Raw genomic sequence first — 285,667 nt, forward strand, 5'->3', positions numbered from 1 at the left:
ACCCTTAGCGGGCCTCGGGAGTGTCTGCCTTTCAAGGCGCAAATGCTGTAGTATGTCTGGATATGTTGTTAAGGGAGAAGGGGAGCCTGAATCAGTAAGGGAGGACGTAGAAGGATTCCGGGGAAGAGAACTCACGAAAAAAACTTCACGAAAGCGCCGAGTTGCGCTGGAAGCGAAAAAAAAAATGGTTTCGGGTAAAGGAAATTGCGCAGTATCTGTCTCGCATATCGGCGGACACCTGAACCACACTGTAAGGGAAGGGATAAAGGAGAGAGTGCCAGAAGAAAGGAAGAAAAAGGTGCCGTAGGGGAGTGCTCCGGAATTATTTCGACCGCCTGGGGATCTTTAACGTGCACTGACATCGCACAGCACACTGGCGCCATAGCGTTTCGCCTCAATCGAAACGCAGGTGGTGGTGGTGGAAACATTTATTAGGAATGGACAGGAGGTATGTTTGGCAGCAGCCGCTGGTCGGGTTCGACTGCGTTTCGATGGAGGCGAAACGCTAAGGCACCCGTGTGCTGTGCGATGTCAGTGCACGTTAAAGATCCCCATTTAAAGCGGACAGCGAAGCTAGTTGGTGATCTTTAGATGCAATGCACATGGTAACTAGCGCTAAAGACAAGGACAGAAGAGAGACGAACACGTTCGTGGAGAGCGAAGAGCGTTCGTGGTGTCCGTCTCTCTTCTGTCCTTGTCTTTAGCGCTAGATACCATGTGCATTGAATCTAAAGATCCCCAGTTGGTAGAAATTGTTCTGGAGCCCTCCACTACGGCACCTCTTTTTTCCTTTCTTCTCTCAGTCCCTCTTTTATCCCTTCCGCAAACTAAACTGCGGGGGAAGTTAGACCCCAACACCACCAATTAACAACCTTTCTTTTTCATCGTGGCCATCAAAGCTATGAAGGGCCCAAATATAACGCGTTCCCATAAACTCCCGTGGTTGTGCTTTTTTGCAATGCTTTGACGTCATGCGGCACGGCACACATTGTGTATAAGCGCATGTGACGCGCGGTACTTGCGTCACTTTCCTTTCGCGCCGATCATTGCGCAATTCAAACACACGCTCCAGGACGGATTGTTCTCGAGATAAGTAGGTCGTTTGGAGCGCGCGCCTACAGGTATTAGGTCCAAGCATATGATAGCCAAACAAAGCTGAGCCTTTCTGCGAACTCCCACCCGATACAAGTCCGTGCGTGAGCGTGCGGTGAACTTCGTTCGTTTCGGTGTTTACAGGCACGTCGAAAATGCTGGAACAGTCTCAGATTGTCTTCGACGCGTGGTTGTCTTTTTGACCAATCACGATGCAAAGAACACGACCAGACGCCGATCCTAGCCGAAATAAGTCTTTATATTCCTGCATTTTTATTCCGCCCAAGCGCGCACGAATTACCGTTGCGAGGCACCGCCAGGCAGATAACGATCTTCAAGCCACAGTCTGCTATGATGATGCACTTAGTCATGGTGTAAAGTGCAAGTGCGGCTTGCGCGTACTGCGCACACAAGAATAGTGCAGATGAAGACTCGTTAGGTTATTGATAGAAACTACCAGTCTTTGAAGCCAAGAAAAAAGAAAAATATATTTGCTGTGTGCATATGTGTTTCAGAAAGGGGAAGTAGATGAACAATCTTTAAAATCGGCTATAATTTAACGAAGATATCTGGAGACTGCTTGATCTTCCTGCGCATTGCGAAAGCCGAATAACTGAAAGTGCCAGCTTTTCGACCATATCAAAACGATACCGCAGGCACGTTCGTGTCTCGGAGCAAAAACAACACGAAACGCCTTTTATTATTTCGCTCGGCTTATCCGACTGCGGTAAAAATAAAAAGGTGGCGGCACAAAGCATCTCGTCTGTCACCAAGCCGTGGAAGTATTAACAATTAAAAACACTTGCAGGGTGATTCGCTCGATTTTTCAGCGTCGTTGGTGAACAACTTGACAGCTCTTTCATACGACAGCACCAGCTGCGCGGCGAAGCAGTGGGTGGCGGGAACTTTGAACGCAACAGCAGCGGTGGCGTCGCTGACGACATCGAGGGAAAGAGAAAGAGAGAACAAAGGAGAGTGAGAGAAAGAGAGAAGATTGGCGCGCGCGCGCGCACAGCAATGCTCGCTGACGGCGCGCGGCCGCGAAGCGAAGCGGAGGGTGAGATGCAGAAGAAGGAGGGAAGAAAGGAGAAGAAGGAAAGCAAAGCCAGCGGCGGCGTTCATCTCTTCGCTTCCCGCACCGCGCGCTTATAAGTCGCGCTGCGCCGCGTGTCTGCGGTTCGAACCTCTAGACTCGCCGTGCGCTCGCTGGCGGGCGGATCGGCACAAAGCGCGCCTCGCGCACCGCTAATTACAACCGTTAATTAATCACTCCGCTCGAACCAGATTTCGAGCCTTGCTTTATTGTGTTTGTCGGAGCGCGGCGAAGAGGAGCAGGGCTCGGCGATGGCGGAGAAGTCGCGCTTCCAAGTAGCCAAGGTGGACTACGTGAACGAGGCGATGGCACCCGACGACGAGGGGTCCGCGGTGGCGGCCGCCTCGATGGGTGGCGGCGGCCCCCCGTGCCTGGTGACCAGCGCGTCCACGTCGCCCACCGAGCTGGCCAACTACGGCACCGTGTACGACACGGTGAACGTCAAGAGCCTGCTGCACTACACGCACGAAGCGCTGCCGCGCGTCGACCACTACCGCAACGTGATGTCGGTGCACGGACACATCAGCCGACCGACGCTGGACGAGCTGCACTACAGCGGACGAGGGTCCATAGCGGGACTCACGCAGGTCAGTGCCCTTTGTCGAGCTGCTGTCCCCCTTCACCGCAGTGGTCTTTACAGGAACCACCGTGTGGGACGAGTTGCTGGTCGCAACGGTCGCGGCCACTGTCCCGCCCTCCTTTTTCGGGAACGGTATTATCGCAACTGCGAAAAAAAAATGCAAACGTACCATCAAGCGTCTGGGTACCAGTTTGGCCGCTATCTGAACCACTGTCGGGTGATTACGAATTTAAGTTGTCTGTTTTGTACGGTATTCGGCGTGTCCTAAATTCCTAAAGTCCTAAAATCACCGGGGAAGCACCTTATTGACACGCAGCAGTTGGAAGGCCTTTTTGAGGCTACCTATCTGAACTGCCTATAGCATTCTTCGTGGACGCTGGAGCAAAGGGCAAAGCTTGCCTGTCTGCGTGCGACAAAGCAAGCAGAAGCTTAAGCCAATTTCTGCGGCGTTAGTATGCAACAGTAAAGATTTGCTTGTATACGAAGAACTAACATTTCGTGCAGAGCAGTTTCGCGGCTTGCAAGTAGAATATGAGAGCGAAATGTACAGTGGACGGCACAGGACGCCGGTAGTCAAATTTTTTGCTCGTGATCGAGAGTTCTAACTTCTTAGCGGCGTTTATCAGAGTGCGCTACCGGCGTCTCCTGATTGTCTGGTGGAATGGGGATGCCAACGAGGGAGTCTGTCCTCTAAGCACGTTCAGTTACACGCTTATGTCATTCTCTTCATCACGTAGCTGTCCGAGAAAGTTGTTTCAAAGCACTCTCGCTAATCAGCCCCAAGGATCCTGAAACCAAGAGACACAGTCGAAGCTTGGACTGTTATCTGGGTGTACAGAGGGCATGCAAGCACAAGAACTCATTCTTAGCGCATGTGGTCGTCACTGGGGGCAGCTGCGATAAGTTAACGCTCCGTTTTCAAGCAAATTAACTGCAGCCGATTGGGTCCCGGTAGGCGTCCTTGAAACTCTGACATCTGCTGTTTATTTGTCGGCCCGTTATGTAATGAAACTGCGGCTAGACGCCACGTGAAATAACTTCAGCGTCGTGACGCGCGTACTAGACTTCGGCATACCGCTGACGGTGTACCGCTGACGGTATACCACTGGCGGTGTACCGCTGACGGTATACCACTGGTGATATGCCACTGACTGTATACCAAGTAGGTACCAAGTCCAAGTCGGTATATCACTGACGCAAGTACTGACGCTCCCTTTCGTTGGATTGCAGGGGCTTTCGCTCGTTTGTTGTGGTAACGACCGAGGCACATGATGCTTCGTGTCATTCCACCCCCGTCATTCCGACAAGGCGACGATGGGCGCACGGCCGCATCTCTCGCGCGTGGCACGGCCTGTTCAAACGGACACGCGCGAACGCCCGGAAAGGCGTGCCGACAAGAGATGACAGGATGGCTCGTAGGAATTTACGCACCTGGCGCAGCGCAGCTTGTTTGAATTTCCCGCGCTGCATTCCTAACATGTCAGCTCTAGTTTGGAATCTCACCTTCGTTAACGGAAAGGCGACGCGGTTGCGCATTACCCGTGTTTTGAGCCAAACATTTTGATCTCTGTGACGGCGCCGAAACGTGCTGCAAGGGCTACAAAATTGTACAACGGGTCATTTTCAATTTGAACTGTTCTCAGTGGCTTCGGCTTTCGGATGCCGATGTAAAGGTCGCGGTTCGGTCCAGACAGCAGCAGGCGCATTCCGATGCAGGCGAAGTACAAAAACTCTTGCGTGCAGTGCGACGTCAGTGAAAGTTACAAAAAACCCCAGGTAGCCTAAACTGATCCGGAGCTCTCCGCTACGGCGTTCCTCATAGCACATGTGTCGCTTCGGGACGTTACAACCCCCGAATTTGATTTAATTGTTTTCAGAACCAGGTGTGAAGAACGTGAGGGTGTAAGCTGTGACGTCGTTCGAGCAATCATGGTACGGAAAGCTAGGCGAGTGGTGCTCGACCTGATAGCGGTGGAACGCCGAGTGTTGAAATCATACGCGCCCATTGTTCTATCCCGTCAAACGTTACGCACCTACGTCTTCAACAAGATTGCCTGCGTCAATACTTATCTTTGATATACCGCTATACAATTGTCTTTTCCTCCCCGTTTTTAATCTTTCGAGATAATTTGCGCTTAAGACGGAGGCGCTTACAGCGTTGTTCTAACGACGCACCGCGCAGTCGGCATAGGAACGTGCTTGCAAGCCGAATCGAGAGACCGAGGGTTCTCGGCTTTCAGTACGAGCGCACCGCGGCGGGAGCCACATCTCTTCGCCCGGCAACGCAGTCTCCGGTTAAGCCTGAACAATTTCTCCCGACGCAACTATAGCGTGTCCGCGTAAACAAATCCCCCGATCTTATTGAAAAGAATGTCAGCGCCCAAGCGGGCGCCTGCCGCCCTTCTTCAGGCGAGCGTTTTTTCTCATCAAACCGGCTGTACGCGCACTTTCAGTAGCTTGCTTTCCAGATTTGTTTAAAAGTGTGCGCTGTGAGTTAGATTTTATTTGTTATCACCACAGCACGTGCACAATGTTTTATAGATCCTGAGGCGAATCGCTAGATGTGGCAAATCAGAATAACGCAATTCGAAATCACATTTAGAAAACTAAGCCCGAATGATGAAACGTTTTCTCAGGATTGAAGGTCCTTCGTTCCGGATTGCGTAACTTTACGATGGCACAGACTACAGTAAAACTACGTTTGCATATGGAGATATGCCTCATCTTGAACTGGCCGCGAAGCAATATCGAGAGTTTGAATGGTGTCTTTATGAATGTCTTGAAGAATCTCGTTACTGCGGTGCGTCCGAGTGCGTTTACGCATTCGAAAAAGGGGTACCCAACGTACTGACGTTAGTGTTCGCTGGTTGCGGCATACCCTGCGGTAGAGGACACTTCTTTGGTGGAAATGCTGCTGCACGGCACCGGCGACAATCAGGAAGCAGGAACAAAGCACTAAGAGTTAAGTAATTGCTGAATCATTATTATAATACAGTTTACCCAAGGAGTACCCGAATGTGCCTGACCAAAATTTCTGATCACCTTAGAGGCAAACTAAATGCTCCTATGCATATCCACTCCAATCTTGATAACCCCCGTAGCGGCTAAACACGCAGGCACCGTGCATTAAGTGTCGCTTCTTTTTGCTATCCAGTAGTAACGAAGTGTCCTTCTGGAATTATATTAAGCAACAAACCTGAAGCTACCAGGCCACTGCGTTTGCGATTTGAAGAGATGTCACCAGAATCTCGGCGTACTGGACACATTGCCTGCCATTGCCCATAGACGAGATCTACTATCTCCATGGTACAGTTTTTCTGTAATCTGCTATTTCACTCTTACACAGTTCCGTAAAAAAAGACTTCACAACAACATATCATACAAGAATTTCTAGCACTCCAAGAAAAATACAGCTGCTTCATGGACTGTTATACTGATGGTTCAAAACAGATGTTTACATTAAGCGCAGTCCTACGAGGAAATTGGGAAGAAACAGTAAGAGTTCCGCAGTGTGCATCTGTGTTCACTGGCGAATGATACGACGTCTGTGTGGCCGTAGAAGTAGTAGGGAGCGAAAACCTCACAAACTAATATTTACACACGCTGTTTAAGTGTACTTAAGGTATTCACTCCAGAGTTGCAATCACTCCGTTACTTGGTGACATCACACGCAGCATAACAGCCACAGCTCAAGGACTTTCGTGGGATCTGAGTCATGTCGGAACAAAAAACGAGAGAGCAGACTTGTGCGCTGCTCAAGCTAATGCCATTTAAAAGATTGTATGAACTTTGTACACCATAAATGAATACAAAAAAATGGCAGTATGCTTGAAAAAGAAAAGGTACACTTGTTAAATCTGGTTTTAGGTGAATGAAGTCTTGCAGACACCAGGGACGTTTCAAGACAGTGACTCTCCACCGCCTTCGTATAGGGCGCATACTTATCTTACACATAACTTCATATTGACAAAACACGACAAGCCACTATGTGAATTATGTGGAGATGAGCTAACAATAAACCATGATTTAATTTCGTGCAGGTAATTGGAAACACTGAGTAAAAGCTTTTTGCTGTGTTCTACAATGAACACATGCCATTCTATCCAGCATTGCTCTTAGATGGAAATGGTCTTCTTGATATTTCTCCTATCTTTAGGTTTTTAGAAGAAGCAAATCTCTTAAAGTATAAATGGAAAATTATAGTAAAAAAATAAACGAATTTTCAACATCGTGTTTGCCCTTGATAGTCTTAGTTGCTTATGTGTCATAAAGCATACATTCCGCGATTCGCGTCTTCTATTGTCGGCATCTCAAGCTTCACCACGTTCGTGTCGTCGTCTTGTGACTTGACATTCAAAATCATCGCGTCTGACGCGATGACTGCGAGGTAGCGCAGCAATAAAGAAAAAATATAGAAATGGTGCCAAAGGCAGCAGAAACGTGCTGCGAAAACTGAAGCGCCCGAGTGCCTTGTGTGCTCTATAACACATGGAAAAATGTTTCTGCGCGCTTGTCTTGCACAGATTACTAGCCCCGAGTAGATGTCGTTTTAGGGCGTAGGTGAGAGAAGAAAGAAATAATACAAGCCAGCTCCGCGAGCCCCACAAATGATGTCTCAAGGTAAGAAAGCTTATGCGTGATTACCGAGGGCTATAAAAGGGAGGGATGAAATGAAAGAAAGCAAAGACAAGCAAACGCAGTGTTGGGAAAATAAGAACAGTATTTTCTTGCCATCGTCTTCATTTGCGTTTTTTTTTTTGAGCTTTTAAGTGGACAATTTTAATGATGCACTGCTTTTGTCAAACGGTTCCGATAGCGTTTATTGGCCGCTAAACTTTTTTTTCTGTGACAGCACTTTAAGATAGGCCCGCGCAGTGCCTGATAAAGCTGCGCGTCTGCTAGTGCTTCGTTGATCCATACATGACCTCTTGTGAGTGAGATAACAAAAAAAAATGTTGCAGAAACCACTACGCTATTTGTCCATGCAGTGCGAGATCATTCGTCATAATACGACGCAGCTCACTGCGAACTCGTTTTGCACGAAGTGCTTCGCAAACTAGGCATCGGCCCCAGTAGTAAATGGTTGTTCTGGCACACGGCGACGCCTAACTTCACGCTTCTTTTCAACCCTTACCTCGTGTTTCTCGGTGAGTTCGCGAGCATGCCCTTGTCGGGCGGCATACCGCATCTACTACTAGATACTAGAATTTCCTTAATTTTATTGAACGATACAGGTGTGTTGAGTATCCTCAATACAGAGCAGCGTGCTTTGTCGCTAAAATGGCTCATCGCTACCATGTTCGTGGTTGTTAATTTTTTTTCGGCACGCGGTCCCTGTCGTCACTTTGAGAATTTCTCTCCATCGCGCACGTGGGTGGAAGGCATTCCGCGCGCGACCGCCGACATTTCAAAGGCTCTCTCCATGTATGGCGTGGCTTCTGCGGACCGCGCGAGCGCTGCTACAGCAGCCGGAAGCGTATGACAGGGCTTCCGACCGTAGCGGCGAAAGTGGCATTCTTCTCTTACGCAAAGTTTTCGCGCGGTCTCCCGCTTGGGTGGCGTCGTCCCTTTCTGTGCCGCGTAAGATCGCCGCGCGCATTCCTTTTTTTTTTAATTTATTACCTCAAACGCCCCTGGTATGGGGCATTACATGAGGGATGGACATGGCAGTTAAACAACGATGGTCTTGATAGTGTTCTTAAAATGGAGGGCGTTGATATGATGCATGGCGTCCTGTGGTAGATGATTCCAGTCCCGGGATGACGTCACAAAAAATGGAGAATGAGCGGTGGTAGGGGGCGTTGACGGCCTTATGGTGACTAATACGGCTTGAGAGGCGATAAGCATGTGATATGACTGATATCAGTCATATGATTGATATGGCTGATTCTCCTAAAGATTAATGATAGAACACATGAAAGAGGAACAATCGAGAAATATTTCTTCGCGTTTCAAGGCTGGGTGAGTTGGCGCTAGATTTTAAAGCAGACACACTAGTGTACTACGAATGATCAGAATAAATAAAGCGGATAGCACGATTTTGCATTTTTTCTAAGGTTAAAGAGGTAAGACTGGTGAGGATCCCACATTGCTGGAGCGTATTCTAGTTTAGGACAGAGAAAAGTTAGGTATGCTAATGATTTGATGGATGGGGTGGCAAATCGTAGATAGCGCCGTATGAAACCAAGGGTGCGATTAGCCTCGTTAGTGATGTTCATGATATGAGATGACCATATTAGGTTTCGAGTTACAGTAATACCCAAGCACTTACAGGAAGAGACGGACGACATTTCTGAACAAAAAAGAGCATATTTAGGAGGAGTATACACCTGCAGACGATGGAATGAAATAAACATGTTTTGGAAAGTATTAAGCGACATTAACCAACGTTTGCACCAAGTTTAAATTCGATAACAATCTTGTTGAAGAATGCCAACGTCAGTACAGTTAGTGACTGGGTGGTAAATTACACAATCGTCTGGAAATAAACCTACAACATAGGAGATATTGGAAGGAAGATCATTAATGTATGCGAGGAAGAGCAAAGGTCCTAGGACTGTACTTAGAAGTACACCTGGAAAGGCCGGGCTACGAGAAGAATAATTATTAGCATAGACAAATTGATGTCTGTTCGTCAAGAAGTTACAAAGTCATTCCAATACTAACGGATTAAGGTTTAGGCACGATAGCTTTAGTAGCAATCTTTTATGTGATACTTTTTTGAAATCAAGGAAGAGCGTGTCAGTAGGGATGTTTTGGTCAAGATTGGAGCTTAGGCGTTAACAAAGAGAACCAATTGAGAGTCACATGAATGTACTTTCAAAAAGTCATGTTGGTTAGTATGAAAAAAAATTTACGGGGACGAAGAATTTGACTATGTGCGAATAAATATGTTCCATTAGTTTCGAACAGACGCTTGTGAGAGAAATGGGGTGGTAATTTTTGCATGAAACAGGTGAGTCCTTTTCGGGGACTGGAATGATCTTACCAACTTTCCAATCTTGTGGAAGGCCACCTGTTGATATGGACTGCTGAAAGAGGTGGCGCAATATTATGCTTAGAACGTTTTTAGTACTTTTTATTTTAAAATGTATGCCGTCAACACCAGATGAAGTTGTAAGTTTCAATGACTCAATGAGTTTCGTGATTCCATTAGCATCAAATGTAATATGCGGCATAACTGGGTGGCCGAGAGCTGGGAATTCCGGTATGTCACCGTCGGGTTCGCTTGTAAAAACTGAAGAAAAAGTTATTAGGAGCGTGGCTAGATTCGTGTTCCGGGATAAGGTTGTCGTTGTCATGTAATGCTAGAGGCTTAGAATGGGATGAGTATATGGTTTTACAGAACTTGCAGGGGTTGGTGTGCAGCGTGGTAGGTTGGACAGACCAAAAAAATGCCCGTTTAGTTTTGCCTGATAAGTATGTTTTTTTTCTGCAGAATAATATCTTTCCCGTGCATATGCGGTATCAAAGCGTTTTGCGGATCGAAAAAAACCTATTCTTTTTATTTCTGCGACGTTTCTAGCTCTTTGTTGAACCATGGCGACGATGGTTTTTCGGTGACGGTGACAGTAGGGACGTGTTTATCTATTAGTTGATGCATCTTGTTTCTGAAAAGGGACCAGTTAACTCCGATTGATCGTTCTGGAAAATCTCGGAGAAACCACATGCAGAAATCAGCTAGTTCGGAATTAATGGCTGCATAGTTGTCTTTGTCGTACAGTGTTAATGTTTTTGGTAGATTTTTTTTTGTGCGTGACAACTGGCAGGAGTACGTGGATTTAATTACAGAATGGTCCCTGAGTGCTGGTAAATGAAGTAGCGGCGAAACGTTATCAGTGTGTGAAGTTGACACGATGTCGAGTATGTTGGATTAATTATTGCTTCGTCTTGTCGGGTTTGATACGATTTGGAATAGACCAAAGGTTAGACACGGGCTGGCAAAATTCCTTTCGATGTTATTGTTACAAGTTGTGGTGGAAAAGTCGGACCAGACTATTGAAGGAAAGTTAAAGTCGCCGAGAAGAACAATGAGAGTATGTTGATGAGCCGCGGTTATCACGCGAAGTGCTTCGTGGAAATTAGCAACAAAAGAACCGGTTAAATCAGGTGGACGATAGCAAACTCCAATGATTGCGGGAGGAAATGAAGTGTGGCACTGAATGAACAATATTTCTTGAGGGGACGGAATTTTAATTTCAGAACAACGAAGCGAATCATTTCTTCCTATCAGCAGGCCTCCTCTAGGTCTATTTCTTCTATAGCGACGGAAAATAGTGTAGGTAGAAAAAACGGAAAATATTGCAGAGTCATGTACAGATGATGTTAGCCAGGTTTCAGTGAGTATGATTATGTGGCTATCTATTGCGCGCGCAAGACTTTCAAGGGCGTCATGCTTGGGCAGGAGGCTTCAGATATTAGTGTAAATGAAGGACAAGGAGCTGATCTTCGCACTGACAGGAGGAGAAGGGACTTTAATGGAACAGGAGAGGTCTACACTGACGGGAGATTTTGCAGTAGCTATGGCGTGCGGGGGACGACTTTCTGTGAAGCATGGTCGAAAATATAAACAGTGTTATGAATGACTAGTTTTTTATGGCGGAGTTTGTACGTTTGTGGGTGGAGTTTCGCAAATGCTTGCAACTGTTTCCTGACAAAGAGAGTACGTTCTGAGTATTCTTTCGAGTTACTATAGTCAGTGTTCTTTAGTTTCTTAGCACAAGAAAACTTTCTCTCTAGTTTTAAAGGCAGCGAATTTAACGATGATCGGCCGTTTCTTGTCGTTTTGAAACTTTCCAAGCCTGCTCGCTCTTTCAACATCCATGGGGTTGATTGTGACGTCGAGATTGTCCCTACATAACTCTGAAACCAACTTTTCTGTTTCGGCCAGTTTCGTTGCCAGTGTCTGACAAGCCGAAAAATAATAAATTGTTTCTGCGTGATCTATCCTCAAAATCAGCTATTTTGGAAGTTAAATTTGCAATTTAACTGTGGTTGCGTGCTTGTCAGCTGTTGCTTGAAGCTGGAGAGATGGAAAAAGGGGGGAAAAAGTAAAAAGTTAAGGCATGTAGGGTTCACTGGAACTCGCCTGCATGACTCCACCGGGCGGACAGCCTAACTTAACTGGTCGTCATCCATTTGCGCATGATCGTTGTGAATTATATTCATAGTTGTGCGGTCTGCTCTTACGTTGTAAATTTCCTGATGCCTGATAATTTCATTACATAATTAACAAAATTATGTCATCAAGAAGAAATGGCCTTGGGCAGGGCATGCAATGCGAAGGCAAGATAACCCATATGTCCTTAAGAGTAATGGGCTGGATTCCAAGGGAAGGCAAGCGTAGCAGTGGGCGACAGAAAGCCAAGGTGGGCGGATGAGATTAAGAAGTTTGCGGGGATAGGGTGGCTGCAGCTGGCACAGGGCAGAACTATTTGGAAAGATATGGGAGGCGCCTTTTTCCTGCAGTGGGCGTAGTCTGGCTGATGATGATGACGATGATGATGATGATTTCAATGCGTACTCTCGTTCACTGCAACCATCCTTCAAGCGTTACTTTGGTCCTAACTGTTTCTAACATGCGCGGACTAAAGAAGGCAATGCAGTTATTGTAGAAATGAACAAGAGATGTTATCGATCCCGGCCGCGGCGGTCGAATTTTGATGGAGGCGAAATTCTAGAGGCCTGTGTGCTGTGCAATGTCAGTGCACGTTAAAGAACCCCAGGTGGTTGAAATCTCCGGAGACCTTCACTACGGCGTCTCTCATAGCCTGAGTCGCTTTGGGACGTTAAACCCCCATAAACCAAACCAAACAAGAGATGTTATCTTTTAGCTCTCAATTCCTCACGCGTCAGTCAAGTGTGAAGTGAGTGTGTGTGTGTGTGGGGGGGGGGGGTGCATTTTTTATCATTCCAGATTAAATGCCACGACGCGAAACTTAAGCAGCAATTAATACTTTCGCGGAGCCCCTTAGCTCGTAGTCGATATGCGTCGCCTGAGTGCATGCATTGTTCTTCGTACGCGCTCGAATGTACTACGTCCACGCCTTATCGATAATCTCGTATCGACGAGTTATTGCACGCATCGCTAAGTGCTTTCTCGATAGCTTTGATATCTTTATTTCTATCAGCGTTTTAGCTCTCTATTAAGTTATTAAAAAAAAATTCTGCAGCATCGGGCAGTTTCTTGTGCGCGCTACACTTTTTATCAGCCGAGCATTTTCAAAAGCCCACTTTAAAAATGTCAACCGTGCTGGCGATGACGCAGGAGCCCTCAGGGTCTCGCCGTGCATGCTGCGACGCACTAAAGTGCCTGAGCACTCGATGAATACTTATTGATGCGTTTTATCGGACACTGCTCACCTGACGCGCAGAAATCAGCGAGACATGATAGGCATTCCGAACTGTCGTCACTTATAAGACGCGTCGATTATAAGACGCGCAAGCGGAGTGCACCACTGTACCGCACGGACGCTTGCGAATCCAATCCCGGATTGCCGACGGCCGAGAGAGCGACCCCCGTGCATGCAATGCGAGAATGTGGACTGCGCCGCGTCGCGTGACAGCCGCCCGGTGACGAACTCGTGTGACGCGAGCCGAAGTCTCCTTCGGTACCGCTTGGCTCACCAGCTCTCTGCCGTGCTTCGTATAGGACGGCGGGCCGAACTAGATGATGGGGACTTGAGTAGACAGCATACGACATGCAGCGATGGCTCAGTGCAGATATGGCATTGACCAACTCAGCTCTCGGGTTCGATGCTCAGTCGTGGGAGGCAAATTTTGATGGAGACAAAATGCAGAAGCGCTTTGCGCAGTGAATTTTGGCGCGTGTTAAGACGCTCGTTAAGAAACAGCGCCCGTTAAGGAGTGCTAGGAATTACCGGAAGCCCTCCCGGAACCCTCCGCAACCAAAGTGTAGCTTTGTCGCGCAAAAATAAATTTCAGGCAACATAATATCAAGCGTCTTATTTAAACGTATTAGTACATGCAAATATAGGTCTCGCATGGACCCAAAGCTGCAAAGTGTGCAAAGGTGTAGAATGGTTTAGAAGAACTTTTTGTTGGGTTAGATGGTGTATACTGTAACAAAAGAACTGTAGCGCGACCAAGACGAACACAAGACAGAGACACACAGGACTAGCGCTAAACTTCATCTAACTTTGTTCACTGGCAGCGCAGCAAATATAAGGGAAAAAAACCCGATCACGTGCAGATACCAGGTCACACACACCACTATCAACAGAACCGTTCAAGATATGCCATCTCCGATTTGTATAGATTCACAGACGTGCCAGTGAATAAAGTTAGATGAAGTTTAGCGCTAGTCCTGTGTGCCTCTGTCTTGTGTTCGTCTTGGTCGCGCAACAGTTCTTTTGTTACAAAGGTGTAGAAGAGCGAGCACTAGAACGGTAACCGTATGAGGCAATGTTTCCGCCAGTATGAAAGGAAACAAAGTTTGAGCACGCAATTAAGTATTACTGCAAAATTATATGTGACGTGACAAGCAGACGCTTTCATGTTTGCTGACTAGTTTTCCTCTTGGCGTATGATATCCAAAAGTGAGTTTCAAATTTACTAGAGAAATAGCTAAATATCAGTATTTTTGCGGAAACTTTTTTCTCCCTTCGATGTTGGAGGGGTCTGTTTACGATGGCGAAGGCTGTCTTCTACCGCGGCCGCTGGTACACCCGCATGAAGCCACAAGACTTGGAGACAGGGCGGCACGTTTTGAGTGTTGCTCGGTTGCCGCTGCTTCAGCTTTCAAAGCCACCAGGTGTTATAAAGAAAGAATAACTGCGCTAGCATCCCATCTTTAAGATGTTAAACAGCATAACGCACAAAAAATGTGTTGATGAAAAGCTATCTTTGGTAGTACATTTCATTTTTATAAGGGACACTGACCAACAGCGCCAAACTACATTTAGGGGATGTCGAGACATGCAAGGAGCGCGAGACATACACCATAGCGCCCTTTCCTGTTTCACTACTCCGACCAGGTTTTTCAGATAAAGTCAGCTTACTCAAACATCTTCAGATGCTGAACTGTTAATGAACTGTTTCGATGCATGGGTCATGATGAAGCGAGCTTTGATCAGCAGCTTCTTCGCTGGAGTTGCCCAAACGAGCGTCTTTCGGAAAAAGGGCATGAAGTCGAATACTCGCAAAGTCTTCTGCTTTTTTGTGACACTCCTAGGCGATGTGCAAAGTTTTCTGGAAATCCATAACATGAGCGACAGTAGCTCTGCGGCTCCGGCTGCATCGCGCCAAGACATCGCCCGGCGCTGCGGATTATCCCTTCATGCGGTTAGTTCTTTACTCTTGTACAAGTGCAGCACGCATGCGCGTTGCGCTTGTTTGCGATTGAGCTGTTTTTTTTTTCTCCACGAACAACATGCTGATGTAATACATCTGCTACGGAGCAACATTGAGCGGGAAGCATCGTCCAGTTCTGAACAGATGACGGCTGCACGGAGCAATGACAGTGACTTGTCGGCCGTAATACAGAAACATCTTTTCGATACATCTCAGACCAATGCGTAGATATACAGCTACTTTCATGACACAAGTTGTATTCCTCTTGACGTTGTCTCTGACGGAGACTGCTGGCACGCGAGCAGGTGTTCGAGCTTCGGGGAAATCAGTTGACGTCACGACACTGCTTTGAGTTACGCTATGCAAAACTCCGCACTCACCCCGAGCAATATATTGAGCATAGCTGCAGCAGTGCAGCGATCGGTTCAACTCGAGGAGACAAAAAAACAACAACACAGTAATGACCCTATTCTCTTTGGACAGCTGAACCACGCTGCGAGGGAAGGGGTGAAGAAGGGAGCGAAAGAAGCCAGATAAAAAAATGGAAGTGGTTGTCGAGGACTCCGAATACATTTTGACCACCTGGAGCTAACGTGCACTGATATCGCACAGCATACGGTCGACCTTTGCCTTTCTCCTTCTCCCAAGTGCGGTCGCCTCGACCTCGACTCCATCTCACGTCCTCGTGCTCATAAGCTAAACGCCCTGACCTCTTATTCACCACAGCAGGTCAAATCTGTGCGCCTCTTGCTTGTCTGGCAGGCTCTTCGCGCTGCCGCTGTATAGGGTTCCCTGCGCCACGCATTCCGGCTGCTCGGGAGCGCGCGCACGAGAACCATTCTTTTGCTCAAGTCGCGCGTGTGGAAGCCGAGAAATGCTCTAGTGGATAGCTAAACCATGCGACAGCTGTTGCGGTGACGCTTCGTGGATGTTGTCTTTTGTATTTTTTTCTTTTCAGCTGTCAGCTGTGTAGCTGTTGTTGAAGCATCTGTGTATATGCCCGATCTTTCAGTTCTCTGCGCCTTATGTGCTCATAATTTTTTTGATATCGAGCTTATTGTCTAACGGGCGTAAAGAAGCGATCCCTTGAGGAAGTGCGCCGTATAACTATTCGCTAAACCTTTTAACCCGGCAAACGCCACATTCTGAGGTTTAAAGAAACTCGTTACATTCACGGCGCATTCACAGAAGGCAGGACAAGTGCTCAGGATATTTACAGCGCCAGCACACCGCTTTAGGTTTGCCTATCAATGACGTTTGATGGCTTAAAGAAAGTATATAATGCACCGTAATTATGAAGAGGTGCGCAGACACTGAGGAGCCAGTGACCCGTTCACGAGGAACTACCTTTCCACTCGAGCAAGGGACGGTACATAGCAGTTTCTGTAAAGCTGTGTAAGGTGCCGGACGAGCAGCGGTTGAAGGTATACTAGGATTCGTTGACCTATTCTGGGAGCGTTTTTTTTATCATCGGTAACGACAGGACTGTGTACACAAGAAGACTGTATGTGCGGTAATTATTTCAACACCAAGAATCGCAAATATAATTGAAAACAACAGGATAAAAATTCAATAAAAAAACTCTGATAAGTGTTTTATCGTCTCCCTTACATGGCAACTTTTGTCTTGTACGGGTAAGCAAGCCAGTTTTGACCACTTGCAATGTGTGCGACAACAATACTTATGTTTTAGGCGTGAGAGCCGCGCCTCTTTATTAATGCGATAGCATAAAAAGCCTCGTCGGGGGAAAAAAATGTCGCCGGAAGCTAAATTCACTGATTGGCTGGAGGAAAGTGACGTCACCAGACGGGAAATGCCGCCACTTCCGATAAAGCCATCAACCGGAGCCGCTCAACATGAGGAGGGAACAGTAGGAGGCAACGCTGTAACATTGCCAAAACATAATGAAATTACGTGCCCATATGAATCTATTTTTTATTTTATAGGAGTGCGGCGTTCGCTTGAGTCTTAATACCGCACCCACAAAACTGGAAAACGTGCTGGTTTGCACTGTTCACCGAGTGGCGTATCCTTCGCTTCTACTTCGAATCCCGTTGCATGCATTCGTGGGCAGGATATGTTAAAGAACGAAGTTAAGATAAAATTCCATGGCTGAACTTCGCCATAAGATATCATCCATATCTCGCCGAACTCGCTTGCACAACTTCTTCTTCTTCTTCTTCTTCTTCATCCCAGGTATATGGCACATACCCACGCGGGAGGATTGGCCAAGGTGCAGTTGAATAAACAAAGAAGTTTCCGTGGAAGATGATGACAAAAATGTAGCACCAATCGTGAATTTTGAAAAATCAATGAATAAAAACAAGAGAACAATATTGGCAGTTAAATAACAGACAGCATTTTGGTGAAAAAGAAGAGCTCCTAGAACTTTAAAAGAATTAGCACATCAACCTACCAGTTGCAATTTTGTAATCGTGGAGAAACCCACAAATAGAACCCAATGCACATCCCTTGGCGTTCGCACCAAACAATAATAATACTGGCAAAGATAAAGGGAGCCCTAACCTGGAGAGAGGGACCTCCAGGTAAATCTTTCTCTGAAGTGCGAACTTTGGGCAGTAGAGGAGAAAATGGTCTAAAGATTCAACTTTCCCACATGCGTCACATAGGTTCGTCGGTGTCAACCCACACCTGCATAGATATAAATTCAAACTTGGAATCCTGCACCGCAACCGCGTCATTGTTACCTCACACAGCCTGGATTTACACAACTGCGGTGACCAATTCGTCTTCTTTGAACCAAACTCTGCGCGCAGTTGCAACAAGAACTTGAGTGGGAGGTAGGAATGCTGGCCTGGCGCAGAAAGAAACAAAGAAATCGAGAATTTTTGGGCTGACGTTTCCGCCCCCGCTTCTGACCGTCTGCCGTCGTTTATTTCTGCTCTTGAGTTTTCTCTTGGCGCCTCTCTGCTTGCTTCTATAAATTCCACGGCGGCCCCGAGCTGTCGCGGTCGTCAACCGTCCCCGGGAAACGCCGGAAAAGCATTTGTTCCCCTTGACGTCATGCCGTTTGTTGCGTAGCGTGCATCTCGTCTCGCTCCACTGCACCTTTCTTTTTTCGCGATAGCCGAAATGCACGCGTATAGTATCGCGTAGCCCTAGAAAGTCGGAGCGACTTCTCGTGCTTGTATTGCGAGGACAGGGGTGTTATACATAGCGTTGCAGAGCGCTACGCGACCACAACCTGCGCAGCATTTGATGACACGCATTGTCTCTGCGCCCTCGGATGTAGTTATTTACCGGAGGGAAACTAGCAGGCTGTTATTTCCCGCAGGAGAGATAACTAGAAGAATAAGAATGGCGTGGAACGCGTATAGCAGGTTCTCTCAGATTATGAATGGCAGTATACCTGTATCCCTCCAGGGAAAAATGTACAACAGCTTTATCTTACCGGTACTTACCTACGGGGCAGAAACGTGGAGGCTAACGAAAAGGGTTCAGCTTAAGTTCAGGACAACGCAGCAAGCCATGGAAAGAAAAATGATAGGTGCAACGTTAAGAGACCGGAAGCGGGAAGAGTGGGTGAGGAAACAAACTCGGGTTGATGACATCCTAGTCGAAATCAAGAGGATGAAATGGGCTTGGGCAGGGCATGCGATGCTAGGGCAAGATAACCCCTGGTCCTTAAGGGTAACGGAGTGGATTGCAAGAGAAGGCAAGCGTAGCAGGGGGAGGCAGAAAGTTGGGTGGGCGGATGAGAGTAAGAAGTTTGCGGGGATACCGTGGCCGCAGCTGGCAAAGCACAGGGTTAATGGAGAGATATGGGGGAGGCCTTTGGACTGCAGTGGGCGTAATCAGACTGATGATGATGATGACGATTATCTCTGAAAATTTTCGCCATGTTTCAGTACACGGCAATGACTGCAGTGAAATGATCTGAACATGCTATGCTAACGCCTAGACCCTACAAGGCTATGTTCGTCACTGAGCCGCCGGCTCATCCTTAGAACAGTTGCGTTACGGAGCGTCCTTCATTAGAACAGGTAGTTGGGATAGTTGATTCGGCGTCAAGGTATTTCTGTAACGTACATACAAAAAATACAACACAAGGGAAAGACGCAACGCTGTCAGAGTAGTAGCTACTAACTATTAGCATTGCCTTTGCCCACTGTCTTCTATTATTGTGTTGGCGCGTTACAACAGTACCTTGAGTTGATAAAATCGTTGTTCTTAACAGCACATCAGCGTCATATGGTTGTCCTGTGAGATGCTAATGAAGTGCAAAGCTTGCATGTTTGCCCAAACAAGTCGGCGCACGTGTCTTGGGCTATGTTCTTTTTGCTCTTGCGTATTTTACGCATGCGCATATCATGCGATGGGAACCCTGTAGTAGTTTTCTTAATGCAGAGCAATAGCTTGCAGGCACTCAAATATTGATGACACTCATCACAGATTATGCTTTACCACTTATATGTATAGCGACAGCTGCCCCGCTTCCAATGTTTTCATAGAGAGGCATTAAATATCGGAAACAAAATCCTATGCCAGACCCTGATGTACAAAGATAACGAGATCGAACATTTAGTTTCTTGTCAAGAATTCACTTTTTACTCGTGAATTGAACTTTGAAACGTGAGGTCATTTGTCTTGAGGAAAAACGAAGAAAAACTAATGACCACACACAAGACATGGGTCTGGTTCTTACCCGGGGATTGTAATCTCTTGGGAGAACATTTTTGCAGGAGTATTTGATGCATTATTGGAATTGGTTTTTAGCGCAGAATGACATCACAGGAAGAAACAAATTTGACAGGACCGAACGCTCACCTGTAAACTTCTTTCCTCCCTGTGCTGTCTTTATTCGCTAAACAAAACAATTCCCGTATTGTAATCTGTTAACATAAGATGTTTCATTCATCGTTGCTTGTAGCTTTCCGCTAGCAGTAGTTCAGCGAGCAGTCTTGAATTGCCGCAATCTCGTTGTATGTATACCGTCTTTGCAAAAAGTAACCGGGCAACGGTGGTTTGTTTCTTAGCCGCGTATATAGCGAAGCACTTATGGCAACCCTTAAGCTCTGAATCTGTGTAAGGCATAGGGTTTCTTACTATTAACTAGAGGGAAAGCTGGCGGCGCTGCACCTGAGCCACCATGGGCGCTCAAAGCATCATGGGGCGATGGGTTACTTGGTGCGGGACAGTTGGTTTTTTTCAGGAACGCAGAGGGGCGTTACTGAGATGTCCCATTCCGTATCCATGGCGCGGCCCGCGCGCAGACGACTTCGGCGTAAACGTAGTGCGCAAAAGCAATAGTAGCGAAAACGCAACAGCATACGAAGCCCATAAAAGGTTTGTTTTCCGAAGTGCCATAAAAAAAATCTTAAAGTGTTTAAACTACATTAAAAAATCATATCTTTTTAAAAGTGCGCTTGTCAAGCACGAAATATTGGCTTTTGTGGTCTGAAATACTTGGGCAATAGGAGAGAAAGTTATCGCTTATTTTGGACAAACTTTACATCCACACGCTTTTCTGCTCGTTTGTTGCAATTTATAGACAGGATATTGAATGTTAGGGCATTCTTGATTATCGTACAACGTTTGTTTTCTCATTATTTTTTGGCCAAAAGTTGTGGTTCTGCACACGGTAGCTCTCCGCCCCATTGCGCTTAGAGCGCCCATTTTGGTACAGGTGGTCTCGAGGAAGCTCCGTGCAAACTCCCATAGACGGGGCGCCAGCTTTCCCTCTAGTTAATAGTAAGAAGCTGTATGGTGTAAGATGAGGCGAACCCTTGACCTCACGTTTTGACTCCTTTCGCTCTTTAGGGGTGCCGTATAAGCTCCGTTATACGGTTGAGAACCAAAACCTGTTGCTCGTTTACTTTTGTCAAATGGGGTACGTTCATGTGATCTAGGCGAGATGTTAAGACCACACGTCGAGCTTGTCGTTTTTCTGCGGCTATGGCCGGGCGTGTTTTCATGCTGCGAGCTGAACTCCAGTCGTTATCTCTGCGTCTCTCGTAATACTTCGAGATAACGGGCGAGACGCTAGAGATCTGCTGAACTTGGGACGCTCGGATAAATGAAGAAGCGGAGACAAAGAACAAAGCAATGTAGAGATAACTTATAAGGCGGCCGAGAGATGTTTTTTCCCAACCTCTTGTACGTACTTGCGGATTACCTCTGTAGGTATCTGAGCTTACGCTAATTCTGACGTCATTCGTAGAATTCATTCGTAGTGAAACAAGACATCTACAAGTGTTTCAGGCCTGCAACACAAGGTGCGCACGTTCCATTGAAGTGGGACAATGCTTTCCGATAACGCGCTTACGCCAAACTTTTCATTGCTCTTTTTTCGGTCCCGAGGAAATTATCTGGAATATGAATGCCAATACACGTAATATATTCGCCTTGCTACAGACCAGAGTACGGGAGAACGCCTGATTTGACAATTCATTTTTCCACCGTGTTGTGTGCTTACTGGATTGCAAAGTAAAGCTATTCGGATGATTATGAGGATCCTCGCAAGCGTAACTGAAGCGATTCAGTGACCTCTATAACAGCGTCTCCTATGCACAACTCACGTGCAGCTTTAGACGGTAAACTCCACATGTTATTGCCAAGGCCCAATGGTGCACTGTGCAGCTCGCACATTGTGACTTCGGCTGCATGCATCTATTTGAGGCTTGCATGCAATGACGCCGACGAAATTAACATTTCTTTTTTGCCTCGCAAATATTGCATTCCACAACTTTTGACTCGAGTGCACAACGGCAGACCACGCTAGACGCACATCACCATTCTTCGTTCCGCACGGTTCTTCTCAGGTGCAGTAGCACTTTCTATTAAATTAAATTCACTACGGTGGCACAGCATCACACTGGTCAACGGCGCTTAGACACATTGACGGAACACAATACACGACGACACAGGCGCTGTTTTGTGCTCCGTCCGTGTGTCTAAGCGCTGTTGACGAACGTGGTCGTACAGCCCTGCGTTCGGCTAATGAGCGCTAGAGCGCGGGCTCCAACCCGATCGTGGGGGAGTCATTTCTATAAAGGCGAAACGGTCGCGTATTAATAGAGATCTTGGCGCGCTGCAAAGAATACCACGTGGTCGAACATAAATCCAGAATATTTTACAGCGGCGTGTCTAATAGCCCACTGCGTTGCTTTTGTCTGCAAAAACTTGAGTAGGTTTTAAATTAAATTACGCTGCTTTCGTTATAGTTTATCTACAGTGGGGTTTATTCGGAGAAGCTTCTTAACGGGAGCAGGGCCAACAGCAGTCCGAGGCCAGCTAGTCCAGCCAGGAGCGTGCACCAGGCGATGGCTATGCGGCTCGCGCGTATGCCCGTCGTCATCCTCACAATGACCCCACGAGAGAAGAGGAGCCATCCTGGTGACTTAAGGGGCGGACAAGACAGCGGGGCCGTAGTATGTCTTGAGGCGCTGGATATGGACAGCCTCACGGCACCACCCGTCTTGCGCCATTTCGACCCGGCTGCCCCGCCTGAAGTCCACACGGATGCCAGTGGTATTGGTCTCGGTGCTGTGCTCAATCCTTCGTGTAAGGCAACTACAACTAGTTGCGAAGTGTTTTCTGAGCAGTTTTGAGCGTTCGCCTATGCTCGGAGTATATGGTTTGGGAAAAAGAGGTTTACCCGCCGCGATGGCTCAGTGGTTAGGGCGCTCGACTACTGATCCGGAGTTCCCGGGTTCAAACCCGACCGCAGCGGCTGCGTTTTTATGGAGGAAAAACGCCAAGGCGCCCGTGTGCTGTGCGATGTCAGTGCACGTTAAAGATCCCCAGGTGGTCGAAATTATTCCGGAGCACTCCACTACGGCACCTCTCTCTTCCTTTCTTCTTTCACTCCCTCCTTTATCTCTTCCCTTGCGGCGCGGTTCAGGTGTCCGTCGATATATGAGATAGATACTGCGTCATTTCCTTTCCCCAAAAACAAATTTTATTATTATTATTATTATTATTATTATTATTATTATTATTATTATTATTATTATTATTATTATTATTATTATTATTATTATTATTATTATTATTATTATTATTATTAAAAAGAGGTTTATTCAACAGCCAGCAGCTTGTCGCGGCACGCGTGTTTGCAAAAGATGCGCGTTGCAGGGAAGCTTCTGGCCAAACCGCACGTGTCTTCAACTCGCTGCTCTCGAGTCCAGCAGACAGACAAATCTGGGCTCGCTCTCCCGTTAGCGGCGGGGGAAGCGTTCGGCGAAACTAGCTTCGCCACTGGCGCAGGCACGTTCCCGCTCCCGCTGGGCCGGCTTTGGTTTCCTCGAGGCGCGCTCTGCGGCTGCTCCTCTCAATGAGCGCCGACCGGATGTGTTGCGCAATGCTTCATGGAGGCGTAGACACAGTCGCTGGGCACGCGTTATCGGTGTGTGTGTGTGCTGCAATTGGGTGCAGCGAACGGCAGCATTCGGACGTAACTGCCTTCGCGCTGCTATTCTGATTTCCAAACAAGATGCAAATGCCGATCAGGCGTCTACAAGCGACGTCAGAAGTAAGGGTAACACGGTTTAGACATCAAAGTCCGCTTACACGATACTTTGTGAGCTTAACAAGCATATCATGTGCATGCGCACAAACGCTTCGGTACTCATCTCCTGATGTTTCCAGTATCTCGGCCATAAGCATAGTTAAGTCGAGGAACTGCGTTCCTTTCACTTTTTTTTGCTTTTGAGGAAGCTAAGCTCATGTGAAAAATTGCAGGCGCTTCACAACTGTGAATTTTTTGCACTGCAGCTAAGGTACTGCAGTTATTTATGATTTACTGTGTGATTATCTTCATAAATAATGATTGACCTAGGAAATATGTCTCTCACCGTAATGTGAGCCTCGAATAGGAGGGTAAATGACCGGATGGGATGTCATTGCCTTTCCTGCCCATTGCACTCAAGTAGTTGTTGTCATTTGGCTGTTTACAGCTGGTGGAGGCAGCTGGGGGTGATAGCTACAGCAAAATCGGTTATTAAAGTACAAAACTGTTGGACTTGTATTTTGTGTACCCCATAGTACACGTTACTCAGTACGTTGTCAGTTGACAGCCATATTCCTTTACATACGTAGGGACAAGAGTCCTTTTGCGTTCGGGGAGAAGCCCCGCCGTCACCTACTGTGCTCCACTAGGGCACCCGAAACTTCGTGCGCACATTGTATGTTATATCAAACAACGGCGAACTGTTTTTTCACTGTATAGTACATTCCATATTGCTTGTCATTGGATGACTGGCTCAATTTAAAACTATTCGCAGGGTACACAGGTTCATGCAATGAAAATACAAATTCTTATACTCAGACTCCGGGTAATGAACGGCGGTTGCGAATTAAAATGCTCATTTTCCTAGCCCGATGAGGGACATCGATGAGGGAAGCTCAATAGTTCGCTCTGAGGGCCAACGAACTGCTTGCAGTTCGACATTTACTGTGGAAATGGGCCGAGATCTTGATTCCAGGGGGCGGAAATAATCCATGTCCACCGTACATCTCAGTGGTACTCATAACTCGTATCGTTGTTTCAGAACGTAAGAATAATTAATCATTCAGATGCTCTCATTGTTCCGTACGCCACATTGCTGCCGCAGGCATCCACATGAACGTTGCCCATCTTTCGCTGCATTGTCCACAGCAATGATTCCTGCTTCAGATCCGTAAAACAACGAGCTGTCATCGCTTACGTAGTGAAGAACCTCCTTTGAAAATCAATTGACATAATTTTTTTTTCAAAGCGGAGCATTTTACTTTGTAGACTTGAGTGTTCCTCGCACAAATGCCCATTAAATTTCAACTTGCGTAGGCCACATCTGCACCTCAGATGGTGATGATAGCGACAATATTCTTTTGAACTGTTCCGATTCATCATAGCTTGACAGGCGTAAGTTTCCAGACCGCACTGGAAAAGCGTGATCATGCTCTCGGCACGTGAACAGTGGCAAAGAAACGCCATAAACGAGAGAAAAATGCTTGCAAGTCCTATTGCTCTGCATGGTGCAAAGGGATCTCTTATTCGTCTAGCGAGAAGTAATTGCCAGTGCGAGGACTCCCATCGTGTGTGTGTCTCAAGAAGCGGCGTGTTGCTTCCGAGTATGAGCCTCATTCATCTTCGAGCCCAACCGTTTGTGCTGACGCCCAGACTTTTAGGAAATGGCGGCGTGAAAGGTCAAAGTTCGGCGACGACCTCCAATCGTCGCTGAGCACGTCTAGGCACGTGACCATTGCTCTCCTTATAAGTTAAAAAAAGATCAATCTAGTGTTCGTTAACAATGCCCTTCCGCGTATATTTAGGCGCGTGATGGCTTGCCGAGATAGAGGTAGAAAAAAACTTTGATTGTGAGCAATGTTGAAGGGACCGAACCATAGTGACTTCAGCGACCGAGAGTTTGAGTCGTGTGTTGGACCATGTCGGGCAACGTTCCTTACACGTACCTTTTGTTCTGCGCGGCTCAACGATATAAACCTCGCTGACGTTCGGGGCCCTCTTGAGACACAGCGGCTATCTGGCACTCTCGTTGCTTTTATCCTGCAGCCCTTGTTCCGTTCCCAGAACGCGGTCTTTGTTCCTTCGCTGAACGCGAGTGAACTCCGCCCACCGCGGCATTCCTTCCACTGCGTTTGGGCGAAATGCAGAGAAATGTTCGCCACCCGATTCCTTATGCAGCATCCAGCCTGTACACGAACGCAAGAACGCAAGTTTTGGTCGTAAAGTTGGGGGTTTGCTCACGCCGCGGTAGACGAGCCAGAGTGCATGCAATCTCTTGTATGTGAGGTCACGGAGAATTTTTTTTTGACATCGCTAGCCGTAGTTATCATACGAAAGAGCGATTATGAATTCTCAGTACGCCGTTTGACACGTTGAGCGGGCTTTGTGCGGTTTTGACCTCAAGAGCAATTCACGGTATGACTCACCAGCGGAAATACAACAAACAGCATTTTTTAAAGTCCGTCCTGGGTGAATGGAAGACATATAGACAGCAGGAACGTTTTACAGAAGTAATTTTATGTCGTGTCCGCATTGGACACACACACCTTACCCAAGAATTCCTACTAACAAAACAAGAGAAACCGGTTTGTGAAAAATGTGGAGATGAACTTAAAATTAATCACATTTTATTCGCCTGCACGAAAGTTCAAAAAATAAGAAAAGACTGCACTCAATTTTGCAATGAATGCATTCTGTAAAGTACCAGAAGCTCGGAAATACACGAACTGATTCTGTTTTTGCCACAATCAGGAGTAAGTTTAGTGCCAAAACTTGCTCGCTGGCATTTCACAAGGTGGAGCGTTAAGGTTACAAGAAGTGAATTAAACGCTGAAAGCGCGGTCATATTGATGTCGCTTGGCTCAGTTTGCTGCCAGTGCCTCTTGAGAGTGGTACGGACGACTTTTTGAAGCGTCATGTTTTGGTGGCAAGGATATCGCCTAAGGGTTCTGCTACTATAGAACCTGACATCGGTGCTCTGCCCGCGATCTCTTCCGCAATTGCAACTTCAGGGAAGATTTGCTCAATAGAGGGAAATATTACGCGACTATTCAGACTTTCGATAGAGCAATTTGATGTGTTAATAAACACAGCCTTCTAGACGCAGCGCAGCATTTTCCGCTCAGCGCAGTGAGGTAATATTTTTGCTGCACAACGAGGTGACCTTTAGCAATGATCATCATCTCTTTAATAGCGAACTCAAAGTTAGTTTCACGCAGAGCCTCCACGGTGACTCATTGGTTATGGTGCTCGGCTGCTGACCTGGAATGTGCGAGTTCGATCCCGGCCATGGCGGTCGTTTTTCGATGGAGGTGAAAAGCTATAGACCCGTGTACTGTGCGATGTCAGTGCACGTTTAAGAGCCTCAGGAGGTCGAAATTATCCCGAGGTCTCCATTACAGCGCCCTTCATAGCCCAAGTCTCTTTCGGGCGTTAAATTCCATAATCAAAACCAAACTTAGTTACACGCACAGTCAGAGATATTGCACGCCGTGAATTTGCTGCTGCTGCTACAAAAAAAAATTCAATTAAACCGCTTTTCATTACCATTTCTTCTCTTCTTTTTGCTGCGGCGACGCCCCTCACTGCAAGCATGCTTTGGCGGCGTCATGCACCCCGCAGCAGCTGAGCCTCGAGGCGCGTGATTCCATTCTCCGCTCCAATCTCCTTCCTGGCAAAAGCTGGGAATATATTTTCGTCTTAATTCTTCCTGCTGGGCCGCACAATAAACGCGTGTGCTCCATCTGGGTGTTCCCTCGACGCCTCTTCCTATAGACTCGTGTGTCATCTGAGTTTATGCTGTGCTAAATCAATGTCTTTCGTCTCGCGTGCGTTATGTTCTCGGTAAGCCGCATCGGCATGCGGCTCTTTTATTTTGGAGTTATTCTTTTGATAAGTCGCTGAGCTGATAAATATCTTGTGCTATGCATTAATTCTTCAAGACGGTTCGAGACAGTCTTGCCTTGTTAGCTTTTTCATTTTGGATGCTGCGTGGGCTATTAGGGGGTGGAAGCCTTGTGGAGGGTGGAGTACGTAGGTTGGTTGTGGGTGGAGCTTCCGGAGGGTAGAGTTGAGTGAGTGGGTGGTAAAGAGGGTAGGGTGGAGCGATGGACGAAATGCAGTGCTGGGTGGCAGCCCTCCACGTAGGGGGGTGGGGGGGGGGGTGGAGAGGTGGCTTGTGGGTGGCGCTTCTGGAAGGTGGAGATGGATGCTCCTTGCTTGGGCTGGAGGCTTGAGGGGGGGGGGGGGGGAGGGTACTTTAGCACTGCTTTCGCAGTAGAAGCTATAGCTCGTGGTGCAGACTTGTCAGCACAACAGGACTAAATACCCCGAACTGAGGCCTTAAAGTGGCTCTAGGGGAAATGCTTTTTTTATTATAGTACTGTTTATTGCTTCTCTTGATGCATAATGGGCAATAGACGCCTGACAGCAACACCGGAATACGATATGTCTTTCTAAGTTCCGCCCGCACGGTTGTTTTGGCGGCCGTCACGCGTGAAGTGCCGCATGCACTGAGCCGCAAGGCTCTGCGGTCACGTGCTTCTAGAAAAGCTTTTGCGCGTTCCTACGCGAATTCCACATCCGCGTGGAACTAAGAAAAAGGGGAAGCCGGTTGTGCGAGGGCAAACGCGTTACACGTGCCCTTCCTTGAGCATTTCTTAACCTCTTGCTACGGTTGTATAGCTCTCCATGTTTTGCTTTTTATATTTGTCCGTGGCGTTTCTTGTTGACAGAGCTGGCTGTTTTCTCCATGGGTTTCTCGCTCTCGGCGGTTCTGTTTTTAAACGCTACGTGACTATACCGGCGTACGATGTCGATTCTCCAGATGCCGGGTTTGGCGGTCGCCTGACGAACACAGTTCTGCTCGTCCACTTGCGTCAAGAATTTTTGTCAACCAATACGGGGCTATATCTGCTGTTTGACTGCGAGACGTTACGAATGTTTTCAAGCTGCAGTTTAATCACCCATTAAGAATTGAGATCATAATAATCTTCATCAGTTTGATTACGCCCACTGCAGGACAAAGGTTTCTCCCGTATCTCATCAACCCCCGGCCACCATACCCCCGCAAACTTCTTAATATCATCCGCATACCTAACTTTCTGCCGCTCCTGCTACGCTTGCCTTCTCTTAACGACCATCGGTTATATTGCCTTCGCAAGATAAAACGGTTTTACGGTTGACTTGCAACCGTAAAACATTAAAAAATAAAATGGCTTTTATTACTAGCAATAAATAATGCTAAATAATCAATCCTCAATTATTATTATGTGTTTTTGTCTACTATATCCGTGTCCTATGGAGCTGTATAAGAGCTTTCGATCCTGTTAGAACCTATAGGATCCTCACGAACTTGAACTTGGACGGCTAATTGCATACTATTTGTTCGTTATTGTTATAAATAGCAGGTATGTTACGTATCGGCCAAAACGGTCAGCTCATTAGACGTTTTTAGCATACCAGAGACGTATTAGCGGAGACGTATACCGGTGTACAGGACTCCTCCTGTGCACTCGCAATGGCATGGGTGGAGCCAGGTGGGTGCGCAGGAGGCAAAAGGTAAACCGGTATTAGTCCGTATTATGCCGTAACCTTCGGTATTATTGGGTATTTATACTTGTGTAAGTACAAGAGTATACACATTTACTTTTTGGGGGATCATATAAACTACTACGGCTCCTTGCAGCCGCCGCAGTGGCTCAATGGTAATAGTGCTCGGCTTCTGATCCGAAACACGCGGGTTCGAACCCGGCCGCAGCGGCCACATTTCGATGGAGGCGAAATTCTAAAGGACCGTATGCTGCGCGACGTCAGCGTACGTCAAAGAACCCTAGGTGGTCGATATTATCCCGAGCCCTCCACTGCGGCGTCCCACATAGTCTGAGTCGGTTTTGGACGTTAAACCCCGTAAAACGTGAAGCGTACATTCTGATAATACTAATACTGATAGTCGAATTAAATAATACTAATAGTAGAGGGCTGAGATTAATTTAGACTACGTAAGGTTCTTTAACGTGCGCTGACATCGCACAGCGCACGGTCGTTTTTTTTTGTATTTCGTCTCCATCATAATACGACTGCCGCTGCTGTAATCAAACCAGCGACGTTGAGATTAACAGCAGAGCCCCAAAGCCACTGAGCCACCTCGACAGGTACTGCAATTTCCTTTCCCCAAAAACCAATTATTAACTCCGGCTTCTTGCTTCAACCATTCGTAAGCAGCTAAATTATGGCGGTTATACATGTCCAGATACTCGAAAAAAAGCCCTAATAATTGAACAGTGTGTACACATGGAAACGCTGATGCCGTGATGGGCATCAACAGAAACGCAACTGTCGGTGTGAACTCCTGGCATTCAAGGACTGATTGTCCTGAGCATATGATTTCACATACGTGCTCTGCTTCGGTCGGTCTTACTTTGACTTAGCATAGTATTGCAATACGGTATAGTATCTTAATAGTTGCAGTACCCGCCGAGGTGGCTCAGTGGCTTTGGGGCTAGACAGTTGATCCCAAGGTCACTGGTTTGATTACAGCAGCGACAGCCGTATTATGATGGAGACGAAATACAAAAAAAAAGCGACCGTGTGCTGTGCGATGTCAGCGCACGTTAAAGAACCTTAGGTCGTCTAAACTGATCTGAGCCCTCCATAATAGTATTATTTAATTACACTATTAGTATTAGTATTATCAGAACGTACTAGTAGACGATTATAGGTCTCAGAGCGCAGCACCGAAGGATTACTCATAGCAAGACATTGCTTGCGCCTTGCACGAGAGGGGTGCAATGAAATGAAATGCCACAGCTACATCACAGCAGCTCAGCTACTGCCGCGCATACTGAATGGTACAGAGAATTATAAAGCAACACAGTGACGTTTCGTCCTGTTATCCACTAGCAAAGTAAGGACGCGCAAACAAAAGACGTAAACCACAACAAAGAGGTTGCCGAGCCGTAGCCAAAGATCAGCTGAACGATGGCACGCATGACGAACTTGTCGCGATGGTGGGCGGCTCTGCAGTCAGACCTCAGTCGTCATGGCGGTAAGTGCAACGTCTGAACAAAAAAAACAAAAAAAGAAAAGTGGAGAGCATTTCAGCTTAAGCTTGTAGCGTGGCTGAGATTACAAGTGTCGCTTAATGCTTGTTCACTGGTACTCATTTTCTGCCGTGCAGTGTCAGTTTGTTTTCGCAGACAAATAAATATAAGCGAGGATCGCGCGCTAATTAATAATTATCCATCTAACTTAATGAATTATTGCGTGCGAAAAGCGAGGGAGGCGAAGTTTCAGAACCGCAAGTGCATTCAAAATGAAAAAACAAAGTTTCAAATGTTTATTTGCCTGCCGGAGTTAATCATAAACTCGAGGGCATGAGGCAGCCAGAATGCCAAGAACTGTTCATGAAGTGCTGATGGCCTGCCCGTCAGCTTTTTATGCTAGAGTTTAGAAAGCCACACGAAAGTATTTGCTTTCTCTTCAGGGACGATTTATTCCCAGGCAGGTAAGCTGCTTAGAGCTCTCAATGACCACTGATTGCTGTCGACGACAGCTTATGTGGGTGAACAACACAGCGCTGGAATATTCACGTCTAGTCTCGTCGCATGCTCCGTAGCGTAAGTCAGTTGATTATGTTGTGCTTGAAGATCTTGAGGTCGAGCGTAATGATCGAAGCAGTGCATATATCTGCTGAAAGAAGCGGTAATCTCGGTCACCCTTTTTGCTTTGCAGAGCATCTTTAGTCGAGAACAAACGTAAATAGACCATGCTGCAGTTTTCTTACTCCACTAACGATATACGCAGCGAAATTCGGAGGTTTCGTTCGGAAACAGTAAAGAAGTGCTATGAACATTCGAAGGTATTTTGCACACTTCATAGGTGCAATTGGGCCACGGTTTGTGTTAAACAGGATAGCAGCTCTATATATAGTCGGGAATAAGCACTCTATACGTCTTAATGGATGGAATGAGAGACACGATTGTGTATGCAGCGGCTAAGCGTGACCAGCTCGCATTTGTCCGCCACCGTTGCACACTGCCTGAAGGCTGCAACGCTTGCCGAACGGGAGCGCAGCCGAGGTTCGATATGACCCGCGACACATCGGAAGCGTCCCTAGTGCGGTTTAAGCTTTAGAGCAGTTGTATGCCAGTCGCGCTCAGTATGACCTGCAACACACCGGGAGCGGCAGTAGTGAGGTTCTCGCTTTAGAGAATTTGCATGAGCCGTGACAGACGCTACACAAAGCTGTACACTTTCAGCAGGCAGCTGGATGCGCAAATTTGACCACCAGAGGGCCCCTACTGCTTCGTGAAGGAAGCTGCCTGAGTGTTGCAAGCTATACGGAGCGCGATTATATAAAGTGGTGCAATAACATTCACCAGTGCTCTTGCTTTGCAGTAGTACATCATGCGTCCAGCAAGTTTTGTTAAATGCAGCGTAGATATATCGCTTGCAATCGTGTCATGACCAAAAAGGCGTCTAGACGCACAAGAGGTTTTGCGTAGTCTAAAATATCTCATCTTCCAGAATCTCCGTCTGCAGAAAAGTTGCCAGGATTTGTATGAAGAGGCACTCTTTAAGAGGCCTCTTAACATATATATACTCATATCCGATTCGCCGCTAGACGCCAAAGCACTAAAGGTGGCTATTCATCGTGAAAAAGAGAAAATCGCGGGAAACATATATATATAGGAAGCAATGCGTCACGAACACTGCTAAACAGTTCCTATATTTCTTTTTCAAGACGACTCCTGTAAGCTGTCGCAGCCAGAACGTACTAAGTTCCAGTATGAGCGCTAGCTCGGGACGACAAATCCTTCCGCATTTTTTTTTCGACCCCACTGCCCAAAATGCTAACAGATGCGTGTCCTTTCATTTTTCTCTTTTTTTTTTGCGCCAGGCTCTCAGCGCTGTCGTTCGCACACAAATGCACCCCGGCGTCTAAAAACAGGCGAGCGTTATTAATGCCATAATTCGTTGCAGCGTGCGTCAAAGGCGCTGCCTTTTTAGTTCGTAGCTTCCTTGTCTAAAGAAAAAAACATTATAGTACCGCCACACCCATGGCTGGACGCTGTCGACGCTGGCCATAAAGGCCATAAAGCTAGGTCGAAATAGCGCTGCGCCCGGAGCTCGCGACGGCACGAAAGTTCGCGTTCAGCGGGCGGATGGAAAGGGGAGAGGGGAACCTTTATGGCGCGCGCGCGCTTGACAATCGAGCGCTAAAGCGCTTCTGAAACTCGGTGTGGCTGTCATTGACAGAATGCGAGGGCTTTGTGCACGCGGTATAAAATTAAACGAGGTGTTCGATCAGTCGACGGCTAATTGTACTTTGCCGTTGCTTTGCATAAATCTGCCTTTTGTTAAAATTAGAAATGTCGCAGACCTCGCCTTAAAGTGGCAAGCTCTGTGAGACGGAATTAAAAAAAATGTAACGAATGAAAATTCTTCCTCCTTTGCGGCAGTGCAGATTCTTTTTACCTAATGAATGCCCTGCGCAAAGGATGAGGCAGGGTATCCAACGTGAGTGTTAAGGCCGCGTTTGAACTTGTTGAAGTTCAGAAAAACAAAGTAAGGGAATGCTATGGGTGTGCAATCGTAAGGATGTTTTTTTTTATTAGGGATCATGCAATAGCCTCACCAACCTGCTCTGTTAGGGAGAAAACGAGATTAACCATGTACGGACTTCGTCACAAGTATAAAGTCCGCACGGCCAGGGGTCACGTCTCCTGTACCACTATTTCAACCTGGAGAAATTTGGAACATTAACGATGCGAAACGAAACCTGCTACGGATTCCATGGCCAAAGCAGTATTATACTAATTCAATTGCATTCTTTTTGTTTGTTTTTCTGGCTCTTCCTCGTTCGTTCTTTGTTTGTTAGATGAAGCCCAATGAAAGCGAGCTTAACCCGATGAAACTGGAATATAATATTCGAATTATACCAGCCCAGGAGCAAATTCGATGGCCTATACAATTTTTGAAGACACTGTACAGGCTGCTTCCAATCCACATTCCTGGCAGCGGGACCGCACACGTCTTTGCACACGCAGTCGTGGTTCGGTATACTCGCAATTCTTTCCCCTCCGTTCTCAACTTCAGCGGCGACTTTTTCAAAATGGAGCACCGCATGTGGCCTATTCTTTGCGCTGTGCACTTGCGAGCAAAATGAAAAGGTCAGCGTTAGTACAGCTCTTTCAGAGCGGATGCTTACCACGTGACATCCACGTGCGAAGAGTTTTAACACCCGCGTTGCTACGCTAGACAGCAGAACGTCGACGTCGTGACTTCCGCAGGAGACACGTGTAGCTCTTCAAGTAGCTGCACCCAGCACACTACAAGAATGCCCCCGGGGTTTCGGCGCCTCGGTGTTCACCATCGCGCCTTTGGCAAGGTCCCGTTTTTGTGAGTTAATGTCAACGCAAAATGAACGAGCAGTTTCGATCATAAAGATTTTTCATTCCCTCTCGCTTCATCGCTGGTGGAGCACGTTGTCTGCCGGGCTATACGAGTTATGGGCAGGGCAACGCACTTTCCAATGCCGTTTCCTCAACTTCTATCTTTTCCCCTTTCAGAGTCGTTATTTGTGTTATGTTTTCTCGTCTTCAGGACGCAGAGGACATACCACGGCACGCCGGCCCCGACTGCTTCTCCTTCGCATTTTTTAAGAATCTTCACGATGTGCGTTACCGAGCCGATCTCTATGCAGTTATATTGCCATTTTGGCTACGACGCTTCGATAGATCAATAACTGTGGAGATGGAATAGAAAAGGGAAGAGGCTGAATTTTCAGGCCTCATATATGGTTTTAAGCCGACTCAGGTGAACGAGATAAGAGAGAGAGAGAGAAATGCATGCACGACGTGTAGCAGACGGGCACTGGTCAGTGTTTCACTAACCTGCAATTATTTACGCTGCTGGAAACTTACTTGTACTACAGCTGCCTAAGCTGTTGTCAGGAAGGTACATCAGAGAGAGGCAGGCATACTGTGGACAACGTCGACCGACTGTGCGCTGTTTGTTCCTCTGTAGGCCCTATACGTTTCCAAGCCAGAAGGAATCTTCCTTGTCTACCGCAGTCACTGCCTCCCCTAACGTATACCTCGGGTTGGAGCGGCGGCGCATCGCCTTAACGTAACGTGCTTGAGAATGTGCGCCAGTTAGTGTGCGCTCGCTTAGCTGAGCCCCCTAAGCCACTACCATGCGTTGTCAACCGTACAGTACGCTGTAGTCGCCATCAGCATCAAGGTGATCGCTTTGTTTTCTGGCGGACAAGACCAAGATTTTTTTTTTCCCTGTGTGCCGTTTTCTCTCGAATAAAAACGTCTGTGCGGGCGGAGAAACCAGGTAGTTAACGAGGCTCTTGTATTTAGTTAGCTCTCTTGCAGAAATGAACTGCCTTAGGGCACTTGGTTACCATTAAGTCGCTTCAGGCTATACACGTTCGCACGGGGTGTGCTGTCAGGTCACACAAGCGGAGGAAGGGAGAGGATGGTGCGGACAACCGCGGTTCTCACCTTCTCTCATTCCCTCTCTCTCTCTCTCTGCCCCTAAGCCGCCGAGATTCGACGCACCACCTCCCCATTCTCACTTTTCTTTTTTTATTATTGAGCCGTTAGCGGCCTTTGGCTTTTCTGTTTTGCGGCCCGGTTCCCGTCTGGGAGAAGGGGGGCGAGGTTCGTTGACCGGACGGCGTCGACGTGCCGTCGGGCTTCGCTGGGCCCACGGCTGTGACCTGGCGAGGGGGGGAAGGGGGGGGGGCACAATTTCGTCGAGCTACTTCTTTGACCGCGTGTGTTAAGGGGGAGGGAGTTGGGGTGCGACAGATGCTCCCTATGAGCCCTGTGCATGGAACAGAAGGAAGAAAAAAAAACAATTAACAAAGTAAATGGATAAGGTCCTGATAGAGACACGGTCGGAAGTCTGGCACAGTAGTGACAGAGACAGAGCAACCGTCGGTCGCCGCTGAGTGCAGTGCTTTTTCATGCTGCTGCCGACTTGCTCCCTTCTCCGCTTCACTTCCGTGTGTCCCGCTCCGGAAGTCAGCCATGCTGGTGCGGCCTGCGCGTGTGTCTGTGCGCTCCATATCTTGCTCCTTTGCACTGTACACTGCCGCTACGGTTGGCCAGGATTTTGCGGCAATTGATTAGCATGGTAGGCACGTCGCCAAACAAGAACCGGTGTTCTCTTCTCTTTTTTTATTTTGCGAATACTTAAGCACGTCGTGCGAACTAACCGAAACTAATATTTTACTTTTTTTAATTTTCTTTCATTTATATATGCTCTCCTCTTTTGAGTGCGTCACGTACAGAGAACTGGATGAGAAGCCAAAAGTTCCGCTTTCTTTCTCTAGAAGGCTTTTTCGCGCTTTGTTTTCTTTGTTTCTTGTGTACTTTATTTTCCTTGTCCACCCATGCTCTTTCTATGACATTAAGCTAGGAGGGATATCAAACACAGTCGACATGCTGTACCGCTGACGTGGCTTGCACAGTCGAGCCGCTACATTTGCTGAATTGTTCGCAATATGAATAAGTCGTCGTGTGGACCCGTCGTTGTGGGTCACGTATTTTTTGAGGGAAGAAGAGGCACCGTGAAATGTTGAGCCGACGAACAAGGGGCTCTATAAGAAGTCATTCGACGAAAAAGCAGCGAAGGCATGGATTTTAAGGCAGAGAAGGTGCTGGACTGCTGCCGTGGCGTGAAGTGGGCTTGTACTCTTCATTTTGTTGGACTTTCTTCATCGAAGTGTTTTACAGCCTGCTTCTTTCCGCGGCCACTACGTGCAGTCACAGAGAGAGAGAGAGAGAGACAGAAGGACGGAAAGACAGGGAGGTTAACCAGGCGATGCTCAGTAGGCTACCCTACACGTGGGAAGGGGAACATACGAAAAAAAAAAATAAAGAGCGGCAACGAAATGAGTTTCTCACGTGTCCATCGACCACTATGACAGGGGGACAGAGGGCGCACACTAAAAACTTAGTCACAGTGAATGACCGATTCCTCACAAAGATTGAAGCTGTGCTTTGAGCTTACTGATGATAATATGCTGAAGTAGTGAACACACCTAGGAAGAAGCGATCAAAGCGCCCAACAGAAAATATGAGTCCCACAAGTGTACCGATATCTGTGCACGTTTAGGAACGTCCTCTTTGTCCGCTGAAAAGAAAGCACGAATATCGAATCGAGGCCCGGTCAAGGTTTCCCGAAAGTTTGTTGTCGAGTGTCGTCTGCACGTACAGACTGTCAAAAAAATGCAGCTCACCATGCCTGCTTCTGAGCCATATCAATCCGAAGCTCAAGACTGATATCGGTGCTACAGGAGGCGCACTACATGGTTTACAAGCCAATTAACCCTTTGCCCTTGAGTAGTGTATTTTTTGCGAAGGCGCTCAACGGTTATTCCTCGAGTATTGGCTTTGCATATACTTCGTTTCAATTCCTAATGGACATTATTTTCAATGTCCGATGCCCTTACTGCGCTATCCCCTCAAGGTCGACGCAGAAGTACAAATACATTTCGTTGCTGACTACAAACTAAGTGATCACTTTCGTGTTGCTCGGACCTGTACAGAAGACAAAGCGCTGGAGGAAGACCCTTTCTGCGAGCAGTCTGCGCACGCTTGATGTTTGGCTTGGTCTGGTTCGGTGTTTATTCCTTCCAAATGAAAGGGGAAGCCAAAGCAAAAGGCGATACAACGCAGCAGATGGATTCGCCGACGAAATAGATCACGAGGACTTCTGAAGTCCATGAAGCGAACGAGAGATAGAACGAAGAAAGAGGCAAAATCCCGTCAAGCCTTTCTCCTGACCCAGAGCCCGAGCCATCGTCCTCGTCCAGTAAGTGCCCACTAGCTTCGCCGTTACGCCCCTTTTCTGTGCGGCTGGGTCGCGAGGTCTCTCCACTTTGTGTCTCTGTGGCGAACTCTCTTCGTCTGCGTTTGGCGGGGCCAATTTCGCAACCATCAGCGACGCTCGGCGGGAGGCAAGGCAGTATATCGTTATTGCTTTACGAGGCGGCCAACAAAAAAGCGGCCGCCTCCGTGATAAACGGTTGTTCGCTTCCAACGTCCACTTTCACTGTCGAACTTGCCAAGTGCGTCTCTGGCTGAGGCCCACCCAGAGGAATTACCTCGGCCGCTGCCCCCATATATTCGCACAAGTGCATAGACCACCGCTGCACCATAGTTGATAACCATATGACTGCCACGAGTGCGCCTTGCTGGAATAGACGGTGAGTAGGCGCAAATAAAGTGCAGCAATTGAATGACTGCTGTCGCCGTTTGTACAGGGTTCTATACATGTTTGTTTACAGCACATGAATGACGCTTTGCGCAGCAAGCTGGCGCCATTTAGGAGTGGCCTATAGGGTTCTCGGCAATGTGTTATTGTACACGCAGTTTCGTATTGACCGTATTTTGCTTCGCGTGTATCATAAAGCTACTAAGAAACCAGCAGGGTGAGGCAGACGTTGTCAACGCACCCAAAAGCGGGCCGCTAGAACGTTCTGGACATGCGTGGGGCGTCTGTACAAGCACAGTCTGTACAGTTCAGGGCTAGTTTTTGTCTTTTTACTCGAAAAGTTTTCAGATGACAGGCAGCTGGTGTGGCTCGCATGGTTTGAGCCATATTCATGGGTGTATGGAGAACCGTAGAGAGAATAAGGTTTATTTGGAAAGAAAAACAAAGAAAAAAGGGTTTCTTTAATTTTATTTGTTCATAAAAATGCAGTACAAAAATGCATGAAATGAAACGAAAAGAGAAGTACTGCAATTGAAACTCCGATGAACTACAGAACTGATGTCGACGTTCAGCTCATGCCTTCAATCGAATGCGGGAACACAACGATGGGCAGTGCCTTATAAAGATCCTTCGAAGCGTACGAGGTTTGTTCTGTGTATCATTTCTCTTCACGCTTTGTTTTGTCTTTAGAACTGCCACGAATATTCGCCCCGACGAGGTGAAAACGTATACACAGCTGCTCATATAGATCTTTTAAGTCGTTCAGTCAAACGTCGTTCTCGCGTGCAGAGCGCAGAACTATATTGATTTAATTTTATATGGCTGGCAACTGGAGCAACCAATGCGCTGGCTAAAAAACCGGGCTAGATTTATCTAAGTGTTGGGATGAAAAATCGCGGCTTTCCACATTCGTAATCTGTGCGGATTCCCCGAAGTTTCCATAGCATGTCTTGCCCTTTAAACTTAGTTTAGACATCCCCCCCTCCCCCCTCCCCCAAGGACTGTTCTCACGCCATATAGATGTGGTCTTCGGAGAAAAGGATACGGCAGTCACTGAGTATGGTGCCCATGGCCCATTAAAGCGCACAGCGCGCTGAGTATGCGGACACTTCACTGTGACGCGTGCTCGGTGTTTTGTTGCGTTTCGTTTAAGCACGGTGTGTTGCTGGGCGAGTTGGTTTGACATTGTGAACACTGAAGCCCTGGCAGACGACGGACGAAAGGAGGACGAGACACATCATATATGTCTCGTCTTCGTCTCGTCATCATATGTGTCTTGTCATCATATGTGTCGGCAGCGCACTGTGCGTCTCGTCCTCCTTTCGTCCGTCGTCTGCCAGCGCTTCAGTGTTCACAGTTTTGTTTAAGCTTTGTTTCAGAATAAAGGGAAGCCAAATAAAAAGGTGGGGATTGCAAACACACAAAGCCCACCGAAAGTGAATCTATCGCGCAATAAGCATGGCAGGTTGCGAAGAGCATTCAACATGCATGCATACGTGCATATATGCACACATGTTTTCATAAAGTTAAGTCGATCCATCCTACAATTTAAATGAACAGTTGGAATATACCAATTGTTAGGTGTACGGTAGCCCTTTTTAATAAGCAATATTGTCATTGTAGTTCAAGTTTTCAGAATGCATTATGCATTCATGCTTGCATAAAGAGTTAAGTCGATCGATCCAACAATTTAAATAGTATTCTGAAAACTTGAAATACACTGACAATTAAAGAAACGTGAACCTACAGCGATTAGATAGCATATTCGAGATGACTTAACATGCCTTTCAATCAAGTATTTTGCGACGCGCACGTAATGCACTTGTTTAGAAGAGGATCTAACTACATTTTTTTTTTTATAATTCAGGCAGGAAAAGACCCTGTAATAATTCTCTTCGCGCGCGAGTGTGTGTGCTGGCCGCGTGCCGTTTACTCGACCTCCAGGCCCGACTATATGGCGCTATGCAAAGCTGCAGCCATTCCGTGGACGGGAAACGTCGGCGCCTTTTGCCGCTCGAATTACTTTACTGCCCGCGCCGGCAGAGAATGGCTCGGCGGCTGCAATGTCTCCGCCGTGCCAAGCGGAATGCGGCCGCCATTCGTTCAGATGCCTGCGCGGCGAATTTTATTCCCCCGCGTGTTTCTTTCCCTTTCTCATTCGTCGCGCTTCGCAGTTCTTATGCGTTGCGAGCGCCCTCTGCGGCGTCGCCTAGACGTTCAAGAATCGGTCAAATGGGTGCCCTCTTGCCGCCTATTCCGCTCTGGTATCCGTAGCCTGTTCTTTAGCCATGAAACTGCTCTTCAAAAATGTTTCCTTTTTGATTTACGAGCGATAATGCCGCCTCTTCAAAGCTGCAGACGGTCCTTGACTATCTTGATCAACAGCTTATTCGAAGAACTGCTTGCTGTTTTGTTGAAATTTTAAGAGGTTATAAGCATATGTATGCTGGCAGAAAAATGGCCACCTATCCCCCTGTACAAAGCATCGATTCTTGGTTTTTAACACCAGGCGAAAATAACGCGCTTTGCTCTTTTTGTTCTTTGTTTTCTTTTTCTTGTTGTTCTCTGGGCGCTTTTCGTGCAGCTCTGCGGTTCAGACGCTTTGCTTCTTCTCGAACTGATTTCAAAGTCTGATCGAAATTTTTTTTTGATGCACGCTATTGCGTCGGCCTGTTTTTGAACCCATTTTCCTAGCAATGTTCTCTGGAAACGTTATTGGTATCAGTAGACTGATTTCCGGCTGGAGGAGTATACTACCTGTACAGCACTCATCCCCCCTCCCCCATTTTTGTGACCGTTTCGTTATATATTGAAAATACGCTCAGCGAGGCACCAAAACGATTTCCATATATAGGAGATTTGCAGTAGTTCCAAGGGAGGTGAAAAACATTACCGTTTCGAAGATCCTTGCAGTTTCTATTCTGACCGGTGTGCCGATTTTTTAATGTATTTCTCTGTTTATTCGATAATCGCTTTGGGAGTGGACTACCCTTACCACTTTTATAGTATCTAGCTACCTTGTGAACACCGCTAAATTTTACAATTAGGCAGTTAATCAATAACAAGCACCGTAAATCAACAATGCGTAGAGGTATTGTCCGCATACCAACTTCAGGTAAAGTTCCGGACTGCCTTAAAAATGTGTGATATACTGCAACTGGGATGCCCAGACAACCATCTGCACCGATTAAAGCAAGAACCAAGTAATTTTGAAAATTAAGCGACATGGTTTCCATAAGGCAAAGTTGCTACTGTGGCGCAACATTCCTTTTGTGGAAATGGCAATATTCGTAGAGCACGCGCTTCGAGCACCTAGAAATCTCGCCTATCCGCGGCTGCCCTACTTTCTGATGAATGTAGGATATGTCCACTAAGCGGATTCGCGGCATCCAGCCAAGTCAGCGGAATGACATAGTTCCTCACATTGTTTTGTGCGCAGGCTTGATTGTTGCTGCTGTTATTCACAACGGGAAGATCGAGGACATCTAAGCCGACATAGATATCTTCCCTTGTTTATTTTGCCATCGTCACAACCGGATTGTGGACAGGCAAGATAGCCGTGACAATCTTTTCGATCACGGGCACCGTTTTTTTTTCTGCATGTTGAAAACAGCACTCCAGGGGGTCGGACCCAATCCGTGCGGATTAGGTTGCCCGCGAAGCGACGTGGATCGCCACTTGGGGCGCTGGCGACTCGGATGTTTACCATATGCGACTTAGCCTTGACTTAAGCCTCGGCACGCATTGCGTACGTCGAAATGTTGGTGCGTCAGCGCCTGGAAGAAGGATCACTCTGCGTCGTGAGAGCCCTCTCTGAGCCGCATTGCAAACCCAGAGCGACTGTTCGCTCCTGCAAGCGTGGAGAACAAGCTTTGTGGGCTCGCGACTAAATTTCGCGTGAATATAGTTGCTCTTTATGTGTGCGTTCTCGATTCGAAGGCATTCTGATGCAGTGCCGCGATTAACTTGCTGTGTGACGCATCGGGCTACAACTTCGTGGACGCGCCGAGGGGTTGGGAGGAAAGCTGAAAGGTGAAAGAAAAAGTGTTTGTGGGAGGGGGGGGAGGAGGGGGGGGCGTGTAATTGAGTGTGAAAGTGGGGAGAGCGGGTGGGAGAGCGTTGGCGGGCTAAGGGCAAGGCCCTGAGAGGAAAGGAACCAGGCAGACACACGGCCCCGTTGTGGCGCTGGAATTCTTCTGGCCTTGGATCTAGCCAGGGGTCAAGTGAGCGTGCACCCGTATCGACGCCGGCGACGCCATCTTATCTCGGGCCGCCTTTGTCTTTGACCCGTGATTTTTGCTACCGTCGTTGCATTTGTCCCACTTCAGTTGTTTGCTATCGATTAGGCTAACCGGGTCGCCCAGTGTGCGCAGTCTGTGTCACGGCCATTTTCTTTTTTCTTCTCTAAGCAGGCTTGTTAAAAGATGTTCAGAGAGCAAATGCTGTTATGAAAGATAGCAATATGGTGCATCTCTTGCTGTGTGTTTATTATCGTTTCAGACTATGTATCAACGTTGTCGTGTACAAGACAATGGCTCTGTGAAGTAAATCGCTTGACCTCGTTTTTCTTACTTTTTGTCCCTACAGCCTACGGGAAGGAAAATTAATAATGTGCTTCAGCCGCTAAATGGTCATGAGTTTTTCTCTTTACTACATACTTTCAACAACTTCCGTGGATACTTCTACTGGTATGTGTTAGAGATGCAAGAGTAAGCGCCACTGCAGCAACCCTAAAAGTTTCGTGCCTTACATTCTTTCTTGTGACAGAAACTAAAAAAAAAAAAGAGCCATGGGACAGGGAACTAACCGTTCAGCCTGAAGGATGCTCCAAGCATAAAAAGATTACGCCCACTGATACATACGCCGGTTGAGTTTCTTCTACATAAAACACTGAACGCTACCTACACATAAATATTCGTGTTCCTTCTTAGGGACTGCAGAGTTAACTGTCGGTTCGGGTGACAAGTACGTTGAGCGCATGCGCTGGTTACAGGATGTCCGTTAGCGTTTAATGAATCCACGTTTATGAGATGTTCTTTCTTCATAATTACGGGGTTAACTTGCGTCTCAGTGCAGCCGTTCCTTTTGTATGCCTATAAGGTCTATTGCTGCGTGCTTTCGAGTCGAAGCATACCCTTAAGTCAGACTAGTAGCAAGGTCAAAGATTTATATCCCCACCCTGGGTGTCCAGTCTGCAAGAACAGAGACTGTGAGGCGGTTATCCACCACCTGTTGTGGGACTTCCCGGCGCTGAAGCCGACGAGAATTTGGAACCTGGCGTCAGTGGGACTCTCACCGGACAATCCGGATCCATATATTGCATGGACACAGGGTCCATATCATCGTTCACTACTTGATTTCATCAGATCAGCTCAACTTTTTTTCATTTATTTAAGCATCTTACTCATCTCTCACTTCATAGTTTTTATGCCCTGAGGCAGTAAACATCGCTTCAAAAAAAAAAAAAAAAGGTCTCAGCACATTTCATTCTCTACTCCACAGGCACTGCTCCTCTCATCTCGTCTCTTCGCGCACATTGCCGTGTTCAGCTGTTTGGCACCTGCACTGAACTGACCTTTAACTCGACAGGTGTCAACGAAAGGGCGATCCTGCGATGTTCCAAGAAACATTTCGACATTGGAACAGTATAGAAAGGTTACGGCGCGTGCACTGCTTTTCTTCGAAGGGAAGGGCAATGCTGCAACCTTTGTGGCAGTCTTCTGAGATCAACGAATTAATGTACTGCAGCTACATCCTTAGTAGACTTTTATTTTTATTGTAAACGACAATGGCCTGAGTCATTTGCTACTGAGCTCAATGAATTAATGTACCACAGCTGGGTCCTTAGTTCTTTATTTTTCTTGTAAATAACAACAGCCTGAGTCATGTGTTGCTGGTGACACTACTTTCTAACACCTTGTGTGCGAGCGTTGACCTGTACTGCGTTCCGGGTGTTCCTTCAGCTTCTTGGTGCGGCACAATGACCTCCGTTCATCCGCACGCGTTCACAGTAGTAGGATAGCATTGTGGATATCGTCATTTATAGAGTGAGTAGCGACAGCGAGAGAGGCGGATGTTGGCGACGCGGCAGATGAAACTGAACTTTTGTATGCGCCGTTTTACGTCTCATACTGAGGCTGGAACATAGATTCTTTTTGTCTGCCCACACTTAAACCTTCTGCTTTTGTGGCAGGAACAGATTCCATGCGTTCACTAGCTTTGCGGGCAACGCCTTTTTCGCGGTTATGTCCCCAGTGGTTGACCTCGTCGACTTCGGACATTGTCGTTGCACTCATGCTTGAGAGGGGAGTCACCAATTTTCTCCATTTTTTTCTCCCTGGAATGATGCGTACGACATTAGTAAATATAGATCATCATGTGGAATTTTTCAGGGCTCAATAAATAAATTGTAATTAAATTTTCTCTTCTATAGTTTCAGGTAGTCTCAGTTGCCAGTCGATAGTTGCGAAGTGACATGCGATGCAGTGAAGCATGCAAAAACTGCAATATAGCAGCTGCTTTGTCGTTTTAGTTCATTCAAACTCTACGTTAAGCTGCACCAGAAGCAGGAATAGGAAAAAGTGAAGAAATAGCTATTATATTGCAGTTTTTGTATGTCTCGCGTGATCTGGTGCCCACTTGTGACGCTGCAAGTCTTCCAAATGCTGACACCGAAACTGCTTGGAAAAACAAATTCTAAGGTAGGTACTAAGCGTAGGCGAATTTTATGTGGTGATTCAAGTTTACAAACGTCTTACGCATCATTCCAAAGCAAAATACACAACAAAAATTTTGATGCCTTTACTCCTTTAATGGTAATATGTGCATGCAGCCTTGAACAATTAAAAGACCACTTTGACTCAGTTAATTTAAGTTTACTTTACGCTTTCTAAGTCAACGTTGTTTATACCGCGATTAAAAGCTGGCGTTGATTCTTTTTTTTTCCGGTTTTAGGTAATAAAGAACTTGGGCGTCAAGGTCGTAACTTGAATTCTTGTCTTATGCGTTTCAGTCCGGTGGCCACGCATTTCATTCTTAGCATTCGTGCCAGGCTCATTACCCACGAAGGCAAGCTGTTCAGGGGTTGATCTATCGTTTCATGCGCTCGGCATTCATAGCATGTTCCTGTAACATACGACACCCATCGAATCAAAAGCTATTTCTCGTTGCATTTTAGCTTCTGGGGCGTTCAGCGCAACCTGTACACATTTGTTATTGTGTAAATAGTTTGTGTATATTACCTCTCCCCCCTATCCTCTCTTCCTGTCCCCTCACCTCTTCCATTTCATTTCTCCATTCTGTCTGCTATTCTTTATTTCCGCTGCCCCAGATCAGGTGCTTCAGTATCGATGGCAGATGCCGGGACTAGCAAAAAACTTTTCTTTCGGTTTTATTATTTTAATAAAGCGCTCACTACTACTTGTTCAGCGTGAGCACATGGGCTGCAAAAGAACATCGCTTCTCCGGCGGTTGTCGCGAACGCTGACGGATGGCCTATCACCGTAGAACGGACGCCGGTGCCCGATTAGCATCGGCGTAGGATCGGACGACAGTCGTTCGATATGGAGACCCTGCTCGGCGCAGCTTGAAGAACGAGGCCGGTATCTAAGAAAACAATACAATACACGTAGCGACAAGTAGAAAGCTAACCTGCAGGTAAAGATGGCGCTGCCTTCGGGTCATTCATTTGGGTCAGGAAGAGGAAGTGCATGACAAAGACGATCCACTTGACGCGGTGACCAAAGAACACGGAATAATACTTGCTCGCATCTTGTTGTGAGGAAACATGGTGGCCACACTTCAGTGGTGCCGGTGTTGAAGGAAGTGATAGCAGGGAGATGGGTGCAGTCCTATACACGCAATGGGAACTTGGTCTTTTCGCTTTTCCCCGGTGTGAAGTGACAAAGATAGTGATGGATACGTTAAGTGGTGGCAGTTCTGCTGGGGCAGGAGTCTTCCTTAGGTCAATAGCCTTACGGCGTGGAGTCCGCTTTTCCGTCTGCCAGTAAGGGTCGTGCACCACGGTTCACGACTCATACGCGACCGTCTGCCACGTCGCATGAAACATACAGAACATTTTGCGCGCGCACTCATACGTTCTTGTTGCTGGATGTATTAGGCATGTGAAAACGTTAGCAGGATTGCAATAACACTCGTTAAGGACGTCATACAATAAAGGCGAAGTCGCACCAAAACAAAACATGAATCAGACGGTGGCGGAGGAAACCTGTGGTCTTTTTTGTGGTTTTCTATTACACTCATTACAGATGGCTGAAATATTCTCCTGCCGGCTTATATGGGTCATTCTAGCGGTCCACCTACTTTGGTGCTTATTAGGTGCACTATAACACTCGCGGTCTGATTCACGTATGTAAACTCATCCTTCCTCATTACTCTAAACAATAAAGCCCTAGGAGGCTATTAGTGAAAACCGTTTCAAGCAATAATTCTTCACAACGTCAGCCTTTTGTAATAATGGTTTGTTTGGTGAGCAACCCGCTAAGAACACTGAATGGGAGGAGACTGCCTGATTTCGAGCATAGATGTCCATGATGCGCCTCTGTCATCAATACCACCATATCCCATAAGCGCAGTTACCTCGAAATCTGAAATTAATTCTGCGGTTCAAGTCTTAGCAACCCCAATACTCCAAAAAAAAAAACCGATGCTCTTCATGCCTAGACAGCTTGGATCTACAGCTTGGGGGCAGGTGACCTCTCGTCGTAGTCATTGCTGGTACACCGATTGCGCGAAACACGCTGACAGGGACCACGCTTCCAGTCCAGAGGCATAGCTCAACAACTGACGCGCCTAAGGCACTTGAGTAAAAGCCTCGCATTCTTCGCGAGAACGCATGGGGGCGACGTTATTGACGATGTCCATTACGCGCCTCGACATCCAGCAACGCGGCAGAGATTGCCCTACAGGCTGCGATAATTGAAGTGTGCGTATCTCAGCGTCGACAATGGGAGGCACGAGACATAGTCGCCCGGTACTTCGCGCGGGACCAATATTTGTATTGTGCTCGATTGTCCTGGAGGAAAGCACTGGCCGCGACTTTTGAACCGATGGGAGCATTCGATATCAGGAGCCCTGGTAGATTCAGAACGTTCTTCTACTAGTCGGTTGGTTCTGATGAGGCTTTCTGTAGTGTCCGAGTGGTATTTTGTGCGCAAAAGGAGTGGAATCTTAAAGCTGGTTCTTGCTTTCGCACACAATGCTTTCACTCGAGCGAATGCAATTGCACTGGAGCAAGCACCGTACCGTTAAGAGTGAAGATGAGTAAGAATTTCACTTCCTTCGCTCTGCAGCGCACCTCTTCGGTCCGCTGCAGGTGCGACCTGCGTCGTCAAGATGTTCCCCGCGCATCCCCATCCTCCCTCGTGTTGTGTCGCGCGTAATTTAACCGTTTGGTTGGCCGTGTGGCATGCGATCGCCCTTGGCTGTGCCGTCACGCGCGTATGTAGTCTTTGCTTTGTGCGCGCGGCTCCGCGGGCCCGCTTTCGGGTGCTGCGGCTGGGCCATGGGTTGCACGGAGGTCTGGGGATCAGTGCAGTGTTATGTAATGCAGCTTCCTGTGTATAAAACACTTGTGCTCTCAAATAACTGCGCCTTCCTTCGGAGCGAGAGCGCAGGCGCGCCACGAACGCCGGCTGTGCCCTCAGCTTGCTCTGGTCCGAACACGCGATATGTGGGCGAAGTTCCACCTAATTGACGCATCGTCACTGGTGCCAACCCCACAATTTATAAGTGAACCTGGTGCTTGGTTATTGACCCCACAGCCTGCCGCAACTGCGTTTTGTGCTAGCAGTAGAAATTGCGTGTTGATTTCGTTCCTCTAAGCACGAGAAGAAAACGTTATTCCACTTTGAGCAAGAGAACCAGCGAGCGATCTTGCCCCGCACAATCCCCCGGTCATCGGCTTGCGTTCAATGCCTGTTTTGTAATGCGCGCTGTCATTGTGCCTCAGAACGCGCATCACACTCTCCTCCCCAACGTCCACCTGGTGTTTATGCATTCCTAACGACATTGACGGCTTGCGGCTTCTAAGTTTAGACAGGTGCATGAACCAAAGGTTCTACCCGCAAATGTCACCGCTGGGGAGAGCGACCTCCGAACGCGCCGACTCAGCATGCAGCATTTCGCAATGACTGCCAGAACAAAGCTTAGCCCGTCCGAGATCGATCACAGTAGTGTTGCATAGTACACTGCCCTCGAGTTACATGGACGAGGGTTGCAATCATGTTAGATGCTTACAGACAAGTGTGCGTTGTTCACATCTGGAATTGTGCATACTCAGAAGGAGAAAAAAAAAGGCTGCTAAAAGTGCGATTAAAATCAGTTGTCAGTGCGCGCTCTTTGCGATGTGTATTCTTGTTTAGTCCGTAAAAAGTTTAGCGCGTTGCTACCATGACCAGCATGCAAAAAAAGGGATAATCAAAAATCGAAAGTGCATGTAATGTGGAGCACAACCGACCAGGTAATTACTCCTTTTTTACAAGGCCATCCAAGTTCGCGAAAAAAAAAACTCTCCCTTGCCAAATAACTTGTTGGTGGAACCTCTCTCAAAACACTTGAGCCGGTTATCAGTCCTCAAGAGGCGACAAGCCCCGGTCAGAGTACTCCAGCGAAGCCGCGGAAAGAAAATGTCACTCACCTACAGCTTGCCACAGACGCCACCATCAACGGCAACACTGGAGGCGTAGCTGTGGTACACTTCAACCATCTGAGAGGACACCCCACATCTATGCACGCCGAAACGATAGACAACACATTGCGCGGACAGGCTAGAGAGATGGGCCGTCACTTGAACTATGACCCTAGTTTCCACGTTAGATTCCCACAGTGTAGGTAGCCCGGCACATACTCTCTTCGGTAAGACTTTCTGACGGGCTAGTTGGTACATATTCATTTCTGGAGGCTGTGCGCTAAAAAGACGTTCACAGGAAAAAGGAGACAACAGGAAAGAAGCGCAACTTTCAGCTCTTTCATCTCTTTCATCTCTTTCAACTATTTCAACTTTCAACTCTTTCAACTTTCAACTCTTTCAACTTTCAACTCTCTACTTTCAACTCTCTACTTTCAACTCTCTACTTTCAGCTCTCTACTTTCAACTCTCTACTTTCAACTCTCTACTTTCAACTCTCTACTTTCAACTCTCTACTTTCAACTCTCTACTTTCAACTCTCTACTTTCAACTCTCTACTTTCAACTCTCTACTTTCAACTCTCTACTTTCAACTCTCTACTTTCAGCTCTCTACTTTCAACTCTCTACTTTCAACTCTCTACTTTCAACTCTCTACTTTCAACTCTCTACTTTCAACTCTCTACTTTCAACTCTCTACTTTCAACTCTCTACTTTCAACTCTCTACTTTCAACTCTCTACTTTCAACTCTCTACTTTCAACTCTCTACTTTCAACTCTCTACTCTCTACTCTCAACTCTCTACTCTCAACTCTCTACTCTCAACTCTCAACTTTCAACTCTCAACTTTCAACTTTCAAACGTTTTTTTTAGCGCACAGCCTCCAGAAATGAATACTCTCTTCGACTCGGGACAAGCACTGAGGGACAAATACGGCAATCTGATCTCTGCATAAATGGACCCGCACTCCATAGTCCACACACTACGCCACACCGAACCTTTTACTAAACGTGGGCCCTTAGCGACGGTGGCATGCCGGGAATAAAGTACGCAGATCTGTTCGCCCGAGCAGCAGCGTTCCGTGCTCCTATTATGTCCTGGCAATGGGAACTCCAACTGCCTCAAGTGGTAGAGGAGACACCCCGCAGTAATAATAATAATAAAACGGTGCCTTCCTAGAGGCAGTCACTTTCAGACCAACTTGCCCACCACCAAACAACACCCTATCCAGAGAGAATGCCTGCATTCTGAGGAACACCCAGACGCAGACACCATGACGCAGACCGTACACCCTTACAGTTTCGTTTAGAACTGACAAGAATAGCGGCCGATCTTCCCGCCTCACTGCCAATATCCTCGAGCTACGAACGCTTACGCAAACTGACTTTGCCATAATGTACGGTGCGGAAAAGGCTTAATTTTCGTTTGCAGAGCTTTCGTGTGCACTGTTTGGATCTACAGTAAGGTGCTCGCAGGAAACTTTTCAGTCCTATAGAAAATGAATTCAAAGTTTTGTGCACGACCTGTTCCTTCGTTGCTCTCACTTAGGTAACAGCTTGATCTTACTGAAAGGCCCTTTCAGGTGCTGTCATTGAAAACATCTGGATGGGGCTACTTTGTCGTATTCATGTCTATTTACATGTGGCAGTACGACTACGGGAATCGAATCAGCTAGCTGCCACTTTCTGCAGCACTATAGTACACGGCTGTTTAGCTTTGCACTGACAACCAATGGTTTCTTCATTTCCTCTGAGCAGACATGATATCATGCATTAGAACGGTTATGGTCTCGCTGTATTATAGCATTTTTTTTCAGTTTTAAAGCGCAAGAAAAGCCATTTCAATAACGTTCCGGACGCAGCAGCAAGTTCCTGTCGGCCGCAGACACCTTCAGTGTTGGCCGCAATGGTGTTGGGCTGCTAATCGCAATGTCGCGGTTTCGATAGCGACGCAAAAAATTGATAGGCTCAGATGGGCTGATACGATGAACTGCGGAAGCAAAATGCGTTTTTAGTATACTTTTCCCGTTTGGCGCTTTTAAATTAGGTTCTTCTCCACTTTTGATGCTTTTCCTTTCGGTGTTTTTCTCACTTGATGCTTTTTCATTTGCAGTTTTTCTCTTTTGCCACATCCCATTGCCTGAAAGTTGCGCCAATACTCTTTCTACTTCGGCCTGCTTTATGGCTCGCTAATGATGTTTCATGCTTTTACATTTTTTTTGCCTTATGCATATTTCACCTTACTTTGCGCGTCGCGTTGGATTAGCCGATGACCCGCGCCCGTTCTCCGCATTTGCCGCTAGTTTCGAGCATCGCTGCGCCTACCTCTCTATAGTTGGCTACAACTAAAGAACAAGACGGCAGATGCCCCTCAAAGGAAACCCTTCAGCCAGTGGCGTCAAGCGATTCATGACGCCGCGGTCAATCCGATTAAGCAATAGTTATTCCCCCTTCATCTGCCACCCCCTGCGATTTCATGCTAACAGGCCCAAGGGGATCGGTCAAGGGGGACGGGAGAATTGGTCGACGCCGTTGGCTGGAGGGGATTCCCCTTTGAGGGTAATTTGCCACTTCGTTCTTGAATTGCACCCGTCTATAGTGTGCCTAAATCGCACGACTGCCCGCCATTACGCCTCCGCCGATAGATTTCCCTCTCGCTTCTCGTCTGGGCGGTTCTAGCGCTGCTCTCGATGCAGGCGTCACGGGCTTCACTCGGCGGCCACCCAGAGACGCACACCGGAATTTTCGTTTGCCGGCGCTCACACTGGTTACGCAGTGAAATACTGGCTTTCAGGAATGCTTTCAAGAACCGTAGGTGGTCGACACTAATCCGAACCTCTTCACTACTTTGGCACATAAGAGCCCATTACTCCTGCTCGCTTATCGTCGACAGAAGCTGCTTCTCCGCACGAAAGTTAAGTCCACTCGAAAACGTGGACCGAGGCAGACCGCGAGTGAGGCGGTTTTTCCACACGTCTCACGTGCACACCTGTCTAGCAGGCTTCGTCCTTTCTCTGTAATCAGCCTGGTAGAACAATGGGCAGACGGAGATCGCGAGAGTGCGTGAACTATCCGATGTTTACACTTTCGTTTGTGACTGTGGTTCGCAACGCTTGTGCAGCTGTAGCAACAGTCTGTCGCAGCGATTTTTCGAGGAACGTGACGCGGGGAAAGCCTGTGCACGCCTGTGACCCACAAAGTTGACCAACGTGATTGCCCAGTCCAGCTTCTGGTCTCTGAAGAGTTGGCAGAAGTACAGCCTGCGTTAGCCTTGTGTAGAATGCTCGAGCAGAGTGCCTCAAGCGATAAAAAAATGGCTCCCGGTTTAGCATTGCTAAGCAGCTTTTTGCAGGTGGACACCACCACCACGTACCTGAAAATGCGATTGAGGTGTCCACTGACCCGAGCAGCCAGTTATGCGTGCCTTCAACTTTTGTAGCGATAGCTACATTACGGTAGCATTTCGAGCCTTCAGCGACCGTGGCTGCGCCGCCGCGCTGTCACGTGGTTGGTCACGTGGTGCGGAGCAGCTGCCGGCGGCGCGGCGCCGTGGCTGATCACGTGGTTTGTCACGTGACCAAGTTCCACTCAGCCAGCTGTAGCTATCGCGTCACTCCAGGTTTAACCAGAGCTAAACCACCGCCAATTTTTTCAGCATCAATGCCAATTTACCCAATGTGCGCCGGCGGCCTATGCTCCAGTGCCGCGTTTCTGCCACAACGTTGTCGATACCAACGCATGCAGCGCGCATATTTGTCGCTACCGCCATATAGCTAATAGCGCAAATATTAGTTTGATAGTAGTATTAGTTGATGTCGAAGACGATGTACAATGCACAGCGGGAGTGTGTTGAAGTTTAACGCGAGGAGTGTTCGGCAGCGACGATAGATTAGTGCTTTCGCCCAGTGGCCAGCTGCGCTTATCTGTTCGCGCTGCCTCGGGTTTGAATCCCAGTCGCAGACAGATATTTGTTTGATTTATTTTTATTTATTTATTTCACTTCGCACAAACCTACAAACATTGCAAGATATTCTAAATCCACAAACATTCCAAGATGTTGATCGGTGTTTACCCTTCGGAATATTGCTTTCGCATTACAAACTGAAATTAGGATGCTTCCCCTGACTCCACGGGAAAGTGCTCGCGCCCGCATTGCCGTCGGGTCTATGTATGTGGCTCTACGTCCGCACAAGCGTCGCCTCTTAATGTTTGCAGCTGTGACAAGGCTTCGATTTTTATGCAGAGAACCGCCCGCTCGAGCGCTCTACACAAAGGTGACGCAGGCTGTGCTTGCCGATTCAGCTCGGAGTGTGCCCATCATGATGGCGTGGTTTAAAGCTTTGGCATTTTCCACTTGATGCGGGTAGTGTTAAGAACAAAAACAGCGCAGCTACTACGGTTCTGACGTGGTGCAAAAATAACCAGCACACCCTTTCCGGTTCTGCCACGGTCTATTCAAGAGCTGGTGCTTTTACTTAACTCCTTCACCACATAAGCTGTCATCCCTTTCCTTCAGATTAGTTTGCTTTGCCGACAGAAATTTCCTGGAATTACAGAAAAGCACGCAGCGGCGTCACTTTCTCTTTTGGCTCACCTGAAACATTGAAAGCACGCTCATAAGTCGCATGCACTCATTTATTATAAGTTATTCCACATGTATTTACCATTATGGTAACGAAATGCTCAGTAATTAGTTGAGAGTTTTACTAAATAACTTGCGTTATAGTCTCAAAGCATTTACGTGCTTGTAGTTCGCATTTTGTATCTCATGTCCTTTTCACAGTTAGACTTGTTTCCAGATGCGGTTACTTCGCCTTTGTTGTTCACAGGCTATCATTGACGATTTTTTTTTAAATGAAGCCCAAAAATGTTTGGTTCATTATCCCGCTTTTGCCTTCACTTGTTCTATTTCATTTTCTGAGCAAATACGCATGTTATGGTCACTTATAACCCTCGCATATAAAATCAAAGTAAGCAGGAAAGAGCCTCTAATTTACTCCTAGCCTTCTCGCTTAAAGTTGTTGGACACACAGAAAGGCCCTCCTGAGGTTCATTGCAGTCTCGAGGAGCTCAGTAGAAGCTCTGTCACATTGGAACTGCTTGCGTAAATTTCAAGATATCTTGCTTACAACTTGTTGCCCAATTTGATCTGCGATTGCCTTTTATCTGTTCCGGCCATTTATGGGCGCGCAAAATGTTTTTTTTTTAATGTAAGAAAGCGACCTGGTTCATAATCTGTTCATTCATTCACATTCTCGTGCAGTCGAAGTCCTTCAGCGAGAAAGTTCGGGGTGAGGTCAACGCGTCGCCCGCTGTCAAGTTTGGTTGGATACAGGGTGTACTGGTGAGTTGAATTGCTTCCAAGTATCATTTATATGCTCAAAGACTTAAGTCTGAATTGTGCTCACTTACGTGCCTACTGCACATACGCTTCTCTTTTCTCGAACTGACGCCGATATTACGCGGTCACATACGTGATCGGAGTAACCCATGACGTATATTGTCCTTGTGATTTCTGGACAACATTCCTAGCTTCTCTAAATTTTTGTTTTCTCCTGCTTGTGGCAACGTTACGTGACAATACATTGCTGTCAACTTTTGATCAGGTGCGATGTCTTCTCAACATATGGGGTGTGATGCTCTTTCTGCGGCTATCCTGGGTCGTAGGACAAGCTGGAATCGGTGAGTTCCTCAAAAGTTCGCATTTTGGCGCTTGTTCAGTTACGTAGAATAGAGCCACACGCAATCCAAATGATATAAGCAGGAAGGAAGCAAAGCATCTAATTTGTTGCCTCTAAATAACCTTACGTGCAAGTGCCTGCAGTCATACAATAGACATGTTCAAGAGAACTCGAAAGCGCCTGCTTCTTTGACCGTTGCTAAAAACGACATATCTACGCGTTCTAAAGCTTTGTCAGCGTGGCAATTAAGCGGTTTTTCTAACGTTTCAATGTGGAGTATCCTAAAAATAACGGTGTAGTACATCACTTGTTCTAAAGAAAAGCCATGTTTATAGCGAGTTTCATAGTTTTGAATTTGAGTGCATTTCACGGGAAGCGTTGTCGTGCGGTCGTCTTCCGATGACTTTCTTGAATTTATTTTATTTTTTAGAAAACGCGAGTAAAAATCTGAAGAGCCAGTTACTCATTTTTTTCTTGCCCTTTAGACTCTGACCAGAGTGCAGCTTTTATCGTCCTGCGCTTCTCTCAAAGTTCTTGCGACAAGATTTCGAGCCCCGCATTTCATGTCGCGCAGAGGCTTGTTCTCGTGTTAGCCTCGTTAATTCAGCGATGAAACACTGCTAAAATATGCGCATACTGAAACGTGAATGCGGCTGCCCCATTGTGCTGTTCGCATGGGGAAGCAGGCGGGGTTTCAAAAATGTGAAGCTTTTTCTTCAACCTTGTTTACACTGTCGTCAACGTCAGAGGCCCTTTAATAAAAAAATGAACTATAGGCGCTGCATGTGGCGACACTAAGCCAAAATCGATAGCAACATTTCAGGGCGCACACTGTAATAAAAATCTGAGTAACTAGGAGCTCACAGCTAGTTTTATGGCATTCTTTGTAAGGAAACATTGTTTCCGCTTCGCCGTACCCGACAGAGAGAGATAGAAAGAGATAGTAATCGCAAAAAATAACAACAAAAATATCCGAAAAACCAAGGCATCGTAAATACAGCTATGCGAGGCAAAGTTTCGAAATCGAAGCGTTTCTTAATGGACATTGCTATTGAGTTTTAGCACGCACGAGCCTCTCTTGCATTAAACGTAAAGGCCAGCGCTGTCAGTGAGAGGCTTGCACAACGTCTAGGAAAGAGTTGCTTACTCCCCTCCTTCTCATTCTCGATTTCATGGCTGTCTTTTCTGCCAGTTTTCACGTCGAGCTAAGAGCAGTGGTGTACGCTAACGATGGAGGGCAAAAAAATGTGATGAGTTTGCGGTATTTTTAGCTGTTGTTGCAGGCACATAAAATGTTCAACGACTAAGTTCCGCAACCGAGGAGAGCTTTAGTTGCCACAGGCATCTTCATTGTAATAGTTGCATGTTATTTGCTTCTATTATGTGGCCATCGCGCACGACTAATTTTTGTTTGTGCGAATATTGCAGGTCTTGCCATTGCCATCATACTGCTTGCCTCCGCTGTCACCATGTTGACAACGCTTTCCATGTCAGCCATTTGCACAAACGGAGAGGTCAGAGGAGGTACGTAATCCCGGTTACGCGTTGGCTGGCTACCGTTGGATGCTGAAAAATAATTGAGGGGTCGGTTTAATCTCTTGTGGTTTAATCTCCTGCCATAACGAGATTTGACCTGATTTTCGAGGAATAAAAATACTCTTGATGAGCATCTGAACGTCTGTTTTATTCGAGTATGATCTGGAGTTGCCGCGCAGAACTGGATAGCGATGCGTCCCGAAAATCACACATATTACAAATGACGCAGAGTGTACGAAGTACATTGATATTCTGTCCCACTCCTTTGAATACTAGAGCGCCTCACGACAGTGCAAAATTTTCAGAGGCCAATGACCTTTTCCTGAAGTCTCATAGGAAAAAAAATGCTTTGGTTTGTTATATTGCAGGCGGAGAGATTTGAATATACCTGCATTGAGGTATACTTATCGTTAAGAAAGCTGTTTCATTTTGTGTTGATTGCGCCTGTGTGCAGCCCTGTTCATATTTTACAACAACCACATGGTGTGTGGCACTTCTCAGAGGAGCAGAGGAATTCTTATCACGTTTTAATTATTCTTTTCATTTCATTTTTGACTTCATTTTCTCCAGGAGCAGCTGACTTACAACTTGCAACCATCACCCTCACTGTCTTATTTTTAGTTTACTTGAAGAAATACCCACAGGTGAACTTACACCGGCATTCGCTCCTGCACTTCTCATATGTGGCCTACGTCAAGGTCCCCACAGCTTGTAATTGATAAATAAGATTGTGCCACCTATATTTTTATCGTAACATAAAAATAGAGGATGGTATTTCAGTTGCGTTCGTTACTCGCCGCCTTACGCATTCCTATCTCTAAATAAGTTTCAGCATTTTCGTGTTAAATCAGTATCTTTAAGTACTACAGTTCTCCTCTCACCTTTACTGAATTGAATTGTCTGACTGCAAACGTGGGCATTTGTGAGAGTGAAATTATTTCTTCAAGCCCTGAAGGAAGCATAGGGCACGTGTGTATCTTACTTCGCGGGAAGTCTTTTGTTGTGGTGATGATTTCGTTGATTTTGTATTGTGTTTTGCACTGGAGAACTGTTTTTGACTTTTTGCTCACTCCTTCTGTTGCAATGTATTTTTTTCTGTACTTTTATGATCTCTGTAGCCTTACTTCAGCCTAAGGCCTGTGATGCAGGCCGACAGTACTTGGTAAATATAATAAATTATACTAAGTATATCGTAGAAATATTGTTTAACGTGTAATTTCCGAAACATTAACACTGTACATCTTACTACACCACGCAACTACAACTCTTTCTTTTCTTTTCTAATGCAGGCGGGACGTACTATATGATATCTCGGAGTCTCGGTCCAGAGTTCGGCGGTGCCATTGGTCTGATTTTCTCTTTAGCAAACGCCGTGGCTGTTGCTATGTACGTCGTCGGTTTTGCAGAAACTGTGCAAGCCGTGCTGAAGGTAACTATCCTCGATTTTTATCGCACTTTCTGCATTTCTTGCTGACCTAAACGTTTTAAGAGGTAATGGTGATGCAAGCATTCGTTTTCAGCGTGAGGTTAAACGTAGTTATCTTTTACTTCCTTTTGTTGAAGATGAATATTTTACTCTCGTCATTTTATTGTATCTTTTGTTTTTGTGTTTATTTTGTACTTGTTTTTATTTCTGAGCGGTCATAATAGATTTTGGCGTCAAGTCCATACTTTCTTGCTATGACTATCCAGCTTCGCTACTTTTATTGCCCATAGCTAAGCCATGCACCGCAACAAAGTTGTTAAACTCAAGTCCAACAACAACGTGAGCAATATCACAAAAGCATATCGGACACTCTGTTCAATGAAAGCTGCATACTCGTGTGCTGTGAGTTGTGCAAAATTAGTTTTCCGGCACCAAAACTGTCGCATGATGAGGAACTCCTTCTGTGCCCCTTGTGCAGCATTCGTATTAGGCTACTAGCTCATTTCTAATAATAGGCGCCGTGTTCTTGAACGCTGACTTTATATACGGCACTCGCTAAACCCAACCACTCTCTTTTGCTTTTTTGCATGTTTGCTGTGGAACCCTGCAGAGGCAAGACCAGCTGATCGTGGACGGAGCTATGAACGACATCCGTATCATCAGCTGCGCCACGGTGGTCGCGCTTCTCTGCATTGCGCTAATCGGAACAGAATGGGAGTCCAAGGTGAGGCTGGTTGCTTCCTGAGTATTTGTTCGCCGAAGTGTGCCGAAATATGGGGAACACTACTAAAGCAGCAGGGCAATTGAATAAGCGCAAGTTATCGTCTCGTGATTTATCAAGCGAAACTTGTAAATGTTGTAAATGCAATTATAAATTTATTACGATCGGATAAGCACATCACATTTTCGACATGTTCGCTAAGAAAGTTATGAGACGCCAGGGGTATATCAAGTGCAGGATAACGACCGTGACCCAGGGGAAGGTGGTTATGACTGCTTATCGAGTACGGCGTACCGAGTTGAGCATTTATGAGAAAGTCGTGACACTTCTCAACGTCAGGAGCAGATCGAGTACAAAATAGCCGTTCAGTCCAAAGCAAAAGGGATGCTGGCGGCGTACCGAAAGTCTTAACCCAAAGTCTCGGTGGCCGGATTGATCGGAGAACGGAATAACCTTCCAGCAGCTTGCACCCTCTGCTTTTTTTTTTTTCATGCGTCATGTATTTACGCGCATTTCAGTCGTCCTTGCCTCGGCACGCGTTAATGAGACTGCTCGCGAACTGCGCGAATGGATCGTTGGGGGTTCAAAGCAAGGAACACCCGCTCGATGGTCGGTTCGTTCTCTTCTGTTGCCGTTTCGCTGCTTTCAAAATGTTCCCACTTTATATGTCGTTTTTAATGATTTTGCATTGCGAAAAAAATTCCCTTTCTCATGCTTCTCGAGGTCCCTCGCCAACTCTGAGAAACGCAGCTATTTGCCCTGGCTCTCTGTGACGCTTTGCGAGCAGCAGAGAGAATGACATGCAAAAAAAAAATAACGGAGCTTCGAGCCCTGTGAAGCGTCCAGCGCGATATAGAGTTGACACTCGGCACTTGTACGCCTAGCCACGTGCGCTAGATCAAGGAACTTTCTTATTGGGCTGCGCTGCACGTCCGAGTTCCTGCATTTTCAGCGCTCCAGCTGAGTACAGACTTGGACCCCGGAGAGCGCTGGCATCGGAGAAAAGAGGATTAGTGTACGCTCTTCTATGAATATGACTTGGTAGAAATGTCCGCGACTTGGCTTTTCCGTCAAAATCTTCACACTATGACTTTTCGTTTGAATTATAGAGAGGAAGACATTGCGAACTTTTATGCCAGCCTTGATGCGTCTTTGCAGCGCAGGGACGAACAGATTGCAAAGTCCGCTCTCTTTCTTTCGTCTTTCTCATGGCTCTTCTCCGCACCGGCGTCCAGGCTCAAATTGTGCTACTGATGATCCTGCTGGCGGCCATGATCGACTTCGTCGTCGGATCATTCTTCCAGCCATCCACGGAACTCATGGCCAAGGGCTTCGTTGGCTACTCCGGTGAGTCACCCGAGACAGCGGCGGTGTGTCTGTGTCTGCTTTCTCGCACTCCCGACGACCTGAATCTACAGCGCGTACCGTGAGGGCCTGCGAAACGACGTCAGGGAACTCTCGCTTTATTCTTCGCAACTATATATTCCGCGAACATGCAAAGCGTTTGTGCGAGATGAATTAATTTGCGGATATAAAGCCTGAAAACATGCTTCGTGGTGTCATTTTTACTGTGGACTTCGATAGGGCGAGACAGCTTCAGTCATTCATGACGATCTGAAAAGGGACGAGAACATTAGCGCAAGTCGCAGAAAGAAATTTTTCTAGACATCTTTGTAAACCTTTGCTTTTTAACTTTTTGTGCCTAAACTGATAAAATTACTGTTTTTTTTAAATGATGCGCGCACCTTACAGGAACTCATGGAGTACCGCGCCGAGAGCATTCATTCATTCATTCCTTCCTTCCTTCCTTCCTTCCTTCCTTCCTTCCTTCCTTCCTTCCTTCCTTCCTTCATTCATTCATTCATTCATTCATTCATTATTTCTTTCTTTCATTCCTTCATTCCTTCTTTCCTTCATTCATTCATTCCTTCTTTCCTTCATTCATTCATTCAAAGGAAAGCAACAAGACGAGACATCTTTTAAATTCAACCGGGGTGGGGCATTGTCGTACCTCGGGAGCTGCATGCAGCCGCAGTATCCATTCTGACCATAAATATATGCCTACGCTCATCGTTGGTGCAGGCACTCTATTCATGGAGAACGTGAAGCCTGGATTCAGGGACGGCGAGACATTCTTCGACGTCTTCTCCATTTTCTTCCCTGCGGCTACGGGTATCCTTGCCGGAGCCAACATCTCCGGAGACCTGAAGGTGCGCCTTTAGCAAGCTTGCTTTGTTTACTAGGTCTCTCCTCATTTGTCCAGGTTACTTTGGGCCAGATATTGCCTAGAGAATACAATTGTTGCTAATGCAATGGACCCATAGCGGATTGCACATCGAAAGTTTTCGTTGTGACGACTTCAGATTACAAGACATCCTTCAGGCGTCGCTTATTTGAAAACTTATTTTAAAGTGGTATTCGCGAACTCGGCCACACCGCCTTGGGTATATACTTCAGTAGGTATTTGACCTCGGTATCAAAAGTGCTCACGTAAGGCATACAGTTTCAGCGTCGTCCATGTGTCCTTCCTCTTCCCGTGTACTCTTTCCTCTCCACTGTTTTTTTTTCTCATGAAATGCACCAAGGGGCCCGGCAAGCGAGGCTTCTAAAGTTCCAGTAGAGAAGGCTTGCGTAAGTTCCGACTGAGATAAGAAGACAATTAAACGACGGTGCTTTACAGCCGGGAGCATATATCTACTAGCAAAAAAAAATATTTGGAATATAAACAAACGGTTCCTTTTTCTTCGTTGTAATCCTTTGTATGACAATCCTTTGCGCGCGCACATAAAAAATCAGTTATAAAGAAGCCCTTTATTAAGTATATGCAAGAAAAGGCGTTTCTCTCCACCACGCAGGATCCTCAGAAGGCGATCCCTCGTGGAACCCTGCTGGCCATCCTCATCACGACCCTGTCGTACATCGCGTTCGCAGTAATCGCCGGAACTACAGTCCTCCGAGATGCCAACGGCTTCGACTTCAACATAACCGAGGGCGAAGCAGTCAACTTTGCCGACATCGCCAACTGCACCATGTCCGAGGCAGACAAGTGCGAGTACGGACTGATGAACTACTTTCAGGTACGACAATTGTTGTTTCTGCCTGAGCTGCCAGCTCCGGTGCACTGCGTGATGAGCCTAATTTCACGCTCACTGTTACGCTGAACTTAATTTAAGGGCATGCGAAGGGCCGCGGAGAACCTTGAACCGTGACAAAACCTGACTGTAGCTTGGAGGTTGTAATAAAGTTAACTGGTATTGTACTTTGATCACCTGTAACTGCGCGGGAGGGAAACAATGAATTTACGCTTGTACCGACGACTACCAATTGCAGGTGATGGAAATGGTGTCCGCCTACGGTCCTTTGGTCATCGCCGGAGTCTTTGCTGCAACGCTGTCCTCAGCTCTGGCCAGCTTGGTCAGCGCTCCCAAAGTCTTTCAGGCAAGTGAGAGCTGCGCGAAAACTTCGCCTCTGAAGCGATGAAGTTTCACTGCGGTTTTCAAAACTTGATGCGCCGCAATATTGTGATAATTAAGATTGTGCGCAAATAGTTTTTGATAGGAACGGATGAGGTTTAAAGGGCAAAGCAGTCATTTCCTCGTTTCGGTCAATTTACGATCTGTCTCAAGCAGCCTACGAGTTATGCTAGAAAAAAGTGCTTGCAGATTTCAGTGGCCGAAAGCGAATAATGCACCAGCTCTCTGTCGTATGAACTTATGGCTGTCGAGGTGCCTTACACTTCATATGCAAATTCCCTTCGTAACTTGCTAACTTGACGATATCAGTTATTTGCTCAAGCTTGTGGCGGCAGCATTGAGAGCATTCATGCCGGTTCCAAGTTGAGGTAATTGAGCCACATGCATAATACAGTGTACCTCTGTGCTTCCTACCTCCTCCATCTCTTCCTATTCTTCCTCCTACTCCTCCTCCCCCCTGCTTTCATGCGCTCAGGCTCTGTGCAACGACAAGCTCTTCCCGTACATCCACTGGTTCGGCAAGGGCTTCGGCAAGAACAACGAACCTCGGCGCGGATACTTGTTGGCCTTCGGCATCTCCCTCGCCTGCTGTGCCATTGGCAAGTACTCGTTCAATCTGACCCCTGAACGGAGGGCTTTTCCGGTGCTTCGGTTAATAGAATGTGGCGGCTGGGACGAGTGGCGCCAACGAATAGATTACATGCGAATGCTTTCAAGATTGGTCAATGAATTCTTTTTTTTTCTAGTAGTACAATACTCTGCAGATTGAGGGCTTTTTTTCTTTAATGTACTTCTTATGGACGTATATGTTGTGACACTGCTACGACAAATCTGCAAAGATTTGAATCGCCCCAATTTACAACTAAAATATATATTGTTTCCAGCTGAATGTAGTGAGCACATGTGCAGAACTCTTAACTGAATGTTATTTTTGTAGAATGTACGGTCAGTTATGAGTCCTTCCCACCGCCAGTGCTCTCTGTTCTTCTGAAATTATGTTCACCAGCAACAACGTTTGATTCATTTCCGTTAACTTTTTTGAATTCAAAAAAGGCTAAAACTAGGGAGACCAATCCGTAGTCACTCTATTTTCTACACTCACAATGCAATTTCAGGGCGCTTTCTAAATTTAGTGCATGTATATATAATTTGGAATGACCTATCACCTTTATTGTTCTTTATCCATGAAGGCGAGCTGAACGCCATTGCACCCATCATCTCCAACTTCTTCCTGGCTGCCTACTGCCTCATCAATTTCTCCTGCTTCCACGCCTCTTTCACCAGGATGCCTGGTGAGTATGTGTAGGGTTTCCTACTTTCTCTACCAGGTTGTACGTAACTATTTAGAAATTAGAAAATTCGGTTGTCCGCAATCATGCATAATGTACAGAGATAGACTAGAGGACTTCTTTTAGTTCTCCTCCCCCCTTTTTTTTACAAATAGATACCGACAGGGCACCACGCTAATACTAATACAGCGTCATGTGGTTCGTCCTTTACATTAATTTGTCGAAAGAGAGGGGCGAAAACACACGGTTGCGAGTTGCATTTTCTACTGCGTGTTCAATCAGCGTTCTCTGCAGGTTATACACTCTGAAGTTGGTTGCCTTAATCAGCACTCTCCAGAGTGCACAAGGTGCATGTCAAGGTTGTTGGTGTTTTGCTATTCTGCTTTTTGATGTCTTCGTTTTTTGGCACCTAATTTTGTCTTAAGCCCTGCGCTTTAACTGATCCGCACATTTTTCCCCCAGTACTTCCTTGCATGTTTTCCTTACCTCAAATGCCCCTTACTGGGGTATGCCATCAGGGGCGACTCGTTAGTGCAAGTAAACAAACTTTTCAGCGAACAGAAACATGAATGTTGTGCGTCGGACACCCTGTCGTCGTAACATTCCTTCTCACCTGCCTTTCCACATCCGCATCATCTCGTTTTTTCTGGCCCATCGAAATACAGGGTTCCGTCCGGCGTTCCGCTACTACAACCTCTGGGTGAGCCTCGTGGGCGCCATACTTTGCTTGAGCGTCATGTTCATCACCAACTGGCCTACGGCGCTCGGAACGTTCGCCATCATCCTCGGGCTGTACATCTTCATCTACAACAGGAAGCCCGGTACGTAACTTCAGGCTGTCATATGTGCATGCTTTTCTGCTGCTTTTTCGGGCCACAGCGATGATCCTCTGAAAAATACCGTTGAAGAGCGTGGCTGCTAAAAGTGCATTTTTCATGTTAAGGCAGTTTTCATGGGTGGTATACACGAAGTCTTAGTCAAAAGTAAGCAGGTCATTACGATACTCCTCCATGATCGTAGTACTGAACTTTAAAGCAAGAAGAACGCCACAGAAATGCCAATATAAAACCCGGAAACGCACTAGGCCCATCGATAATTGGCCTGCGTATTTTTTGGCAACGGCTGATCTACGCTTCGAAAGTACGTGCCCACCAAAACACATGCTGGCATGCCCCATTCGTGCAGACGTCAACTGGGGCTCGTCGACCCAGGCTCAGACGTACCTGGACGCGCTCAACAGCGTGGTGAAGCTCAACGCTGTGCGCGATCACATCAAAAACTACCGGTAAGTCCACTCGTTGTTCCGCCGGGTCCTGGGCAGTATCTAATTTTACGCACGTTTTATATCGAAGTTGCTTTCCCGACTGAGAATAGCTGTTGCTGGACCACACTGTCGATTAAAATCTGTAAGCAATAATATTATTCGTAAGTCAGTCCTACTCAAGAGCTGTGATATTAGCAATTCTGAACAGCAGGAAAAACAAATAGCTTATGAATTTTCCTTACACTGAGCAGTACTCAAAATGCTGAAAGGCTAGTCAGTATGTTAGCACTGAATGCAGCGGGAGTGAAGAGTAGGAACACTGGTAAAGATTTTTCGGCAAGAACTTTCGAAACTTTGGAAAAAAACTTTTGGCAAAGCGAACTCTCCCGAAGCAGTGGAACTTGGTTTGAGATTTCTGTGTTACTATTTACCCCCTCGCCCTCTGCAATCCTGTTTACCCTTGGCAACCCTAGGCCTCAGATCCTGGTTCTGACCGGAAATCCAGCAGACCGCCTGCCCCTCGTCGACTTTGCCTACCTGCTCACCAAGAAGCTCTCTCTCATGGTGTGCGGAGACATCAGGAAGGTGAGGCAGCGTGACAGTGCAATAGAGTTGCTCCTTCAGGATGAGTGATGTCCTGGCCTCCAGGTTGCGCTGATCATTTTAAATTACTTTTCTCTTTAGCAAAGGAACAGAAAAATGGCATCAAAGTGTCACATTGTCCTCACAAATGTCTTGCAATATACGCTGGTCCGATGTTTTCTGAATATTCAAGAACTGCTGTTGCCGTCCTATTTTGGCAATTTGCCTTGAGACGTAAAGCCAAAAAAAAAAAGAAAGCGGTGCATACAACACCTTCTATAAATTAGCTTGTGTTTACTCATTTCTTATCTGCACGGTGGCGTTTGAGTCTCCAAAATTTCCCTTTGCTCTATCTGAAGTTAACCAGAAGCCTTCCATAGTGTAATCAGTTGACGCTCTTCATTCTGGTTACCCCTTTGCAGCCCCCGATGTCCTACCGGTCGCGCAATGCCCTGATGGCCAAGGCGTACAGCTGCTTCGAGCAGCGCAAGGTCAAGGCCTTCTACAGCGTGGTCGTGGACAACAGCTTCTCCAAGGGCGTCCTCTCGTTGATACAGGTAGGAGATCGCGAATGACCGCCTACCTTCAGACTACGATTAAGTGAATATCATGCGCAATCACATGCAGTTTACTTACATGTGCTCCTGTCATAGGATCGTGAGCAGATGTGCCAGTTCTCACCGCCACGGTGGCTCAGTGGTTATGGCGCTCGGCTGCTGACCCGAAAGACGCGGGTTCGATCCCTGCCGCGGCGGTCGAATTTCGATGGAGGCGAAATTCTAGAGGCCCGTTTACTGTGCGATCTCAGTGCGCGTTAAAGAACCCCAGGTGGTCGAAATTTCCGCAACCCTTCACTACGGCGTCCCTCATAGCCTGAGTTGCTTTGGGACGTTAAACTCCCATAAACCAAACCAATCTCATGCGTGTGTACAAATAACAAGAAAAGCATGCCTTTGGCTATCGCAGATACACCCACACAGACAAAAAAATTCGACGCCCGATCCTTCATTTTCATAAACGTCTTGATCGCGGAAAAAAGAGGGTCCGGGCAGTCTCTTCTAGATTTTTCAGGGTACCTTCCAATATTTTGGGATGAAACGAATGGCGACGTTTTTGTGCACTTGCGCGGAATATAGCTGCGTCTTGTTACCAGAGGCGCAGGGAGCCCCCTTTAAATGGGCAGATGAGATTTTCTTTTAAAGTAGCGATGACATTTGTGCGTTGACGGGCCGTGACTGGAATGAACGAATGAAAGCTTGCATTACAGGAGACAGAGGGAGCATACATACCCAACAATTCTGGATACATACCCAACAATTCTGGACAAATGCATTTTTGAACGAGAAAGAGTTTGTGAACGCAGTTTTTCCATTTGTTGTAAGATTTCGCTATAGAAATCAATATATCCGCAGATCTCCCGTCAGCAGGCTTGAATTTTTCTTTGCTACTAACGTTTTTGTGATCGTCAGAAACGTTCCTCATTGGTTTTCTAAGGCAGTCTTAACTGCTCGATGCGATCCATGGAAACACTAACGAAACATTTTGCTACATATCGAAAGGATGGACCAGTACCTTCAATATTTCCATAACAGTAACTTAGTTTTGCATTATTCAAGATTTTTGTCCAATAATATCGGACGTGTGTGTGTGTGTGTGACTAAGCCGAATAAGCACATTGCAGCACGTTAGATTACTCTTGAGCTCGAGCGGCTGCCTTTCCCAGCAGTCAAATGATGCCATGAAAAACAAAGAACAAGTTACATTTGCTTTTCTGCTTTAAAGGCCGGAAGTTGTACGGATCAATCGTGTCAGCGTGGAATGAAATTTCTCCGAATTTTGGCACTTTCTTCGCTGTTTTGCAGCAGGCAGCTCTGCCTCGTGTGGAGACACATGCCTTGCCTATGTGTATAAATAAGAAAAATCAGGCAGTGGCAACAAATGTCTGATGCTATTTCTATACCCTGTTCGACAGTTGGTTGGCGTCGGCAAGCTTCGACCCAACGTCGTCCTCATGGGCTTCAAGGCTAACTGGCAGACATGCCCGAAGCAAGAGCTCCAGGAATATTTCGATGCCATCCAGTGAGTGCGCATGTGGTGTCATATCGTGTTTTGAGCCGCTTTCGTTCCACTGACAACATTCAGTGGAAACTGAAAACTGATCAGAAGTTATAACGCTTCAACTACTTTACAACTTTTAAACAACGTTTTTGGAGGACTTATAGGCATTTCGCGGTCGCTATGGTGCTGCTGTCCAAGCAGCATGGTTGTGCCCTTCGTCACTGAACAAACGGATTTTGCAAATACCAGCAGATTATTTAGCACTCGATGTAAAACCGGTCAATGAGGTTCCAGATTTGAAGTTGCGCGAAAATAACAAAGCGGTCAAGTAGTTTGGGAGCGAAAAAAGCACTTCCTTCTCCGAGTGACAGCACATCACTAGACTGACATCATGCCGGTTATTGAGATTTTTATAATAAAACTTTCGAATTATCGAAAAAATTCGCAATAAGCTATTCGATCCAGCTACCAATATACCCCTCCCTCCCTCCCCCCCCTTTTTTTTTTCCTGTGACGCGAACGCGTATGTCAAACTTGCATCAGCGTTCGAGCGGGAGTTCAAGGAAAAAGCGCGCTTGAAAATCACTTGCGAAAACTGCCCCAGTCAAATATTATCACAGGTTTCGAAGGTACTATTTACGCTCAGAGGCAAGTAATTGGTGTGCACTGCCATTCCGCGTGGAACCCACGACGCACATTTTACGTTGGCGGCGTTCCACGAGCTAAACGTTTGTTATTGCAAGAAGCGAGCCCTATCCCCGCGCGTCACTCCTAACTAAAATTGCGGAGAACGAGCCTCTTAACGACGCCAAGGAGTTATTCCAGGGAAAGGAACTCCTTCGTTGAGGCTGAGGAGGAGGATGCTTGAGCGGCTAGCGAGAATCTGGAGACGCCTTGCTATGAGGATCGTAAACTCGTTCTCTGAGTCTTCTTTTTAAATTACTTTTTCGAGATAATTTTAAAACGTTGTTTCCCTGGGACTATAATTTACGGCACAAGAGTACAACGCGGGAAAAATAAAACGCATCTTAGAATGCACCTATCAGAACGAACGCACTGCGTACGTTGGTAAGCAGGCCGCGCCAAGGAACACGGCGGTTCTGTGGAGCAGCCAACAGTAAGGCGCCTGTGTACTGTCATGGACTTAAGTTGGCGGGATGCTGATTCCTGGCAAAAAAAAAAAAAAAATTCTGCGTGGTCAGGCAAATGAGGTCAATGGAGAGCATAGTTGAGTGCGTGCTCCATCTGCTGGAACGAATACCAACTGACTTTCTAACGACATACGCAGAAATGTTTTTTTTTTCGAGAATCCACATTCCGCAAATTTGACTGCCGCCACGGTGGCTCAGTGGTTACGGTGCTCGGCTGCTGAACCGAAAGACACAAGCTCTATGCCGAATTTCGATGGAGACGAAATGCTCCATGGCCTGTTCGATGACAGTGCGCTTTAAAGATCCCCAAGTGGTCGAAATTATTCGGAGCCTTCCATCCACTACGGCTTCCCTCATAGCCTGAGCCGCTTTCGGGCGTTAAAGCCCATATACCTTAACGATAAATCTTTTGTCCAAGGCTTTATATACAATTTTCCAGTGCCCACGAGATGGGTGGTAGAATGTTAACCTTATGAGGCACAGCAGAACCAGGATTACGTGTCATAGCAATTTTAGCGTGTTATTTTAAGTTAAAAACTAGAGGCCGTGCAATTATTGAACAGCGGAAAAATTAAGGGCTGAGAAAACGGAAGCCCTTGTTACCCTCAAGGCCTCACAGACATTCGGAATGGGGCATTCGGTAACGTTGAGGAAGTCAGTGTGATCGCTAGCCTAGCGACAGCAACGTAGACCTGCACTCTAGGCGATAGTGTGAGGCCAGTCGCTTCGTTACAAAGAAATAATGAATATAAAGAAGGAATGATGATTCTCATTGGAAGCTTGGCCAACACGGGCTATAACGAAGCTGCGGCTGTAACGAAGTAATCGCTGGGCCTCTTTAACTTTAACTGTATTTCAAAACAAAATTGTAAACAAATGCGACTCGGCGCCATTATAGATCTAACCTAAACCCTCTACTCAATCCGGCAGCCACTCATTCGACTCCCACATGGCGCTGTGCATTCTGCGTTTGGCCGAGGGCATCGACTTCTCCAAATACGCCGGTGAAGACGGAACCGTGGCGGCCGGAGCCACCGCCTCGGACGCCGCCTCCAGTGGGCCCGCGGGGATCGAAGGCAGCCTCAACCGTGACGCTTCTTCCACCGACACCCTGCCTAGAAACAATTCCAGCTCGCAGCTCTCACAAGGTACGCATGCACGCGCGTATTCCCTTTATCCACTCTGGACAGTGTCTTGTTCAGCTTCTTCTCCTCGTTATACTCTAACTACTAATGCGTCTAGATGGCAGCAACGTGCACGTGATAGTTCAACAGCGCAAGTGAACAGGACAGGCGTTGTTCTGTGTGTTCTTTTCTCCTACTCTGTCCTGTTCGTGGCGCTGTTGAGCTATAATGAATTGTTACCAACTGACCCAATCTACCGTTCTCCTTCAGTAACATTTCCTATAGCGCACTCCATTTTGCAAAAGGGAGTGCTCTAGAGAGGGCAGCTTACTCCCTTTCTACTGTCCTTTCTGTTTAGAGTGTAGGCTGAAATTCGCGGAGGTTGTTTGGAATGTAGAAATGGGGAAGTTCAGAACGCTGTAAGGGCGTACTCACGCAGTGGCGTGTTTGCTTGGTTACGTACTCGCGTACCTACGTACGTGATTGCCTGGGCCCAATATACTTACCATGTGTTAACGCGGTAACGTTAAGGGTCCGGCGTCACCGAAAGCCCGGCGTCGCTGTTGACGTCGTTGGCCGTGAGCGAAAAATTAACGAAAAATCCCCAGAAGAGCAACCTAGGGGACAAGCGGGCCACCTATGTCACATGACGTTGCGACGTCATAGTGACCTGCCCATCGGGTTGTGAGTAAACTGCGCACAGTAAACCGCTGCACGACTGCGCCAGGAGTGGTATGGTGACTCCCAGTGATCTATGAATGTAAAATGCCATGTAGAATGACATTCTACATATGTACCCATTATGGGTAGGCACTTAAAAGTGCCATTCTTGTTCGAATGGTTTTTCGGCCATGGTTCCAGTTTGCACTATGTGCTTTTTATTGTTCAGAACACGTTATGCTGATCAAGCAGCGCTCATTCGTGGTCGAACTGCCTTTAACTAAATCAGGGTCAAAGTTGATTTTCTTTTTCGATCCTGCATGTGGCTGTTTTTCGAATGCAGAAAACTTAATGACGTGATAGGAAAAAAAGCTTTAACGATGTCAAGCGTTGGGCTGGTCGATGCATTGTTTTCGCTGTGAATAAAAAAAAAGGACAAAGGGCTGAGGCGAAAGTTTGTTTTTGGAGAACAGGACTGCGCCTTTCAGTGCCTGCTTACCGCTGCTTTCTGCTTTATATTTCTGTGTGTGTGCTGCCGGTGGAGTTGCTTCGCCGCTTGTTGTTGGGCGTCCCCGTTGGATGCCCTCGCTTGGACCTGCGCCTGACACTTTCTGCCAGTCTCACTCTGATCCTTCTGCCTCCCCACGCGGTTCCCCTTTCCTCCACTTCTCTTTCCTTCTCTCTTCCTCGCTTTCGCTGCCCGCGACGCAGCCCTGCGGCCGACCGCTTCCTGGTTGGTCTTTCTGGCAGCCCTCACGCTGGCCGGTGAGTCACCGCGTTCGTCCGCACATAGCAACTGATTAATTACAGGGACTCTGTGCTCTCCGCGCCGGCCTCTTTGTTGCGGCGCAAAATTCATTTCCGAAGTCCGATATTCACTGGCGGCGCAAGTTCCGTCGTTCTTCGTAGCGTTCCCCCTCATATTAATTTGTGAGCACGCTTTCGGCACCAGAAAAAGTCAGTCATGCCATTTCTCCGGCACTGACAGATCCAGAAGCGCGATAGTCAAAAGCGATACAACTCTTCACATATTTAGATACATGCTGAAGGGTGATGCAGCGACGCATAAACCAATAAGCAAAAATATATCAGCTATTGTGCATCCCGGCTGATTTGCCATTTTCTGTAGGAACCGGTCTTCATAAGCAGCCCTACGCGAAGTAACATGCATCACAAACAATTTATTTGTCACTAATTATTTAGAACTATATAACAGTGTTGCTAATAACACCATTTATTATAGCACTGTTCAGCGCTATAAGTAATTATCTAGCACGACTTTTTTAGTAACTCTAGTAAAAATAGATATTCTCCGACTCTGGTTCGATTGTGCAGCACTGATGGGCCCCAACCCTCAAAAAAATTTCTTTAGTCTATAGACTGTCCATAGACTTGTCTATAACTCTATAGGCTGACTATAGACAGACCCTAGAGAACAGTCTATAGGCAATACAAATCCTATAGGCAGTCTATAGACAATCTATAGATTTATGGCCATACACTTTTGGTAGACTTTTGTCTAAAGACAGTCTATAGACTATGAATAGAGAAAAAGAAATATCTATAGAAAGCCAAAAGAGTGTATAAGAACTCCATAGACTGTCTATAGACCACTTTTGTAAAGGAAAGCCAATCTCCTGAATTTTCTGCGCGATGTTTTGATGTACTTTCCGTGAGGACAGCCTCCAGGACATGTCAGTGCCAACCGATGCCCATAGCTCAGTTAATAGCCGGTGGCTCTACGCCGCATTTGTGGAGGCGAACGTCTAACACGTGTGCTGTAAAGTATGGAAGCGAAATAAGGTGGTCGATGACAGACATGGCAGCTATGCTGCTGGATCGTTTTTCATGCGTCCCGGAGACTACTGTCCCCGATAGTGTACTTTCATGTGAGCCCCTTTCGCTTCTCTTTTGCCGCAAGGGATACTGTCGAATTAAGAGAGAAAAGAGGGTACTAGGAAGCACCCGTTGGTATACTTATATCCATGGTTCTGCAGCGGGCAGCTCCTGCGACGAGGACGAGTCGTCGTCGACGCCGCCGCAGACGCCGGCCGCGGAGCGGGGAAACCGGGACTCCGGCCTGGGAACGTACCGCAAGAACGCCTCCTCGTCCACGTCGGCCACCCCCAACGGCGGCGCCGCGCGCAAGGCGAGCGGGACGGCGGCCGCAGTGATCGGCCACGAGAGCGTGACGGTGACGTTCCGGCGCGAGTCCTCGGCGCCCACGGTGCTGCAGCGCTGGTCGCGGCGCACCTCGTCCCAGCTGCTCGAGCGCAGCGTGCCCAAGAGTGTGGTGCAGTCGGTGAACCAGTTCCAGCGCAAGCAGAAGAAAGGCTCCATCGACGTCTGGTGGCTCTACGACGACGGAGGTACGCGTGCTACGCGCCTACGTGAAAGTGGGTAGCGTATCTTTCCAATGAACGGAGGATACCTGAACTATCTTTCGATAGAAAACTGGGAAGGTAAGGAGTATGCCCTGAAAGCCTGTTCATGAAAAAGGAATACGTCACGCAAAAAGGGATAGGTCACGCAAAAAGGGTTAGGTCACGCAAAAATGGTTAGGTCACGCAAAAAGGGTTAGGTCACGCAAAAAGGGTTAGGTCACGCAAAAAGGGTTAGGTCACGCAAAAAGGGTTAGGTCACGCAGAAAGGGTTAGGTCACGCGGAAAGGGTTAGGTCACGCGGAAAGGTGTAGGTCACGCGGAAAGGTGTAGGTCACGCGGAAAGGTGTAGGTCACGCAAAAATGTGTGGGTCACGCAAAAAGGTGTGGGTCACGCAAAAAGGTGTAGGTCACGCAAAAAGGTGCAGGTCACGCAAAAAGGTGTAGGTCACGCAAAAAGGTGTAGGTCATACACGAAGGTATAGGTCATGCAAAAAGGGTTAGGTCATCTGAAAAGGAATTAGGCCATGCAGAAGGGCAGATCACGCAAAGAAGAAATGAACCAGGAAAAAAAAAGTATCATAAGGGTAGATAGCATGTGTAGTTTGGCTTAAATTGTTGGGTATATCGAATGCAACACCAAAAGCTGCAGGCGCCAGCCATTTCCAAAAGTCGAATTCTGTGCAGTTCGTCCTCCCACTGCGAGGAACGCAGTTACATTTTTGTTTCTACTAAAACTGTCTCGTTGCGGAACCAGCTTGAGAAAGGCCTAATCAGTGGTTGATTTTGAACGCTTTCCACTCGTAAAAAAAGCCTTCGTGGTTAAGCGAGCACCTTAGTCTTTTGCGTTGTTCTTATTCTTCTACTTATTCGCTGACACACGGCTATCTTCCTCAATGCTGCACGGGTTTTACGGGGCACAATATGCATACCACCTTCCGATCCATCCTGCAAAATTGGCTCCACAAAAACTGCAGCCGGGCAATGGGGAGCAGTATTTTTTGCACTGCTACTCGCAAGCAGTGTGACCGGCTAAGCAGATGATTATGTATTGCATAAAGAGGGCCGGAAATCCTACGAGCTTTTTGTTTTCTCTATTTTTGCATTTCCTTACAATGTGCCCTTTGTTGGTAAAAACGCCTCGTTCTTCTCTAAATACATATGCCCCGTCATTAGCGGTCTTACCAACTTTCACGATGTTTAAGGTGTCACCAGGAAAAACAAGACGAGTCTTGAATTTGGTTCAAACGAGGTAGGAACCAAGGATAGTCGCCGCTGAGAAATAACAATTTGCTTATATTCGAGCAGCTCAAGGAACTGTGCACTAGAGGTTATTTACCATGCTCAGCCTTATGCTTTGGTACCCGTTTTATGCTTTGTTTACGATTAGGAGTATACGTAGAAATAGGGCATTCTTTATTACTGGATTATGACGACAGAGATAGAAGGAATAAGTGTTTCGAAGTTTGCTCTCATGTACGCATCCGTTTCGTGACGAATACCCTCGTTTCATTTTTGACCACAGGTCTGACGATGCTGGTCCCCTACCTCTTGTCGACGAGGTCCCAGTTCTCCAGCTGCAACCTCAGGGTGTTCGCACTCGCCAATAAGAAGTACGAGCTGGACAAGGAACAGCGAAAGTGAGTCGCCAGTGCACCGCTTCCCCGATCAGATGTGTGAAGGGTGTAAAAATTGAAGAGGAAGTATTTTCTGTCGTTTATTCTCAGCATGGTAAAGGAATGCCTTCGTCAGCACTTATTCACGCCTTCCCGAACTTTTGGAAGAGTACACCACTTACTAGTTCTGGCAGTTGCGGTTTCTGGTGAAAGAAATTAGCGGCATACTTCTCCTTTATTAGGAGTTATTTGTTCATAGTGTGTCTTACAAGGTATACGGTTCCATGTGATGCTTGTTTAAGTTTAGCTTTTTTTTTCAGCATGGCTGCCCTACTAAGCAAGTTTAGGATCGAATATTCTGACGTCACAGTCATTCCCGACATTGTGAAGCCACCACAAGCGTCAACGTAAGTTAAAATCCGAAGCTTTGTCTCTTTTCCTTCCTACGCATGTTCATTTGCTTTTTAGGTTCCTTCCGAATTCTAATTTTACTTCGCGAGATTAGGCGAGAACTGCAACACCATTTTTTTTCTTGTTCTTCTGCAGGAAAGAGGAATTCTTCAAAATCTTGAGCCCGTGGAGGCGGTCATCGCAAGATGCTGAATCCGAGCAGGCACACGCGCCATTCGTGTCAGAATCGGAGATACTGGCCGTCAAAGAAAAGGTGCGTCCTGCGTTCGCTTCTGTCAACCCCTAGATAACAGTCTATAGGCAATACAAATCACAAAGAAAGTCTGTCGACAGTCTATAGATTTGTGGCATTACTTTTTTAGCAGACTGTTGTCTACAGACAATCTAGAGACTATGAATAGACAAAAACTAATATCTATAGGAAGGCAATAGTCTATAAGAAGTCTATAGACTCTCTATACACCATCTTTATAAGAAAAGTGTCATCTGACGTCGCTAGAACCTCGCTTATAAATTTCCTGCAACTTCGAGCGACGCATAAATGATTCAACCTTCGTTTTCCGATTTCAGACGAACCGGCACTTGCGACTGCATGAACTTTTACGGCAATACTCAACAGGAGCGTCGCTAATCGTGATGTGAGTGATTTTTTCTTTAATAATTTTGCTTCTTTCAGCATTCACCGAGAGTACGTTATGCACCATGTGCGCGTATACAGCGAGCGTTCACTCATCTCCATCCCTGTCAGCTCATTTGGAAAAGCGAAGACTTTTTTTTTCTTGCAGTTTCGTTCTCTCCGAATCTCAGTTTCCACCTTCGAGATAATCGAGCTAGTTTGTTCCCTGCACGGTACTAACGCTGAGTGTTATTGAAAGTGCTCATGGGATGGTTTACATTCCCAAACATGATAAAAAAAGTCACGTGAAACCGCCAGTGTCACCCTTTTGATGCCTTTACACACGGGCCTTCCATCCAGAGTAATAGCACACCCCTCCTCTCCTATCGTCGTAACATCCTCCTTATCCAATCGGACGTATTACTCCTCAACCTCCTTCCTCTGTTCTAAGTAGCAGTGACCACTCAATGCCCACCCGCTGCGGTGGCTCAGTGGTTGGGGAACTCGGCTACTGAAATGAGGTGTCCGGGTTCGAACCTAGCTGCGGGGGCCGCGTTTCGATGGAGGCGAAACGCATAAGGCGGCCGTGCAATGTCAGAGCACGTTTAAGATTCGGTCGAAAATTTTCTGGAGCCCTCCACTATATGGTACCTCTTTCTCTTTCTTCTTCCACTCCCACACTTCTCCTTTTCTTTGCGGCGCGATTGATGTGTCCACCTAGAAATTAGTTGCTGCTCCTTTCATTTTCTCGAAAGCCTTTTTTTTTTTCATTTCCCGAAGTTTTCGTGTTTTTGCTGACGTCACATTTTCGTGTGCAGGACGTTGCCCATGCCTCGCAAGGGAACCTGCACGGCGCCCATGTACATGGCCTGGCTCGAAATGCTCACCAAGGACATGCCTCCGTTCCTGCTCGTTCGAGGGAACCAGACCAGCGTCCTCACTTTCTACTCGTAGAAGCACGGCCTACTTCACACTCCATCGCATAGACACGGAAGAGCATCACCTGTGCTGAGAAGTAGGGGCCCTAAGTCAGTTCACGGTCTATCGCCGTAAACGGCCTGGTGCTGTGACGTCACAAATTGAGGTTTCTGGCTAGGGCTCCTGGGAGAGCTTTATATACTTCATTACTTTATTTTTTCCTAGTTTAACTTGTAGTTATCGTTCTAGTTAGGTTTTTTCTACAGAAATAATATATAACGCGGAAGTAGCCAATAGAAAAAGCTGTCGTTTCACGCTCAGCGCATGCCCATCTGTATATATTCTCATGCACAGTCGAAGCGAGGCTGTCTCTCACTTCTCACCTCTATATATACTTCTATGCGTGTTATTTTTATTTCTCTTAAGATTAGAATTGCTCCAATACAACTGGACTCCTCCCTGCCTAAAGCGAGCCACATCATTGTTCTGTTTTTTGGTGCAAATGTGACCTCGATAGTGGCGCTTTTTTCGCGGACTTAAAAGTACCTGCCCCAGTGAAAGCCTCACCTCCGTGGGACCATTAACGACGTTCTACCTTGTGCAAGGTTAAACTTCTCGTCGGATGAGCTTACGTTAATCATTGATGTTATGGGAGGCCTTATTACGTTCTGGTTGTTAGCGCTAGCATAGATAGTGCGGGAAAGACCTCACACGCGTCACATGACATGCTGAGCATGCTACCAGTAGCAACACGCCGAGTGCACGAGCGAAGCTGTTGTTATTTATCAGGTGAAATTATGCGCGTGTACGTGTAAAGAAAGGAAGTGAATACAATAATTGTCCACGCTAATTTATAGCTGAAAGTTTTCACACTTACGTCATAAGGCAGTTTTCGTTTTGCTTTGAACAGAAAAACAAAAGGAAAAATTAAGGCCGCGGCAACTTGTTTTGGTGCATTCATCAGGTAGCACAGTGCCATCTTTAGGTTTAAGAAACGGTTGCCGGAGTTTAACAGAGAACCGCAGACGAGACACAAAGGCGTAAAAGGCAGCGTTTTGCCTCGTGATTGTAATCCAAGACGAGTCATTAACCAAGTCTTGGGTTTTTACCGCCCACTTTTGCGGGTATTACTACGAGTGCACACGGCCATGCAGTCACGGGGGCTTCTTTTTTCCCTTATCCCCGTCTTCACGCCCAGTTCTTGCATCCAATCATTCGTTTCGCTGCTGTCTGCTGAACGGCGGATCGACGTCTAGTCCTCTCGCGCGAGCAAGTGCGTATGTGTTTGTTTTTATATGAAGTTGCTTACGTTGTATAGCAAGATTACTGAATAAAACTGGAGGCCAAGGGTTGTTTCCTTTTTACACGTGCACGTTGCCTGAGTGCGTCTTTTATTTCCTTCATTCTCCGGATGGCGCTCTGTAACAATCTACGCGAACGTCTCCATTTCACTAAAACGCGGCAGCTTTTGAGCAGACTGCATAAGTTCTTGTGCTTTTTTTGTAGCGTGAGCTACACTGGCCGAGGTTGAGCAGTTTCGCGTGGCTCCTGGAGAGCCATGCTGCGCATGCGCGAGGAGCAGTGACGTCACACGGCGCACAGCTGGCGCGCCGGAGCCGCCGCCGCCGCTCGCGCCTGGCCGGTCTGCGCATTCCAGAGGAGTGACGTGACATCCGCGGCAGACGCACTGGAGCCGGCGCGTGCCCAGCTGTGCGCCTCCGTTGCGCAGTAGCCCAGTCTGACTCTGCGCCGGAGCCGCTTGATAGCGCCTCTCATTTTGTGCGCATGCGCAGAGGTATCAGTTGGGGGTATACATATAGCGGGGCGTTTGCCACTGTATTATAGCCATAGAGACGGAGAGCGAAATTGCTGCTCACCGGCAATTCATTCCCAGGGGCTGAGCGTAGCTCACGCTACGTATATCCTGACATAGCCGAGCTAAACTACTGCTAATTTTTTTTTCAACAAGGTAATGTTCATGCTTAGTGTTTAACAGTTTCAGCACAAAAAGTAAAAACTGTTTATAAAAGGAAGAAGAGCTGATACATCTAGGATGAATAGTATACCACATTGAATTGAAGCTTGCTGATGGGCTATAGCTCTGTTGCGCTGTATTCCGCCATTGAAAAAGCAAACCCCATGCAGTATGAACGGCGAACTGCACAAGCGACACAACACATGCAAGTATACTTCCAACAGCTTCGTTTTTCATGGCTGTTCACGATTCCTCCGTGGGTGTGCTTCACACGCATTGCAACTAGAAATAATTCTAATTAGCTCGAAAGCTTGGTCACTTGTGTAATTAGTGCGGGTACAAGCGGCGAACGAGAAAGTTTATTCTGTTGCTACCAGAGTGAAATATCCTCAACTGAAGTTCATCGCAAAGAAGGTTACGAAACAATGACCAGCATATGTGGAGCAGTTCTGCACAAAATCTTGTCTTAGTCCAGGTGCCAAGTTTGACTGGAATTCAGATTCTCCGAAGAATTTGGTTGCCATACAGGATAGCTTTTCAATGCGTTAGCCTTGGAACCCCATATCGGAAGAATCTGGGTAATCCCCCTTCTCTTCGCGAAGAGAGTGAGAGAGAAAATGAAGAGGGTTGTTGGTGTTAAAAACGTTTATTGACAAAAATAAAAAATAGCAAAATGAAAGGTTGTGAACGGGTGGTGTCCTCATTTCAGGACCCCAGTGGCTGTCGCTGCCGCCTGGGCTTGCTTGATCAGCTGTCGCTGAATGGCAAGGTCCGAGCTTAGCAGAGTGGTCTCCCACTGCTCCTTCGTTCCAGGGAATTTTAGTTCCAGTGGTTTTAGTCCGACGCATCCATTTGTAATGTGGTATGTTGTGGGACGTTCTTTTCACCACGGGCAGGAGCCTTCGTAACGGCCCGGGAAAATTAATGTGGTACTTATATGGACTAGGAAAGGTGTCGGTCTGGAGTTGTCTCCATCCGCGCGCCTCCATAGCATTTAGCCTTTTATGTGGTGAGGGGTATTGCTGGCGAAGCGTTGGAGGCGTGCGCTGTAGGCAGTGGGGATTTCGGGGGTGGTGTCCGGGTCGGGGATGTCTGTCGCTCAGTTGGTGTGCCCTCGAGCTGGCAGGTCCGCGACACTCGAGCCCCGAGTGCCCCGGAGCCCACGTAATTTCGTGTTGGGGTTCGGAATTGTGTACGAGAGGTTGTTACAAATCTAGCTAACTTTCCGGGGATTCTTCCTGCGAGAAGAAGTCGACATGCCGCCTGGGAGTCCGACATAATCTGTACTTCTTTGCCGTGGGTATCTCCGTACTGGACGGCGAGCACTATCGCGGGCCGTTTCAGCTTCGGTGACCGTGCAGTGCCTCGGGGAAACGCTGGCCACTTCTTGGAATGTCGAGTCTACCACCACTGCCGTGGCACGCGTTGCGTCTCTGTGTAGGGCGGCGTCTACGTATAGTCTTGGAGCTGCGGGCCACTGTGCGCTCTAGGTAGTCGATCCGAGCGTTGCGTCGGCCCTCGTGCGAGCGTGACATGCTCTTGGGCAGTGGATTGACATGGACCCTATTGCGGTATTTAGGTGAAAGATTTTCCGTCGACTCGATGAGTTGGAGATCGGCCGGGAAGCCGATTCTGCTCAGTATCTGCCTGCCGGCTTCCGTGCGAAGGAGTCGCTTTCACTGTGCGAGGAGAAGAGTCTCTGGTTTCGTCGAAGGTGTTGTGAACTCCCAGTGCTTCGAGTTTGGCGTTGGCCGTGTACGGAGGTAGTCCGGGGGCGTGTTTGTATGCCGTGCGGATCAACGCGTCCGCTTTCTTGAAGTCTTGTCTGAGAAGAGTGTGATACGGAAGACCGTAAGAGATGCGGCTGAGGACAAGCGCCTGCACCAGTCTTATTGTGTCTTCTTCTCGCATGCCCTTTCTGTTCCTGGCCACCCGGCGTATCATTCGGCGATTTGCTGGGTGGCGTGGGACAGAAGCTTGAAGGTGTGTGTGGCTTTGCGGTCGCTTTGTATCCAGAGACCAGGCATGCGGACTAGAGGGGTTTCCTTGACCTGGGTGCCATGAAGTAGGATGTTGATCAGGGTGTCTTCGGATTTGTAAGCAAACCCCTTCACTCTGATTATTTCTGATTTCTCAGCGGCAGGCCGCGACATATCGCTTCTCTTTCGACGCATGTCGCCGCCACTTGTAGCGCTTGTTCCTTGGCCGCCAAAGAGCCCTTGATGGTCCAGATGGTGCTATCGTCCGCGTACAGAGTGAATCCGATGTCGGGGACTTCTTGCGGAGCATTTGCCACTCCAATCATGGTGATGTTAAATAGGAGCGGGGAGATGATGGATCCTTGCGACGTGCCCTTGTTGGGAATGTTCTTGATGTCGGAGCGTGTTTCGCCTATGCCAATAGTGCTCTTGCGGGTTCGAGAGAAAATTCTTGACGTATTGAAGTACCCGTTCGCCACAATCAATCAATCAATCAATCAATCATTTTATTCAGACATGAACTTGTATGCACAGTACATGCCCACGAGATGAGACAAAAGGAAGAAGCTGCTGGCATTCTTCCTGACGAGGCCTCACCCCGGGTCACACATCAAAGGCAGAAGGGTGGTTACATTCATTAAAACTCAACAAGCTCTTTAGTTCAATTTTTACAGTGGAGGTTATTCAGTTCGTTCAGGATGGCGTCATGAGAGGCGTTGTCGAAAGCTCCCTTGAGATCGAGAGCCATGATGATGTGCTCGCATTCTCTCGGGATGCCGACAAGGACCACGCTACGCGGAAGGAGGGCGGCGTCTTGCGTAGAGAGACCCGCCCGGAATCCCCGCATCGATGGGTGGAAAAGGTTGTTTGAAGGTCAGGGAATTTTCTTGTAGGGGTGAAGTCTTGCGTTACTCTTTTTTTTTTAGAACTGTGCGAGAATGGAACAGTTTGCCATCAAGCACTGTGTATATTTCGATGAACGATGCTTTTTACCATGCGTTGAAATAATATGTAAAGTGACAGCTAACGTTTGTAGCCCCCTGCTGTAATGCCCTACGGGCGATGCAGGTATCCAATAAATAAAGTAGTTTTGGAGTCTTGCTTGCACTACTCGTTCGTACAACTTGCCGAGGCACGATGTAAGCGATATAGGTCGGAGGGCTTCTATTGTAGGCTGTTTCCCGGGTTTGGGGATTACGATCACATCCGAATGTTTCCATTCATCCGCGATGACGTTGTTCTCCCAGAGCGAATCATTGATGTATTCTGTCAGGTCTCGAATTTGAGCGTTGCTGAGGTTCTGGATCATTGCGTTGTTAGGGGGCGGCATTCGACAAAGTGGAGAGAAAAATCCCCATTCCACTTTCGATAGAGAGGTGGGTCAGGGTAAACAGGAGTGGGAAGACGAAGTGACAGTGGGAGCCGGCAGGTGGCCGATGGCGATGAGGGTGCACGGCGTATCACACTGATTGCTGGTTTGGATCGGCAGGGTGGAGCTAGATTGGTCAGTGGAGCGGAGTTGCGGCGTATCTCGCGGAGATTGAATGACTCGATCACGCCACCCTTTCGCGTGGTCTGAGGCCGTCGGCGGCAGCTCTATCCTGCGGGGAAACACTGATGCTAACGCATACTGTGCCGCATGAATCTCATTGATCGTCAATGCTTTTAACGCGATAGCGTCAAATGCTCCGTTGTCCAGAAAATTCGGTGTCGGCGTCGGCGTTGTGAGCGAAAAATCACGAGCATGACTCTGGCAGGTGACGCCCTGAGAGCAACCTAGGAGGTAGTTGGGCCAGATAGGTCACGTGACCTTAATAATAATAATAATTGGTTTTTTGGGGAAAGGAAATGGCGCAGTATCTGTCTCATATATCGTTGGACACCTGAACCGCGCCGTAAAGGAAGGGATAAAGGAGGGAGTGAAAGAAGAAAGGAAGAGAGAGGTGCCGTAGTGGAGGGCTCCGAAATAATTTCGACCACCTGGGGATCTTTAACGTGCACTGACATCGCACAGCACACGGGCGCCTTAGCGTTTTTCCTCCATAAAAACGCAGCCGCCGCGGTCGGGTTCGAACCCGGGAACTCCGGATCAGAGTTCGAACCCGACGTGACCTTGCTGCGTTATCAAAACCTGCCCACCAGGTGGTGAGCAAACTGCCCACCGTGGTAAGTGGCAATTAATGATTGATCGCTCGGTAAGAGCAACCTGGGCCACACGAGGCCCACTGCTGTGAGCGCCTGTCATCGCAAGGCAGCGGCGCTTAACCGCTGCACCACTGTGCTAGGAGTGGTATGAGGACTCCCAGAAATTTATGAATGTAGAGAATGACCTTGTGCGTATATGGGAATCAACCAATTACGCCATTCGTCATACCCCAATGGCGAAGCTTAAGCATCTCCTCCGATTTTTCCGTTTACCTTTGCGTCATATTTCTTCGGCTGGCCTGCACCTTAGTGGAAACAGCGTTGACTAGTAGAAATCTCGGCCGCACTACCCTTATGACTCCGACGTCACAACTACCGTGGCAACGAAGGGATAATCCCGGACGCAACAGTGTATTTTGTTGCAGCAACCGGAATTATCGCTTCAGTGCACTTGGGTACTGCTACGCGCGCCCATTCTTTGTTTTATTTGTATTCTATTTCTATCCACTCTCTTCGTGGCCCAGTTGGAGCCAGTTGGCAGTCCCGTACACTTCAGGTGTTGCAGCAGTGCCGTCGACTCGCGTCAGCACAAACGGCCTTAGCGCGCCGGATTTCTACTAGCCATGAACCTAAAACGCGTGGGTTCGAATCCCACTCAAACCTATACCTTTAAGCGTGTGTTTTATTTGCTAGAATTTTCTCGTGGTACGAACGGACAGGGAGACAAAAATCTGCCGATAGAGAGACGTGAAAATGTAGCAGTGAAGTGCATTCTTTCATTGACAGTGTTCCCCGAGTTTCAGAGCGAGACAGGACAAGTGTTAGAGCGGCTCTTGGACTTGTACGAACAAATGAATTCCTTCGATACGCCTCTCAGAAAAGGCTACGACAGTGATTTTAAACAATCGGTTCCTGAAGTAAAACTCATTGAAAAGATGGTTAACTTATCACCACAGAGATGTTCCCAGTGTTACGCAAGGGACGCCGCTAAACGGCACGAGATGGCACTAGTGGACAGAGGTCCATGAAGTCGAAAACTCTGAGTGTCTAAAGCTCTTTCAGACGCTTCACTGCAAGGCATGAACAGCGGCTGGTCGCACTCTTCAGCTCTTCCAAACTGGGCTGAAAATGTTCTGGACGATACAGGGATAAACAGCGAGAAAAATCATGGGGTCGCTTAAGTCGCCTTAAGAGTGCAACGTGATAGCGGTGTGTTCTGGATCCATTGCACCCAGATGGAAGTCGGTGAAGAAGGCATTCAAAGCACAGCGCGAGAGACAGGCAGTTAAACATGCCACCCTAAATGTCCTGGACCAATGGTTAGACGAAATTAACCTCTCTCTCAATATAAATAAATGCGATTTATTCGTTTTCCTGCTCTGTTATCCAGTTGATATCCAGTTGAGTGGTATTGTATAACGACACCATGTAATTCCTCAAATGCAGACCATCAAATACTTCTTGTTATTTATGATGGTTCACTTTCCTGCCGGGCGCATATACAGCACATCACCGCCAAAGGAGTCCGAGCGGTCGGCATGCTGCGCGGGCTCAGCAACATCCGTTCCTGCATGAGAAGGCAGCCGCTTGAAATGATTTAGAGAATGTAGTATGTCCGTCCAGTGCTTGAGTACGGCTGCGTCTTTTCTTTGGAGCACCTGCATATAAACTTCGCCTCCTTCTTTTCTTGGAGCAGGAGGCGTTGGGCCTCTGTCTGCGCATTCCAAAATTTGTTGCTCTGTGACCTCCAGATTTCGGCTTGTAACTGTCCAATCATTTATAAATTTGTGCGATTCATCTTTCTTTCTTTCTTTCTTCACTAACCTGGGACATTTTTCAATTAATGTTAATCTCGTCTGTATACAAGACAGATTTGTTTTGTGCAATCTCTCCATTACCCCTTAAACGTCTGCATTTCGTACATCCTTCCGGTGTGCGTCAACTCTACGCCTATTCATATTGTCTTTGACGACTTATTTCCAAACAATGCAACACTTCTGCGATTCCGTGTGCTCAACAGTTTATTAAAATATGACCCGATCTCCTTTCCCTCTCATGTTGTCATTGCGATGGACGTCTCACAGTGTGAAGAAAAAGCCTGTGTCGGTATTTTCTCTCTGTCACCCGATTGGTCATTCTCACTCCACCTTTCCGACTACACCCCGATTTATTTGGCCGAATTTTTAGCAGGGCTCCTGGCTTTGAACAAGTTAACAGCCCTTATTCTTCTTTCATAATTATGCCGGATTTATTTTCCCTGTGTTCCTCCCTAACCGCATCTACGGAGTCACAGCAACTCCGCTTAGTCAAACGTTTGGTACCATCGCGCGTGTGTTTGTTGGTCATTTTGGGTGCATGGGCACATAGGAATCCATTTAAATGAGTTTGCAGATACTTTGGCGAAGGCATTTCTTCAAGGCTGATATATTGCTCTCCTCACGCCCTGCGCATATATTACAGCGCCATATTTCGCCGGTATCTGCTATTGAAAGAATTTGCAGCCTCAGCGCATACTTCCTTTCCCGACTACCAGTATCTTCTATTCCCCTGGTGCAGTAAAGATTGGCGATACCGCAAGCCTGGTGTTTCTCTTTTGTCTACGTTTCCGTATTCCGCCATTAAACTTTCACCTCCATAGGTCTGGTCTGGTGGTCCCCCCTTTGTGCCCGTTCAGCGCTGAACCCAAAACGATAGATCAATTCTTGTCCTGCCACCGCTCCTCCTCTCTATGGAGGCGCTCTCTAGGACATCCGTTTCAGCAGCTCAGGCTAAGTTTGTCTGCTGGGGTTGCTTCGACCCTTGGGCGCAGCAAGAGGAACGTGCACTCCGCCATTTAAAGCTTATTTTTAGACACGGAACCGCTCCCATCCTGAAGTCTTTCTGAATTCCATCTTCTGTATGCTCACGTACAAAATTAATCTGTAATCAAACCATACAAAACTGTGCACATGCAGCCCTCTTCCCATTTTCAGTTACCCATCTCACAGCAACCAATTTGTTCTAAATTTTGATCTCCAATCTTCATCCGTATATAATTTTTTTCTCTTTATTTTAAAACAAGTTTTCCAGCATATGTCACCGCCACCTGCGCCTTGGCCCATCCCCCACCGTGGGTACGCGCCATTTACCCCTTGAGGACAATAACAGCATTGATGAACATTGATTTTTTTTAAAGTAGTTTTTCATCTGCCTCCTCCCATCATCATCGTCCCCCAGAGCAGAGTAGCAGGCCAGATATTTATTTTTCAGGCTATCCTCTCTGCCTTTCCCCTCAATAAACCCTCTCTCTTGATAAACATGCGGGATGATCGGCTGCGGCGATAGCGTAGTTGTCTAATGCAGCGGCCAGAGAAATTCACCTGTTCTTGCTGCCGCGGGCTCTAATCCCGCTCGCGGCCATAAAATGTTTCAATTATTGCATACGTCAACAGCCCATCCGATAATCTTACGCCCCTTGCTACGCTTGCTCTCTCCGGTAGGCGATGTTGATACTGCTGCAACGTCCCCGTTCCTACGGTGGTGATGGATGTCCAAATTCAGCGACGCACTGCGATTGGACCTTGGTGGTCACGTGACACCTGTGACAACATCACTGTCCCGACCAATCGAGGAATTTTCGGACTTCCGATGGAGGGGTTTTGGTGTGGTGACAGCTCTAGTGCTGTTGCATTATTAACGTGGTAAAGCGTGATTCTGCAGTACTCGTTGCAAGGTCAACTTAGTCGCAGTTTCTGATAGTACTTTTCAGCGCTACAGTCGGCACACGGTTTGGGACAGCAGGCCGTTTCCGCTCATAGTGTTCTGCTGAAATATTTTCCTACTAGTGTTTACTTAAATACTAGTGTTTTGCTAAGGAAGGCCATTGGTAGCCGTCCAGACAATTCGAGCTCGAATACTTCAACCACAAGCCGCCGCCAGCCGGAGCCGGCTTTACGATATATTTCATCTGATGTTTGCTTAGCAAGGTAGATCCAGCCGGAAGAGAAGGTAGCTCACAGCCTATTGGCCATCAGTGTTACCAACGGCTTTCAAGTTACCACTCAGGCTATGAGGGACGCCGTAGTGGAGGGCCCCGGATAATTTCGACCACATGGACTTCTTCAACGAGCACTGACATCGCACAGTACACGGGCCTCTAGCATATCGCCTCCATCGAAGTGCCGATCGAATCCGTGTCCTTCAGGTCAGCAGCCGAGCACCGTAACCACCGAGCTACCCCGCGGCTAGCTGAAACAGGGAAGCTAACACTAATCCACACAAAAGAAACCGTTTCTTCAGAAATAATTATGCGATTGTCAGTGCATATATGTGTAGGTTTTATTAACCGTGTTAAGTGTACCGTGAAAATTTGCTCCTCACAGAGGACAGTAACTAGTTTCTGCTTTGGCATAGAATAGCAGCAGCCGTAAGCGTGCAGTGCGTCGGGGGGAGCGAGCGCATGTTCACTTCTTGAGCTTCTGCAGTTTCTCGATCTCGTCGAGCGTGGTGGCCGACGTCTGCTGCTTGAGCTCCTCGTTGCCCGCCGTGACGCCCCAGTTGTCCGGCTGCGAGAAGGCGCTCGAGAAGGGACGGCCCGTCGAAGGCTTCAGGTTCTCCCAGTAGGCGCGCGATGCCCTGCAATACAAGATCGCAAGGTGGCCGTTTAAACAAGTGGACACACCAACATCATCAGCAGCAATAGCAGCTCGGCTACGTTCAGTGCAAGACAAAGGCCTCTGCCCAGTGGTCTCCAGTCATCTACGCACTTGAGTCTCTCTCTCGCTCCTTGCTACGTTCATCTACACTTTAAATCCACTCTGTTATCCTGGGGGCCCACCAGTTAACTTTTCTCCGCATTCAATTCCCTGCCCATGTCCATTTCTTCTTCTTCATTTAAGGTAGGATACCATTAGCTAGTGTTCGCTCTCTAGTCCATAATAGCCAATCACAATTATTCTGCTCCATGCACGTTACGGGGCACTAACACAACTGGAGAGTTTGTTCGAAGTGGCATAAATGTGTTATATTCGAAACTATTGTAGAAAATGTCGAGAGGCAACTGGTATCAAATGAGCTACTGTAAGTCAAACTTTTAACTAGCACTGATGGCCTGCGAAAAGCGCTGTCACCGGGCAGGAAAGAAGACTTCACTGTTCGAGTTGAATGTAGAAGACTAAGGAGTGACTTGGGGCTTCGCCCAACTCGGTTCAGCACCGCGAAAGACCTGGAACTTAATAGGCGCAACACAGTAGACCGCGTTTGGCAACAGTGACTACATACTTGTTGATCAGCCCAAATCTCTCTTCAGCAGTCAGTATAAACACTGAACCACTGATTCCGCTAGCACTGACGCCATCCAAAAAATAAGGATATCCTGCAGGAACATCCGTACGTTCCTTGTGGGCCTTGTTGTGTGGCTTGAAACACGTATACCTATGCGGCTGAAGCTCACTTCAAGAAGGATTTAGAGCACGGCGGTGCTGATGCGTTTTAATTTAGCTGGAATTAAAGCAGTGTACAGTTGTAGGCTATGTCCTGGAAAGCTTAGTGCTGTGCGTCCCGCTGCATGCGAATGCTAAAAAGCTCAAGTCCGGATTGGATTATCGCCATATTGGCCCCTCAAAGAAAGATGCAAGTAGCGGTCCGAAACAAGCACCGAAAAAAAGTCCACAGCATCCTGGAAAGTTTTGCGGTGTGTGTTACGGTGCAGGCGAATGCCACAAAGCGCAAGCCCTAGTGAATTTATCGCCATATTCGCCGAAAAAAGTACGCCGAATTTTCAAAGAAAAAAACCAAATAGTCAAACCCTTATTCTTGGCACAGCGCGACAGCGCAATGCCCACCCACATGCATTTTAGTGGGAAAGAACTACTTTACGGGGTCAAACACAGTCAAGAATCTTGTGGCGTCCCTGACCCTGAGAGTTCAGAAATAAAATAGATATTGCCGCCACCGGGCTTCAAATTCGCGGCGGCGCGAACAGGTCAGCCTCGCTGGTCATTGAACGAAGGAACTATGCTATCGCCGCCGCCGATCCAGATTCGCGTTAAACTGAAACACCCTCTTTCGCTGTGCATTGCACATCGCCGTATTCATCAACGTCCGTCTGCGGCGCGAACAGATCAGATCAGCTTAACCTCGATCAGAGCTTAACCTGAGTCTAATATCGTCGCCAGACGTGCCGACGACATATCAAAGCAAAACCACGAGCCAATGAAGCTAAACACACGCTTTCACATGTCTACTCGGCTTGAATACGTTAAAACCGTGCCGCTTTTTTCGCCCTGCAGCCTTGAAGCTGCTGGCTTTCGGAAAGAAACTGCAGTGATTTGGAGGAACAATGTCGGAAATGACAGCGACAGAGGTCTTTTTTAGAGTTTCAGGAACAACAACGGAGGACTAATCTGCAGCAAAGAGGTTCGCTTCACAGCATGACAGCAATTTCGTTCGGATTCACCGTACTCCACAAAGAAGGCACTCTTTGAAGCGATAGCTTTAAGGCTCCCGTTCAGCGGGAAAGGCGGCGTCGGCGTTGTGCCGAGAAACCCACATCATGCGTGGATGTCTGGAACGAAAATAATTTAAGGACTTGTAATGTGAATTCAAGGTCGGCGCGTGTCTCGTCTATAAAGTAATTGGCGTTACGCAAAAGGAAAACTCCATAAATCTCACTCGGGATTCCCACCCAGGACCCTTGGATCGAAAGCCAGGCACGCTACACAGACTAGGCCACGAAGGTACGCTTGTTGGGCTGACGTACAAGCGGGGTTTATTTGTATTTCGTATGCTTTTTGAGGCAAAGTGGTACTCACAAGCGTATGCAAAAGAGTATGTGCATAATTAGGGAAGTTATAATTACTGAAGTAGTAATTAAGCGATGAGCAAAGTGCATATTGGCGTTTCATATCCTCTCTGCTTCACGTGGCGTAATGGCGCCAGCGTGCGGCGGCCACTGGAAAACCGCCGCGATCTGACGTACGCCACTGCCCCCCCCCCCCCCCCCCCCAAATGGTGCACGAGCAGTACAAAGCTTTCTCAGTGCGGAACCTACGCCCGGATGGGCGTAGTGGGCTTGTAGTGGTGCTCGTAGTGCAGTGAGTACTAATCAATATGTGTGTATACAGAAGCAACATCATGCGCATAAACTGCAGTGTGGAAGAGTTCAATTACAAGATGTGGATAGTTGTGATAATTGCGATAAATGTGCGTATGTGAACAAAGAACAATGACTGTGTGTGTGAGGCTGTCATTTCATACCCTTAAAGGTGGAGCTGAAGTGAACCGCTGATTTTTCGTTTCGCTCTATGGGGCAACGTGGCCGCTCACAGTTCGCGAGGTCTGATGCTACTTGTTAAGTAGTTTGTGGCATTACTATAAAAACCATAACCCGATGTCCGGCTGCTGATCCCAAGGTCACGGGTTCGATCCCAGTCGCAGCGGCGTGGTATTTCGATGGAGGTGGAACATAAAAATCCCGTGTGCCGCGCGAAGTCACCGTACATCAAAGAATCTTCGGTGATCTAAATTAATCCGCAGCCCTCCACTACGGCGCCTGTTATAGCCCATGCACCACTTAGAGACGTTAAACCACACCATTTACAATTTGTGAAAGCCATAGTGAGGCGACTTTTCAAAAGGAATTTCTACGAAAAAGGCCGAATGCTGTCCTGGGTTTGGTCATGTTGGCTTAGCTCAAGGTATGGTCTCTGATCAGGGAGTCCAACGTAACGTAAATTGCATGGCCGGTGATAAGCCGGATGAATCGTTTACCCGTAGCCGATGGTGTCGCCACGGATTGTTTCCTACTTCTGCGTTGCACAACCAACATCCGGAGCACTGCCGAACATTCCACGTCCTGCAATTCTGTACATCATATTTTGCAACCTGGAGCTGTAACCCACATTTTCTTTTCGTGTCCCATCTAGGGAAAGTGGTGCCGCATGCAAGAGGCAGGAAGGAAGCCCCCCCCCCCCCCCCCCCCCCCCCCATGCTTTTTGCACTCTGAATTCTAAAAGGCGAAAGTGACGCCGCTGAAATAGTGATTCGAACCTCATGGCCAGCAGGAAGTTATTGCACGCAAGTAGGAGACAGAAACAGTTTAGAAAATAATGCATTTGGCATTACCCACTCAATATGAATGGCTACAGCACAAAGAAGCACAAAATTTGGGGGCAATCAATTGGATTGATGCGCAGGAAATGCGATAGAATTTTTCCTTCATTGGCTAATGTGTTCTAATCCTGATTCCATTGTTTTTCACTCACCGAAATATTTTAATTCTGCTTCTATTCTTATTTCATTTCTATTCGTAGCCACTTCTTTTATCCATTTTTGCTGAGTCATTCATTCCGGAGCTCTCCACAACGGCCCCTGTTTCTCACTTTCTTCCTTCACTCCCACCTTCCTCCCTTCCCTTACGGCGCGGTTGAGGTGTACATCGAGAATGAGACAGTTACCACGCCTTTCCTTTCCTGATAACCAATCATTCTTAGTAATTTATTTTTTACTGAGCATTTCTTAGTCCGGCCTCTCCTCCTCCCCCATTCAAGTGGAGAGGGATACCCTTCTCATAACCTGTCATCTGTCATCCGTGGCAGGCGGAGAGAAGGAAACTCCATCAACACCATAGAGTTTCTTACTATTAACTAGAGTTTCCGGATAACTGGCGCCCCGTCTATGGGAGTTTGCATGGAGCTTCCTCGAGATCCCCTGAGCCACCATGGGCGCTCTAAGCATCATGGAGCGGAGAGCTGCCGACTGCATAACTACAACTTTTGGCCAAAAAATAATGAAAAAAACAAGCGTTGTTCAATAATCAAGAATGCGCTAACATTCAATATCCTGTCTATAAATTGCAACAAACGAGCAGAAAAGCATGTAAATGTAAAGTTTGCCCAAAATAAGCGATGACTTGCTTCGTGCTTAACAGGCGCAATTTAGAAAAGAAATATGTTTTCAGAAAAAAATACTGTCGCTTAAACCTTTAAGAGGTCTTTTCATGGCATTTCGGAAAACAAAAACCGTTTATCGGCGTCGTGTGCTGTTGCGTTTTCGCTACTATGGCTTTTGCGCACTACCTTTGCGCCAAAGTCGTCTGCGCGTGTGGCGTGCAGTGTACGGAATGGGACATATCAGTAACGCCATTCTCTGTTCCTGAAAAAAACCGACTGTCCCGCACCAAGTAGCTCATCGCTCCATGTTGCTTTGAGAGCCCATCGTGGCCGAGCTGCAGCGCCGCCAGCTTTCCCTCTAGCACTAGTTAATAGTAAGAAACTCTATGATCAACACCACCTGTCACGGTTGGCAGGTGACTTTCGCCGCTGCCGACGCCGGACGTTTTTTGCTTCCATGGCTGTCCTAAAGATATCGCTTTAAAAACCAATATTCCCACCCAAACTAGAGGCCCTAGAAAAAGAATGCACTTCATCCACAACTGTGGGTGGCGCAGAGTCATTTTTTTATAGAAGGCTAGATTTCTTCATGTAATCTATAGCACCAGTCAGCCGCACTCATCACACCGATCATCCAACCCACGAACACCAAAGGCAACCAAAAGCCTCCGAGCAATGAGGTGCCACAATCAGACACTATAACCCGGACGCCACGCTGTCAAAAAAAGCTTATCTCTCCATTGTCCTCTTCACTTCTTTCTTTCTTTCTCGTTCTTCCTTAAGAATGAACTAAGCAGAACGGGAGCTTACCGAGCGCGAACCCAGGGTTTGGTGTGCATGCGCAGGCCCTCGCCCCAGGTGTCGTGCTTCTGGGATCCGTCGGGCAGCACGCCGCCACGCTCCGCGGACAGCTCCTCGGCGATGGCGCGCACGTGGTACGGCTCGAAGCCGCAGCAGCCGCCGATGTAGCGGACACCCAGCTCGTACGCCTCGCGCGCGTAGCGCTGGATGTCCCAGCGGGAGCACACGCGTGGCTCCAGGGCTGCGTCGAGAAGGCCGCACGCGTTCGACAAGCGTTCTCTCGCGGGGAAAAGAAAGCGTCGAACAACGCGACAAAGCGCTGAGGCTCACCGAACGGGAATTCGGGCAGGTCGATGAAGCCCTGCTTGCCGGCGTCGGGCGTGTGGTACGCGAGCGGCTGGGCGATGAAGTGCGCCTTGAGACCCGCAGCACGCACCGCCTCGATCATGAGCTTCAGGCCCTCGAGCACCACGAAAGGGTCGAAGTGGCAATTGATGCCCACTACGTTTGCGCCTGCGAGCGAGTAGAGAGGAAGGCGATGGGAGCCAGCACTAGGTACACGTCCGCAGGACTAGTACTGCAGTCAACACCCTGTGAGATTCCTTATACATTGTAAGTAAAAACTGAAAGTGGCAGAAAAAATACATCTGTGCATAAATCCTGTGATGTGAGTACACTGCTTGAACAGGGGGAGGAGGGGGCACGGCAACGGCATCCTCCGTCCTCCATGGGTCATCCATGAAGCCACCCCTGTGCTTGAAATGCGGTTAGCACTTATGGGCAATGGACAGATGCCGTCAACATGGAGGCTCAAGCGCTGGTTACGCTGTACAACAGATTAACATCATTGCCACCATTGTCGCCATCAACATACGACGTCATGATCATCATCACATCCATCATCTACGGCGTCAACAGTGCTATAGACGTCATGTTGCAGCTCGCCTTCTTCCTACTTAGATTTTTAATTTTTTTGGCTTACGGAAGCTGGCTCGCTTTTTGCTTCCGGAGTGTTCTGAACGACGTGCCGCTTCACGACGAAATAGCGAGCGTCACAAGCGTCATCAACAAACAAAACTTTCCAAACACGTATTGGTCTTACACGACTTTACGATTACTCATGCATAAAAAGCGTTACTGTGGAAGTGCGCTGAAAGTACGATAAGCAGAAAAGAATTAGCAGTCGGCTCCCTCACCGGCCTTGACCATGCGCACGGCGCACTCTCCAGCCGGCACTCCGTGCATGTCTCCCTCGGGGCCGATGCACAGCGTGGCCACCACTGGAAGGCCAGTCTCCTTGCACACCTCGATCGCCATCTCCATCTCCTCGACGTGCTCGAAGTACTGCGCACGGATGGCAGAGCACGTTGGGGAAGAAGCGGTCTCGTTTAAGAGATTTAGTACTTAGTGCGGATGGCGGCACCCCACATTCGGTCTCGCCAAACTTCGCTTGTGCAGCAAGCGAGTCCTCGTTTACTTAGACGCGAGCAAAGTTTTTCAGCATGACTGCACATGCCTCTGACCATGACGCCCAGTTTCGTGAGCGTAGAACTTAACTGTGCGCAGTCCCGCGGTCATAATAAACGAGATGTTGCAGTGCTTGATTTTTGCAGACGACGCAAAATACGAGACCAGAAAGAAGAACGAGTCAAGAAACAAGGGAGCGAAATTGAAGAATTGGCGACTAGCTGTACATTACAGACGCTTAATGGTCGCATCTGTGCTTAGTCTTCTACAAGAAGAGGGCTTAGTCGGGCTAGTTGGTGAATGTTGGTGGAAATCGATTGGATAGCACTAAAAGACAGAACGTAAGAGAAAAACAAAGGCACAAGCACTGTCTTCTATACAGACGCGAGTCTTCTACACCTCGTGATCTATAGCCTTCGACTAGCAAGTCGATGGAAAGTTCCTGTACCAGTTTAAACGGATCACTGAAGCGTATGAAAGGGTACTGCCCAGAAAGCTTTCGTCTGCTGGCACTCGTTTTTCTGTACACCAGCAGAATGAATGCAGAATGAATCATCATCTACTCCAAGAGGAGTGTGGCAGGAGAGAAGTAAGGAAATGTCTGCTACTGGAACACGCTGCGGCGTATAATCTTCTGCGCTGGACGAAATCTGTCATAGGTACGTCTCGAACGGCGTGATGTACCTTGACTCCTCCGAAGCATGCACCGTGCCGTAGTTTGAAGCTATAGTTTTCCCTCTTGACAGGTGTTCTGAACCGCAACGCCATGAATGCATCTTCTCTCCTTGAATATCCACTGCCTGGACCCAGCACCACACCTCACGTCGGATAGAGAACCACCTACTAAAAATGAGTCCGCACAGCCGGTAAAGGAATACCTGCCTCTAAAGCAATAATATGGTGTGCACAGGCACTCGCAGTGAACAGCAGCAGTTCAGTCAAAGGCCCGTCGCCTTGAGAGACCGCAATGGTTCCCTCACAGCTTCGTCAGATGACGTACGGTGGCCACAACGTCGAACAACCATTTGTCTAGACATTCCAACGTTGTAGAGAGCTACCAACCCCTCTCCGAGCTGTTATAGCGGCAGCGGCAGAGAGCACGGTCCACCAAAAATACAGTCCCAGTATTAAGCATGAAATGCTTTTACCACCTGTGGTCGGCGCGCTACGGGTGACCTTGGCACAAGAACGGAGGGAGTACACGTAGACGAACCTAAACGAGCTTTGGCGGAACTTTCCGTCTGCCCCCTGGTGCCTACGTACTGCGCTGACGCCGGAACAGAGAATGCGTCATCAACAGCGTCTTCCTAGACCCATGGCGGGCGAAGGCAGCGCGCGGCGAAAAATAGCTTAAACTCTGTTCTACAGCCCGAGCGGTGCAAGCGCAGTTCTCGTGACATGTGTGCGAAGCGGTAGTGCCGTGCCGTTGCAGTGTCGTCGGTAGTGCCGTTGTAAGCACACACCCGAGGGCAACCGGTCCTGAAAACGCCATGTAAAGGCTTTAGTCTCGTGCGCAGCCATGACGCCGTACTTCGGCGCGGCGCGGAAGCCGCTGTTGTAAGCAGTGTGCATTTTCCCTAGACGTAGCACTCGTTGCACTTTGCCGCCCGAGCGACGCTAGCTGTGCACAGATGGTTGTGTCTTGCCGAGGCGAGACCTGACAACGATGTTCAGCCTCTGCCTCCAGAATGTGCTACGCACGTACTGCAAGGCATTACATGCTTACGTCTACCCTCACCACAAAAGGCAGTGCTTTCTTCTAAATTATTTATTCTTGCGCACTGCGCCCGCCTTGTCTGTCAACGAAGCAATATTTTTCCAGCAGCGAAAGCGACGGTCTGAGGTGTGTGCACGCAGTAGAACGGTTCTCCGGCTCACTGATAGCCTCGTGCTATCAGTACGATATATGTGCCACCAGGTGGACCTAGACGTACGTGTGGAGGAATGTGTGAAGCAAGACCTACGGAACTACAGACCTGCACATTTGGCGGGGTCCTACGGGACTGCGTGCGCCAACTTTAGTTAACTTTTTGGCCGTTGAGGGCGCTCGGTTGACCTGTTCGTAGGTCATGATCAACATCATCGTCTGCTTGCGACAAATGATTTTTCTTCTCTCACTGCCTCCCTGTGCATTTGTCCTGTCTTATTATTTTGAAAACTAGTAATGAGCGATGCAAATATGACATTTATTTAAATCCTGGCGGTGAATATTCTGTTCGCGCGCATGCATGCGTGTGACTTTCCGGCATCTTTGCTAAGGCAATGGATAAATGATAAATACTCAAAACGTAGACAAATGACAAAACTATTACATCCTTGAAGTAAAATAATCGACGCCATCTTGTTCAACAGGTTAATTGTAGCGCCACGCCGCCCGTAGCTGCCATTCCCTAGCGGCAAAAGACATGAACTAGAAGGTGCGCGCTGGAGCAGTGTCAAATGTGCAGGTCTCTAGTTCAGTAGGTCTTGGTGTAAAGCGTACCTCGCAGATGAGGAAGTCAAGTTTGTTCTGCACGAAGACGTTGACCTGCTTGCGGAAGACGTCCTGGACCTCCGCCTTGGAGCAGCCGCTCAGGTAAGAGGGTGTTTGCGAGATGCCGCCCGCCACGAGGGCTTTCTTCTCGGCTGCCACCTCCAGGGCCAGCTTGCATGCCGCCTCGTTGATGTCAGCGCCCTGCGTGAGGACGACAGCAGGGTATAGCAGGGACAGAAGGGTACACAGAAATATCGCCACTGATAGCTCATGCGTACCGTGAGCGTCTTGCCGGCCAGGTTTCCGCGGTTGATGAGCTTGTCGTCGCTGGCATAGAAGGTGAAAGCTTGCATAACGTCGGCGCCTGCGCGCAAAAACTCCCGGTGCAGCTGACGCACTGGTGTAAAGGACAGGGAAAAAGAAAGGAGACAGTCGTAAGCATTGGCAGTACAAAGTGTGAAAAAAATTCACGAGAGAAAAAGTCAGTAGCGCTATCGTTTTCCTGAAACTGCCTGCAGTGCAGTGCAGTTTTCAATGTGAAAGTGAGATCATAACTTTATTTACATTCAGCATAAAACTGCTCAGCCCGTCCGGTCATCAAGGTGGTCAAATTGCGCAGGCTTATTTTGTTAAACAGAGGACACCACGTCTCATATAATGCTCGCCCTTTCATCATTTTATTGCCCGTGTGTTTTCTTCACATTGCCACTAAGTAAATTATATGCCCTGCGACCATGTCCTTTACAAATCACTCGGTGACACGATTTCAGCTTGAGTGAGCAAATGCTCCCACTCGCGGCTTCTTGGAGGCACTTCACTAAAACCGAAAGACTAGCTGCTTCGTTAATAAAAACACCGAAATCGGATGGAATGCGACACTATACTAGCGCTTAAAAGAAATTAATCGCGGGAAGGAAAGAACTTGAAAGGACGTTTCCCGCAATGCGACACGCCTTTCACAGCATGAGCTCTGCCTGTGAACGGAACGTGAAAACAAGGATGCGTAGTCACGGGTTTATTTAGCTGTAACGATGACAGTTAAATTGGTCGCGTGACCTTGCTATGTGGTGTAACTTAAGGCGCACCCATGAGATATTCGGAAAATTGCTGAAAGGCGTTAAAAATGCCAGTGCCGACCACTTTCATGATTCGTGCCGGCAGTCGCCTGCGAACTTGATTCATAGGTATACGCACCTGCCTCCGGGTGCTCTGCGGCGGCCTCGGGCGTCCAGGGTCCGGCCTTGACGTAGCCCCTCTTCTCGAGGGCAAATACGAAGCCGCCATCACCGATCACGACGCCCTTGTCCAGGCGCTCCAGCAGTCCTACTTTCGACTGCATAGAGAGATAAAGAAAGGGGGCTCTTAACTAAATAGCAGGGTTGGGCTGACTGGTGCTCGATGAATGACCCAGGCGTGGCAATTGGCGCGTGCAAAAAAAAAAAAAGGACGAGAAAGAGACTTCATAGGAAGCAGCACTGGTTAGGCACAACGGAGAGCATCCTGGCAGGTAAAGATAGCAATGTTTGTCGCTGAATTCGTTGTATGAGTTTACAGGAAAAGGAAGAACTGGGCTCAGCGCGTTACAAAGGGGCATGACTGAAGAAGAGAGTCCCCGGGAAGGTGCAGCGACCACTCTAAAGGTGAGCATGCAGCAAAGTGTGGCGCAGCTACCACGCAGCTGCCCATATTATTCTGTTTAGCGGCGGAAAATGATGTTTTGCGTGTGGCATGTGTTCAGTGCGAGTTTTGCTACGCAGTTGTTGACGTTGGGAGGAAAAAAATCTACTTTTGATTAGCGCTAAACGCGTTCTCTTCCTTCATTTACTTTTTTTATGAGTTGCAGTCGACATGTTAGAGCACCGACACGCGGTTTTTTAGTTTGCTTGTTTTTTGGAGCGGTGACTTATTACTACTATACCTCTGTGGCTACACTATGGCACGTATTGCAGCATGGCAATTTATTAAAGGGCAACTGCATCACTTTTTGGGAATAGCGCGATATTCTAGCATTCAAATCTGTAGAGGATAAAGCATGCTAAGTGTTTTTACGCTAGCATTTAAAATAATCACGTAAGCGATGATTAAAATTTTAGGCTTCTCCTCAAAGCACCAAAGTAGTGCGGGGAAGCTTGGTGTGACATCACGGACAGTAGCATTTCGAATTACCGCTTTACCCGCCGCGGTGGCTCAGTGGTTAGGGCGCTCGACTACTGATCCGGAGTTCCCGAGTTCGAACCCGACCGCGGCGGCTGCGTTTTTATGGAGGCAAAACGCTAAGGCGCCCGTGTGCTGTGCGATGTCAGTGCACGTTAAAGATCCTCAGGTGGTCGAAATTATGCCGGAGCCCTCCACTACGGCACCTATTTCTCTTTCTTCTTTCACTCCCTCCTTCATCCCTTCCCTTACGGCGTGGTTCAGGTGTCCAACGATATATGAGACAGATACTGCGCCATTTCCTTTCCCCCAAAACCAATTATTATTATTATTAATTACCGCTGCGGTCAACCACGCCCTGCCATGCCTTGTTAAATGCTGCCTAACAACGCTCGGTGGGCTTTGACTTCAGCGGCGCTTGTTTTTTCCCTACAAAGAAAGCGTTTATGCTTTTAATATGTACCGGTACCTTAGATGACGTCATCATGCACCCCCCCCCCCCCCAACTTGGCGCTGTGCGCTGTGGAGAAGCTTGAAGACTGTCGCTATTTTAATCAGCGATTACGTTACCATTTCAAATGCTAGCCCAAAAGGACTTCGCATGCTTTACCTGCAAGTTTCACACATATGACCCCTTTAGGTTCGTCTAGTTCTAAAACGCATGAAGTTTCCCTTTAAGTTGCCGTTCCGCAGGCCCGGGAAAGTGGGCGAGGGGGCGCCACTAACACAGCGCATGCGCAGTAGACACACTATTGGTATGGTATGCATAGCAGCTGGTACAACTCCCTTTTATTAGAACTATCTAATGCTGCGCGTGTAATAACGCCTTAAAATGAGCTTAATCATCCAACCAACTAGGAATAAGAGTGTTGTTTACACACTGACATTAGACGCGCACGGATGACGAAGAGGCCCGACGCTTCATCCGGGAGCCAAACGAACGCACGAGCCCTGTTTCATGCGCACCCCTTTGCGTTTTCTGCACGGGACGATAAGGAATGCCACGGGATTGATAACCTGGCGGTAACTTATCGTGCCCACAGATAGCGTGACGGTTGGTGCAACCATACGCGAAATAAACATGGCAGCCACCACTGACGTCCCCAATGTTTGCATGGCACGAGTGGGGCTGCCAGCCACGAAAGAACCAGTTCTCTCTTGTTCCTGATGTTATCGTTCTGGTGTGACCTTCCAGAAAGAGCGAAGGAGAGAGTAATATGCTAAAGTGTTTTGGATGTGTGTTAATCCACGCTATCGTTTACACTTCACGTTCAAGAGCAAGCTATCCACTGCGCTCGTTCAGCACGAGTGTCGAAGCGATCGCCCCATTGAAAAACACAACAGAGAACTTTTCTGTCGTCACAACAGATTGTTATTTTAGTGTTTCTGGTCATAAACTTGCAGTAACAACAAAAATTTTGTAGTAACGACAAAATTTTCTGTAGTGTTCTGATGTTCCTTGTCGCATACGACATCGCTACAGAAAAGCAGTACTACAATGTTACAGAAAAATCCGCCGTTCAAAAACGGAGAAACGTTGTGTCGTATCTTGGGAACGATTCTGTCATTTTTTTTTCGATTCACTCGAGAATTGTAATAATTCTAAATGAGGGAGTAATTACTCGTTGGCATTCCAAGTGAGCACAATAGTATAGGGCTACATATAAAGCATTTTCATAGCCGTCGAAGTGAAAAAATTTACTGGTTTGGCTTTTTAGAAAAAAAGGAATAAGCACAGCAAAAATGTGAGATGTTCATGATGAGACAACTTTTATTCAAGCTTTTGTAAGTCGTGTTTTCAGTGCATGAGAATATCCATGTAACCAAGTTAAGACGTTAAGACAAGACATCACGTTTCAATACGCGGAGTTACAAGCAACTGCAAAAAGAAACGAATGTAAGTGGGCAAGAGGGGGGGGGGGGGGCACTTAGGTATGAAGACAGCACAGCAAGCTATACGAGTAAAAAGATTCTGTAATAAGAGACTAAAATTTTCAATACATCTGTGTACAGCGTATAGAGATAAGATTACCTATGACTTTTCAGAAAGCATGCTAACAATTGCACCATTCGTCACTTAAGAAGGCAAAATGATTGGCAACCTAGGTGCAGAGTTTGCAGAGCGACACATTGTTATGACGTTGTATCTCAGAGGCCACTTCTGGGCATTGTTCCATGCTTCGTAAATGCTTACCTTATGTTTTTTTACTAATAGAAAGAAAAAGCAAGGAAAATATTGTTATGCGTTGATTGCTACAATATCGCCATGACTATAACGCCAGGCTATAACTATATTCACTACAACGTCAGGCGTACACGAGCGTTTTCTCTCATAATAATCAGCAGCTATCTAACTTCAATCTATATTTCTTTTTTTTTTTGGCACACCATTCGAGAGCGCTCAGCCCAAAATTTCCAGCTAATATACATGCTGCCAAGAATCGAAGCCTTGCTTACACGGTGCAACAACAGCAATTTTCTCACGTCTGACCATGACAGCTGCTAGTACAGCTAATAACGTGGCAATCATTGCATGGTCATCATTGACTTGTACTGGGCCAACACTTTTTCTGCGCAAGCACCGCTCGCCAGATAGGGTACAGCTTGATCTTTTGTGAGGAACACGGAACCTCTATGTAGGCATCATCATCACTACTGCCATAAAAGTTTGCTGTAGTACCAAGCCTCTCCCAGTGGCCTCCAAGTATTCCTGTTTTCTGCAAGCCACGGCCGCGATCTTTCAGTAGATTTTATTTATGACCTTGTCACAACTGACTCGTTAGCGTCTTTCTTCATTTCATATTCCCTCTAACATACTTTCTAACATTTGGCGTAAATGTATTTCGCCTGTTAATTTTTTTTCTTTTTCATTTCATCAAAATATCCTTAACTCACTTGCTCTTTAAATCTTGCAACATCTGTCCATCATGCGTTTAGGGCTTAAACCTGTCGTCTAGACCGATGACGTATACATGCAGGGTGTTACTTGAGCCAAGAATTTTAAAAAAGCGAAAACCGCCAAGCCGCATTGTTTGCCTTCGTGTGGTAATCCTCATAGTATTTTTATATTTATTTAATTGGTTGATTGACTAAGATGAATTGTGCGAAAATTTTATTATTTACTTTAGGGTACGGTACGTTGCGTTAACCTGTGGAAGGAGTTCATAAACAACCGATCCAGTTCCGGCATTTAAAGAAAGCCCGCGAAATATGAAAGAAAAAAAACCCGTGATTGCTCTCATGCACTACACTATTGAAGCGCTCCCAGCCGTTTTCAACAAATGCAGCGTGCAGTGTGCGGCCGCCGCTCAGTTCGACGGTGTGCACAACGTTACAAATAAATAAAATGGAGGTTACCTCGAACTACAAGACTTCATTGCTTTCCCTTCCTTTTTTGATTTGTCTGTGCGGCTGCTTAATAAAAGTACCGTCTCACTTGCCTGTCGGTGGCCTGCCTACCACTTGTCGCAGATCACGGAGCGCGCTTTCCATGTTCAGGAAGAATGTCTGAAGCACTTTCAAGACTACGCTAACAGCGGCGTCGGCCGCTCACTTCGAGGCGGTGAGCGAGCACGATTCGCTCATTCAGAACGTGTTTGGCAGCGTCACAATACGGTAGCTCAAGAGCAAGACCACCTCCTTCTCTCCCCCTTTATTTTTTTGCATATTTCGCGGGCTTTCACTAAATGCTGGAAAAAAGGGCCACGTATAGGAGATAACGTGCTGCAAAAAACTGGATCTATTGTTCCTTAACCCCTCAACAATTTCACGAAACGCACTTGACGCTAAAGCGAATATTGATAATTTCGCATAATTAACCGTAGTTAATTAAGTTTAAGCTGAATTTAAGAATAGCCTTATGAGCGCGACACGACGGGAAACAATATGTAGTTGGTTTCACCCAGCTGTGGTGCGCTGCTTTTTTTTTTTTTATCCTTGGCTCCTAGTCACGTGAGAATCCCTCTATAAGCTGCCGTGCAAAGGCAGCGGTGGCTTCTGTCAGAGCGATGCCATAAAGACAGAACTAGACGTAAATCGCTGCTTTAGCAAATGATGATTAGCGCCGACCATTGTGGTCCGATTTGTCATTTTTGTCATCTATCTCACTTCAAAGCAACAAGTTCGTTGCCTTGTATGCTTAAAAAATATCAAAAATAACAGTTTGCTCTTTTTCGCAGGCTCGAGCACAGCGGCGAAAAACAACCGCAGGAAAAAAAACACCGCTGCGAGGAAGGTGAACATGCAGTAGCAGGCGGACGTGTGCAAGTCGTGTGTACCCCCGAGGAATCCCACGCCCACATCTGGAATAACTACCTCGTTACCCTAAGAACCGGTTTATCTGCTGCTATCATCGCGGGATCGATGCAGTCGACCTGTTGTATGTGCTTATGCTGCGACAATTTTATGTAGCTGAGTCGCGAGAGGCTGAGAAAATTACCTTCAGGAACACCTGCATTAGGGTTTTGCGAACACCAGCGGTGTCATGACCTCGAAAGGGCTGATCGGAATAAACAAAATCGCACTAAGCGCTTTGGTCTCGACAGAAACAATGGCGCGGCGTCAATTATTATTATTATTATTATTATTATTATTATTATTATTATTATTATTATTATTATTATTATTATTATTATTATTAATAAATACAATGCAAACCATGCTTTTAGCAATGCCATCAGAGTCAGCGGAGCAGTGGAACTCTCGTAGATAAGCTAAAAACATTAAGGCGGACTTGCTAGTTAATTTTTGCTCAAGAAGTGCAGAAATGGCAGGCGGGCACACAATCTACAGGCAACACGAGCACCGACTGTAAGCCTCGGTTGAACACCAGCACTGATAACGTCTCTTCGCATCGTTCGCTCGGGGTATCAGTGCTCATGGAACCACATTCTTGAACATAGCCTGCGTGCAGCAAGTGTCTCGTCTCGCGAACAATGCTGCCGATGCCAACAGTGCTAAAAGATGCTGCTTAACTACACCTGCGCGAACAATGCTGGGAAACTCGGCATTAATTCCATCATTCCAGAACCATCATTCCGGGATAACACATGGATATTGCCAGCATGCAGTCGTCGACGCCTACGAAGCGTAAGACTCCCCACACACTAGCGAAATACATGCTGTGCCACTCAAGATATGCTACCACTACTGCGCCGGTGCGCGCTCACCTTCGTGTGAAGATGGCGATTTTGTCGACATGCCGGGGTGGCTCACTCCCCCTCAATTTTGAAGGGGCCTGCCCGGCCTACTACGCCATCCTAATGACCCCCCAATGACCAAAGTGGGTCAAGGCGGAGAATTTTGTTGGGACGCCATGATTTTTTTCCCAGCTGGCGCTGCGAAGCGCGGTAAGGACCTCGCGCCTTCATATTTGTCGTCTTTCTCGCTTGGTAATTCGAATTTTAAAGTTTTTTTCAGAAACATTAGACAGATAAATTTGGCCGGCTGATAAAAGTTCACATATTCCCGAGTTCACAAAAAGTTCACATACTGTCACATTCTTTGATGATTCCCCTCTCCCCTGTCCATGGAGCCATAGACGCAGCTTTGAGCCCGTGCACGCGTTAGCAAAGAAAACGAGGGTGACGGCAGTGTCCTTGCTTCTGTTGAGCGAGATGACAGCTGCATCAGTTTGAAAGACTGGCATGGCGACTCGGCTCGCCAATGCGGCTCAGTGCATTGCTTTAATTGGTCATCCAGACGCCAACAGTCCGCAGCTAACACATCAGATACTGCTCGATTCATTTTCCGCTGCATAGATGACATGCTGTTTCACGTCTACGTACTTTGTGGAGGATTGCCCGCGTTCACTTTTAGGTAGGAATAACTGGCCGCTGCCCGAAGGATCATTTATTTTATATTGACGCCAAATTAATTTGCCGGAAAGATTAAAAAAAAAGGCGAAGTGAAGGTTTTTCTTCTCGCAGCACATCCGAAACACGACGGCGGTGGACTAACATCGGAAAAGGAAAATATGCAGCGCAAAAAACGCATGGACGACAGAAGAAAGACAAACACAGCCCTTCATCAGTCCTAACATCGGAAACAGCAGGAATGGAAACACTGGAGTGCCGGCTGGCAATACAAACTGTTTTCAAACCGTGACCACTGAAAACGAAAAGGCACCGACGAGACATAATGTGAGGCTTTTGTCTTGCTGTTCTGTACCTTTGTCCTGTACGTTCGGACTCTAAACAATTTTTTTTTTGTTTAGCGGCTCTTGACCTCCCATAACGGAAGCAACCTTGCCCTGTCAACGTACCCGATAAATACAACAGTTGTTGTCCGATACCGTTATTGACAAAGGGGATGTGTCTGAAAGGTCGAAGGAATGGGGGCGTTGCTATTCCCAGAAAAGGATGAATCGCTGCGAAGCCGCGGTCAAAGATCGCCAAGAGGAGAGGACAACCGCGTGCACGTGTTCTGCAAGGGCTTTCTGTGCACTCTCCCTCTGGCTCGGTGCAGGCGTTCACAGTTCAATGCGAAGCACTGCCTGTACGCTCGCTTCACACCCGCCAGTACGTCCGTACATGGCCCGTGAAATCTGCCCCGGAGCGGCGCATCTCGCAGATAGCAGCAGAGTGTCGAGAGCCGGATGTCGTCGAGATTGTGAGCGGTTTGTTTGACCACGGTCAATGAGTGTGTTGCGCCCTGTGTCGACGGCGCGTGCCAGACTTGTTTGTCGAAATAAGACGCATTGACTGGCTGCGTTATCGATGCGCACTTGTGGCGACCCATACTCTTGCCATCGGCAATTATACCCGCAAATATACGCAGAGGAACTGCGAAGGTCCTAACCGTTATGCTTTCACGGGATGCTGTCGGGTGCCGCATGGCTTTGGGCACGAGTGACGTTTCGACTCTGGACCCAAGTTTAGCAATACGGAGATTGGTGTGCTGGACATTGAGAGCTCGAAAGCGCTGCCATGCCCTCTTCTATAGAAAACCGCACCGCATTGCCGCAGGTTAGATGACCTACCCATCCTGCAGCATGCGTCTAAAAGGCAACTATGGATGCTCCTTTTGCGTTCCACCTGCGCCTTGTTTGCCAGGCTTCGGCGTGCGAAATTCGCTCGTGGCTTCGTCGCTGGCGTTCGGAAGCCCATGCATCCTCGGGTGTAAGACCTCAGCCCTCTGATCGCTTTCTCAACTACCAGTTCGGTGCACTATCATTGAAGAATTTTATGCAGTGCACTTTTTTAAATTGAAACGATGGTGGTACATGCACCGCTAGCTTCCTGCAACACTGTGCTGTCGCGTAAAGTAATAGTTGAACGTGGTTGTAATTAAGTTGAAGGTGCCCGGCGATTACTTCGTTATAGCCGTAGCTTCGTTATAGCCCGCGTTGACCGAGCTTCCAAGGGGAATCGTCATTCCTTCGTTATATCTATTATTTAGTCAGAAACCGCTTCGTTATAACGAGTTTCGACTATACACTGGATCTCCTTAATCGCAGGGGCTCTCAACGGAGTTGCGCTCGCGGCCTAGTCGACGGTGCGACCATGCAGATCAGAGTTTGAGCGTTTTGATCGAGTGGTCGTGAAGTGCATAACATGCTCAATGAGATCTCCGCTACTACCCGGTGCAGAAAGTAAAATGACGTCCTGCTTCTAATGCCTCTCCGAACGTACAAACGGTGTGAGAGCTTCATCCCAGGTTTTGTTGCATAAACGTAGTGAAAGCAGACGTTCATTCAGAGAAGGGTTGAGGGTCTTTTGTAAAGTAGGTCTTCTTTTCGATCCAAAAGAAATGCAGCAACTCTTGATTCAATCTGTCTCCGTGACACGTATACAAGGCTTCGATGGAGCAAGATTGTCACCGATTTCAGCAATGTGCGTACTGTGCACAAGAATAGGAGAGCAACTGCTCCAAAGCCAATATCCAAAAAAAAAAGAAGATAAGAAACATTTCGAACAATCTGAAACCCTGGACAATCTAATCATCATAATGACATTCAAAAAACGACACACGGAGCTTGGAAGCATTTGGATACGGTCATGCAACACTGCAACTTCATGGGAAGAAAAGAAAGAGAAAGGCAAGAAAAAAATTTTGCGCGGTATAAAGAGGTTCTTGCGATAAAAGCTGAACCAATGTATGCCACCCTTGTGTTCGCTAGTGCTTACGTATGCATACATGTCTTATTGCTTTCTAACGTTGAACCCTCCTATGGTCCATTACGCGTAAAGACTGCAAACGCCAGCATATGCTTGTAGAACAAACAAGGCTTTATAATAACGACTTAAACTCGTATAGCGTTGTGCATGTCCGCTGTACTTAAAGAAGGAACAAATAAAATGAGGACTGATAAGCTTTGTCTATTACTTTTTTCACAGCAAACAAGATTTTAGTCTCGCCTAGGAAGCAGAGGTTCCGACTACAACTGTAATTTCACGAGTATTTCGGCTTTGCTGTTCTCACCATAGACAGAACAATGAAGCACTGATACATATTTTACGATGATAGCAACGATTGACTGTTTTTGTTGGCGTTATTTCGAAGAAAGCTTTCCAGCATCAATCGTGAACAGCCAATTCGACCATAGGCCGTAGGGCGCGTGCAATAGTCCCTTGAGAGTGGGCTCTGAGCAAAACTGTGGTTGCTGCGGATTTTGTGAAGGTTCTCCTGAGGCTGTTTACACGTGTACAGGCATAGTTCCAATATGAAAGTTTGCACCACTCCCTCCTTTATCCCTTCCCTTACGGCGCGGTTCAGGTGTCCAACGATATATGAGACAGATACTGCGCCATTTCCTTTCCCCAAAAACCAATTATTATTATTACTATTAAAAGGACGAGTTCTGTGGTTATTTCTGACCTAAAGTTGAAAATAGACTTTAGGATATTATACACCAAGAAAAAAAACTGGTTGTAAAATAGGAAAAACTTGTTTGCCACGCTTCCCAACGAGGTAATTATTAATTGAACGTGGTTCGTTTCATATTGGAGCTCTGTGTACAAATCGGACCGTAAGGATGCGCACACGGTTCTTACATACGGAATTTAGGTTATGTACGAGATGTATGCAATGCATGCGGCACTGCATGCGGCACTGTGTTCAGCAGTGCCAAACATGACCTGAAGCAGGCTGTACAATGAAGAGGCATTCGTACTTATTGTTTCGCTCAAAGGTGAGTCGAACTATTACAGATTGCAGAAGTTGCACGACAAAATTTATTTGGTTAAGTGCTAAGAGAAAGGAGGGGAAAACGGTCAACATCAGCATGGACCCTGCATCTGGTAGCGTTATGGAATGTTATACCTCATCAACAAGTTTGCATGAACAGCGTAAAAAAAATATGTAGTAGTAAATGCGCGTACTCTCGTCCGTTTCTCCACTGTGGTCCTGCATGAGACATTGAAAGAACCGACGCTCCCGCGATATTACTAAAAAAAATTGGAGCGCTGTAGCAGCCGCGAGATGCAGTAGCGGCAATTTTGAGACTAAGAAGCAGCGAAGCGCAGTCTCTTTGCTGCTTCGGTTTTCCTTTCTTTTCGAAGAAGGAAGTATTTGAGCGTTGCCACGGTTGGGTAACAGCCGCGTTCGCGCGCCAGAATTCTACAAGAGGCGATACATGTGCTCCTGGCTTCAGCGAGTGGCGGCGGTATCTTGCGCAAAAGCACTTTCGACGATTTTCGCAATGCGCCATGCACGCCCTGGCCAATGATTCCGCATGCTGATTATTTTTGGCAGACAACTTTTTTTCGGCCGCGACGGCGCTTGAGACGCTTGCGACAGGTGGCCATCTCACAGGAACTTATCTTTCACCCCACGCAGATACATGTTTTATCTTTGGTTACTTCCAATTGATGAGCCTTATATCTCCCCCTTTCTGAACTGGGCCACATTCTTAGCTGCCATTTCACGAGGCTTTGTGTCCGTCCTTCTGCGTTTCTGTCGTTTTGTCCGGAGTATTCTGGGCTAAAAGTCATGTTGTCTGTCACTCTAAGGCTTCCCTTCGCCGCCGGCATGTACGGTCTTTGTCAAAAATATACATCCCAAGGGGTTTGCTTCCAAGCCGCATAGCGGGGATGTTCAGCACATTTGACAGTCCTAAGCTTGGGAGGGCTGAGGACTCAAGTTCCTGCCGCTATCGTGAGGTTAAGGTCCCTGACTATTCTAGAGAAGCCCCGCTGCGGGACTCAGAAGCAGACCCCTTGGGCTGTATACTTTTGACAGAGACTGTACACGTGTAGTGCACTACAACATGAATGCGTGTAGGCTACGAACTGGAAACATCAACTGCAAAAAAAAAAATGTCGTAAATGATAAATGCGTTGCATCGCTTTTTTGAAATAAAGGAAGTAGTTTCTCAACGCAGTTCCTTCAGTTCAAAGATTTTTTTAGTTAACGTCTTCAGGCGCATTGCAAATAACAAGTGCGACTGCCCTTACAAAAACTTCTTTAGACAGTCTATAGACTGTTTATAGACTTCTGTCTATAAAATCTGTAGACTCTCTATAGACGAACCCTAGAGAACAGTACATAGGCAATACATATTCGATAGACAGTCTACAGACAATCTACAGATTTATGGCCATACACTTTTAGTAGACTTAAGTCTATAGACAGTCTACAGACTATGAGTAGACAAAAATAAATATCTATAGGAAGGTAATGCTGTCTATGAGAAGTCTATAGATTGTCTATAGACCATTTGTATAGGGGTGGAGGGCAATCCGCGTGAAATTACTAGCAAAACATATATCCGCCAAACGAAATGCGATGTCTAGCTGCCGTTAGCAACTGCAACTGCTTTTCGCACTTTGATTTTGAAGTTTGGTGGACGGCATTATGTTGCATGCAGAGTGACACTACGCATAACACGGCAGTAACGACGTTGTCGAACTGCGTAATCTGCCTGCGTCTGTCCGATACGCAGATCGTGCAGAGCTAACGTTTTGGAGAACAAAAGGTGAAACCACATCAGTTTTGGGGGCTGATAAATGAAGCCTGGCGCTGTAAGACAGTATGATAAGCGACAGCCTCGTTGTGGGCGTACACCAGCTACACTGTACTCAGACGAGCAAGCTTCACGCGCAATGCCCGTTGGAAAAGTGACAAACCAATTGAAGTCGTGGTGCTTACTCGCAGGCATGCTTCCGTGACCAAGGAGCAGAATAGCAGGGAAAACTCCACACTACTACCTACTTCTTTCGCATAGGTTCGGCTCGGGCTCCAACATGGACATACAAGACCTGGCTGACATCCTCTCTTTTTTTGCGACATGAAACTGCTGAGATACCGGTCCTGCTGGAACCTCAGAAGACGAGAGGGATGCTACATGGCTTCACGGAAGGAGTTTTCTCTCCGGGGAAACAATTATGCGGGAGAAAGCTTTTAAGAATGTAAGAGCGTTGCTCAGAACTGCACTATAAATTGCGACGATGGCAGCTAGAAACTTTTCTAGGTTATAATGCGAGCCGTCAAAGATGGGGTCACAGTCCGCAGTGTAAACGCGAGGCTAGTGTAGCCCCAATCTCAATTCCAAGCGCAGTTTGTGCGCCATAGCAACATTGTTTAGCATGGAGAAATATATGGAGCAAAGCGAATAATATTCACTACAGCGAAAATGGGACGTTATTTTGAACGCGCCTGAAATTACCAACATTTTGAAGCCTTAATTTCCGCAGTGCTGATGTAGAAAAACAACGTCTTTCTCGAAATGTTATTTCATGAGCAATAAAGCATTTTTCTTTTTTCATCTTCTTTCATTTAGCAGCGGGTAGTGCTCCACAGCTAAAAGTACTAGAATATTTCAGATTCACTGCGTTTTCGGTTTGATTTTTCATCGGCACAAGCTTCCCGCCATTAGACGCTTGGAGATGGTAGGGAGCAGGGGAACGGCGTCCGCGAGAGGACAGTGACAGGAAGCAGCCAATATTCGCAGAAAGAAGCGACCGCACAGCTAAGCTATATATACGTCCGTTACAGGAAAGCAGGAAATTGTCCATCTGCAGAGCAATGTGAGAGTCGCGGTCGGCACCCCATCATACTGAAAGAAGAGTTCCTACCACAGCGTCTAGCTGCATCCAGTGCACCTAAGCCCCCGTTTTATTCGCTCACAGAGAAATTTCAGAGCTGGATATCTACCAGCTTCGATGCCTGGAACTGACTAGTTTTATCCAGGATGCAGCGTGCTTAACGTCCGTCGGCTTGCAGTAAGGCTTAATAAAACTTCATGAGCCGACGAGTTCGTATCTGAGGGAACAGCGAAACAACCGTAATCTCCTGTGCCGTCGGCTTGACACGAGTACGTTGAAACGAGGGGCACTAAACGGTTCGCGAAGCCTGGCGCTTTTAGGAAGGAAGTTCGTCGCCCGCTGGAAACATCAACAGTGCGTTATCAAGGGCGCTAGACTAAGCACGGCTCTAATTTTGCTTCGCACGATTCTGTTGAGCTCCACGCTTAAACTTCCAGCTTGTAAGTAACCTAACCACTTGAGGCATCCACTGGTTTGTTCTTTATCTTCAATGTTCTGTGCGCGCTTTCACTTCTTGGAAACGGCACTTCACAGCCGACTTTGCAGCGTGAGACGACTACATTTAGGAACTCTTTCTGCCCTTTCGGCAAAGTTCAAAGACGCAAACCTTCTCGAATATACCAGTGAAAATAATAACATAGCTTGAAGACGGAAGCACGTTAAACCGCCGCCTTTCGCAGTCGTAGAGTGCCATCAATCTGACATTTCTACCGCTCTGAGGGGAAATGGATAAGAAAAACCATCAGGGTCCATGCCAACTCTTGCTGCCTCTTGTCACGCGCACGAGGAACACTTAACAACGGAAACGGTATCCGGTAGTGTCGAAAGAACAAACAGAGAAGTCGCCTTCCTCGATAAGATTGCAAGAAGGGGCGTCGAGATCCTGTACGCGCCGGCTTCTGATCTCGAAAAAACTTGCGACGCTCGGATAAGAGAAATGTGAACCTAACGTCTTCCACGGAAGGAACAAAAATGGAGCCTTTGCTTCGCGTGCTCACCATGATGGTCTGCAGATGCCGGGGCAGCGGGCCACTAGTTGCTTTGTGCCACGAACGGTGCCAGGGCAAAAGAATTCTTTCCTGGCGTCGCACCCCCGCATAAATAGGTGTTTTGTGCGCACGACCCTAACCCTCGGGAAGGAAGTGGGGGGTGCTTACTCTCCGCCTTTCCCATGTGCGTACATATTTGTTCAGGCTGGGGTGCAAGGAGAGAGGAACAAGCAACTATCGATCTTCGGGACTGTATAGTAAGGGACACCCTGCTACGCGCACGTGAGTCGCGTACATTTCCCTCCTCTCGGTCAGCCCTCTCCTCCTCCAGATGACCGCTAGAGCAGACGCGGTCTCCACTCCCGCCTGTCACTTCTCGCCCTCTTTTTCCTTTAACTGTCTCTTACTCCCCCTCCACCCTCGACGTAGTGGGAGAGAGAATCCGAGAACGGGAAACGACCGGCCGCGTACGGGCAAACAGCCGAGGAGAACGGAGGGGAGAAATCCCTCCTCCTCCAAACAACAAGAGAGGCCGACATGTGGCGACTCTCATCCGGATCGTGGCAGCGGCCGGTCCGCGAGGGGCGAAGTTGAACGGAGGGCATCTCCAGCACGTGCCCCATTTCTTAACCCCCCCCGAACTCTCAGCTACCCCACCCTCTTCCCAACAAGGTCGTGATATCAGCACCCCAAGGCGAGACGCGGCGGAATCGCCGAGAAAAACTTTGTGCGGCAAGTGCGCAGGTTCGCATCTGCGTTTTCGCACGGCTGCTCTGTACAAAAATGCGAAGTTGATTTGTTTGATGGCCACATAACGCCCGTCCGTTTGCGCAAATGCAGTGCTCCTTTCACGTCCTGCTGTCGTTTTGTGTGCGCGGAGCGTGGTGCTAGGCTTTCGAAAGTCGACGACGCGGCTCCTCTCGTTGGCAGAGGGAGAGAGAGAGCTATGGCGACCTTGGGCAGGCTCCCAGCCGAGCTGCTGCTGCTGCCGCGGCAACGTGCAACCCGGCTCTGGCATTGCGTGAGACGCGCCGACGGCCGCCGCCGCTGCCTGGCCAGACACCTGAGGTGGGCATCCCCGACCTGCAATTTACCAGCGAAAGGCGCGCGCTTACCCTCTAAATACTCGTGTGCCCCTGCAGTGCGCACGGCGCTGTTCGGAGGGCCAGACACGCCTCCGCACGAGGGCTAACGCTCACTGGCCCTGTTTCCGCTGATGCGATTTTTGTATACCTTGTACAAAACGTGCGTTGGCCGAGTCGGGGAGTCGGTCACTGCCCGCACGTGCAGCACCTCTAGGGCAGCACAGATGCGCCATACTCAGTGACCATACTGGACTTAGATGTGTCCTGTTCAGGCGTACCCACTTATGTTTGCGATATGTGTTTTTGTGTGTTTATACTTCTTGCAAAAAGAAAGAAAGAAAGACAAAACAGCTCGACCAGCGACAGGCACAGGCGTTCGTATCTCGCTTCAGATGGGCGTTTTATTGCTGGGCCCATTAAAAAAAGAAAGTAAAAGTGCGCTGGGATTTTCGGAATCAGTTTGCATATCCTCGTCGAGTCGCGTGAATGTTAACATTCGAAACTTGTGCGTAGGGGAGCCATGTTAAACATGTTCGATTTGCTTTGACGGGATGTGTTCGAATTCAGTGCTGGTGTTATTCATCCGGTGGTTATACTGCCGAAGCCACCCGGCAGCAGAGAGCTAGGCTTCGACGCCATCTGTTGTGCTGTCCAGTGTACAATCTAATCGGCGATGACACTGTATTTTATTTCAGTACGCTATACTAAAGTCTAATCACCAATCAGCTATGCAAGGCGGGAGAGTTACGCAGGCTTTGTAACACCATACATTGTTAATGAATGGAAGGCCCTCTTTTCCCAACACAAAGCGAATAGGCGCAGCATGTAAATGGTAATGCCTAAGAGAGCGAAAGTGTATTCACAGATAGCGGTGACGCCTTAAGTGCCCAGGCACTTCTTGGACGCAATTTTCCGCAGTGCTACTCAGAAGAGACAGAAGAAGAAACGATTGTCATCTCAGTGGAGCCTGCCTAACGATTGCGCATGCTCTTAAAGCTTTCTTCTAGCGCTCGACAACAATGTCGTGAAACACTCCTGTTATATGTGATACCAGGGGCCGTCCATTTTGCGTTGTCCATTTCGCGTCCATTGGGTGCTCTGTCAGTGGTCACCCAGATATACCCGCGGCTTTCAAGCGTCTGTGGCAAGCGACCAGGTCATTAAGTGGTTGGTGTACGAACCTTACCCTTGGCTGAAATTAAATGCTATAGGCAGCCAATGGTGAGGTGTATCGCAGCGCTCTGTCAACAGCAGGCGACCAGGCCTGACCACTGGCTGCCATTGGCTGCGATGTACAGCCAATGGTGTGGTCCGGTCGCCAACCACGAGAATGGCCTGATCGCTTGCCACAGACGCTTGAAAGCCGCGCGTATATCTGTGTGACCACTGACAGAGCACCCAATAGACTCGATATGGACAACGGAAAAAAGACAACTTATAGAAATGCGGCCCCAGGTTCGCAATGGCAAGGAGAAACGGCGTGCTGAGGAGGAGTCTGGCGTCTTTACTCTGCTCAGTGGACATAGCACTTATCTCAACGGTTCTCCTTTCGCTGATGGTGGATTTTCACGTGCTGTGGCAACGCTGTGAACAATGAGGCGTGGCACAGAGGAGGGCTCCGGATTAGATTCGACCACCTGAAGTTCCTTACATCGCATGGAAATCACAGTGTACGGACGAAGAGAAAAACATGAAGGATGAAGGCAGTAATGATGGCGAAAGACATTAAAAATATTCGCGTTCTGAACGAAGCGAAGAAATTATAGCAGTTGCAGCTATTCCACCGGGTGAGTTTTTTTTTTTTTTCTGGGGGTGGGGGGCGGGGGGAGGCTAGAAGTTGACTCGAAATTTCTCGTGTTTATCTCGTCATCACCCTTGCGAGGTGTCTGATGCATCCGATGGATGCGTACAGTCGGGCAAAAAAATATGGCCAACGCATCGCATCGGCCGTACCTGTGTTGGGGTTCATGTATCAGGACTGTTGAATGGCCCGCGACGCCCACGACAAAGCATGCCTAAGCACCGCAGGGAACCGTAGCCTTGTCACTGGCGCCTTTACGAACACCTTTACGGAACTGCAAGGTCCGGACCACCCGCATCGAACTGCTCCGTGAGGCGAGCTCCGAGTCCCCGACGACGTATATAGCGTGTTGGAGATGATACTGAGAATGATTTGGTTTGTGTATGGGATTTAACGTCTCGATGCGACTCAGGCTATGAGGGACGTCATAGTAGAGGGCTCCGGATAATTTCGACCACCTGGTGCTCTTTCGCCTCCATCGAAATGCTATCGCCGCGGCCGGGATCGAACCCGCGTCTTTCGGACCAGCAGCCGAGCACCATAACCACTGTGCCACTGCGGCGGCTGGACACTGAGAATGGTAGTACACTCCCGATACTTGTGCGCGCAAGAACGCTCGTTCGACCTGCGCCAGCTGATTGATTGATTGATTGATTGACTGATCGATTGATTGATTGATTATTTGATTGATTGGTTGGTTGATTGATTGATTGATTGATTGATTGATTGATTGATTGATTGATTGATTGATTGATTGATTGACCTATCTCGCCACCCATCTCCGCTCGTCAGCAGAGCACTGCTCCTGTCCACCAGTGACCATTTCAGAGAAGGATGAGCGGCGATATTGACGAAAAGACAATTTTGAAGCGGTCGAAAGCTATTTTCTTTAAGTGCGCACTGCTTTGCAAGGTAGCTTAAAAGGCGAGAGCGCATCTAAAATGAGGAATTCCGTACGTATGTTGTGTTCATAACTTGTGATACAGAGTACGGGCCTCTCACTGTTGTTTTGCACTAGTCTTGCGGCCCGATAAGAAAGAGGCGCCGTTCCATCGTAACGCGAAGCAGGAACTGTTTTTTTTTTTAGCCATAACAGATACCGATTACTGCTCGCCCATTTTCCTTTCCTACTTTTTCTTTTTCTTTGCGTTGAGCTGCGTTTTTCGACGCGCTGTTATCGGTGGTTGTAACGACTTACGTCACGGGTACGTAGCTAAGGGCAGCGGCCGATAAGTGCTGCCCTTGCATCTACTGGGCTGCTTCGACGCTTCGCTTGGCTTTCAGGGGCATCGCTCTCCTTCTTTGGGGTGTCGGTGCGTGTGGCTGCACTCAGAAGGTAATCAGTTGTCGCACACTCGATAAGCATTGCGAGTGCGAATAGCTCCTGCAGTCCAGCGCACTGGCAGCTTTGACGAGATTCATCAGTTATTTGTTGCCCTCTTGAGTTCAGAATAAACCCGTTATGAGGCTTTGCGTCGTGGTCCGGATTGCGCAGGACAAGTGTTCAGCCCGAAACCGCCGACTTACTTCCACGGAACGCTAGCACAGCCGCGTACTTAAGGCCGTCTTCAGGGAGGACTCCAGGAGCTGGTCTACGTGCAACTATAACTTTCTGGCGCCGGTGCCATCTAGTACGCCTCCGCTAACTTCGCGTCTTGGAAGAAACTAACGAAATTGGGGAAACTTTTGAATGATAAATTTTTAGGACCTCAGGAAATTATAAGTACCGAATATTTAGATGTGTTCATTTTGTAATCGAATCAGCCTTCGGGGCCCAGCGCAGAGGCTAGGAAAGCTTTCCTGTGGGATGCCGTGAGATTTTCGGCCACAGTCGCGTGTCTAACTTTAAATAATTTAATGTGCATAATGAGACATTTTCAGCAAACTTTCGAGACGTCATTTTTAATTTCCCAGGGGTACACCATGCATGAATCTACGTACTTTTCAACACGTCATCTCTGCAGCTGGCTCGACATGTTTCCAGAGTCTATGGGGAAAAAATGTAGACTACGCCGTTGTTATGGTAGGTTCCTTTCATTTGACAACAGCTCGTGCACGCAAGGCAGGAGCGATGAAAAACGTTTCAGAAGTCAAAAACTTCTCGAATGTCTGAGCAGATCCGACGAGTCACCGAAGTTGTACAGTGCTCAAGGAATAATAATAATAATTGGTTTTTGGTGGAATGGAAATGGCGCAGTATCTGTCTCATATATCGTTGGACACCTGAACCGCGCCGTAAGGGAAGGGATAAAGGAGGGAGTGAAAGAAGAGAGGAACAAATAGGTCCGTAGTGGAGGGCTCCGGAATAATTTCGACCACCTGGGGATCTTTAACGTGCACTGACATCGCACAGCACACGGGCGCCTTAGCGTTTTTCCTCCATAAAAACGCAGCCGCCGCGGTCGGGTTCGAACCCGGAATGAAACGCGACTGCAGCAGCACGCCATTTTTTTTGTCCTTGGCGGGCGGTACATGCTTCGGGTGAAGCCGAAAAACTTCACTGCACTCGTGGGTTATCACACCTTTCACTTGAAACCGTCACCGAGTGACAATTTTGACAGCCAAGTCGTCATTCAGCTGCAGACACACCTAAGATCCGCGGTCCGATCATCACGCTGCATTTGGCGTGAAACCAAAGATGTCGTGGACCTCACTGTCATGCATTTGTGGATACTCTTTGTGACGACTAGCGTGAACCAGCACCAGAAAAAAAAGTATCTCATTTACTTCTCCGTGTCTTTTGTATAGCCAGCTGCAGAAGATGTCAGCTATTACTAACACTTAGACAAAAAATAAATAAATTCCACGACGCCCACTTCGCATTGTTTTGGTGGAAGGAGAGCAGATCTCAGCGCTGTAGTTGTGTTGCTGCCGAGAATGGTTGAAGAATGGTAGCAAAGCGGGGAGTCTATAGAGTGTTTTGTGTTCACACTAACTCTTAGGAAGAGGGGATAGCTCAGCAAGAGCTGACCGCGACAAGGGTTTAAAAAGGAATAACGACGTGGTTAACGGTGAGATACACTTGAAGTTACCATTATAACATGTTTTATGCGCAAGGCTCGCGTAGGTTCTCCGCAACTGAGCACAGGGCCAACGGAGAACGGAAGCACCTGACTGACTTGAGTGGGGCATTGTCTGGATGGCTGGTTTGTGCCCAGACCAACCGCCTCGAGGATTTATTGCAATCCTTTCACACATCCGCCATGCATGGTAGCCGTCGCATATACAGCCACCGGAGGTGGCTTCTAGGTGGCTTCTTTCCTCGCATCTTTAAGAAACAGCTTTAGTTCTACCGAATGTCGTCAAAGTCATTCAGCTTATCTCGTTTATGTATTTTTTTCTTTTCACACGACGTCCTCTGTGCTCTTGTATACCCTCTTTTTAATTCAGCTACGCTGGCTGGCAGGAGAACAACGTTGACGTAATCATCATATTGCGACTGACCCGTACCGTCTGCCCTATAAACCTCACTGGAAGGAAGCCATGTAGCGGAAAGCTTGCTGTCAGGGTGAGCGGTTCTTCCGACTTGCGTAACCGCCGTCTGATGTAGAGACCTGCTCCCGTATCGCGTGTGAAGAGGTCGAGCGCTCATCACGTATAAGTTCGGTGTAAGGCCGTGCGGTACACGACAAACAACGGACGAGAGCCAATCCGCCGAGTTCGCACACTTGGTGGTTTTGGAAGCTCGCGTATTGGAACGCCAGCTGGCCATGATTCTTATTCTGTGGACAGATTCGCAGAAGGGCGCACTTGCTGCACCTTGCTCTCCAAGAACATCGGCCATGGCAAGACGTTCGTCTTCAATGAGCACATTATGGTGCTGGGACAGCGACTTGCGAACTCTGGGTCGGCAGTCCATGTCGAAGATGCGTGACAGAGGCCCGCGTATTCTAGTTCAGTACACTGAACCAGTGCACAGGTGCCCGCGCACTAGTTCAGAGCGCTTGTCGAGCCCGGCAGATGGTTGACCCCAGAAGAGCAGTATGGCTGGGTCTCGGCGCATGGATCGCTCGAAAACGAAAGCCAAGAATTCTGACATGGGGTTCGTTGACGTGCCACCAGTGCAGAAAGGTGACGTGCAGAAAGACCAGAACCAGGTCCAGGAGCAGCAGTCTTGTCGGTATGCTTTGTGAGTTCGCGGACGCGTGATGCACCCCCCCCCCCCAACACACACACACGCACGCGCGCGCGCCTGATATTCTTATTGAGATCACAGCAGCGGTAACTGCGGTGTTGAAGTTTCCAGCCTCGGTGTAGCCTTGGTCGTGCACCAGAGGCGAATAGATCAGCTTGTTTTCTGCGTCCATGATTGACTCGCTTCGTCTGGTGTGGCTGAACAAAGCGCATGCTCTGCCTAGTGGTGATGAACGCGTGGCACGGGTGCGGGGGATATTGTTGTTGCCTCGTTCCGCAGTACAACATGGAGGAACCGGCCAAAAATTGGGCTTCAAGGCATGTCCAGTGACAAAGTGAATGCAGTGAATCCGCGTAGGACACAAGACACGAGCACGCACTAATCGTGGTTGTCATTGTCGTTGTCGCCATGGTGCCTACAACAAAATTCTTACAACTATTGACTGCAGGCGCGACTTATTCCCCGTCGCTGTCAGATTGGGCTTAAGTGTTACGACGGTGCGAAAGTGCATTCACGTCCGAGTGTCAGTCGCAGTGAACGTTCTTTGAATGGCATCTTGTATGCCGGTCATAACTACATGCGTCGCAACTTGCTCGCAACTAGGAGAGTTAAGATGAAAGACCTGAACAGGTAGACTACAACGGCAGGCTTAAAAAGTAATCTGAGGAAGACTAGAACAATACTGCGTTCTCTAGTAAAGCAACGGCAGTTTACTTTGCGCAGTGATGCATTGAAAGTAGTGAAGCTGGAAGGTAGGGATTGTAGGCTGAAGTCGCCCTGCGCGTTCCAAAAATGTGGTCAGCTCCCTGTATGACCTTATGGTTTCCTCCTTCCTACTGTCCAATGTCAGGAACATATCTCAGCATTCCCTCCCATCCCCGGGTCGCTCTCGTCAGCGAATACAAATTCTGCTACAGGTCATTTCAGCGTGACAGAATAGTTCAGCATTCTCCCGCGGGCCCTGACCACTGATAGCACCACACTGCAATTGTCGCCAGTGAACCACGCAAGTGCTGCGAATGACTTGAAAATCAGCTGACAATGCCACCCTGAAACGCTGTCCCGACGCACGAATTATCACGAAGCAAGCGAGCCAGTTGTTTCCGATGAAAAGTAAGGCGTTCCACTCCTTTTCTGATAAGTATGCAAAATGTGGCGTGCATAAATCGCATTCTCAGGGTTGAAGCGATCGTGCTTCACTGCTGTACGCCGCGTAATATACTGCGTTTGCAATGAGGAGAGTTTTTTGTGCCAGTGCTGTCTGTTTTTTTTTTTCGTCAAGTCTGCATTGCAGCTAGGCGTACGTAATGAAAAGAGGTCGAGAATGTAAGTGACTGTTACGAGCGATATCAATCCGCTGACCACTATACGTCTTAACTGGCCCTTGGCTGTTGCATAAGGCACATTCGAAAAACTGCTCTCACAGAAGACTGCTCAGCAATTACATTAGCCGACCAGAAAGACTCGGACCTATCCGGTGCCACACATACCTAAGAGAAGTTTTCCCATCCTTGCCCCCGAAATCTTGACTCGTTATGCAGGTCATCTGTGACATTCTAGACACAAGCTGGAGGACGAAGGCATTTAGACTCACCGCTTTCTTCCAACCGACTTTGCATCAAACCAAGCACGTCTGTACGAAAGACTATGCGCAGACGTAGAAACAAAAACGAAGCACTCCCACGCATAGATAAAAACAGATACGATGCAGGGTGAAGACAACATTGAAACCGCAGGAAACAAAAAGATTCTGCAGTGGCACAGTGTCCCCACTCTCATCTGCCTCCTATAATCGCTGGTTTTCGCCGCAAAGCCATGCACCAACCAGCCCCATTCTTCGCTTTGTTAAAGTACAGTGGTCAATTGTCATCTACAGTGAAACAAGTTTTGCCAACTGGCCCAGTTTGGTACCAATGCCATTTGTAAGTTCGCGCTGGGGCCTGAGAGAGTCTTTTCTTGCATTGACCCTCTTTGTCCTCTTCAAGAAAGCTTACCGGGGTTGTTTAATCAACAATATGCATTTAACGCGGTCTGTTGTTGGTATTATTTTCCTTTTATTTTGCTCCGTTTCACTGGCGCATATATTTCGTTCTTAATCGTGATTCTCGATTGTCAGTTTCCTTTTTCATTTCTTTCGCGCTGCTGACAAGATTTGCTGCCAGCGTGGAAGGCTGCCCTCTACGTTTACATTCTTCCGTTATCAACCATTATTCTCATTATAACTACCAATATACGGCCACGGCCACAGTCAGCGGACAGAGGTTATTTAGATGCAAAGTTATACAACCTCTGAACGAGGTGCTGCAGATCATGCATATGGCGTACTGTTATCATTTTAGCGTGTTGCTTCATCAAAATGTAGCAACAGCCTTAAATATGGCAAGCATAGAACAAAATAACTGCATTATCGAATCAGTTGCGCCCTTCGACGAACTGAGTACAGAGTGAGACTGACTGCGAAAAATACCACCATTTGATGCATATTCAGTGCAGACAGCGAAAATTCCTGATAAGCACTTATTTGTTCGTACATTATTAGTTTCATATTCCAGTTTCTTCTTTCGTATTGAGCGCAAAGTATTCAGCGGCTGATCGCTATTCTTGCGATCATTCATTCAACACTCGAATGAGGAGCCATTCTGCGTATTGCTACTGTAGGATGGCACTGGCCATCGAAAACTGTCCACTGCTTTTCGCCGCCTGAAGATAGCTTGTGTACCGATGTTGTTAGTACACGAGATACATTTCGTACCTAGTGGTTCCAGCATCCGTCTCGCAAGTTGAAGGTGGAACGCTGTCCCTGTCAGCTACGGCGGCAGCTTTTCCGCAGTGAATTAATGCAAGGGGCTGAGCATCCAAAAACAAAGTGCACCACTCTGGCATTGGAACTTCAACAAGGACTTGATCGCGGCTACTGGTTAAATTGCCGTCTTCGGACCGGACTTGTTGCGATGTTCCTTCTGTTTTAAGGACAACGCAAACTTTGGCTGAATGCAACGAGCACTACAGAAAAAAGCTGTTCGTAAAATGCGGTAATCAATGTATTTGTGAAGTGAACTTCTCAATAAATGTGGTTTTGATCATACGTTTTCCTGGATAATACGTTTTTTTCAGAGCTTTGTTAAAGAACATATCAAAGAGGTTCTACTGTTGTTCGTATTAACCCAAAGCAGTGCTGGTCAAGCATAATTGTGGTCGGGCGATGCTATTCTTGACTCATATCTGACTACGTGAAGATGTCAGAAGTAAACATGCAATGAGGAGTGCAGCCTCAAATAGCGTCTAACTCTGAAAACAAAAGGTGCTAGAAAGAGACGGGCTCACTGCATCACTGAATCACATCATCACTGCATCACTGCATTCACTGCTTCACTGCATCACTGCGTCGCTGCATCACTGCATCACTGCGTCACTGCATCACTGCATCGCTCGGTTTCAGCACGCCGTGCTGAAACCGAGCTACTCCTTCGCTAGCTACGCCACTAAGTCAAAACGGGCTCTTTGGTAGTTAACATCGTGATTTAACAAAGCATACACAATAAACAGCATGTTGTAACATGTCTCTCGCAGCACGGAAGCGGCAGCATGCGAGGTCGACGAGCAAGAGGGCGCCGGGCTGCCCTCTGCCGTGGAGGTGGCTGTGATCGGAGGCGGCGCCGTGGGCACCAGTGTCGCCTACCACTTGGCCAGGATGGGAAACAAGAGCGTCGCGCTACTCGAAAAGACAGAGCTCACGGCTGGTTCCACCTGGCACGCGGTATGTTGTTCTTCGATGGATGGATCGATCAATTTAGTGATTGATTGGTTGATTGATTGATTATTAATGATTGGTCCATTGAGTGACTGATTTATCAAGCTGTCACTCTGAAAAATCTTTCTATATGCGGAATGAATGAATGAATGAATGAATGAATGAATGAATGAATGAATGAATGAATGAATGAATGAATGAATGAATGAATGAAAAGTTCTGTTGAATCCTTTTTGTGCAGGCTGGACTTGCGGCCCTGTACCACCCTGGAATCAACATGAAAAAGATCCACTACGACAGCATCAACCTCTTCGCTGCGCTGCAGCTCGATACTGGAAGAGTAGGTGAACAAGAAAAAACACGTGCGAAGAGCCTTACTCAATGTGCTCGCTGTTAAGTCGTCCTCCAGGAACACTATACAAAGAAATGAAAATTCTGACCAGGAAGTGTTAGCCGAAAGCTAAACTCGGAGCCGCTTCCTGCGTGCAAATACTGAACTCGGCACAAACAGCTCTGGAGAGAGGTCCTGCTGGGATATGTATGCAATAGTCAAAAGTGCAAGTTTTTTGGCCGTAATTGCATGAAGGGTGTATTAAACAAACCTTGAAAAAAAATTGGCAGTGGCTTTGCTCCGCTATGCCAGGATATACGTGTAGCGGAAGGTACGTTTCCCTGGCTGAGCTTCTTGTTGGCACTGTATGTTTAGCAATGAGAGACGTGTCCGCTTGAAACGTCCGGGTCGCAATTTCACTTTCGGAAACTCGAATGGTGTGATCAGTCACACGACGGGCCTTCACATCCTCTTCGGTTGGTTGCCGTTGAATGACGCCTTCCATAGGCTCCATCTCGGCGGCTATGCGGCGTCTATTACGCTCGGCAGTCTGGCGTCTCCGTTTGGCAAGGCGTTCCTCTCTTTGTTCGGGAGTCTCCACTGCTCTCTTCGCCTTCTGACGCTCATTTTCTCCTTGTTGAGTAGCCAACTGCCAGGCGACAACCTCAGGATCGGAAGAGTTAATGTTCTCTTGTCTATACCACCGTTCAGCAGCGGCTGGACTCTCCTTCTGTGCATCCATATCAAGCGTTGCGATACAGCCGGCGATTAATCTCCGCTTTTTATACACAATGCTGCGCATGCGATGACGAGCAGTTCGGGTGATGAACGCGGTGTGACGTCATACCAAACGGCGGCGGCGAGCCGCACGGTGTGACGTCATGCCAGATGGCGCCGCGAGCGCGCAAAGCACAGTAAACGTCGCACATATCTCGTGGACACGCGAACCGCGCCATAAAGGAAAGTATAAAGGAGGGAGGGAAACGACGAAGCTCGCGGCGCACCCACTCCTCCTCCCCGGTTGCCATGGTAACGGCGCATGCGCACAACTGGCCTCCCGCATGTAACATGGTAGCGCATGCGCACAACTGGCGTCTCGCCTGTACCGCGAAATGCTCGACTGGTAGCCTAGTGTAGCTCCCGCTACAAAATATTGTTACGTAGGTTTCAAAGAAGGTGACTACGTGTTGGCGGCTGAGAAATGAAATATAAGATAAAAATAACGTATATGACGGAAGAGACAAAGTATAATCTGCAAGATATGCAAAGTACAGATAGAAGAAGATAGATAAGGTATGAAATTGGTGTGATGTATCCATACACAGCAATTCTGTACAAAAGCATTTTTGAACAGGAAAGAGTTTATGAATGCAGTTTTTTCATATATTTCAAGATTTCAATACAACAATCGACATGTTCAGAGATCTCTCCCCCCCCCCCCCCCCCCCGACAGGCTTGCATTTATTTACCATTAACGTGTTTTCTCATCAAAAACGTTCCTCTTTGGTTTTCTATGGCAGTCTTCACTGCTCCATGCGAGCAATGAAAAAAATTTAAAACGAATATTTTGCTACGAATCGAAAGAATGGACCATTTCCTTCAATATTTCTAGTACAGTGTCTCACAATACTCCAATATTAAAAAATATTTCTTCAAGAATGATGGACATGTACAAAAACATCACTACTCTGCATTCCCTGAAAGCTCTAGTGGAAACTGAGCTAAACGTTTAGCTTGTTCTACTGATAGAGAGACGATTACGAAGACAGGTAAAAAACATAAAGAAAGCACCCGTACATAGTTGTGAAATTAGTTATCGCGAAAGTCACAATTTCCTCACGAGAGGATGCAAATAAAAACAAAATGGAGCGTCCTGATTCGGTTTGCCCTGGCAAGCAGTGCGGCCACTTAGTTGATCTGCCAGGTGGAAGGTCGAACTCGTGGGCAGTTCATCGCAGCTTTGGCCACGTGGGGCCTCACGAGTGTTCCATCTCTGTCGCCGGTGCCAGGACCTGGGCTTCCACCGACCGGGCAGCATCCGCCTGGCGTCGGTTCCCACTAGGATGGACGAGTTCCGCTACCAGATGCAGCGGCAGGGCTGGCAACCGGCGCCCCAGAGCTCATCACCGTCGACGAGATCAAGAAGCACGTGCCCTTCCTCAACCTGGACAAGGTGCGCGCGCTCAGCAAACGGCTTCTCTGGGGCCTCTCGATTTTAACAGAAGTCAAAACTGTGAATCCGATGTAGTTTATGCCAACACAGTATGTGCGGGCATGTGCAATGCCAGTAGCGTTCAGAGAAAGATAGCTCTCGCCGTAATGTGGTTTGGACCTGCTCTGAATTGAGGGACCTTCGCGTAAGTGCCGGCTAATCTTGTTGTCCAACGGAGTGGCAGGTAGTTCATAATAAAGAAAGCAAGCTGAGCAAGTCGGCACATATCGGTCGCATATACCTCTGAGCCCGTTAAACCAGTGAACGAACGCAGACAAAAGAAGTAGACAGAGGGACCACTGGGCATACGGAGGAATACACACTAAAGCAAATGGGGGTACTGCTTGTGCAGAAAAGTGCACCAGAAGTAGATCACTCGCCAGCGGTGTCCTGCCCACCGTGCTGGAAGCCCTTCATACGTCCTGCATGCCGCACGTGTCACGTGGTATTGTGCTGTCTGAGTATCATGTATCCCTGCCGTAACCAAATAAGGGGTCTTCTTTCTTGTACGCTAGTCGGGAGCTGATGTTTGGTCTTGTCTCTCCATCGTTGAACAGGCGGCACGATGTCGGTTGGCGTTATGGAAACAGCACGCCTAAGCGGCGCCGCGACTACGACACGCACTTCCGGGTTCCTCGTGTCCTCTCCCTCTAGACACCCGCCACACTGTCCTAGCTGTACAACTCACTCTGTCTGATTTCTTTGCTGGTTTCACTCGTTCGTTAAACGCAGTAAGCAGTAAACGAGCTAGGCAACTACACTTACGTGAGCGAAGTTTTGACAATGTTGCTGCTGTGTTCCTAAGAGTTGAGTTGAGTTGAGGTGTTGAATGCTACAGGTGGGATTAGCCTTGCTTATTCTGCCGGCAATTGCTCCACCGTAGCGTCACTTCTATGTTAATAATGTCCTACAACCTGTCGGATCTACCCCGCTATGCGCACAGTCACTTAGGATAGCACATATTCCACTCCAGCAGTCACCATTACGCACACATTCACTCCACACAGTCCACACCGTGTTCCTAATGCGCTCGTGGGTATGCAGTGTCGGTAGCCAAAAAGAAAAGAAGACTGTATGAGCACAGCCAGGCTGCTACTAACGATGCCATTATGTTGCCATTTAAACCTGGAACACAAGGGGCAACAATGCGCCCTGATCGTATAATCGTAGCCCTCTCTCCTTACCCTAGGTTCTAGGTGGACTGTACAACCCGGCGGACGGCCATATCGACCCGTACTCGCTAACCATGTCCATGGCGTCCGAGGCAAGGCGGCACGGAGCGCGCATTTTTCAAAACACGGCCGTTCTGGGACTGCGCAGGGACCACGGGAACGGACGCCAGTGGCTCGTGGAGACGAGCCGGGGGCCCGTCTACGCTAAGCACGTCGTCAACGCTGCCGGTGAGCTGTCGTCCTCGGGATCTGGTCCGCCGTTCATTTATGGAATGCTTTCCTAAACAAAAAAAAGGACCTAATTGAAATATAGTAGCGCCGTATCAGATGACTGGTGGCAAAGGACTGCGGTGGAAGAAATTTGACACCACACAAGTGCATATGTGGTGTGCCTTATTTCTCTGTAGGTTTAACAATTGGCAAGATTTTTGTGCAGATATGGTTAGTTATGGATTGAACACGTATTTATTAGAGCCGTCTGTCTTTTGATAATATTTTTGCAATGTCTAACACGCTTGGTATTGTTAGGGCTGAACCAACGGTATTAAAGCCGTACGTGGACCAGGGCAATCAAGTATTGTAATGTTTAGTCACGAAACATACACTCCGAGTGCTATAGCATACCCAACAATTCTGGACAAAAGCAATTTTGAGCAGGAAACCGTTTATGAACGCATTTTTTTCATGTAATGCAATTATTTCACTATGACAATCACTATATTCGCAGATCACCCGACGGCTGTCTTGTATATATGATTTTCTACTAACGTTTTCACTATTGTCAAAAGCGTTCCCCAATGGTTTTCTATGGCAGTCTTACCTGTTCGATGAGATCGATGGAAACACTTTAAAAGAAAGATTTTTCTACATGTTAGAAGAGGGGACCATTACCTTCAATATTTCCATAACAGTGTCCTACAATTTTCTAATTTTCAAAATTTTTGCCCGAGAACATTGGACATGTGCCGGGCTAAATATGCTGTTCAGGGCCCGTCCGTTAAAAACGCTGTTCGATTAGATTATCTTCTCAAGCCTGTCAGTAGAAAACTTTTGGTTTGCGGGCAAAACTTTCCTTCCGTTCGTTAATTAATGAGCTAACTACTGTCCCTGATATTGCGTATGTTGCCTTGCACGGGAAGCCACTCTAAACGTCTAGATCAAAGTTTTTGGTCGCATACGATGACTGCCAAATCATACATTATTTTCCTTTAATTTATGACGGACTTGGCGCTACGCCCAGCAATTTAAATTTCTCCACACTGTCTTGCATCAATTTTTATCAGTAATTTTCTAGCGTTTACTTTTCTTTAACGCATTCATACCGTGCACAGGGGGCAGCCGTCCGCTGCTATGAACAGTGCTACGCTTTTTTTTAATCTGTAACTGTTCTTCAGTTCCAAGCTTTCGAACGGACGTTATAAAGCATTATTAAGGCACCGTCACTTTCGCGAAGGCGACTGCTTGACTATTTAAATGCTATTGTTGTGGCTTCACTGCAATGCATTGATGTAGTTAGGAGAATGGGTACGTCAGACTCACAACTACCCTGCGCGGTACTTCCTTTCCAGGCGAGAAACTCACTCCACTCACACTTACGGCTCTCCATCCGAGACATTTAAGCGCCTTAGAGGGCCACGCAGGTCGATGATTAATAAGGACCTTTCCAGCAACGGGCGGCTACGAGCATATTCGCTTGCCCCGCGGATATGCGGAGCCCGCCTTGTGTTCAGCTTTCCAGGTGTGATTCCTGTTCGTTGTGCCGTGCCCTAGCTGTTAGCTCTTTCAAACATACTCGTTTTATAAAGCTGCTGTTGGTTTTTGTTCATATGCAAGGAAGTTCGATCAGAAGAAAAGGCAGAAAGACACTGCGCGCCGATGATATTATGAAAAGAAGCTTGTAAAGAGGCAAGCAACGGAGCTAAGAGAAGATGAAGGTTGTTGTCGTTGTTGTTGTTGTTGTTGTTGTTGTTGTTGTTGTTGTTGTTGTTGTTGTTGTTGTTGTTGTTGTTGTTGTTGTTGTTGTTGTTGTTGTTGTTGTTGTTGTTGTTGTTGTTGTTGTTGTTGTTGTTGTTGTTGTTGTTGTTGTTGTCGTCGTCGTCTATGAAGCGATGCACATACCCACGGAAGGGATTGGCCGGGGTTTGGTGCAGATATCCAAACAGGAGAAAAACTCATCCCGGTTCAGATCCCTCATATGAAAGATGATAAAGTTTGAGCATTCATTTAATGATTACTCCTCATGCATTTGTGACAAGCACTTTTTTAGGTCTTCTACTGCTTTTCAACATGGCGTGTAATATCCAAAAGTCATTTTCAACTTTAGCAGAGAAATAACCAAAAAATTCGTCCTCTTGTGCAAAATGGTTGCTCCCGTTCATACTGCAGGGACCTGAACACACTTAAGTATAGATGTTTTTGGAGCTCGCTGCCGCGTACCCGCTGTAGGCGCAGGCGTGGCAAAGACATCGTGTTTCTTGTGTCACCCGCATGTTCACCTTTCTTGGCGTAAAAGTTTGTGCCCCGAAATAAACTCCACTGTTATCGGAACACTCTTTTTTCTTTCACTCGCAGGCTTCTGGGGCCCACGAGGTGAACGCTCTGGCAGGCGTCGAACTTCCGTTAGTTCCCATCCACCACCAGTATTTCATCACTAACTCCATAGCGGGAAGTGAAGAATCTCAAGGTACACGCAAAGCATCGCTCACGTGACGCCGCGTGCTGGCGTCACCCTAGCATCAAACCACTCATGCTCGTTCTCTCGTGATTCCCTCCCCCTTCCTCAGAAGGAAATACCGGTTCTAAGGCACCTGGAAGGAGGGTTCTACATGCGGCAGGAGCGCGACGGCCTGCTCATTGGACCGTACGAGCACCAAGACAAAATGAAGATTTGCGACGACTGGGTCACCGACCGTGTTCCTCCCGGTAAGGATTGTGTGACCACTGCAAGTCCACTTTGTCACGGCTGTGCGTTTGTTCCGTAAGACAAGCCCCTGTTGTGACACGCACGCGCAGTAAAATTTGCGTACTTCCTTTCTTTTTCACATACGGGCCACGAAGCACAGGTCACATTAGCCATGTATGATTACATACTTGTTTTCTTTGTTTCAGTTTAGTTAAATATTGCTTTAACCAGAATGCAGTAAGCAACAAACGCCCGACGTCCACATGGCGTCGAAACAAATTTACCTCTCTCCGGTTTCGTAGCAGGAGACAAGCGACTGACTGGGGAGATCTAATGGAAATGTGGAGTACTTGCCTCTTAGAGTTGAATATCTATTAAATTAACTGCGCTCCACTTGACGTTAATGAATATTCAGCAGGCTGATTGACTAGCGCTCTTACGCGACTACGAGGAACAGCTTTGGACATTGTTGTCCCACACGCATTACGCGATCAAGTGCTGACAAATTTGTCCTGGCCCCCATACCGGCTCAGTCAACGAGTATAGTCATGAGGGCACTAGATACAAAACAAAATTGATTACAAATTTGTCCTGGTCCCCATACCGGCTCAGTCAACGAGTATAGTCATGAGGGCACTAGATACAAAACAAAATTGATTATATTTTTTTGTAAAAGGAACTGTTATCTTTAAATTACACACATGTAGCCTGCTGCGCACACAACAGTTCGAATAGGCGGTCTTTCAGGTATTATAAACACGTTTCTTTATTTTTCCCGAATCGATGATGAAAAGCGCCAGTTTTGATTTCTTGTTCCGAAGGACACTTCGAGAAGTGCAATCTCGCGCAAACCTGACAAAGCTGCCTTATCCAGGCGGGTCGTGTTAGTAACCAACAGGAACATGGATCGTGTTGACTCCTTCAGGCTTCGGTAAGGAGCTGTTCAACCCGGACCTGGACCGGCTCTCTGAGCACATCGAGCACGCCATGAACTTGGTGCCGGCACTGAAGACGGCCGAGATCCGCACCACTGTGTCCGGACCCATCACGTACTCCGCGGACGGCCTTCCCTGCATCGGACCCATGCCCGGATTCCGCAACTACTGGGTGGCCGCGGGATTTGCGTGAGCATCCCGTACTCCCTGTTTATCCTTTCACTCGCTGCACTACGTGTAAACAAATAGGGAAACTGCTTAGTCACTGCGATCTTAAATCTCGTGTGTATTCACAGCTAAACCGCAACGGCAGACATTTGTGCAAGTGTTTTCCAAGGGGAAATTGGCTCCCCACTCTCTCTATTTTAGGAGCGAAAGCTCTACTTCACGACCAAAGCTACAAAAGCCGATTCATCGCTGAAGCCTTTACCTTGAATGAATGAATGAATGAATGAATGAATGAATGATGCTGCGACTGTGATTTGAACCCGTGGCGTGCGAACAGATCAGCACGAGGGCACTATGCTATTGCTGCAGCCGATCACGCCTCGTGTTAAACTGCAGCACGCTCCCGGGCTGTTGATTAAACATCGTCGTCTTCCTCAACTTCCATCTGCGGCTCTAACAGATCATATAAACGCTTAACCTGAGTTCAATATCGTCGCCTGACGTGCCGACGACCAAGCAAAACAAAACCATGAGCCAACCAGCCTAAACACATGCTTTCACACGTCTACTCGGTTTAGCTACGTTAAAACCCTACCACATTTTTTTAGGCACGCGTAACGAACGATGTGGGACTAGTCAATGCCTCGGGACAATATAAAATTGTACTATGTCGTCTTTAGCGGCCTTACAGATCTGCTACTGCTACGATATGAACGTGGGCATTAAGAGTCACCATAAAAAGTCCGAACCTGACGGCGCTGTGATGTATGACGCGCGCATATACTCACTCATAGTGTTCCTGTATATGCATATAATTTTCCTCTCTTTATAAGAACACCATCCACTTACAAGCGCACACGATAATTTTTTATGTTTCTCCTCTGTAACGCATTGTGCTGCAAGTGACCAAGTTTGTATTTGAAGGCAAACAATTTTACTTAAGACAGTAAAACAAAACTACCTTTTCTTTTCATACAGAGTGGAGTAGCTGCTTGTGAAGAGGCCTGCTTTGATTTTGGTGCTCATCATAGAAGGAAACTTTTCACTAGTAATGAAAGTTAAATTCTGGGAATATGCATCGCAAATACAGCAGTGCCAGCTAAAGCTTCTCGAGAAATCAATTCACTGCCGTGCTTCTCGTGAGGAGTCCTGGGAGTAGTATCTCCGCTCGAGTTGGTGGTTATCTGAGGCACTGGTTGAATAAGTCTTGGGTCACTGGCCAATTGTGAAAAAAAAAAGTTGCTTGACGTTTCGGAACCCCTAGAGGTTCTTTGTTCACATGAAGAACCGGTCGATTAAGAAGCAGCTTAAGTAGCTTTGAAAAATCGACGTATTTGCGTAATCCAGGTGAAGGTTCCCCTTAGTCCTGTTGATAGTGTTCGGCGTTAACTGTATGATCAGTGATTCGCGGTGCAGCCGTGCTGAGAGGCTTCTTTCGGTAGCAAAGATTTCTACGCCATCCCAAGCGACTTCATGCCCTTCTTTTTGCGCGTGTTCTGCCACAGCGTTTGACGCGGTCCGGTTCCTGGAGACAGCATTGCGGTGCTCTTATAGCTGCCTTGGCAAATTTCCCGTCTCACCAATGTAGACGGAGTCGTAATCATCACAAGGAATCTTATATACGATACCCGGAAACTTTGAACGGGGCAAAGCATGTTTCACACTAACAAGAGCCCCGCGCAATTTGCTGGTAGGCATGTGGGCAATATGCACATTGTGCTTCTTGAAGACACGTGCCAAGGCTTCGCTTATGCCTGGGATGTGCGGAATGGCCGCGCGTTTTGGTTGAGATGACGACGTTACATTTTTAGTGGGTTGCGGACCGCGTCAAACGCCGTGGCAGAACACGCGCAAAAAGAAGAGCATGAAATCGCTTGGGATGACGTAGAAATCGCTGCTACCGAAAGAAGCCTCTCCGCACGGCTGCACCTGGAATAGCTGATCATACAAATAACGCCGAACACTATCAACAGGACTAAAGAGGAATCTTCACTCGGCTTACGCAAAATCATTACGTCGACTTGTCAAAGCTACTTAAGGTGCTTCTTACTCGACCGGTTCTCCGTTGTGAACAAAGAACCCGTGGGGGTTCCGAAATGTCAACTGTTTTGTTTTTGAAAAATTATCAGTGACCCACGACTTGTTCAGCCATGCTAAGGCCTGACCAGACGGCGTTCCCTCAAACCCTGGATTATATCTGAGGCACTGTGACGTGTATCCGAAAACAGCAGTGCAATGAGGCGTAATGCATTCTCGGTGATAGGCTGTAAGGGCAGTCATGAGAAATATGAAAGGGAAAAAGGTTTCAGCATTCATCTATTGATTGCACAATAATTCTGCTTGATAAGCGCAGTCTTCTCTGTGTTCTAACTATAGTTTTCTTCTTGCCGCACGATATCTAGAAGTTATTCTCGAATTCAGGGGAAGAATAACCAGAAAATTCGCAATTTTTGGCAGAAGGTTTGTTTCCTATCAAAGTTCTCACGACTGTATACCTTTGTGTAACAATAGTAAAAACAACGCTAATTTTTACGCAAACCACACAGAAAGATCAGACATGACGGGCGCCCGTCCTGTCTGGTCTTTCTGTGTGGTTTGTGTAAAAATTAGCGCTGTTTTTACTTTTGTTACACAATGTTACACCAACTAGCCCAGAAAGAGGTACTGTTCAACGAACTGTATACCTTTATTTCTTAATTTACTTTCTTTTTTTAATTTTCAAACTGTTGGCAACTACTCCTACATGTTGCTGCGCAAGTTTCTGTGCATGTACAAATCTCTCAGTCTAGAACCGCAAACACACTGCATTCTGTCGGCGTGTTGCGTCCAGCTACGGGATCATCCACTCCGGAGGAGCCGGCCGATACCTGGCAGAGTGGATGACGTCTGGCGCGCCGCCTTACGACCTCACTGAAACCGATCCGGGTCGATTTGGGAAATGGACAACAAGGTACGTAGACTCTTCCCGAAATGGTAGTCAGCTTTCGACGCGACACACCTGTAGCGCGGCCCGACTTACCTGTGTTTAGACCTGCAAGGATCACACAGCTCGGTGATGATGGCTGCACAAGCATTGGAGCCAGCAGTCCAACCCGTAAGCTGGCAGCTGGGAAATTTAATGATTCGCGTATCTTTTTTTTTTCAGTAGCAGTTAAATCATAGTACGAACTCAGTTTTTGTCCTTGTTATGTATATTTGATTTCTGTGCCAAACTTTTTTTCTAAACTTCAAAGGTTAAGAAGAAAGAACAAAGCAACAAACTATGCATTACAAAATGCTTGAGGGCGATGTACAGAAACCAGATTCGTATATGACAACTCATGCAGTGATCCGTAAACAGTGTCATGGGGGAGGAAAATGTACAGTTCTTTAATATCAATGTTGATAATGGGCTGAGAGTAAATTACTTGGGAAACTGAAATTGTTTACAGCGAAGTTCTGAGTGTGCTATTGTTTCATGTAAGTAATCAACATTACCGAAATTCGCCGTACTGACTGCAACCCCTGATTGCTAGGTGTTCATGAACGAAAGTGCAAGTCATTCCAGCCTCTTTTTTTCGGATATAATTGACTACCTAACAAAACCTCCAAAGAAAAGAAAATGTCGTTGGACTTAGGGCACTGTATCTGCCTCTCCATTTCCACACCTTTACGAAAGATTCAATAGAAAGTCCGTAATTATGGAGCGTGTAAAGAAACGTTTGCAAGGACAAGGTCTCTAAATGACAAGTTTAAGCTAATTAAATGTATAACCGCGAGCAAAGTTGTTTGTGCAAGGGATGCTATTTGTTTTGACGCGATATTTTCCTGTAAGACACAAGCACTAGGTAGAGTGGTACGCGCGTTAGAATAAACCACAGAACACATAAAAGCGGCTCTGAAACACATTCTGAGGAGAGCCCAAAACTCGCTCAGTCACTACATTTTATTGTCATGAACACGTGAGCCAAATATTACGCTTCTACACGCAGCAGAGAACCCACAACCACGCACGAAAGTTGGCGAGCCCTTCCCGGCGACTTTTTCATATTCGCACCCTCCTCCGTCGCACGCTCCTGCGTATATCGGTTCAGAGATGGCTATTGGTTAGATTGTTTCAGACTTCAGGCAGCTACCACGGCCACGGCCAATAAGCCGAATAGCTCTGGTGGGTCAGCAAGTTCCCCCCCCCCCTCCTCCCCACCTTTTCGGCCCGGCGGAGGAGCGCCGACTTTTCGCCGTGCAGAAAGTGACGAGAAGAGGGAAAGGCGCGAAGACATTGAAATTTAAATTCAGACTGCAGATAACTCAGCTTCTACAAAGTGTATTTAAAAAATTCTTGGTGGAGGGTGTTCGTGAAGCAGAATTCTTTAACATCACAGGCGTACCACAACTTTATTAGAACCCCTTTCAGTGCCCCTTTAACTGTAAAAGCGAATTATTGCGAACATACGAATAAGACCAGAACTATCTACTGACATTACAACAAGTGTAACGGTCCCGAAAACGACCATTACCTGCACGCTGCGCAGAAGCGGATGCACTGACTTTCATCGCCGACGCGCGAATGGAAAAAATATCTGTTTTGTTGCCCAAAATGGCCTGAACAAAAAAAGAAAGAAACCCGCGGAGAGGGGATGCAACAGCTTCGCTTCCCCACAGGTCGTACCTGTTCGCCAAGGCCAGGGAGACGTACGGCATGAACAACAGCTTCACCTATCCCAAGGAAGAGCGCTGGGCGGGCAGGCCGACGCAGCGGGTGTCCGGCATCTACGACCAGCTGGTCGAGAGAGGAGCCGAGATGGGATTCCACGCCGGTGAGCACGCGCTGCAGCGGAAGGAGGTTTTTCTCTTTTTTTCTTATACTCTGACAGCTATGGGGGGGGGGGGGGGGGTTATGCCGTATGAGTAGTGTGTTGTCGCAAACTGTGTGTGTGTGTGTGTGTGTGTGTGTGTGTGTGTGTGTGTGTGTGTGTGTGTGTGTGTGTGTGTGTGTGTGTGTGTGTGTGTGTGTGTGTGTGTGTGTGTGTGTGTGTGTGTGTGTGTGTGTGTGTGTGTGTGTGTGTGTGTGTGTGTGTGTGTGTGTGTGTGTGTGTGTGTGTGTGTGTGTGTGTGTGTGTGTGTGTGTGTGTGTGTGTGTGTGTGTGTGTGTGTGTGTGTGTGTGTGTGTGTGTGTGTGTGTTGTGGCCCGGTGCGGTGCGGGCTTGAGAGCAGTGCAGTGTGGTTCCGTGAAGATGTGGTGTGCCCCGAAGTAGCACACGGACCATGAAGTAAGGAGGGCTCTGGATTAATTTCGGCCAGCTAGTATTCTTTAACGTGCGCTGACATCGCTAAGCGCATGGGCGTCTATTGTTTATCGCTTCCATCGCAATTCGGCCGCCGCGGTCAGGATTCTGTCCCGTGACTTGAAGCTCAGCAGCCGAACGCCAAAGTTTCTCTAAACTTCTCTTTTTCAAAACCCTTATCGCTGCCTCCCTCAGGGCATAGGAAAAGGAACTACACGAAGTTTTAGAGGTGCTGCATGCATGTATAGTAAAGGAGTGGGTGATGACGGGCGGACCCTGTATCCCTGCCCCGAAACATGATGCGACGCCCCGATGAGCTCTTTTCAGCAAAATGCCGGGCTCTAATGGGACGCAGAGCGAGGCAGACTCGCATCAAGGGGGCATGTCGCGTGTTCCCCGGCTGCTAAGTGTTGGCTGGCGGCCCTTTTCAGGCCGTCGAGGACCGATTAATAGCGCTGAAGGCTCCAATATTCGCGTCGCACGAGAGTTCTGTTTATAGCTGCCATGTAAAATAAATGCGCAGGTTGGGTTGTAATCTTCGAACTAGAAAATGAGAGTTAAGCGTATTTTGCTTGGGTGCAAAGTTTATAGTGGTAGCACATAGATATATTGTCACTCGTGAATGCGAGGGGTCACTGGTCACAAGAGACCGCGGCGGGCTTCGACAAACGTCTTGACCACAGCTCCAGATCGCTTCTTCTTCTTGAGAAAATTCTGCGTTCATATGTAAAGTAGTTAGTAAAACTCGCTAACTCTAAATAAATTGAGATCGCATCGTTTGAGAACAGCATACCATACAATCTAAAAAACAACCAGCCCTCGATGCTTGGTTGGGACAGATTTTCTGAAATGGTCGTTCATAACTATGTACAATTTTCTTCTTATTGTAATGTTTAATTAGGGCCTTTCGTTTTTGGTTGAAACCACGTTTTATCAAATTCTGGCATCCAATATTAACTGCTTGAAAGTTGGGTTAAACTCGATTTTTATGCGAAAATACACCTTCTAGAAAACGTAGGTTTTAAGTACACAAAGCTCAAGACACTGAACGAAAATTAGGAGATATCTTAATACTTATTTCGGAGTGGTGTTTTCAGTTAACTGATTTTAAGCCTCTTTCACCCCTTGTTATTCGTGACATGACTTAATTTGAGAATTAGTTCGGGACTGTAGTTTGGGAGCGAGAGGGAAAAACACAGTTCCTGGCCAGCCGTCTTACCGGCACCATTGCACCAAGCGCTACCCATGCTAACTCCGTCCGGCTGCAAGCCCCTTGCGCGCTTAAAATGGTAGCCGTGATCTTGAATCAATATCGCACAGTCAAACAAAGGCGGGCAGACCTTGAACAGGCACGGACGGGCTGCGCCAGATATTGTAATGTACGCGACGGAATAACTGCAACAAATTAGAAAAAAAAAATATCGATGCATGTGGTGGTCCATGCTAGCGGGTGCAGCTCTGTGCAGAGATTATTTAGTTACAGCTCTTCCCTGTACCACGGCCGGGCTGGAGATGCGAAGGCGGCGCGCTCCCTCGAGACCGGCCGTGCCTGTACATAAACGCGTGTGGTCAACACTATGTTGGGCAATGAACGGCTGGGGGTGTAGCTCAGTGGTAGAGCGCTCGCTTCGCATGTGAGAGGCCCCGGGTTCGAACCCCGGCACCTCCATTTGTAGTTTAGCCCTTTTTTTTTCTTTATCATTTTAAAATACATTGTGCATATCGCTGAAAAAAAAAATCGGTCCTACTTACAGCGTAGCTGCTTTTCGCGCTATTGATCGAGGGGTCTTCATACAGTCGTGGCCCGTTAATACGACCCCCGTTATTATGGACGACTCCAATTAATGACTGCTTTTCTGGGGACCAAACTCGCTGTCCGGACAATGTACAGGGCTATAATGCACGGAGTCCATTGGGGCCCATGCATTTCTGTCTCGTTAAAATGGACAGCGATGACCACCAAATCTCGACTGCCCCAACCAGATGTTTCCTTTTCTGTATTTTGAAAGCAGAACACCAGCGAAAGGCAATGCGAAAGTCCAAATGCCTCAGTGACGGCCCTTTTTTTGTGTGTGTGCTTTCATGTTTTACAGTGCCAAGGGGCCCGGTTGTCGTTCGTTACGGTTTGCTGTATTTCAATAACTGATGTGAAGAATGTGAAGCCGCTGTCAACACCTGCCAGTTATTACGTACGGATATGTACTAGCGTTCATAGGATGCGAAGAGTCGTAGTGGAAAATATTCCATCTCGCCATCAAATGCCATCACGCATGTAATGCTCCACAAGGGGCTTCAAACTGCGCTGCGCTATTTAAAAGATAATGGTGACCACAATAATACATTTCCAATTACCAATGTTTCATCTTATCTCCAATTCATTGTCTACTACCATGCACGAAAGCGGAACTTAAGTACAAATTGTTTTATTTCTGTTTTTTTTAATCGCTATCATGGACTCTTCGCTTTATGGAGAGTTTTGCTCGGGAACCAAAGTGCTCATATTAACGAGGCACCACTGTTTACGTGTTTTCTGCTGCCAGATTTGCACGCGTGCTTGGCTCACATTGCCTCATATTGGCCCTGCCTGCTCTTTCGCTTTTGTGCAGTTATAGAACAACGAAGTGCAGCCCTCCGAGTTCAGTGCTTCAGGGAGGTACCAGCATGAAAAGGCTTCAGTAAACAGCGGGTGCTGAAAAAAAAAATTGGCGGTGGTTTAGCTCTGGTTAAATCTGGATTGACGCGATAGCTACAGCTGGCCGAGTGGAACTTGCTCAGTTGAATTGCAAAGTCAGTCTTTCGCCGTTCCGTTTCGCTGGGCGTTCCTTCTTCATATTCGTCCCACTTGACACGGCGCATGCGCACAGCTGTGGCAGCTCGGTTTCGCCGGCGCGCCGTGCCGCCGGCAGAAGCAACTGCTCCGCACCACGCGGCTGATCACGTGACCAACTACGTGACGAACCACGCTGAAGGCTCGAAATGCTACCGTAATGTAGCTCTCGCTACAAAAGGAAGTAGATGTCTGACATGATAAAGTTTTAAGTCCATCTACCATCTTCATATTGTTTATCCAAATAATGACCAAGAAACAGGGCATTTTATGTCCCGAACAAAAACTATGTATAGCGCTAATAGTAAGGTATCTTTCTGACGAAAAAAAATAATTACCAGAAAAAACTCTGAATCCTGCAACTCTTTCCTGGATAACCCGATCTGTTCCCGAATGTCAGTTTCAAAAGTCATCGCCCTATTTCTACTCCCTGAGTTCCGGAAAAAAATTAAATATGAAAACGAGGAGTCCAAGGCTTAATTTGCTGGGCACTTATTTGGGAATATGCTGTATGCTTGGGGATCGTTCATGACACAGCCTTTTGACATCGGACATGAGAAAGAGAGAGAGCGGGAGCGTCCTTACTGAAATGTTAAGTCCGGCACTATGAAGCCAAGGCAGCTAGATGGACTTCCAGATATAAGTCAAGGCTGCTTGTTGTAACGCGTAAAGTCGCTTCCCGTTCTGTAGACTGAAAAGAAGATATGTCAGAACCGCAATGAATCAGAAATGTTTTATTGTTATTGCATGGTTTCAGATTGAATTTTTTATGAATGGGAGACCTTTTCTTTTAATTGCTCAAATGTGCCCTTCGGCATAAGACAGTTAAATGTACAAATGGAGAGGAAGCAGCTATAGCAATAGCCATTGCCCAAACCAATGCGGCTTATATACTTAGCGATTCCAAAACAGCCGTTCTTAACTTCGCCCGCGGACGCGTCCATCCCCCCGCGTGGCAGATATTGAGAATGTGCACCCTAAATCCCGATAGGCGTATTGAGCTCGTGTGGGTGCCGGCTCACTCTGGCAATCCCGGAAATGAGGCCGCCGATAACATAACCCGTGACTTATTTGCCGGGCAAATGGCGACCCCAGCCGGGATTTCTCGAGGGAGCGGGCACACACGTTTTCAGAATTAACTCAACAAGCACGCCTTGCCCGTCGACTCTATCCCCTCCCCACCCCCGCCTATCCCACTCCCAACAAATCCTCTGGAGGCGACTCCATACCCGAACTCTTCCTACCCCTCAGCGTCTCTCCTACGTCCGCCATGTTTCCCCAGAGTGCACTCTCTGCGGAGCTCCGCACGCCACCCTGGACCACATCCTCTTCGGCTGCCCTGCCGATCCTCCCCCGCAGGGACAGCCCGCCATCGATACATGGGAGGAATGGGAGGCCCTCCTTGCGTCGCAGGACCGGACACGCAACTTCGCTGTGTGAACCGGGGTGCCAGTGCCATGGCCCTACGTGGCCTGGACACATGCGCGTAATGTGAGGGCTGTGCGGTGGCCCTGAGACCTTGCACGGTCCAAACTCGCTTGCTTAATAAAGTTTTCCATCCATCCATCCATGCAGACCTGCGTCGGCTATTAATGCCAACAAGGCCCGGCGTTGGGGCCCGTGTGTCCAGATTCTTGTGTCTGGTGGTCAGCTAGGGTGGCAATCCTGGCTGCCGAGGTGTAGCTTGAGTGCCGCCCAAAGCCCGGGGCAAGTTATCATGAAGTGAGCTACCGTCACCTCTGTATCGAGGGCGGGGCAGAAGAGGCCGGTCGGAAGAGGAGTCTGCGATGTCCAGGAGGCCCTGGCCGCAGGATTCAGCGCAGCCCCCACCTACTTTTTCGGGCATTACGACGTCTCCTGCGGATAGCAGCAGCACATACAGCGGGTAGTTCACCTTCGGGGGATGGGATGCATTGTCAGCTTTCCTGAGATGGTGCGCATGGTGCGTCGAGCCCACACAACTCGGACAGGGAATGAATATGGTTACACAATGAGGCACACATCACCAACGATGTCCAAGGGACTGGCTAGGCACCGTAGAATCCGAAGTGCTTGCGTGGAATCTGTATATTCATATCCTGGCCGGGTCGCTTCTTGCCACTTGTTTGGCTGCCTTAGCGTTTGGAGCACCGGAGCTCGACAGGTTTCCGCAGGGCTTTCCACCGTTGACCCTGTCGGGTGAGCTAACTATAAAGAGACCCCGAGTGTGGCTTTCAAGCAGATTGCCTTCCGACCACCAAGCATAACTCTCGATGGGACGTTCCCTTTAGCCACACAAACAGGCCAGCAAGCTGTGCAAAACAACGCGTTGTTAACTGATACCGATCTGTTTGCTGACACCAAACCAGTTCACTAATTAGGCTTGCTGTGATCCGTCCCCCTATAGGATGGGAGCAACCGGCCTGGTTCTCCCAGCCTGGCGACGAGGGGGGCTACCATCCCAGCTTCCGGCGCTGCAACTGGTTCGAGCCCATGAAGCGCGAGTGCCGCAGCGTCCTCGAGAGCGTCGGCGTCATCGACCTGACTCCGTTCGCCAAGTTCGAAGTGACCGGCGAAGGGGCGAGCCGCTTCCTCGACAGGCTTCTGGCCAACAAGTTGCCTGCCGTAAGTGGACGGAGGCCGCATAGTGTGGAGCTGTGGCGATCAGGTTATCCACCCATGCGTGAGCGAAAAATCCCCACAGAACCAACCTAGGTCACGTGACCTTGTGACGTCATCACAAACTGCCCACTGGATGCTAAGCAAACCGACCACTGTGGCAGGTTCCGCATATACGGGCATTAATTAAACCGCTACCGCGTCATACACTTTTTTGGAGCTTTAGGGTATGACGCAATCTATTGGATTGCAGTTAGGTCTTTAGTTTCTGCATCTATTTTTAGTGAAGAAAAAAAGAGCAATTGTAATCGAAAGAGTATTCGCAAGCAGAACAGTGGGGAGTGAAAGGAGTATCGATCAGTGCACACTATAGTGAACAATACAAAAATAATTATTTTTTTCAGACATATCTACTTTCACTGTGGCACTGTGAGGCCAGGTATTTATTTTTAGGGCCAACCTCTCTGCTTTTCCCGTCAATAACCCCCTCTCTCTCTCTCGCTCTGTGAGACACTGCCATATGTCATAGCTAAAAAACTCTTGCTTTCACCTGCTGCCAAAAGACAACGTTGCCCAGGTAAGCACGAAACATAAAGTGAATGAGAGTGCAAGTTTACATCCCGCTTAAACGCACATTATTGATGTAAAGCGTGCAAAGAGACAAGACGAGACAACTGAGGCATAAGCACACGGTGCGTGAAGTCTGTTGTCTTCCTCTTCCTCTCTGCGAGACTTACGTTCGCTTTTCTTCATTAACTTTTTTCTCTCCTTTTTTCCCAAAAAAAGCGTCCGGCTGATCAGCCTTTCTATGATTCCCAACCCTGGCGGATCCTCCTGTGTGGGTAACGGGCCATGTGTTGTTTGTACTCTTCGACATTGTTATTGCTCTACTAAAGGTTTACGCAGACAAGAACGACACATACAGACAGGGCGCAGGGTATGTGTCGTTCTTGTCTTTGTAAACCTTGAGTAGCGCAATAACAATGTCGAAGATTACAAACCAACTAGGCCCAATTGAAGATCTTCTTAGGTTGTTTGCACAACAGCAACCATGACCATGAGTTACGAACTGGCCCATACCTCTGCCACCCAGAATATTTGTTTCATTTTCCAACGGCCGTGACCAAAGGGTGTCGAAGAATATTTCATACGGGACGAGTGAGCTAATGTGCGTGCAAGAAAATGGCGCAGCATCCTGCGACTGCGTTGCAGGTGAACTCCATCAACATCGCGCACATGCTGACGCCCAGAGGTCGAGTCTACGCCGAGGTGACGGTGACCAGGCTGGAGGAGAACCGCTACTTCGTCATCACGGGCTCAGGCTCGGAGCTGCACGATCTCAGGCAAGGCTGCTTTGAGAGATGCGTGGCCTTTAGAAGCCCTGCTCTCAGCCCATGATCATTGGCGTGGCATAACTGCTGGGCGTCGGCAGCGTACTGCAAGCTAGAGATAAACCGAAATATCTAGCAGTCACGACAGCTCAAGTAACAGTGAGAAATTTTACTTTTCATAATTAACGCTAAAAAAACCGCAAGAGCTGTAGTGTCCGCGTCAATCGATAAGCGCTTAAAAAATATATTTGATAGTAAGAGAGTTTTAGAATTGTACTTAGCCTCATCGCACCTGGGAATGCACCATCCGTACACTCTAAGCACGAATACGCCTGTATGGGTGTAAAAAGGGGAGTAAGCTGTCCCCTAACGCACTCCCTTTTATAAAAGCGAGTGCACTAGAAGAAGACAGCTTACTCTCTTTTTGCTTCTTTCTGCTTAGTGTGTAGCAGCATCAACTCAAATTAATCTTCTCTTCCCTGCGCGTTTGGGGTTCCACCTCTTGCCTTTATTAGAGAGTTTTAGAATATCGTTACCGCTTACCGCTACCATCAGCCGCTAGCTATGCACGGCTGTTTCGCAAATAAAACGTCTTAACTTACCGCTGCCGCTTTATTACTGCCGTTGGAGAGCCCGTAAGGAACTGGCTGCGTATGGGCAGCTAGCAGCCGACCGCAGTGGTAACGGTAGCGGTTTAGTATATGGTAAAGCTATGCCAAAACTTCCTGTTGTTCGGCCCTTGTATATGGGCCTACAGGCGAAAAGCGAGGTCGCTCACGGCGTGTTGCGATACTAACTGAATGGTACAAAACATACTAACGGACCAATTGTAGTAGTATTTTAACAAAGAAGCGTACACCGTCGTATCTGTAGGCCTCTGTACAAGTTCGGTGTCAACTTCTACGCCTGCTTTGACGTCTTCTCTGCTTCCTCTGTAGGTGGATGGATGAGCACGTCAAGCTGTGGCAGCTTGAGAACGTCAAAATTGATAACGTCACGGACAGAGTTGCCGCTCTGGGCATCGCCGGTCCTCACGCGGCTAATGTCCTGGCGTCACTGACTGATGTATCTCTGGAGGACGATAAATTCCCATTCCTGCATGCCAGGGAGATCACTTTGTCTGGCATTCCCGTAACCGCTATGCGGATATCTTACACAGGTAAGTTTACATTCAAACTCTGTTTAGGTGATCTTCATTGGACCGCAATATTTTGTTTATTCTTTCAGTTGTCAAATTCTTTGACACAAGAAACGCTATCAGAAGCACTGTACTATGTATAATGCTTTGATAAACACAAAACCTTGAACGCTACATAAAACAAAACGTTTTATCGTCCCTTTCCTCACAACAAGGTTCAGATTTCCATCGAGATTGCGACAAATTGGCCTCATGCTAAATTCCACAAGCAAGCGTTGACACAAATCTCATATGATTCAAATAAGATGGCCAACCATCCGCTCCGAGCAATCACGATGTGAATGCACGCGATTTTTTGCTCAGTTCTTTCAAAATGCGTTTCATTCTTCTCGTTCACATCATGACGCGGGTTCTGCCACCTTCACTACTCTTCTGGCGAGAGCTCCACTATATTGTATCGGTTAACTTTAACAGTGCTATGTGGAATATCATCTTTTAGGAATTTCGAAGAAGGTCCATAACTGCGTTTTACTTTTCCTATTGAAAAAAAAAAGAACAAAAACTTTGGCTGCAGAGCCAGCAGCACGATAACATTTGTCGAAGCAACACATAAGACTGCTTCGAAGAAATAAATTACTTCGGATGCACGACTGTACTCTAAACATGGGCCGGTCCCTTAAAATTAGTTTCACATCAGTGTAAGTAGCGTGCAGTGATGCACTCTTTACAGGCGACGGTGTTTTGGGTTAAACTCGTTTACTGCATGACGTGAAAGTCTACCTCAGGCGGCACCACATCAAAGAAGCGTTCATCATTTCAAACCCAAAGCTTTCTCCGAAACGCATATTTTAAGCCTGGACTCCATGTACGCGAAAACTCACGCGAACGCGACGGCGGCAAGCGACGAGCGACGCCGTCGCGCGAAGCAAAATGCATGTGTCGCTTGCCGTGTCGCTCGGATCTGCACCCACAGAAAATTTCGCTCGTCGCCCGGAAGTCCCCCACGCGACTGGCCAATCAGAGCCCCCCAAAGCCGTTTCCGGTTTGTCCACGGTTTCTCACGGGTACATCTCACGAAACCCGCCCGTCGTCTTGGTCATCGCCACCGTCGAGAAAATATTTGGTTTTGTAGCTGAGAGGCAGACCCGCACGATTTAAATAATTAAAACAATCTACTTGTGTGAAGAGGGCTAACTGCATTTGGAGCGGGCTACGCGAGCGGGCGTACTGCAGGGAGAGATGCGTGTCGAGCCGCGGGTACCGGCGCTCGATCCACCGTGCCGCTGCGCTCCAACTGTGCAGAAACACTCGCGGCGCGCATTCTCACTGGTAAATTATAGTTTGCTCACTTACAATCAAATTGCGGTGGCAGTTAACGGGAGTGTTTTTACTAAGCCGGAGTGCACAGGCACCGAACGAAAGCACACCTCCCCCGTGAACCCGTGATGTGACTTCGTCTCCGCAAGCACGCCGTTGGCTATCTCCACTGCCGCTACATCGCTGCCGTAGAGGAAATATTCCTTTGGCCCTGACTATGAGGCGCACTCACAAAATTTTAAGAGAGAGAACAGGTTACGGGCGCTTTTCTAAGCTTGAGTGCGCAAAGTCCGCTGCGCACGTCGCGGGTTCGCGTCGCCTGCCGCCTTCGCTTGCATGGAGGTTGCCCACAAGCGACGGAGCGAGCGTCGCCGTGCCGCCTTGTCGCGTCGCTCGCTCTTTCGCGCACATGGAGTCCAGGCTTTTTGCTTCGCGCGACGGCGTCGCTCGTCGCCGTCGCCTTCGCGTGAGTTTTCGCGTACATGGAGTCCAGGCTTTAAGACCGTTAACAAAGGCGCTGACGTGGTGAGTTTCGCGACGAGCTTGGCGATTCAATGTGCGTAGGAAGACGCCGCGTCCAACAGCACAGGACGTCTGTTACAATGGCTTTTTATAGAGGCGCACCACATAACGGCGCTGATCTGAATGTATCCCCGTCGTCATTACGCCTCTGTAAGGCGGAGTATTGTAGAGTACGAGTTTGTTTGCAAGCGAAGAGATTCAGATTCGAAAGTGTGCAAACGCGAGACTCGCGTAAACGACTGGCACGCTCAGCAAAAACAGCGACAGGCCAATCCTGTGGGGGGTTGTTCTGAATTTTATCGGCAATTTTCAGTTTGTTTGTTTTTTTGCTTTCAAGTTAGCGGTATAAATAAAGATTCGAGCACGACGATCAGTGTTCTCATTTCATGTCAGTATGTAAAACGTGAAGCTGGCCGCTTAAAGAGCGAGCGGGCTTTACTGAAACAGTGTCGTTTATCGCCTGCCAGGTGAACTCGGATGGGAACTTTACCACGACAAAGAGCACACTTCCGCTTTATATAATGAGCTGCTACAATCTGGAGAGCCGTACGACATCAAGGACTTTGGAACTTACGCCCTGAACAGCCTGCGGATCGAGAAGGGCTTTAGACTGTGGGGTGCCGACGTAAGTAAATTCGCATTCAGTTCGTTTCTTATGAGCGGAATCTTGCCTGTGTCCCCAGATAGTGTCCTAAATCATCTAAAATAATTTGAATTGAGCACTTACTATCAAAAGGTCTGAGAATAGGCTGCGGACAAAAACTAAATAGCCGAGATATTAGCTTGAAAGGGTATGTAACCTTGTGCAGAAAAAAAAATGAATAAGAACAATGTTGCAGAGAAAACTTGCAGAAATTCCTACAATTAGCTAAATATAAAAAGTAGTGCCCTATGGCACTTCTAAAAAATTTACGACCCCATAAAACAATCGCTAAATTGGATATTTTGAGCGGACATCAGTGCAAAAACACAGCGGCTATTTTCAACAAGAGCGCATGACTGTGATGAATCCAAATATTCTTGGACAGTAGGGTTCTTATGTTCTTAACTCATAACTCCTGTTCTAAAACTCCAACAGAAGCTGTCAGTCGTCATACTGCAAACATTAATGTGTTAATACTTATGCTAGGTCTGCTTTTTTAATTACCGCTTTAACACGTATTGCCTAAACGTGCGTTTATTCGCAGATGACTGTTGACAGCAACCCGTTCGAAGCTGGCCTTGGCCCTTTCGTACGGATGAAAAAAGCTACAGAATTTGTGGGAAAGGCAGCTCTCCAGCAAATTTTGAGAGAGGGTCTCAAACGGAAACTAGTGCACCTAGCTGTCGAAGCCCCGGATGTTGATCCAGAAGGCAACGAGACCGTCTGGTGCTCCAACAAGGTAATTGCGCGAAACAAGTTTCTGAGACCGTGTGGAAAAAAAAAATCCTTGCTGAAACAGCTTTGGCACTCGTCTTCAAAATCTAGCCATTCTTCGGCGCTGTTCTTTGTAAACCAGCTGATGTAATCGCCGCTTATGAGCCTTGACACCAATTACCCCATGCTCGATACTTTTTCCCAGCTGTTGCTGTTAGTGGTTTACTTTGCTGTCACTGGCAGCGGAATAATTTTTAGAACCTACAATATTTAGCAGAAACTTCCGCATCCATCGGCACAATCCCGACGGGGGACTTAGCACTTATCGCTTCTCACGACGCGATATGCTTTCCCCGTCCCCTTCGTGTGCTTGAGCTTGACCTTCGGAATAGGGTATTTTGCTTGAAGACGGGCTTGCACGAGCACCACTTTCAAAAGGCAGATAAACGCACCCGGAAGTGTGTACTGATTCGCGCGAACACTGGCGCATACGCTATCGTTCTTTCAAAGGACTTCTCTTGAGCTGGCTAAACAGGATCTTGCCTGCGCGATAGGCTGCTCCTGGTACAATCAAGTGCGCACTTCACACTTCTGGGAATCTATCTGTCCATCGCAAAAGGCGCTCATTCAAGACCATCTTCAAGCGAGCTACCTTGACTGCTGGGTCCTAGGACGACCGCGCGAGTGAGATACACCAGGTGTTTCAGAGAATTCCGTCACCAATTTTTAACTATAGGCTTTTTGAGGTAAAAATATAACTGTTGCGGTGTAGTAATACGAGTGCTGGCGGACCTCTGAAAAAAGGTTAATCATGTTCACTAGTATCCTGTTCAACTAACTTCTAATAATTGTATAGTGTAGATAGGGTCCCGGCTGTAACTAAATATGTTTAGCTAGCCATTGCCAATAGCCATTTTTGTTCTTAGATTTTCCAAAACGCGGTTACCCTCGGTGCTATGGGCCAGCCAATTGTCAATTTCACGCGCGATTCTAAAATCGCGCGCCGGTGGTGCATGTAAGGCGACACCCATCTTTGCAAGTCACTCCAAGGTGCGCGCGCCACTGGAGCTCCCTGTCGCGCATCGGCTGGAGCAGCAAACAACGGGAAGAACCACAGCGCGGGCGGGACAGAGAAGGTCACGTGACACTCGCGCCATGGAGTAGTCCCAACATTAGTTGGGCCTTAGGCTGAAGATGATCTCTTTTGCGAAATTCGGAAAACTGAAATGGCTGTTGCTATTGGCCTGCTATATGCACGTACATATAGACCCTTTCATAAACAGGTCCACGGGCGCCGCCATATTGGGCACTGGAATGTTCTCGTAGTACAGGAAATTGTTGAGGATTTCGCTCCTCCACGTTCTCCCCACAGCCCAGAAAACCGGTTTCCCAGAGGGTCGTGAAAGGGTCTTAGGAAGAAAAGGTCTCTAGGGTTAGGCTGGCAGTACACTTGACAGAAAACAGACGTGGTGAAGAAACACTTGTACTTTTCTTGACGTTTCGGCCGGTGACCGGCCTTCGTCTTAAGAAGCTGAGCTGTGGGCAGTCCCTTAAGTTTATATGATGACGTTATCATTATCTGCACCAATGACTGTTAATATAATAAAGCTAAAAATGAGGCAAAGTCATGCACTCGCAAAAGCCCTAAGTTATGCAATCTGGGGTCATATAAAATACATAGGGAACATAGACACGTGTCGAACTTACATACTGCAGAATAATGCGAAGCGCACACGTGCGAAAAGGGTGCGGTGAAAAAAAGAAAATAAAAATGAAAAAAGGGGGGAGGCACGATTAAAAGCTACATTCTGGATGATATCACACTAAAAGGTATTGATTCAGAGTGGCATGCAATCACAGCACAGACATGTTTAGTCACGTACAACGCATTTTATAAAAAAGAATAAAAATACTAGTCACGTCCCCGCTGTTGTAAAGTTGGCCAGAAAAAAAGGGAGTGATTAAGACAGGCAAGTCAGCTTACCCACACTTTGGTTTATACCTGGCGAGGCGGCTTTAAACTTGTGAATTAGAAATGATTATCTGACTCTCGGTAGTAGGCCGATCGAAAACCAGATTCCAATATGATTGCCTTTAATTGATCAAATGAGTGCCACATTTACATGATTAGATAAGGGCAGGCTGGGTAGACTTGCACTGTGAGCCTTATGGTTGTTAAAGTGCAATCTGAAAGACGTCGCCATTTAATTTATATATTGCAGCTGACAGACGGAGCATTCTAGTAGATAAATTAAATGTTTTACTGTCGCAGGTGAAGTTACCTTTAATTCTTACTCTGTAGCTGGAAGCAGTGCTAACAGCTACCTGTCACGCCGTCATCTGTTGGCAAATTTTATAGCGAGATTTGTTGCATGGTGCACAACCGGAGAACCCTGGACGGGTGAGTTTGGAAGAGGTTAAAAGATCTCGCAAGCTTTTAGCACGTCAGGATACCCTTTAGTCGGTCACTCTGCATCATGATATTATGATGTCTTCTTGGAATGCCTGTGCGAAACAAAAGAACCTATCCTGAAAAACCAAACTAATTTAGTCTTAACCTACTCGGCCTCTGCTCCCAACGTAACAGACATTCCTATTCCTCGAGAAACACTGTTAAAGTGTTAGATTCGCTTCGTGCACAGTAAGTCTCAATATTTGAGAGATGTAGGGGTCATCTTATACCTGACTGTCTTTTTGTGCCCGCAATGAGCATTGACAGAACCAATCTGCCTCGTCCTACGCAGGTCGTTGGGTACACAACTTCCGGATCTTACGGAGCCCAGGCTCAACAGAGTTTGGCTATGGCCTATCTGCCATTCTACCTTGCGATACCAGGCAGCGAAGTACAAGTGGAACTGCTGGGAAAGCTCTGCGCGGCTACTGTTCTGCCAGCGGCGCCTGTTCCTGTACAAGTCAAAAACAGGAAACCGCCACGGGCCATTAGCTGATTTTTTTTTTTTAAAGAACGTCCTGGTGGTGCGAACATCATCAAGTAACAAACAATCACTCTTTAAACGTGTAAACAGCGCATTTTCATCGGGGAAGGGTATGCTGAGTGCCCATGGAAGGAGACGTTAGTGCGATATCACAAGTGACCATCTGTACGCCTCTATCGGAGCTGTAAAATAAAGAAAACATTTCAACGCAAATTGAACGTTTCGTGATTTGATGCACAGTGCTGCATACGCATGCATGCAGTATATCCGCATCATTGCAGCATGCATGCGCTAGGAGACGCCGTTAGCTCTGTCTACACGTGGCACTTGTATCCAAAGAGTCTGCGCCGTGTTACAGGACACAGAACATCGTTTCCACGGTGCGTGTGCGAGATCGAGTAAACTATTGCTCTGATGAAAAGCGTTGGTGCTGTAGTCGTCAGGGAGGTGCTTAGTCCAGTACCCCCGTGGCCCGAGAAGTTACCAGAAGTTACCAGCTTCGATTCCAATGCACCGAGCGCGGGTGAACGTTCTTTCAATATAGGAACAGCCACCGCAGTGACCTCAAAAGCTCTTGTATTTAAGAGGGAAAAGTAAATATAATTTTCTAACGGCTTCAAAATGTGTTTCGTTATTTAAGCGCAGCCTTATAATATCGATGCTTTACGACCTTACCGCAAAACACAACCCTATAACGCGCCCCGATTTTCGTGATCACAAAAATGGAAAAAGTATGGTTTGTGCGTAAGCCGAAAGCGATATTTATATCTGCCTCAGCGTGTCTACGCATCGCTCTCTTGGCTGTTCTTTTTTTTTTTTTTTGCTGTCATCGCGGCGAGTGCACTTCAAAGCATCAGCCGCTTAACAACACATTGCAAGGTACCGCTCATCTGGGAAAGCGACCGCCACAAAAAGCGAGCCGAGTTAATAAAGTGCAGTTTGAATTTTCGTTAGCGGAATCAATTTGAAAACGAACTTAAGATATTTCAGAGCGCTAGCACTTTTAGTGGCCATTCCCCGCATTTAGCCGCGATGTCTGTTTGTATGTTTTTCTGTCTGTTTGTCTGAAACCGGTTTTATGGCAGGCTGCTCACCTGCCCGCCGAGTGGTTCCTGTCATAAAACAGTAACCTAGCCCAAGTAACCCAAGTCCCACCGGATGGCACCACCTGCCATAAAAAGGCTGTGGCGCATCGCTTGACCGCTGCACCACTGCGCCATGAGTGGCAGGAAGACTCCCAGCGACCTATGAATGTAGAGAATGACTAATTTCACAAATATGAACATTAACCCATTATCGCTATCCAAACAACTGCACTTCCTGAACACTGGATATCAACACTGGAACCGAAGTGAAAACCGAACTGCTAGCGTGCCAAATTCTCTTTGGGGCTAACTACGCAAATAAACCTTTTTTTTTTTTGTACACGTGGAGCTTCAAGCATGCATACTGGTGAAAGCTGTTGGCAGCACGGGGTGCGTCCGACCCACAGCTCGGTCTCGCATTTTCGATTGTTCACTTCTGCAAGATAACAGGTCGACTTACACACGGCAGTAAACTTAGTTTAGCGTAAGGTAGTTTGGCCAAGATGCCAATCGTGCCAACTGAGATCGTAGAAAGGCGTAATGGGCATATTACGATGGTATTGACGCTGGGCTTCTTGGTAGATTGATTAAGGTTTTGCATGCGATTGTAGCGGGCATGATGTTGCCAGGCTCCACTTTTGTGGAAAAAAAAGTGCGCGTAAGAATTCGGTACATACGGCACTACGCTGCTTGTTTCTTTGCGGCCCTCCAGCGGTGCCGCTCCTGTGTGTAATCCTGAGCAGAGGTGTCGCGATGTGGAAGTGATTCGAGCCAAGCCCTGCGAGAAAGGCTTTGGCTAGACTCGCTTTTCCCTCAACCGTGTTTTTATTTTTTAATTTAAGAAGGCAGATTTGTGACGAAAATGTTGATTTTCGTGAAACGGAAGCATCACTGATGGTGTTCGCCAAGTTCAGAATACTTCAAACATGACCCGCTGGCGAAAGGGGAATATATTGCGTATGGTTCACAGCGTCGAAAGGGCCAATACATGACACGTTTAAAACAAAAGTAGTTTTTTCCTGAACCATTTTAACGACTTGACTTCTGAAACGCAATATCGTCTGTTAGGAATTTTGCTTGTCTCCACGTTACACGAATGACCAAAGTAGGTTGCGTGACAAAAAATTAAAACAGGACGGCGGGAGGTCCCAAAAGTGTTGCAGGTGAGTTTATGCACAGGGGCACGCCTGCACACGCCTGCTCACCTGCACACTCACCCTGCATGCTGCTACTCCCAACCACTGAAGATTCGCAGATATTCAAGCATACCTGACAGTCCTGTAGGTAATGCAAAGCGGCATCCTTTCTTTTAACGCAATAGCGTTAAGGGTCCCGTTGTGCAGAAAATCCGGCGTCGTCTGCGTTGTGAGCGATAAATAGGGTGGCGCAGGGTGGTCCAGTCGGCCACCCCCGTAGAAGCAACCTATATATAGTGGACTAGAATGTTCTACAATATTATAGTACACTGTAACTTTGGTGGCCTACCTAGGTCATGTGACCTTGTGGCGTCATCACAATCTGCCCACCTGATTGTGAGCACTCTAACCAGCCTGGCAGGAGGCAGTAAAATTAATGGTTGATCGCGAGATGTTGCTCATGAAGAGCAACTTAGGTCGCACAAGACCCACAGATGGCAGCAGCTGCCGTTGCAGGGCAGTGGCGCATTCCTTAATCGCTGCATCATTTCGGAAGGAGTGGTATGAGGACTTCCAGGGACATATTAATGTAATGTTGAGAATTACCGATTCCGCATATATGGGCATTCGCTATCGCGTTATGTACTTAAGGCGCAGCTTAAGCGTCCCCTCAAATTTTGTATGGCCGACCTATCTTCCAGCGTGTTTTGTTCGCTGAACTTTGATCAACTCTGACGTCACCGGCAGGCAGCAAAGAGGTAACAGGCTTGGGTGTGGAAACTGAAAGGGATGCTCCTCTATATAACAAATGTATAATTACTGTGTGTGTGTGTGTGGGGGGGGGGGGGGGGGTTAAATTTATATTAGACTTTGGTACATCGCATCTGCCAACGTGCAGCCGCCACACTGTCCCCGATCATGGTTTTCAGTATCGGCATACATAAAAACGGGCGCACGCACTATCGGAAAATTCTCGGTAAAAATCGTTTACAGCGGTTCTAGCAAAATCATTTGAGGAATCGAGCACCTCAGACAGCAAGTTCTTCGTTGCGCCGATAAGCATTCCTTTACAAAAATGCTCGTTGAGGTAGTGTTGACGTTCTTCTGAGCGGGCTCAACATGTTATCTTGAATTCATGTTGAGACCGGGAAGGACTTGGGTTGGTCGATTGTTGAGGCAGCGTAGAATGTCAACTAAAAAGTGGCCACCGTGCTAGAGTTGAGCATTCTCAACACAATTTTTGCACTGCTTTCATGTTGAATTGATGTCGAAATTACGGGAGTGGCTCAACAAATCATCCTGAATCTCGGCTGTGGTAAAAAAAGGTCCTAGGAATAGATTCGTATTGCACCAGATGACCAACTACCGATGCAATTTTCGGCGGTATATTCATATTTATTGCTGCAGTTTCATGTTCACGTGATGCTGACAGCCCCAGTCATGGGGTAGTGCTCCCCACATACGCACAAACACACACATGTGTGTTTAAATACATATGCTCATACAACCATCAGATAAAGAGCATGGAGCAGTATTGCACACGAGGCTATAATAGGAACTGACTAAGAGTCCACAACTTTCTCATCTTAAGCGCCATCTGAGTTTCACCCTTATATACTCCTACACAGGGGTGTCTGTATCTGCGCAGGTAGTGGCCTACCGATCAGCAAATTTATATCATTTATTACTGTTACTATTTATTTATTTTATGTGTAGTAGAAAAAATAAGCTTAACATGCGACGTTCTGTTAGTTGAATACCTTGATTCATTAGAAAAACAGAAATAAAGCACTAATTAAGCGCCATTTTTATGAGCCCAAGTACAAATCCTCCAAAGAATGTATGTCTGAAAGAGCATATTGCCACTGGTACCACTGGTGCCAATGGTACTGGCACCACCGGAAAAAAAAGTACCGCTGGTACTTTTTTCTGTGCAAGAAAAGGAGTCTGAACAGGTGCTGAATGTTTTCTTAATATGCATAATGTGATAACGTTCTGTTTACACGACGCATGTCAAATTTAGTCCTGATTTCATTTTGTAAGGCTTAGACACGACTGCCACGATTCAACATGATTCAACATAAATTCACCAGAAAGTACTCAACAATTAATGTGTTGACTACGTTCAACAAAAATTTTGTTGAAAGCACCATGACTATGGTCAATAGCCAACTATCTTTGGTCAATTGCTATTGTGATGCAGAATATGTTAATGCCAAGAGAAATCGTGCAGGTAGAGCATGCGTGCTCTGCTAGATTTCCCTGGTGACCATAGAAGACATTGTTTTTTGCATCATCGTCATCATCACCCAGCCCCTGGTAATTTGCGGCTCACCGAGCCTCCAAAAGAAAAGCCGAAAACAGAATTAAAGCTACAGTGGAACGTTCTTTCGAGCTAGTTGGTTCATTTCGAGGAAACGTAAGACTGGGCGAGTAGAACATGGCTAAGAGGCAAGGAAACGAACACTATGCCAGCGCGCGCGTGATGTTGTAATCGTTTCTTTGACTCTTTGTCCTATTCGCGCAGACTTAGCTTAACTACATTAAAGTATTCAAGGCTTGCCATTACATTACCTGAATTGCAGTTAGCTAGAAAAATATTAATGGGTGGGCTTCCACAGGATTGCGAAAACCGAGAACTACATATTCAAGAAGCAAGATATTTTTTTCTATTGGAAAAACCCGCTTATAATGAACAGTTAGATGATGACACGTGTTAGCACAGAACATTGTCATGTTGCACAGTACTTATAACTATCACAACATATTCGGTTTTCGCGTAACTTGTCATTTATGTAAGGTCGTACCCTTAATCTACCGAAATATGCAATGCAGAGGAGTACTTGCCCTATCGAAATACTTTCTGAAAGGAGTCCATTTCCATGTTTCGACTAATGCACCTATGGGCCTAAGTTTACGATTTGTATGCTCTGCAAATGCTGTTAAAGCTGAAAATAAACTTTAATTCTCAGATATAGACTATGCTGAGTGTAACCAACCAAAATTTTGTTTAGCAGATGTTGAGAAGGCTCAACATACATTGGGTTCGTGTTTCTTTTCAGTTGATTCAACAAGAAGTCAACAAGGCGTCAACTGAAGCTCAAAAGTAATTTTGTAAGGGTTGTTTGCATAAAATTCTGTGTTCTGTCCCTTTAAGGGCTGCGCTATAAAATTAACAGATAATGCGGTGTATCTTACATCATAAACATTAGTTTAAACCCATGAAGACATGAGGGATGAGAGAAAAGCCTGAATTTCAGCAGACTGACAAGACTTTACCCCCTTACACATAACCATTGATTTCAAGCGGTTCCAAAAAAGTTGCTGTATGTCTACTTATGGCAGGTAGTGACCACTGATCCGGATCATGAGATAGAAATAACTAGAAGGATAAGAGTGGGGTGGAGCGCATATGGCAGGTTCTCTCAGATCATGAAAGGCAGTTTATCAATATCCCTCAAGAGAAAAGTGTACAACCGCTGTATCTGACCGGTACTCACCTACGGGGCAGAAACGTGGAGGCTAACGAAAAAGGTCCAGCTCAAGTTAAGGACAACGCAGCGAGCTAAAAAGAGAAAAATGATAGGTGTAACGTTAAGAGACCGGAAGCGGGCAGAGTGGGTGAGGGAACAAACGCGGGTTAATGACATCCTAGTCGAAATCAAGCGGAAGAAATGGGCTTGGGCAGGGCATGTAATGCGAAGGCAAGATAACCGCTGGTCCTTAAGGGTAACAGAGTGGATTCCAAGAGAAGGCAAGCGTAGCAGGGGGCGGCAGAAAGGTGGCTGGATGAGATTAAGAAGTTTGCGGGCATACGATGGGCGCAGCTCGCAAAGGACCGGGTTAATTGGAGAGATATGGGAGAGGCCTTTGCCTTGCAGTGGGCGTAGCCAGGCTGATGATGATGATATGCCTGGGATGTTAAAGGAAGCCGCTTGTCACTTTTTGCGCCCTGGAAGGTCGGTGCCCCTCCGCCGTCTTCACCACCGACGCGCGCGGGAATTCCCGGGGGGCGGAGCTTCCTGACACGCCGAAGCTATGCGGCTTATTGGCTGCGACCATGGTAGCTGCCTGACATCTTAACGAATCTAACCAATAGCCAACTCTGAACCGGTATACGCAGTAGCGTGCGACTGAGGAGGGTGCGAGCATGAAAAAGTCGCCGGAAAGGGCTCGCCAACTTTTTCGCGCGATTGTGGGTTCTCTGCTGCGTGTAGAAGTGTATTATTTGACTCAGGTGCTCATGACAACACAATGTAGTGACTGAGCGAGTTTATGTGCTCACCTCAGAAGATGATGCTCTAGAGCCGCTTTTGTGTAGTCTTCTAAATTTTAATATTTTAATCATAACTATAAAACAATATTACAAATATATTTCAAGCACTGGGTTCCAAAACTTTTCCCACTGTTCATACAGTAGAGGTGTTTATCAACTAGAAGTACTTTGCGACTAAATCTCTTAGATTGTACCCGCCATGGACTGCATGCACAGTAGCATTTTTTTAGAAAGCTTTGCTCATTATCGGCTCTGCACTATCAGTTATGGGACACCCCTCAGTAATGGGATATATATCTTCACTCAATGGTATCCGTTCTTAGTTGAGTGTACACGAGTTGAATTTTGTGCTGTATAGCGGAGCTCAACTGCAGCCCTTGTTGTTTCTTGCAAAGCGCTGTAAGTTGTGCACCGTCACTGCTGGCAGGCCGAATGCTGGTACAGGGTTGCTTCACCATTTCCGAGAATGTTACATTAATGTTGTTTAAATGTTTGATTAATTTTAGAGAAAGGATAATCGAATGTTTTAGTGTTTATTTAATGAACATTTGTCCATAACAGAAATACAACATTGTTGTAACGTTTAAGTGCTAACTGGGATCTTGATAGCCTACTTGAGCTCACTGTGTAATATGTCACTGGTAATTATTAGAACACCATACATGAGTAACACCACATGAATATAATATTTACAAGGTTATTTCCATAAGGCGAAGCTACTATGTTAAAATTAACAGGAAAAACAAATTGGCAAGATACAATACTCTCTGTGCATGTAAAAACGCATTTTTCTAGATGTGCAGAAGTTTTCTGCCCGCCGCCGAGGCAAGAATGGGAATTGGTACCTATTGGCTGTGCCATTCCGATTGGGATGTCCGATTGGAATCTAATGATTTCAGCGAGTGGGATCTGCATATTTCTCACTATAAACACAGAACCACGAAGTAATTAGGTTCTTAGTAAACAATATAATAGCATGGAGCTTAATCTGCTAAATTATTTTCATTTTCACCATCACTGCATTCGTGATTAAATACAATAACTTTAATCAACGGACAAGCGCCACTGGCTTCAAGAGGAGAGTCAAGTGAAGGATATTGTCCCCTAGTGGTGTCAGCAGTCAGTAGGGATGAAGACGGACAAAAGTTATAAAACTGTTTATTGTACTGACTTGCGCCCACAATGGACTGAATCTCTCGGCGGCGGAGAAGCGACAAGCGTGCTCGGCGGTCGTCGAACAGAATGCCCGCCGCTGTCGGCCGTGCTCAATTTAAAGCTGATAGCGAACTTTCGAGATAAAGCGTGCAAAGTTACTAGAACATTCTGGAACAACGTAGAATCAGCTCTGCCTGGATGCGATCAGTCGAGATAAATCTGGTCGCGTCTTGCATCGCAAACAAAGTGATAAAGCGGTGTGGCAGCAGATTTGAAGAATGAACAAACACTGCAACGATTCGCGGCATTACTCCCCTCTCAAAGAGTGTCACGAAGAGACGTCACGAAGATCAAAGAGATATCACGAAGTGGTGACTGCAGTCCGGAGAGCAGAAAGGCTTCGAAAATGATGTCTAAACAAAACTCTTTATTTGGGCTGGGAGACCTTCCTCGTACCGTGGCGACGCAAAGCGGGAGGCTGACGGCGATGGTGAGCGCGAAAGGCGGTTCGGCGTGTACTCTTCTCGACGCAGGTACTCGTCGATTTCCTGCGGACGTCGGACGAAGCGTGGTCGTGGGGCGTCAACGGCAGATCCTCTAAGACCGATACGTCGGTACGGGCAGTGACGAGGAATACGGCCGGCCTCACCGCAATGGTCGCACAACTGCCGGTTGTCGGATGTCCCGTCGCACTTCCTGGGGCTTGAGCCTCGCTCAAAGACTGGGCGGACGGGGGCAGGGAGGAGGCGTTCGGGAACAAGTTGTTTATGTCGGAAAGGACGTAGGGGTTGTCGTTGGGGCTGAGGAGTGCGTACTGCAGCGGCGTAGGTCATGGCCTGGGGTTCTGTGGCCGTCGGGGTGGCAAGTGCCTGTTGCACATCTTCCCGTACCACATCCATAAGAGTCGCTGCTTCGGGCTGTGGGGAGGACGGCAGTATTCGGCGTAGCTCCTCGCGGACGATTTCGTGGATAGATTCCCGCAAGTAATCGCTGGTGGTGGTGGTCGTGTCCGAACGGATTGCACAGGCAGAAGAAGGGCGGTTTACAGCCGAGCCCGGACGTCGAGGGTAGTCTCGATTGTGCAAGCTTCCTGTATGAATTCATCTACTGCTTTTGGCGGCTGGCCGACTAGGCTGGCAAAGAGTTGTTCTTTTACGCCGAGCATTAAAAACTGAACTTTCATTTCCTCGGTCATCTCGGGGTCGGCGCGGATAACAGGCGTTTCATGTATTCGACGTAACTGTGGACAGGCTCGTTTGGAAGCTGGATTCTGGACTCGAGGAGTCGTTCGGCTCTTTCTTACCTCGCGAAACTGGTGAATACCTTCAAAAGTTCCTTCTTGAATAGCTCCCATGTCGTTAGGGACGACTCGTGGTTTCCGTACCACGTACGTGCTGAGCCCTCCAGTGAGAAAAATACGTGTCCAATTTTTGCTGCATCATCCCACTTGTTGAATGATGCTACGCGCTCAAATTGGTCCAACCATTCTTCGAGGTCTTCACCTATAGGGATCCATTGAAAGTTGGCGGCACCCGCGGCTGTTGCAGTATGATCGGTGTCGACATCTTTTGCGAGGTTTTGGTGCTTGTAGCAGCGTCTTTTCGTTGTCGGGTGCGGTCTGGCAGGTTCCCGAACTCAGGCTGCTTTCCCTGGAGGCGTCGACTTGTTCGGTGAACTGGGGGCCCGTCCTCCGATGCGAAGCGCAGGGGGCTGGCGTCGCGAATTGAAGGGTGCGTCTGGAACATGGAAGGCTACCCCGCACCTCCATCAGATGTCGCGTAGTGGTGACGGCTGTCAGGACGGATGAAGACGGACAAAAGTTCTAAAAGAAAACTGTTTATTGGGCTGACTTGCGCCCACAATGAACTGAATCACTCGGCGCCGGCGTAGCAACAAGCGTGCTCGGCGGTCGTCGAACCGAATGCCCGCCGCTGTCGGCCGTGCTCAATTTAAAGCTGATAGCTAACTTTCGAGATAAAGCGTGCAAAGTTACTAGAACATTCTGGAACAATGTAGAATCATCTCTTCCTGGATGCGATCAATCGAGATAAATCTGGTCGCGTCTTGCATCGCAAACAAAATTATAAAGCGGCGTGGCGGCAGATTTGAAGAATGAACAAACGCTGCATAGATTCGCGGCAATATATTTAAGCCGGAAAAAGAAAACGTTATTTCAGTAAACATATATTGAACTCTTTGATGTTGTGTCACCTCTTGAAGCTTGTAGTGTTCCTATAGTTTAAGTGTAATGCATTCTTGCCTGTGGACCACGTGTAGCTGACACTTAACTTGAGATCCAACTGTTAACTTTTTTGAGGTGTTCCGTTTGGAATCTCCAACTGACAGCAATTGTTTTTCTTTTTGTTGCGTTTAGATTGAACTGCTCGGTAACACAAGCAAAATTTCCCGTTTTATTTCACGAGCGTAGTTTACATATGCTCTCATCGTGACGCCGCGGGCGATGGGCAGCACGCTATTGCTTGAGATGACGTCATGGACTTGCTGCCTGCGGGAGGTTGACGACACGCTTGAATTACACAGCACATCTCCCCTTTTACAAATTGAGTCTTTCAGGAGGACTTCGTTGATTGGTAGAGCGACGAAGCGGCGGGGGCTCATTATGAGGCGACTCCACTGGAGCAGGGCTCGCAATGTTGCCTGGCTCGGGCGAGGTTTGACTATAGGGGTGTCGGGTGCTGTGGCGCAAGCCAGCGGCTTCGTGTCGGAGCCCTTGGATTTGCGCGGTCGCAATTGATCCGCATTACGGCGTTACTCGCCGTTCAGCGAAGACACAGTCGCCATCCGAGTCCCTTGTGTGCATGCTCACGACCACTCCAGGCAACCACCTGGGCTGGCATGGTAGACACACGAGTTTCAAATTGCGGTTCACCGGTTGCACTCGGAAGGCAACAGTCCAGTCTGGTCCGGAGCCGGTACCCCAACAGCAGCTCGGATGGGGACTTTCCACCCTTAGTTAGGCGTCCGTCGGTAGCGGAATAAAAGGATTCAGGCGGGTTACGAGGCTTTTTGAAGGCCTTCCTTGATAGTGCGCACCGCGCGTTCCGCCAGGCTATTCGACTGCTGGCGGTAATGCGCAGTCGTCACATGGTTGTTCCCGTTCCTTTTTACGAAGTTCTTGAACACTGCGGAGACAAATTGTGGCCCGTTATCTGAAACTAGTGTATGGGGCAGTCCGAACCTGGCAAATATGGCTCTTAATGCTTCCGCGGTGGACTCGGACGTCGTGCTTCTCATTGGTATGGCCACTTGGTCTCGGCATCCACCACCACTAGCAGCAGCATGTGTCCCTCGATGGGCGTGCGAAGTCAATGTGCACTCGAGACCACTTCTGGTCACGGTGCCTGTGCCGGAGGCATCGCACTGGCTTGTGCACATGAATCAAATTCGCGTACTACCCTCTCGATGTCGGTATCCAGCCCTGGGTACCTGAGAATGGTTCGCGCCAGGTTTTTCATCGCCGCCATTCCTGGGTGCGTTTCATGGAGGAGCCTCAGAAGACCTGCAGCGGACGCTGACGGCACGACGATTCTATGCCCCCAGTAACTGAGGTCATGACAAACAGTCGACTCACTTTTTTTTTAAAGGACGGCCAGAACCGCCTCTCTCTCTTCAAGATAGGTCAGCCAGCCATGCAAGATCCATTTCCGCACTTGCTGTAAGAGAGGATCACGGCTGTTTAGGGCCGCCAACTCTTTGGCACTGATGGGAGCCGAATTCACAGCCTCAGTATATAATCCATACTCGGGCGCGTCATCCCGTTCGTTAGGCTGCTCCCGCAGAACAGGGAGATGGATACGGCTGAAGGCATCAGCGTTCACATTTTCGGACCCCTTACGGTACGACAGCTGTGGTAGCTTCTTCTGAATCTGACGATAATGCTACAACTTTGAACTTTAAACGTTAGGGTTCGAATAATAGTGGAGAAATCACAAGGGGACAAAACTGAATAACGATAACAAAACCATTGGGTATATTCAAGAAAGATTACACACGCTTTCTTTCGACGACTCCTCTTTTCGCACTGGCCCCGTCCACCCGCTTTTTCACCCTCAATGTCCACGAGGCACTCTTTCTGTCTCCCCCGCACGTGCTCAAGGCTTGGTGGTCGCTTCCCCCCCCCCCCCCCCCACTTGCGCCGTTGCTGGCCGACATCTGAAGTTCGTTCGGGAGGAGGCGGATAAACTTTATTTGCATCGACAAAAGTAGCAGATGGTGTGGGGTGATAGCTCCCTCAAGTTACCATGAGCCCGTGGCGTTCGGCGACTTCTAGGGCCCTTTTCACAACCCGGATCTGTGTGTCCGAGTCGGAACTGAGCAATGCGGCCTCCCACTGGTCTGGATTCGAGAGCTGCAAACCTCGCGGAGGGGAGTCCTAAGGGCAAGCCCAGAGTTTGTGGGATAGAGTGGCATGTTGGTCACATAGTTGACAGGAGGGAGAGTAGACCCAAGGTATATGCGGGCATATATCGCGGGGTTGGGGAAGGTGTTCGTTTGGAGTTCCCTCCACGCAACCTCTTGGGGTTTGGTTAGAGAAATATGTGCGGGGGGATATAGAAGTCTACCTAAGCGGTAGTGCATGCATGGTTATGTCATGAAATGTAACCATACGATCTCTCGCCGTCCGCAGGACGGGCGAGACCACATCCCGGTCAACGAATCCTCGGGCATGATTGCGGGACGCCACGTTTCCTGGATGGGATGAGTGCGCAGGGACCCAGATCAATTGGATCGGGCGGAGTTGGTCCTTGGTGGAATGGAGGGGAGATGGGGTGACGGGGGAAACCCGGCCTTTGGCGAAATTACGAATCGCAGATTTAGATTCGCTGAAGATGGTATCTGCAGAGGTAGAGACCATCGCCAAGGCTATGCCAGCCTCCTCCGCCTCTTCAGACGATCTGGTTGGAATGGAGCACGCAACCAACGGCCGTCCACAGTTGTTTGCAACCGCGAGCGAAAAAGCATAGCGATCGGAGTATTCGGCGGCGTCGACGTAGACCGCTGTCTGATCTGTTAAATACTTTTTATGCAGATACTGATCCCTGTCCTTGCGGCGAGCGACATGATACTCTGGGTGCACGTTTTTCGGGAGAGGGGTAACGATAAGGTTGCGGTGGATATGGGGTGGAAGATGGGCCTTTTCGGCGACGGTCGTTTCGAAGCTTATTCCAAGCTTGTCTAGTGTGTGACGTCCCGTGGAGGTGTGGGTGAGACGCGCGTACTGAGAGGTGAGATGAGCTTCCGAGAGCTCCATCACAGTGTTGTAGACGCCTAATGCAAGTAGTTTATACATGGGGGTCAGGTGGGGGAGATGGAGAGCCGCTTTGTATTTGTATGCCTGTCTAATAATGCAGTCAACGCGGTCCCGTTCCTGGCAGCTAAGGTAGAGGTAAGGGAGGGTATACGTGAGGCGACTGATAAACGCCTGAACAAGACGTCGGAGGTCAGCCTCTCGCATGGAAAGAGACCGCTCGCGGGCGTGTAGAGCAGAAGCGCCGTCTCTTGCCGACTGCGCGGCTCTCCTCTGTATCGCTGCCAATTAAAAGCGCCGTGCTGTTTGGTGGCTTTTTGTCCGCTCTCTTTGGGGTGCCGCCGTTCGGGTGTCTCCAAGGGGGCCAAGGTTTCTGCTGCCGTCTGTGCTTGCTTTTTAGCACTTTTTCACAGCTAGGCTTTTCTTCCGGGGAACTGCTGTTTCTGCTTCTTTGTTTCTTTACAACAGGCTGTACCGATATCCTCCCAAAGAGCAGGGCCCAGCGCTGAATACGTGCAGCGGCCATCGGCGGAATCGCCTTGTTCGGGCTGAACAGTCCCGTCAATGGTTTGTGGTCTGCAACCAGCTCGAAGTGGTTTCCATAAAGGCAGTCTCAAAGCCGGGTTACGCCGAACACGAGAGCCAGCACCTCCTTTTATAGCTGGGAATAGTTCTTCTCGGCATTCGTTAGCGTTCGTGATCTGAATCCTATGGGGTAATCCACGCCGCCGACTCGATGCGACAATACGGCTACCAGACCGATTGATGACGCATCACACTCTAAACGAAGGGACTTGTTTGGGTCGAAATGCACCAGAAGTTTTGCATTCTTTGCTGCCTTATAAGCTGCTTCGAAAGCCATTTGCTGCTGTTTGCCCCAGAGCCACTTCACGCCTTTCGCCAACAACGCGTATAAGGGCGCCAGTAGAGTTGATACGTGTGGCAAGAACTTACCGTACTAATTTAAAAGGCCCAAAAAAGCTTTCAGCTCACTCACCCAGGTGGGTCGTGGGGCGTCGAGCAGTGCTGTTATGTTATCGCTTTTAAGCCGTAAGCCGTTCCCAAGCAGCACAGCTCATCGGCCCAATATTGCAACAGGATGGTCCCATCCTGGCCCTTTGTAGGGCCAACATTGCCAATACAGTTCCAAATTACTTGTGCTGCTTGGGTTGCTATCAATGCAGCGCCCAAGAAACGTAACTTGCGCTTGTCTGAACTTTCCATTTCTCAGGCTTTAGACGCAGTCCATGTTCCCTCAGACATTGCAGCACTTGCTCCAGGACCATGTAGTCATTCGCCTTTTCAGCCCCAATGATGTCGTCCAGATAGACCTGTACCCCGGGAATCCCGGTAAGCACAGATTCCATGCGTCGTTGGAATATTGCCGGCGCTGAAGACACCTCGAAGGCTAGTCTGTTGAAGCAGTATAGGCCCTTGTGTGTGTTCAGAACAGCTAGCTTCTTCGAGTCTTCGTCCAGGGGCAGCTGATGTAGGCGTTACGCGAGTCCAAGGTGCTGAAAACTTATCCGCTATTGAGATTCGCAAAAATATCAACCCGGGGCAACGGTTATGGCTCCATAAGGGTCGCGGAATTCACCGTGAGGCGGAAGTCGCCGCACAACCGTAGCCGCCCATCTTTCTTGACTACAGGCACGCCGGGTGTGGCCCATTCCGATGACGTCACAGGAGATCACACCCCTTCATAGACTAGCCTATCTAGCTCCTCTGACACCATTTGCTTGAGCGTGTACGGCACCATCCGAGTTTACAAAACCGAGACCTGGCATCTTCTATGACGGACAGGTGGACCGGTGGCCCTTTGAGCAATCCAAGTACCGGAGCGAAAACGTCGTTGTACCTTGAAAGCAGGGTTTCCAACCTTCTGTCTGTGGGGCCTGCTTGTACGCACGCCTCAGCGTTGGCAGTGATTACTGGCACGCCAGCCGTATTGAAACTTCGGATAGTGTCACGGCAGCAAAGCGTCGGTCCCGGACAATCAACAACAACCAGCTCGGACTGTACAGTCGCGCCACCCAGGCTCGCAGTGAGTTGCAACTTCACAGCGATAGGAAGTGGACCCTTGAAGCATAGTTACATTGTTGCTGTCTGCAGTCGTGGCCACTTATCTCGGTGTTCTTCGAACACTGCCCGCGGAATCCCACTCACTCGTGACCGCGTGTCTACCAACATAATGAGCAGAACTCCGTCCCAACTTTTTTTTTTGAAGCGATGTTTATTGTCTCAGGGCATAAAAACTATGAAGTGAGAGATGAGTAAGATGCTTAAATGAATGAAAAAAAGGTGGGCTGATTTGATTAAATCAAGAAGTGGACGATGATATGAACCCCGTGTCCAGGCAATGTAGCAATCCGGATTGTCCGGTGAGAGTCCCACTGCCGCAACTTATTCGGCGAAGAATAGGCTTGATGTGCACACTGTGCGTTGCTTGATGCGCAATCAGTGTGCAAAACTTCGCAGTCCTCAGGACTACCTTGCTGACTTTGAGAAAGTACGTATGCTGCCCGCCTACCCTCAGTGGCTTTGTCCGACGCTCTACACACTCCTGCTAACAGGCCACGTTTCCGGCACCGACGACAAACTGTTCTGATATGGTGGCAATCATCTGCTTGGTGCCAGGAAGCGCCACATCGGGTGCACTGCCGGAGCTCATCGTGAGACAGCCCGCTTGGTTTACTAGACTTCGGACGGTGACCGAGCCGATCGGACGAAATTGGTCGTGTCTGGCTCGAGGGAGGGTGGTCTCCGCATGTGCTGCGCGTTTTCCGCAGCGGCCTCAGCAGAAATGACGAAGTCTTCTGCTTCCTTTAACGACAGCGGGCTGCGGGTCAACGGGTGACGTCTTCGTCCCGAACACCGCATATTATGCGGTCGCGCAGCATGCGGTCCAGCATCGCTCCAAAATTGCAGTCTTCGGCCAAGCTGCGAAGTTCGGCTATGAAATCCCGAACACTCTCACCTTCTGCTTGTGCGCGCGTGAAAAACTGATAACTGGCTGCTGTTTCGTTGAATTGCGGCTCATAATAGCTCTGTACATGCCCGACGATCTCGCTGTATTGGAGGTTGTTGACGCTCTTGGGGTGGCACCGTCCTTGAAGAACCTTGACAGCGCTGTTGGATACAGCGGCGACCAGCAGAGCTCGTTGCTTTGTCGTATCTGTGATTTATCGCGCTTCAAAATACGCTTCCAAGCGTACCCTGTTGGCTGACCAGCCCCAATCGTCCTCGGTGAAGGCAGGCGCTTGTCCCCGCGCCATCGGATCGCCTTTGCTGTCAAGTCTCAGTAGCCGATACTCAAGGGCACCGCCCTATACTGCGTAAACCTCGTCGCCACTGTTGTGCTTCGATTCAACAGCTCAGTAACACAAGCAAAATGACCCTGTTTTATTTTACGAGCATCGTTTATGTATTCTCTCATGGTGACGCCGCGGGCGATAGGCAGCACGCTATCGCTTGAGATGACGTCACGGACTTTGTGCGGCTGACGACACGGTTGCCTTGCACTGCACTTTGCCAGGGCAGACATTCCAATTGGAGCTCCCGATTGGTTCCAGATACACAACTGAATTTTCCAGTTGGAAAGCCTAATTGAAAAGCCCAATTGGAACCTATGGATATTCTTTTTAGTGGGTGCTACCATGCATCTCCTTACCCTTATAACGCCAAAGCCGACGCACAAGCTCTGTTCCATGTCTTCAGTATACAGTGAGAGCGCTCGAGCCTCGAGCTGCGAACTACGTTGCATAACGCAAACGTTGACAATTTTAGAACGCTTAGGCTTGCTGCGTAAATCATTAAATCCATACAAGAGTGTAAATGTTATGCTCTTGAACTCCTACCCGGCCCTTTCACCCCTTCCTTAATAGTACTGTACAGCGCTTTCATCGCGCCGAAATAGCTCAGTTGGGAGAGCGTTAGACTGAAGATCTAAAGGTCCCTGGTTCGATCCCGGGTTTCGGCACAGCGTTTCAATTTTTCTTTTATAGTCGGATACAACGTAAGTCGCAATAAAGCTCCACCCACATTCAGGACCGGCGCACAGAATTCCTCCATGAGAAAAAAAAAAGTAGTCCGTTGCTAAAACTGCTCTTTCTTTCGCCTAAACAAGAAGCTAACAACGAGAAAAAAAGTTACAAGCTCTAGAATTCTGATTCCTGGCTCTTTTAATAGGGTCAAACATTTAAAAGCTGATTTCGTTTAATTTTGTGACTGGGTGGTGGAGTAATACAATACGCAGCGGACCGTGGCCCAGTGTTAAGCGCTACCTGATTTATTATCTGCTGCGGGTCATTGGACCCAAGATATTAAACATATTTTTGGAATATAGCGGAGTGCTTAGCTTGAAGCACTCTGGCACAGATCGGCCCGGTATTGCACTGCCTCCGGGATCGGCCCGGGGCATATTAGCGCGCGCCTTTTCTTTCTATCTTTGCTCTCCTATCCTTTAACTCTCCTACTTTCAGCACGCGGCAGCGAGCGTGGCTCGGCTTGAGCCAGCAGGCAGGCCCGTGCACTTTCCTTTTCTTTCTTCCTATCAGCAACAGCAGCAGCAGCAGCAGCCTACTATAGCTTACTCTTCTTGTGCAGCGGGGACACGTGCAGGGGGTGGTCACGTGATGTCACGCGTCAGCAACGGACACCGTGACCGACGTCGCAGGTAAGGCCCCTCCTATGTGTTTTCTGTTGACTTCTGTGGGCTGTGAAACAACCTTTCCAGGAGAGCACATCAACTTGCTCCATCACTCTTTTGTGTTGTCATGAACACCTGAGCCAAATAATCTACTTCTAAGTGCAGCAGAGTGCCCTCCTTTTTTAAATATGCGTAACAAAGTTGAGGCTACCACCTGCAACGTAAAATCACGATTTGTTGACAGACCATGAGACACCTAATTTTATTGTGTTTTCTTCTTTCAAATGATGCGCTATACATCTGAATGCATGGATCGCTGCATGGTACTCACCTACGATCATTCAATAATATTTATGATTGAATTTATTCTCTCGTGCTGTTTCAGTGTCATCAGCCCAACAATGTCTGCAACGCCATTGTGTGATTTTTTGTGTTATTGATCCTATATATGTATCGCGGCGTCTGTGAGTGTTTTATTGTACATTCTCCTGCATTATATTGTTTGTATTTAAATATTTCGGTAACTCATATTGCACTATGTATCTATTTATTCTCTGCGTCGATCGCTAATTAATGTGTCGTGTATTTCCTATTTTGTTCCTTACTGAAATTTATTTTCATGGGAGGTCCCACCTACGGTCTTGTACCATGGGGCCTCTTGCTGTATACGCTTGTAACTTTGTTTGGATTCCTTAATAAACTTTCATCTTTCAACTTTCAATGTGCACCTGAACTTTAGGTCACGAGAGGCATAGAAAAACTGCAACACCAATGCCGATATGTAGTTTTAACTCACTATAGCACTTAGACCAGCTTGCTTCAAGAGCTCAGAACTACAACAAACAACGTATCAGCAGTTATATTGCTTTTTTTCGTGCCTCACTTGACTTAAGGTGATCAACTACACGTCACAGCCATCGTTCGGTTGATGAAACCAAAACCGAAACAGCGTCAAAAAGAAATTCAATTTTAAATTATTTTGCATTCGCAGGCAATTACCACAGGGCGCTCCATGTACACCAATGTCAAAAAGATCGTTTGTAAGAAGAAAAGATGCAAACAAAAATCAGTGACCACAAAGTCGCAGGTGCAGCTCTCGCTGTAAAAAGGGAGCCTAAGGGACAGGGACGGATTTGTGGCTAATTCTTGAAAAGGCGTCCCCATTTGCAACGTGAATTTATCGAAAAAATGGGCATGGTTTTCCTATTTAAACTTTCCCGGCCAGAAAAGGTGGGTGGGGAGTCTTTCCACAAATTGGCCCCCTGGGATGAAACAATAATAATAATAGATGAAACATGCAGAAAAAACGGGCCTGCTACAGGTGCACTTGGTCCGTCGGGGCCATCTGTGCATGCGCATTTGCGGTATACGCAATTCTGAAACTATCCAACACTTCAGAAAGATTCAGCATAGCGCTTACCGCCACCACTGCGCATGCGCCGACTGATCCCGACACGGCAGGCGTTCGCGTTGGCAGACACCGCTTTTGGTGTCCTGCGCAGTAGTGGCGAGCGGTACGCACTATGCTTGATGGAGACATTTAGAATAGGTTGGCGCCATCGGTTAGGGGCCTAAGGGAATAGCAGGGGGCCAGCGCGAAGACAATAATGCCCCTCCCTCCGGCTAATTTCCTGTGCACTGACCCTCCACTACTCCCCTAGCCAATAGCGTCACCCTATTCTAAAGGTCTCTAATGTCTGGAATGGCAACTCGAGCGTTCACTGCGCGCTCGACAATCACGTGAACGCTCACCACTGGCTGGGGCAGGTTAGCCGCGTGGCCTGTTCGTCAAACCATTTCAAATGCTCATCGTCCCAATTAACTGGCGCTCACTAAAACGTACATCAGACAGGACAATCAAGTCAGTTGAACTTAACGCAAGTTTGAATTAAATGAGATCCTACTGCTATTAGGTTCTCTCAAGCAACAGCACCTGTCATTTGGCCCTTCTGTTAGTCACAAAAAATACCCCATTACAGTACCAGACAGGCCAGCTGGCAGAGACCATAGGAGTCATTGTTGTGCACCACTCCTGGTTTTGTCGTCCTCCTGTTCTGGCATCTTGGAATTTCAGGCACCTCCTACCCACCGCAGCAGTAACCCAAGAGCAACACTTCACATGACATTAGACAGTCTAAATTCAGAAAGTATGTTCAAGGCATAGGGCAGCTTGGCCAAAAAGTGCCATGGTTAACATGTTTGGCTTGCATGAGGTGGGGTCAAGGACCTCTTTCTCCCAAGCTCCAGAAAGGCCGAGCACCAGGACACAGAAATGCTTGTGGAAAGCTGGGGGGGCGGCACAGGGTAGAAACCCCCGCACCTCCCGCACACAACGTGGATACTCAAACCACTACACCACTGCTGCAGTAAACCTGGAAGAATATCGAACTTTCACTTTTATTCGCAACATAAGTGCCATAATCTAAAGTGACGAAAGTAAAAATCATAGAAAAAGGAGGAGACTGGCAAAGGGTCTTTGGGCGATGAGCAGCTGTGTGCAAATTTGTTTATTTTACTTGAAACAAAAGGCCCAAGTGGTTTAAAGGTCTAGAGCAGGCTCAGCTTTTCGTTAAGTGCAAGTTGTGTCTTCGTAAGCTGCGAAAGGTAGACGACCATCAGCAGGTCTTTCATGTTGCTGTTCAGCATATTCTGGAACTTGTCATTCTCCATCTGCGGCACGCTCTGCATGATGTCAAGCAGCATGCGTCCCACGTGGTTGTCCGGTGGAGTCTTGCCAGTCAGCACGTCATCCACGTAGCTGATCACCACTTCAAGCATCTCGCGCATCTCACGGCAAGCCTGGCCTACTGCATCAAAGTCAGCTGTGCACTCAACACTCCGCTGCTTGCTGTGTTTGGTGCCCTGTGTCAACTTGAGACCCACCATCTCTGCCTCGTAGCCAACGGTTTCCACTTTGCATGGCGTGAACATGGTGCCTACATTCTTTCCTGCAGTAGAAACAAAACAAGCATTTGCAATGAAACAACACTTACACCATTTCGGTCGGATAATGGCCATGTGAGGCACCACTTGCTTCATAACGGAAAACAGTGACAAAATTAGCAATCAGCAAATGAGATTAGAAGATGCTTCTGCATTCTAAAAAATAAATTTTTGGTGGAATCAATTTCAGCTGTACAATATGCAAGAAAATTGTGAAAAGTGAGGTCAGACAGAGAAATCATGAAGCAGTCCTCTGGATGTGATTCAAGTGAAGAATTGATGACCTAGGTCATCATTAAGATACATCAAAGCAATAAATTCGTTTTGTTGCCTACACCAACACATCCCTGACTAGCCATTCAATCAGTGAATGTCTACCACACTGCAAAAGAAAATTTCAGTGCATCGTTCCACTTTGTTTCAGGGGTTGGCAAGTGGTATGCCCTAAAGCCAGCAAACCATATTTTAGTGCTGCTACTACTAAACAGTCCTTCCGTATGACACTTCAAGCTAGCTTCATTACATTAAATTTCTCGTGTGTCCCATCCAATCCTCTCTTGTATGCTGAAAGGCATACAAGTTACCATGAAACTAAGAGCAGCGCTCAAAGTGTGCAGGGAGGGATATTACTGCGCAACTTCCCAATCCCTCTGTAGTACGCAAGGGAAAAGGCCACCTGTTTTTTGCAGCTGCTAGTTTAGCACAGCTGGCATAAACACAAAAGAACAAGTCATTGCGGTTTCTAGCATTCCCCACTACCCTACTCTCTCGCATAGTAGTACCTCTTATACCTGGTAGAACGCACGTAAAGCCTGAGCGGTTATTGAAACATCCAGGTTCAAGGTAAGCAAAATGCAAATCAGCACGTTTCCTTGTTAAGCAGCAGATGTCGCACCATCATGACTGAGCTTCCAACGCTGTCATGCAAAATGACGCGGTATGACGTTTTACACTATACCTGGCACTCCGAAAGGCGTGCTTGTGTACGCTTTGATGTTGATCTTGTTGTCTGCCATCAGCGTATCCAGAGTCAAATGGACCGGGTTTGCGGCCTCACGACTGTAGTAGTCATGGATGAGAACCGAATGACTGGTCACGTCAGGTCCGGTCGCGTACCAGCCAACGATAACTTCGGAAGGGTTCACCTTCTTGTGCAGTTCAAACATGTTCTTGGCGAATTCCAGATCGACCGCGACCTCGTCCTGAGACTCATTGTGGGGCACACAAAAGCAGTTGGTCACTTCGACGCCTCCTTTCTCGTAAGAGCCGAGCAAGGTGCCGATGACGCGCTCCGCGCCATCGTTTCTTCGCTCATATGAGTCAACGATTGAGAATAAGACGACAGGGTGCACTTTCACTGTTATGTTCGGAGCCATAATGACAGTTATGCAGCGGCACGTTCAGTGAAATTCACTGAAAGCTGTCCAAGAGCGTTTTCCGGCCACCCGGTTGCTGCACGCGTCAATGGCGAGAAAAATATTCAACATGGCCGATACTGCCTGGTTGCTAGACTACGCAATGCTTTCGCCCACTAAGGAGGCGTCGCTCGTTCATTTTTGATGTTAAAACGCATGAGGCAAACAGCACAAACGCTTCTGATTGTTACTAATTCATTACACAAAATTTATTTATTTGTACTTGCAATCAAAAGCTTTCATTTTGTTAGAATCGCACACCTCAGCTGCCTCAGCTTGAGCCAATGATCAATGGCTTGAGCAGACGATGAGGTGTACACGCTGTTTTCGTGTTTATCTGCGAATAAGCAACGCCTTGATGCATTCGTCACGTGTTCATCGCTGTATTCAATTTTGTACTTGCCGCAGGTGACATCTTCGATAACATGTGAGAGTAGTGCATGTCTATTCATACAATCGCTGATAAAGGATTTCTCATCTCGTGCCCATAGATACCACGAACTGTTCGAGTGTAACGGCCACCACGACCAAGGATGACGTTCGTCGCCAAGAGTATGGCTTCTTGAACAGAGCATTGATTGTTGTTTTTTGCACGATTTGACGTTTCACGTTGGGAGGTGTGCAGATGCTTACGTCGATTTTCTCTCCGCAGAGCACCCCCATATTCGATACAACCCGCTCAAAGATGAATGGGTCCTCGTATCTCCACAAAGAACGCTTCGACCCTGGCTGGGAAAAACTGAAAACGCCACTGAAATGTCGGCTACCCGCACGCTTGATCCAAGCAATCCACTTTGCCCGGGAGCAAGAAGGGCCAATGGCGAGGTAGTCGCCGTTTATAAAACACTGACCTGATATAACAAGGCTTTTGGTGTTAACAGCCGGATTCGCGCTTGACTTATTTTGCAATTTTCCAACGAGTTTGTCGTTACTGATCTGTTTTCAGGTTAATCCGGTGTATGATTCGACGTTCACGTTCCAAAATGACTTTCCAGCTCTTCTAGAGGATGCCCCAAGTCCTGGTACGTCATGCTTGTGCTGTTATGTCCCTGACTCAGCACAGTAAGAGCCACCAAAACGACGTACCTCGGACGCTGTAATTAATCGCCATTCTTTTGTGGGAGGCACATTCGCATAACTAAGATGCAGAAGACAAACAGACGTAAGTGGTCTACCTAAACTACAACTGATCATTTATTGGGAAAGCATGTGTGACGCTAACACATCTGTGAGTTCTCTTCCCTGTCCTTCTGTTGGCTTTCTTTTTCGGTGAAAAATTTATTGTGACCATTTTCCAGTAAACACGCAGTTCTTAGTGCAAATGTCAGTCTTTCGTGCAGCTCTTCCGTCTTGGTTTTGTGCTGTGCCTTCCGTCAAGAACGCCGAACCAAATGGACCAACCATCTGCTTTATTAAATTGCTGTGCCATTAATCCAATGCGTGCCAGAGCCTGTATGCTTCATGTGCTGTAGACTTACAAGTACAAAAAGCAGTGCACCCCAGTGTAACTTCAGGATGCGCTATATTTTCCTGTAGTTACCTGTTGCTTATTGAGTATATAGAATATATAGATGACTCTATGTGGAGGGACAGTGCTTAAAACTGAGACATACACCAATTTCTACGTGCCTTTCAAAGTCAATTATATGCGTAACAAGCTTTGCAATATCTCTTTCTCATCTTTATCATCTTTATCATCTTTTAGGTTTCATAAGACAGTGTGAAAATGTGCAAGCAAGGCACTGATTGGGGCTTAATTTCACTCACTTGTAACTTTGTTTATGCCCTGAAGAAACTTACTTTAATGAAAACCAGGTTTGTGTTGCATAAACGAAGCTACAACGAGTGTCTTGGTGCACTGACCCCCGAGTTTGTGTGCTGTCCACCAATTTTCCTTTGTCTTGAACTTGTAGAATCTCAGGAAAATGCGGATGAATCTGGCCTGTTCCGCATGGCTGAGGCCAAGGGCACCTGCCGAGTGATGTGCTTCCATCCATGCTCCAATGTGACTCTGCCCTTGATGAGCCAGTCTGAAGTGGAGAAGGTGATTGATGAGTGGGCTGTGCAGACGGAGCAGCTAAGCAAAACTTACACGTGGGTGCAGGTGAGCCCACAAGGAGTGTAGCGACTGCGTGCGACTTCAGTATCAATACATGTAGTGAAATGTCTCAGTGCTGTCCACATGGTTTGTCATTGGAAGTTCAAGGCACACTTTAACTTGCAGTTGGCAGAGGTGCTCATCAACCATAATTTAGGCATCTGATTTTGGGTTGTGGCCATCTAGAGAGTGAACTAATAACATATGAACTTATCATATTTTTTGTAGCCACTGAAACACTCTGATGTGGGGAGGTTTGCAGTGTATAATGCCAGAAGGAAGTCTGTAGGCAGACTGTACAGAGGTTGTTGTCATGGTTGTTCAAAGGGTACCGGTAAAAATCTGGCTAGATTTTGCTTGCAGACAAAGATTCATATCATTCTCTTGACTTATGACAAGTTTTCTTTCCTCATTAGCCTCACCAGCACAACGGCTAGCCATTTCTTGATAATGGAAGGAAGCTGGAAAGAAATCATATCTGCACTCCCATATTTCTTGTATTGGAAAATGCAACTCTCTACACTTATGTTCTATTTGATTGTTTGTACTTGCGGCTCGTTCTTTCTACATTTTCCAGCTGTGGTTCTTTGTTTGCCTTTCACTGTGCACGAATGTCTCACTTGTGCACCCTATTTCTAGGTCTTTGAAAACAAAGGAGAAATTATGGGCTGCTCCAACCCTCATCCTCACTGCCAGGTAACTTAAGAAGTCTTTTGACATGTATTAGACTATCACGTGGACAAAAAAAAGTTAGAAATTGCAATTCAGATAAATTATGCGTCATTTCTGGCATTCCTGTTCAAACAATACATAAAAACCGCATTTGATTTTTCAATAAATCATCATTCCTGTTTGGCCTTGAAATGTGCTCCATACTCTGTGTCGTGGCTTGCCTACCTGTGCCAAGCCAGTTTGTTTAAATTGGCACGCAATACCAGGGAGAAGGGCCAGTTTATCCAGGGTCTTGGTATGCTGACCAAAATTGGTCGTGAACTCTTTGAACTTTGCGTGTTGTACATAGTTCAAAGCACTATGGGATGACAATCTTTGATTCAAAATCATGTTGAAATGGAGTGCTTTTGACATAAATATAGTGATCTGGTTTCAGACTAACCTGTGCATCAGTTATATACATTACTTGGAAAAATGACCGATTTGTACCACTGGCTTCGTGCACCTAATCAGTTCCTCTAAAATTTGTGTGATGGCTGTTTGTGCCCAAGAATTTGTCCACATGCTTTACTGATTCCAAGGAAGAGTAACTTGTCAGCCTGCACTCGTGAGCTAGGTGTTTTTATGCAAATTAACCTCGCAACTTTTTTGAAGATTTTCAAGCGACAATGAATAAATTAATTTTGGATCTTTGTAACTCTTTTGAAGTCTTACATTGTGCCTGAATCTCCTGTCATGTGATGTCATGTTTTCCATATGTATGCAAATGTCATTGAATCCAGCTAAGACAAGCGTCTGTATAATTGGCGGTTTCTTTTCATGCATGTAATAGTTGCAGCTGCCTCATTTTCTTGCATAGATTTGGGCCAGCTCATTCATGCCAAATGAGCCAAGCGTAAAGGACAAGTGTCAGAGGGCATACTTCGAAAAGACAGGAAGACCACTTCTTATCGACTATGTGTTCCAAGAACTGGATAAGAAAGTGAGTGCCTTTCTGACCTGGGTTTGCGCGTTTCATGACCTGAGCTCATTGTGAGATGACTGTGCACTCTCTTATAAACTGCCTATCCCTCAGGAACGCATTGTTCTGGAGTCTCACCACTGGGTTGCACTGGTGCCATTTTGGGCTGTCTGGCCGTACGAGACCATGCTTGTGCCAAAACGTCACGTGACCAGGCTGTACGAGCTCAACGTTGCAGAGAAGTCAGGTGATAAGACAAATGTGGTGTAGCACCACGTAAAATGGATGCAAGTAGAGAGGCTGTACCCATGCCAGGACTTTGGCTAGGACTTTGGTGTAAGGTCCACCCGTTATAAAGGGATAAGCCCCAAAATCCAATCCAGGAATATTGAGAGAACTGAGCTAGAAGTCACAGGATATTATTATTTTTTTTTTTTTTGCACTGTGAATATATTAGAAAGTTAGCAGCAGAAATATTGCTGCCATTGCAACATAGTCTAGCAGAGAGGTACCAGTAGAAAAGACACACAAGATAAACTTCTAGCAAAAGTTGGTATGTGCAGTAAAAGAAAAACCGAAGGAAGAGTAAACGGAGAAAGGAGCATGCTTTGACTGGATTCCCTGTTCCAGATTGATGAAAAGTATTGTTAGGCCATCTCCTCCTTTTTCCTTCCTCTGTGGTTAGCATACTTCTCTACCTGTATCCCTCTGTGAACAAATTATTTGATGACATAAATCTGAATGTATCACAAATGCTGCACTGAAAAATGTTGGTTTTGAGTGGTCAGTCACTACTCTAATTTCTCTTTAAAATCTCTTGGTACCCCCCCCCCCCCCCCCCTTTCACTGCGAACCTCCAAATCTATTCATGGAGAGCAGGTACAAGCATGAATTATGAACAGTGAGCAGTGCAGTGTTTGTCATTGTACATGGCACTACCTTTGTATAAATTTCAGCTCTCTGGCAATACAATAAAAAAACTTCGCTTACTAGGAGCACTTTCATTGCTTTGTTGTTGTAGTCCTGCAGCTATATTCTTTCATGTCTGAACTCGTCTAACACATTTTTTACTGTGCAGGTAGTTGATGCAGTGCCACAGCTTGGCAACTTTATCAGTGCACCTTTGGCTGCCCCAAAAGCGGATTGTGAACCTTGCCGCAAAGCTAGTTCATGTATAGGAACTATAAGAGGCAGGAATAAGATGAAGATGGAGAATACTGCAATACTTTAATACTTTGTGACCATTGTTTAGCTTTCCACCTTGACTTTGTTATCATGAGTTGCAGTAGTGAGTTGTTCACATTGTCTGCTGCGCACCACATTTACTCATTAATGGACGTAGTCGCATAATGAAAACACCTGCTATCCTGAGTGCCAAGCTATAAATTCTTTACTAATATATTAACCTATGTAATGAATGCTACCTCCAATTCTCATATATTTTGGGGAAGAGGTGCGTCAATGATGCGAGTCAATACAGTACATAGCACCAGTATGCAGCATTTGAAAGTAAAAAAGAAAATGTGAGCACAACAGACAGTTGCTTGGCTTTTCATTTCAAATATTTAATTTGCAGATCTGGCAGCTGTCATGAGGATGCTGCTAACAAAGTATGACAACCTGTTCAACACATCGTTTCCATATTCCATGGGCTGGCACGGTAAGATTTTGCCTGCAAATTTGTCAACCGTGTTATTATATACAAGTATGCTATGACAAGAACACGTGCATTTATCTCATGGAGAGCAATTTCGTCATTAGGCTGCCAAGTGTAGGTAAGTTCGGTGACAGGGAAAGTGTATAATACTTCGACTGCAACAGCTGTTGCTAAGATAGTTCAGTTCAGAATATTGCAGCGAATCTTTGTTTTGCGAGAATGTACATGATTTCATGCACTGTTTCCACTCATTTCGCTGACGCTTACCACACAGCTTATGAGCTGTTGAAATTAACGCAGTTTGGGAAACTCGAGCTTTTCACTGCTGCTGGGGAAAGCGCAGTACATCCGTGAGTTACAGTAACATGCTTGCCTCAGTGCAAGGAGTGCCCATTTATTGTCACTAAATTATTGTCCAAAGAAGTGCATTTTACTCCACGAGTTCTTCATTTTATATTTGGCAGCAATTTACGTATATTAGAAACAACATCTGTTCCTTGTTTAGTTCACATTGTCCCTCACAACTGCTTGTGTTCTGCCAGGTGCACCTACTGGCAAGTGCCTCAGTGAGGATGTGTCACACTGGCAGCTGCATGCTGCATACTTGCCCCCGCTGCTTCGCTCAGCCACCGTGAAGAAGTTCATGGTTGGTTACGAGATGCTGGCTCTACCACAGAGAGACTTGACACCAGAGCAGGTATGACCACGGTAACAATATTGCATAATGGACTAGAGATCATGCTTGTTTCTTGCATTTTTTCGTTTTATGCACCTGTCAGCGCTGCTTGCTCAAGTATGATATTATATCCTTGGTCCTAGTGGTGTTCAGCTGTGCTTAGAATTGACAGTGTTGGGCATTTTTTTATTTTACATCCTCTGCGCACCTCTTCACAGCACACATAAGGTTCCTAGGCTCGAAATCTTGAGCAAAACAAGCAGTCATAACGAATTACGGCAGCATGTGTCATTTAATCATTGCTAGTTGACGCGGCTGGCATTCGGTTCATGCACAAATGTGGTGGAATGTTTCGCAATTTCCTAGTCATCGGTATTTAGTACAGGAGCAGAAAAGGGAGCACCTGGGGACTGCTGTAGTGCACATGCACATTTTTGTTTTCGTGGAATGTGTAGGGATGGCGTGTTTCTCTCTTTCAGGCTGCCGAGACACTGCGAGCTCAGTCTGAAGTTCATTACACAACCCACTGCCAATCTGAGAAGAGCAGCTGAATTGATGGTGAAGTCTAGGGTGTGTCTGGCTAGTCCTTCAGTTTCTTTTACACTTTGTTTTTCCTTGAACGTCATTTCTACAGTCAAGTCAGCAAGGATCTTATTTCCAGTATGGAAAGAGCAGTGCATGTTAGAGGGTACAAGCCCCATGCTGAATATGCAGTCGAGACTTTTCTTGTATATCACTCACGTTTTTATACAGCGCTTTGCCTTTAACTGAAAATGTAGAACAGTAGCTTGTTATTATTGCTTTTGTCCTGTTTGGTTAGTGCTTTTTAGTGCGTATATAAGCATAAACATGGATGTTAAAATGATGGCCAAATAAGTGTCGTTAAAATTACTTTTTTTTATGCTGCCATTCAAGAAATCACAAAATGTTTATCCTACCTTTCCCTACTGCAAGTTCTAAGCCAAAGTGTTGGTGTATCATTAAGAATAAGGTCTAGTCATTTATGTAGAGAAAAAAAATTGTTCCTAAGCAAAATCGATACTGGCGCTGTTATCTCAGATTGTCTGTGTATAAATATGCTGTTTACAAAGAATTAAACTGTTTTTGATGCAAAGCTGTGAGGCTGCAATTTCTTAGCATAAAAGTACAGTAAAACTTCCACTAATAATTTTTTCGAAAGAATGTGGGGAAAAAACTTATAATCCAGGAAAGTATCATTTACCGACACTTTCACATCATAAAAATGTCGATCAGCGTTTCTTAGCGCAAGGTCTGAGCAGCTCCTTTTCTATTAGTGCTTGCAGAATGTAGTCCGTATTTGCGTTGTCCTAAGCACGTAAAAAACTTCGCAACACACATCCGATCCGTTGATGGCAATTTCACGAAAGTAGCCGAAATCTTTTCCGCATTGTTTGGATGCTTCACCTCTTCGCACTCATGCACTGCCAGGAAGCGACTGTGGCAGCCGACTGTCTCGGCATTATTGCTCGTGCGTTCCCCAGATCCAGCCTGCTCATATGCAAGCACGTTATTGGTAGTTCTCAGATGCTTGGCTCCCTTAATGCTATTAAAAATGCTTAGGCGCTGTGAAATAGCAGCTGCCTTTCTTCTGGTGTCACGTTCCCGTTGAAACAGCCATTTTAGAGAGCTTTGTTTCTGCACTGCAGAGGAGCCACCACTGCGTGCGCCTGCAGGTGCATTACAGCTCTTCATGTCATGCACCCCCAGGTTTGAATAAACATTATATGGCCAGAATTTGTTGAAATATTGACTGTAGTAGCTGGGAAGTTGTGTTATCCGGAAATGTAACCAGAAGAAAAAGTAACTCCATCAGACATTTTAATTCCCTGCGATTTAACCTGGAATGTATTGAAATAAATGAAGCATGAATCGAGTAGCAAAAGTGAAATCACAAAAATATATATATATATATTTTGGCTGATGGGCAGAAGTAATGATGTGGCTCCCATGCCTTTTATCTTCCTGCTTTTGTGTCTCGTAAAAGTAGCAAGCACCTTTTTTTTTGTGTTTAATTGGCCGATGGCAGCACATTAAAATGTACACATCAGGGTCTGTCACAGCCAGACACTTGTTGAAAGCTATAAGAGTACATAAAATGTGTTTGGTCTTGAGGCCCCTGGCTCCATATACAAGAATACACACGCAAAACCATAATTTCACAGTTGTTTTTATTTCGAACACCTATGCGATGCCAATATCTGGTGCCTATGTATCTCTTTGAATCATTCATGCCAATGATAATCAAGTCAACATGCACTCGAAGGATAGGAAAGTGGAAAGAAAAAAAAAAAGAAGAGAAATGTTGAGAGGGACCATCACACACACCGGGTAGAAGAGGACATGTATAGAGAGGTTAGCCAAGCACCCATCATCATATACATTCAACACTATAACATACATGTTGCAAAAAATATATATGTTACTTGTAGATATATTGCAGGTGATGCAAAAACACAGCCATCTGCAGAATGGTTATATAAAAAAAAAAGCCAGTGCAGAGACAGCTCTGCATTACAGCGACAATACGTGCTACCGCTTCTTAAAAAAGAAAAAAAATTCATGGTCCACAAATGGGGAAGGTGCTTGTGGGAATAGGAAGAATGGTTTCAAATATGACCCAAGGGGGACAAAAAGCAGGGAGGGTGTGGAGGGGGCTCTTTGGATTCTAGCAGACGCTGCAAAAAGATAGCATGCAGTGCATGATGAAGAAGCACAGTGGAGCTGACGCCGCAATCTCGAACAATGCATTAAGAGGCATTCAACAATGTCTTGTCTGCCAGAACATCAATTATAGAAACACACAAGTTCCATCTGCCAGAATATGACAACTATGCCAGACACTTTTAGAGACAGGTGTCGCTGTCTTTTCTCAGTTCTCGCCCATATCTTTAAAGCAGCCAGACACTGCATTTGCAATGCAAGCTGATGTCTGCACTGCCAATATGTGTGTCATGTGTACATGAATAATTTGACGTAACATGTACGCCAGTAGGAAAAAAACAAAACAAAAAACGAGCGAGTTACAAATACACTGAACAGAGCACAAGGATGGCCTTGATAACCAAACATCCGTCCTAGAATAAGAAATATGAAGAAATAAGAGAGAAAACTAGAGATGCTTCCGTACGCATCGCACCAGGCACAGCTTTCAACACTTAACAAGCCTGCACTACAATGGCATGCTGGCCTCGTGAATGGCCCTAAGCTGCCAAGCAGCCCCTGAACAGCCACGCTTTTACTTGCACCATTCCCATATGTGAGGCGAGAAAGCTGGAAAAATGAGTCCTGAAAAGGTGGAGAAAGAATGGAGCAAGAGGAGCCAAGCAGGTGAAAACATTAGGCAGTCTCCTGCCCTACAACTGCTGAGAAAAAAAAAAGGAAAAAGTAGAATGAGTGCGAGACAAAGAACACAGCGAAGCAAAGAGCTAGAAAAGAGAAGGTGTGCGTGTGCAGATTCTAAGCCTCGTCAGGCCTGCTGCTGCATCTGAATCACTAATGGGTGGTGTTGTGAGTGCAGGCTACTGTTGTGAGGCGATAGTGCGCTGTAGTTTCCGAGCCGAGCCTTCTTGTCCGGTGGGACAGTCGTAGCACCCAGTGGCCGGGCTGTGTCCTCGGACCCGGCAGCCTCCCAGCGGCGCTTGCCGCCAGCAAGGCTGAAGCTGAGGTCTAAGCCCCAGCCTAGACCCTTGGCGGACGGGGGCGCCCACTTGGACGCCGCCTGTGAGGGCGATGCCGGCACGCCCTCATCATCAGAGGTGTCAATTTCCTCCTCAATGTACTGGGCTGCAGCCTTGGCGGCGTCAGTGTACTCCTGGTGGAAGCTGCTTGGCTCTGCCGCGTACAGTAGCGATCGAGAACGCCCTGCGCAGGTGTTTAGAGAGGTGGTTGATACACACTCTTTCAAAGGCCTGAAGCAGCGCAGCGACAAGTTTCTAAAAAGGCAACATGAACGAAAATTCTTGCTTCAGAGAGCTGCCCGTGCATCGTTCGAGCTCGCTGCGGCATCCGACCCGAAGGCCCGGTTATCACCGCGCGGCAAGAGAGCACGCGCCCTTAGGCAAAGCATTTGTAACGCGCCCACCAGTGCGCACGCGGCCGCTAGGTTCACAGTGGCAAGCACGAAACGGGAGTGAAAGCACGAGTGTCTCAATGCTCAGTGCTCACAATGCAAATTCTCGACATCAAAGCATTTCATCAGATTAGTGAACAAAGACTAGAAATAGAAAGGCCACCACAGATGCCAAGAAGCTTTCGTGAATCTACCTTCGCCGCTCTGCTAGCCTGCAATACGCTCGCCACACTTGCCAGAATTAAAAAATTTCAAGTACCCTGACGTGGTGGCTCAGTAATTAGGGCACATGGCTACCGAGCCGGATGACCTGGGTTTAATCCTCGCCACGGTGGCCATGTTGTGAGGGAGGTGAGACACAAAAGGTGCCCGTGTGCCGTGCGATGTCAGCACATGTTAAGAAACCCAGGTAGTCTAAATCGTGTCCTCATAACCCATGCATTGCTTTGGGACGTTAAATCCTACACTTTAAAAACTTGCAATCATCTGATGTTCCATTGCGGAATGATCACCAATAATTTTTCAAGACGTGAGTACGTGCTACGTAAGTGTCTGCAGCATTTAACAAGATTTTTCAATACCTCACCAAAAAATGAAAGCATGTTCCAAGGGCATTGTCACAGGCCCTATCATTGCATGTGCTGTATTTATTGTCTGTGCAGACAATGCTTAGGTATTAAGAGAAGTGGTATTTTTTATTCTGTTTACCACTTATGGGTAACCACAATGAAGCACTTCAGTTTAGACGTTCAGTGGATGTACCTGCATGAAGCCAGCATAAACAGATAACCAAGCTGTTGTCATAAATGGCCATATATAAAGCACCTTGCTGAGAGTAATGGTATTTACCCAGACGAAATTCTAGAGGCCCGTGTACTGTGCGATGTCAGAGCATGTTAAAGAACCCCAGGTGGTCGAAATTTCCTGAGGCCTGTACTACAGCGTCCCTCTGACTGAGTCGCTTTGGGACGTTAAACCCCCCTAAATAAATAGGAAAATGTACGGCTATATCATACAAAAATTAGCCACCACATCCGATTGATTGCACTTCGGGCAACACCGGTGACTCAAGAAGTTGGCTTTCCCTCCACACATCTCCGGAGGCTAGCTTCCCCGCATGAACACGCGGGTGCTATTGGTGCTATGGTGCTAGTAGCGCACACTGACCAATGATGACGCGGATTTGCCATGACGTAGGCGGCAGGCACAAAACCAGCCAACCAGAATATACATTTGAAGCGCACTGCACCATTTGTGTCCGCGTCGTCACACAGTTCGCATGTAAGGTGCATCATGCTGCCATTGGCAATTTCGTATGGTTTTTTGCGCGTAGCAGGGGCGGCAGAAAGTTAGGTGAATGGATGAGATTCGGTGGCAGCAGCTGGCAAAGGACAGGGTTACCGTATTTACAAGATTATAAGTCACCTCGAATGTAAGTCGACACCCTACATCACATTTCTGAAAGAAAAAAAAACTTGGAGGTCGTTTAAACTTGACCTTCAATAAAGACCTTCAATAAAGAACGCGATAGCACTATCCTGTGGTCTCTGCTTATCATTAGCTGCTATCGGCTGCCGTGCGGGAGCGCCCGTGAGCACATTCCAAAACGAAAATGTATTAGTCACTGGACTACTCGTCACACTTGCACCATCGTCCTCACTAGCACTGCCATCATGATCGCTGCTGCGGTCCCACAGCTCGTCGTTCTAACATTGCCATGCAGCTAAATCCCGCACTTCGCAAACAGCCACATCACGACATCGCGGGGAAACAGCTTAAAAATTTTGCCTCCCTGCAGCTGCCACACCCTCATCACCTGTTGTGAACGTCAAACTTGCGGCCCGGCGCGCAGTTCGTTTCTTCAGCGCAAAGAACGACAGCCATCTTGGATGTAGCGATGAACGAGCACCGGTCACTTACCGGACTGGGAGCACAAATGCCGAATGACGAGCACTACATTAAAAACTTGTGAAACGCGGCCAGCAGTAGTCAAATGTGTCAGAGCCAAAGAGAAACTATGCGTGAGCAGCGTCGGCTCTTCTGTCGGCTACTGACACTCCCCGACACCGCTGCAGTTCCGAGTGGTGGTGCCGCCGCGCGATTAAAACAGCGGCCCTTTCATCAACTACCAACACTCCTTTGAGCGCCGTGTGCGCGGTTGAAAGTAAAAGGAAAGAGTATAAAGCGAATGCGTTATCGGGTCACCGCTGCATCAGCAGATGCAATCTGCGGCCACGTGTGGGCAGTGGGCTGGTGAAGATTTGCTGCTCATCGACAGCAACCATCGGCCGCCCTTGAGCGGGGTGGGTATGCCAGTTCTGCGCACTGACATAGCAGCTGCTCAAGGCCAGCACCAAGAGCGATGCAACAGAGCCGCGCAGCAAAAATGCAACCACGCTGTAGTATGCCTGATACGTCGTTTGTCTCGCCTTCATTTATGGTGCGATGCTTTGGTTTCGATTTTAAGTCGACCCCCCACTTCGAATTTTGTAAAACAGATCGACTTACAATTGTGTAAATACGGTAATTGAAGACACATGGGAGAGGCTTTTGCCCTGCAGTAGGTGTAGTCGGGCTGATGATGATGAGCGTGCGATGGCAGCCGCGAAACGGCACAGCCTCTCCTGTTTTATGAAACTGGATATTATATCAAGCGAGTTGAACGAGGTGAGAAGAAATCCGAAATCGCTGCAGCGTACAAGATTCCGAGAAGCACGCTGAGCACCATTTTGAAGAACAAGGCTGATGTTCAGTCTAAAGCGGTGAAGAGATCTGGAGGAAAAGGAAAGTCTCTGAGACGCCTGCAGAACGCACCTAGGTTCCAGTGACCTACAAGTCTAATCAAAGAGCATGGATGACCTGCAAACTTTTTGGCAAGTGGCTGAAATCTTGGAACGACAACTTGGTGAGCCAAGATTGCAACGTCTGCCTCATCGTAGACAACAGTGTGCCCACCGCTGCAGCGCAGTGTTCCAGCTACCGTATTTACTCGCATAATGCTCGCACCCCCCACATTGGCTATCAAAAATTGGAAAATTTTTTTTTCCCTGCATAATCATCGCACCCCCAAAATTACTGCCGCGAGCCATCTGCTTGTCGTAGCGATCGCCATCTATTGACTGCGGCCACAACTAACTGCCATGGTTGGGCGTGCGTGCTACTAGGCGGCGGTACTGTGCTATCATCCGCTGCCACCGCCGCTACCGCTCATCCACTCACCACCGCTACGCCATTTTGCGAAGGTGTCTCCAGCTCTCCGGTGTCTCGTAGACCTCGTTTGCCTTGTTTGCGTGTTGCACCGTGCTCTTTGTGCCGCTTCGCCATGGGACACTACGCAAGCTACACAGCTGCTTTTAAGCTAAAAGCTATTGAGTATGCGTTGGAACATGGCAACCGCGCCGCCAGCAGACACTTCGGCGGTCAACGAGTTTTGCGTCCGATATTGGAGACGGCAGCACGACGAACTCAAGACGACTGGTAAGACGCACCGGGCCTTCCGTGGACCGAAGACTGGGAAATTTCATGCCGTCGAATCCTCTTTACTGGAACATATCAAGGCTCGACGAGCGGATGGGTGCGCTGTGTCGATTGATTTGATACGGAACCAGGCGCTCATAATAGCAAGAAAGGAGGCCATCCCAGTGCAAGACTTCCGCACTAGTAACGGGTGGGCCACACGATTTATGCGGCGCAATGCGGATTTATGCGGACTCTCACTCAGGAGGCGAACGACGCTTTGCCAGCGCCTGCCCGCAGCCTATGAAGAGAAAATAGTGGACTTCCATCGATTCGTTATCAGGATCCGGCAGGAGAAAAACTTCTTGCTCTCCCAGATAGGGAACGCGGACCAAACTCCGCTGAATTTCGATATGCCCAGCAGCATGACAGTCGAACAGACAGGCGCTCGGACTGTGCACGTCAGGACTACAGGTGCCGAAAAACAGAGGTGCACGGTCATGCTAGGCGTGACAGCGGACGGGCGGAAGCTCCCACCGTATGTCATTTTCAAGCGGAAGACCCTCCCGAAAGGAAAGTTCCCCCCTGGTATACACGTGCGCGTCCAAGAAAAGGGGTGGATGACCGCGGACCTTATGGTGGACTGGGTGAAGACTGTGAGGGGGCGGCGACCGGGAGCGCTTTTTTTTCCGTCGCTCCTCGTGCTTGATAGCTTTCGGGGCCATCTTCAAGAGTCGGTTCGGTCGAAGTTCAAGGAACTGTGCACGGACCTGGCTGTTATACCCGGCGGCCTCACATCAATGCTACAGCCTCTTGACATATCTTTGAACAAGCCATTTAAAGATAACGTCCGGAGGCTGTACGCAGAATGGATGGCCGAAGGTCAACATGCTCTGACACCGGGCTGCAAGATCAAAAGACCGTCCGTGGAGCTGCTGTGCAGCTCGGTATCAGAGGCATGGGGGATGATTGATGTAAACATGGTGGCCAGAAGCTTCAAGAAAACAGGAATTTCGAACGCCCTGGATGCGACCGAGGACCACCTGGTGTGGGACGACGAAGAAGCATCGGAAAATGAAGAAACCATCGATTCCAGTGTCGACACTGACTCTAATGAAGAGTAGAATTGCCTGCAGGACGTACGCAACGCGAGTAGTGACGGGGAGGTTGCGCGCGGCAAATAAAGTGCTTTAGCAGCTTGAGCTTACGTTCACCCTGTACTTTCATAACGAAGGTAAGTTACGCTTGAAAGTAATGTTTTCGTTATATTTACAATTGCGGACCTGACAATCCTGATCTTGCACCCATTCATCTTTGCATTTAACACTCCGAAACATTTGCTTGAAAATTTTCCCCGCATAATTATCGCACCCCCAAACTTCGCGTTGATTTTCAGGGAAAAAAAGTGTGAGGATTACGCGAGTAAATACGGTGGTATATTGCACTTCGCTTCCTGCTGACAAAAGCAATATTGGTGATTCAACCCCTGGACCAGGGGATAATCAGCGCGGTGAAGGAAACATCTGATTGAACAGCTCCTACAGAACCTGAAGGCTGGAAGAGACCTAAAAATCGACCTCTTAAGTGCAATGTCTATGCTGAGTGGGTTGTGGAATGATATCAAAAACAAAACCACAGAGAACTGCTTCTGACATTCTAGTCTCTGCTTTCCAGAAGACTGAGCAACTTCTTAGTCGAGTGAGCTTGATGAAGCCGTGGCGGATAACTAGGACACCACTAAGGCAAGTTGTGACGAGGACTTGAGAGAACCTGTGCCCACGTGCTTCAATGCGCTTTGTGCGCTCAGCATGGTTCGTCACTACTGCGCATCGATAGAAGTCTGCAGTCTCAGCTCTATGGAGTCCACCAACAAAACTGAAATATGTGTTCTCTCCGAGGCAATGAAGATGAAGAAACACAAAAAATCCACGATTATTTCACTCTGTAATCTGCGTGTAGTAAGTGGCTATTATAGACATGTTTTTCCAACTCAATAAGCTTGTGTGTTGTTAGATTTACTGCTACTTTTATATCGTATTGCACGTTATATCGAACTCGTAGGTCCTTTTTGCGGGTTCGATATATGCGGGTCGAACTGTACTAATATGACTAACGTAAAAAAGCAATAAAAAAAAACGAGTGGAAGGGCTAGAATCCGTCCTTTATCAAAATTTCACTTGGCCTAAACAGCGATTCCGGAGCAGCGAGAAAGAATGTCTGGAAACAAGGAGAGCTTTTGATACAAACAAGGGCACAGTCTAATTCCAGAAATATGCAGTGTTCTTGACTCTGGCAGGAGTGCACTGCAGTGCGCTCTGACATGTGCCTCTGACAAAACGCTGAAGAATGAAGCGTGAAACAAAAGAAAAAAAAACAAGAAAAACCCTCTCATATCTGGAAATACAGGACAAGACTCCTTGCAGTAATGCTTGTTCCTCTCCTAATTTCATAGCCTGCTCTGCCTAGCATCATGACGCTGCTGCTTAGCACAAATTCGAAAGTGTTGTTACTGGTCTCACAGGAGCTTCCATAGAAGTCCCTGTCCTTTATCAGGACTATCTTGTTGATTTAGTTTTTCCACGCATATCATCCTAATTGCGTGACCACATATTCTACATACACTTATAAAGACATGGGTACCGTCTATTGTGAGCTAGCCTAGGTCAACCATAAAGAACTAAGAATGCCGAAAACAGCACATACACTAGATGAATGCAATCATGTGCTAAAAATAAAAGCATGGTCATAGTATACTGTGCTTGTGGGATGCAAGCAAGAAGAAAACCAAAGTTACCTGATATAGGGGCCAGCTTTTCAGAGGCAGACTTCAGTATGAGATCAATATTGTCCCCAGAGTTTGTTCGCAGGTTGGGGAACAGGAGCAGGGCAAAGGAGAGCAGCAACACCTGCACGAGAAAGAAAGTGAACATGAATTTCAGATTCACAAAGCCGCATTGCAGTACTTCAGCATCACTCATCACATACTCGGCAAGTCATTAAAAACTGTGTATGGATAGTGAGCAAACAATAACGCCATGATGTCGTTAACATGTTTAGCATAGCACAAGTATTAGGTATGTTTTGTGACGTCTAACAGTGGATAACATCAACCTTAATAAGCTCTGTCTCTTGACACTACGCAGATTCAAAAACAAATCATCTGCGAAGAACTCCTTAAATCATCAGTCCGATTATGACTAATACCACTGAGAAGGCCTCTACAGTAGTACAAGAGTGACACAAATACATACACCACAATGAAGTGTCTGTTGAGTACTATTTCTGTCCAACTTTCTAAACGTAGGCACAAAATTAAATGCCGTGCAGAACTCTTCGTGGCTTGGTGCAGCAGTGGTCAAGAGGCTTGCTCGCTCTAACAGAAAATTCCTCCTCTGACAACCTACGTGACTGCTTTGACACTGCATGCTCTACGCTCAGACTCTGAGAGAAGGCACTCGAGGACATTTACTCACCATGACACAGGTGCTTGTCTGTGCACTGCGACCGGAAGAATTTGCAACTACTGCCTGCAGTCGCTTGAGGTGAAGAAGCAGGGAGCTGAAACGTAGCAATAAAGTCACTTGCACTGTGCAAATCTAGGGCCTTATGTCCACAGGTTCCACAGGAATAGAACTAGGAACAATCAGGTGTGCAATGCTAACATGTGCAGACAGCCAAATACATTGTTGAAACTGTAAGTACTACACTGTTCCTGTTGACTATACATTCTGCATTGCATAATACCATGTTAAGCACAGTTGAGAAGCGTTAATTCACATATAAAGATACTATAATGTGACCTTCAAGTGGAAACTCCATGCACCTTGAATGAATCTTCATGATTGTAATGCATGTGGAAGCTACAAACATCTAGCTGCAAGTACTATGGCACAGCACTTTGAGTCCACAAGCACATGCAGAAAATAAATGCCACAACTTCACATTTCTCCACTTTGACTGCCTCATTTTTGACCATTCAAGTAATGTTTTCTCCCTCTTTTTTTTTTTCTCTTCTTCCCTCCGCCAAATGTCTCTTCATAATGCACTTCAGGAGTGCAAATGCAGCGCTGCACAAAGAGTTATTCAAAGGTCAAATAGCCACCACAGCCATGTTAAAGGTGATTTCCATACATGAATACCAAAGGCAGCAGCAGCAGCAGTGAAGAGTTTCACACGGGATCCTCAAGAAATAGTTTAGCTGTTTAAAGGGACAGAACAGTTAATTTTAAGGACCTAACTTTTTTCCGCACAACGGAAAGCTTGCTCTCTAAGGTGCTGTGTTCCACAATGATTTTATTGGAAATGCTGCAGGAAATTTTTACCAAGAATTTTCAAATCAATGCATGAAACCATGATCAGCAAACATGGCTGCAATTGCACGTCGGCAAAAGTGCTGTAACAAAAACTAATACAAATCTCACGCGCCAGAGAGTAATAAGACATTTTTAGTATATGAAATAGCCTGCATTTCAGTTTTCATGCCCAAAGCTGTTGCAGCACAGTGAGTTATGCAATGTCGATGAAACATTTAGTAGACCGTGGTTGCCGCTCCATCCAAGAAATTGAAAACACTGTGGCACCATCTAGTTACAAAAGCTAAAAGCACATGGTTGACGATGCAAAGGCAGCGTTGCTTTTTTCATTGAATGGCGCACTGGAGCGAGTGTAAACTGCAATAAAATATGACGAACACTCTTGAAAGAAAAAAATACTGAGCACTTTCAATAAATAAGCAATATTTTACCGAGATGTGGTCACGTGGTGGACTACAGCAAGTTTCGCCTCAATATGGATTTTTATAAGATTTTCAATGACAAATTAAAATTAAAAATCCTCGTTTCTTTGATATTGCAGCACTCAATTCTTACAGTTTGAAGCTTGATCTTTTCATTTCTACCATAGTCTCATGACATGTTTTTATCAGTGTTCGGTCCTTTTAATACGGACAACATATTTAGAAATATCCAAGCTGGATTTCAGCATTTTTGGACATAAAAACCGTGCCCACATTTGGCCATGAGAGGCTCAGCCAAACTTTACAGTGTCAGTCTAATGGTTAAACATTACTCTCTGGTATGTTATCATTTCTTGGTGGTGGTGCAGCCATTCTTCACTTTGGTTTGAAATAGCTATGTACAAATGTCATTTTGCACAGATGCTCATAAAAGGCGCTGCAAGGTGCAAGTGCTCAAGCCGCAATACACATCTGATACACCAACAGCCAAGCAGTACGGTTGTGCCGCATGCAATCCAATGGTTCATTCCCAATTTTTGTACAAACTTTTGTACAAACTGAAATACACTGCCCCAACTCCATATGAATTTCGCAGATTTGTGGGAGCCGAAAAATTTACTCACTTATTTTGTTTTTCGAGCAGCTCTACTTTTTTCTGAAGCTGGGCATTCTGTGCAGTGCAGAGTTTTACCCTGTGAAATAAAGACAAACAGGCAAGTGAATGACACAAGAATAACACAAATAGGATTTGTGATTCAACCCCCACCTACAACAGGAGAGCACAGTTTAGCCTTGATAATGGTGAACATGCAGATTTATGCTTCAGTATAAATACGAAGCAGCAATATGGGCTCCACTCACCTGCTCTCTAATCCATCCACGTATTCTTTTTTTCTCTTCCGACTGTCTTGAGCCGATTGCTGCGGACATCATCATCCCAGTGTTACAGTGAAGCTCAGAAAGCGCCAAGCTGTGGCCAATTACTTAAAAAGTAATGAAAGTGCCTGGCGTGTACTAATGTTACTGAGACTACAATACAGCCCCATTATAATGTACTGCTCAGGATGGCAAAGAGCTTCGTTACACATGACATTTTGATAAAAGCAGAGAGGCCCTACTATAATATGCACCCGTAAAATAGAACCTAAAAATGGAATATTGTATTTTTTGGGGATTCTCATCTGGTGTGGCCACATTTGTGTGCATTTTAAAATATGACAGTTATCCTGCTCAAGAGGTAATGGAGCCTGTCTGCGTGTTACACTTCTAGCTGTACCATTGCAAACGCATCCTACAGCTACCAAGCTCCACTTTCTGTGAAAGCTTATGGGGTTTCAATAGTCTAGTCTGCCTTTTGAACTGCCACCAATGCATTTTAAGCAGTCCTAAAATGCAGGTGCCTTCATGAACATCAAATGAATTAGTGATTATGAATTAGGTGACTCGACTATTTACTTTAAAGTGTTGAAAGCTGCTGACTGCTTGTTTCTAATCCAGTAGAGGCTGCAGCATGAAATACACAGTAAAATTAACAACAACTGTAATTCAGACTGCTAGAGTGCTAATTATCAAGTAAAGTTCTTTTTACTGAGCAAAATTTATGGCTTATGGTTTATGAGGGTTTAACATCCCAAAGCAACTGGGGCTATAAGGGACGCCGTAGTGACGGGCTCTGGAAATTTCAACCATCTGGGGTTCTTTAACGTGCACTGACAACGCACAGCACACGGGCCTCAAGAATTTCGCCTCCATAGAAATTCGACCGCCACAGCCAGGATTGAACCCGCGTCTTTCGAGTCAGCAGCCGAGCGCCATAAACACTGAGCCACTGCGGCGGCCCCTGAGCAAAAATTTGTACTTATTGATAAACACAGAGCATCCAAAGGCACTACACTGGCTTTATACAGCCTAAAGCCTCAAATCAACATTCTTGTAACTTACCTTGTTCCGTATCTTTCTTCGTATTTTTTTTTTGAGCTCCCTTTCTTCTGCCTAGAATACAAGTGAAAACAAATGCTTTGAGTTAAACGATTAGCCCGGCTCATTCCCACAAACAATACAGCAATTGTGGACAGTTGATGGTACCACTTTTCTACAAGAACGCTAAAAGGGACCAAAGAAAAAAATTAAATGGCGATTACACCCGTGGCAATGCAGAACTCTGCTAGCTGGTATACCCTGTGCTTTTGCAATTGCTGCGATGCATGAGTAGTATATGAAAAATTACATGAGTATGTGAAAATTCTGTTTAGGAAGGTTACAATGTGTGCTTTATGGTATGAGAAATGTGTCGGCATGTATCAGAGCATTCTTGCCATGAAGCAAGTTAGCGGGCAACATCCTGGTCAATGGCCACGTGTTTGTGGCTGTGACCTCCTGTACAAAACAGTGCTCGGAGCACGACGCTCCTCCTCGACTGCATCCATGTCCCACAACATGACGGATGTGCCACGTCGCTGCTGGCGGCGTTATCACAACTGCAGCGGTTGCTACTATGTAGGCACACAAGATGCCAGGCATCCAATCATTTCAGGATGCTTTCATGAGAGGTATAAGGCATTTGGCTGCATCTTATTGCTGCCACAAGATGAAGACGAACTTGGCGTGAGGCAAGGACAATGTTAATGGGGCGGTCATGTGATCGCAGATGCTGCGACTGTGCCGCCGCTCAGCACAAAAATGGGGGAAGTTCACTTTCACAACTAGCGTTGCGGACATCACGTACGCTCCCAAATGTTTTAATTAGGGCAACTAGATGCTTATATTTTTTTATCAGGTGCATGCTAAGAACAACTGATGCAACCAAACCAGCCTGGTGGATCTGTTTAGAGTGGACAAGCACGCATCATGCAGTACAGCTCCATGTGGTCGGTTTGCCTGTGTGGTTTGTGGCACCGGTATGTGCACTATCTTGCTTATAAACACATTCTTGTAGCAGCACACTAACTGAATGGAAAGGTTCCCACTGTTGGCACAATTCAGGCAAATGGCCACACGTACACAACGGCTGGAGCCCTTTACACTGCAGAAGAGTTCAATTGTAGCCTCACTTCAGCTTAGCGTCAAAGATGGCATCAGCACAAAAAGAACAAAAACGTGTGCTGGAATGCCAACACTACCTTGAGAATGTTTCATTCCTGGTAAAGTGAATACAAGCACAGTAGTACAAAAGAGCAACAGGAACACTAGGAGATCACGAGATTTCAGCAGCTGTATGAATAAAACATTGCACAGTCCGGCCCGGAATTGCGCACTACGGATACACTGCCACGTGCCATGACCCACCTTTGTGAGAGGCATTGTTGTCGGGAGGACAATGCCTTCCTTATGCATAAGTCGCTTTTCTTCTTCTGTGAGGTGTAATACTTCATCTGACCTCTGGAACAACAAGGAAATACATTGTCGTCGCGTGCGCAAGCAATTGTGCGCAGTTGCAGAACATGCGGACAGCTGGGGAACTCTGAGAGCACGTGCATACTCATGGCACAGCTCTTCTTTTTTGTTGCTGCGATTTCTGTCGCAACACAAGCAGGATAAAACACCGGGCCTAAGAAAATTAGCCTGAATTCTAATACACTCATATTTAGACCACATTCTGCAATCTGCCATTTTTAATAATGCACTCAGGGATAGTGACTTGCTAGTTCACCCAAAGCTGGTTAAAACCAAATGTCGTCCCTGAAAGTGGCGACAAAAAGAAAACCGAATACACCAACCCGACTAGCTCAGAGCAGCCAGGTGTCAAATGACAAGTGGCAGAATAAGTGCATGCTCCAGACTTTGTACAGAGCTGGTAGCACACATGCCTGGCTGGCAGGGCTTGCTTTTGAACTTCTTGATTTGTGGTCAGCATTGTCAAATTGCCAAAGGACGCAAACAGCAAAAGTTAAAACGCAGTGCAAGAGAGAAAATTCTGGACTAAAGGGCAGATTTCAGGTGCTGCATCCTTTTATACAAGCACTTAGTGTGCAAAGATGCGCACATATACGAAACACACTAGCTGCGAATGTGTAGCCTGTGGCTCGTGTCAAGGAAATTACTAGAAACTACAAGCAAAGAGCTTAAGACATGAATTTTTTGGAGCGCTACAGAATTTCTTCAAAAAGTAAACTTTACGCAAAACAGAGCTGGCCAGGATCAAGCATGAACCCCAGCATTAAAGTAGCATAGACACCAAATTTATGGTCGGCTGTGTTGTTCCTTGGAATGGCGTGTAAGATGTTGGTAATAAACATGGATCATTATGCAGAATCTCCCTGCACATAGTAAATAATATAATGAAATCTTCCCTCTCATGTCATTTCAGTTTTGGGGTCAGCAACCAGTGGCTATGACGTCAAAGTTTAGTATAGGTCATGGGAAGCTTTAAAGACTGTGATGTAATCACTGCTTTTTCTTTGCGATTCGCTACAACCACTATGCCAGCCTGCCCCAAGAGCCAGAATTACAATGAATGAAGCAGCTGAAGTATTGCTGTTTACACATGTAATGCTCTTGTTTGGGCGAGTTGGTTCATCTTTTGAAAAGGTATGTACTTGCGCGAAGAAGACGGTACACAACAAAGAAACACACACGACATGTATAGAGCACAGAGAGATGTTACACATGCATTGCATGACCTAAATGACATAATTAAAAACTTTGCGCAGAATAACACAGGACGGGAGGGAGAAACACGCACACACACACACACACACACGAGCGCACACGTGTGTGCGTGCTTCTCCCTCCCGTCCTGTGTTATTCTGCACAAAGTTTTTAATTATGTCGCTACACCAACTGGCCCAACGTTCTACCCTATTAAACCTAAATGACACTTTTGACATTGCAGTCACTGTTCAACTGTTGAAGCCAAATCCAAAATAACACGAAAATAATTCTATGCGGCGATTTATATTTACTAATGTCTTGTGTGCCATTACAAAGAAAGAACACAGAACCAAAATTTGGTGTCTGTGCTTCGTCCAAACATTTGTTTGCTGCAAAAACTGATTCTATGGCTCTTTCTAGCTATGCTGCTTGTCTCGTTGCAAATCAAGCATTTATTGGGGAGAAAATTGCATTTAAAATTTTCCCACGACATTATTCAAAGCTCAGGTCTGCACTGAAATGGAGTACTTGATTATCGTTTTTAAGTGAGTGGTGATGTAGCTTAGTCTCTGAAATCCCTGCAAAAAGAAAAACTGTGCTGACACATTGCAGTTTATGTGCGAAATCGGCCGGTGATGACAACACCTGTATTTAATTTTTTTGGTGCCTTCCAGCTTATAACAGCTCCATTTTCAGTGAAAGTAGCACCTTTGTTGTTAGAACATGGCAATTTATTGATACAGGCTGACTTCGAATTCATCCTCTGTGTCTATTTAAATGCTCAAAACACTGATGTTCTACAATGGGCTGATTATCCCCCTAAAGAAAAAAAGGGGGGGAGGAGGATTTTCTGAATGTGACCAAGATCAGAAATAAGCGTAAGTAACCTTATTTGTTCTGCTTCCAGCACTGGGGGAACTGTGTGTTGAACTGCACGATGACATCGCAGATGGACTCAGAGGGGCTTCTGGGCTCTCTGGAACATCCACGACATCAGGCAGAACAATGTCCTGAAGGAAAAGAGGAGCATAGGCATGCAATATGACACCAGTCACCCAAAAAAACCTGCACAGCCACAACTATTTCTCAGCGATTGATTTCGTTAGGTTCTCATAACAAATCACTAAATGACCAAGATCTGCACGAATAAATTACTTACGTCAACAATCACCACAGGCTCACAGTCTTTCACATCGGTAGTAGCAACAATCACATCAGCAGCTGCAAGAGGAGAAAGAGAAGTTCGAAGTGCCAGCCATAATGATAGGTTGGACATATGAAATAATTCATCCTCATGTGCAACCGCTGATGACAGGACAGCTGAAACCAGACGCCTAACAAAAGCAAGGAAATGCCCTAACATATTACATAAGATAAACCATAACACAGCACACGCAAAATAAGCAAACCTGCACAAAATGACCTTTGTCGTAAAATGAAACTGCATTACAGAAAGTGAGGGACTGTCACTTTGCTTGTGAGAGAAAAGAACGAAATGAAAATGTAATGCATACACTGCAATGTAAAGAGTATTAATTTCAGAAGCACTAGGACTGGCTGCTTAACAAGCCGGTAAGGTTTACTAAAAAAGATACACTAAAACCTAGTTATAACAAACATTGATAGTGCGAGTTATTGAATAAAATGTGGTGATTTAAAAGCAATATTGAAATAAAGCAATATGCTTTATTTCAATGGGAGCAAAGGAGGTGGGTGATGTGGGGCCGGTGGCCGTGCTCATTCAGCCAGTGCCTCGCCACTCCCGCTTTGTAAACAATCTCTACTTCTGTTACCGTGGTCAGTTCACGAGGTTGCTGTTGTGGACCTTTGCATAGCAAGCAGCAGCTGTTTTGCATAGATTGCGCGGAAAAGTTCATGTAATTCCTTGAAGTGCCAGCGAACAGATTTTAGCCTCGTTTTGTAAATAAACTGAATTTTGTGCACTTGGCCACAATCTTTCTTTGTGCTATACAAAGAGCATTTTTCTTCTGCCATGCTAGATTTCAAACTAACGTGTAACGTGTTTCTGACAAGCTTCAGATTTAAGAACACCACTTTATTTGCAGCTTTGTGTTCGCCATGCCCGAGTGCCCTCACCTGCTTATCTGTTTACGTAAATTTGCGCGCCTGCTTTCATTTATAAACATTGTATATAATGAGCGCACTTTCGCTTGAAATTTTCATTAATTTTAACAAGGTTCAACTATGGTTAGGTGCTTTCATGTATGCCAAGTTTTGCATATGGTTTCAACAACTGGAAAGCCAGCACTTTAGAAAGTAACTCACCAATATCATCTAAGGGCGATGAAGTTGACACACACTCTTCTACAACTGAGGACGGGGAATGCGAACTGCTGTCATACTCTTCCAACCCAACAACATCCACGTACAATGGATCATCAAAGTCCATTGCCTCCTCCTGAAATGAATATTGAAATAAGCACTCATGCAGAGTTTTTATGCACTGCCCCATTCAACAGCTACACATTAGAGACAAACCAACCAAGCACATAGCCGTTACTCATACACTGAAGCATTCCAATTTCAAATCCAATTTTTTAAGCAATAAATATACGTATATTTTGCTTGCAAACAAACATGAACATACTATAAACAATCTATTTTTACCAAAAACTAAAATTAGATCGATTTTCTTCACTGTCCCTTTAAAGGGCAACTTCTGCATTTTTTTTTCTACTTACACGAATTATGTACTGAAACATTCGCGGAATGTTCACAGTTTCTGGTCTTTTGTGCCAAATTTAACAGCCGGGCAGCATATTGCTGCACCACAAGTTAATTTTGAAATTTCCTACTTTGTGGCCTAAATCGGCGATTTCCAAGGGAAATCTTGCGTGTGTGGTGTCACAGTTTGCACACTTGTTGACATTCGCTGTGCATTTGCTGAAGTACAAAATTCACAGCTTTCTTTTTTGGTCACATCAGACAAATGATGATCGAAACTGTCGCTTACAATCACCGGTTTAGCCAACCAACATGCACACCATAGGTTTTGTGACAGCATCCGTGACATCATAGGTTGGTCTATCATGACGTTGTAGTTTAGTCGAAATACAGTTTTGGTTTTGGGTTCTATGTTTTTTTTGCTGTTTTAAAATACTTGTACACATTATTTTCAAAACCAATTTTTTGTATTGGACAGAGGGGACTATAAGGAATTTGATATGATTATCAACCCAAATTTTCACAAAGAAACATAGAGTTGTCTTTTAAGTAGAGCTCTTCAACATTTCAGCGGACCTTGAAATTTCCATGTAGCAGCACCGTCCAGCAACGGGTTTTTGCACACCTGATGCCCATCCAGTGTTGAGGAGAGCTCCGAGCTCTCGGAGCCTGGACCTGTGCGAGGTGACAGGAGGCTGGCCACGCTGCCGTCGGGAGACAGGCTGTAGCTGTGCTCTTGCGACGGCGACGCTGGCAGCATGGCTGACACAAGATCCGGCACGGAGTCAGGCACGTCATCATGCAGTGACGGCAGGACAGAGTCCGTGGTCAGATACTTGGTCCAGAAGTCAATGCTCTCACTCTCCAGCTCTGGCTGCAAAGGGTGAACAATTGTCATCATCGTGTTTTTTCTAGCAGCCTGAAACCTGCTCCAGCAGTGAAAATAAATAAAGGGGTGCTTAGAAAGTGAACAGAACATTTTATGAAAGTCCAGACATTGTGTTCTATATCGCTGTTTCAAATGTCATTACTATGGCACAAACACTCATGCAGGGTTTTTATGCACTGCCTATGCTATAGCGTAGCATACATGTACGCACAAAATGACCAAGGGGTAGAGGGGAAGCCTTAATCTGTTAGCCAATGTTTTAACAAGAAGACTTGTCTTCATCTGAAACAAGGCAAAGGCAAGTCCTCTTGTTAAAACATTGGCCAGAGAACTGAGGCTTTCTTCGTGGCCCTTTTTCCTTTTGTGCAGTCAATAATTCCATCCTCTCTGTCCTATATCTACCATAGTATTGCTGTACGCACCATCATTATTGGCCCTCCTCTGTGTATGCATGCGTGCATTTTGACAGACTGAAGGAAGATTTGGCTCAACCACTGTCAGGTATTCCACGAGTCTACCAATCGTCTTCGAGTTCATTGTGTGCCACCACCGAACCCACAGCAAAGTCAATAGACATATCACATAACACTCTCAATTACTTATTTTTGGTTTTAATGTGCTAATACAGCAAAGAAATTATGTACAGTATGGTCCACTGTTAAATGGAACATGTGGTCGCATGTCGTTGGCTTTCCCCGAGGCTGTCTGTATATGCACTAAACAACCACAGATAAAAAGCATGACTCCAAACTGTTAAACATACCCAACTTGCCTCCAGAATATTTTTATGGTCATTCCACAATAGCAAGCAAATATTCTAGAATTTAAGTGCTCATAAAGCAGTGCTGTCAAAAAACTCACCATGCAGTGCTTTAATATTTCATGTTTCTACTGGTTCTAGTATTTGCATTTAGTATGTTGGTGTGTTTGAATCATTGTTGATTTCAGACAGAGCTAAACATGCCCGCTGCACTAATGCAACCAGAAACTAACATGCAATTGCAATACAGCCTATATTAAGATTTTTTTTTTCTAGACTTAGCTCAAAGCCATCAGCCTACCTCTGCCTTTCCAGACGGCCTGTTTTCGCTGCCAGTTTTTTTTTTTTTTTTTTGCAGCAAGCTCGACACAGGTGCAACACACAGACTGTACTCAGTAGTGATAATGGACTCAAACTGCACACAAATTAAAATGGTCTAAGTCGAAAACAATTCCTTTCAGCTGTTACGCGGAAAAAGGAACTTAAGGCGCAAAACGTCCATATGCAGTTTGTACAACAGCAAGCAAATGGCAGCTTCAGTGCTGTGAATTAAAATCAAACATTCAAATGCAGCCAACTGCTAAATCATGACGAATTTGCTGCTGTAGTTTGGAAGATGGGAAGAAAACAGCATATGGTTTGCAATAAAAATTAAGCTGCAATATATACTTATGGGGGCTAGACTGTCTCATAATACAAGTACACTGAAATGCAGTTTTTATAAAACATGAAGCATGCAGATTCAAATCGATGTTTCTTAACTGTCTTCTACACTGAAGCTTTTGCATCAGCATCTTCCACCGGTGTAAACATGTTACATTCGCGCCACTTCCACAAACAGTGTACAATCAGGACGCTGGTTATATTAAATCAATGCATGCCTTGTCAATCATGTTGCAGTCTGTTGTTAAATCTCTCATAAACACGCGCAGCAATCGGCTTTGTGAAGCGCCACGCACACGGTACCAATGAAGCTAAGATACGGATGTCGGCCACGTGCGCAAGAAGGAAACAGCCGGTAACGTATTTCTAAGGCGTGTGTGCCTAAGCCGGCAGCAACACTGCCACTACTGAACAAGAATTGAGAGCTGCATCCACTGACCAACAATCCGGAGTCGGGCAGATCGCTGGTGAACAGGCCACCGGCATCCTTCAGGAAGGGGTCCTCCTTCTCAAAGAGGTCGAGAATGCCCAGTGTACTGCCAAACGACATGTCGGTGGGGTTTGGCGTCCACTGTGTTCACGAAGTCAGACAGCACTAAAGGTAGCGAAAGAAAAACGGTCGCTGATCACGTAGGATTCGGCACAAACTCGGCGACTCGAGCGCAACATCACGCTAAGATTGACACACGTGTTTATACAGCAGCCATATGGCCTCGAGCGCTCATCGAGAAATGCCGCCTGCGCCTTGCCGTCTACGTCAGAAGATCCCGTTCCGCCCTCGATCTGTAGTCCCACTTATTGTTAAAGCAGAAGAGCACTTCGACGAATTCGCAATAGCGCCGCGACACGCATAGAATATCGCTAAGATCTGTGAGGTCGAGGTAAATAAAACATAAAGCGAAACAGCAGTAGACGATCACTTAGCCTGTACTGTACATGCAAGCAATCAAGGAGCGAAAACTGGTTGTGTCGGCAAGTGCCTACTACGTCGATCACTCCTAGCGGGACCGGCCCGTCGCACTCACGCTCTTTGAAAACACCTGCTACTGCTCTTAAAACAACTGGCAGGCGTTAAGAGAGGACACTGACATGCAACGTAGCCTAGTTTGATGGCCCGGCACTGAACATCGCGACCTTGCAACCACTACGCCGTTAAACGGGCGGAACGACGACGAAGCCTTACCTAGCTTGCCTTACAGTTTATTGGCGAACCGAAAAAGCAGCTGAGACGAGTCAGCTAAAAATTTCCGTGATCCACGCCCATACACGAAGTAGACCGCGAACTGAACATTTTTGTGTTTACATCCAAAACACCCGTTGGATGACTCAAGAACTGCAGACAGTGCGGACAAAATGAGATACTGCAACGAGCCATGCATGCGGCAGCGGGCAGCCTGTGATTCTATAGAAAATTTCCTTCAGGGGATTAGAGGGGACTTCTGCGCTGCGGTATGCTTTGAATACCGTTTTCTCAATCGTAATCAAAGCCTACCTTAAGGAATAAACAAGTCAAAATTACCACATCTCCTTTTTCCGCGACCTTGCCAACTGTACAAAATGACGTCACTCATTTGTGCCATTGCGCATGCGCAGTATTGTTTAACTAGACCTATGGGTACATGAAGGAAGGTATCAGTATGAGGAAGCAATCAATGCCTCCTCATGCCGAGATCGCCTCGACATTGCGCAAAGTGGCCGCTAAGCGGCGCTACAAGATGACCCTAAGAAGTATAGAGTCAGGTACCAGGGGATAGACACTTTGTGCATTGCGTGCGGAGAGGAGGAGGAAACGGCTGAACACTTGATACTTTTCTGTAAAGGGCTTCACCCTACAGTGGAAGGCAGCGGGGCTGACTTACCCAAGGCATTGGGGTTTAGGGATAGTGAAGGGAAAGTGGATTTTATGAGGTTAGAAGTAACCAAGCGAAGGTTATCTGATTGGTGGCTAAAAGCAAGACAGGAGTAAAATTTCACAAGACATGGCTAGGTGGCTTGAGCCACCGCCCGATGTAAAGGGTTCAGCCGTATCCATCCATCCATCCATCCATCCATCCAATTTCGGTTTCAATGGCTGGGAGACTCTATGCGCCCGATCTTGCTGTTTCATACTTTTTTCGGGCTTTGAACAACAACTTTTAGTCCGTTAACGACAAAAAACATGTTTCTGGGTGTTTCAAAGTGCACAAAATTCCTAAAAAGTTTAAGCTGACTTCCACATATTACTGAAAGAGGATAATCAGTTTCGGTTTCGAAATCTAAAAGCGTGTGAGCCCCGTTCTATCATGCCGTTAGGACCTTTTGTCTGCTGCATAACCAGTAACGTTTGGACGGTTTACAACAAAATGAACATGTTCGAAACATCCGTATTGCAGTAAGGGCTTGAAGTGGCTAGAAATACCGCAAAATAAGTATTTACAGGCATGATGCATGGTTGTATATATTGTACTGTTGCAAATGGCAAGAAAACTACTTCGGGCAAGCAAAAGGGGAAAATAGTCCATGAAATAGAATAATGACAAATAAGAAGCCCGGAATTACCTGAGCTCTCAACTGTAGCCAGGTGACCCGTGACAAAGGAGGACTGCATATGGCGCTCAATGGATGGAAGCCGGAGACGTCGCGGTAACTTGTCTGAGAAGTCGCTGGCCCGCAGGGGCACATCCCTCATATCTAAAGTCAAAAGAGCTACTACTACTGGACCCGCCGCGGTGGATCAGTGGTTAGGGCGCTCGGCTACTGATCCGGAGTTCCCTGGTTCGAACCCGACCGCGGCGGCTGCGTTTTTATGGAGGCAAAGCGCTAAGCAGCCCGTGTGCTGTGCGATGTCAGTGCACGTTGAAGATCCCCAGGTGGTCGAAATTATTCCGGAGCCCTCCACTACGGCACCTCTTCCTTCCTTTCTTTTTTCACTCCCTCCTTTATCACTTCCCTTACGGCGCGGTTCAAGTGTCCAACGATATATGAGACAGATAATGCGCCATTTCGTTTTCCCCAAACCAATTATTATTATTATTATTAACAGAGCTACTACTGGGGCCAGTTGGAAATGCATTCAAGAAGGTATTGGTGAGCGCTGTCAAATACGGAAAGGTGTTCTGTGTGTTCGTCCCTTCCCGCATTTTGATAGCGCTCACAATACCTTCGAGAACCTCATATCTAATGTTCTTCGAACTTTGCGAAGCGCGCGTCTGTTACAATCTTGCTGCGGAGCATTGCAAGAGATGTTTCGATCGGGTGAAGCAGATCTTGGAGGGCAGCCTAGTTGCGCAGTTTCTGGTCATTTTTCCTACGAGCTTTCGCCGAACGGTACCTCCTTGAATAACGTTGACAAATTTCAAATAAGTCCATGCCCCTCTTCTCTATTCTTTTCGCTAGAAACACAGCTCACTAGGTTCCTGTGCACACGTGCACAGTGACTTTGGGAGTAACACAGCAGCTAGGCCTGACTGACCAGATTTCTCCAAATGACAAGCACGTGCGTTGATGAAATAACTGGAACAAGGGGAGTATCAGAAATGGCGAGCGACGTGTGGATATTACAAAAAAAAAACCGCTTGAAGGCACAGACACGTGCGCACTTACAAGGAAAAATGACATGCGTCGGTGCGATGAAGGCGGCGGAATTCGTTTCTTACTGCAGTTTCAAGAATTTTCGGGAAAGCGGTTTCTTGTTGTACATCTTCGCAACTGCGTTCTTGTCTGTTATGTCAAGTGCATGGGTTGTTAGCAACGGTTTGATGAACTTCTTGCATGTATATGCCGCTATCCTTGTTCTCAAAGGTTAAAACAGGCAAACCCGCGATTTTATTCACAGTGTAGAGCAAGCATGTGTCCAGTGGCCTTTGAAGATGCGTTCGGTCTTTGAGCATGATATCAACGAACTTCTTGAGGCCCTGTAACACTCTTAGGTGCGCTGACGTCGGTTAAAAGAGTCCACCCCTGTCTTGGTGGGCAGCCAAACTGTCTACAGTAGCATTTCCTTGGCTGGAAATGCAAGCTACAAACTACAGAATAATTTGATGTTGTGCTTGGTTGCTAGTTTTTTCTTCGAATTACCTTGAGCCATCTTTCCTGGAGTTCTAAGTCGGCAGGAATTTCATGGAACGTAACGCCTGGCTTCTTGTTTCGCTGTGTGGACATGCAAAACGGAACGCGACAGCAACGCATTTTCGCTCGCTACTAGCTCCAGAAACTGCAGTCATTGACGCGTCACTTGTCAAACGGTAACACTAAACACAACACACAAACAATATAACAAAAAACCGCACCAGAAGGCATACTTTTTGCTGCAACAGCTGTCACAAGAAAATTCTGTGCTGCCTGCGTGTCGTCTGCTAGATGGGTGGATGGATGAATACGGCTGAACCCTTTAAATCGGGCGGTGGCTCAAGCCACCTAGCCATGCCTTGTGAAATTTTACTCCTGTCTTGCTTTTAGCCACCAGTCGTATAACCTTCGCTTGGTTACTTCTACCCTCTTAAAATCTACTTTCTCTTCACTATCTCTAAACTCCAATGCTTTGGGTAAGTCAGCCCCACTGTTTACCACTGTAGGGTGAAGCCCTTTGCAGAAAAGTATCAAGTGTTCAGCCGTTTCCTCCTCCTCTCCACACGCAATGCACAGCGTGTCTATCTCGTGGTACCCGCTAAACTCCAGAGTTCTGGCCTCAAACAACAAAGAGCTTCCCCTACAATTATCATAGATATTTTCTTTGGCAATTTCCTGTTTAAAGGTCCGGTATGTTCCCAGTGCCGATTTCGTCAGCATCCTTGTTTTCCACAGAGCTCTCTCTGTTTCTTTAACCTTTTTCTTAACCGATAATTGCTGATTTGCCCCCTTACTGCTGTCCAGATATTTGCTTGTCAATTTTCTAGTTCGCTTTCTCCATTTCGTGTCAACATTCTTTATATACAGGTATCTGAAAACTTTCCTAGCCCACTGCTTTTCCTCCATTTTTCTCAATCGTTCCTCAAATGCTATCTTACTGCTAGCCTCTCTGCTCTCGAAAGACGCCCATCCCATATCACCCTGTACCCCCTGATTTGGTGTATTGCCATGTGCTCCCAAAGCTAACCTATACGTATCTACTCCCCGTTATTTAATTTCTAGCCTTGCTTGAACATCTGGCCTCATACACAGGACCGCATTACCGAAGGTCAGGCTAGGGACCGTCACCCCTTTCCAGATCCCTCTTACCACTTCATACCTATTGTAATTCCACAGTGCCCTATTTTTCATGACTGCTGCATTCCTACTAGCTTTATTCAGTACATATTTTTCATGCTCTGTCAGATACTCAGCACTGTTATTTATCCACACCCCAAGATACTTGTACTCGTTCACTACTTTTAGCACGAACTTCTGTATTCTATGCTCGCCGCCCTCTTCATTAAATATCATGACTGCAGATTTTTCCTTACTATAGTTGAAGCCTAATCCATCTCCCTTTGTACTGCATGTGTCTAACAACTTCTGCAAGTCTTCCTTGTTGTCAGCCATTATCACTATATCGTCCGCGTATATTAATCCCGGTAATGACTGTTTAATCCATTCCCCTTGCTTGAAAAAAAGAGAGGTTGAAGCCTAGTCCGCTCCCCTCTAGCCTGGTCTCCAACCCCTGCTGTTCTTCAGGAAGGCATGTTCTTCAGGAGGCATTGGAGCAATGCTCATGGAGAAACGTTAAGTTCCGCTAGAGCAACAAAACTACTAAACATAGTGTAATTTAAAATTATTTTTAATTACTAAAATAAAAAAATTACTTTCTAGAGTTTAGCTTGCTTTTATAATTTAAACAATTTTATAGGGTGCCCGCCATAATGTTTACTTATTAAATATCATCATCGCAACTGTTTCACGGCGCGGTTTGTTGCAGTTTTTAAGTGGCCCGCTCGCTTATTCACCATAGCAGCGCGCACAAGTGATCAAAGGCCGATCCTTCGATGGAATTTGCCATTTGAGCGCAGAAAAGTAGCATTCATAGCGAATATGGACCGCAGCTGCGACGCGGCCGGAGCTTCCGCGAAGGAGCAAATGAGCAGAGAGGTCCGTAGTAGTTTAGTGCAACGGAAACCGACTGCGAGTTTGCAGTAGTAGCAACTCGAGTGTGTGGTCATTTTGTTTTTTTTTTTCTCAGGTGAATATCTGGCTCTGCGAAATGCTCGGCGAAGGACACGAAATCGATATGGACGAAAAAGGGGTCACTGCAATGCACAAGCTAATGACGCTCCACAAGGCCGCAGAGAAGGATGCATTGGACCAGATGGTAATTCTGGAAGAAAGGACGAAGGCCTTCAACGTAAAAGGTAGCGAATTTCCTCGTGGCATCTACTTTCAAACACTGATTCTAACAGTCCTCCTGCTGTCCAACGCACTTGCGAGTGTGTGCGTCCGTGCTCGACTGTCGGGCCGCGAAACATGCGATCGAGGTCCCCGTTTTGTCCTTCCTCCTTTAGTTATTTATTTATACATACTGCAGCCCCTTTATGGGGCTATTGCAGCAGTGGGTTAAACAAAGCTGTAGAAAACTTGATACAAGGCAGTAAATAAAGAAAAAAAATGACAAGAAATAAGGCAGAGCACTAAAATAGTAACACAGAATAACATAATAGCAACACAGTGATGCAGCACTAAAAGTAAATGCAGCAGTACACTGGCACCAACACGCAAAACATAAAATCAGGTGGAGTTAATTTCTAACAGGAAGGTGTTTAATGGCAGTGACCTAATTGTTCCAGGGATTAAGTTCCAGTATTCAATAGTTTGCAGAAAAAAACTGCATTTGAAATTATCAGTGCGAGCAAATTATGGCTTAAAGTTAAGGTTTTGGTGACTCCTAGTCGATCGGCGAATATCTGGAGGAATATAGGCGTGATGTGATACACAATAAGAAAAGCTCGCAATGCAATGCAGAAACTTTGGTGACTCGATAGAAGGGTTAGATTCATTGAAGCCAAGGTGCGAGAGGGTGAGGAATGTTGATCATAGCGACGATATATAAACCTGATTGATTTTCGTTGTATGCTCTCAATGAGGTTAATGTTGCAATGCTTATGAGGGTTCCAGACAGGGGAGGCATAGTCTAGTACTGGACGAACTAAAGATTTATACATTAATAACTTAATCTCATTTGGAGAATTAGTGAAATTGTGCCTCAAATACCCAAGCTTTTAATTGCTTTAGTACAAATGAAATTAATATGTTTGGACCAGGACATGTTCGCAGTAAATGTGATACCAAGATACTTATAGTTCAAAACCCTTTGCAAGGATAAATCATTGAAAGCGTAATTGAACAGCGAGGGAGATGTACTATTAGAAAATGACATTACCACAGTTTTGTTTTACTTGTTCCTTCCTCAGCAATCATTTTATTTTCGTCCAGGAGATATTTATCTGAAAAACTCTCTGTGCCCCCCAATTCTTGGCCTATCCCCCTATGTGGGCATGTGCCATTGTATGAGGGTAACAACAACAACAAGTACTGAAGCACCTGAGCTGGGGCAACGGAAATAAAGGATAGAAAGCCGAATGGAGTAATGAAATGAAAGAGATGAGGGGACAGAAAGACAGGATAGGGGGGAGGGGTAATATACACAAAAACTGCTTACACAATAATAAATATGTACAGGTTGCACATGGGATTAGTTCAGTAAAATTAATTTTCATTTGCCAGGCATTACACCAGGTACAGAAATTGGCAAATGAGGCATTTAGCTGCTGATGATCTTCTAGTGTGTTAATCTTGCAACATAATACACAGTCATCTGCATAAAGGCATATGTGCGAGGTGACACGCTGAGGTAAGTCATTAATGCATAATAAGAATAATAAAGGACCAGGTACCGACCCTTGAGGTACACCAGATGGCACATCAACACAACGAGAGTTAGTTGAATTATAACATACGAACTGTGATCGGTGCGAAAGAAAACTAGCAATCCAACTAACCAAGTGAGAATTTTTCAAGATCATTTTAAGTTTTACTAACAGATTAGAATGTACTACAGTATCAAAAGCCTTAGAAAAATCAATGAATATAGCGTCGACCTGGGTGCCGATGTCAAGTGCGCAGGAAATGTGTGAAAATTCAACTAATTGTGTTAAGGTGCTGAAACTTTTTCTAAATCCGTGCTGAAAGTTAGAAAGCATGTTATTGGATTCCAGAAATTCCATTATATATTTGTGAATTATGTGCTCCAGCATCTTACATGAGTATGATGTTAATGAAATATGCCTGTAATTAGATAAATGTTGCTTATGGGGAGTGTAGGGTGTCGAAAATACGGGGAAAGGAACAGATCGAGGGGCAAGCCTGTGACTGAGCATGTTACTGATATAAAAGGGTACACTGTGAAATGAAGTAATAATAAAAATAAGTTCTTGCAGCTTCCTGTGATGTAGATAAATAATGCCAATGTGCCCAATTTTAAACCTTAATAAGCTTTTGACAAAAAGAAATAGCATTGCAATGCTTTTTGGACTCAATTCTTTTTTTGCGAGCCAAGAAGGACTTGGCGTGCCCTAGAAACGGATGATGGTGTTTTTGCACCGTACTACTCGACTCTCATTGAAAAAGAGTATTAATACAAGCGTAAGCAAGTCAGTAATTCAGTAAAACTTGCCGTAAGAATTTGGTTGCTCTATGTACTTAGATACTCCCATTTAAAGTGATGCGTTTACACTTTTGACAGCCGAAAAGCTCGAAGCTGCCCTCTCAGCAGCACACATTGCACCACAGCAGCTTCCTGAAAGCGTGCGCTCACATCTTAAGGACCTGTCATATGTTGCTACGCTACTGGGGTGCCAAGATGGTCACCCACAAAGGTGAGGATTGCATATATTGCACAGGACACTGACAACTGCTATTAAAATCGGCTGATGCCTGGGGCATTTTGAGTGATGTATACAAACCCAGCTATCAGGTATACTGGTGGCTTTCATATGACGTGACAGGCGCCATTTTGGTGTATAGCGCACATTTTCGGTGGTGCAGGCTTAAGGAGGTGGTGATAAGGCAAGTATACATGCATTGGGCCTTTCACCAGGCTCTATGTATGCTAAAATGGTGGCTCCTATGGCTTGAGCATGCGTTGTTGAGCTGCATGTCAGTAAGTAAGATTGAAAATGCCGTGTCGATTGCCATGTGAAAAATAAAAGCTATGCAGTGATATATTACATTGTAGCAAATGAGAGCAAACTTGTAGCTAACATAAAAATGGATGCAGCGAGCTGACCTGATCATAAATTGTGTGCAAGGACATGCTCATGAGCAATACATTCTCCATTGCTGTTTGAGAGATTTGAGAGAGTAGGTCTAAAAGCAATGTATGAGGTTGTCCAATAAAGCTGACAAAATTGAAAGACTGCAGACAGTTAACAGTTTTCCTCCACAAGCATGAGCCTTGTCACTGGCTTATAGCAAAGTCAAGAATATGAACACAGAATGCATTACCTTCAGGAACTGCTTCTGTTTTCCAGGTGGCTGATTGCAGCACATTCATGACATACAACATGTAAGAAGGAAGAGGAAAATAATTTGTAAGGTGTGTGTTTGGGCTAGTTGGTAACTCATCCTTGACAGCAAAGCGCGCAGAAAACAACAAGGATAAAGATGGGAAAAGACTGACAAGTGCTGCACGCTTTGTTGTCAAGAAAATAACACCATTATCTCTGAAACGTGGAAAATTATGCTGATAGTTTTATTTTCTTTATTTATTTATTTATTCAGGTACCTATAACACCCTTATTGGCATTACTGTAGGGGGTGGGGAGGAAGGAAACAAGCCACATGGAGCACATTATAGTTGGACACAACTCAAGCCTGCATTGAAGCTCCGCCTACATTCAGGACAACAGAAAGGAATTCCTCTGTGACAAAAATTGTTGTTAAAGCTTTTCTTGTTACCTAAACAAGAAGTTAATCATGAGACAAAATTATAAACTGGAGACTTTTGATGCCTCTAGCTTGTGATAGTCAAACATCAAAAAACATTTTGTTCTCTGTTGTAACTGGTCAAGTAATACAGGACGCCGCGGGCCTTCCCAGTGTTACCAACTGCTGTTTTCTTAAGTTGTATCCTACTATAGAGACAATTTCTCTGGCAACCCATTCCACTTGTGCATTGTTACAGCACAATCCTTGTGAAAAAAAAAAAAAATGCACCTAACGTGTTTGTTCTGCAAGTGTGCTCATGTGTATTTAAAGAATGGTTGGTACGTGCCGATACACAAGATGGGCTTTTTAATTTTTTTTTTTAATTGATGCCAGCTAAGTGTTGAGAGTATTATAAAATAGGAGCAAGCACAGTTACTGTAGAGTCTCTTTAAAATGATCTTAAAGGGACCATGAAAATTTGTTCACCTTATCAAAAAAATTTTATTTTAAGTGCCCTCAAAAAGATATATGAGCGTGCTTGGTGCGCCAAAACATCTGTTGATGACAACAGTGGGTAAAATTACCGTGCAATAATAAGATAATGGCAAAGTATTATATATGAAGTGAGCTAAAGGGTAAGGGTATGAAAATGCTCACGTCACCCTACTTGAAAACGTCGATGGTCTGGTTCCTTTTTTTTGCTGTCTATTTTTCTCTCCTTTTTCAGTTGCCGCCATTTGTGTTTTTCCTGTTTTTCGTTTTCCCAATGGCTTCAAGTGCACCGAATGCACCCATTTAGCTAATCTTGCGATGCAGACTCTGAAAGCAACATGACCATCTTTCTCTTTTTGCTATCCCACTTCGGTGGTGCGGCTGTTGTCAGATATACAAGCAAGTGCACTTGTCATATTTCTGTCCACCGGAGGCGATGTGGACTCGGTGCTGATACGTGACCATGTCAGATCTCTGCGCCATAAAAACCCACGCTGTAACGGCTCATCACTTCGAAATTTTTCTTCTAATTGTACGAGCACCTAGTTGACTATCAGGTCTACTCTGCACCTAAGCACTTTTTCATCCGCCGAAGGCGACATGCAGCACGTGATGGACGTGCGATGCGGAGTCTGGCGACCTTGCCTTCACTACCCATACCCGCAAGAATGCTTCTCTGCAGCTTGTGCGAAGACTCTCTTGCGGCATATGTTTCCCGACGAGGAAGCTTTCAATTTTTTTTAGTCCAGTAGCACTACTCTGTGCATTTTCTGATTTTGGGTACACGTATGCATGTACCTATGCTCTAAATCGGAAAATCATATGTACGTCCTTGAAGCCTGTTTTGTGGCAAGCGGCTCACCTGACAACCAGGTTATAATTAGCCCGTCTGGTGGAGGCCTGGGTGAAGGGTACACCTGTGTGAAGGCCATAAGGTAAATGTCAAAGGTCAGAAAATGACAAAGGCCTTCATGGTAAATGCCTTCCGGGCAAAGATCTTCAAGCCAAAGGCATTTATGATAAAGACCTTTAGGTTAGATGCCTTTAGCACATAAGTACCTGAAGTGCCCTCTGTAACTCGTGCTACTGCATGATATTCCGCGCTTAGCTATGCTAAACCATTTGCTGTCTTTTTTCTCCAGTTTGCCTCGAGAGTTGTTTTTGTTTTTTATAGTGACAGTATGCTCGCTGGCATAAAGTATTATAGATACACACAAATATAATATAGATATAGATACACACTGGACTCTTGAAGGAAGTCCAGTAACGTCCGGTGGTGCAGTCCAAAAATCCCTCACGGAAGCTTTGAGATTATCATTTCGTGGAATTACTGTGGTTCACAGTCGCTGCAAACATTTGTCTTAACTGAAAGACATGCAAAGCAGTTCATTTTAATTACACTGAGTCTATGAAAAACCAGCCATATTGTTCATCTTAACCGAGTTCATCTTGATGGGAGTCTACTTTATTTTGTTCTTGCTTTGAGTAGTGGCTACCAAAGATATTTAGAAATATGGGAGTATCTTTTTGAGAAGTCATAATCATCTGTCACAAAGTGAGCAGCACATGCTTGTATGCATTCAAGTTCTATATTTGACTTAGTTGAGCGGTCCCAGGCACTGCAAGTGTAGTCATGATGGTACGCACATTTGAGATATAATTTTAGCCAACAGGGCACAGTGTTTTTGCAGTTGTGTTCTGCACACACAGTGATAGAGCACATCTGCATATTACGAGGTGGTACTGGTTTTTTTTACCCTGGTGTTAACTATACATTGCTTATCAAACAAGTGTGCAGTCTTGGCTGGGTGGTTTAGTCGCCTCTTTCTCCTGTGGGAGGTGGTTGATTCGTAACATGCTGCCGGATCCCCCCACCAGTTCTAAAATTTAGTACAGATGTCCCCCTGACCTTTCGGAGGTGGTCCCGTGGTCCCAGATTGTTGTCATCATTGAGTTATTTGTAATGACTAACATGGGAACATACGTTGCAATTGCTCGCTCTGAATTGCATCAAAGGACCCTGATAACTTGATGTCGAAAGGCACATTCTCTCAGTTTGGCAGATGATAAGAGAGCTATTGGTTACGATCTACACTATAAAGACGACGACGCAAACTTCAAGAAAACTCCTTCCTTCTCCTGCACAGATTTTTTTCTTGTTAATTATGCAATTAAAAATCATTAAATTCTGTAGCTTGGCTATTATTTGCTTCCCGATTCTCGGCCAGTAAGTCTGTGCCACTAGAAATGCCAGTGGCATCGACAAAACTTGTTTCGTGCTATAGCTATTGTTGTATGGGGGAAAAAAAAATGGATGAGACTACTGTTTGCTGTGTCGGCAGCCGGAAAATCAGCCCGCAGGAAACTTAACCGGCAGTGTGACCCCGCTGGCTGATTCCAGTCACATCACGGCACACAGCCAGTGAAACAAAACTGCTGGTATTCTCTTTTTCCAGCTGTTTGTCCTGTTTTCTTTTTAATTTATAAAAACAAAAAAATCCTTCTCGGGTTTTGTGCACGTCACGTGACTACAGCGAGCCAATCAACCAACGCTGCTGGCATCTTAACCCGACACCTATTCAGCTGGCTGCCGGCAGGGCCGCAATAGACCTTTCTATCTGGCGAGGAGGATGTCAAAACGCCCCCTCTCTAAGCTGTTGCAAACCGGTTCCGCTGCCCCTTCGACCGCGCTAGCGCGAGGTGCACACAACAGCCCAGCGAGCAATGTGGCGATATGCCCAAGGAACCCTTATTGAAAAGGTCTTTACTTGCATAACCAGTTCATACACAGGCACCTTGGAGCGCGAGTTTGTATTTTTCCTTATATCATTTTCTTCCTACCACCGCGGTGACTGAGTGGTTACGGCGCCCGGCTGCTGGCCCGAAAGACGCGGGTTCGATCCCGGCCGCGGTGGTCGGATTTTGATGGAGGCGAAATTCTAGAGGCCCGTGTACTGTGCAATGTCAGTGCACGTTAAAGAACCCTAGGTGGTCGAAATTTCCGGAGCCTGTCACTATACGGCGGCCGTCATAGCCCGAGTCGCTTCGAGACGTTAAACCCCCATAAACCAAACCAAACAATTTTCTTATCTGATTGCTGCGTCAGTGGTGCTCACCTTTCCAGTATAGTATGGTCATCTGTGGCACAGGAAGGCTCGACAGTTTCTACTGCAGCAGTTCAAGCCTAGATTTTGTCCATTAAAAACACGAAGTGGCGAGAAATGTGAGAAGATGGCCGGTTTCTGTCTGAGCGGCGATTATTGTTACAGTCACTGTTGGAAGTTTTTTGCGGGCACTGGCCTTATGGAACAGTGGTAGAGTCGCAGTCATTTAAAAATCAGTGACACAAGCGACCTTATGTAGCACTGCAGTAGAGGCTAGGCAGGAAAAAGAAGGATATGGACCTTTGTTCCTGTGCCGGTAGTAGTGATCGAGCTACCTCATACTAAACTTTCTAAGAATTTTCTGCTGAACAACACCGCCCCCACCGTCGCTGCAACTTCTTCTCTTCACCCCCCACTTCTGCAGCGCTATCCAGAACAAGGAACGACCCATTCCCCACGGCACTGTGACAGAGGACGGTCTCCCTCCTTTTCCTGCATAGACTCTGCTGCAGGCAGAGCAGAGTGCGACCGACCATCCGGAGTTTTCATTGGCTGGAAGACTGTGTGAGTGTGTAGTCTGCTTTCGAAACCTTTTGGCTGGAAAGCAAGCCTTGCAGGTTTCCGGCTTGTTTTCAAATGGTCCGAATACGAAATCACGTCGCGCTGCCTCCGTCGCGTGGTCGCCATCTTTGGAACCTACGGGCACGTTGCGTAGCGTGAACGGGATCGAGCCGGATGTAAATTGTTGCGAAGGCAGTGTCATTCTTTAAAACGGCGTGAATGAGTCTATGGCGGCCCGTTGTTGAGCAGCTTGGAAGGTATCTCGCAATGGCTCCATCCAAAAATTCCGTCCCTGACCGGTGGCTAGACTACGACGACTTGGGAGGAACTGTACCTGGGACTCGCTTCGTACCGTTCAAGGTGCCGCTTCGGGAGTTGATATCCATTCGTGTGCCCCCCGAAAGGCGATTCACGCCGAACGACGTGCTACAACGGCTACCCGACCTAGGCCTCGTCATCGATCTCACATGCACTGACCGCTACTACGACCCTCGGGTAATGGTGAGCCACGGCATCATCCATACGAAGATCAGGTGCGCCGGCCAGCTGTTGCCGAATCGTAAAGTCGTGAAGAATTTCACGCGAGCCGTCGATGCGTTCGCCACGAAACCTGCAAACGATGGCAAGCTGATTGGGGTGCACTGTACACACGGCGTGAACAGGACTGGCTACCTGGTCTGCAGGTACATGATTGGAAGCCTCGGCATAGCGCCCGCGACGGCCATTGAGCAATTTCAGAACGCCCGCGGTCACCAGTTTGACAGGCAAGAGTACGTCAAGGACCTGTACGGAAGGTTTCAGTGATGCCTGTTGCTGGCGAGACCTCCGGTGGCGACCTCTCCGGCCCATCTCAACAGTGATACCTGCGGTCGCGTCCGCGGGCAGCTAGTTTTTCTTCCCGCGAGCGCAGCGAAGTGAACAGCCGTGATGGACGCAACGCACGATGGCGCTTTGCTGCGACCGCCACGGAGGTTCATGCAGCCCGCCAGCATTGATGCCGTTGCGAGCCGTGCAACTAACGTTTTTCGTGAAACGGACGTTATTTACTACATCATGTTATATTTTATTTCCTTGTGCCACTCAATGCTCTTCTATAAGGGAAGCCAAACCAAATACTCATGTGTGGTGCATAAGACATATGGAATAAAAAAATTTGATGTGCAGGACCAAGTGAAGTCACTATATCCAGTAGGCAAGCAAGTAGGCATGCTTGCTTGCTTGCTAGGGATGGACAAGGTTTCAAGCAACAGTAGTGCCAAAGTGAAAAAAACGAAAAAAAAAACTAGGTTCGGTTTATGGAGGTTTAACGCCCCAAAGCAACTCAGGCTATGAGAGACGCCATAGTGAAGGGCTCCGGGAATTTCGACCACCTGGGGTTCTTTAACGTGCACTGACATCGCACAGTACACGGGCCTCTAGAATTTCGCCTCCATCGAAATTTGACCGCCGCGGCCAAGATCGAACCCACGTCTTTCGGGCCAGCAGCCGAGCGCCATAGGCACTCAGCCACTATTGCGGCACATCCCCTGCATGCTCCCTATGTGATGACCCCCACGCCACACTCTCCCATATCCTTTTCGGCTGCCCTGCTGACCCTCCCCCGCGGGAACAGCACGCCATCTCGAGCTGGGAGGACTGGGAGGTCCTGCTTATGTGTGCAGACCCGACATCGCAGCTTGCTGCGGTGACACGGGCTGCCGACGTCATGTCCCGGCATGATCTACTTGATGCAGTGCGGGACCGCGCAGTGGCCCAGGGACCCAGCTGGGTCTAAAACTCACTTGCTAAATAAAGTTTTTCTGTCTGTCTGTCTGCCAGTCACCGCGGTGGCTACAAAAAAACTAGAGGACTTGTTTAGTATACACTCATAAATCGTGAAAGCTTGTTTGCACATATTTCTTGCATTTGACTGCTGTGCTTGCTGCTGTATGTCAACTTTTGTTCAAGCCTTCAGTCTCTGTTCCACATTAGGTCATGTGTTTCCACAAACAATTTGCTGAAAAATGCTACAAAATCACCTCAGCTCACCTCGAACAAATTTTGTAATTCCTTCAGGCCCCTTGTCGACATTTTTGGTACATGAGACAACACACTTTTGCTGTTTTGCTGATGCTCAGAGAGCAGTTCTGCACTTTTTCAACCTGTTCAGCAGGAGGAAATAGTAGGCGGTGCGCTGCTTCACTCGTAGTTGGCGGTAAGTGTCAGCGTGGCTACAGTGGGCAAAAGCAAGAGGTATGGGGAGGAACTAATCATCCGCAGTTCTCAACTTCTGTGGCAATATGGCATATCCGATTGCTAGTGCAAGCTAGGGTAGCGCGAAGCAGTTTTTTCACATAATGAACCTTGTGATGTGCTTCCTATTTCTGCCGAGCTGCTTCACTATGGAGAGCGTGGAAATTGCTGAACACTGAGATCCGAGAGCTGCACAAGCGCATGCATGAACGTCTTCCTCGAGCTCCAACCGAAATTTACACTCTCTGCTAAGCTATAAATGAACAATTTTATTGCTTATTTTAGAATTTACATACATGCGTGTGCATTCTGCTTGATCGGAATGGCTTTGCTGTGTTCGCCAGTTCTGATCGACCTACAACGGAAAAATTCATATAACTTGGGAAATTACACTGTGTGACTTTGCCGAAATCCTAGCACCATTGGACCACGGGTCTTGAAAGACATACTTGCTCGAAACTGAAAATAAGAAAAAAAACTACGCGTCATGTATGCTACTACCAAAGTCCTGTGCTGCTTGTAACGTCGCACACTTAGCGGCATGCTCTGAACGCAGAAGGTGACTGTCAGCAGCTTTTTTGTCTTTTTTTTTGCGCAAACTGATGCTCGGGACATTGTTCAGGTAATCAGCATCTGAAAATGGCCCTCTGCATCCAACTTGCGATCACATGTACACGGAATATCGCGCCTAAACTTTTACTGGGAGCATGACAGAATGTGAACGAGTTGCAGGCGTTGATTCTTGCACTGTTCGCCATGCAACCAAAGAGCTACGATACGGATTAAGAGACACGAACTGATTAGATTTTAATGTAGAAACGCAATGGTAGCCGGGAAGCCGATACATTGCCGAACTTGTCCTGCTCCTTGGCTCCTTTTGTGCCTATTTGACTGCAATAAATTTGTGGAAACTAATGCCGCTTCCTTTATTCTGCACTGTGGCTCAACCAACCGTGCTACAATTTATCAGCCCACCTTGAATTGTGCCCAGAAAACACGCAAGCATGGCGCGCGTCATGCGAACTGTCCTGTCTTTTGCCTACGTAACAAAAGTCACTGCTGATGCCAGAGCTGCCGCATCTCCTTGATGTCACGGCCCGACACTTGTGTATACCCAAAAACACTCTCAGCATGCAGATGCTGCAGGCACTGCCATTCGGTATAGCTACCTGTACATCTACTTCAAGCTGGCTTGGCTTGAGAGAGCTTTCAATTTGCAAGTGTTTAAGGAGAACAGCAACAGCCATGGTGTTGAGGGAAACCAGGCACTTCTGTCATGCATGACTAAGCTTCATGTTCAGACAGGCTGCGGGTGGCTGTTTTTTTTTCTTTACACAGAATTGAAGAGAAGCTTCTGAGCCTCCACCAGCAGCGTAAAGAACTGCGCTCTAAAGAATTGGAGCTGAAAGAGGATATTGCCAAGTTCAAGGAGCTTATTCAGACGACGAAGAATCAATTGTAAGTGGTAAAAAATTGGTTGTAGCATGAGCTGGTGAATTATTTGAAGCAAAGAGAGGAAAAACTTTTTTTCGTTCAACCCTGCTACTCAGGGCAAGTGCAAGAGCCAGTGTGAGGCACATATCGCCAAAGGACGAGGAGCGCAGAATGGATGCTTGGGAAAAAACTGATCAGAAATACCAGGCAAGACTGGCCAGACTTGAGGTATGGCACTTTCATTGCAAAAAGCCTAGTTCTAGATCTGTACTGTTTGCTTTTGAATTGTTCTGTCCAAGATGTGTGCATATGCGACATCTGCTTACAGGGCAGCTAAGTTGCATCTGTTGTTTTTTTTAGCAGAAGCGTAGAGCCCAAGGTCCACTACCCCAGGGTCCTGGCCGCCTTCTTTCATTGTCTGAGGTAAAACAGCACAGTTGGCACTCTACTTTTGGCATTCTGTTTTCCATCGAAATAACAGAGTAATCGATCACAAGGACACCTTACACATAAAAGATCTGTTATTGGCTCATGTAGACTAATCAATGAGAACTGTATTTATCGGTCTGTGTGGTAGATGCTATGGTAGATGCTGGTGTTCTTTTCTTGAAATGTTATACTTCCCTGAACATGTATGTGAAAGATTACTCGAAGGAGAAGACTGCATATGACATGCAACGCTATGGCCAGTGTGGGGGCCCTCGCAGTGCAATTTGGGTGTCCGATTTGACTGAAGCAGTAACATCTTTCCCTTCATCATAGAGCAGATAAAATTATTACATCATTAAAATGGCACTGCCAGTGCACTTCTTGCATTGAATTACAGATAGTAGCCTAGAAAAGTCTAAGGCAAACTGTCAGTTGTGCCAATGGCAACTCAAACAACGGCTGTAGGAGCAGGCATCAGCACTTTGCGGAGGCGGCGTCGTAGGTCGGAGCTCATCACAGAAATGTGGGCTCCCATGTCAACCAGAGCAGAGACAGCAACTCCACCAACTTGTATGATCAGTAAATTGCTCGGGGCACGAAGAACTAAAAAAGGATTTTGGGCAGGGTCGTCACTGCAGCATCACCTCTAGATGCTGCAGGAGCTAGTTTTCCGCCTGTGATCGTCCGTAAGGGCTGGGAGAGGAAGCGCGTGGTCGTTGCGGCGAACAGGACTGGCGGCGCTGTGGGGATGGTGAGCGGCTGAAGCGGGGCGGTGAGATGTCGGTGGTGGGGCTTGATGGGTCCAAGGGTTGCTAGAAAGAGCTTGAGCGGGCAGCGTCGGGGCAATAAGCGGTAGTCGAGTAACGGGTCCGCTGGGAGGAGTACCACCGACTATGGCAAAATGACGGGCGATGTGGCCTACACGGGAACAATTAAAACATATGGACCTGTCGTCAGGCGTACGCCACTCGGAGGTATTCTGCAGTCGAGGAGTGGCGTAAACAGGCCGGACAGGATATAGAGTAGGGACTTCGGGTACTTGGGGGGGGGGCGGGGGGGAATGAATAGCGACGACTGCGTTGAATTCCTGTCGCACGACTGCATGAATAAGTGGAAGGGTCAGCAGCTGGTCAGCCACAGGAGTTGCTAAGGGAGCCGGACCAATTGCTTCAATCTCACGGTGCACAATACGGGTCGCGTTCTCAGGTGAGGTCGGCTGGTTCCGAGAATAAAGATCCTGGCAGGAGGAAGACGCAGCCGTGTTGGGCAGGCGTGCGATATGCTCGGTGATCTGTCGGCTTTTAGTGTCCTCGAAGCGGTGGCATTCTTTTATGATGTCGGCAATCTTGTCGCAGTTTTTGTAGATGAGCAGATTGAAGGCATCGTCTGCGATGCCCTTGAGCACATGTCCGACTTTGTCAGCCTCGCTCATCTCTGTATCCACTGTGTAGTACAGAGACAACACATCTTGAATATAAGAGACGCAGGACTCCATGGATGACTGGGCGCAACTGGCAAGATCCCTTTTAGCAGCAAACTGCCGGCCGAGTGGTTTTTCCGAAAAGGTCGATAAGCTTCTGCTTACAGTCAGCCCAACTGGTCAGTGTCTCTTCGTTGGTATCATACCACTTGAACGCCGTGCTCTTAAGGTAAAAAACTATGTTCGCAAGCATGAAAGTTTGGTCCCAGCGGTTGTTAGCGCTGCACCGTTCATACTTGCGAAGCCAAGTGTCGACGTTGGCGTCATCGTCCCCAGAGAAGGGTCCAGGATCACGAGGGTGAGTGAGGACGACACAGGACACCGATGCTGCCGAATCTTGGGGTGATGCTTCATTGTTGGCCGTGGAAGGTATCGTCCGCTACGTAGTTCCGTCTTGCCGCACCTTCACCAAGGATGTTACGGGGAAATACTATTCACATTTATTTACAAGCGTTAGGGGTTAGAATGAAGAGTTCCTAGCAGGGAGCACCAACACGAACAGGGAGCCACATTAACCTCTTCTTCGTTCGTCCTTTCACGCGAGAGGCCACTACGTCTTCCACTGCCACTTCGTCGTAACAATATGTAACCTTTTCAGATTTGTTGAATTTAGGAGTCGCTGCACTTTTCTGTTATTCTTGCTCTCTTGTTTTGCAGAAATTGGAAAGACTTGCATTAAAGGAAAGGATACTTGATGAAAAACTGCAGCCAATGGCCGACCTTCCACCGGTCAGTTGTGAAACCTGGCAAGATTTAATATGCATGCTTGAAGAGAGCTAATGTTTATGGCATTTTATTAGTAGCTGTGCATGCATGCTAATGCAGCATTCAATGCTGCCAGTAATAGCTTGCCTTATTCTATACTGAATATTTTAAAGTATTTCGCTATATGTCTTGTAGGTTGCAGGCAATGCTGGAAAATGAAGGAAATGATTATCTTTGACAACTGGGCAGTGGCAGAAGCATACTTCTAAGACGGGAAGATTTAAGATTTAGAATTAAGATTTAGAATCTATAACTTTCTTGCCTGTATTGACATTAACAGTGGAATAGGTTGCATGGTGCGCAAGAAAAAATGCTACAGTACTCTTGTTTAGGACATACTGCTACTGTTTCATAGTTGTCAACAAGGCCACGAGCAATGTTTGCCAGGGAAAACTAGTGCACATAAAAGTTGTGTTGTTTTTAATTCACCTCAACTTGCAGGCCATGAACTTAAGTTTGCGGCAGTCCTAGTACAGCTACTGTACAACAAGGGCTTGTGGGGAAGGTGAACCAAATCAGCTTGCTGCAATATACCATAAGAAGTTGGGATAGAATAGTCCCTTGTTGGGCTAGTTTGTTATCCATTGAAGCAGGTACTAGTAGTGCACACAGACTCCTAAGGACACTTCCCTGTCTGTCCTTGTCTCTGTACACTTCAAATCAGCATTCATCCCCATGGAAGAAGGCACCGATCCTTTGGGAGCTTCTCCCTTATGTAACCAATTGTTTTTTTTTTTTGCCTTATGGTTTTCAGGATGAGAAAGCAATTGAGACCATGCTTGAGGCTGCGCAGAGGACTCGCGAATTTCTCACGAAGGCACTTGAGAAGCAGCTGAAAAAGGAGCGAGCAGTAAGTAAAAGTGCGGCAGTAATTTAGGATTTTATGGTATGGCAGCCATTTAGGCTATTAATGAACTAGTACAGCCATGTTGACCCCTTTTTGTCACCCATTAACAATGAAACCAGTGCACTTATTATAGGAGGCGACAATCCTCTTGTTATAGGATTTCCTGACCCTGTTTTCCTATCTTTTAGGACACAAAAAGCTTTACTCATGATGTTTGGAGCGTCATGTCAGAAATGGAGAGCAATACAAAGAACTATATGTAATCAAGTGTAGGCTATCAGCTACCTTTAACAGTTGTAGCAAGTTTTCACATGCAATATTTATGTTCCTGATGTAGGAGGGCCTGTGTCACTGTAGCATGGTGTAGTAAGGGAGTAAGTGCTTATTAGCATCCACCCAAGCGCAGCCATTCGGCTACAAGATCTACTAGCCGTCCTGGTTATCAGCTCAGTTGTTAGAGCGACTGCGCAGGACAGATGGTGATCCCGGGTTCGAACCCCGGGCCTGGAAAAGATTTTCAACTATCGTGTTTCTGTGAAAGCTGTGCTACTTTTCTCTGTAGCTGTATAGCTGCGCTTGGGTGGATGCTAATGAGTAAGTAAACACTTATCACAAATCTACTCCACCTTGGGAAATTCCCCTAAATATTGGACCAGTTTGGCATAAACAATGACTGTGGATCATTCCAGTAAGGAACTGGCTTAGAGTCTGCTTTTGTAGACATCTTTTACTATGTCGAGCTTCAGTGGCACAGCTCCTCCAAAGGTGACATTGTACTAGTTCAAAGAGATGTCAAGTTTCTTATTACTATTTTCACAGGTTGCTAGCCATCTTTCTTTGGACTTTTTTTTTTTTTTGAAAAGTACAATAAAAGTTGCATCTTAGTAGCAGCATATATTGTTAAAAACAGTAAAACGTCTACATTTGTGTCTCAACAAATGATGAAAGAATGGAAACAATGGGTGGTCAATGGTATTTTACAGGTGAGAGGCAATGGTGGGCGAAATGAACAAGAAATAATGATGTCTTTGAACAAAAAAAAAGCTAAAGCAAACATACAAAGTATTTACAGTTTGAATGAGTAAAGTCAAGTAAAAGCAAAAGGCTGTGTAGCCAAAACCGTTTGTGTGTGTGATGCAGCATGAAACCTTCGGGGTGATTTTACATGGCTTTAGGGGATATGCAGAAAGTAAAAAGTGGCAAAAAAATGCTGTGCTGATGGCAGTGAATGTGGATGGAGGTGCCTTGATTTTTCATAACGGTTGCTTGTTCACGCACTTGAGGAAAACCTCTTTGGCTGATGGGCATTTCAGAACCACTGCATCACTCCACTGCCTAAGCTCAGCGAGTGTGGAGGACTGTTGGCGACTCCTGACACAATAAGTCTTGTCAAGGAGTTTTCGTGATAGGTAGTGGAGCCAGAGCACATTTGTGTACGGTCTGAAGCTCTTCCAGTCATTTCTGCAAGTAAAAAGAATCAATGAAATCACTTCAGGAACTGGAGTGGAATGTAGTCAGCACAATACCATTGCGTCATGACATTTTTGAATTTACCTTCTATAGAAGGATAGTTGTTTTTCAGTTGAGGTTTGTGTATGTGAAGTAACTAAACAGTAACATGGTAGAAAGGAATGTTTAGTACCTGTTGTGTATGGAAGTGTGTGCTTGTGTGCGAGGTTACAGTGGACACAGCGCACATGCTGTCTCCCTGAGCGTGCCTTCCCCTTTTCACCCCCCCCCCCCCCCCCCCCCCCGGAGCGTCTTCCTTCTCCCCCCTTTCCCTGTCTCTCCTGCCACCCACATTCAAGGGGAGATGACTTTGGACTGTGCCGCCGATCAGTCGTAAAGCGTGTGTGCCGAAGTCAAGTGTGAATAAACAGCTCTTGTGTCCACAAACGTCTTCCTGGAAGTCAATGGCGGACATAACAGTATCTAAGAACAAAACAATGCTGCGTCCAAATAGGTACTAATTTGGTATTTAAGGCAAGACTTCTCATTGCTGTAACCTTTCAATGCATAGTGCAGAATGGACAGTGCATAAACTGTTCAGAAACAGCAGGACCACTGCACTTACTGATTGTGCTGCTTCATGTGCCTGTAGATGTCAAACTGGTAGTCACCAGAGCCACTGAAAAGTGCCTTATCTTTGGACACATCGGTGAAGATGATTGCACCACCTTAGTTGAGACAGGAGAGAAAAAATTCAGCAGAGTACAGGCAACACTCAAGTCAGCGAGCTATGAACAGATCAATTTTGGTTATGATTTCTGAAAGCTACCTTACTCAGGACACCACCACCTTGCGTGCCACATGTCCTTCTTCCTTGGTGTGAAAAATCATGCACACATGATGACAAAGATGACGTGTATATGAGCACAGGTTGAGCCGTGTGAAATTGGTGATGCTTTGTCAGCAAATGCACAACTTCCTTCTTCATGGCTAGCTATTAATTCACATTCTTTTCACCAAGTGCTGCAACTGACTTCAAGAATTCCCATTTCTCTCACAAATTCAGCTATAAAGTAATTGTTTTTGTTTACAAGAAGGCAGGTGCATGACAAAAACTTCCTGAACTTACATACATGAAACATTGAACGTACAGGGCAGGCTGGGACAATCAGGAGGATAAACCATGATTTGTCAAAATAAATTCATATGTTTCAGTGCAATTGGCCTTAAAAAACAAGCTCCCTTAGATTTACACCCAGGTTACCACTAAGCAGCATTGGATCACGGTACAGTGCAGACATTCAGAATTGCTGGCATGTGGAGATGCAAGGCTGGGCCTCTGTTGCTGCTTATCTGACTTAGTCTGATTCCAGAGAAAAGGTGCCACTATAAGAGCAATGTCTGCATCACACCCGGTTCTTGCGCTCAATGGAGGCACACTGTAGAATTCATTGGTGAATAAATCTACATCCACCTCTACTTGGGCTATGAATGGTAATGGATTGTACGGCTGCATTCCAACTTAATTATTTCCACTGCTTTCAGCAAAGGGCATGGTCAAAACGACTTTGCCTTAATGTGGGCTGCATGTTCAGAGCCATACTGAACAGTTGGCCAGAGGGTACTGTGTGTAGAAAGGAGATTTATTATTTGCGACTGTTTAGTTTTGCAGACACTTGCAAAACTGCTCTCTGCATGTCAGTCAAACCAGTACTGTTGATCACTGATGCCACACAGATATTGGCAGCATATCAATTTTTCCTTTACTTCTCTCCTGCAGAAGCATGAGGCTGCACAGAAGACATGAAGCACCATGCAAAATGTGAAAGCCATCATTTTCTGCAACAGTAGCATTGAGCTTGGCTGCTAACTGATGTTCGAGCACACCTTCAAGCATATGCATCTTGTCACTGCTTCTCCTTCTACTCTAGTTTACCTTAGAAACACAAGAAGTGCCGGCCAAAAAGAAAACTTACTCTTGCCTGTGAAAAAGATTTTCTTCGATATTGCAATGTGCACTTGGGCACAGACACGCTTTTTTATTGCTTTGTTGCACTTTTTGTGATGCAAGCCATGCTGTGCGCCAAGGGTGCATTTGTGCCAATACAGCCAGTGAACTGTTTTACACGCGCTTGTTATGGTGCTATGTGCTGAACGATATACGAACGAGTTTGTAAATAAAGATCAGCTTTCTGTACAGCAAAACACTTTGCTGTTGCTCTTTCTTTGCACATGAGACCTGAGCAAGAATACCCACTGTGATGTGCACACACTTAGCAGCTTCTTTTTTTTTGGAACGTGGCACCAAAATGGCCATTTAGTACCCATGCTTTGGACAAGCTCTACTAGTCTTAAACTGTACACACAGTGCCAGGACAGGAAAAACACAGAACGGTTACAACTATGTAACGCGAAATTCAGCGATAGCTGTGTAGACATTTAGTTTTGGGGATATTTCGAGGTAGAAAAGATACATTGACCTCATACCACACTGGTGTAGTGGTCAAGCAATGCACCCCTGCACTGGCAGGCAGTTGCTCCAAACACAGCCATCCGTGGGCTTATGCGACCCAGCTTGACCACTGGTGAGTGGATGCCATTAACGCACCCACTGGTTACGCCGACAAGAAAGCCAGGGTCGGGCGCCTAACGGCTATCGCTGTAAAACACAAGTTGGACTCATCACGAGCCAGAAATGACAGTCTGCTTATGACGAGCCTGGCTCGTCCAAGTCCACTAGGGGAGCTAAGCAGAGCCCATCAACCGAGACCGATGATATCACAGGACTCTTTAAACCACAGTATTTTTTTTTTGTTCCGATTATGACATCGGGGCAGTTACTTAATGTAATCGAGATTTGGAAGCAAGCTAGATGCATTAGAAAAACAATACAGCATCTGGTTATTGAGATGCTGTGCATGCTTCTGCAGCATTTCTGTGAGCTCACAAATTTACATCAGAAAGAATACTGGAGTGAAACAATGACCTTTGCAAGCTTTGCAGTCTTTTTTTCTTTATCTGTTATTAGCATCCAGCTGTCCAAACAACGGACTCTGGCACCTCTGTTCACTACCCCAATGACTAGTGCACTTTGCAGCGAGTGACTATAGTAAATGCTGAAGGTAACTTACTAAAAATTGTTCTACTCATTGTTCTACCTTGCATGTCCGATGGCACAAGTCTAGATTATAGGTTCCAGGCTGAGGCACTTGGAAGAAACACGTTGGCTATCCTTTTGTGAATCGTCCGATGTGTAGCAGCCATTATTAAGTCCGCGTTATTTAGAGCACATTGTCAGTAATGTCATGTCACCAAGATAAGAGACTTCTACGTATTAGCCTCGTTATAGTGTTGCCTGTGTCACATTTTCAACTGCTGCAGTATAGGGTTGGGCAGGCTAGCGACAGTATCTGCAATCATAAGTTTCAGGTTTAGAATGCTTCCCGGAAGCACATCAAAAGAAGGTGCTCGACCACAGAGCTGTGCTAGTGAAGTGCACCACATGAATCTTAATTCTTTTCTCTGCTCCTAAGTTGATTTCCTCACCAGTGGCAACGAACAAGAAGCTTGTTTTCTCTCTCTCGCAAAAAGTGTACATGCTCAGGTTGGTGAAGCTACGTTTGAGAATCACTTCATGCAGATGTCTGCCACATTCGCCACATTGTTAGCAAAACACAAACCTAAAAAGCAAAAATTTTTAGGCACCAGTTCGATGAGCTCAATTCAGAATGTACAGCCTTTTTAATTCTGTTTGTAAATCACAAAAAAAATTTGCTCACAGGACTTTGTTTCAACACGACTGCAAATTGCTGCACTAATGTACTAAACTGGCCACAAGACCATTTGAGCAACCACATCTCCAGATTTTATGAACTGGATGGTCCAGATTCAAATGCACCGGTTGGTATATGTTCCAAGCGCCTTAATAGTTTTGCACTGAGCCAACACAGACACCATTACTTACGCTCTGCATTTGCCTGATATATCGTATTATGTACTTGCATAACGAGCCCACTTTTTTTCTAGAAAAGTTAACATCAATTTGGGGGGAGGGTCCATTACATAGAAAAAAAAGTTAACAGTTTTTTTGGGAGATTCGAAATTTCATATACATCACAAACCTGCCTGCCTGCCCGCCTGCTTGCCCGTCCATCCATCCATCCATCCATCAACAAGAGCGCATGGTCAGACGCATTCGTGTTGCCAGTGTTTAGCATCGTTCACTTCAAAAGGTGCTTGCTGGATCACAGCTCAATCCGACAGGTTTGTGATAGCCGGAGGCACCAACCAATCGGGGCTAGATAAAACGAACATGCTGCACACTGGCCATGAATGTCAGATGTGAGGTTAAAAAAAACTCTCAGAACGGTTATGAATATGTAATAAGAATGTTTTGGCCTTGGCTGTAGTGAAGGTTTAGACATTTTCACTCCTGATATCAAACTCGCCAAATCACTTGGGGGGGGTCCGAAGGGCCTGCCTCCTTCATAGCAATTCAGTGCAGAGGAAGTTTTATAGCGTTCTTGTTCAACTGCTGCACTCCTGTCCGATGCTCAAGAGATCATCATATTTCCAGGCGTTTCTAGAGGTTAGTGGCAGGCTTCCCTGAAACACTCGATAAGTCCACTGCAAGACGAGGGCCTCTCCCATATTTCTCCTAGTAATCCTGCCCTGTGCCAGCTGCGGCTACCCTATTTCTATAAATTTCATCTGCCCTCCTGACTCTTTGTCGTCCCTAGCCTGTATTTTCCTTCCCTTGGAATCCACTCCTGCTACCCTAATCAAACATCAGTAATCTGCTCTCCACATCACATGCCTTGCCCATGCCCATCTTCTCCTTGATTTCAGCTAAAATATCATTAACTCCCATTTGTTTTCCAGCCTACCCTAGTCTCTTCCTATCCCTTAAAATTATCACATCTCTTTCCATTCGTAGCTCACTGCACTGTCATCACTAAGCCTCGTACTACCACTTGAAGGTCGCCTCAGAATAACAGTGCCTAATGTTCCTTTATGTTCTTACCTTTGCGCAACCTGGACAGTGTGTAGTCAATCAGTGAGACGAGGACTCCGCCTGTGTCCACCTCAAAGTCTCCTTGAGGCAGATGACACCGAATGGAAGGCCGCTTCGTGGGTGCCACAAGGATGTTTCCCCAATGGAGGTCACGGTGTTCAAACTCCAGTGCCGTCTCGGCCACAGCCAGGGCACAGGCAACTTGGAGGAAAATGCTTTTCGCCACTGTCGCACACTTTACCTGCAAGGAAGATCCAGTTAAAGCTGTCGGGACAATGAGATAGCAGTGCCAAATTAGTCACTATGTGACACTGCAAGCACTGTGAAGACTGCTGATCCATCGCAGCCCAATTAAGAATGTGTTATTGATCAAATGTCACTGCTCAGTGCTAATACCAGCACACAAAGTGAGGCAGTGATTGCTCCAGCTAGCAAGACATGGTGATATTCATTTATTTTCACACACTGCAGCCTGATTGAGATGAGTCAAAGTAATATATAAAACAATCTTATCTCATGTTCAGTTAATCCAGTTATGACTGCCATTAAAATTTTGTGGTGAAGCCCAGCAGCTGTCATGTTCTGTCACTGGGACACCAGCCATTAAACCTCTGCTCCTGAGAAACTCGGCTGGAAGAGACTGAAGAGTACATAGAATAAACTGACCTCGTAATCTTCTAAGGATATTCCACCGTCTGCAAATTCAAACATGAGGAACTTCTGGTCTGCCTTGAAGAAATCTGCAACAATAATGCAAACCACTTTTCTGAAAGCCAGGCGTGCATTACAGGAAATGTGTACTGTGGTTATGGCGTATAGACTGAAGGGTTACAAAACCTTGTGATAATTATTTGGCCTCACCTGTTTTTCAGCACACCAGCGTGCGATTTTACAACCAGTGGATGACTTAATTTTCTTTTAATATCAAAACAAGGCCTGTTCATTGTAAAATTAACTTGCTCAATGAAGGCTCAATGTGACTTGCCACATTGCATGCACTATAGTGCAACTGGTGGCATCTCGAGGCACAAGGTTAGGCCTGCCTTCAATGTTCACATAATGTTCATCTTCCGATCAAGTGAAACACCTTCCCGAATCGATTCCATTTTTGAATTTCGCACCCTTCGCCATAGGCTGAAGTGACGCCGCGCCACATCACGTCACGCCACATGCAGATGAGAGAGTTTCATCCAATAACTAAGAGTGAACGCAGGGCATGGAGTCACTTCAGCCAATGACGAAGGGCGGGAAATGCAAAAATGGCATGGAATCGGTTGGGGAATCATCATATTATACCACCCCTGATCTGATACCATATTTCCAGAAATTTCCTGCTTGGTGCATTTTTTTCCTTGACACTACCACTGGTCATAACCAGTAAGCATGTTGTGCGCACTTATCCAAAGATCACAAACAACATTAGTAAACCGACAAAAGGAACATAACTGGTTTTGTACAGTTAACTACAGCAGTGCACTACTTTATATACAGAGTACTGGGTTCGCTTTCTACCTGTTCATATCATTGTTTCTGCGTGCCCATGTCACATGCCCATCCTTTTGCACTCATAGTAGCAAATTTGATCATGCAAACAAGTAGGCAGCATGGCAAATGTGGCAACTGCTACAGCCAAGAAAAATAAGTGAAAATCAAACATTTGTCATGCAAATTAGGTTGCTCCAGAGAAATGGAAAGCATGCAAAGAATGCGGCCAGCAGTGCAATTAACTTGCGTTACATACTGAAAGGTGCACTATGCATTAGTATTTTTGCAATTTTACCTGGCCTTTCATTTTCACTCTCCCTTTTGGCATTGTACACATCCCACTGCTTCAGCAGTGCTCGGTGATAGCAGTCTTGAATGTAGTACAACCTGCGAAACATTGCACACAAGTGTCGGAGGGGCGCTTTTCCAAAACCACGCACACAGTCAGCTAGAAATGCATTGTGCCTCCTCTGTGGTCCTTCATATTTTTTCAACTGGACCCTTCATGAAAAACTAGAAATGCATATCCTGCAACAAGAGACACTCTGCAGGAATTTTTTTTCACTCCAAAAATTAAAGAACAGAAAAAATATGTATATTAATGAAAAGCATAGCTATGGTAGTAGTAATCAGAGGCCTTTTTCAACTGCCATTAGTTATTTTCATCAAATAATAAAAGCAGCAGTATTCCTATTTTAATTGAAGAGCTTAACATGTCCTATATGCATTAACCATAGCTACACAGTGCCTCATAGCAGCTCTGCATAGATGCCAGTACCTTTTAACCTCAATGAAATTTGGGCAGCTGGCATGCCTTTTCTGTTGGCAAAGTGCACTCAGTTCCCTGTAGAAGAAAGAAAAAGAACAGTGACTGTTTCATCACATGCGGAAGAGAAAGCATTTCCGAACATCAGACATGACTCCACTTCACTAATATGCTTTTGTTACAGTGATCACAACTTTCCTGGTATCATGGCAAGGTATGGAATATTCCCAAGTAGGGACACTTGTGAGCCTTAACCAAGACCTGTGCAGCAGTAAAATTACAATTCAATCACAGGCACATAAATGAACTAATTTATATGTCAAGAAATTTGTGCACAAACATCACATGTATGAAAATAAAGTGCTCACAACATCATCTATTAGGTTTAGCAGGTGTCCTTTAATGCTTTGACTTACTTGCTTAAACCCATTTTGAGCTGCGCATCTTACCTACATATACTTTAATGTGTGCGTTGCTACATGCACTGTCAACAAGATGCAGTAGCCATGTTGACCGACCATCATCCATTAAACTAAGGTAATCACCTTGCAGAAAGCCACACCATGGTTCAAGTGTACGTACTGGCAAATGATGGCTTCTGGTAGAATCTCCGCAGCTGTCTTTTGCTCCTCGCCATTCACTGGGAAGGAGCCCTCAATGGGCACAATCTTGATTGCAGATGCCTTCGATTTCAGTTTGATTCTAAACACTTCTCCAAACGTGCCCTCTCCTATTTTCTTGCACAATCTGAGAACTCTGAAAGAAAAAGTATTTGGCTTAACTTTTTTTGGTCAGTCAAGTTCCAGTGCCTTGCAGGTTATGCGCCGCAAGGCAAAACCTGCAACACTTCGTGGAAACAAAGCAGCTCAACTCACTCACGACCAAGAGCTTGCTCAAAAGTCAGTGTTTCGTTCTGATTGCACATTTCTAGCAAGGCTTGGCTGGCATCTAGTAACACTGGTGAAGGAACCACACTCTTTCGAGCCATGGTAAGTCTCGCCTGGAACAGAGATGATATGAAAGTTCACCAATTTTGAACTACATTAAACAACATCAGTAAAGAACAAAAGGCTTTGCAAACCTTATTGTTACACTTTGTAGCATTTCCTTACAATTACTGTTACTAGCAGCTTCAACAACTGCCTTTTATTCTTTCAGTGCATGAGTTACACTCTAAATCACTGACCTGTCGTCTCACGCAGTCAGTCCAGTTGCCATTTTTGCATGGCTCTTCATCTTGACCTAAATCATGTTGAGGAGAAGTGATAGATTGTTTCGGGTTGCAGTTTGACCGCTGGCTATCTTTATGTTGCGATTTATTCTTGTTGATAACAGATGGAGGAGGAAGCATAAGTTGGTGGTGGTCGCACTTCTCAAGAACAACCTTAAGCTCCTTGAGCAGTCCAAACTCTTCAGCGGCTCGGTCAGATATGCTATCAGATGTGCGATCACATGCCAAATGTGCTGCCACACCTGATTCTAGCAGGTTTTCAAAGTAGCTGTGGTGCTTGAAAGAGGTGCCTGCACCATATGTGATAAAGTGCAATGTCTGTTCTACAGTGCTCACAATCTCTTGAGTCTGAGCGGCAGCTGACAATGACCCCAAATCATAGTTGTCCATACTGCTATACTGTGTCTCTTGTTTTCTGCTCATGTTTAAGCTAGCAGCTGTGGCCCCGAGCTCAACTTGGGACTGCGAAAACTTCGCTTCAGTGCAGCATGCAGTTGAGGAAATCATTCGGCTTAGCTCCGCAGCCGAATGCTCAGGAATAGAAGTGTTGGTTGAAGTAATCTTTGGCCTTTTGCCTCCCGAGTGTTCTGCAAAATGAAGCTCGAACTGCTTGTTGTAACTTTGGGGAATGGCCTTGACACACATGTCTGTGACAGTGCTACAGTTAAAAGACAGCTTGGCAAAAGTGGTTGAGGAGTTGTACTGCATGTCACATCCTTCTACTTTGGTACAGGTAACGTGCTGCACTTCACCTTTTAGAGGATTACTACAAAGTCTCATGCTATCTTGCAAGTTGATTTTTGTGCCTTGAACTCTCAGATCTGTGAGAACAACGCGTGCTTCTTTAAGGTGGAACTTTTTCTTGAGTTCACGGTCTTTTAAAAGCATGGGTGTATGTTTAACATCCCTCTGAGCAAACGGTGAAGGTTCATGTTGTGGACATTCCAGCATATTTGCCACTTTCATAATGTCAACGAGCTTAACACGCAGTTCCTTCTGGAAGCTGGGTTGCTGCGCAGTACCTTCAGATGCCAGACACGGTGACTGTTTCAAGCATTGCTTCCTCTTCGCCCGTTGATTATTGTTCGTCTCAGTTATGCATAGCTCTGCCTTGCCTTGCAAGTCTGACATGTCACCCTTCTGGGAAAACGCATTCAAAGGTGTATTTTGTGCATGTGGCACTTCTACCAAAATGTCTGTCAGCATGACACGCAGATCTTTCATTTTATCTTTTGCTTGTAGAGGTGCAGATGACTCCGCAGTACTTCCACAGTGTGTTGGAGGTACAGCTGTGCATGCCACTTCAGTGCTGAGGCAACTACTCAAAGGGCTCCTTTCACACCCCTGATTTCTGGTTGCAAGAACTGGAGTCTCAGCATTTTTCTGAGACAAGTTATTGCAGTTATCACGGGGAATAACTTGAAATCGCAAAGCACCAGACAGTTTTCGCCTGAGACCGTTCTTTGTTCTATCTGCTGCGCCTTTTTGAGCTTTTCTTTGTGATGTGAATGAGTCTGGTGCAAGTACAGAGCCACTGATATCAAATGGTGCTGCGTTGTGTGGAGTTCGTACTGCACAACCAAGAAACCATTCTTTCCTTGCTTTTGTTACTTTCACGCTGCGAGACACTGGTGTGCTGGCCAGCAACGGTGCCCAATTTTTCAATGCACTGGTATCCCGTGCAGAGTTTGAGATTTCTTGCGTTTTAAAACACAGCCTTGGTATTTTTTTATTCTCTTCACCTTCGTGCCTGCTTTCCTTTCTATTTCTCTTTCGTGTGGTGACCCAGTTCGTTTGATTCCCTGAGATGAGGAACGAGGAAGCCAGGCTATCAGCGGTGCAGTGCTGTTCACGGCTGCGTCCATTGTTCTCCCTGAGCACAATTGGGCTGATAGTCCCACACCCCAAGTGTGATGCCACTCTAGATACTTCTTCGCTGTTTCCAGATGGGAAATTATGGGTGCTCATCAGCGTGCTACTCATGCCACTCAGGCTTGACAAGTTGAGGAAATCTGTGTCACCCATGCTACTCCATTCCAGATTATCTCTTAGCGTCCTGCCCCTTGGCTGTGCTGAACCCTCAATAATGCTCATCTTCCTGCTACCACCACACTGCACTAGCAGTGGGGGACATGTGGCAGGTGGCGTCTTGTCTGATGTGTATGAGTCAGTCTTCTGGGGATGGCGTCTTAATATCTCGCATGATGATATGCCAGAAGATCTGTTTCCCAGCTCAGAGGAGTTGCACTGTTGAACACTGAGTTTCTTCTGGGAAGTTGGTGGTGGCTGCCTTGTCTGTTGCCTCTTGCTCTTCAATGACAACTTTGTTGGTGGTCTTTTAACACCCTGCCGCCTTTTCCCGGCATTCTTGTCTGCCTGGCTGAGTGCAATGCCGCTCTGTTGGGTTGTCTGCTGCAGAAGTATAGGATAAGACAAAAATACTTGTTAGGAGGTGTTTTTGCTTGCTTCAGGTGGAAGCTACGTGCGTGCACACACACGCACAAGAAGAACTTGCTACGTAGATGCATGGTGCTAACACGCATTCAAAGCAAACAACAGGGTCTGCCCATGCAGCCAAGATAATGGTTTATAGTCAAGGAGGATTAACTGCCACACTTTTTGTCTTACTCCAGAGCAGGAAAGTGAGAGCAGTGGTTATTTCTCAAGCCAGCTCTACATGTACTCCCTCTAATGTGCCCACCTGTATCATGACCACAGATAGCATGCCTCTCATTCAGTCAGGCCAATAAAAGATAACTGGGTTCTTTTTACGGAAAAGCATCAGCAAATAAGTAATAAGAAAAACAGTATATAAAAATGCAAACTGTGTGTGTATGTCAGCTACATGAGATGAAAACAAATAGTATATAAAATTGTATTGTTCTGCTCTTGATGATGATAAACATAAATATCTTTGAGAAGACCTCATTTAACTCATTTAATCCGTTTTCACCAGAGAAGATAATTTTCTTATACACCATATTTTGACTAACCATACGTGGAACCGATTGACACTACACATGATGGCATAGTTGGCTTTATCTGTAACCTTAAGGCATCCCCTTCATAGGGTGTCTATGAAATTATTTCCTAAATAATAGCACTTCCATCTCTAGTATTAGAATAGAATAGAATAGGTGTTTTACTTCATGACTAGGAAGTCATTATCAACAGGTATGCTCCCCACTCAGTGTACAAAAGTGGCAAAAATCATTCATGTGAAAATTATTTCCCCATTTCACTTGAATGTGCTGCAAGATGCACCATTATTAATAACTATTGCTCTCCTTTCTCCGATGTTACATCAGGTATGATGCAAGGCAGCATCCTTGGCCCATTACTCTTCTTAATTTACACTAATAACTTGCTGAATAACATTGCATACAAGTATTTTCTGACGATAGCATTATTTACCAGTCAATAAAGGGTACTCAACCCCCTTTCACTCCAAAGTGACGTTGACCTCATTAATAACTGGTATAAAGCATGGCTTATATGATCCTGAACATTTCCAAATGTAAGATCATTTCTCTTAACTAAAAACCTGCTAATTTGTTACTTTCCCTACACCACATTAATAACGACATAGCAGTGACTTGGACTAGATCCCACTCACCTCACAACAAATCATTCTTGGTTTGATCGCATTACCACAACCACTTCTGCTAATGCTTCCAAGTCACTGGGTTTCAGCATTGCATCTTATGAAGTACTACTGCTAACGTGCGTAAACGAGCTTGTTTAACATCTTTTAGACCTCAACATTTCTTCCCTCTGGCCTCATCATCAGATAGAATGTTTTAAGATGTTGTAATAATATACTCAGAGTGGTACAGCTTTATATTTACATAAGTGTTTTGTCATATCTTAAGTTCATTGAAAACAGTTAAGTATTTTCACATTTTTGTTTTTATAATTATGTATTTATTTTTACTGTCACGCTGCAACACACATGTGCTGAGTCTAATTGTTTCGGTTAGGCATGTGAGCAATGTGCACTGTGACCACCGCAGCAGTGGCCAAGTGGTTGAGCATCCGCCTCGCATGCGGGAGGTGCGGAGTTCGATCCCCAGTGCCGCCGGGTACCCACCGGTGATACAAAGGATACAAGCTTTCCCCTGGTCTGGTGCTTGGCCTACTTAGGGTGAAATGCTTGGGAATGGGTCTTTGCCCCCACCTTGAGATGTCAAAAATACCTTGTGCCTTGGTGCTCTTTGGCCATAGATGCCCTTGCGCCATAAAAATCCATATTCATCGTAATTGTGCACTGCGTGCCGAACTTTGCTACCTGGGGCAGGAACCTCTGTCAGGCCACGAGCCTTTAGTTCCTGCTCCATTTTCGTTGTAGAGTGAAATTAAATAAATAAATAAATACTTAACTATTCAGAAGCAATACAAAATGGGGCTTTGTCATTTTATTTCGCTAAATTATAATTATACATCTACGTCACTCGGTCACCCTTAGCACATCCTAGAAGGCCCATCTTCCTTTGCGTACATTACACAATAACTTTAGCTATTCCGGCATTTATGGCTGTACACATGCTTTGACTTAAGATTCTTAACTACCCCGTGCTGTGCAACAGTGGTACGATCTGCTACACAGAATCGCCTCAAAGTGCTTCCATGACACGTTCCGCAAACATCTAGTCAAGCACTTTTTTGATAACAGCTAGCACGTCATTTTGTTATCCGTAATTCAAGAAGCTTTCTTTCAGCCAATTTGCACTTATTTGCTTTCTTGCTTTTTGTCTACGTGCAACTGTTCTGTTTTGCATATTAATGATGCTTTGTGCATTTAATCTACAGTGTTCCATGATCCATAGCTGTTAATTTAACTTTGTACGGCTTTCACGTGAATGGTGATATTTTATAATTTATTATTTGAACTTTCTATTTTTGTTGTACATACCATTATGCAGTTGATTCCTAACCTATTTTACAGACTTTTGTATTCCATCCCTCTTACACAATGCCTCCCTGGAGGCTGTAAGGTATAAATGTAAATAAATAAATAAAGAGTGCACCATTACACGAAATGGGGGTCCTGACAGCTGATGACACAAACCTTTGACACATCAAGAGACAATCACACGCCAAGAGCAGGCGAACCCTCCCTGTAAGCATGCTTTGTTGGACACTGACCATGTTTTTAACCAAGGAAACATTTGTCAACACGCTACACAGTGACGCCTTACCAAGAAGCATTGCTCTTTATTCAGGTGCATGTGTGTAGAGTAATTAATACTTAAGGATGCCCCACTCTATGCTCGCTGTTCATATTTTGTCAAATCCATAGGCAGTAAACCCCACAGAGCATGTATGATTGCACTGCTTTAAAACAAGGATTTCGCTGGAAAATTTTTCAAAGCACTCATCACGCTATCAAGCAAGCTTTGCCAAGAAATACTAGTCAAGACAGGTTTTTTTGTGCCTTTATCATAGTCTACAGTGCAACTGCATATTGCTATGTGCAACAAAAACATTTTTGTTTTTATTGCCTGGCAGCTAGCTCCTCAGGATAGTCTAAACCATTAGTGCAAATTTGTGAATTTCTGTAGGAGTATTAATAGCTCAGTGCATAGAGCTATTGTAGATTTATGCACATGCAATTTGGTGAACAAGATCAGTGGAAAAAATATTAAACACAGCACACCTTCCTTCTGCGAGGGTTGTGATTTCCCTTCCGGCGCTTGCAATGAACTTGATTGGCAAGGTGCCCAGGAGCAGAGCCAGACTTCTCCCCATGATCACTTCCTGACTGTTCAGTACTGCTATCGAACACGTTGCTTTCATGTCTGTACTTCGTCTGCAAGGTGTAAGAGCAGTGACTGCATAAGCGACCACAAAGACAAAAAGTGCACTGCAGAGAAAGAGAGTGACATCTCTGAACTAGGAACATGCAGTCATTAAATACAAAAATAGTAAAAACTGGCACCACATAAATCTGCCTGTTCTGTGCTAGTGTTGCCCAGCTGTGAATTCCACAAAAGCACGTTAAATACTGAATAATCAACTGTACCAGTTCAGAGATGGCTATAGGTTAGATCCTTTCAGACGTCAGGTAGCTACCATGGCTGCAATCAGTAAGCCGCGTAGCTCTGGAGGCTCAGGAAGCTCTGCCCCCAGGCGGTGGGGCCAGCAGAGGAGTGCCGACCTTTCAGCATGCAAAAAGTGACAAGTGACGAGAGGAGAGGGAAAGCTGCGAAGGCACTGAAATACAAAATTTTGACTATGGTTAACTCACCTTCTACAAAGTGCATTGAAAAAATTCTTGTTGGAGGATATCCGTGAAGCGGTGCCCTTTAACATCCCAAGCATACTGCAACTTTATTTAGAGCACCTTTCAGAGCCCTTTTAAGGGTATGTCGTGATAGCGATAATGTGGAACTGAACATTCTCTACTTTATATTCATAGATCTCTGGGAGACTCCATACCACTCCTGCCACAGTGGCGCAGTGTCACCGGTGGGGCTCGAGAGAAGAGCAACACCTCGTGACCAACTGACCAACGTGACCATTGAGTGACCATTGAGCTGTCACCTGCTATGGTGACCAGTTTACTCACAACCCGGTTTGCAGGTTGTGATGATGCCCCAAGGTTACGTGACCTAGGTGGCCCGCCTGCCACTTGGAGGGGGCCACCTAGGGCAGGTTGCTCAATAACCGAGTGGGCACAGAGAGACCTCGCAGACACCAGCTAAGAGGCTAGTGGAAGCTCTAGTGCTAACACATTAAAATATGGTGGATATATGGCCTTTGAGGTGCCTTAATGGGGGAGGGGGGGGTTAACTCAGGTAGCTAGAGTAAACTCTAGCCACCTGAGCTTCTTGTTGTGTGCTGCAACACTGCACAGCACACAGGCATTCTTGCATTTCGTCTCAATCGAAAAGCAATCACAGGGGCCAGGATTCGAACAGCCGAACACCCCGGCCACTGAGTCGCAGTGGCGAGTCCTATCACAGAAGCCTTCATTACACATTAAGACATCCGCGGTCTGAAGACGGGCGCTATCAGGTCATCTGCCAACTCCTGGGACCAAGTGACCTTCTTATTTTTTATTTCGACAATAGTCCGAAAACCCGTTGCACGCACAATGTCGTTTGCACCATGGCAATCAACAATCTAAAACGGCACAACAATCACTATTTTGTCTATAAAGCTACAAAATCGCATGCATTCGGCCACACTGACGTGCTTACCAGAGCGTTCGATGGACGTAGTCGATTCGACGCCGGATTGCTGATTAGGATAAAGATGTCACACAAATTAGGCACCGAATGAAATAATGTAGTGTCATTTTTTTTCTATATCCGCGCTTCACGGATTTAAATCCTTACCATAGGCTGTCAAACAGGACCTCTGAGCGATTTTGTTGCGGAGACCGAAGCAAGATCACCTCGGGGCTCCAGACGCGTTTGCCATTGGAAACTTCAAGAAAGCTCTTTTTGAATTTCCTGCCGTAAGTCTTCAGCAGCATCGTTACTAACGCGTTTAATGTGCAGCTGAACACTTCATCACTTCTAAACTACTACAGCTACCACACATCACCGGCACAGGTACAAATGACAACGTCTGAAACAAAAATTCAAGGCACCAAAATTCAAACGCTAGCGCTGGACAGTAAGATTGGATTGAGTCGGTTCGTGTTGGATCTCACTATTTCTATTGTTTTCATTACTATTATTATTTAGAACAAAAAATGTTGTGCTTAAAAAATAACCAAAAACTGTTTTGATTTAGCCACTTTCACTAACACAAAATTGTTTTCAAGACTTCACTGTCGGAAAGATCTCAGCGGTCGCAGCGGCGCTGCATTCAAACCAGATAACGCGGGAGTTTAAAAAAAAAGGCAGTTGGTTGCGTTTGTACTGGTTTTAATGTAAGCAAGGTCATTGTCAAAACTCTAGAACCGAAGATGTTTGTTTTTTGGGTCATGCAGTGTGGCTGTCACGGATCTCTCCGGAGAACACTCTGACTGAAAGAATGGACTAGGCGACGGGTTTACCCACACAAACGCACATTTAATACACCCTACGTGACACATACACTAGAACGCAAAACTAACACAAAACACAAATAATATAAATACACACGACCCGGGCACACTGCTACTAGCGTCTACTACTAGTGTTCTACTATTAGCGGTCGGCGTTCGTGCTCACGGTTGGTTCGGTGTGGCTGCGGCGTTGTATGGATCCCGTAGCCGGCGTCGAGGCGGCGTTCGGCGTGCTTGGGCTGGCGTTGCTGGCGGCGTTCGACGTGCTTGGGCTGGCGTCGCTGGCTGCGTCGTACAAGCTCCAGGTCCAAGCGCCCGTGGAGGTGATGCCGGTGTTGTTGGCGTGGGTGGCAACAGCGCTGGAGACACCCCTGGACGTAGCAGGTGGTAGCGTCCTCTGTTGACTCCCCGGAACGGCCTCAGACACGGCAGGAAGTCCATGATGCGTTGCCGTAGAACGCGAGCTCACCGGAGCAGTAGCCGGCGTCGCTCTCTTCCAGCCAAAGTGTCCCTGACCCGCCGGAGCCTCCGCTTCTCTGCTGTTCCCCCCCGGGCCTCGCTCTCACTCGCCCTTTTATAGCCTCGGTGTTAGTCCACGTATGCCTTGTCGTCGTCTTCTTCTCTTCTCCACCAATCATCTCTCTCCACGTCACCGAATGCTTCTCCACCAATCATCTCCCTCCATCTCACCGAATGCTTCTTCTTCCTCTTCTTTATTCTTCGGATAATTCGCGTCGTCTTCTTCACACCTTTTTCCTTTAAAATTTAATTTAGGCTCCTTAATATATGTGACAGTGGCTCGTTCTGGATCGCCAGTGTTCCAAATCTTCGTAAAAGGTGAGAACTGTAGTCCTCACCTTTCCGAAAGTTACGACTTTTAAAGGTGCCCTAAAGAGGAATCTGAACTCGTCTTTTTACCGCGGGAACTCTATCTACACGCTCCGGACATTCTTAGAAACTTCGAATTATTGTCCTGTGCGGCCGATTGCCCTAATTAAATCGGATTAAACGTCCCGGCTCCTGCCTTTTTTTAGAACTCAACGCGGTAGGTAGGCGGAGTCAGCCAACGCGTGGGATGCTTTTCAGCCAGTCCAGTGGCTGCTTCGCTTCCGCTTTTATGTTGTTTTTGGGTTTCCGTGATTAAACAATTCCAGTCACAGACAATATAATCTCAAATTAGGCCCACGGAAATAAAAATACATGTGGATTCTTTGATTTATGTATCATTCCGCCGACGGCAGAGACTCAAGCCGCCACGGGACTAGCTGACGCGTTGGTTGACTCCTCCTACCTTCCGCGCTGAGTTCAAAAAAAAAAAAAAGAGGCGGGAGCCGGGACGTTTAATCCGATTTAATTGGGGAAATCGACCGCACAGGACGATAATTCGAAGTTTCTAAGAATGCCCGGAACGTGTAGATATAGTTCCCGCGATATAAGACGAGATAGGATTCCTATTTAGTGCACCTTTAAGGATGCTTGGCTCCTTGCTTTTGACAAAATTGATAGGGGTTTAACGTAGTTAAACCAAGTGGACGTGCGAAAGCAGGTGTTCATTCTTCAATTGCAAGGGACACATAAGATCCGCCTTAAGGTTATGAAGTGACATCTGTAGTGGGTTAAGGCCAATACATGCAGAATTGGTCATTCTGTACTTCAACGGAAGCTTAAAGGGTTTTCTGAGAATTCGAGGTTATTGAAGAATTAGGGTCTACAGATCTCTTGTGGGTAAAGCATACAAGGTATTTTTGCACTAGCATTTAAAATGGTGACGTAATGATTGATTAAAACCACGATGATGTTGAGGCTTCTCCTCACTGCGTTAGGGAAGTGCGAGAGAACTCGTTTTGACATCATTACTGTTACCCACCGCGGTGGCTCAGTGGTTAGGGCGCTCGACTACTGATCCGGAGTTAATAATAATAATTGGTTTTTGAGGAAAGGAAATGGCGCAGTATCTGTCTCATATATCGTTGGACACCTGAACCGCGCCGCGAGGGAAGGGATCAAGGAGGGAGTGAAAGAAGAAAGAGGTGCCGTAGTGGAGGGCTCCGGAATAATTTCGACCACCTGGGGATCTTTAACGTGCACTGACATCGCACAGCACACGGGCGCCTTAGCGTTTTTCCTCCATAAAAACGCCGCCGCCGCGGTCGGGTTTGAACCCGGGAGCTCCGGATCAGTAGTCGAGAGCCCTAACCACTGAGCCACCGCGGCGGGTCTGATCCGGAGTTCCCGGGTTCGAAACCGACCACGGCGGCTGCGTTTTTATGGAGGAGAAACGCTAAGGCGCCCGTGTGCTGTGCGATGCCAGTGCACGTTAAAGATCCCCAGGTGGTCGAAATTATTCCGGAGCCCTCCACTGCGGCACCTCCTTCTTCCTTTCTTCTTTCACTCCCTCCTTTATCCCTTCCCTTACGGCGCGGTTCAGGTGTCCAACGATATATGAGACAGATACTGCGCCATTTCCTTTCCCCCCAAACCAATTATTATTATCATTACTGCCGAAACTTCACATGTCCGCTGCCTTCGTCTGCATGCCGCTGTGCGTCGTCCGATGCCGCGAAACAATGCTTTGTGAGGTTCACCTTCAATGGCGTTGGTTTTCTTAAATGAAACAACTGTTTATTCGCTGGGAACGTACTGCCATCGTATGTGACTTGATTAATGGGGCCTTTGCTCGTCGCTGTGCACTGCAGAGAAGCCTCAACGCTGACCCCGCTTTATTCGGCGATTCCATCGCCATTTCAAATGCTAGGGCAAAACGATTTCGCAGGCTTTACCTGCATGTTTCACACATTCGGCCCTTTTAAACTAATCGAATTCTGAAACCTCTTCAGTTGCCCTTTAACATTCATAGGTGGCGCTACCAGCGCAGCGGTTAAGCGATGCGCCACTGCTCTGACAGGTGGCTGTTTCTACCGTAGCCACCCATAGATAATGTGTGGCCCATGTTTTTCTTCCCGAGCAACCTCTCACGCAGCTGGCGCGACGCTGCGCTGCACTCTCCCAAGTTGCAACCCGAGCTTACCCGAGTCACTCAGGTAAGCTCGGGTTGTAACTCGGTTTGCTAATAATAATAATAATAATAATAATTGGTTTTTGTGGAAAGAAAAATGGCGCAGTATCTGTCTCACATATCGTTGGACACGTGAACCGCGCCGTAAGGAAAGGGATAAGAGAGGGAGTGAAAGAAGAAAGGAAGAAGGAGATGCCGTAGTGGAGGGCTCCGGAATAGTTTCGACCACCTGGGGATCTTTAACGTGCACTGACATCGCACAGCACACGAGCGCCTTAGCGTTTTTCCTCCATAAAAACGCAGCCGCCGCGGTCGGGTTCGAACCCGGGAACTCCGGATCAGTAGTCGAGCGTACCCGCCGCGGTGGCTCAGTGGTTAAGGCGCTCGACTACTGATCCGGAGTTCCCGGGTTCGAACCCGACCGCGGCGGCTGCGTTTTTATGGAGGCAAAACGCTAAGGCGCCCGTGTGCTGTGCGATGTCAGTGCACGTTAAATATCCCCAGGTGGTCGAAATTATTCCGGAGCCCTCCACTACGGCACCTCCTTTTTCCTTTCTTCTTTCACTCCCTCCTTTATCCCTTCCCTTACGGCGCGGTTCAGGTGTCCAACGATATATGAGACAGATACTGCGCCATTTCCTTTCCCCCCAAAACCAATTATTATTATTATTAGTCGAGCGCCCTAACCACTGAGCCACCGCGGCGGGTTTGCTAGGCAAAATGACAAGATCGTACGTACGGTGACAAGATTTTTGGTCGATGTTGGTGAGCGTATTAGAGCTTTAGCACTAAAACCTGTACATATATCATATATCTAAATGCCAATATCGCTGGTGCATATATTGTTCAAGATGTAATTAACTTCTCTCGTGGCGCCGTAAATGACGGTAATGCTGATGATAGCATATATATATATATATATATATATATATATATATATATATATATATAAATATATATATATATATATATATATATATATATATATATATATATATATATATATATATATATACTGGCTATACTCTTCGTAACGGGTAGGCCGCGGGACGTACCACATGACCAAGCCAAAGGAAAAAAAAAAGGAAAACGAAAAGCAAAGTAAAAAAAAAAGCAAATAGTTGTCCACAGTGCTGTGAATGCGATCACGTTGGGACATTTCGTTCATTGTTGAAGCTGCCAAAAGCGCAATTTCGCCAAGCACCTAAACGAGCATATATGCAGTAATGCTAGGGTACAAGTGCATCTCATATGACCTTATGATGACAGCTGTTCGGACAAAGGGCATTGCATCTTCCCTTCAGCAGAGACCCAATTAGCCGAGAACAGTTCAACCGTGTACAAAAACAGATCAGATCGGTGCCGTTGTGTTCTATGCATTTGGTATCAGACAACATGCTACGACGTGCGATCATTCCATTGTCTTACCGGTGTCAAAGTGTAGTGAAGGCAAAGGTGCTTCTTTATCTCGTGGTGCACTTCACGAAGTCAGTGTGAGCAAATACGTGTGGTAGCGTTCCTCTGAGTGGGGAAACTACGGGCGGTAAGGCGAGAGTAGGCGTCGCTTCGGCGCACCCGTACGCGGCTCGTCTTCCTAGAACACGGTGCTTCAACAATTGCATGAGGTACAAAATTCACTACCCTGAATAAAGGCCTTGCTCGAAACGACAGAAAAGCGCAAATAGAAAAAAAAAATGGCAATATTTTCTTTCTCTTTAAAAAATCCCGCGCATCGCCGCGTGCAGCGCGGCTTCAGCGCCTTTTGTCTGCTTTAGTGTTAGAGTAAAATATTAAAAAAATAATCACTTTGCTTTCGCCTCAATCAGCGGGATTTATCGTCATGTTTTTCACAGCGTGACGTCTATGTTTATTTTTCATTTTCGTTTAGCTGCCCTTAAAAGGCAATTTGTAAAACACCTAAATAGGCTTTCTACTTCAGCCATGCGTTTGCAGGAGGACGGCTTTGTTCCTTGGGTAATTTTAGTTTCCAGGGTTGCGTGATTTTAGACCAACTGAAGCCCCGCACAGAAGATTCGACTCCTGGTAGCGTCGACGGACACCCGAAACCACCAGGCCGACGCACGTACACGGATCGCGTTCCGACGAGCGAGGAGGAGAGTGAGAGGCACAGCGCGGCCAACGGCAAAACATTGCGCGTGCGAGTGTGCAAATGTACGGTTGCTCTCGAGCGAGATGCGCGGTCTCTGATCATGTACAATAGCGCTGTGGATAAGTTTTGTGCGTATAATTATTTAATCTTTTGTGTTTTTTTTCACGAGACCGTCCATTTGTCTGTTAATTTTGTGACCTATAACACGTCTATGTCCGACATTACGAGTCATTTCACGAGTCACCAAGAGGAGAAAAAAGAAAGAAGTTTACTTCCGCACCCACCACCAGTGTATACAGTTATTAAGTGCTCGCTGGTTGTTGGCCGTAGACAAGCGCATCTACTTTACAATGGAAAAGGTGAGTCCCTTTGTTCGACCTGCATGCACTTCCCGTCATCCTCAGCGGGAGACGCTTGATGCCTGCGCTTCCAACCATTGGAATTGAAGACGAGATTTGTCGTTTCTACGGTGTGCTCAGGCTATCAGTAATCTCAAGTTCAAGCTTCGCACGCGACGAAGGTCCTGATAAGCCGTTGCTACTAGCACACAGGTGCCCAGCTGATACGCGTATTCAACTTCCGCAGGGAGGAGAGCTGCTCGCCGCAAGGAAACACTCCTCCCAGTCCACAGAGAACATGTTTATTGCCGTCGTCCTCCGGCGACAGGTTGTAGTTCGAGTTACAATAAATGTACAAGAAAAAAGCCTCTAGCCGCACCACCGCTGTATCGCGGATTTAATCCCAACTGCTATATAGCAAATGTAGTCTGAGAGCGGGCAATTGGAATTTTTTCACCAGAAAGTGGAAATAAAAAGACGGGAAGAAGTTATACTGTTGCGATCCACAGCCAGGGAAGAGGGCCCGGGGAGACCTACCCTTATCGCCCCTGGGAAATAGCCGGTAAACATGAGATTTGCGGGATGGGGTACTGGTCGTCAGGCTGGGGTTATGAGAGTGTGGGCGGTATTAAGGACAGCGTGGGATTTTGAATATTGATCCTGGTATAGTCCGAGCTACTATTCAAGCATTCGCGTAGAGGTCGAGTGCTCGCTTTTAGCCGAATTCACAGTATTTGCCAAAAATATACAGCCCAAGGTGTTTGCTTCCAAGCAGCGTACATTGGCTCTTTAGCACACTTAGCAGTCCTAAGTTTGGGAGGGTTGAGGACTTAAGTTCCTCCCACCATCGTGAGGTTAAGGTCCCTGAGCATGCAAGAGAAGCCGCGCTGCAGGGCTCGGAAGCAGACCCCTTGGGCTGTATATTTTTGACAGAGACTGTATACAATCCTTGGCCTCCGCGCACTTCGCACCTCCACTAAGCGCCTTACCGGGTTTCCGACCGCCCCTAGACAGAGATCCTCAGCAGGGGTGACGACGCTGTATTTCTTACTTATGCGACACTCAACCGACACCGTCGCTCACAGCGTTACAAAAATTGTCATTTTGCTGGGCTTTCAGTTGCTCTTCCCGGCTGAAGGTGATTCCGGTCATCCTACACGGAAGCCTCGTCCCCATGCAGGTTGGCAGCCAAAACCTTAATTCCGCTCGCGTCAGCTCTTCCGAGGTGCTCACGAGGAGGTTTCCCTCTCGCCCACTTTGAAAAGCGCTGTTTGCCTGGTTAGTGCAACAGGATTAGCCGGTGTCCCCCGGTTATCGCCGCTCTGCGGCTCGTATATGCTGTTTCATCCCGCACGGCTAGCCAGAGGAGTACGGGATAGCGCTTCAGGTACCACGTCGTGCTCCCCTTTCGACACTACGCCGCAAAGTGATAATGCTGCATCAGGAGAGCCCAAAGCCCCATGAAGATTGTAAGGCGACCTGCAGGCTCACGGAGCCCGCATCAGCCAACTGAGCGCACTGTGGTCTTTCGGTTCCACGAATGTCGTTTGAATCAAGGTCATGACGTTAAATTTAGGCGGTGCGGAAAACGATGGCGAGGGATTCCCTCCTCAGTCACGGAATAATTCCTCTCTGAGGGTGTAGCAAGAGGCGGCTGGAGGTAGTCTCAGCTGTACTGTCTGTGCGATGGCTCCTAGAGAGGCGGCGAAATTACTGCTTTTGTCCCCCCCCCCCCTCCCTTACCACGCAACAAGCCTTCCCAAGAGCTCGGTCAAGGCAAAGCTGATCTAGGGACTTAAGGTGAAGGATGCCTGCACGCAGGCACAGGCGGGCACAGGAAGTTTATCACGATCTGGCTCAGTGATGACTTCGCCCAGCCACTCAACGAGCGCCTGCGCTGTTTGGGCTTTTGCAGGGTTTCCAGAAGTGCTATAATGAGCCATAGACAAGATGATTCAGAGAGGTATAAGTAGCAAATATTGGATCTTTGAGCTATGTCCGCATCATGTGCCCCTGGAAGTTTTGCTCACTGCCTGATAATTCCGTTGGATATATTCGAACGCTCTGCCATTAGCTGTTAAAAAAAAAAAAAAAAATCGAGGCCTAATGTGCTCTGCCCACGATGTTGACGGGCAAGGCAAGGTGTGAATTAACGAATGTCATGTAATATAAAGCAATAAAAGAGGCGCCCGCCTGTCGAAAACAAAAGCTTAGGAGAGAGACGAAACTCTTCGAGTCCGGAGAAGAAATTACGCATCGACTTAAGTTTGAATGCTTCTCGCAGGACTGCGAACCACGCTGATTCTACCACCGTGCTACAAACCGTAGTGTTTTTTCGGAATGAATGCAAACACTTCCGGTGCTGTGGCTTCTGAGTTGCCGCAGTTGCTTAGGTCCCATTTTCGGAACAGCGCAGGAATACGGGCAAGCAACGAATCACACAGGCAGGCCACTGAACTTAGAAATGGTCACACGAACTGTCACACGAACTTGTCCAATCTTCCGTTTCGATTTCTTAGGACCCACGACCTCAAGCTACTGAGCTTGAGGTCGCGATATCAAATCCTGGCTGCGGCTGTTGTATTTTGATGGTGAAGAATACGGCCAGTAACTGTGTAAAGTCAATGCTCTTTAAAGAACCACAGGTGGTTGAAATTAATCCAGAGCCCTCCATTACGGCGCTCTTTGATTCCCTCTGTCTTTTGCACTACCTCCTTTGTCCCTTCCTTCACGGGGATGTTCAGGTGTCCAGCGAGACCAGAAAAAAATTGTGGCTCCAATCCACGCTGTGAAGGTGGTTGGACATCAAAGCTGTAAAACGGCACCCAATTACGAATCGTGACGTCACTTGAAAATTCACACACGTGGCTCTACAAAGAGTGAAACCAGATACAAGTGAAATGTACTTATATTACCCTTTATTACTTCACAACGACATTCACGACTGCTTCATGATCAGTATGATATGCGATTTCTATGCTGTTGGGTAGTTTTCCACTCGGGGTAGCATTAAATTTTTAGCCTGGCGTTTTTTGCTGACGACGCCGACGACACGAAAATTTCCTTGGACGGTAGAGGTATACAGCTTCGCTGTAAAACTTATCGCACATTCCCTTTCCTAGTAATTTCGGCTGCTAAGAGCATGGCCGCGGAATCTAGTCCCGGCCGAGGCGGTCGCATTTCGGTTGTGGCTAGATGCAAAAACGCTCGTGTGCTGCGCGATGCGGCTTCAGTTCAAGAACCCCTGGGGGTCGACATTATTCCCGAACCCTCCACTTCGGCGCCTCTCATATAGCCCACGTGCTTCTTTGGCAACTCAAACAACGCATACCACATCATACACCACACCGTACCGTGCCTCACAAGGCGACCGAATTCCTTTTTTCTGTGCCTTCCGTAACAGGCTGAATGTGCCTTGTCAAACGGACACGTGGCGGTGCAGGTCGGCTCCTCGTTGCAAGCTGTCCGCAGAGCACCAGCAGCCGGAGCCGTCGTCTCCGCTTGTCGACGCCGCTTGCGACTTCGAGGACAGCGTGGCGCCGGTGAAGGCTTCTAACCCGCGCTGCTTCCTGGACGTGACGGCCAGCGGCTCGTCGCTGGGCCGACTCGAAATCGAACTACGCGCCGACGTGGTGCCGAAGACGGCCGAGAACTTTCGCCTCCTGTGCACGGGACAGCGCGGCTACGGGTACAAGGGCACCAGTTTCCACCGGATCGTCAAGGACTTCGTCTGCCAGGTATGCCTTCGGAGGTGCAGGCTCTGTGAATTCCGCTTAAAGCAGCGTGGTGTGGCAGCTGCGCATATGTGAAGTGTATACAGTCGAACACGGTTATATCGAACTCGAAGTGGGTCGCGAAATAGTTCGGTGTATTTTTAATTTGATACATAAAAATGGCAATACATAAGCTTATCTGTGACTTAGAAGAGAGGATACATTGCACCCACGCTAGTGACGCAATTCTTGCAGCGATGTGCCTCCTGCCGGGATGCTGGCAGGGCATCGCTCGCCACGCGCTGCTCGGTCTATCCTGCTTCGCATGGAAGCTGCTCCGGGCGCGGTGGTTTGGAAATATCCACTGTCTATCATAAAATGACTAATCCTGTTATCAAAACACTATAAATATGATACTAGCTTATTAAAACTAAGACACAGTTGGTTTCCGCAACGCCTTCGGCAGCGAAGCACTCCACGCGAGGGCTGACGCCAGGCTTTAGTCAAGTTAGCTTCACCGCATGACAGCGATGTGAGGTGGTAAACGAGTAGACGGGACCGAAGGCCACCCTCAAGCACACCACACGTTGACCTTGACAAGTGGTTCGCGCAGCCCTAGCGCTGCCAGCAGATGCCCAAGGCAGCGCAGCCGATCAGGAAACTGATACAACAGCGCCGTTAGGATAAGTACCGCTTGCAGGGGTGCGGCGTGCAGTTGGGTATATCGAAAAACTGACGAAATTGCAGTTTGACATACAGCTTTACTTTCCTATATTTTTACACATGATGTTTCGAAGGGACAATCTCTGTGTTCGATATAGCCAATAATTCGAAATATCCGGGCTTCATATATCAGGGCTCGAGGTTATACCTCGTTATAACGAAGTGGAAGGGGCCTACGGGGGAATTTAAAGGGTGGGGGGGGGGGGGTGCACCTTTTTTCTTGCCCGGGCGAGAATTTTTAGATATGAAAAGCATTCTCAACACTACATTTTCGACAAAAAATCCCCATAATGCATGCCCCCCCCCCCATATGGGAATTTCCCCCATCTCCCACCTGGCCTCTCCAAGAATTACCTATAAATCAACCTCTGATTAGGGGCCCCGCGATTCTTCGTTAGAGCCATAGGCGGCATTGGCCGCAAATACCACTCGCTAACGGGCTGGCCTACCACTTTGTATACTAAAACAACAAAGATGGCGTTTAGTCTGCCGCCGTTACGGGCAGCGTGCGCGAGCGTCATGCGGAGAAGCCATTTAATATGACTACTGGCCATGGAATCGGCTACTGATATAGTAGTACCCCCTTTTCTAGGCTCTGAAGACCATACGTGCCGGGGAAGAAACGTCCTGCTCGTTGGAGAGGCTGATATATTCGGGTAATTAAGCAACAGTTGGTCGCGTTGCGGACGCTCTATGCACATGTCTAAGGCTCTTTTGCAGGAATAAGGTTGTATATAACAGTAAGAGATGCTTTCCAAATTTTCAGCATCGTTTTCTTGGCGCTGAAGCTGATACGACCCGTCTTAAGCACTGGCGTGTGGTGTTCCATCGTAATATCCACTTAATATCCATGCTCGTAATATCTCGAATATCCATTTTTGTTCTGCTCGTAAGCACGTGGCACAGACGCCGCAGGTATCGGCATCCCCAAAGCTTCTGCGAAACACGTTCAACGGTTTACTTCTTGTAGTGCTCTTCAGATCCCCTTTAAAAGCCAGTACTGTTCAATTCAGGGCAGCCATGAATGAGTAGATGTTTGACTCGCGCATCCTTACATACACGAGCAAGAAGTGCGGGCCATATGGAAGTGCGTGTAGTATTAAGGAACTCCGGGTTATTATCGACCACGTGTGTCTTCTGTGCTCCATATCCAGGAGGCAGGAGACGAACCAGGGGATTCAGACTCAGCACCCGAAAGCTGAACGAAGTCACCGCAACTGGCGAATAAAGGTGGTTTTGTGGTTTTATGGGGTTCAGCGTCCCAAAGCGACTCGGGTTATGTGAGGGACGCCGCAGAGAAGGACTCCGGACAATTTCGACCACCCTAGCGTTCTTTAACGCGCAGTGACATCACACAGTACACGGGGCTCTAGCATTTCACCTCCGGCAGATGCTGGCCAAAGAAGGTCCTCCAGCCAAAGGCTTCGACCGTGGTTTTCATGATACCGCGGTTAATCCGATTAAGCCCGTGGTTACTCCACATTCATCTGCCACCCTTGCGATTTCACGCTAGCACGTCCTATAGGGAATCGGTCAAGAGGGAGGGGAGAATCGGCCAACGTGATTGGCTGGACTTTTTAGAGGGGCATTTGCCGCTTCGTTCTGGAAATGTGCCCGACGATACAGGACGGTTTACCCCGATCAGCTGCGTGCTCATTGCAGGGCGGTGCGTTCGAGACGTCCGCGGGGAAGAAGTTTGGTCGTTCGGCGTACGAACAGCGCTTCTTCGAGGACGAGAACTTCACCGCTGTCGCACACCGGGCCCGGACTCCTCTCCATGGCCAACCTTGGGGCCAACAGGAACGGCTCACAGTTCTTCATCATGCTCACCAAGTGAGCTATCGCAGGGCACTTCTTGGAGCTCAGCATAGTGGCGACGTCCGCGTTACCGTTATGTGTGCCCCGCAAACAGTGGCAAAAGCAGCGGTCACGTGGTGTTATGTTTGAAACGTCATTTTTGTGTGAGAAAAATTAAGCTGGCAGTGGTCCTTTAGCCCGCGTTCTCTTGTTTTCGCAGTCGCATTGTCCGTTAAGACTGCTAATTATAGCCCCGAGGACCGTGAACACACCATGCATGCGAGACCAGTGCTGAAAAGATCAAATGCATTCAGTCTGGATTCAAAGCAGAGCTGCAAAGCATATGCATACGTGTAGCGAGGCACTTTAATGTAGGAATGAATTTAACGGCTACGTTTTCACCTTATTTTTCCGCAGATTTCTGTCCGCTTCTCCGCCCCACCTCCACAAGAAAGTGACTATCTCCAGCTCAGCCATTATCATTGCTTGCGTGCACGAAGTCGAAAGAAATATATGCGAAATAATTAAAAAGATGGAAAGAGTATTACGCTTCGTCGCAGCAACCATGTCCGTCTAAGTGACTGCCGCAGCAAGAATACACCCAATAATATCACCAGTCCTTTAATTAATGGTTGTCGTACCTTAATTGTTACGCCCCATGGGTTTACTGGTACACCGAGGGTGAGTTTTCTGGTGCTTCCACTATGGCCTGAAACCACCTTTAGTCAACCCATTCATCCGTCATGCGCAAGCACCTCACTCCGGATTAGACTCATCATAGACTGTCATGCCACCAGACCTAAAACCGACCCTATCCCTACGAGCTTAGTCCGCGACCAAAGCTCCTTCGCACTGTATCCGGCATGTTTGAAGCGGCGTGGACATCACATTCTTGTATAAGATTCCTAGCCACACTGATGCCGACAAAAAACAATCAGGCCGTTCACGAAAGCGGCCAGGGTGCGTCTACTTACCTCCACTCCTCCACTGGACCCTGTTGACGAGGATAGGTCTATGTATTGTTTCCGAAGCTGCATGCGATCATAAGAAACGTTACCATCCTACATTTCTGATTTAAAATCACCTTAGGAACGCCAGTCCTCGCTGTTCTTCGGGATTCCACTCTCGGGGTTTTCTCGCTGACACTTCCAAGCTCTTTCGAGTGGTGAATGTTTTCATTAACAATAACACGCTTTGTGCTAATGCTGCCTACATCCCCCCATTCTCCCCCAAGTGGCTGACTGACGCCCCATCGCCCACGATTGTCGTTGCCGATCCCGCATGAGTGGCAGATTACTGAAATGCCCTTACTGTTCCCATTAATTGCCATCCAGATCTATTTCACCTTAGTATATGGCACTGCTCCTTCTTTGATCAGGCAGGGACGCCTTGGCAACCAAAACATGCCGCACCACAGCCCGCCAAGGCTTCAGCCAACTGCTTTCTTTCGGGCCTCCACAGCATAAAGGAGGACCCTTGCTGCCTATGGTAGACATAGTGGTCGTATACGAGCAGTGTGAGGCGGGCTTCTCACTGAATTACTACTTCATATAATGAATCATCTTCCCCATCCCCAAATCATGGACACAGGTATTCCTCTGCCTTAATAAAAATTCATTCATTCATTCATTCATTCATTGTTTGGTCCTTCGCATTGTATATGACGGAATACCAACAAACTGTCTCAACATTTCCACTTGAACTAATGGTCGGCATTCCTTTTCTTCTTACACTTAACGCCTTACAGGGCCGCATTTCAATGGACGGAAGACACGTGGTATTCGGCAAGGTCATCAAGGGGCATGTCGGTCGTCAAGACCATGGCTACGTACGGGACCGTCAGCGGCACGCCCAACGGAAGAAGTGGTCATTACCGACTGCGGAAACGCTATGACCGAGTGTATACTGCCCAGACGATGGCTGCAGAGTTCGCGAAGTCAAGCGGCTCCATAGGCAAAGTGTGCGCATAATGTCGTAACGGACATCTTGCCCAGAATGACGGCGCGTTTCAATGACGCGTTCAACAAGATTAAACGGCGTGCTCCTTTCATACGACACTTCATCTGGTCTTGCGTTGTTACGGGCTAGTGAGGACGAAGCCCGAGGCCATCCTCTAAGGACAAGTTTTAGCTGATGCTGAACGAGCACGCAGTAAACTTCGTAGCATGATATTAGACTGTCTAATTTTTTCGTCAGTTGCAGGTTCCATGCTCTTTTTTATCGACACGTTATTCTGGCTTCGGTGTGTTTTGTGTGTGAACAATTTTTTTCAGGTGTTTCACTGGCTAAAGGCGCACTTTATTATACTTTTTTCTCTATTTAAATTGAGTCACATTCTCTGACATATCGCGTACTCTGTGTGTATGCGAATGGTAAATCACAGCTGAAAGCAACGGTTTGGTTTCGGAAAAATCAGTAGCGCCAGTCAGCTAAGCTAATTAATTGGCACTAAAGCCACGCTGTTCGTTAAGGAGCAGCGTCCATAGCGTAGGATTCTGAGTACTAAATCAACCGCTCCTGTCTGAGCATGGTATAGCTCGCAAACGGTAGACTATTTAAGCGCGACGGTATTCCATAACTATATGGTAGCGCAAAAGTGAGATCGGACAAGAGCGCAATCGCTTCACTGTTCTGTGTATTCTCTTCGTCTGTACGGTGTCCCTTTTACACTTTGAGACGTGGCAGGTCCCGGAAAAGCCCTGGTGAATGCTCCGATCGTGAAGTACAATTTCATGTTCTGATGGTGTGCAACTAGGCTCGGCATGCTCGGAGTTATTTAAATATTTGCGCACCCTGTCGCATGTTTCTTAAGTTCCTTGATAGTAAGCTTGACTTCGAGCAGGGTCCACATTACTGTAAAATTTTAAAACCGAGACATCCCGCAACAGCTTTGATATTGCAGCTTTCCTCAGCACGTGCGTGATTTTTTGCTACACAGTTGAAACACAATACGTTTGTTTGTTATTTCATTCTTGCTTTTATTGTTCGTAGTGGCATAATTTGGGACCAAACGCGTACGAGCAGGCGACCTTACTTCACCTGCCGCGGCTGGCAGATCTCCATAGTGCCGTAGACTTCGTTCTTTTTCAGAATCTCGTTGGCCTCTTCCAGATACTTGGGGTCCAGCACAGGAGTACGGGAGCTGACTCCGTACACGGGAACTGGAAAAATTACGGTTCGCAAGCAAAGAGCGTGGGTACATGGCAGTAAAACAAGCGCTCATGAATATCGGAATCCACTGGTCGTGCTTTTCTGCTCTCGTCGAGCAGACCAGACGATATACGTCACTGCCGGTACACGTGTGAGCAGCTGAACGGCCACTCCGCGGAGGCTTGTGAAGTATATTAAAAATTGTCCTTAAAATGTCCTTAAGACGCGTCATGTCCGTCTTGAGGACATGACGCGATAGCGTTAATAGTTAATGCCCATATATGAGGAATTGGTCATTCTCAACTTTACATTCATACGTCCCTCAGAGTCCCTTGCACAATGATGCAACGGTTAAGGAATGCGCCATTGCCCTGCGACGGCAGGTGCTGCCATCTGTGGGTCTTGTGCGACCCAAGTTGCTCTTCCTAAGCAACCTTTCGCTTTCAACCCTCAATTTAACTGCCAGCTGCCAGGGAGGTTAGTTTGCTCACAATCCGATGGGTAGGTTGTGATGACCTCACAAGGTGACTAACCTACCCAGGTTACCCACCTAGGTTGCTTCTTCGAGGGTGGCTGCCGGGGCCACCCGACGCCACCCTATTTGATTTGGTTTGGTTTATCGGGGTTTAACGTCCCAAAGCAACTCAGTCTATGAGGGACGCCGTAGTGAAGGGCTCCGGAAATTTCGACCACCTGGGGTTCTTTTACGTGCACTGACATCGCACACCACCCTATTTATCGCTCACAACGCCGACAGCGCCGAAACCGATTTTTCTTCGTAGCAGTGCCTTTAACGCGAGAGCGTTAGAACATCCATATTTTTATGCCCCGCGTCCTACGTACGATGGCTGATTTAAAGTTTAAAACTATGCCAGCGGACTATCTCTGCATGAGACTCAATCGAAGACTTCTAATTGTCTGCCCCACGAAAGAAACAATTTCTTTTTTGTAATACCTGCAACTTAGGATAAGTAGTTAATTTTAAATAACCAAATTGAGAAGCTCTGAATTTAGGAAAATACCTTTGAGTCTGGCGGGCGATGGCTGAGGATATTTGCCAGGACAGACGGGATCGCGACTGGAGAAGGAGAGGACGAAGTGGAGCTCGATTGGGTGATGCCTTTGTCGCGCATGCCTGTACGTGGTCCGATGAAAATGGTGATGTTGAGAGGAGGTGTCGATCTGAGCAAGTATCTCTTTTCACGTTCCTAACTGCCCACATGCAAACGCCGCGACACTTTAAAGCTCGTTGACTCACCGCCTCCATAGATAACTCATCGTCCGCAAAACGCATTAAAAAAATTCTTGCTGGAGTACATTTTTGAAGCAGCGTCCTGTAACATCCTACAGGCATACCGCAGCTGTATTGACAGCCATTTCAGAGCCCCTACAATGATCGGTCGCGAGAGCCTGGGTCTCACAAGCCCCACCGGTGGCAGCACCTGCCATTGCAGGGCAGTGGAACATTGCTTAAACGCTTCATCATTGTGCAAAAAGTGGCACGAGGACTCCCAGGGGTCTATGAATGTAAAGTAGAGAATGACCGATTCCGCATATATGGGCATTAACCCATACACCGAACAACTTCTATCCGTGAACACCGGAACCGAAGCGAAAAACGAAGTGCTAGAGCCCCTAATTCGTGTTTGGACTCACGACGCAAATCGACCGTAATTTTTTTTCCTCATTGCTAACCGTGAACATGCAAGCACAGCAATACTTTCAAGCTATTTGGCTCACCGCCTTCGAAGACGTATCCGTAGGCGACGTTCCAGTTCTTGTAGTCTGTTCCCAGAAAGCTCACTGCAACTCTCCGTTTGTCTGAAAGGAATGACGAGGCAGCATTTTAATTCCTACCGCGCCTCAGACCAGCGCACATCGAGGACGCCAGAGACTTATTGGGAGACGACTCATGCATGGGGCAGTCCTCTAGCTTTTCTCAGGCATGCTTTCGGTTTGTGAGGCGGCCCATGACTTTCTGCAGAGCGAAAAAGAACATTGTCTTCGATGATCCAATGACATCAGCCTTTAGGTATTTCGGCTTCTTGAAACCAAGCCTGACACCCGAGACAGTTGATCCTCCGAGAACTATAAGCGGAACTCGAGCTCGTTGAATTCAATTCGCTTTTCTTCTAGAACGTAGGTCTAAAAAAAGACCCTGAAATGATTTTGGCGGTTATATTTTAATGCAACAAATCTGTAGAGCTGTCTTTCTGAGCATTGGAGTAAAGTTCAAAAGCTCTGAGCGGACCCTACAGTTTACAAATAATTTTTTTTAATGCTTCTCGCAACCGTTTACGGCGACACCGTACCGCGCGCTCTTATCTGCTCCTCCCTCTCTGACGTTCATACAGCGAGGAATCTGAACGAGCCTTCTCATTGGTAGTGCCGAAGTCACGTAGGCGGGACGAGGCGAGGCGCAGTCTCTACCTGTTTTGTTTATTAAAGCGAAGGCTTTACTGGCCTAGCGGCGCCGATTCGGGGAGACTTTGAGCTTCCGTCGGACAGCGGCGTCTGACTACCCCGCGCATATCGCCCGGCGAGCTGCTTCACTGGAGAGGGTCCGGAATTCCAAGCGCGCGAAGCTAGCGTCAGAGAGGAAGAGCGAGCTAGCGCGCCGGGGCGTGCGAGCACAGACGCCATGTGGGGAGAACGCCGAGGAGCTGCTGCGTGCAGTGCACGCGCGCAGCACTGTGGGAACCAGGCAGAGTCTGATCATCCAGCCGCCAAAACTACTTCACCGAGCTTCGGACAGTCTTCGTAGCAATCAAGGAGCAAAAATAAACAGCGATACCACAGCTCAACGATTGCGTCTAACATTGTCAACAATACTCTTGCAACTGTTATTAACCAAGCTTAACCACAGCATAACTAAAGCTTTCGCTTGTATGTCCAGACCTAGCTGCTGTTAAGGAACAGTCTTTTTTTTTTCTTGCTCGTCGGCGTGTATTAGTTGAGGGGGGAGGGGGTTGAGGAACGAGGAACACCGTTTTTATTGCCGATATATTTGGTGCGACATATTTGGTGTTTTTTTTTAGGCTAGCTTAAAAAATCGCTGGCGGTTAAGCATTGCTAAGCACGAAATATTCTGCGAAAGCAGTTTTTTGCAGGTCGACACCACGGCCACGTACCCGAAAGCGCGATTGAGGTGTCCACTGACCCAGGCAGCCAGTTATGCGCATCTTCAACTTTTTCATCGTCAGTGTCAATTTACCCAAAGTACGCCGGTGGCCTATGCTCCAGTGCCGCGTTTCTGCAGCACTGTTGTCAACGCCAGCGCGTATTTCTCTACTGCCTTGTTTCTGCCACAACGTTTCCCACGCCATCGCATGCAGCCCAAATCTCTCTTACTAACGCCAAATAGCTGAACTTTTGAGTTTGATAGTATAGTAGCAGATGATGAAGAAGACGATGTGCAATGCACAGCGTTCTGCGGCACTATTTGCATGCAATAAAGAAAAAAAACTGCGGTGGTAGCCTATAGCGCTCTCGCGCAGTGGCCAGCGAAGCTGATCTATTCGCGCCGCCGCGGGTTCGAATCCCAGTCGCGGATATTTATTTTTAATTTCACTTAGCACAAACCCATAAACATCGCAAACCCACAAACATCGCAAGACCTTGCTGGGGGTTCACCCATCAAAGCATTGCTTTCGCAGTAATATTTTTGCTGCCAAACACTTGCACGCTTTTACTGACCTTAGTAAATATTGTTTCATGATTCCTTGAAACGATCGTCAGACTGCTTCGGAGCGATGCTGTCGCCGGAGGGTGGCCGCCACGGGAACCACCCGATCCCTTGGCCGCAGGGTGGCGGCTACATAAGCGCGACGCGATGAGTGAGGGAGCTGCTAAACGCGCCACCCCATACAAGAGGCTCAGCTACAGCAGGACCCATCTGTACGCATAGCCGATACAGACGCTGCTACATATAAGCGCGAAAGAAAAAGTCGTCGCGGTGATGACACGCGACAGAACTTCACGAGTCAAGCGTAATAACGCACGCAGAACGAACAAACTACAAAACCGACAGGCGGCAGTATAAGCGCGACGAAAAAGCGCGGTGCACTACGTTCGGCCAGTTCGTCTACCGCGATGAGTGAGGCCGGCGCAGTTGCTAATCGCGCCAGCTGCAAAACGCACAGCGAGAAGAGCTGCACTCATAATCGTGTGACCTCAGAGGTCAACGGTCGCAGATTTTATTCCTCTCCCGGTGCAGGGTCACCGGGTGCGAAGGTTTGCTCGTTACACCATCTGGTTATTTGCGTGCCCCTTGTAGACAATTGTAGATCTCTGCTTACTTGTCGAAAACCATTAGAGCTTTACAATTTAAGCTTCAGCACTGAGCAGTCTTGACGCTCAATTAAGCTCATTTCAGCTTCAGCAGTCTTGACGCGGCCCCGCCGCGGTGGCTCAGTGGTTAGGGCGCTCGACTACTGATCCGGAGACCCGCCGCGGTGGCTCAGTGGTTAGGGCGCTTGACTACTGATCCGGAGTTCCCGGGTTCGAACCCGACCGCGGAGGCTGCGTTTTTATGGAGGAAAAACGCTAAGGCGCCCGTGTGCTGTGCGATGTCAGTGCACGTTAAAGATCCCCAGGTGGTCGAAATTATTCCGGAGCCCTCCACTACGGCATCTAATTCTTCCTTTCTTCTTTCACTCCCTCCTATATCCCTTCCCTTACGGCGCGGTTCAGGTGTCCAACGATATATGAGACAGATACTGCGCCATTTCCTTTCCCCAAAAAGCCAATTATTATTATTATGTTCCCGGGTTCGAACCCGACCGCGGCGGCTGAGTTTTTATGGAGGAAAAACTCTAAGGCGCCCGTGTGCTGTGCGATGTCAGTGCACGTTAAAGGTCCCCAGGTGGTCGAAATTATTCCGGAGCCCTCCACTACGGCACCTATTCTTCCTTTCTTCTTTCAGTCCCTCCTTTATTCCTTCCCTTACGGTGCGGTTCAGGTGTCCAACGATATATGAGACAGATACTGCGCCATTTCCTTTCCCCCAAAAAACCAATTATAGTCTTGACGCGAGGTCTCTTTTCCATGCCAAGCATGCACAGCCTGGAGCGTTATACAATGCACTGTTACACACATCACATAGAACAGCGCCTTATAACAGCGGTTCCAAATTCTTATTCCATTTCAGCATTCCTCACCTTGATCCGCGAAGTAGAACTGAGCGGGGTGGTCAGAATCTTCAACGACGCGAAGCATCTTCTTTACCATTGCGTTCCTGTAAAAGTGAACATTTAATAATCAATTGCGCAAGACCTTTGACAACAAGATGCAGTTAATACTTTTGTGCCCAAAGAATACAGGAAATCCTTAAAGCAAATTAAGCCCATATTTTTCCGCACTCTTATTAGGCAAATAAAAGTGTTTTCAACAGTAAAGTTCTAAGAACTGCTTTAATGCTTCAAGTCACAGGTTTCTATAAGTTACGTCTACAGGAAATTTGACCTCTACAGTTCTCTTTTTAAGTCGTCTCCCTGTTCTTCCGCCACGACTCTTCGAATTGCCTTTTACCGACGTCTGCAGCAAATACATCCATGTTGCCGTTGAATGTTACCGGGCTAGTTAGTTCATGTTAACTTGTGATACAAGGCGCTACACTGACACACACACAACACAACGACAGGGCAACAAGCACAGGCGCGTGTGCTTGTCGTCGTGCCTTTTTGTGCGTTAATGTAGCGCCTTGTTTCACAAGTTATCGTTGTTGGGTTGTTGGGCCTGAACCCCTAGGTTCATGCCGGAACTGACATCTCGCCGCCGCATTGGCTCAGTGGTTATGGCGCTCGGCTGCTGACCCGGGTTCGATCCTAGCCGCGGCGGTCGAATTTCGATGGAGGCGAAATTCTAGAGGTCCGTGTCCCGTGCGATGCCAGTGCACGTTAAAGAACCGCAGCTGGTCGAAATTTCCGGAGCCCTTCACTACGGCGTCCCACATAGCCTTAGTCGCTTTGGGATGTGTATATATATATATATATATATATATATATATATATATATATATATATATATATATATATATATATATATATCAGATTTCACATGTACTGCATATATATATATATATATATATATATATATATATATATATATATATATATATATATATATATATATATATATATATATATATATATATATATATCTTGGGCGCATTAAAAACTGCACGTTCTAAGGCATGCCGTACTTGTTTGAAACAGTATAGAGAGAGCACTGTGTCTTGAATATTCATAAAACAATTCCTTTCTGATTTCACTTACCCATTTTTATTGCGCTCCATAGTGGACTTCTTTCTCATCATATTTACCCAGTAGTGCACAAAATCTCCGTCTTCAATCCCACGTTTAACGCTCTTTACTACAGTGTACCGATTTCCCCCATACTTATACTCAGCTCCTCATGTCTTCTCCAGCTCGAGTCAATGCTTCTGTGCGAGAACGTTGACTTCCTTGAGCCTCTAACTTCTGCGCCGTCGACCACTTCCGTCGTCCGCGTTGTTCTTTCCAAAGTCGTTCGCCGTTGGCAATGCGCGTTTTGGAACAGCTCTATTCGAGTGCGTTTTGCAGGGACAAGAAGAGAAGGTGGTGCGGTAGACACTACGGACCCGCAGTTAAGTAGTCTACGAACGGTACCGTGCCAACGAGCATCTTAGCAATTCTCGATTAATTTGCTGCCACTTAGCGAGAACCCTATACCATACTATAGGGACCCTAAACCATACATTCCACTGCTAAAACGACTTCATTACACGACTCCGCTCATTCAATTCGAGCCATTATATATGCTACACACACCGACGTGTTCGTCAAACGTTGTGTCTTTTCCCCCAACACTTTCAAAACAGTATGTACTTACGATTTGCCCATGTAGTCAACCTCCACTTCGTAGATCGCACCGTCCTTGTGCTTCGCGTTGTACGTGGTGCAGCCTGCGGAGTCGTTGTAGAGGCTGGCGGTCCTCTGAACCACGTACCACATACCTTCGACCTATGCATCATGCAATGCGGGGAATGAGTCTCTTATCAACGCGCCTCGCTGTGCAAGGCCACCTTTTTGTGCTCCCATTACGCTAGCGGTTGCACCGGTGAAACGCAGGCAGCGGGACATGACAGAGAAGGAGAGGGGAAGGGAAGGCAGTTAACCATAACGATGTTCCCTTCAGCAACACCATACACTGGATAAAGGGGGTGGGGGGTGGGGTGTAGAAGGGAAGTAGGAAAATAGAGACTGGGTATGTAAGAAGCAGTGACGTTAGGTAAGGTCGTATACATGTTGCATAATCATAATACCATCAAATCATGACCATTAAAGTCTGAAAACGTAACATGATATTTCTGATAGGAGTGCAGTCGCACCTCAGAGCCAAGTTTTGTCGCTGATGCGAGAAATGACTCCTTACGGGTCATAATTGCCATATAGCAAATTGAAGCCCCTTTATGAAATAGAACAGAAGACTCGTTGTAACGAAAACCCGGCGCCCGCTTTCGTCACACCTGGCAGGTGACCCTAATTGCCGCCCGCCAACCGTCCACCAATACAATGAGAATTTGAACAGAATCAACAGCGGAATAGAATTGGAATATAACAAGAATTGGAATAGACTAGCCAGTGGAGGAAAAATGCTATCGACTTTCCTTCGCAATAATTCAATTGGTCATAATAATAATTAATAATTGTTTTTTGGGGGAAAGGAAATGGTGCAGTATCTGTCTCATATATATATCGTTAGACACCTGAACCGCGCCGTAATAATAATAATAATAATAATAATAATAATTGGTTTTTGGGGAAAGGAAATGGCGCAGTATCTGTCTCATATATCGTTGGACACCTGAACCGCGCCGTAAGGGAAGGGATAAAGGAGGGAGTGAAAGGAGAAAGGAAGAAGAGGTGCCGTAGTGGAGGGCTCCGGAATAATTTCGACCACCTGGGGATCTTTAACGTGCACTGACATCGCACAGCACACGGGCGCCTTAGCGTTTTTCCTCCATAAAAACGCAGCCGCCGCGGTCGGGTTCGAACCCGGGAACTCCGGATCAGTAGTCGATTGCCCTAATTACTGAGCCACCGCGGCGGGCCATTCAATTGGTCAGCGCTAAATTTTTTTTTCCCCCTTGCCAAGAATTTCGTGTGCAATCAGTCGACCACTCTGCCTTTTCTACTAAAATGCTCTCTCCTTCTTGACTATGAAAGAGGAGGAGACGCATTTGTAAAAAGGAAATGCGCAGTGATTGTATCACTCGGGATGGACTTCCAAGTCGCAGCGTGAACAGTCGGTTTTTCAGCTTTACTGTCTAATTCGACACTTGAATTGGAGCTCACCTGCGCAGGGTCGAAGTTTTCCATGAGAATCACTTTCTGCCCCAACGCTCCGCTAAGAGTCAGGAAAGTCGCGGCAGAAAAGGTGAACGCAACAAGCGCCGCCATTGCCGCAAACCGACCGAGTGTATACTGGCGATGGAACAAGGTAACGGAGAGGCGCGATCTGTTCCTGACGAGAGGCGCTCTTATATCACCGGGTTCTCCTAGGCGCGTTGTCCTATAAGGTATAGGTTTGAGAGGCGAACAAATAGACCAAAGTTACAAGCTGTGCAAACAAGCGCGCCACCGTTTTTTTGTACTCGTCAAGAAATGGATACTGGATGCCATACGCATACAAAGCGGGCGGTACTTCCTTGACTTGCAAGCACACGCAAGAGTGTCGACAAAGCTGCTGCGAAACTAAGCTTTACTTGGAGGGAGCATAAACCGTCCGAAACGTCAAGAAAACGGTTAGCATTACTCGTAGTCGGCTGAGTTGTTTTGCAGTCACGCGAAGGTTAGGTGTACTTAAACTAGCAACGCTTCGAAGGTTCTCGGTGCACGAAAAGAAACAGCAAAGATAACGCGGGAAATTCAACTTCATTTACAAGCTTTGCTTTACCGTTGCGGGGTAATGTGTGTTCAGTGCTGCACGATAAGGCTTACGTATATATGTGTAACCAGGACACTCAGGAGAGTACACAGAGAACACCGGGAAGGTCTTGTGCAAATAAGATGGCGGTGAACATGGCTGTCGTATGCGAGAGAAAGCGTGAGAACTGCGATGCGAAACAAAAGGCACGAAATTTAAGGGCACTGTTGGCTTTTTTCTCTCGTCTATACCATAAAACTCTCACTAATCCGCGACGCCGTTCAGCAGAGCAGTGGACAAACCGGGTTACCATCGGCTGTGTCACGGTAAGCGACGAGTTCTTGGACGGTGTTCCTGGAAGGGGTAATTTGAGGGAAACTCGACCAGAAGATCTGAGTCGAAAGGGATGTTGGAAGCTAAAAATTGTGCATCTAGTTTTGGCTCCCTTTGCGCATTTAAGAAATTCACGGCAAGGAATGTTTCTAGTCGATCACGCCACTCGGCCTCCGCACGCCGATCGTCGTTGCTTCCGAGGCCGATTGTGTGGGGTTGTAGTTGGGGGGATAGATAGGTCCCCCCCCCCCCCCCCCCCCCTTTAGCTGCGGCTGGCACAGTTCAAAGCCCACCCTGTGATCGCGCGCGTTACCGCGAGCACACGCCGACCGCGGCGGGCCTTGCACTGAGGGGGAACAAAGGAACGACAGTCTGGCTGACACAAACAAGGTATTGGTTGGTACAACAACAACAGCGCTAGCTAGCAACTAAATGCGCTAAGGAATCGATGTCGTCCGACTCACCTGCACGGTTACGAGCGAATGTTCTCCCGCGCTAGGGCAAGGAATAAAATCCGAGGCCGGACAGGTCGAGATGCGGGACAACGTATGAACGTATGAATGAATGAATGAATGAATGAATGAATGAATGAATGAATGAATGAATGAATGAATGAATGAATGAATGAATGAATGAATGAATGAATGAATGAGTTTAATTTCCGTAAAAGCGGAGGGGGCTCGAAAAATGAGTAAAAATCCTTCTACTTGACGGTGTTCGAGCCCCCTTGGTACAATAGCAGACAGCTGAGCACTTATAGTAAAGAGTACCGTAATTTCCGGACTATAGTCCGCCGACTATACATGTTTAAAAGCTGAAATTTTGCGTCTTGCGGACTATTTATGAGTTGGGACTACTCAGTATTTTATTTTTTCAGATCGTTTGTCAGCGTCGGAGAAGCCTACCAATGGCTATGAAAGAAAAAAAAAAACGTGCCCGATTGGGCGCATACGACATGTTACCGTGTCAAAACAACAGCGAAATCAGCTGCTATATAAAATCAGTTTTGATATGCAAGCAAATGCAGTCGCGGTAATCAAGAGGGGTTGTTTTTTAGTGCTTGTATCTGTGAGAAAATTTCGACGGGCTCTATAGGACTCAAATCAATGCAGTCTAATAAAATGTGCAATTTAACTTCTTTACAATAAATGCTATTGCTTCCCCATTGCATACTGCTAGTGGACTCTCTACAAAACATCATCATCAGCCTTACTGCGCCAACTGCAGGGCAAAGGCCTCTCCCATGTCTCTCCAATTAACCCTGTCCTTTGCCAGCTGCGCCCATCGTATGCCCGCAAAGTTTTACTACGTTTTCCTTCTCTTTGAATCCACTCCGTTACCCGTTATCGTGTTTTCGCATTACATGCCCGGTCCAAGCCCATTTATTCCTCTTGATTTCGACTAGGATGTCATTAACACGCGTTTGTTCCCTCACATACTCCGATCGCTTCCGGTCTTTTAACGTTACACCTATATTTTTTCTTTCGATAGCTCGCTGCGTTGTCCTTAACTTAAACCCCGTAGGTGAACACCGGTAAGATACAGCTGTTGTATTCATTTTTTCTAGAGGGATATTGGCAAACTACCATTTATGATTTGAGAGAACTTGCCATATGCGCCCCACCCCATTCTTATTAATCTAGTTATTTCTCTCTCATGACCCGGTCACTACCTGCCCTGGGTAGACTTATTCCTTTATCACTTCCATCACCTCGCTACCAATTGTGAAATGGTGCTCTCTTGCCACACTGTTGAACATTACTTCCGTTTTATGCACGTTAATTTTTGAAGTTAAGAGTTTGATGGAAGTTTATGGTCGGGATGGAACATGACGAAAAATAAAAGGCACCGACAAAGGAAAGACGAATTGACGTCTCGGCTCCCACACGGGAGCCTTGTTCACAATGAAGCAGAAGCTGAAAATCATTGCCTTAAATACGGCCCATGTCAGATCTCTGAGGTCTTGCGTATACTTGGGGGTAGATTGCCATCACAACGGTTCAGCGTATCGTTTGTCGTTTGGATAATCAGAGATTGGGTCGCGATGTTCGGTTCTTTTCGTCTGCAAGAACACGTGCCTGTTCCCAGTCAGTGTTGTGGCCGGTAGATACCGAGTGTTCGGCAAGTGCGTTTGAAGCCACCCGTCGATTCCTCACGTCATTCTGGTCTCGAATTCTTCCTGCGAAAGCTGCTGCAGGACAGCTAATCCAGGACCTGGGTTAACCTTACGTCAACACACAAAACAAGAAGCAAAAGGTAAAACGCAGCTCTTCGCAACAAAAAACGATACCTCCTGCGTAACATGGGTCTGTGGGCTACAGAATGACAAGAAACGCATGCATACACTACCGGGGGTGGAACCAGCAAAGCGTGCACAAAACACATACTGAAATACGTGTCACTAAAGTGCACGAAAAGCGGTAAATGCATGAGCGGCAAAGCCATTTCGGTATCGCCGGTTCCATCCCCAACGGCGAAGTGATGATTCCCCAAGGATGATGATGATGATGTTGTCGGATCCCGCGCGAGGCGAGCGCAGGTGTAAGCGTCTTCCAAGAGGACCATCATTTTCTTTCGGTAGCCGCACTTGCCCAAGAGTACGGTGGCGCTACCCTTGTCCGCTGGCAAAATAACAATGTCAGAGCTAGTGCGCACGGTTTTGATAGCCTCTTTTTCCTGGCGTGACAGGGGTGAAACTGAAAACTGCATGCGTAGCTTGGAAAGGACGCTGACAACGCGCGTAGTACGTACTTCATCTCGGCGGGACGGCTCCATAATGTTCGCACCACATTCAGCAGCGCTAACTCTCCTTGCGTCGGGCGCAGGAACAGTGTTGAAGTTCAGGCCGAGGCTAAAAAAAAACAAAACAGAAAGTTCAGCCTTCTTCGGATTGTACGATGATACGCTGTGAACACACTTTCGGGGGATTCCGGAACCCGTCCTTAAAGACATCAGCCTTTCCAGTTTTCGTGGGAACATTTATACTGGCGTGATCGTAGGCCAGCCTGGAAGCTTGCGTGCAGTTGGATGCTAGCAATCTCTTCAGGGCAGTTGTATTCCAGTCGGCGTCTAGCGAAGAAGGCATCGTTCTCAAGATTCCTTATGTAGTCTTTGCACTCTATCATCCTGGCCTGGAGTCGAGACTGTGCTTAGACCGAACTTCTTGGAAACTCGCCGGTGCAACCGAAGAGAGCGAGGTATCATACCTTGCGCATTACAGGCGAAGTTGAACTCTGTCACTGTGGACAATACGACAATAGAGGACCTCGAAACTCGTGCAGTTGCATCGTTCACACATCCCCCGAATGTTTTTATGATGTACGTGGACGATTGTTTTTGTGTCCTGAAGAAAGAATCCCAGGACGCCTTCACCCGACAACTTAGCATGGAACCAGTAATAGAGTTTACCGTTGAAGAAGTCAAAGCCGCCTTCCATTCCTGGATGTACTCGTCTCCCGAGACTCTTCAGGACTAACCTTCAACGTGTACAGGAAACGTACCGGCCACCACCTTCATTTCACTTCCGTCCACCCTGTTTCCCAAAAGCGTCCCGTGGTTGCCTCGCTCCGCCGCAGAAGAGGAAGAATATGCACGAAAGGCGAATACAAGGATGTTGACTCGGTGCACATACGTCACGATTTGTCTGCATGAGGCTACGCAGGACATTTTATCGATTCTGTGGAGCACCAGCTCACCCGTCCTGCATTGCACCCGACCCCAGGCAACCAAAAACGGGCTTCAATTCCGTATTCCCAGGTGCCAGCGAGACGCTGGCGCGCATACTGCGTCGCTGCGACGTATATTGATTGAGCATGTGCCAGCTCGTAAACTTTGGAATGAATTGGTGCAAGTGAAGGACCCACTAAGGGGGGAAAAGTTTCCTGGCGTCGTATACGCAACTCCATGTGCCGACTGCGCATCTGTATTTTTATTTTCAATACTGCAGGCCCCTTTACGGGGCCCTAGCAGGTGGGCATACACAACAGTTACAATGAGGCAAGAACTACATCACACAACACAAGGAAATTTCAAAATGCGGCAAGGACACATGCAAAGATAAATCTGGTAGAACAGTGGTTCATTTGCCTACTTGAGGACAAACTATGTACAATCGGCTCCAGACAAGGTTACCATATGAAGTGATCAAACACGGCTAACAGTGAACAACATGCACGTAGAAGCGAAAAAAAAAAAAACCTTGGCGCTCAAGACAAGATAAGTATATGTTGGAAACAATAATAATACTGAAGGATAGCGGACAATTGAACCCAGGAAAACAAACTATGACTACGCAAGGGGTGATGCACTGATTAAGACGACAAGAAAGAACGGATGTGAAACGGATTATCAATACCCAGAGGCCCATGTGCATCACTGAGAGCGTTACTCTGCGGCAATACCGGCCTCGAGCCTTGTAGCGAACGTTGTTAAGGTCGGCGCATGAGTAATCGAGGCATCCAGTTTGTTCCATTCTCGGATGGCTACAGGAAAAAATGAATGTTTAAGTGCATCTGTGCGATAGAATAATCAGTTAGAGTGAGCGCATGTTTGTGTCGTGTCGGTCGAGTTCTGGGACGGGCAAATATATTTTGACACATTGATGTTATAATCGTTATGCAACAGTTGGTACAAAAATTTTAAACGCGCGTGCTTTGCTCTCATTGATAGCGTCGGGAGTCCTGAAATAGCTGCAAGGTTCGATGGGGAGTCAGTACGCTTATATTTGTTATGGATGAACCGTAGTGCCTTTCTTTGTATTTTTTCTAGTTTTGCTATGTTAGTGGTTGTTTGCGGAAACCAAACAGTGTGAGCGTACTCTAAAATAGGTCTTATGAAAGTTTTGTATGCTAGGAGTTTAGTAGATGCTGGTGCGAGTCGGATGCATCTTCTCAAAAAAAACAGTTTTCGTAAGGCTGCCGATGTTACATTAGCGATGTGTACGTCCCATCTAAAGTCAGCGGTTAGTGTAACACCAAGATACTTATGCTGGGAGACTTTCACGAGTGGCGTACCGTGAATGCTGTAAGGGAAAGATGAGGATACTTTTTTCCTGGTTACTGTCATGCACACTGATTTTTTAGAATTGACGGTCATCTGCCATCTATCACACCAATCCACCACAGCGTCAAGTGACTGGGAAAGTGCAATGTGGTCTTCCGGACTTTCTATTTTCCTGTAGATGATGCAGTCGTCTGCAAATAGCTTAATGTTACATTTAATCTGAGTGGTTATATCGTTAATATAGATAAGGAAGAGAAGTGGGCCAAGAACGGAGCCTTGCGGAACTCCCGAAGTGACCGCGGTTATTTTAGAAGGCATATTTTGAAAGATTACAAATTGAGAACGGTTAGATAGAAACTCTTTGATCCAACCCAGAACTTCCCCCCGCCCGATCATGCACTGCAGCTTTGCGATTAGTTTGTTATGGCACACGCAATCAAACGCTTTGGAAAAATCTAGTAGTAATATATCAGTTTGACTGCAGGTATCAATGCTGAGGGCCAAGTCATGAACGACTTCGATTAACTGAGTGATAGTCGACAGCCCTCGGCGGAAACCATGCTGGTCAGGTGATATCAACTTATTATGCTCTAGAAAATCTGTTAGATGTTTTGAGATTATGTGTTCGAAAACTTTACATGCTGTGCTAGTCAGTGAAATGGGCCTGAAGTTTGATGCACTACTGATATCTCCTCCTTTATGGATCGGAATGATTTTCGCCAGCTTCCAGTCATTCGGTAGTTTTGACACAGCAAGTGATTTGCGGAATATTATGCCGAGATATTTGCTGCACCATTCGGCGTATCTTTTCAAAAATGCATTGGGTATGTTATCAGGCCCGCTGGCTTTCTTCGTATCGATGTTCAAGAGAAGATTAAAAATTCCGTCATCAGTTATGTTTATTTCTCTGATATCTGAAGTTCGGGTGGTTGCCATCTGGGGAATAACGCCATTATCGGTGGTAAATACGGACTGAAAAAAGTCATTAAAGTAATTAGCCTTCGCACTGTTTTCCTCTGGTGTCTGTTCGTGTCCTGCTGTGTTTCTATTGCGGAAGTGGTTCCAGAACCTGTGTGGGCTATAAGTAAGGAAGTCAGGCAGCGTAACACTAAAGTAGTATTCCTTTGATTTCATCATTTTATCCTTGAAGATTTCAACTGCACTGGCTAATTTTTGTGTTCTGTTGGGGTTAGTACCTTTGGACTTAATAGAGCGACGCAGCCTTTTCACTTTGCGTTTTGCATGAATGACCTCTCGCGTGATCCACGGGTTCTTTGTTTTAACGCGCTTGTTTTTTGAGGGGACATATCTGCATATACAGAAAAAAATGATTTCCTTGAACTGGAGCCAGAGGGAGTTTACATCTGAGCTTGCTTCAGATGCTGCTTCGGTAAACATCTGAAACTCGTGTGCAAGATGTGTTGTTATACTAGCGTCGTCGGCTCTATTAAAATTACTTACTGTCGATTGGGAGGAGCGGGTTGTTATTAGAATATTGAGTGGTAACTCGCAGACTGGTATACTGTGATCAGAAATTCCGTCGATTATGTCAAGCTTAGTCTGGTGTGTTGGGAAGTTCTCGCTTACTAGTATTAGATCGAGAATGCTTTTTGCTGTGCCTAGTATGCGAGTTGGACGGGAGACTGTTTGATATAGATTAAAATTCAGCATTAAATCAATGAGTGCATCTGAGGCCGGATCAGTATGGTGCAAGGTACCCCAGTCAATATCCGGAAGGTTAAAATCGCCCATGATGATTAGTCTAGAGTTCCGTACGTGCTCTTGCATATAATCGTGTACAGCACTCAAGCAATCATGTCCGGAAGAGGGGCTGCGATAAACACATCCCACGACAATGCTGACGCCATCACATAGAATCTTGCAAAACACTGCCTCTGCTCCCGGGATGTCCGGCAGAGGGATAAAGGAAAAGTGGTTCTTTATCAATAACGCAACGCCACCACCCCGGGAAAGCCTATCTTTACGTATCACTGAGTAGTTCGGAGGGAAGATTTCTTGACTACCAATATCACTCGAGAGCCACGTTTCTGTGACAGCCACAATATCTGGATCTTGGTCAATGAGGACAATTTCGAGTTGCTCTACTTTATTCACTACACTTCTGGCATTTATGTTCAATAATTTTATTTTTTTGAATTTGCTCTTCGACGCGTCATTCGGGGGCTGGAGACGTTGTCGTTTTGGCTTTCTCGGGTAGTTGCTTTGTCGTTTTTTTTCCCAAACGGCACTTTCACTGCGTTTTCACTGTCCCAGACAAATGCTTGACCATTAATGTACAATTTATTAAAGGAAAGGGACACTTTGTCGCCATTGTCCCGGTTAGGCTTCGCGCTGTCCCACAACTTTTTCCGAATATCTCTAATTTTCCGCGAGAAATCTTCGCCAATGGACAGATCGGAATTTTTAAGCTTGAAGCCTCGTTTCAGTATTGATTCTTTCTCTCTGTAGTCTAAAAGCTTCATAATAACAGGTCTAATTTTGTTTCCAGCAGGCTGCCCCAAACGGTGGATACGCTCGATGGCCACTGCGTCGAGATCTAGTTTATCCTGGACAATATCTTTATTTACCCTTTCTCTGAGTGTTTCCTTGGTCTCTTCCTCACTCTCCGATAGGCCATAGACAATTAAATTACATCTTCTGCTTCGGTTGTCCAAGTCGTCTATTCTTTCCTCTAACCGTTCTATGACTTCGCTCATCTGAGCGACCTGCTCCTGGCAGGAAGTGACCTGTTTCTCTAGTCTAGCAAGAGCATCGAGTTTATTGTCTATGTCCGCCAGCCGCTTCTCCTTTATTTCTTTTATGTCAGAGGCAATTTCTTGAAGCTGCGTAAGTATCTGAGCTGTGTCCGGTCCAGGATTGGCTTCGATATCACCCCCCAACAATAGCAGTTTGCGCAAGCTTACAGTAACATCAAACAACAGCCGCGGGCACGGCAGCACCAACAAGAATGGGTTGTTAGAGCGAATACAAACGCCGTAGCGTTTTCTCACCTGCACAAGAAGCAAGAAAGGATTGTCGGTGAACCGCATCCTGGTAGCGCTGCCGTGCCCAGTGGCCGCCGCGCGCGTGGGGTGGCAATATATAGCCCAGTCTGGTGGTGTCGCCACTTGTCCCAGATGCATGTAGTGGTCTGCGCATGTGGTCGCTGATTGTAGAATCCATCGGTGATCCCATGTGGGCGCGTGTAGCTGGTCTGGTGGGCGTACGTCGGCAGTGTCTGATCCGTGAGTCATTCTTGAAGGCAGCTGCATGCTTCTGTCACCGGCATGATCTAGCAGGGCCAAGAAAAGCTGCACAAGAAGCAAGAAAGGATTGTCGGTGAACCGCATCCTGGTAGCGCTGCCGTGCCCAGTGGCCGCCGCGCGCGTGGGGTGGCAATATATAGCCCAGTCTGGTGGTGTCGCCACTTGTCCCAGATGCATGTAGTGGTCTGCGCATGTGGTCGCTGATTGTAGAATCCATCGGTGATCCCATGTGGGCGCGTGTAGCTGGTCTGGTGGGCGTACGTCGGCAGTGTCTGATCCGTGAGTCATTCTTGAAGGCAGCTGCATGCTTCTGTCACCGGCATGATCTAGCAGGGCCAAGAAAAGCTGCACAAGAAGCAAGAAAGGATTGTCGGTGAACCGCATCCTGGTAGCGCTGCCGTGCCCAGCGGTGGGTTCGGGGATTTCGCACGAAGATTTCGAGACCAGCAGAATGACGCGAGGAATCGATGGGTGGCTTCAAACGCACTTGCCGAACACTCGGTATCTACCGGTCACAACACTGGATGGGAACAGGCACGTGTCCTTGCAGACGAAAAGAACCGAACATCGCGGCTCTATCTCGAGTCGCTGATTATCCAAACGACAACAGATACGCTGATACGTTGTGATGGCAATATACCGCAAGTATACGCAAGTTGCCTGAGATCTGACATGAGCCAGGCAACGATTTTCCGCATCGGCTTCATTGTGAACAAGGCTCCGGTGTGGGAGCGGAAACGACATTTCATCTTTCTTTTGGTCGGTGCCTTCTATTTTTCGTTATGTTAATTTTTAGACCCACCTTTCTGCTCTGCCTGTCGAACTCATTGATCATGATTTGCAGTTCATCTCCTGAGTGACCCAGCAAGGCAATGCCATCAGCTAATCGTAGATTATTTATGTATTCTCCATTAATTCTTATCCCCAACTATTACCAGTTCAAGCCTCGGAATGCCTCCTGTAAACAGGCAGTGAATAGCATTGGCGAGATCGTGCCGCCCTACCTGACGTCCTTCCTTAATGCAATTTTACTGCTGACTTTATGCACGACTATGGTAGATGTGTAGTTTCTATGTATATCTTCCAGTATTTTCACATAAGGCTCTTCTACACCCTGGTTCCTCAATGCCTGCATGACTGCTGAGGTTTCCACTGAGTCAAGTGCTTTCTCGTATTCAATAAAGGCTATATATAGGGGTTGGTTATATTCTGCGCATTTCTCTATCACCTGATTAATAGTGTGAATATGATCTATTGTGGAATATCCTTTACGAAAGCCTACCTGATCATTTGGTTGACTGAAGTCTAAGGTTGTCCTGACTCTATTAGCGTTTACCTTAATAAATACCTTGTAGGCAACGGACAATAAGCTGATCGGTCTGTAATTTTTCATGTCCTTTACGTCTCCTTTCTTTTGAATTAAGATAATATTAGCGTTATTCCAAGCTTCTGGTACGGTCGAGGGCATAAGGCATTGCGTATACAGGGTGGCTAGTTTTTCTAGCACAATCTCCCTCCCGTCCTTCAACAGATCTGCTGTTACCTGATCCTCACTAGATGTTTTCCCCCTTTGCATTGCTCCTGAGGCTTTCTTTACTTCCTCTTGGGGTGTGGACTATGTAAGCAAGAAAATTTTATTTTTAGCTGAAATTTGCCCCTGCGAACTGGGTGCGGAAGTCCGAAAAATTCGCTGCATGATTCAGGAAGACACCAATCATACAATATTTTTATGTACGTCACTACCACAGTACAAAAAAAAAATCTTTCAATACCTTGTTGCTCACATTTATAAGATAAATACTAAAAACTGAGATTATTAAGCAAAGTCAGAAGGCAGTGATGAAGCATTTGTTGACCGTACGAAGTCCGTGAAAAAGGTGCGTTCCAAAATAATTACATGCCTTCGGCGACAGATCTGCCATTGACTGCAGTAGGTGCTCTGAATTTCTAAAACCGAATTTGTATCTTTTCGCCAAACTAAATAAATAAAGATTGCGGACAGAAACCAAAACGAAATTTTGGAAAAGCTGACTTGTATGCGCGTTTGCTTCCTTACCGGTAATATGTAATACGGTCTTCATCTGCAATACATGCGTCTGGTTTAGGTTAGTTTCTTGGTGTTGCCCCATACAAGGAGACAGTAGTTTATGCGAGAAAAAAACAAGCCATTGTATACATGTAGCTTAACTAGAAATGGTAAGAGTGAACTTAAATTTCCCTCTCTCTCAGTTAAAAAGTTTCCTCTCTCAGGCGCGGTGGGAAAGCCGGCTGTAACACCCCTTCCTTGCTGCACCAGCGTTACTGCTAGGGGGCCTTGATGCTGGCGCGTGGGCTTCCTAATTTCGACGTGCTGTCCAGAATTCCCACTTCGTGCTGCAGAATGCGAGACCGGTAAGCTTTAGTGTCAAGATTCCGCAGTGCTGCCGCCGAAGTCGTGGCAAAGAGGATGCCGCTTGGAAACCCCTTAGCCGATCACTCTGCCTTCAGGTGTACTTTGTGGCTGATTTTCACGTTACATTGCCGCAAACGTGGCGTCATCTTTTAACTTCACCTTGCTTTGTTCTACAGAACGAGACATATTTTACGTGAACTATCTAAGGTCTTTCGCCAGAACAAGGTGCACTAGTTTTTTCTTTATTTTTTCGATCTGAACGTGATACATTCAGTAAAAAGTCGCTTATGGTGTACGTGTGCGAATGATAAGAATTGAAGCAATATTTGGTTTCCAGCGAAATTAGCAACGCTAGTCAGCTAAGCTCACTATGTGGTGACTGAATTTTTACGTATGAATTCAACTCTGTGGGCCAAGAGACCCGTCGCAGTGTATGGCTCTTGAGATTAAATCTTCTAAAGCATGCTTCAGCGTAGAAGGTTAGGATTGGATGGTGGATTTTTATGGCGAAAGAGCGCCATGGTACAAGGTATTTTCGTCTTCTCAAGGTGAAGTCAAAGACTCGTTTCCCAAGCATTTCACCCTAAATAAGCCCAGCACCAGACCAGAGGAAAGCTTGTACCCATTGTGTCACCGGTGGGTACCCGGCGGCGCTGGGGATCGAACCCCGCACCTCCCGCATGCGAGGCGGGTGCCCAACCACTTGGCCACCACTGCGGTCAGCGTGGAAGGTTAGGAAGGTAAACTTTTGAGGCATGCTGGTGTTCCGTAACTATGTTGTAGCGAAAAAGTGCCGTGTACACCATCTTTGTCTCTCCGCCCACTATCCATTTTGCGCTACACCTATATCTTCGCAAGTGCCCTCAAGACTTGTTAAAGAGGTTCTGTTACACAAGCAATCTTAAATACACGCTTCATTGTCGTGTAGCAGCTTTTATTATGTTCAGTGTCATTCGAGCACTCTATCAGACGTCGTGCGCTTCATGCTTGTAAGTTATCTTTAAGCAGGGTGTTGAACTTTGCGTGAGTTCTGAAAGTAAGACATTCTGCGAAAGCTTTTTAATGCAGTTCTTCTTCCATGGCCACGTGTGTAACTGCTTAAGACTTAGTCGAAACACAACGTTGATGTTGGTTATTGAATTCCAACTTTTATTGCCCGTAGTTATATAATTTGTGATAAAGTGTGCACTACGACTTCTTTAGCGAATCAAAGCAGGCCACTTCACTTCGTTTGCCGCGGTGGGCAATTTTGCATGGTACCGTAGATATCGTTCTTCTTCAGTACCTGGTTGGCCTCTTCCAAGTACTTGAGGTCCAGGACGGGGGTCCGAGAGCCGACGCCGTACGCTGGCACTGGAAGAAGGTTCATAAGTGACAGGAGTGGATACGCAGTATAGTAAAACAAAGTTAAGAAATATCGCAATTTAGCATGCTTTGCTCCCTCGCATCTAGGAGATGAGGAGATACGTCACTGTTCGTGCATTAAGTTACCGGCCCGGAGGCTCAATGTGATGAATTGAGGGTGGCGGTTGAGGCGCAGCCTCCTAGCTACCAAAGGGTGCGGTGGGCAGGTAGGTGCCTGATGGGTGGTGCTTCTAGAGGGTGGAGGCTTCACTCTTCGAGGAGACGGACGGACGGACGGACGGACAGACAGACAGACAGACAGACAGACAGACAGACAGACAGACAGACAGACAGACAGACAGACAGACAGACAGACAGACAGACAGACAGACAGACAGACAGACAGACAGACAGACAGACAGACAGACAGACAGACAGACAGACAGACAGACAGACAGACAGACAGACAGACAGACAGACAGACAGACAGACAGACAGACAGACAGACAGACAGACAGACAGACAGACAGACAGACAGACAGACAGACAGACAGACAGACAGACAGACAGACAGACAGACAGACAGACAGACAGACAGACAGACAGACAGACAGACAGACAGACAGACAGACAGACAGACAGACAGACAGACAGACAGACAGACAGACAGACAGACAGACAGACAGACAGACAGACAGACAGACAGACAGACAGACAGACAGACAGACAGACAGACAGACAGACAGACAGACAGACAGACAGACAGACAGACAGACAGACAGACAGACAGACAGACAGACAGACAGACAGACAGACAGACAGACAGACGGAAGTTTTTCCATTGTGACACTGGTAAGAAAGAGAGAGAGAGAGAAATACAAATGGAAAGGCAGGGAGGTTAACTAGGCAGCGCCCGGTATGCTGCCCTACACGTGGGAAGGGGAACGGAGGGAGAGATAGGACGGGGAGAGAACAAAGGGAGATGATCACTTTTCCACATGTCCGTTGGCCGTTGCTTGCAGGGTACACAGGGCACACACTGATAGTTCAGAACCTTGCACTCAGTCCTGAGTCCTTCAAGAACTTGAAAAGTGCCTTCAAAGCTGTCTTCTGCGATTAAGGCTTACTCCAAGGACCCAGAATATTGGCTTCAGTAAGGGGCCGAGGATCTAAACGGCGGAGTGTTGCAGCCAGGAGTGCACGCTCACGCTGAAACCGAGGGCAGTTACAAAGAAGGTGTTTATAGTTTCCTCGCATCCACAGATCTCACACGCAGGAGAGTCTGCCATTGCGATTAAGTGGGAGTAGGCATTTGTGAACGCCACTCCCAGCCACAGGCGACACAACAGCGTAGCATCGCAGCGGGAGAGGCCGGGCGGAGGACTTAGTCGGAGTAAAGGGTCTAGGTAAAAGGGTCTAAGTGACACTGGTAAAAGTTTCGCATTAAAGCGTCCGTGTGCTCTGCAACGGTTGGCCAAAATTAATCCGCAGCCTTCCCCTATATATACGCACATGCCGGTCTATACCAACAACTGAAAGGGTGCTCCACAAATGCCATTTAAATTATGCATATTATTTGTTCTGCATTCCTTCACAACGTGAATGAGGGTGTAAAATGCGCCGTAGCACTACAGTGGGTATTTATTTAATTATAATTAGCTGATTATAATTAATTGAGTTTTTAATTCAGGATGGGGAGATAACAGGAAAGGATAGGCGAGGTCGTGACCGGCGAAGGAGAGAGGGCGAAGTGGAGGTTGATGGGACAGGCTTTTGTCCTACAATGGACGGTGGTCTATTTTCATTTTGAGAACAGCGCTAACACAGGACGGCGCGAGAACACAACACAGGCGCTGACTAGCAACTGGCGTTTATTTCAGAAATATATATATATATATATATATATATATATATATATATATATATATATATATATATATATATATATATATATATAAAAGGCACGTGCCCAGCTCATGACAAAAGAAACTTAACTAGAGATGAACCGGATAAAAGGTGAACGTGCCTTTTTTTTCGCCATCTTTTCGCTCAGCAATAAAAAAATTGAAACATTCCCCTGTGCACCTTGGTTTCGGCGACTGTTGGCTTCCTTCATATGTTTGTCAGTATGGTTTGTGTGGGTTTAATGTCCCAAAGCGACTCGGGCTATGAGAGACGCACATATATATATATATATATATATATATATATATATATATATATATATATATATATATATATATATATATATATATATATATATATATATATATATATATATATATATATATATATATATATATATTCTGTATTTCTGAAATAAACGCCAGTTGCTAGCCAGCGCCTGTGTTGTGTTCTCGCTCCGTCCTGTGTTAACGCTGCTCCCAAAATGATCGTAAACCAACCAGCCAAACTCTCCACTCCTCTAGGTGGTCTATTTGTGAAGACGGTAATGTTGAGAGGAGGTGCTGAAGTGAGCAGGCACCTTTTTTTTTCCTCATTCCTAATTGCGCGCATGAAAGCACCGCAATACTTTCTAGCTCCTTGGCTCACCTCCTCCGAAGATGTAGCCGTAGACGACGTTCCAGTTCTTGTAGTCTGTTCCCAGAAAGCTCGTTGCTACTCTCTGGTCGTCTGCAAGAAACCACGTGGCGACGTTTTAATTCCCAGCATTTCTTAAGGCCACCTCACGCCAAGTTCTCCATAAGGCACGCTGGGAATCCCCTCGTGTGGCAGTCCTCCAGCTTGTCTGAAGCATACTTTCGTTTTGTGCGGCGAGCTTTGACATTCTGACAGAGCGTTCTCTTTGATCACATGTTGACCTTTAAACATTTAGCCGTCTTGAAATATAGCCTTTGGCTCTCGAGCGAGTTAAACTTCCAATAGCTACACACAACATGAGGTTGTTGAACTCAGTTCGTTTTTCTGCTGTTTTTTCTTCTTTCTTAAAATCGTCTGGCCCTTAATAAGAATAGCACATATTCCGCCACCGGACTCTCTTACGGTGTCACAGCGTGTTTGTAAGCAACTGCGCATGTTGGCTTACGCTCAGAAGAACATTTAGTAGGCTGTTCCTTTCTCTCTCACGGGATTGAGTTTCATGAATTGTAACGCCTGCCGCGGTGGCTCAGTGGTTAGGGCGCTCGGCTACTGATCCGGAGCTCCCGGGTTCGAACCCGACCGCGGCGGCTGCGTTTTTATGGAGGAAAAACGCCAAGTCGCCCGTGTGCTGTGCGTTGTCAGTGCACGTTAAAGATCCCCGGGTGGTCGAAATTATTCCGGAGTCCTCCACTACGGCACCTCTTCTTCCTTTCCTCTTTCACTCCCTCCTTTATCCCTTCCCCTACGGCGCGGTTCAGGTGTCCAACGATATATGAGACAGATACTGTGCCATTTCTTTCCCCCCAAACCAATTATTATTATTATGAATTGTAACGCGAGGCCTTTCTTCCACGTAATATATTGCTTACCCTGTTGCACTTCAAGCCATTACACCGTTCCATTCATCATACGTTTCAGCGAAGAACGGCGCTGCATTCTTCCATTCCTCACCTTGGTCTGCGAAATAGAATTGAGCGGGATGGTCCGAATCTTCCACGATGCGAAGTATCTTCTTTACCATGGATTTCCTGCCGAGGGAACAAGCAATCATGAACAAAGCGAGATAGGGCAGCGTGCTAAAAGAAAAAAAAACGTTGTTTATTCTCCTTCCTCCTCCCAACAGGCAAAGAAAAACAAACCCAAAGGATTCCTGATTTTTGGCACTCTTCTAAGGCGAGAAAATAGCAGACGGTTTAGCATGGCTAAGCTCGGAATATCGTGCAGTAGCACTAGTTACTGTGAGCACTTAAGGTCCTTACGTACTAAAGTCATTCGGCCTAAGGGCTTTCTACCTAAAGACCTTAAGCCGGAAGGCATTTATTATGAATGCCTTCACCCTAAAGCACTTTGCCATAAGGCCTTTGACCTAAACGCTATTGACCTAAATGCCTTTACCACAAAGGCCTTTAACCTATATGCCTTTGCCTTGAAGACATTTACCTTGAAGGCCTCCACCCAGGTACTCACACCTGGCAGACTGCCGACAACCCGCTGGGCTGTCACAAAATTCGGCGCAATTTCGAAAAAAAACCGGCGCTGCGCCTAAGCAATCGCGCCCGCGCGCTGTAAAATAAAAAAAAAACAGCGGGGAAGGACCCCCGGAGAGTGAGTAGCTTTGCGCACTGCTGCAACTCAGCTCGCCGGCGCGGCGCCGAGGGGGGCATGGCCGCGCGCGGCGTCGATTTTTCTCGAATGTTGGAGAAGTTTTTGCTTGTTGTCGACGGAAAGGGGGTAACCTTGTGCGCGCCAAAGTGATACCCTCCCCCTTCGCTCCGGCGCCGATGACTCAGCGTGCCGAGAATGACCTAGATTTTTCTCGAAGGTGATTTCCGCGCCCGACCAATGGGGTCGCGTGCCCGGCGCGAGAAGGAGAAGGAGTTTGTGCAGTTGATACTGCGTGTATGTGCGCGCCTGCCTTGGCGCGAAAAACAAACAGATGCGGTCTGCGCCTATAAATGAAGGGCTTCAACCGCTGTCTGTTAGCCCGAGCCGCCGTTTAAGCTTCCGAGAAGCGCGCCCGCTCGACTCCCGGGAGAACACCACTCGCCCAGCCCGGACCAGCGAGGCAACGTACGTGCGCCAACCTGCGGGACGGCCCCGTCGAGCTCCTCAGGTCGTCGGACTGTCGCAGTGCCCGGTGAACAAATTGTGTTTTGTTTGTTTGTCTCTCTCTGTATTTGTGCACTTTAGGTGCAAAGATTTTGTTGAATTGTTATCTCTCTCTATTGTTACTTTGCATGAGTGCATTGTATTTGTAGATCACTTTGTATGTGCTCGTACGAGTGATTTTGAAATCCTCTGTACCGTCTCTTGGCTGTATAAACTTTGTTTTGTTTTGTGAACCTTTGGCTCCGACCCATTCTCTGGCTTGCGACCGGCGAAAGCTGGGCACCAAACGACCAACCCCCTTGTCACTTGGTAGCTGGTCTCCAGCTGAGCTTGCCACGCTGAGTCGAGGGCATCTCCTTCGTGACCGAGACCGCTACCCCCACACGCTCTAAGGGTGTCTGGGAGCGCACGCAAAAGTGCGCGAAGTGGTCACATGGGCAGGTGGGCCGCCTGCCAAAATGCAGACTTCAGACAAGTACGTACGTATGCCCGAAATCGGAAAATGCTCCTAGTATTGCTACCACACTAAATGTCATGGATGTACCAGACCCTCCCTCGATGCGCTTACCGCTACAAGGAGTTTACATAGTCGCGTTGACACCGGCGTAGTGTGGTGTCAGTTGTGTGGTGTGGTGTCGACTCCAGCAAGATCAAAATAGACCAAAAGGCTAACCTCAGAAGAGCGCTGCATAGTTACGAGGGTAGTGAGGAGGAGGTGATTGGTAAACCCAAGAACAGACATTTCCAAATTGGGAATAGGGACAAGGATGGTTTCACGTGTGGAGGAGAAAGCAATCTGGACATGGACAAGGACAATGACGTTACGCCCAGGGCGGTTAGAGCGGCAGTAATGGAAATGAGAAGTGCCACCCCAGAGGGGAGGTGTCACGGTGAAAACGGTGGCCAGTTTGGACGAGAATTCTCTCGAAAGCCTAATGGGATACTTCAATGAGTGCTTGAAGATCCCCCTTTCATGAAGACAGCGGAAGTTCACTTTATCCCGAAGCCAGGCAAAGAAAACATTGTCTCTACTCTCCGACCCATCTCGCTGGCCTCGTGTGCAGGGTAGCTATTTGAGAAGGTGAATCACACGAGACTGTATAGATACATAGAGCAGAAGAGTATGACCCTTAACACGATGTTTGGGTTCAGGAAAAAGCCGCAAAACACGTCCACGCGTTATGTCTTGCCGCAGTTAAAGAGAGAGATTGTAGACAAACCGAAAAACTATCAGACCAGGGCGATACTGGCACCAAGTATTAAAGGCAGATTTTAAAACGGCAGACAGGACAAACTTTTAGAAACTCTACACGGTAAAAAGCTTTTGAGAAAAAACGTTCAACTAAATTAAGGATTTTCTTTTTGACTGACTATAGGGAACCTGAATGTTGCGAAACAAGGTAGGACCCCTCAAGCATGAGACAACGGAATACCGGAAGGAGGGCTGTTATGCTGTGAATGAAATATTAGAGGCACTCCAATCTTCTCAGAAAGTCCGCCTGGTGGGTAGCAGGACGGGAAGAGCAGTACTCGACAAGTTGAGGTTGTTGCACATCCTTTCAACCCAAGAAAGGGTGGGCACGTCGAAATGGCTAGATAAATTTTATGGTTTATGGTTTAGGGGGTTTAGCGTCCCAAAGTGAGTCAGGCTATGAGGGACGTCGTAGTGAAGGTCTCCGGAAATTTCGACCACCTGGGGTTCTTTAACGTGCACTGACATCGCACAGTACACGGTCCTCTAGAATTTCGCCTCCATCGAAATTCAACCGCCTCGACCGGGATCGAACTTGCGTCTTCCACGCCAGCAGCCAAGCGCCATAACCACTGAGCCACCGCGGCGGCCTTTCTAGATAAAGTGCTTTCGATGAAGCCACTACCTAGAAATATGCGCACAGTGTATCATGAGCAGAGAAGCAAGGCCATAGCTAAGACCATAAAGAAGCAGTGGGATAGCAGCGAAGCGACGCTGTGCACGGACGCTGATGGACCTACAGGAAGGGTCATGATCATAGTGGTCGCGGACTCTAAGGAAGACAGAGAACGGCGCCTCAATAAGATGCGAAGACCCAGTCATGGAGGAGGAGGCAGCTGTCGCAACGCAGCCGCAAGTCAACACCATTACCGATTCGCAAAAAAAAAAACAAGTAGGAATTATATCAGGAGGTGAGAGGCCACCAAGCGGAGTCATACCATGCAGACAACAAGGACAAGGAAAGGGAGGCGAACTTTGGACGCCGGGATATCAATCTGTTCAGGGGAATAAAGGCGTAAATGCCACAGCCAGAGCTATATTACCCCGTACACCTCTAACACACAGAATAATACAGACACGAATATGCTAGTCATGTATACGAGGATCCTACAGCACCTCAGGCTAAGTTGCAGGGAATATTATTTATTGGGCTAAAAGCTAAAAAACAAGAAACGACATTAAGAATAATACAAATTCAAATTAACGTGTTTATTAGCCCAAGAAGACAGCTGCGTTTGCGCATTGCAGGTCATAATCTTCGGGGCAAGAATACGATCCGCAAATGCGCCTTCTGCAGACAGGTGGCGGACTAATATCGTGTGGTATAGAGTCAAAGCTTCCAGTGACTCTAATATGGTACAGAGTAACTGGAAGCTTTGCTCTGATATGGCATGGGCTCGCCAAACCATGGAATTAGGTTAACCTAATTCAAGATCAAGTGTCAGATCAAGTGTAATTACACTTGATCTGACGGCTGAGCAATGGAGGAGACGCTGCCCAGCTCGGACCCTAGAATCCAGCTCCGGCTGGTGGAAAGGGCAAGAGCAGCGGCTGCAACCAACGCGTTTATGGAGCAGCAAAACTGACCAGCACTATAATCTATGCTCAATAAAATTTTTCATGGCATCATCGCACAGCACATAGATGTCTTCCGCGTTTCGACGTCATCGAGAGGCGGCCGGGATTTTGTTGCGCGTGCTCGCACTTAGCTGCCGGAAGTGGTAAACAAAGCAAATTGTTTTTTGAGGAAATGAAAGGCACAGTAACAGTCTCAGTTCTAGGTGGATACCTCAGCCGCGACGTAAGAAAAGTGGGGAAGGTGGGAGTGAAAGAAGAAAGAGAGAAAGAGGTGCCGTAGTGCAGGGCTCCGGAGTAATTTCGACAACATGAGGATTTTTAACGTGCACTGACATCGCACAGCACACGGGCGCCTTTGCGTTTCGCCTCCATCGAAACGCCGCCGTCGCGGACGGTTTCGAACCCGGGAACTCCGTATCAGTAGCCGAGCGCTCGAACCACTCAGCCACCGCGGCGGGTCCATGCCGTGAAGGAAGGGATAAAGAAAGTGGGGAAAAGGAGAACAGATTTAAAAGAAAGGGACAGGTGCATACCGCGCGCGCTGTAGGCTATGCGTGGGAAGAGCTCATGTGAGCGTGGCTGGAGCAGACCAGAGCCGTATTTAGTATATATACCAGGTGTCCCAGCTAAAAGTAACCAAGTTTAAAAAAAAACACTGAATGTCCTAGCCGCGTGAGACCAACTGAGGGTTGTTTAGAATCACATGACCTAGTCTGCCGTATTTTTTTGCTCTTCAAAGTTAACTGATTCGTTAAGCCTAATTAGCTAACTTTTATTTATTACCTTGGGGAACAAAGTGTCAATGAAAAAATTGTAGATCACTTTGAAAAACAGTTGACTGCAACGTTTGCACCAAGATACCGTTATCGTAAAGTAGTTTTTTTTTCGCACAATAAAAGAGACGTCTACGTGGCAATAGTGGCATTTAAATTTCCCAAAACGCGTCTTAGAGAACAACATGGATTTTTACTGAAGTGCTCTCCCCGATGAGTCTTTGCGGGCACATTGGGGCAGAGGTCATGTGACCCAGTAGCTGGTCACGCGATGGCTTTCTTTTAAGGCCAATAAGTAAAGCTGCGTAAATCGTACCTTGATGGAAACAATGCTGCTAGCGGTTTTTTGAGACGATCTACAACTTTTACATTGATACTTTGTTCCTCAATTCAATAATTAAAAATTTAGCTAATTAGACTTAACTAATTAACTTTTAAGAACGAGAAAATACTGCAGACTAGGTCACGCGGCCCTAAACAACCCTCAGTTGGTCTCACGCGGGTGGGACATTCCGTGTACATCTACGGAATCATTAGCAACACCTGCGGACTGATATCCCACAGCACACGGGCGCCTTCTGCATTTCGCCTCCATCGAAACGCTGCCGCCGCGGCAGAGGTTTAGCCCGGTTCTCCGGCTCCGAGCGCTCTAACCACTGAGACACCGCGGCGGGTAGCTCGATGCATGAGCGTCCCCGTTTTGCCGGAGACGCGAAGAGTGCGCGTCTGCATAGGGGTTATTAGTAGTTATAAGGGAAGGAAAGGTGTGGTAAGAGTCTCACAGTTACAGGACACGCGGTCCATGCCGTGAAGCAAAGAATTAAGGAAGGTATGAAGCGGGCAGATATAAAAAAAAGATGACATTTGCGCTTGTTGAAGAAATCGAGAAATTCGGCGGTGGCTGTTAATGGGCCTGAGCGTCCATGGTGTGTGTGCTGTGCGTACGGAATCACATTTGCGCACAGACACTAACACTCGCTGAATTTGGCGATTTACACAACAAGCATAAACGTTTCCTTTTTGGGGGGGGGGGGGGGGGGAGGGGGGAGGGGGGCTTTCGCAGAGACCCAAACTGCCCCATTTGTCCTCACCAGATCGCAAACAACAAGCATAGAATTTACACTTGTGGCAGTGCCCAAAACCTGAACCTAGTGTGTCTGTCTCTCACCCAATACATGGAGCGCTTGGACGCGTTTTTTTTAACGAGATTTATTGCCTCACGCACTTGGCGGAGCTAGTGTACCAGTGGGATCTAGCCGGACAGGCAAGCAACCATCTGTACTTGATGTGACCCTATAATAGATTTATTCTGACAGACATACATACACCGCACTACCCATGGCCATCTTTCTGTATTTCGTCACCAATGAATGCAAAGAACAAACGGAGAACAAATTGCCGGACCGTCACATAAACACAGATTACGTAAGTACCCAACACCCTTAAAGCGTGCGCGGGCAGTTGTTCGAATCTCACTGGAGGTGTCCTCGATTTAAGGTAGCGAGCTCAGCAGGAACCCAACTATACCAAGCGACAGAGAGGCGTGGCCGTTTGGTGCCAAGCTTTTGCCGGTCGCAAGGACAGATGATGGGTCGGAGTCAAAGTTTCACAGAACAGCGCTGACACAGCAGAGACGATGCACTGCAATTACACTTCACATATCAAAATGCATGCAAAGCACTACACTTGACAGAGGCTGCAGTGCATAGAGAGAAATATTACAACAATGTACAATGGCGAAAGATAAACTAAAGAAGCGAGAATTTTTCACCGGCATCTCTACGGCGCGGGCTAGTGGACGGCGCTAAGCGCTCTGTATTTACAGACGTGCCGCGTCTGTTTGCTACTTTGCCCCAAGAAGGAGCACGCACGAACTCAGTATCACAAATTCTCGCAGTACTGCGACAGACTCATCTAGGGACCTCAGGCCATGTAGTTATCCCTGATAAGTGACTTCCTTACACGGTTATCTTCATTCAACACGAGCCGTAATGAAACACACGCTTCGATGTTCCTCATACAAATCTCTTTAGGCTCTTTAGTTTCACTATGTACTCACATTTTGTCCATGTAGTCAAGTTCCACTTCGTAGACCACGCCATCCTTGTGCTTCACGTTGTACGAAGTGCAGCTTAGCGAGTCATTGTAGAGGCTAGCGGTCCTCTGAACCACGTACCACATACCTTCAGCCTGTATATGCGATATAGGAAATTAGTGACAGTCTCAGCCTGTATTACGCAATATTGTTGCCATATATTAGAAAATAACTTTTCTGTTCTACTGTTCTGTTCGAGAGTGATTCGACGAGAAGTGGGACAAGGAAGCTGCGTGAGTAAAATATGTTTTCTTGGTGATGATAGGGCTGGCGCTGATGAAGTTTTGTCGCTGACGCAAAAGCAAAAATTACCCGATACGGGCTCTTTAGAGGTCCCCCCTATCACCTATACCAGAGTTGAGTTCACTGCAAGATAAAAACACCTCCGAGGGACCTCCAGTTATTCCTGTTTTGCGCCGGACACAGCCACTTCCTTGCAGCGAATTTTCGAGCCCAAGACAAAAGGGCGGGTATTGCTCCTGTAATGTGCAGTTTGCGAAATGCAAGACGCCCGTCAGCTGTGCGATCTTAGTGCACGTTAAAGAGCCCCAGGCAGTCGAAATTAATCCAAATTCCTCCACTACAGCGCCCTTTTCCTTTTACTTTTAAGGGATATACCTACGAATATTTTACCGCGCAAATGTAAATGGCTCGTTTGCCGCTTGAATGGCGTTGGTGTGGTGTAACAAGATCATGTGACGCCTCGCAGATCACGTGACTCATAGATTGCTTCTGATTGGTTCTCAGAACCACGCCGTCACCACTCATATGTGACCTTTTGGATGCTTCTCTTCTTGGTATCTGTATGTGAGGCTTTGACGTCGCGAAGCGATGCATGAGCTGTGAAGGACGCTGTAGTGGAGGGCTCTGGATTAATTTAGGTCGCCTTTAGTCCTTTGAAATGCAATTACATCGCACAACACATGACCGTTTTTGAATTTCGCCTCGATAGAAATGCAGAAGCCGCGGCCGAGTTCGATCCCGTGACATCGGGATCGGCAGCTGAGCACCAAAGCCACTGAGCCACCGCGCCGTCGCTTTCCAACACTTCTGATTGGTTCTCAGAGTCATGACGTCGTCACTCACGTCACATTCCGACGCCTATGACTGGTTCTCCGGATTTCTGACGTCATTACCAAGGATAATATACAGGTCCTTTTCCATTCTACTCAGATGATCTGACTGAACAGGAACTTTGGTTTTGGCGTTACAATGAGCATTAACTTAAAGATGGCAGCGACGGAATATGCCATCACTACTCCGAGACAGAGCTACATAGACTTCATGTTCCAAAATAATGATATGGTACGACAGCAAGAGTGCATAAGCGTTCAAGGCGGCATTACAAGGAGCCCTGGTTCCGTCCGAAGAACATTGCTAGTATGTTTTTTGAAAAAAAATATCATGAATAAGAAATTCATCTAATTATACGAGCAATGTCTGAGCAAAATATTATTATACGTAAAAATAACTTCTACATTCATCCCATAAGTCACTCACTACAGTCTGGCTGTAATGACGCATAGCCGAGTACTGTAATCGCTATTTTGTTATTTCTATCCACATTTTAATTTCTTAATTTACTATTAATTCATCTTATTGTTCTAGTTAATTGCAGGTAAAATGTTCTTTCCTCACATTTGCTCTTCAGTTCACACTCGTTTCCTTCGGCCCCTTAATGAGACGCTTATAATTATTCTCTCAATGTCCCTTATAGCTAGTAATCCTTCCCATCTCGAGTCAAGATTCCAACTTTACTGTGCGATCTGATGTAGTTACCCCCTTTGCCTTTCAATGCGGAAGCATTATATGGGCTAATCGACAAATAAACCCGGCGTTGGCGTTGACCAGCAGCGGTAGTCCCAGAAATCCTAGATGACGTCATCGTGGTATCAAAGAAAAATGAAGTTTCTTCCGAAGGTACGGAGTACTGAACCCAGGACTTTCAGACTGCGAGGCGAGCACTCAACCCATAGGCCACAAAATCGCGTTCCTTCTTGGCGAACAATGGTGAACCTCGTATATGCGTTGCCTTAAAACTGCGTGCTAATGCGCAGGTGTGTCATCAAAAAGGAAGAGAAAACAATTTAAAAATAAGAAAAGAAATAAAGAGGTTAATAATTGGTTTTTTGGGGGCCCCACCACGGTGGCTCAGTGGTTAGGGCGCTCGACTACTGATCTGGAGTTCCCGGGTTC

The 285,667-nt window shown here is 46.9% G+C and overlaps 12 protein-coding genes, 2 non-coding genes and 1 pseudogene across 25 annotated transcripts in view; 8 read left to right on the plus strand and 7 right to left on the minus strand.

The window, feature by feature from the left end:
* Nucleotides 1–2,103: 2,103 nt before the first annotated feature.
* LOC144125109 (bumetanide-sensitive sodium-(potassium)-chloride cotransporter-like) lies at nucleotides 2,104–76,704 on the plus strand. Its single transcript, XM_077658204.1, has 24 exons — nucleotides 2,104–2,772; nucleotides 53,691–53,771; nucleotides 54,034–54,109; nucleotides 55,537–55,632; nucleotides 56,934–57,073; nucleotides 57,681–57,794; nucleotides 59,027–59,138; nucleotides 59,874–60,001; nucleotides 60,647–60,868; nucleotides 61,122–61,229; nucleotides 61,740–61,863; nucleotides 62,455–62,556; nucleotides 63,219–63,374; nucleotides 63,739–63,838; nucleotides 64,291–64,402; nucleotides 64,822–64,956; nucleotides 66,372–66,478; nucleotides 68,539–68,756; nucleotides 71,390–71,761; nucleotides 73,299–73,413; nucleotides 73,710–73,796; nucleotides 73,936–74,053; nucleotides 74,371–74,438; nucleotides 75,235–76,704. The coding sequence occupies exons 1-24, from the start codon at nucleotides 2,437–2,439 to the stop codon at nucleotides 75,368–75,370; spliced, it is 3,363 nt and encodes a 1,120-aa protein (XP_077514330.1). The 5' UTR covers nucleotides 2,104–2,436; the 3' UTR covers nucleotides 75,371–76,704.
* A 9,028-nt stretch (nucleotides 76,705–85,732) lies between these two features.
* Nucleotides 85,733–110,315, minus strand: LOC144125111 (betaine--homocysteine S-methyltransferase 1-like). The gene is made up of 8 exons (XM_077658206.1): nucleotides 110,181–110,315; nucleotides 96,239–96,377; nucleotides 95,323–95,441; nucleotides 95,054–95,245; nucleotides 92,301–92,448; nucleotides 91,435–91,617; nucleotides 91,114–91,345; nucleotides 85,733–86,047 (listed from the first exon to the last, which is right to left on the minus strand). Exons 1-8 carry the CDS (start codon nucleotides 110,181–110,183, stop codon nucleotides 85,876–85,878), a joined length of 1,188 nt encoding a protein of 395 aa, XP_077514332.1. The 5' UTR covers nucleotides 110,184–110,315; the 3' UTR covers nucleotides 85,733–85,875.
* Nucleotides 110,316–110,873: 558 nt separating this feature from the next.
* Nucleotides 110,874–147,973, plus strand: LOC144125112 (dimethylglycine dehydrogenase, mitochondrial-like). Its single transcript, XM_077658207.1, is given in 19 exon segments — nucleotides 110,874–111,239; nucleotides 120,763–120,949; nucleotides 121,185–121,283; nucleotides 123,284–123,389; nucleotides 123,392–123,447; nucleotides 124,676–124,886; nucleotides 127,230–127,237; nucleotides 127,239–127,322; nucleotides 127,324–127,341; nucleotides 127,442–127,580; nucleotides 128,486–128,684; nucleotides 131,494–131,613; nucleotides 133,305–133,459; nucleotides 139,141–139,358; nucleotides 140,565–140,695; nucleotides 141,622–141,842; nucleotides 144,128–144,285; nucleotides 144,848–145,042; nucleotides 147,762–147,973. Coding segments are annotated over 19 exon segments (2,631 nt in total). The 5' UTR covers nucleotides 110,874–111,117; the 3' UTR covers nucleotides 147,966–147,973.
* TRNAA-CGC (transfer RNA alanine (anticodon CGC)) lies at nucleotides 135,525–135,596 on the plus strand. Its single transcript has one exon. It is a non-coding gene; the product is annotated as a tRNA-Ala (tRNA).
* Nucleotides 147,974–164,780: 16,807 nt separating the features above from the next.
* On the plus strand, nucleotides 164,781–164,853 carry TRNAF-GAA (transfer RNA phenylalanine (anticodon GAA)). Its single transcript has one exon. It is a non-coding gene; the product is annotated as a tRNA-Phe (tRNA).
* A 3,142-nt stretch (nucleotides 164,854–167,995) lies between these two features.
* Nucleotides 167,996–169,965, minus strand: eIF3f1 (eukaryotic translation initiation factor 3 subunit f1). The gene is made up of 2 exons (XM_077658216.1): nucleotides 169,424–169,965; nucleotides 167,996–168,470 (listed from the first exon to the last, which is right to left on the minus strand). Exons 1-2 carry the CDS (start codon nucleotides 169,839–169,841, stop codon nucleotides 168,070–168,072), a joined length of 819 nt encoding a protein of 272 aa, XP_077514342.1. The 5' UTR covers nucleotides 169,842–169,965; the 3' UTR covers nucleotides 167,996–168,069.
* Nucleotides 169,198–177,058, plus strand: Galt (Galactose-1-phosphate uridylyltransferase). Of its 3 annotated transcripts, none has more exons than XM_077658215.1 (11): nucleotides 169,198–169,308; nucleotides 170,372–170,432; nucleotides 170,533–170,705; nucleotides 170,827–170,902; nucleotides 171,794–171,984; nucleotides 172,618–172,674; nucleotides 173,510–173,632; nucleotides 173,726–173,858; nucleotides 175,188–175,271; nucleotides 175,811–175,965; nucleotides 176,424–177,058. In XM_077658215.1, the coding sequence occupies exons 2-11, from the start codon at nucleotides 170,414–170,416 to the stop codon at nucleotides 176,493–176,495; spliced, it is 1,083 nt and encodes a 360-aa protein (XP_077514341.1). In that variant the 5' UTR covers nucleotides 169,198–169,308; nucleotides 170,372–170,413; the 3' UTR covers nucleotides 176,496–177,058. The 3 variants fall into 3 exon arrangements, with proteins under 3 accessions (XP_077514341.1, XP_077514338.1, XP_077514339.1); XM_077658212.1 differs by lacking the exon at nucleotides 169,198–169,308 and adding an exon at nucleotides 170,154–170,307; XM_077658213.1 differs by lacking the exon at nucleotides 169,198–169,308 and adding an exon at nucleotides 170,166–170,288.
* Nucleotides 177,059–178,116: 1,058 nt separating this feature from the next.
* Nucleotides 178,117–199,448, minus strand: LOC144125113 (uncharacterized). Of its 4 annotated transcripts, none has more exons than XM_077658209.1 (13): nucleotides 199,332–199,448; nucleotides 198,252–198,407; nucleotides 196,126–196,374; nucleotides 195,102–195,234; nucleotides 193,975–194,036; nucleotides 193,703–193,825; nucleotides 191,511–191,603; nucleotides 190,167–190,217; nucleotides 189,087–189,145; nucleotides 188,849–188,917; nucleotides 186,964–187,048; nucleotides 186,285–186,396; nucleotides 178,117–179,826 (listed from the first exon to the last, which is right to left on the minus strand). In XM_077658209.1, exons 2-13 carry the CDS (start codon nucleotides 198,360–198,362, stop codon nucleotides 179,432–179,434), a joined length of 1,542 nt encoding a protein of 513 aa, XP_077514335.1. In that variant the 5' UTR covers nucleotides 198,363–198,407; nucleotides 199,332–199,448; the 3' UTR covers nucleotides 178,117–179,431. The 4 variants fall into 4 exon arrangements, with proteins under 4 accessions (XP_077514335.1, XP_077514336.1, XP_077514334.1 ...); XM_077658210.1 differs by having other exon boundaries at nucleotides 199,305–199,380; XM_077658208.1 differs by lacking the exon at nucleotides 199,332–199,448 and adding an exon at nucleotides 198,996–199,277.
* Nucleotides 199,449–203,670: 4,222 nt separating this feature from the next.
* LOC144125118 (uncharacterized) lies at nucleotides 203,671–222,668 on the plus strand. 4 transcript variants are annotated; one of them, XM_077658220.1, is made up of 9 exons: nucleotides 203,671–203,854; nucleotides 203,946–204,114; nucleotides 206,502–206,634; nucleotides 215,413–215,532; nucleotides 215,625–215,736; nucleotides 215,869–215,931; nucleotides 218,075–218,146; nucleotides 218,937–219,032; nucleotides 222,259–222,668. In XM_077658220.1, exons 1-9 carry the CDS (start codon nucleotides 203,798–203,800, stop codon nucleotides 222,283–222,285), a joined length of 849 nt encoding a protein of 282 aa, XP_077514346.1. In that variant the 5' UTR covers nucleotides 203,671–203,797; the 3' UTR covers nucleotides 222,286–222,668. The 4 variants fall into 4 exon arrangements, with proteins under 4 accessions (XP_077514346.1, XP_077514347.1, XP_077514348.1 ...); XM_077658221.1 differs by having other exon boundaries at nucleotides 215,872–215,931; XM_077658222.1 differs by lacking the exon at nucleotides 218,075–218,146.
* LOC144123375 (RNA/RNP complex-1-interacting phosphatase-like) lies at nucleotides 211,710–212,990 on the plus strand. Its single transcript, XM_077656218.1, has one exon. It carries the CDS (start codon nucleotides 212,062–212,064, stop codon nucleotides 212,644–212,646), a length of 585 nt encoding a protein of 194 aa, XP_077512344.1. The 5' UTR covers nucleotides 211,710–212,061; the 3' UTR covers nucleotides 212,647–212,990.
* Nucleotides 214,405–236,615, minus strand: LOC144125117 (uncharacterized). Of its 3 annotated transcripts, XM_077658217.1 has the most exons (13): nucleotides 236,315–236,595; nucleotides 236,177–236,216; nucleotides 234,631–234,783; nucleotides 228,930–231,386; nucleotides 228,619–228,743; nucleotides 228,326–228,499; nucleotides 227,756–227,821; nucleotides 227,273–227,364; nucleotides 226,159–226,232; nucleotides 225,502–225,733; nucleotides 221,104–221,206; nucleotides 220,308–220,490; nucleotides 214,405–214,533 (listed from the first exon to the last, which is right to left on the minus strand). In XM_077658217.1, exons 1-13 carry the CDS (start codon nucleotides 236,452–236,454, stop codon nucleotides 214,488–214,490), a joined length of 3,885 nt encoding a protein of 1,294 aa, XP_077514343.1. In that variant the 5' UTR covers nucleotides 236,455–236,595; the 3' UTR covers nucleotides 214,405–214,487. The 3 variants fall into 3 exon arrangements, with proteins under 3 accessions (XP_077514343.1, XP_077514345.1, XP_077514344.1); XM_077658219.1 differs by lacking the exon at nucleotides 214,405–214,533 and having other exon boundaries at nucleotides 219,849–220,490; nucleotides 236,315–236,615; XM_077658218.1 differs by lacking the exon at nucleotides 214,405–214,533 and having other exon boundaries at nucleotides 219,887–220,490; nucleotides 228,930–231,383.
* A 7,944-nt stretch (nucleotides 236,616–244,559) lies between these two features.
* LOC144124176 (peptidyl-prolyl cis-trans isomerase pseudogene) lies at nucleotides 244,560–248,710 on the plus strand (annotated as a pseudogene). The gene is made up of 3 exons (XR_013313148.1): nucleotides 244,560–244,579; nucleotides 245,880–246,174; nucleotides 248,536–248,710. The product of XR_013313148.1 is annotated as a peptidyl-prolyl cis-trans isomerase pseudogene (transcript).
* Nucleotides 248,711–251,647: 2,937 nt separating this feature from the next.
* LOC144125128 (uncharacterized) lies at nucleotides 251,648–260,319 on the minus strand. The gene is made up of 5 exons (XM_077658234.1): nucleotides 260,157–260,319; nucleotides 258,691–258,821; nucleotides 256,980–257,056; nucleotides 253,561–253,641; nucleotides 251,648–251,831 (listed from the first exon to the last, which is right to left on the minus strand). Exons 1-5 carry the CDS (start codon nucleotides 260,259–260,261, stop codon nucleotides 251,701–251,703), a joined length of 525 nt encoding a protein of 174 aa, XP_077514360.1. The 5' UTR covers nucleotides 260,262–260,319; the 3' UTR covers nucleotides 251,648–251,700.
* A 7,749-nt stretch (nucleotides 260,320–268,068) lies between these two features.
* Nucleotides 268,069–269,710, minus strand: LOC144123377 (uncharacterized). Its single transcript, XM_077656219.1, has one exon. The coding sequence runs from the start codon at nucleotides 269,631–269,633 to the stop codon at nucleotides 268,206–268,208; it is 1,428 nt and encodes a 475-aa protein (XP_077512345.1). The 5' UTR covers nucleotides 269,634–269,710; the 3' UTR covers nucleotides 268,069–268,205.
* A 3,171-nt stretch (nucleotides 269,711–272,881) lies between these two features.
* Nucleotides 272,882–285,667, minus strand: part of LOC144125129 (uncharacterized) — a 47,904-nt gene continuing 35,118 nt past the window's right edge. The window contains exons 2-5 of the mRNA XM_077658235.1: nucleotides 283,436–283,566; nucleotides 276,616–276,692; nucleotides 275,617–275,697; nucleotides 272,882–273,072 (exon numbers count right to left, since the gene is read on the minus strand). Coding sequence (XP_077514361.1) covers nucleotides 272,942–273,072; nucleotides 275,617–275,697; nucleotides 276,616–276,692; nucleotides 283,436–283,557 — 411 coding nt within the window. The 5' untranslated portion in view covers nucleotides 283,558–283,566 and the 3' untranslated portion in view covers nucleotides 272,882–272,941. The remainder of the gene's footprint in view (nucleotides 273,073–275,616; nucleotides 275,698–276,615; nucleotides 276,693–283,435; nucleotides 283,567–285,667) is intronic.

Source organism: Amblyomma americanum, chromosome 3 (assembly GCF_052857255.1).
Source record: "Amblyomma americanum isolate KBUSLIRL-KWMA chromosome 3, ASM5285725v1, whole genome shotgun sequence".
Classification (NCBI taxonomy): Eukaryota; Metazoa; Arthropoda; class Arachnida; order Ixodida; family Ixodidae; genus Amblyomma; species Amblyomma americanum.

Excerpts from the sequence above, each read along its gene's own strand:
- LOC144125109 (XM_077658204.1), top strand. The coding sequence starts at position 2,437 with ATGGCGGAGAAGTCGCGCTTCCAAGTAGCCAAGGTGGACTACGTGAAC. Across the intron at positions 53,772-54,033 it reads GTTGGATACAGGGTGTACTG|GTGCGATGTCTTCTCAACAT; the intron begins GTGAGTTGAATT and ends ACTTTTGATCAG. Across the intron at positions 74,054-74,370 it reads TACTGGCCGTCAAAGAAAAG|ACGAACCGGCACTTGCGACT; the intron begins GTGCGTCCTGCG and ends TTCCGATTTCAG.
- LOC144125111 (XM_077658206.1), bottom strand. Across the intron at positions 92,449-95,053 it reads TTGACTTCCTCATCTGCGAG|TACTTCGAGCACGTCGAGGA; the intron begins GTACGCTTTACA and ends ATCCGTGCGCAG. Across the intron at positions 91,618-92,300 it reads CGTGCGCATGGTCAAGGCCG|GCGCAAACGTAGTGGGCATC; the intron begins GTGAGGGAGCCG and ends ACTCGCTCGCAG.
- eIF3f1 (XM_077658216.1), bottom strand. The coding sequence starts at position 169,841 with ATGGCTCCGAACATAACAGTGAAAGTGCACCCTGTCGTCTTATTCTCA. Across the intron at positions 168,471-169,423 it reads CACGCCTTTCGGAGTGCCAG|GAAAGAATGTAGGCACCATG; the intron begins GTATAGTGTAAA and ends TTTCTACTGCAG.
- Galt (XM_077658215.1), top strand. Across the intron at positions 171,985-172,617 it reads AAACTTACACGTGGGTGCAG|GTCTTTGAAAACAAAGGAGA; the intron begins GTGAGCCCACAA and ends CCCTATTTCTAG. Across the intron at positions 175,966-176,423 it reads GAGACTTGACACCAGAGCAG|GCTGCCGAGACACTGCGAGC; the intron begins GTATGACCACGG and ends TCTCTCTTTCAG.
- LOC144125113 (XM_077658209.1), bottom strand. The coding sequence starts at position 198,362 with ATGTCGTTTGGCAGTACACTGGGCATTCTCGACCTCTTTGAGAAGGAG. Across the intron at positions 187,049-188,848 it reads CTGCTCGAAAAACAAAATAA|CTCCCTGCTTCTTCACCTCA; the intron begins GTGAGTAAATTT and ends GCTACGTTTCAG. Across the intron at positions 179,827-186,284 it reads AAAGCTGGCCCCTATATCAG|GGCGTTCTCGATCGCTACTG; the intron begins GTAACTTTGGTT and ends ACACCTGCGCAG.
- LOC144125118 (XM_077658220.1), top strand. The coding sequence starts at position 203,798 with ATGGACCGCAGCTGCGACGCGGCCGGAGCTTCCGCGAAGGAGCAAATG. Across the intron at positions 215,533-215,624 it reads CAGACGACGAAGAATCAATT|GGCAAGTGCAAGAGCCAGTG; the intron begins GTAAGTGGTAAA and ends CCTGCTACTCAG. Across the intron at positions 219,033-222,258 it reads AGCTGAAAAAGGAGCGAGCA|AAGCATGAGGCTGCACAGAA; the intron begins GTAAGTAAAAGT and ends TCTCTCCTGCAG.
- LOC144123375 (XM_077656218.1), top strand. The coding sequence starts at position 212,062 with ATGAGTCTATGGCGGCCCGTTGTTGAGCAGCTTGGAAGGTATCTCGCA.
- LOC144125117 (XM_077658217.1), bottom strand. The coding sequence starts at position 236,454 with ATGCTGCTGAAGACTTACGGCAGGAAATTCAAAAAGAGCTTTCTTGAA. Across the intron at positions 227,365-227,755 it reads AATTTCATTGAGGTTAAAAG|GTTGTACTACATTCAAGACT; the intron begins GTACTGGCATCT and ends AATGTTTCGCAG. Across the intron at positions 225,734-226,158 it reads TATCCTTAGAAGATTACGAG|GTAAAGTGTGCGACAGTGGC; the intron begins GTCAGTTTATTC and ends TCTTCCTTGCAG.
- LOC144125128 (XM_077658234.1), bottom strand. The coding sequence starts at position 260,261 with ATGGCGGCGCTTGTTGCGTTCACCTTTTCTGCCGCGACTTTCCTGACT. Across the intron at positions 258,822-260,156 it reads AAAACTTCGACCCTGCGCAG|GTCGAAGGTATGTGGTACGT; the intron begins GTGAGCTCCAAT and ends CATGATGCATAG. Across the intron at positions 257,057-258,690 it reads GTTGACTACATGGGCAAATC|GAACGCAATGGTAAAGAAGA; the intron begins GTAAGTACATAC and ends TCACTTTTACAG.
- LOC144123377 (XM_077656219.1), bottom strand. The coding sequence starts at position 269,633 with ATGCAGCTGCCTTCAAGAATGACTCACGGATCAGACACTGCCGACGTA.